The sequence below is a fragment of the Mustela putorius genome, unplaced genomic scaffold (genome assembly GCF_011764305.1).
Source record: "Mustela putorius furo isolate JIRA1106 unplaced genomic scaffold, ASM1176430v1.1 tig00003834_pilon_pilon_pilon, whole genome shotgun sequence".
Lineage (NCBI taxonomy): Eukaryota > Metazoa > Chordata > Mammalia > Carnivora > Mustelidae > Mustela > Mustela putorius.
The window spans coordinates 58,049,788-58,293,580 of NW_025421987.1; the positions used below are offsets into that span (position 1 = coordinate 58,049,788).

At 40.1% G+C, this 243,793-nt stretch overlaps 1 protein-coding gene and 2 non-coding genes across 6 annotated transcripts; 2 read left to right on the top strand and 1 right to left on the bottom strand.

Annotated features, from left to right (window-relative positions):
• Positions 1–90,881: 90,881 nt before the first annotated feature.
• LOC123394638 lies at positions 90,882–91,014 on the bottom strand. The gene has a single exon (XR_006609391.1). It is a non-coding gene; the product is annotated as a small nucleolar RNA SNORA8 (small nucleolar RNA).
• Positions 91,015–120,744: 29,730 nt separating this feature from the next.
• Positions 120,745–243,571, top strand: ARHGEF26 (Rho guanine nucleotide exchange factor 26). 4 transcript variants are annotated; one of them, XM_013057733.2, is made up of 15 exons: positions 120,745–120,793; positions 121,441–122,566; positions 123,933–123,972; positions 128,141–128,286; positions 149,140–149,196; positions 153,376–153,536; positions 187,360–187,512; positions 189,577–189,706; positions 193,685–193,759; positions 202,582–202,671; positions 209,138–209,292; positions 227,073–227,282; positions 239,282–239,349; positions 240,653–240,757; positions 241,347–243,571. In XM_013057733.2, the coding sequence occupies exons 2-15, from the start codon at positions 121,487–121,489 to the stop codon at positions 241,487–241,489; spliced, it is 2,613 nt and encodes an 870-aa protein (XP_012913187.1). In that variant the 5' UTR covers positions 120,745–120,793; positions 121,441–121,486; the 3' UTR covers positions 241,490–243,571. The 4 variants fall into 4 exon arrangements, with proteins under 4 accessions (XP_012913187.1, XP_004755646.1, XP_004755647.1 ...); XM_004755589.3 differs by lacking the exon at positions 120,745–120,793 and adding an exon at positions 120,864–121,318; XM_004755590.3 differs by lacking the exon at positions 120,745–120,793 and adding an exon at positions 120,864–121,017.
• On the top strand, positions 219,591–219,697 carry LOC123394589. Its single transcript, XR_006609348.1, has one exon. It is a non-coding gene; the product is annotated as a U6 spliceosomal RNA (small nuclear RNA).
• Positions 243,572–243,793: the final 222 nt, after the last annotated feature.

Here is a 243,793-nt window from a genome sequence, read left to right on the forward strand (position 1 = left end):
TATTAACATAATTCTATCAAATTTTTTAAATTATTTTCTTATATTTTACATATGATTTTATTTTAATTAATTTAATTATTCAATATATATATTGAAAGGAGTTATATATATTGAAAGGAGTTCCTTCTTAATTTCTTTCAGAATATTCTTTAACCTTTGTCATCATAAGTATAGTTTCTTGGATTTTTATTAACATAATTCTATCAAATTTTTTAAATTATTTTCTTATATTTTACATACAATTTTATTTTAATTAATTTAATTATTCTAATCAAATATTTGTTATATATATATATTGAAAGGAGTTATATATATTGAAAGGAGTTCCTTCTTAATTTCTTTCAGAATATTCTTTAATCTTTGTCATCATAAGTATAGTTTCTTGGATTTTCTCTGCTGCTTTCCTGTATTATTTTTTTAATTCAGCTTTTTTTTCATAATTTGATTTCTCTCTTTCATTTGGAAGCTACTTCTCTATGTTAGCAGATCTAAATATTAACCAACATCAGAATCATCTGAAAGCTTATTAAAACGCAGATTGTAAGGTCCCATCCCCAGAGTTTCTGATTCAGTAGGTCTGGGGTGGGTTCAAAGAATTTGCACTTCCAATGAGTACCCAGGGGCTACTGATGCTACTTATCCAGAAACCAAACTTTTGTTCAGGGTGACTGGGGTTGTATACCTTGAAGAGTAAAGATGACTCATGTCTATAAAGTTGAATGACCTGATCTAGGCATTCTGTCTAGACTCTTCCTCAGAACCCCTGAGGCTGTGATTTTAACTAAACCCCAAAATTCAGTGCTTTGTAGACTGGGCTCAGAATTGACTCTGGATGGTTGACCTAAAATTTTTAACATATTTCACAGCTTGGTACAAAATTACTGTGCAGATAAAACATACAAATACATAACAATATCACACTACTGTAATTCCAAAATTTGTGCTTGTAAAATAGAGTTTTCATAGAAAAGAAAAGAGAATAAATTAACAGGAAGTTTCCAGGAAAAGTTTAGGATTTAAGATGTCGCTCTGACTTTAGCTACTGTAAACTAAAAGAATGAGTAAATTGAATAATACATCCTGATTATTCTTTACTGGCTATTGACGTCTTCCCTGTAAGTGGAAGTGTGAAATTGAGTTGCAGCTTCTAAACAATCTGGAAATGATGTACTACTATCAGAAAAGGAGCACGAAGTATATACTTTAGGAGTGTCTCTCATAAAAGATATCATTTATAGTTTTCTCTTTTCATGGACTCCAATTCTCTAGCAAATCCTGAACACTCCAAGGTCAAAAATAAGACAAACAGCTCTGTCTAGTGGCAGATTTGATCATTGCAGCCAAAGTCAAGAACAGCACTCAAGTCAGACTCTTTAAAAATCTGTCTAAAACTTGGCAAGCAATCTTGACAGGAGGTGGCTCTTTTATCCCTGCTCAAAAGACACAATGGATAAATACTTAAAGCCATCAGTCATGTCATCTCCATTCGGGATTCTCTCAGTAGTTAAGAGGGACAGGTGCAAAACCCAGCTCAGTAATTTAATTTAAAAGGAAAATACTTCTATTTGTGAAATTGTGCTTTTTAGATAACTTTGTCCAAAACATAAGTTCACACCTTAGCCTGCTCTTATCGTCACTCTCCTTCCCCCCACCCCTTTCTCCTTTAATAGAAATCTGGAATTGAACTGAAATTCAAAACCTTGTCATCCTTCATATGGCAAATCTGAGCTACCCCATGGCAGCTGAGGTGTCCTGAATTTGACAACTGTTTCCACAAAGCCCTCCAGAATGTGAATAGAACATCGCATGGAGAAAAGGAAGAACAGTAGCTATTTGCTCCTGGTTCCATCATAAAGCATTCAGAAAATGATTTTTTTTTTTTTTAAGCACTGGCATATCAGGGCAAAACTTTTTTTTTTTTTTAAGATTTTATTTATTTATTTGACAAACAGAGATCACAAGTAGGCAAAGAGGCAGGCAGAGAGAGAGAGAGATAGAAAGAGGGAAGCAGGCTTCCTGTGGAGCAGAGAGCCCGATGCAGGGCTCGATCCCAGGACCCTGAGATCATGACCCGAGCCGAAGGCAGCAGCCCAAACCACTGAGCCACCCAGGCGCCCCATATCAGGGCAAAACTTAACCACTTTCCATACCTTTCTACTTTGAAAAATAATGTGAAGAATCTTATAATTTTTTAAAAAAGGAATAAATAAAGTCATAAATTAAAAAAAAAAAAAAGTAAGGGGTGCTTGGGTGGCTCAGTGGGTTAAGCCTCTGCCTTCAGCTCAGGTCATGGTCTCAGGGTCCTGGGATCGAGCCCCGCATTAGGCTCTCTGCTCAGCAGGCAGCCTGCTTGCCTCTCTCTTTTTCCCTGCTGCTCTGACTACTTGTGATCTCTCTCTCTGTGTGTCAAATAAATAAATAAATAAATAAAATCTTAAAAAAAAAAGAGTAAGAAAATCAAGTTAAAACAAACAAAAAAAAAAAAAACAGGAGATGAGGAATCCAACTTTGGACTAAGACTGGGGTCCATCGTATTTCTGGGTATGAGATGGAGAGGTTATTTGGTGAAATGAATTAAAATGTATTAAACACAGAGAATGAAAACTTGGTAGCTTTTTAATACATAGTAGTTACAAGATATTAAGCTCATGGTTGTACCCCCAAAGGAAAATGATCAACGGCTAAAATCCTGCATGTTTTCTAAAGACAATATTCAAAAACATAATTAATGTTGAAGAAGTCAATTAGAAAACTGTAGTTTAACATATATTCAAGAAAGATTCCCGGATTATTTATCTAAAGATAAATGTAACAAAATGCATATTATTAAGACAAACAAAGAAACTTACAATACCAAAACACCACGAAGAAGGTAAAAATTACCCATAATACAAGATTTACAGATGGGCACTATCAACATTTAGTGTAAATCTTTTACAATTTTATTCTTGTAGGAAAAGAAGCTACTTGCATTCTGAGGAGAGCATTGAATGCATTAATATGTATGGGGGGAACACTCATGGTAAACATAAAAAAGAATTCCAGTTAGATAAGACACAATGCAATATTATTTTCAGGTGTACAATACGGTGATTCAGCACTTCCATATGACACCCAGTGCTCAGCACAAGTGCTCTCCTTAACCCCCTTCACCAATTTAACCATCCAGCACCCAGCTCCCTTCTGAAGCAAATTATTTTTTAAATGTATCAAAAGGATGAACTTGTGTAAACAGTCCACATTGTAAAGTCAAAAAAGATAAATTTCAAGACCCCCAAAATGGCAGTGATACACATGTTTTAGATTTTGACATATTCAGGTTGGAAGGAGAAGATATATATATTCTATCAAACCTCCCCTCAGTGGCAATAAGTTACAAAATGATGACCATATCATATAAGCAAAAAGGCATGAAATCTAAGAATCCTGCCCATGATTTAGTGTTATAATTGAATAAAACCCATCACAAGGCTACTCTGACACATACGTAAAGACGGCATAATCACTGTAGCATTACACAGCAATCTGGCATAAATGGCAAAGTATTACATAAATGACTGAAATTAGCATGACTTTCACACAGACAAATCAAACATTTCTGGAGTTGGCTGGAGAGACGGATGACAAGACAGACTGAAAAAATGCTTTAAGACCCTGCCAAAGAAGACCAGGCAGCTGAATCCCCCTCCTTCTCTGGTGGAAGCACAGGATTGAGGGAGGGAAAGCAGTAAGGTAGGGGTGGGTCTTACCAAGGAATCAGGGAAGTACAGCTTCTGGCTGCTCGCTACTTTCTCTTGGTTTTCCTCATCTGAGGGTTCCTAGAAAACTCAAGACAACGTGAACTTCCTTGCCACATCAATGGTAGCCTCCAACCTCCAGACTTCTGGAATTAAAAACAAAAGCATCGGGCCCCCTGGGTGGCTTAGTCGGTTAGGCAGCTGCCTTCGACTCAGGTCATGATCCCAGGATCCTGGGATTGAGGCCCGCATTGGGCTCTCTGCTCAGTGGGGAGCCTGCCTCTCTCTCAGCCTGCCACTCCCCCGACTTGTGATCTCTTGCTCTTTCTCTCTCTCTCTGACAAATGAAAAATTAAATCTTTAAAAAAAAAAAAAAAGCCCTTGAAGCTAATTTCTGCATTTACTGGCTACTGTCATCCTCATCATCACCACCAAGCAGAACCCCTATTTAGTCTGAAATGCCAGCCACTTCTCCCAGTTATTAATAAACAGCCTTGGGATGGTTAACAAGTGTAGTGCTGGACATTCATGCTTATAGCAGGAGCACTGGGTGTTTGGGTTGTTGGAAAGGGAATTATAAGAGGGAAAAATAAAGACAGCACAGAAATGAGAGTGAGAAAGAAAAGACAAATTTTCACCTTCTTCAAAAATTTTACCAGAATTATTTCTGCCTATTAAGGCATCAAAAATAATAAAAGGAACATAATCCTTTTTTTTAAATTTTATGTATTTATTTGAGAGAGCAAGAGAGCATGGAAGCACAAGTAAGGGTAGAATCAGAAGCAGAGGGAGAAGCAGACGCCCCCACTGAGCAGGGAGCCCAACGTGGGACTCTATCCCTGGACCTTGGGATCATGACCTGAACCCGAGGCAGACATTTAACCAACTGAGCCACCTAGGCACCCAAAAAGAATATAGAATTTGAAGTTAGACTTTAAAAAGTTGAGATCATGGTTGTACAACAGCAGAGTGAGCTTGGAAAAATTATTTAACTTCTCTGAGCCTTGCTCTCTTTATATGAAAAAAATAAATAAGAAAAGTATACCTACCTGATTCACAGAAAAATTCAAAAGATTAGTTAGCATATATCATGCTTCTCACATGCTTTCACCAAAGAGCTTATTACCTTAGTCTGCCCTGCTGTATCAGAATACAATAGCCTGGGTAGGTTAAAAAATAAACATTTATTTCTCCTGGTTCTGGAGAATAGAAAGTCCAAGATCAGGGTGCTGGCATATTCGGTGTCTGGTGAGAACCCCCTTCCCAGTTTGCAGATGTCTTCACATGGGAAAAGGAAAAGAGAAAAAGCAAACTCTCTCATGTCTCTTCTTATGAGGACACTAATCTCATTCATGGGATTCAGGACTCCAACTTCATGACCTAATTATCTTTCAACAGCCCTACCTCCTAACACCATCACATTGAGGATTAGTCTTCAACATAGGAAATCTGAGGGGATATAAATTCAGACTGAATAATCCACAGAACCCAACAGCAATTGAGAGTGCTTTCATGCCTGTGGAGATCCTGGGGGCAGAGCAGTCCTGAGGGACCAAACTGGCTGCAAAAGTATTTGAGATTTCATACTTTAATTTCACTTTTTATACACACTTTATATTTTACTCGTTATGCATGTTGTTTAATATAAAAATAAATGTTTTAAATATTTACATCAAAGAAAATGCATACCATAATGTTTAACTTCTGATGCAGCATAGCACTGGCCCACACTCCAGTTTGGGAAGTCCAAGTTCATGTAAAAGCAAAAACAGAGTGCATCTAGGACACAACAAATAATTCCTCCCCTGTCTTCCCCTCTCCTCTTGTCTCAGAAGCCAAGAGCATCTATATTCAACCTTCAACAGGTTTCTCTCTCCCTCTTCCTGCCTAAAACGCAGAGATGAGAGAAGAAAATGCACTAGCTACTGGGTAGTTTTCAATCGGGAGTGATTTTGACCACTGGGGGCCATTTGGCAATGTCTGGAGACATTTCTCACTGTCACACCTGGGGAAGGGAGGTACAAGAAGATGAGATCTAATGGAGGAGGCCAGGGTTGCTGCTAAACTTCCTGCAATGCCCAAGACAGCTCCCACAACAAAGAACTAGTCAGCCTAAAATGTCCCTAGTGCTGAGGTTGAGAAACACTGAGCTAACCAGCCCCACTGTAACCATCACCACCAGAGACCCAGGCTAATTGAGCTATGTGGGAGTGTTTTATGTTTTGCCAGGCTGTAGACACTCCCATGCTTCAGGGGACCTAAATTTAAACTTGAGCTGTTGAAAACTGTTTCAGAGTCTTTACTAGATTCTGATTTTTTTCAGATACATGAAAGGCTCATGTATCCAAGAAATACATGTCTGGAGTATAACTTTTGCCAAATAGTCTGAAGTATAACTTTCTTCATCATATATTTCATATTCCCCTGCAGGCACGGAAAAACCTATAAGCTAATCCACTTATGCTCTAAGGGAACCTGGTATTCTAACCTTAAGATTTCTGCAAAAAGTGTGAAAAATCGAAACAGTGTTTGATACCAAGTCTTGATTCAGAAACACATACTCACTCATAAGCTTGTCAGAAAATTTTAAAAAATGCTTATTGCACTGGGTGTTATACACAAACAATGAATCATGGAACACTATATCAAAACTAATGAAATACTGTATGGTAACACAACTAATTAATTAGTTAATTAATTAATTTTAAAAATGCCCATCATCCTCAGACACGAAGTGGGATGTGATATTTTATGATATGGTTGCTGAAGAATGATCTTCTGCATGTATCTGCCATCTCCATTCCCCTAATTTCTCGATTTGGCACTTGAGATCAGCTCATTGACATAATCCCCATGCTGTGAGGTGTTCAGAAGCATCAGGCCTGAGCTGAGAAGCAATTCAAAAATGATGATACTCTCAAGGGGAAAGAGATGTGAAAACTAATGAACGAGACAAATCTTAACGGAAATTATATAACTACACATTTACCCGATAAGAATGACAAAATGTGTATCCAGCTACACAAATTATATCTGTACACACTAAGGAACGCTGCAACCCAGGCTTCATATGTGTCTGAGTACAGATTTCCTTTAAAGCCTGATCAATCTGTTTGTATTGCCTCCTTCTCATCTCTGGGCACAGCAAACATTCAACATGATGGTCAGCAGGTGGAAACCAAGGGGAAAAAAGCCTTTGGAATCCAATGTAAGTCAAATATAGCCGGAAAAGTTGAGAGTCAACAAATGAAATACCTGTGCTTTCCATAGAACTTTGCTGTGACAGAAATTAATTTTTTCTTCCTCTTACTATAAGAATTCCTGGTTTCACTTTACAGAATTTAGAAACAAGAACTACCTTTAGATTTGGGCAAGAGGGCACCCTCTCCTTATCCCCATGCTGTAAAGACATCCATTTTTCCTCTCCTCTGGTCTTCCCTGTTCTAAGGCGTAAGGAATCATCTGCCCATAGACCATGCTCTGGGTACACAGGACCTGAGTTCCTTTTCCAAAGACCTCAAACACTTCCATGAGCTACAAAAGTCTTTCCTCAGATCTTTCTTTCTTCCTAAGAAGGACCTAGGCCTAAGAAGCAAAGAAGACCTAGGCCTAGGAGCAAAGGGTGCTATCTCAGAAGGGGTAGAGAATGGAGCTTAGGCATATGAGCCAGAGAGTCCACAGTCTTAGCAGGTCAGGCCTTATGGTCCAGGACAGGGTGAGAGATGGAAGGGCTGCGTGGCTGGGTGAGCAGAGTACAGGCCAAAGCCCCGGGGAAATGGGTCAGCTTTCCAAATACTGACACAGGCTGGCTGACTCCAAGTCCAAGAATTTGAAATGTGAAGTGGCCTTCAAAGTCTTTGGGAACGTGTATTTGTCAAGGTAGTGAACAGAACATTTTATTTGACAGCTTAGTAGCTTGATTTGTAAGTTTTAAAATATTTATGCATGCGGGATACGGGCTTCCGTTTGATCTCTTGCCCCTGGCCCCAGGTGTTTTCACCCCACTCCTCACCCCATCCTACCTCCCGTGCTAGCCTCTGTCTTATTTGGTTCAGTAAACATGGTTTTGGTCTTAATGCTACCATATCTCACCTGGCTATTTCCCCTGCCTCTCAGAGTTTAGATGATGGCATGTGGTTTAATTTGCTGGCATTTTTCATCTACAATCTTCTCCTTGGAAATCTGCTGAGCAGTTCCTTGTCTCAAGGCAGCTTCTCCAACTAGCTTTGAACTTGTATTTTGAAGCTGCTGTGTTTTGACCCTTTCTTTCCTCTCCTCACCCTCCTCTGTCCCAGGGCCCACACGCGTGCATGCCTATTCCTCCCTGACAACTCTTTTTACAGTGTCTAACTCGCTCCAGGCCCTTCGTGTTCCTTTCTGGCTCCATCGATTGTAACTCCCTGCCAATTTCCTGCAATCTTTGTCTGCTCCTCTGCTCAGCATACTTCCTGGCTGCTTCTCCCTTCTCATTCTTTAGCAATTTCAATAGCTTTTCCAGAGAGCACTTCCCTCCTCCCTCTGCTTCATGTGTCTTTATAGGAAATAGGGAATTACTCATTCTACTCCCCTTTGGGGCACTCTCCCTCCTTCTACCCCCCAGATACTGAGTCCCCACCCCACAGAAGGGGAAAAAATATAATAATAAAACTAGCTTTTAGTTCAAGACTGACTGGTTCACACTGGCTTTGAAAGTAGGGTACTGGGGCACGTGGGTAGCTCAGGCAGTTAAGTACCTGCCTTTGGCTCAGGTCACGATCCCAGCGTCCTGGGATCACGCCTCATGTCAGGCTCCTTGCTCAGTGGGGAGCCTGCTTCTCCCTCTCCTCCTCCCCCTGCTTGTGTTGTCCCTCTCTGACAAATTCTTTTTTAATCTATTAAAAATAAATAAATAAAGTAGGGTATTGCCATATTCACCTATGATTTTCTAGTCATTGCTCCATTTTCATTTCCTTTCCACTTCCTATTTTTCTCCCTTTAATGGAAGTTGCCAAACAGCTTTCCAACCGGAAACGTACCAAAATTAAGATCAGTTTTGCTTCAGACCACTTTACATACCTAACCATGAATTCCTGCGATGGCTGAAGGGCTCCCCTGCATTCATGCTTATGCTTTCTACTTCACATGGAAAACTGTACTTTTTCAAGGCTGCCAAAATGACATGAGACTTTTTGTAAATGTATCTTAGAATTTCAGGACGAGCTGTGGTGGAAAGAACCTCAGAGTTTATCCAGCCCCAATCCCTTATTTACACATAGAGAGATTTGGAACAGAGAATTTGACAGAGAAGTGGTTTCACAAATAATAAATCATAGCTATTATTTATAGTTTATGTGCTAAAGACCTCAGTCAATACTCAAAGCAAATCTGTTCTAGAGTAAATATACTATTTTTGGGTGAAACTTTAGAAAGAGTCCAATTAAAGTCAGGAACAAAACAATGACAGCTGTTATCATTGTCACCCTGACATTGCTCCACAGGGCTAACTAACCCAACAAAACCAGGGGAAAAAAAAGTTTTCAATGTATAAAAAAAGAACACTTAGAAAATAGTCTTAAGATCCATAAGGTGAAAGACTGACAGATTTAAACCACATGAAAAAAAGTAAAACTTTTTTATTTTAGAAAAAGGACAACATAAGCAAAGTTAGATAACAAGTGAGAGACAGAGGGATATACTTTGAATCCATGTTGAAACAAAAAAATTAATATCTATAATATACAAATCAGTTAAAAAGAATGAAACTCCCAAGAGAAAAATGAGAAAAAAATATAAATAGCTAATATATAGAAGAGGATATTGAAATGGCCAATAAATATAAAAGACAGGCTTGACTTCAGTTTGAGATTTCATCAATATTTGTCCATTTCCACTCTCATTCCCATGAGGTGGTTTTTGTTTGTTTGCTTTGTAGTAATGCTACCTTGAAGGTGCTGGATTAATACGGTAACATTCTGAGTCTGATCCCACTGGATCAGACTGATCCCACTGATCCCAATACTGGAATCTATCCCAATGGTGGATACAGGAGGTCTCCACACTACCAAACAACTCAATTCTGACTCTATCTACCTGGAGCTAGCATCAGACCCCACAGGTTAAGGGCTCAGTCCTACAAGACTGCCTTCCCCTACACACATTTCAGATACCAGTCACAAGTCCAGGCTGTCCCTTGTGCTTCTGACCAACTGGCTACAGAGGGGACGTTCCAAGAACCCCATCTATGGGTTTGATTAATTTTCCAGAGAGGGTCACAGAACTCACAGAAATATTTTGTTTGGTAGATCACCAGTTTGTTGTAAAGGACATAACTCAGGAACAGTTAGGAAGAAAAGATACAAAGCACAAAGTATACAGAAAGGTTGCAAAGCTTCCATGCCCTCTCCAGGTACACCATTCTCCCCACATCTCCAGATGTGCACCGACCTGGAAGCTCCCTGAATCCCCATCTCCAATTATAGTCACATTCGGGGTTGTACTCAGGGTTTAGGACTTCGACATATAAATTTTAGGGGTTTGACACAATCTCAGTCCATAACAATAGCAAAAATAAGCAGTGTCATATCTTGACTATAATACAAAAGGAAAATATAAGGAAAGAAATTTATGATGAAATCATGTGTATTTCAAAGTGTAAATTCTTGAGCATCACTGTAACAGGAGATAAAATGAAACAGTAAGATGCTTGCATCCACTTATAATGAAAACATTTAGATTTAAGAAAAGTAAAATGATCAGAAGCCAATTCTATCAAGGAGATGGAAGAAAAAAAGAACAGTGGCATGAGTAGTAATGGAGTAAAACCTATTACGATGATGTTATAATGGACCCGGATTTTTTTTGTACATGGTAAGGCAGAGAGGAAAATAGCACCTTGGATGAAGCAGGGATAAATGCCAAGATTAATTACATACTGTAAAAGTGGAAAAAATGAGTAACATAATCTCACAAATGAGCTGGACCATATTTATAAGTATAGTGTTAAAATAATCATCTTATTATGACATGGCAAGAAACGGCACAAAAACCTCTTCTGAAATATCTCCACATGTTGAAGTGTACATTTAATCTCAGAATTTAGAAATGGACAGAATTTACAATTTTCTAGGCTACCTAGTAGTCATAACCTTTGAAAGGTGATGGAGAATAGACTGTGGTTTTAAAAAAGGAACTTCATGCAAAAGACTTAAGAGAATCAGTAATGTGGGCCTCTGACAAGAGTATCAGAGTAATGTTGAAAAGCAATGGGCAGTGAGGTCCTGGGATTGAGCCCCGCATCGGGCTCTCTGCTCCGCAGGGAGCCTGCTTCCCCCTCTCTCTCTCTGCCTGCCTCTCTGCCTACTTGTGATCTCTGTCAAATAAATGAGTAAAATCTTAAAAAAAAAAAATTAAAAAAAGAAAAGCAACGGGCAGTCCAAAATAATATCTAATTCCGTTATGTAATTTTCAAAATATATATCATTTTTAAACACACATAAAAATAAAAGTATATGGAATGCTATGAAATTATTTAATGAAACAGCTCACTGGTAAAATGTAATGAGATCCTCATATCTCATGTGATTCCATCAGTTAAATGATATTTAGTTCTGAGTCTGCTCAAAACAATTTCTTATTTTCTCTATTACACATGACAGTCAGACATGACAAAATAGTCCAGATTTCTGATTTTGGAGATTTATGTAGCATAAGTGCTGTTACTGTCAATAGGTTGATTTTCTGAAACGGTGAATAATCCTTGATTAAGTAAAAAACAAAATAAACTATGTTTCTGTGAATTAACATAACAGTTGTATCTTGGAAAATTCAGTGTATAGTAAAATTTTGTGGAAAAAAAAACTTAGTAGTACCTAGCATAAAATATGTTCTTCACTTATGTAATTTTAAATAAGTGTTTCACTCACATGACTGGGATATTAGAAAATAGCTCAGGACATATTATAGTCCTTCAGTGTACAAGACTGTTCTGCAACCATAGTTGGCTCCCACCTACTAACTATCAGAAGCTCTCCCTCATCTGTGACCACCAAAAATACTACCATCAATTTCAAAAATATCCCCTAGGCGGCGGTATAGCTCTGTTGGGAACCCTGTTCCATCTCTACTTGGATACTGTTTTCTAAATATTTGTAATGTATCCTTCTTTCCCCTATTATTCCTGTCACAAACCATTCTTTATCTTTTTTCCTGGAATTCCTCAGAATGAAACTCCTGTCTCAGGCCTCAATGCCCTTTAATTCACTACACACTCATTCCAGACTTAATTTTCTAAAATATAAATCTGGATTTCTGGTCAGGATGGTCTGTGATTTCACAGGAAAAACCAATCTTCCACCACCCACCTCCACCCCAAAATAGCAAGGACATAATACAAGAAAATAGACAAACATATAGTCATCCTCACAAAGAAATGGCTCCATTGGGAGAGAAAAAAATAGAACAAATATTAAGGATGTAAGCAGTGGCTGTGAGACCCAAAACAGGCAGAAAAATTTTACCTCTGCTATGGTAGATGGGCTTTAAATCCTCAGTAACTGTGGGGAAACAGAGCAAACAGACCTACTACATCAATCCTGATTATCCTTCCAAAGTCAGTGTTACCTCTTCTGCAGAGGCTGTTGAGGAGTCATTGGCTAAGTACTCAAGAAGGAGCAATAAGATGTGGACCAAATTTCTGAAGTTGATTTGTGGTATCTGTTCACACAAAAGTCCTGACCCACCAACATAAGACTACTGGAGGATCTTGCTGAGACCAGTGGAAGCAACTGTAAATCTACCAGATACCAAGAAGCAGCAAAATAGCAGGAAAGGGGGTAAAGTGAGAGGGAGACACAACAAAGAGGAACTTGCAAACTAAAATTCTAGAGCACATACAATTCTAGAGCACAAACTAAAATTCTAGATAACAGTAAACAAAATAATTTAAAATCGTCCAATAAATGGGAAGATTTTAAGTAAATGCAAAATTTAATTAAATCAATTTTAAATAAATGCAAAAATAGAAAAGTCTTCTAGAAAAATTAAGTCCTCAAAAAATTTTAAAGGAAAAACTTCCCCCTGGAAAAAAGCTAAAATAAAAACTATGCAACAAAACAAGATGCTATATATTGAGGACAACAGAGATTTTTGAAAAAGCAGGAGGGAGTAAGAAAAGGAGGAGAGAATATGAATGAGAGAAACAACACTTAGAAATCCTAGGACTTAAAATTTTAGTTGTTATTATTAATTACATAAATCTTTAAAATTAATGGATTACATAAATCCTAGCCAAAGAACTGTTAAAAAATTGGAAGACAGTATAGGAAAAATGAACCAGAAGTTGTACAAAGATATGAAGAGCTTTTTTTTTTTTTAATTTAAATTCAATTTAGTTAACAAATAGTCTATCATTAGTTTCGGGGGTAGAATTTAGTTATTTCTCAGGTGCATACAACACTTCGTGTTCATTATATCAAGTGCCCTCCTTACTACCCATAATCCATTTAGCCCATCCCCCCACCCACTCTCCTCCAGCAATCCTGTTTGTTTCCAATAATTAAGAGTCTCTTATGGTTTGCATCCCTCTGTTTTTATCTTATTTTATTTTTCCTTCCTTTCACCCATGTTCATCTGCTTTGTTTCTTAAATTTCACATGTGTGAAATCATATGGCACTTGTCTTCCTCTGACTGACTTATTTCACTTAGCGTAATACCCTCTAGTTCCATCCATATTATTGTAAATGGCAAGATTTCATTCTTTTTGATGGCTGACTAATATTCCTGTGTGTGTGTGTGTGTGTGTGCATGTGTGTGTGTTTGTGTGGGTTCTTCTTTATCCGTGCATCTATTGATGGACATCTGGGCTCTCCATAATTTGGTTATTGTTGACAATGCTGCATAAACATGCGGGTGCATGTGGCCCTTTGAATCTCTATTTTTGTATCCTTTGGATAAATTCCTCCAAGTGCAATTGCTGGGTCATGGGGTAGTTCTATTTTTAACTTTCTCCACACTGTTTTCCAGAGTGGCTATACCAGCTCACATTCCCACCAACGGTATGAGAGGGTTGTCCTTTCTCAGCAACCTTGCCAACATCCATTGTTTCCTTAGTTGTTCATTTTAGCCATTCTGACTGGTGAGATAGTATCTCATTATGGTTTTGATTTGTATTTCCCCAATACTGAGTGATGTTGAGCATTTTTTTCATGTGTCTGGTGGGCCATCTGTATATCTTCTTTGAAGAAATGTCTGTTCGTGTCTTCTGCCCATTTCTTGACTGGATTTTTGCTTTTTGGGTGTTGAGTCTAATAAGTCCTTTACAGATTTATAAATGAGAATGAGTAAGAAGCAACAACTGAAAATACAATGCTGATAATTTTCTGAATTGCAAAAAAATATAATTCTTACACACAATGTGCACAATAATTCTTGAGTAGCACAGCATAAATAAAAGTAAATCCACACTTGAGCACAGCTGGTATAAAGACAGATAAACAGAGCAGTAAAACAGATAGTGTCCTCAAACAGTTCCATTCCTACATGGGCAAATAGTATGTGCCCATTGGGAGTGGTACAAATCAGCCAATTATTTTCAGTCTTGATATTTTAGCAACAGTTCTGTGAAAAGAGGAACTCCCCTTCCATATTTTAATACATGTGTATTCAGAGCTTTTTGGAGATGAAAAGAAGTGAAAATAAATAGCACTCTCACTTTCCTACAGCTTCCCTGTAATACTCATTATGAGATACTTTTAAATACTTTATGAAATCACCACTCTAAAAGTCAAAAAAATTTTCACATCACTAAAACCCTTTGATCTATCTGAGGAAATGTCTCCTATTTATCTAAATAATGATCAAATAAAGGGTATGATGCCTGGACACAACTAAGGGACTAGCAGCAGAATATCTTAACTCTATGTAAAAAAGATAAAACCCAATGTACGTTTCATTAAAGGTTATTATACTTTCTAAAAAAGAAAGATAATCTACATGGAGAAAATTTAAGTCCCAATTAAAATAATTAGAGCATCAAACGATCCTAACTAATGAATAATTATTTTCATTATACATCTACTCTAACTAATGAAGCAGTAATCCTAAAAGCTAAAACAAATAATAAATTTCCTTAAATGGGACCAGAATTAAACTAGCAGTGAGTATAGAAACATCATTACTATACTAGATAAGAGCAATATTTAAAAAGAGAAAGTTATAGACCAACTATACTCATGAATAAAGATGCAAAAATCATTTTAAAATGTAGCAAACAAGTGAATTCAGCAGTGTTTTGTTTTTTGGTTTGGGTTTTTTTGTTTTTTTTTTTTTAATCATGAACAGGGTCACCTGGGTGGCTCAGTGGGATAAAGCCTCTGCCTTCAGCTTGGGTCATGATCCCGAGATCCTGGGATGGAGCCCAGCATTGAGCTCTCTGCTCGGCAGGGATCCTGCTTCTCCTTGCCCCACCTGCTTCTCTGCCTACTTGTGATCTTTGTCTGTCAAATAAATAAATAAAATCCTTTAAAAAAATTAAAAAATTTTAAATTTTAAAAAATTTTAAAAATCATGAACAAATAGAATTTACCCAAGGAATGCAAAGACAGTTTATCTTCAAGAAGCTTATTAAATTTAATACACCATATTAACAAAACAAGGTACATAGAACAAAGAACAAAACACAAGTAACATACACAACTGGCAGTAGTTGCTCATATACAGCAACTCAATACCAAAATGCATTTGGTAAACATAATGCTCACTCTGTTATTAAGACAAAACAAAACAAGTAAACAAAACCATTGGAAAAACAAGAATGGACTGGAACTTTACTAACCTGATGTATTAGTCAGAGTACAGTCAGAAATATAGTCCTATTTAAGGAATTTAAAGAACTAGTTACAATGATGTGGGAAGAACTGAAAGCCAAAAAGGTAACAAATTCATGAAGTTGTAAGTTATTACATAGCTAGAGGAGGAACAAAAGGAAGAAGTGTGTGCATCCAAGACCTAAGGCCAGCAAGCAGCTGGATGTACATGGAAACTATCTAGTATAAACTATATAAACTAGCCCCCACAAAACAAGGGGCTGTCTAGTAGGCGGTGATAACATGGAGTAATGGAGCTATGGTACACCAAGAGATGAGGAGAAACTCCCTGACTTCTCTCTTCCTTTCATTCTAGTCTCCTTCCAATATATTCTATTGCCCCAAAATATCCAAAATAGTTAGGAGTATCTGGGAGATGCAGTTTACAGGAAAGCAGCAGAGATCTGAAAACAAAGACACAAATGACCAACATACCAGATGTGTATCAATAACCTAAACAAACTTTAAAAATCTTCCTTTAATGTCAGAAACAAGACCAGAAAATACTCATCAACACTTCTATTCAACATCGTATTGACACCTAGAAAAAGAATTGAGAACGTAATAATAGGAAAGTAGTATGCAAAACAGTTATCTGCTGCCAATATGATTTTCTATATAGACAATCCAAAAGAGAGGCACTTGGGTGGCTCAGTAGGTTAAGCATCTGCCTTCGCTCAGGTCATGATCCCAGTTCCCTGCGATCGGGCCCCACATTGGGCTCCCTGCTCAGTGGAGATTCTGCTTCTTTCTCCCTCTGCCTCCCCAAGCTTGTGCTTGTGCTCTCTCTTTCTCTCAAATAAATAAAATAAAAAAAAAAAAAAAAAAAAAAGAAAAGAAAAGAAAATCTAAGAGGAGTGGCTGGTTGGCTCTGTCAGTTGAACTTACTTTGTTATTAAAACAAAACAAAACAAGCAAACAAAACCATTAGAAAAATAAGAATGGGTTGGAACTTTACTAACCTGATCTATTAGGGTACAGTCAGAAACATAGCAAGAAAATCTAAAAGATAACAAAAGGGTGCCTGGGTGGCTCAGTTGGTTAAGCTTCTGCCTTCGGCTTGGGTCGTGATCTCAGGGTCCCGTGATCAAGCCCTGTGTCGGGCTCTCTGCTGGGCGGAGAGCCTGCTTCCCCCTCTGTCTCTGCCTGCCTTTCTGCCTACTTGTGATTTCTGTCAAATAAGCAAATGAAATCTTAAAAAATAAATAAATAAAAATAAAACTGACAAAATTTGTGCAAGATCTTTATGAAGAAAGTTGGAAGATATTATTAAAGATCTGAATAAAAGAATAGCAATTCTATATTTATGGGTGCCAAGGCTTAAGACCTAAAAAGTAATAAATATCCCCAAAATAACATTTAAATGTAATGCAACTCCAATCTAAATCCCAACAGGGTTTTATTTAATATGCTGATCCCGAAACCATATGAAAAAATCAAAGGAGGAAGAATAAAAAAGAAAATTTTGAAGAATAAGGAGTACAGGGCTAATATTAAGATATACATTTTTTAGGGACACCTGGGTGGCTCAACTGGTTAAGCATCTGCCTTCAGTTCAGGTCATTATCCCAAAGTTCTGGGATCAAGTTCCGCATCAGGCTCCTTGCTCAGTGGGGAGACTGCTTCTCCCTCTGCCTGCTGTTCCCCCTGCTTATGCTCGCTGATAAATAAATATATAAAATCTTTAAAAAAAAAAGATAAATAGTTTTTATCCTATCCTTCAAGTTAGAAGAACATTAACACAGGGAAAAGCTAAGAGACCAGGAACAGAATATAGTTTAGAAACAGATAGAGAAATATATGGACTTGATATATGATAGAGGTGGCATTGCAAATAATTCAAAAAATGGGACTAAAACAATTGATTATCCAAAGGGAAAAAATGAAACCATATGCCCACCTTACATCATATATAAAAATGAACCCAAAAGGATTAAAAACCGAAATATTAAAAATAAAATTTCTAAACATTTGAAAGAAACTATAAAATATTTTATGACCATATTATAAGAAAATATTCCTTAAATAACACATATATTGCACAAATCAAGGGTACCTGGTTGACTCAGTTGGTTAAGCATCTGCTTTCAGCTCAGGTTATGATCCCAGGGTCCTGGGATTGGAACGCCCACATGGGGCTAGCTGCTCAGTGGGGAGTCTGCTTCTCCTTCTCCCTCTGCCTCTCCATCCCCCACCCACATGCATGTTCCCTCTCTCTCTTAAACAAATAAAATCTTCAATAAATAAATAAATTGCACAAGTCATAAAGTTATGAATAAATAAGCAAAAATTAAAAACTAGAAGATATATATCAGCAATACATATAGCTAAAAAAAAAACTGGTATCCAGAATAAATACAAGAATTCCTAAAAATTAAAAAATAACATTAATAATCAAGCCTAAAAACTGGTAAAAAATTAGAACAGATACTAGTCACAGAATAGGAAATCTAAATGGCCAACAAACATGTGAAAAGATAACCAACCAGACAGAGAATGCAAATTAAACAACTATAGAAATAATCTCTTAAAGTATAGTCTTAGAGAATGCAAATTAAAACAGTAAGCTTAAACAAAGCTTGTTAATCATCCATCGAATTAACAAAAATTTTAACAATGTACCAATAACAAGGTTTGGCAAGTATGTTGAGAACCCAGTCAGAGGACCATAAAAGTGGTACAAACACCCTGAGAAGAAATCTGGTAATAAAGTTAGTGTAATAAAGCTACACAATAAAGTTTGTCTTGTATTAGTTAGCTATCATATTATAAGGCTGTATAACAAACCACCCCAATAGCCAGTGGTATAAAGCAGTAATTATCCTCATACTCGCAGCTCAGCGAGAGAATAGATGAATGATATAGTACATTCATAGAACAGCCTAGTACATGACAGTTTAAATGAACTAAAGCTACATGTATCAAGATAAATAAATGTCTATCCCACAATGTGGACTGAAAGAAGCAAGTTAGAAAAGAAGAGCATTTAATATAATATCACTTATATTTAATGAAATTTTAAATTCAAACCAAATATGGCAAAAGTGTTTTCATGGCCCCGTGTGTTTATTACAACAGTGTGTCAGAAAAGTAGATTAGCTGACACGGAAATATCGCTTTGAGGGAAGTTATTTTGAGAAAGCTCATGGATATTCCGATGGTTTCAAATTCCACATGTAGTCCCTCTAGACCGTTAATCTGCAACATATTTTATGTCATTCTTTTAGGCATCTGTGCTAGAACCTGCAGGAAGCCAACAGTCTGTTTGCTTTTATAAAGAACTAAGTACTAGTTTGAGGTCATGTTGGGAAAACTGAGAGTCAATAAACTGCAGCCCCACTGTACTTGTGTCATAGCCTCCAGATGATTGCACTGGTCTCTAGCGCCATTTACAGTCTAACTGTACAGCAGACACATGAGAAAACACCGCAAACCTAAAAATACCCACACTGTTATGTGTTTTCTTATGACACAGTCACCACACTTGAAGAGCTGACCATATTGCAAAGAGGAGACTGCTTGGTTTGAGACAAGAGCTGGGTGTTCCCCGTGGTACCAGGCTGTTACCAGATGGGAAGCCATGCTTGACTTCAGCAAAAAAATCTGTCTGGAGTTAGCAGAACCTTTGCCACAGACTGACATTCAAGGGCATAGCTCAAAGCCCTAGTAAGGGAAACAAGAAAAAGCCAGGACACAGAAGAAGAAAAATTGAATACCAGACAGTCTTTAAGGCAGAAGAGGGGGCCCAGGTTTCAAGGTACTCAGGCATCAATCAGCCATCTCACAGCCCTTGACAGAGGGCCCACTGTGTCAGGCTCTGTGCTGGAAGCCAGGCACAAGGGCCAGCTCTCATTTCTACTTGGGCCTAAGAATTCCCATACTTGTATATGCACATATTATTATTGAAAGTCTACAGGTTACTGGTAAGAGAGACTATAACTGGCGAATGAAAGGTAAGAACTGGGGACTAAAGAATCAAGTATTTTACCTTTGCAATTTTCATACAACTTGAGTTTATTATGATGAGCTTATTTTAATAATCTATAGTCATATAATTTCTTAAAAATAAAGTAATAGAAAGACTATTCTATAATCAGCTTTACAGATGTGTAAATTGAGGCTCAGAGACATTAAGTGACTTATATAAATTCATGTGTTGGAATAGCACTAGTGCCAGTGACCAAATTTAGGTCTCCCATGTTTCAGTAAGTGTTTTTGTTCTGTTTTATGCTACACTTTCTGATCAGGATATATATTTATACATACTTACTTAACTGGACATAGCCAGAATTCTAAGAAACTTTAAGTGTCTTAAGTTTTGAGAGTTAGTGGAAGAAACAACTTGGTTGATAAGTCTGATAAACAACTTTTAATGCATATTTTCATAATGTTCTCTTTGACAGCCAAAAATCTGCCTTGGTTTTATTAATCATACTGCTATCTAAATTCTATAAATAGTCCAAAATAATGAGAACAGCACAGAGCTAATATTACAAGAACATGGTATTTAAGATTTGATAGGCAGCTCTGATTTTATAAGAAAAACATAAAGCAGCAACATAAAAGTCTAGTTCACTAAAAATTTTTTCCAAGTTGCTTCAAAAATTATCTCTTAAAATGACACAAACAAGCCTAGCTTACCAAGTCTTGATTCTAGCTTGGATTTTGTACCATTTTTTTCCTGACTTATTCTTCCTGAGCCATATCAACCTTCACAGTTCCCACTGTACTTTCCACTCTGCTACCTCTGCTGATTTCAGTCAATAACTATTGCATTCAAGAAACTCTGCCCACATTAGGCTCTTGGTAATAGCTATTGATTTGAGATTCTTATTTCTGCCTTAGCTTTACATTTTCAGTCTTAATTCATCTACTCTCTTATCATCTATCTCATCTTATTTCTTGATTAGCACATTTAGCCAGATGAGATTATAATTTTGATAATCTATATTTAACACCCACAAAAATACCATCACATTTTTCTTTTACTCAATATTGGTCAAAATTAAAGGGATATTGGAAATGACTAGAATGTATAAACTGTTTGTTCCAGGGCCAGGCAATCAGAAAACTCTCAGCAGAGAGCAGGGGTGAACCAGGAGAGCATGGCAGGAGGCAACAAGTGGGAAATCTGGAAAGGAGATAAATTTCAGTATTAGAATTTGGTAGCACGAAACAGAATGGGCAGAAAATCTAGAAAGACAGGACGTCAGAGAGATCCAGCAGCTATTACACCAAAGATATGAGAATACAATATAACGAATGATGATTGTCAAAGCTGGCTGCCTACTCAATACCCATTTGTACCACTTTCTTTACAACAAAAGAAGCGCGATAGGGGTGGAGAAGAGAAGAGAAAAGCAAAGGGAGAGGAGGGGAAAGAAGAGAGTGAGAAGGGAAAAAAGAGAGAAGAAAAAAGCAAGGAAGTAAAGAAATAAGTGTAATTTCAATGTCAATGTATCCAGCTAAATGCTTTTATTGTCCAACCCAACTTCTAGCTAGGAACACACTGGCATCTTTCTATCAGTGGAAAATTTCATTAAAGGCTCCAAACCCATGATTCACTTTGGCCAATAAAATGATCTTTGTCAATTCTCAAGGCAAGAGTCCTTGAATATATTTGCGTGCTTACCCTTACACTTCTGCCCTACATGTGATAGTTCACTAGTTCCACAAAGAGGAAAATAAACCAGTGATGTCAAGCCTAGAGAACAGCACCTCCCGCCCCCACTCCACCCTGCCCACCTATAGATGTATAAGTGAGCTCAGCAAAACTTAGCAGAAACACCCAAATGAGCCCAGCAGTCCTGGTTTGCTAAACCCCACAGCATGATATATAAGTGTATGTATTCATTGTTGTATGTCATCAAGGTTCTGTAGTTATTTGTTATGCACCAAAAACCAATACACTAATCAGGGAAACATATGTTAATATCTGAAGGCAGGGGAAGGAGAGGCACTGAGTAAGCTTTTGCTTTCCTAAAACAGCAATACCTCGTTTACTTTCCTCCCTGCTTCAAGCTTAAAATGAATATAGGAAAGTATGGCAGCCATCTTGCAACCAAGTGAATAAACAAAAACATGCACAAGGTGCCCAAACAAAAGGACAGAAAAGACCTAAATGTCTAACAGCATCGTTAAGCAACATGGCAGTCCCAGATTGCCTCACTGTGGACTTCTTGTTAGGTGAGGCATGCAAGATGTACGAAAAACTCCTAATTTTTAAGCCATTGTATTCAGAATTTCTGTTATAAATAGTCAAAATTATTCTTCATCCTAGAACTGAAGACTGACCCAGTTTCTAGAATTGGACATCTGGGAGAAGCAAACGGTAGGAGTCCAGCTAGTGGAAATAAAGACCAAGTCAGGATGGAGTAAGAAGCAGGACTGACCTGACACCAGACCATTGCTACTGTCCAGCAGAATTTATCACTCCCAGTTTACAATAATGGGATTAAAGCCAAGAAAGAAAGGAGCTGAGTGAAAATGCTTAGAATCCTGCAGAGATAAGGATCCAAGAAGCAATGACATTTTGATGTTTAATTTGACCCACTGGCCACATGTTTAAGTCCCTAGACTATTTGGGGGCATAAAACTTTTCCATTTTCTTTTTCAAAAACATTTCATTACTCTTTCTTTTCTAGTAGTCTCCCTTTTCCTATTTTTTTTTTTTTGATATCTATACACCTTTGAATTGGCAAAAACATTCACTTCTGCCTTGAAATATATTTTTTATCCAGCGGGATTTAATTTTTTTGGGGGGGGGATTTAATTTTTTAAGTCAAACCATAATAGCACAACTTGTTTCTATGTTAAGTTGTAAAAAGGACATACTAACTTACGATAACCAAAGAAAAGACACATTCTTTTGAAAAGCAGCTAAAATTTCACATAATCTTTGTATAATTTATAGCACAAATGAGGAATGAGTATCTTGAAAGCAATCTTAGCAATCTTAAGAAATCATCAATGTGGTGTGAATGTGTGAAAATACAAGTCAAATATGGAGAAATATCTGAGAAATGCCACAATATAAGGAAAACCTTGCCTGTCCCTTTTGCAAATATACTTTCCTGGAACTGGCTTGCCCTAGGCTACTGGAAAAATAGTTCCAACTTTCAAATGCAATACTGGCTTTTCAAATGCCAGATGATTTAATAATTCCCTTCCAAACATGGTTAATATCCATGGAATTATCCTCCATGTCTTTTTGTTGGTGATAGCCAAACCTAAAATTTGGGATTTCATTAACACAAAAAATTAAATTTATTAAATATTCTCTATGTGTTAGCTTTTAAGCACTGATCAGTTATATCAAAACAAGTACTCGGGGTGGGGGGGTGGAAACTTGACAAAGTCCAGCTGAATTCTTACTGCCTTGGGACACTGAGGCCTTTGAGGATAATAATATGATAAATATAGGACACCTTCAGTGGATATAGAATTGAATTTAATTTTTATACAGTTAAATGAATTTATCAATTAGGATTCTTTGACTGCAAGCAAAGGAAAAGTAACTCTTGGTAACCTGAAGGGCGAAAAAAGAAATATGCTGAAAGCCTATAGGGACAGTTCAGATTGAAGGAAAAGCTGAAGAACAGGCTTTAAGGAAAGGCAGGAACCACAGAGGCTCCAGGGATCTCAGCAGCAACCATTACTAGGCTGTTTCTTAACAGCATCAGTTCTGGGAATAAATCAATCTCAACTGGCTTTTGTCTAGGAAGAGAGTATCTGATGCCTAGAGGAAGACTAAAACACTAGCTAAAGGGTATGAGGGAGAACCCCAAGGGAAATGTAATAATTGTTGTGAAAGGAACAGGTCATACATGTTGGGGAAAGTCAAAAAATAGCCACCATAATGATGAAATTACAAAGTCCTAGGTTCAATTTTCCTGTGAAGAATAAGGCACCAATAAGGGGAATTAAATATTACAAAGAGACTCAGGGTCGAAACAGAGCTTGCATTCTACTCAACAGATTCATCTACCTTACTTCTCCTAATATAATATGGATAGGAAGCAAAAGAGATAAGAGAATTTCCACTTTCTAAATTAGCATAAACCATCTCTAGAGAGCAAAGGGTAAAAAATTAGGTTTCTACAATTGTTCTTCCTTAAAAAGTAAACTACTACTTTTTAAAAAATGTTGTCCTTTGCATACAAATGGTCATATAACTCACATTGGAAATGGTTAATACTAATATTACATCTATATCATCACACTTTTTCTGAACCTTTATTTTTCATGAGTGTAAGTTAAAATGCAAAGTGGTTACATTTTATAAAAGCAAAGTTATTTCATTTCATTAAACAAATGGGAGGGGATTAAATGCAAAGATTAACACAATCATAATCAATTAATATTTGCTTAATGTCCTTCTGGATACATACAGGGGCACCTTGGTGGCTCATGGGGTTAAAGCCTCTGCCTTCAGCTCAGATCATGATCCCGGGGTCCTGGGATCGAGCCCCGCATTGGGCTCTCTGTTCAGCGGGGAGCCTGCTTCCTCCTCTCTCTCTCTCTCTGCCTGCCTCTCTGCCTACTTGTGATCTCTGTCTGTCAAATAAATTAAATCTTTAAAAAAAAAGTCCTTCTGGATACAAATCAGTATTTCCATATAATAATATAACACAAGTACAATCATGTATTAAATGGCAAGTCAATTAATCATGTTAAAAGTGCTGATTTAAATGCCAAAAGAATTAACATGACCTTTTATTATCAAGAACTATTGGCATTTTGAAAAGAAAAGATTTAGAAATTCATTTTTGTGCATACTTCAAGACCCTCAATAACCTTCTGAGCTTATTTCTTTCAATGACAGTCCTCTCCTCAAATGTAATATTATAAAAAAGAGCTAAAAGTTTCTATAAAGCAAGATTTAAGCATTCCTCTACATGAAAGAATCATACTAACACTCAAAAGCTCTTTTGAAATATGTACCCATCTTCATATACGTGAAGTATACATCTCAGTTGCAGCAGAATATGAAATCCTGATATGTATGGACAAATTTTCAAGCCAGAGGGGGAGAGTCCACCAGAAACGTATGCTTCAGGAGATTCTGAAAGCTAACTCATCCTAAAGGCAGCAAAATGAAGTAAAAATGAGTGGGACTATGTATGATAGGCGTGACTCTTTTTTTTAAAGATTTTTATTAATTTATTTGATAGAAGATGCAGTGAGAGAGGGAACACAAGCAGGAGAAGTGGAGAGGGAGAAGCAGGTTTCCTGCTGAGCAGGGAGCCCAATGCAGGCCTCGATTCCAGGACCCTTGGATCATGACCTGAGCCAAAGGCAGATGCTAAATGACTGAGCCACCCAGGAGCTCCGATAGTCATGATTCTAAGATGTCTCCTGAGGACCGCAGGACCTAATCTTCACACCTATAAATGTGATGAGCTAGCACATCTGCTGTTATGTTATCTTATGTGGCAAAGGAATCTTGCAGTTACTAGCCATCTGACTTTGAGTTAATCAAAACTGAGGTGAACTACATGGGCCCTATACACTCCTATAAACCTTTAAAGGTAGAAAAGTTTGTCGGTGTTGGGGTCCATTATCAAATGAACAAGACTGAGACAAAGTGAAAGTTATGCAAGGCCTTATTCTATGCCAAGGATTAGAAGTTAGACTGACCAGCCAGGGCCACCTCCAAAAAGAGCGACCCCCTCCTGATCTCACAGGCTGGTTTTATAGGGCATAACCGCAGACCCAAGGACTTCTATTGTTAAGGCATTTACTCCTGGAATCGATACCCGGAACCATACCAGGAACTATGGGGGCGTTTACTCCCGGAATGAAGTCCGTGGATGTAAACAACAGTATGGCTACCTAGGCAATATGGAGTTGCTCTGGCTAAGCAGGCCCTAATAGTTAAACAGGTTTTGACATTAAATTGGCCCTAACAGTCTGCTGGTGGTAAAAGAGAAAGTCAGATTCAAAGCACAAGAAGGGTTTTAAGCAATACTGATAGCTGTAAAGATGGAAAGGACCATGGTCGAGGTCCAGAGAGAAGCCCCAGGAGGGAGAATGGCCCTGAGCTGACAGGCACCAAGCCAATATGGACCCCAGTGCTACAGTTACAAGCTACTGAGTTCTGCCAACAACCTGGATGATCTGGAAGCAGATTCCTCCTCACAGCTTCTGGGTAAGAGCCCAGATTGCCTGATACCTTATAAACAGAGCACTTACACTCACAGGGTGAAAAGGAATCTCAAGTACAAAGATAAGCTTTTTTTTTCTTTTTTTAAATCAACTATTGAAGTGAGGCATCCAAAAAAAAGTAGAAGAAATAGTATCTGATGCAGTGAAGTTAATAAAAAAAAAAAAGAAAAAATTTACATGAAGTATAACATTCTAAAATGAATATGAGATGATACCATTTCCATGAGAAAATAATATTCATTATAAAAACATAATTATTCCAAAATAACAAAAATATACATATTTTAATGATATTTATCTTTGGGGGATACATAATTATGCACAATAGGAAAAGCAAAAGAAGTTAAGCTAACTGAAGGTTGCTGGGGGGCGGGGGGTAGGGAGAGGGTGGCTGGGTTATGGGCACTGGGAAGAGTATGTGCTATGGTGAGTGCTGTGAACTGTGTAAGCCTGATGATTCACAGACCTGTACCCCTGGGGCAAATAATACATTACATTTTAATAAAAAAAGAAGTTCTGCTAATAGAATTAATAATTGAGATTTTAGTAGATTGGAAAATAAAATCAAATAATTAAGTAAAAACTCTGCAATATTCTGCTAAATAATGCAGTAAAAATCCCTTTTAAACTGGAAATATCAGTAGGTACATATTTTTTAGCTCTGTGTAATTACGGACATGGAAGCAATGATGAACCAATAGCAAGAGTATTCCTAATAGCAGATTGTCTCTAAACTGGACCTTTTCCCACCAAAAGAAATCAAGGTTACTTGAATTATGCCCAGTATAAACCTGGGCAGAAAACACACTACTTAAGCCTGGGACATCCTGCTGTGCTAGAAAGAAAGGCAGCTATCAGGGATGACTCGTGCCATTTTAAAAAGACACAAAGCCCGGGGTGTCAGGGTGGCTCAGTGGATTAAGTCTCTGCCTTCAGCTCAGGTCATGGTCTCACGGTCCTGGAATCGAACCCCGCATCCGGCTCTTCTGCTCAGCGAGAGGGAGCCTGCTTTTTCCCCCCTCTCTCTCTTCATGCCTCTCTGCTTATTTGTGATCTCTCTGTCAAATAAATAAATAAAATCTAAAAAAAAAAAAAAAAAAAAAAAAAAAAAAGACACAAAGCCGGTTCTGAATCCCATTGGCTAAAGAATAGAAATTTGAGTATCAAAGATGAATCATGAGGGGTACTTGAGTGGCTAGGCCTTCAGCTCAGGTCTTGGGATCCAGCCCAGCATGAGGTTCTCTGCTCAGCAGGGAGCCTGATTCTAGTCTCCCCCTCCCTGATGCTCTGCCTACTTAAGTATACTCTCTCTGTGTGTCAAATAAATAAATAAAATATTCAAAAAAAAAATCATGACTATAATAGAAACACATCAAATACATAAGAATCCATGAGTTCATAATAAAACGCCAAAATTCTATGTTTAACGACCTGTGAACTTTGTTAGGACACCATTTTTTAAATTCTAAAAGATGAAAAATAAGGTGAATTAATTAGTATTTATCTTATTTTTTCAGAACAAACTATTTCAGGGTAATTTAAACTTAATGAGGGAAAGTTCTCCCTTGTAGAATAATTACTTCTATTAGAAAAATCAACATTTTTCTGCCCCTAATAATGGTTAATTCAACATTCATTAATGTCTGCTAAAAATACTAGGTAATACATTGATAAGGATCTTTATAATGGATGGATCAGGCAAACAATTCCTGAACCCACTGACTGACCTTAACATCACTAAGAGAGAACACACTTTTTTTTTTAAGGATTTTATTTATTTATTTGAGAGAGAGAGAATAAGAGAGAGAAAGCATGAGAAGGAGGAGGGTCAGAAGAAGAAGAAGGGAGTCTGATGCGGGACTCAATCCCCTGACTCTAGAATCATGACCTGAGCTGAAGGCAGCTGCTTAACCACCTGAGCCACCCAGGTGCCCCAACCACAAGATCTTTGCATACATATCTAATAAGATTTATGCATTAATCTTGTCACAAATTGAATCTAAATCTCACCAAGTAGCTATATCAAAATGTTAATTTATACGAAATTCAGGTGAAGGAAAAACATATTAATACCACAAAGATACAATCCACGAAACTCAAAATATAGGAAGTTCTTCAGGACAAAAAACTTCATTTCTTCTATTAAAAACATAGCATTTTAGGGGCGCCTGGGTGGCTCAGTGGGTTAAAGCCTCTGCCTTTGGCTCAGATCATGGTCTCGGGGCCCTGGGATTGAGCCCCGCATCAGGCTCCCTGCTCAGAGGGGAGCCTGCTTCCTCCCTCTCTCTCTGCCTACTTGTGATCTCTGTCTGTCAAATAAATAAATAAAATCTTTTTAAAAAATAGCATTTTAAAAATCAGGTGGGGGGCACCCAGGTGGCTCAGTCCTTACATGTCTGCCTTCAGATCAGGTCATGATCCTGGGGTCCTGGGATCAAGCCTACCATTGGGCTCCCTGCTCATTGGGAAGCCTGATTCTCCCCCTCCCACTACCCCTACTTCTGTTCCCTCTCTTGCTGTGTGTCTCTCTGCCAAATAAATAAATAAAATCTTTCTAAATAAATAAATAAAATGAGTGGGGACTGTTAGAGAATAAAAAGCCCAAGATACTTCCAAAGGTGGCAGGGTAGGAGAACACCAGGCTCCTCTCCTCCCATGGATAAAACTATATGCCACTCACTGGTGCAAATAATCCAGCACAACAAACAGCCCAGGGAGATACAGCAGACACAAAAGAGTTGAAAGATGCCTGGGGAATACTGGAGGTAGAGTTATTTATTAATCTCAGAGCATGTCCTGGAGTGACAGAAAACACTGGGGAACTCCTCCAAAAACAAAGGAATTGACAACCACCATTTCTCTCCCCCACTCCCCAGCTTTAGTGTGGCAACCTGCAGGATTCCTTCCTAACTACCTAGCACTGTCACCTCCACTACCCTGCAGCCATCCCCCAGCACCAAGCTGTCCCCCCACCCCCGTCCATGCTATTTCCTCCAATCCACCCCTTGGAAAGCCTACCTCAGTCCAGCAACTACAGAGTCCCTCCCATAGAAGACAAGGGTCATGAGCAGCTTCCCAACCCACTGCATTGCTCCCTGCACTGTGCTTCCAGGGACCTACCCCTCCAGATGGCCTGCCTCAGTCCTGGCACTGTAGAGCATCTCCAGCATAGGACCAATGGCATCCAAAGCCTACTAACACCCTAGCCCCGCCAAACAGCCCCACCACTATGCTTTGGCAAACCCATCCTCTCCACCAGGCTCTGGCAGTGTGCAAGTAGCTCCTACAGTGGCCAGCACTGCTCTAAAGAGATTCCTATCCCAGAGAGAGGGAAAGATAACCACACACACCAGTGAGGCAGAGGCCCTAGCAGTGGACTGGGGCCAGACACCTGGTCTAACTGCAGACTCCACCCACCCCAGAGGAAGCTTCTCAGGGGACAACACAGAGAAAGTGCCTGCAGTTTGGCACTACTACATCTCTGGCAAATGACTGGTCTGACTCAACTCAAACCCAAGACATCCCCAGACTGGCTCACTAACACTATAGGGACCTAACCCTGTCCACACCAGGCAAAGAGACATACTGCAGATGACTGGACTAAAGGAAAGTGCAACCTAGCCACAACAACAGAGCACACACATCACACATAGGAGTCATTCCTGAAGTGCCAGGTTCTAGTGAACAGGGCACATGGCACAACAGGAGAGCACTGGATCTATTTTTTATATCTTTCAAATGCAGGAGATACAGCTGTCTTTCCCAACACAGAGATATAGACACAGAGAGACAAAATGAAAAGACAGAGGACTGTGTCCCAAAAGAATGAAGAAGAAAAAAATCACAGGAAGATCCTTAAATGCAATAGAGATATAAGTAATATAACTGACAGAGAATTTAAAGTAATGATCATAATTATATTAATTGAACTTTAGAAAAGAGTGAAGACATCTGTGAGACCCTAAACAATGAAATGAAAGAGAACAAATCAGAGATAAGGAATTCAATAACTGAAATTAAAATGCAATAGATGGAATAAATAATAGACCAGATGAAGCAGAAGAATGAATCAGACACCTGGAGAACAGAGTATTGGAAAAGTAATCAAGCTGAGCTGGTGAGAGAAAAAAAATAGATATATACAAAATGAGAAAAGATTTAGGAAACTCAGCAACACCATCAAGCATAATAACATTTACATTATAGGTATCCCAGAGGAGAAGAGAAAGAAAAGTGGAAGAAAAGTTATCTGAAGCAATAATAGCTGAAAACTCCCCAAATCTGGGGAGGAAACAGGAATCCATAATTCAGGAAGCACAGAGAGCCCCCCAAAAAATCAATACTGGGAAGTCCACACTAAGACATGTAGTAATTAAGATGTAAAAACTAGTGATAAAGAGAGAATTTTTAAAGCAGCAAGAGAAAAGAAAGCAGAACATAAAAGGGAAACCCCATAAGGCCATGAGCTGACTTTTCAGCAGAAATGTTGCAGACCAGAAGAGAGTAGCATAATATATTCAAAGAGCTAAAAGGAAAAAAATCTGCAACCAAGAAAACTCCATCCAGCAAGGCTACCATTATGAATAGAAAGAGAGATAAAGAGTTTTCCATGGGCGGGGGGTGGGGGGGGAGTTAAAGGAATTCATGACCACTAAACCAGTCCTATAAGAAATGTTAAAGGGGAATTTCTGAATGGAAAGAAAAGACCATAAGCAGAAGTAAGGAAAGTAGGAAGCCAAAAGCAGTAAAAATAAGTATTTCTGTACAAATCAGTCAAAGGATTCACAAAATAAAAAGATGTAAAGTATGACACTATATCCCTAAAATATTAAAGGAAGAAAAGTAAAAAATCGGCTCAAAATTAAGTGACTATCAACTTAACATAGACTGCTATATACTGAAGATATTATACATAAACTAAATGTTAGCCAGAATTCAAAAACCAATAATAGATGGGAAAAAATAAAGAGAAAAAGCCCAAGTATATCACTAAAGAAAGCCAATTTGTGTTGAGAGAAGAGAGCAAGAAAAGAAAGAAATGGAAGAAGACTACAAAAACCATAAAATAAGTAACAAAATGGCAATAAATATAGACTTATCAATAATTACTTTGAATGTAAATGGACTAAATGCTCCAATCAAAAGACATAGGATGATGGAATGTATTTAAAAAAAAAAAAAAAAGACCCATCTATACGCTGCGTAGAAGAGATTTGTTTTAGACCTAACAACATGCAGATTGTAAGTGAAAGGATGAAGAAGAATTTATCATATAAATGGTTGTGAAAAGGAAGTTGGGATAGCAATAATTCTATCAGAGAAAATAGACTTTGAAACAAAGACTGTAATAAAAGACAAAGAATGACACTATAGAATGATAAAGAACAATCCAACAAGAGGATATAACAATTATAAATATTTATGCATCCAACATGGGAGACCCAAATATATAAAACAGTTAATAACAAACATAAGGGAAATCATCAGTAGCAATATAATAGTAGGGGACTTTTAACATACCACTTGCATCAAAGGGAAGATCATCCAGATAGAAAATCAACAAAACAGTGGCTATGAATAACAAACTGAACCAGATGGATTAGCAGACATATTTGGAACATTCCATCCTATCTTTTCAAATTCACATGGAATATTCTTCAAACTAGATCACATATTGGGCCACAAAACAAGTCTCAACAAATTTAAAAAAATCAAAGTCCTATCCTGCATCTTTTCTAACCACAACACTATGAAACTAGAAATCAACCGCAAGAAAAAAATCTTGAAAGAACACAAATACATGGAGGTTAAGTAATATGCTACTGAACAATGAATGAGTCAACTAAGAAATGAAAGGAAATTAAAAATTACATGGAAACAAATGAAAACACAACAAAATCCTTTTGGACTGTTGGGATGCAGAAAAAAATGATTCTAAAAAGGAAATCTATAGTAATAAAAGTCTACCTCAAAAAGTAAGAAAAATCTCAAATAAATAACTTAAATACCTAAAGGGCTAGAAAAAGAAAAAGCAGCAAAAGGAAGAAAATTATAAAGATTAGAACAGAAATAAGTGATATTGATACTAAAATAAATAAATAAATAGATAGATACAGATCAATGAAACCAGAAGCTTGTCCTTTGAAAAGATCAACAAAATTGATAAACCTCTAGCAGGACTCATCCAAAAAAAAAAGGACTGAGAGAGAGAGGACCCAAATACAAAAATTACTAATGCAAAAGGAGTACAACCAACACCACAGAAATAAAAGCAATTGCAACAGTATTATGAAATCCTACATGCCAATAAATTGGAAAACCTGGAAGAAATGGATACAATTCCTAGAAACATATAACCTATCAAAACTAAATCAGGAAGAAAGAAAATTTGAACAGAACAATTACCAGTAATGGAACTGAATCAGTTAAAAAAAAAAAAATTTCAAACAGTCCAAAGTCCTGGATCAGGGTGCCTACGTGGCTCAGTGGGTTAAGCAACTTCCTTTGGCTCAGGTCATAATCTCAGGTCCTGGGATCAAGTCCTGCATCGGGCTCCCTGCTCATCAGGGAGTCTGCTTCTCCCCCTGTCCCTCCCCCTGCTCGTGCTCTCTCTCCCTCTCTCTCTAATAAATAAATAAAATATTTTTTTTAAAAAATAAGGTAAATAAAATGGTAGTATAGACTACCCAAAGCAATCTACGCATTTAATGTGATCCCTATCAAATTACCAACATTTTTCACAGAACTAGAATAAACAATCCTAAAAATTTTATGGGGAAAAAAAAAAGACCTTGAATATCAGAAATAATCTTGGAAAAGAAAAGTAAAACTGGAGCTATCACAATTCCAGTTATATTAATTCAAGTTATATTAATTAAAATAGTATATAGTACTGGCATAAAGATACATAGATCAATAGAATAGAACAGAAAACCCAGAAATAAACCCACATTTATATGGTTGATTATTTTTTTACAAAACAGAAAAGAATATACAATGGGAAAATAAGAGTCTCCTCAAAAGTGTTGGGAAAACTGGGCAGCAACATGCAAAAGAATGAAACTGGACCATTTTCTTTTACCCCACACAAAAATAAATTCAAAATGGATTAAAGACTTGAATGTGAGACTTGAAACCATAAACATCCCTGAAGAGAGGACAGGCAATAATCTCTCTGACATCAGTGACAGTAAGATTTTTCTAGATATGTCTTCAGAGGAATGGAAATAAAAGCAAAAATAAACCACTGGGACTGAATCAAAGATAAGAAGTTTCTGCACAACAAAGGAAACAATCGACAAAACTAAAAGGCAACCTACTGATTGGGATAAAATATTTGCAAATGGCATATCCAATAAAGGGTTATTACCCAAAATACATAAAAAACTGATACAACTCAATACCCAAAAAACAAATAATCCAATTAAAAATGGACAAAGACATGAACAGACATTTCTCCAGGGAAGACATACAGATGGCCAACAGACAGATGAAGAGATGTTCAACAACACTCATCATTAGGGAGATGCAAGTCAAAAACACAATGAGCTATCACCACACACTGTCAGAATAGTTAAAATCAAAAACATAGGAAACAAGTGTTGGTGAGGATGTGAAGAAAAAAAAGAATCCTTTTACACTGTTGGTGGGAATGCAAAGTACATATACCACTACAGAAGGAAATTCCTCAAAAAATTAAAAATGGAACTATCCTACAATCTTGTAAATGCACTACTGGGTATTTACCCAAAGAATACAAAAACACTAATTGGAAAGGATATTTGTACCCCTATGTTTATTGCAGCATCATTTACAATAGCCAGATTATGGAAGCAATGTCCATTATGTCCACTGATGGATGGATAAAGAAGATGGGGTGTGTGTATGCATATATATATACCATGTATATAATGATGTAAATATAGTATATATAATGTTATAATAGAACAGTATGCAGCAACAAGAAAGAATGAAATCTTTCCATTTGTAACAACATGGATGGATCTAGAGAATACAATGCAAAGTAAAATAAGTCAGACAGAGAAAGACAAATACAATATGATTTCAATCATGTGGAACTTAAGAAACAAAACAAATAAGGAAAAAAGAGAGAAAAAGAGAGACAAAACCAAAAAACAGGCTCTTACCTACAGAGAACAAACTGATGGTTACCAGAGGGGAGATAGGTGGAGCGATGAATGAAATATGTGAAAAGAAGTGAGAATATACTTACCATGATAAGCACTGAGTAATACACAGTATTGCTGAGTCACTGGTTTATACACCCGACACTAATATAACACTGTAAGTTAACTGGACTGGAATTAACACTGAACACTTAATAAAATTTTTAAAAATAGAGATTTAAAAGACAAATCAACCAAATGCTATATGTAGACTCATTTGAACATATTCATAAAGATACTCAGAGAAAACTGGCCATGAACTAGGTGTTCAGTACTATGAATCATTGGTAATTCTCTTAAGAGTGATAATAGTACTGTAGTTAAATGGAAAGAAAAGTCCTAATCTATTAGAAATACTTAAGTACTTACTGGGACAGCTGTGTGACCCAGTTGTTTAAGCATCTAACTCTTGATTTCGGCTCAGGTCATGATCTTAGGGTCATGAGATCAAGCCCCAAGCAGGTTCCATACTGGGCATAGAACCTGCTTAAGATTCCCTGTCTCCCAGGGCACCTGGGTGGCTCCGTTGGTTAAGCATCTGCCTTTGGCTCTGGTTGTGATCCCTGGGTCCTGCAATTGCCCCACACTAGGCTCCTCCGGGAGCATGTTTCTCCTTCTCCCTTGGCCTGTCCCTCCCCCTGCCTGTGCGTGCTCTCCCTGTCTATCAAATAAGCAAATAACAATCTTAAAAAAAGAAAAGGTTCCTCCTATCCCTTTCCTGCTGCCCCCTCCCCATGCTTGTGCGCTCTCTCTCTCTGTCTTTCTAAAAATAAAGAGAAGAAAAGAAAAGAAATATTTAAGTACTTACTGATAAAATAATATGATGTCTTGAATTTACTTAAAATACTTCAGAAAAAATACATATTTTATACATATATATACACATATGGAATATTCAAAGGAATAGATCAAAGTGGAAAATGTGGATAGTTATTGAGATTAATAATGGATATGGGAGGCTTCAATATATGCATGCAAAAACATTCACATGCAAAAACATACATACACACACACACAATTTTACTATTTTATTTAGAATGCAGCACAAAAGGGCCATAAAGAAAAAAGATTAAAGCTCAAAAATCTCACTGGAAATGCAAATGGGAGGACCAAGAGGAAAAAGGTTTGCAATTTTTGTGTTAATACAGAATTTTAAAAAGGCAGGAATTTTTAAGTCCATGGTAGAATAAATGAAAAAGATCCATTCTCTAGACACATAAACATGAAATTTCAGGACATCAAAAAATTCTAAAAAACCTTTAGAGAGGAAAAAGGATATCTTATTAAGGAGTAAGAACTAAAATGACCCATAACTTCTCATTGGTAAAAATGAATACACAGCAATGTAAAAATATCTTCAATAATTTATAAAAGAAATACTTTATTTTAGCTTTTTGAGGTATAATTGTCAAAATGTTAAGATATTTAAGTTGTACAAAATGATGATTTGATAATCATAGATGTTGTGAAATGATTCCTCCATCTAGTTATTAACACATCTATAATCTCACATATTTACCCTAACCCCTTGTGTGTGTTAGAGAACATTTAGGTCCTACTTTCTCAGCAGATTTCAATTACAGAATACAGCATCATCAACTACAGTGGCCAGGTTATACATTTAGGTCTTTGTCCTTACTCACCTTATAACTGAAACTGTGTACTTTTTTAGCAAGCTTTCCTTAAGAAGAGGAATTTTTAAAAAAAGAGAAATAATTTTGATTCTAGAATTTCATATCATTTACATGAAAAGGCAAAATAAAGATAGTTTCTGTTATTTAAAATGTAATTCTCAAAAACCTTGAAAGATTAACTAGGGAATTTAAGAAAAAAATCGATAATGAAACAAAAGCAGAATAGTAACTGTTAAGTACTGTTTACAAGGAGTATTATTAATAAAAAACATGTAACTAAACAAGTAACTAAAAACATGTAACTATATAAAATATTTTTAAAAATCAATAAAATTTTCAAAATTTAGGAAAATTTAGAGAGTCCCTAAAAAATATAACTTATTCTTTTTTAAATGTATAACTTCCAAACTATGGATGGCAATGAAAATAGAATAACTGACCAACCTAAAAACAGGTAGAAAAGGAAACATCAAGGAATAAAAAGCATGGCAAGTAGAGTATAAAACATGATGTGGCAAAAATAAATACAAACTTTATAGTAATGAAAAAAAGTGAGTAGTTTAAATTCTCATCTAAAAAAAGAGATTCTCAGATATAATTGCTTTATTTATTTTTTTTTTTAAGATTTTATTTATTCGTTAGAGAGAGAGAGAGCACAAGCAGGGCGAGTGGCAGGCAGAGCAGGCAGAGGGAGAAGCAGGCTCCTCCCCAAGCAAGGAGCCTGATTTGGAACTCAATCTCAGGACCCCGCGGTCATGACCTGACCTGAACACAACTGTTTAACCAACTGAGCTATCCAGGAGTCCCGATAAGTCAGTTTTAAATCTAGTTTATATGATTTATAAAAGACCCATTTAAGCAAGATGACACAAAAGATTTGAGATAGTAGATGAAAAAAGTCTGTAACAGGTAAACATTACAAAGGAGACCTGCTATATTAGTACATAGTAGCAATAGAGATTTTAAGGCATTAAGTAGGACATTGATATTTCAGACTTCTTAAAGGAAATAATTCACCAAGAAGTAAAAATAGTCAAGTATGTCTTCAAAATAAAAAAAATCAATAGAGAAAATGACAAGACCATAATCATATGAGGAAACCTTAATATGGGCTCTGTCAAATATAAAATATGCACTCTGTTCAAAAATGAATGGAACATTAACAAAATGTAATTATATACTACATAATTTTATTTCAAATCCTGTAAAATCAAATTTAAAAACCCTTTACTAAAGATAAGACAAATTATCATATAATTATAGGTGGCTATCTCAATCATGAGTGAAAAATTTATTACCATAATAATTATTTTTTTCTCCTATAACTACAATCTGGTTTATGAAAAATAAAATTATACAAGACCATGATGAAGGTCTAGTTACTGTTGCTCAAGGCAGTCTGTGTGAAAAACAAATAATGTTTGAATGAACAGAAGAATGACCTAAATCTTACAAGTTTTCTTAATAAGTAGTCTTGTGATAGAATCTTGGACTGCACTGGTCTGCATATCAATCTATTAAGTCTCTAAAATCAAAAACTTTTAACATGGGAACTCTGGGTCAGAAGAGAGGAATCTCCATATTACATTCTGAAGGTTCTTTAGGGAGAATAGACGCCAATGTCAGCTAATTCACACAGTGTTGTTGCACCTAACTGTCAGGGCAGCAAATGTGTTCAGCTCTTAGTACTACGACCAATATTGACTCTTTACTTTCCTTGTGTGTGCAGTACATTAGTACAATAAAGGCCCTTATAACTGGAACAATATAAGCAACAGTATTTGGAACAGAGTGCCTTGAGGCTAATTCTATACTGGCAAAATAGCACTACAATTATCATGCTTTGCCAAGAAACATCGCCTCACATTAAATGGGAACTGAGTCTAAGTTTGGGTTCCTTTTTGAGGCAAGAAGAATCTTATAAGAAATTTCCCTGAAAAAAAGACAGTTGCTCAGCTGTAAATGGGGCCCTTGTCTAAGATAATAAACCAGTTATTCATTTTCACTGAACATGTTTTCAGTCAGAGAGAAAATCTAGAACTGTATGTTCTAATACCAATTTATAAATTTTCTATGAGACATTCATCTTTTGTCCAATCTTCATCTTTTCTTCCAAAGAATATATTTGATTCACAATTTATCAGAGAATCTTAATGGTCAACTGAATATTAATCATTGAATTTTTTTACCCCTACCATACAAATTCTGTGTGTATGTACATGTGTGTGTATTTTGTATAGTACACTTACAGGTAATGGTATATTGGTTAATGTTTAAGAACTGGCCCATCTTGGAGGGAGAAAAGGGAGAAGAAGTCTCGGTTTGTAATCTTTGCTGGTTTCCATGGTATAAATACTCTCTCCATGATCAATGTCAAGCTACACCCACTCCTGAAAATGTAACAATCGACTCTGACAAGCCAGAGCAAGCCAGTTCCAACACACTAGGGGGCCAGAAATGCTTTTGAACCATCAAAACAATTGGTGACAGTATCTGTATCTTGCTATTCACAGTGTGTAGTTTAGGGTATATGACTTTTGGTAAATGTTAACTTTGATGCTGTACTCAATTATACTTTTACTTACGCAAAAATTCTGCCGCACAAATATCATCAACTACCAAAGAGACGGTTGAATATACTAGCACAAGAAAAAAATTAATGTTTAGTAGTAGGTAACACTGCAGAATTAAAGCAGATTTTAAAGAAATATTTGAAGAGCTCTTTAAAGTACAACCTAAAGATAATAAATAGGTCTTTGTACTGATTTGTTTCATTTTTTAAAATGTGAGGTAGATAATAACCTCTTCATCCCTGAGAAGAGATTTTCAAGCTATATTTCAGAAATGCAACATTAAAGTCATGCTGAGAGCTTTTTCTTTTAAAGCAGACAACAGTTTTTATAGATGTGAGAAGTCATTCAGCTGCATTCCTGACTCTTGGCCTATGTGACTCTGAAAAGCTTTGTATGATTTTCACATAGGAGAAATGATCTTACTGACATTTTCTCCCAACCTCGAAATGGGCTCCTTTTAATTGGAAAACTAGAGAGCATGAAGTCTCATTTTTTCCCCTAAGTTAATGTATTGTCTAATTGTTATTCAAATTTTTGAAATTAGATATCACTTTCCAAACATCAGTAAATTTGCTCTATTTAATTCTATCCATTATACCAAAACACACACAGACACACACATTTTAGAATTCTTTCTATTCACATGAACTCTCCAAAGAAATTGCAGTACTTAAACAATTTTAAGAATGAAAGGAATTCACATGATGCTTCAAACATTAATCAGCACTGCCAGTTCAATTGACACAGCCATGGAAATTCTGTCATTAGGATAATATTCCCCCCATGAAAAGAACAAAACAAGCTAGGGGGTAATAAGCACAGCAAATGATAACTAACACTAAACACTTCTACATATTAATTCACTTAATGGTTTTTAGACTATATTTTATGAAGCTAATTAATTAAGGTTATGTTTCACCAGTAAGAATATGCTACAGTATTGGCAATATAAACTATCCAAATGAAATAAAACTGCTTATAGGTAATAGGTATTAAGCTTTTGCTACCAGTAGGCCCTTTTATTCTATTTGTTTGTCATCATGTTCTAACACCTTTCATGTCCATCTATAAAAAGAGTTATTTTCATGAAAGTGATTTTTTTCAAATACCCATAACCATAATTTCAAGTAATTAATGCCTGAGGATCTATTTTGCACTTTTAATCAATTCATCAAATGTTTAAAAGCTTCTACCATGTGTCAAATGCTAAGTCTGGGAGAAATCTTAGGCTACAGCATCAAAAATACTTGGGTTAGGTGTCATGAAACATTGTTTATATCCCTTTTTTGTGATGTATGACTTGAAAGTGAGTTTTTGGTACAATACTGCACCAAATAGTAATTCCCAATTATAATACTGTGTTCTCTCAGTAGTAAAATACATGAGTCGATTACTCAATTAATCATCAATTACTTGATATATTAACTATAAATATGTAAAGATGTACAATGAAGTTGCAAATGAACCATAAGGAATTTTATCAAAGGGCTCTAATTTGCTTAAATATGTTTAACTTAATATCAATGACATCTTTAATATCATTAAAATATCAATTTCCAAACAAATGATCAGCACTGTTTTTTTTCCTTATTTCTGAGCTTAATAATTTTTATTGTATTTTGCTTCTACCACAGTCAAAATGTTATCCATAAATAAATAATAATAGAAATAATATTTAAGAATGTACATAGCAAGATGATTTACACCAGCTGTTTTCAGACTAGGATATAGTAGCTCTGAGGCAATACCTTCCAATGAAGTATAAGAACAAAAAATAGGTTTTTTGTTTTGTTATTTATTTATTTATTTATTTTTAACGATTTTATTTATTTATTTGACAGAGAGAGAGATCACAAGTAGCAGAGAGGCAGGCAGAGAGAGAGAAAGGGAAGCAGGCTCCCTGCTGAGCAGATAGCCTGATGCGGGGCTTGATCCCAGGACCCTGGGATCATGACCTGAGCCGAAGGCAAGGCTTTAACCCACTGAGCCAACCCAGCACCCCAAGAACAAAAAATAGTTTTACATAAATCCATTTAAAATGGGTCTCCAAAAAATAAATATATAAATAAATAATATAATAAAATGGGTCACCAACACCAAAAAAAAATGAATAATCTGATTAAAAATGGGCAAAGAACCTAAATACACATTTTTCCAAAGATATACAGGTGGCCAACAGACACAAGAAAAAACGTTCAACATCACTAATCATCATGGAAATGCAAATCAAAACCATAATGAGTTACATCTTATACCTGTCAGGATGGCTAAAATCAAAGACAAGAAACAACAAGTGCTGGCAAGGATGTGGAGAAAAAGGAACTCTCATGCACCACTGGAGAGAATGCAAATTGGTAAAGCCACTGTGGAAAACACTATGAAGATTCCTCAAAAAATTAAAAATAGAAATACCATATGATCCAATAATTCCACTACTGGGTATTTACCATAACCACCACCCCCAAAAAATACTAATTTGAAAAGATAAATGCACCCTTATGTTTACTGCAGCATTATTTACAATTACAAGATTTGGAAATATCCCAAGGGTCCACTGATAGATGATTGGATAACGAAGTTGTTACACACATACACACACACACACACACACACAAAATGGAATAATAATCAGCCATAAGAAAGGATAATATCTTGCCATTTGCAATAACATGGATGGACCTACAGGGTATTATGCTAAATGAAATAAGTCTGACAGAGAAAGACCAACACCATATGGTTTCAGTCATATGTGGAATCTAAAAAACAAAAAAAATGAATAAAGAAACAAAAAGTAGAATCAGATCTATAAATACAGAGAACAAACTGATGTCTGCCAGAGGGGACAGGGGTAGGGGGATGGACAAAATGGGTAAAGGGAAGTGGGAGACAGAGAGTTCAAGTTAGGGAATCAATAAGTGACAGAAATAAAAAGTACAATGTAGGGAATATAGTCAATGGTATTATAATAGCATTGTTGGTGACAGATGATGGCTATACTTGTGAGCCCAGCACAACATATGGAGCTGTTGAATCACTATGTTGTACACCTGAAACTAATATAACATTGTGTCAGCTACACTCAAAAAAATTAAATTAAAAGGTTTTCTTTAATAATTGTCCCCCTCTGCTTCACCATAACATTGCCTTCGGGATGTAATAACCTCTGGAGCACCAAAGACACTATTTGAAATATTGGTGTAAATGTTGAGAAAGCTAAGAAGTGGATACAAAATCATTTTCTTTTCTTTTTTTTCTCTCTTTTTTTTTTTTTTTTTTTGCAATCAATGAGTATTCAGTTCTTTGCCTTGAAAAAATTTAAAAAACTAAATCAACTGCCAAATGATAAGGGATTAAAAATATTTTTGATAAGAGATTGTATGAGTCAGGGTCCTCCAGAGAAACAGAATCAATGGAATCAAACTGAGTGACACTGCCATAACAAAATTTCCATTCCTATTTAAATAGACATTATCTTTCCATCTGTAAATATAAAAATTAGAACAGAATTAATATTCAATCCTCTCTCATTTTACTAGTAAGTAATACCCATCTATGTCTACATAAAGTCATTTGTAAAAACTTCCATCTCCCTAAGAAACGTATTTCCTTAATTATTATTTGTCAAAACTTATAATATATTTGCATTTAGTTTGATTATATTATGATAATTGTAATAAAAACTCACCTCAAAAATTTTCATAGATCCTTAGGGACACAAATCTTTTAAAAAAATATTTCCAAATAGCATACATACTTTTATTAAAAGGTAATCTACTATGGTGAGTGCTGTGAAGTGTGTAAGCGTGATGATTCACAGACCTGTACCCCTGGGGCAAATAAAACATTATATGTTAATAAAAAAAATTTTTAAGGTAATCTAATGATTAATAAAAGATGTTGAAGCATAAATATAATTTAGGGTAAAATTCTGTTGAGGAATAGAATAGAAATGTAAGTACAAAGCAAAATAAAAATGAAGTTGTTGGTTTGAAAAATTCATTCACAAATTTTGGGGGGAATGGGGCAGAGGGAGAAGGAAAGAGAATGTTCAGCAGGCTCCACATCCAGCACAGAGCCTGATGTGGGGCTCAATCACACAACCCGGGGATCATGACCTAAGCTGAAATCAAGAGTCAGGCACTTTACTGAGCCACTCAGGTGTCCCTATTCACCAATTTTTAAACGAATTATAGTTAACAACACACTGTTGTAGCTTTTAGGTAATACTGAGTGCTTTTTAAAGAGGTCAATATTTACATTATCCTGAAATTATACCCTTTGTGACTATTTATAATTATGATAAGAAATTTTAAAAGTACACTTAGATGGCAAATGAATATGTAGTTTTTCCAACATTCTTTCAGCAGATTTGAGAGAAAAACTATTAGAAGACTAGTGTCATAAATCCAGCATCCTTTCCTGATTAAAACGCTTCAAAGTATAGGGATAGAGAGAACATTCCTGAACTTCATAAAATCCATCTATGAAAGACCTACAGCAAATATCATCCTGGGAAAAAGCTTGCAGCCTTCCTGTTGAGATCAGGAACACAAGGATGCCCACTCTCACCACTCTTGTTCAACATAGTATTAGAAGTCCTAGCAACAGCAATCAGACAACAAAGAGAAATAAAAGGTATCCAAATTGGCAAGGAAGAAGTCAAACTCTCTCTCTTCGCAGATGACATGATTCTTTATATGGAAAACCCAAAAGACTCCACCCTCAAACTACTAGAACTCATACAGCACTTCAGCAATGTGGCAGGATACAAAGTCAATGTACAGAAATCAGTGGCTTTCTTATACACTACCAATGAAAATACAGAAAGGGAAATTAGAGAATCGATTCCATTTACTATAGTACCAAGGACCATAAGATACCTGGGAATAAACCTAACCAAAGAGGTAAAGGATCTATACTCGAGGAACTACAGAACACTCATGAAAGAAATTGAAGAAGACACAAAAAGATGGAAGACCATTCCATGCCCTTGGATCCAAAGAATAAACATTGTTAAAATGTCTATACTGCCAAGAGCAATCTATACTTTTAACACCATTCTGATCAAAATTCCACCAGCATTTTTCAAAGAGCTGGAGCAAATAATCCCAAAATTTGTATGGAATCAGTAGAGACCCCGAATCGCTAAGGAAATGTTGAAAAACAAAAATAAAACTGGGGGCATCATGTTACCTGATTTCAAGCTTTACTACAAAGCTGTGATCACCAAGACAGCATGGTATTGGCATAAAAACAGACACATAGACCAATGGAACAGAGTACAGAGCCCAGATATGGACCCCTAACTCTACGGTCAAATAATCTTTGACAAAACAGGAAAAAATATACAGTGGAAAAAAGTCTCTTTAATAAATGGTGCTGGGAAAACTGGGCAGCTATATGTAGAAGAATGAAACTCGACCATTCTCTTACACCATACACAAAGATAAACTTGAAATGGATAAAAGACCTCAACGTGAGACAGGAATCCATCAGAATCCTAGAGGAAAACATAGGCAATAACCTCTTCGATATCAGCCACAGCAACTTCTTTCAAGATATGTCTCCAAAGGCAAAGGAAACAAAAGCGAAGATAAACTTTTGGGACTTCATCAAAATCAAAAGCTTCTGCACAGCAAAGGAAACAGTCAACAAAACAAATAGGCAACCCACGGAATGGGAGAAGATATTTGCCAGGATCCTGGGATCATGACCTGAGCCAAAGGCACACCCAAAAACAGAGTCACCCAGGTGCCCCTAATGGGAAAGTTCTTAATGAAATGAACAGAAAAAAAGGGGAAATATTGTTAAGAGGAGGCCATGTGGATGAGAACAATCTCGGAAATCCTGCCTAAGCTCTAGGTGTAGCCATTCGTCCCTGCTGGTCCGTCTGGAGGGCCATCTTACCACTCTGGAACTTGGACCCCTCACCTACAGAGGGAGAAATGACTAACTCTCCTACCTCTCTTACAGGTATATTGTAGGGGCCAAATGAACCCACGAAAGCAAAAATGCTTTGCTGCGGTGTGTCAGATCCCATAGCCTGCTGATGGCTCAAGAGACACTTAAGGAAGGATGAGAAAGAGAAAAAGGCGTTGCTTCTACAGGTGGTGATACAGTGGTAGGATTAACACTATGCCTCCTGAAGACCATGATGTAAATGAGGTGCTGTGTAGGCCATCCTTTGTGTTTCTGTTAACTGATTTAATCCTGGTATGGACAAATAAAGGTTTTACTTATATGTAAATAAATAAATTAATTAAAAGGAACTGTATTAAATCAAGAAAACTTCAGGTTCTCAACTCTACATAATACATTGCTAAAATAGGACTGAACCTTAGAAATCATCTAAGGTTCCAGTAATTTAGTTTCATTATTATAAATGAAAAAACTGAGTCCAAAAAAGGTCGTAAGAGGGTTTCTCGACCTACTCTAGTATCTTTGACTACGTTATGTAGAGATGTCTTGACAAAGCCATTTGGCACGTCATCTTGCTCTTTGGACAATAAAGTAGAAGAAGCAAATATACAATATAATATTAAATATATGAAAAATACGAACATTATGATGGTACCTCATTAAGAAATTACATTTACTCAGTATTTTCAAGATTATCCTTTTTCCTAAGAATAAATTTAGACTTTTAATCTGGGTTTTCAGAATTTAACAGCCATTAACATGAATTTGTTTGACAATCTGACATATAAACTCTTGAACCATATAAAATAGCTACTAAATAATCATTCACCTTGGATTCCAAATGCCCTGAGAGCCAGTGTGTTACTGTGAAAGGAGAATTTGTGTGTTTTTTCTGAGATAAAGTGTCAATATAATAATTACTAGGTTTTTATTAAGCAAAAATATGGACACAAAATAACCAAAACAGTATCATATTTGTCTATGGCAATTTATATCAGGATAATACTATTTTCAAAAGGATTTCCTTTTCCTTTTTTTTTCAGAATTTTCTACAATGTGGTATTATTGCTTTTAGAATGGCATTCTCTTTTCAGAAGTGCTCAGAGAATATACACTGCTGTAGGTTCACTTGATCTTAGACAAAAGGCCGAGAAGTGATACACTGCTCTAGGTTCACATCTTTAGAGCTTAGATAAAAGCCCAATATTGGGCAGAAGAAGATAGATTTTTAGAGTTTAAAACAGAGCTGCACTAAGGGATATAAGGCATGGTAAGAAATAAATAAATACTAAATGCATTTATGTGTTTAGTCTTCAGTTTTACTTAATGCAATTATTTCATACCGTCAATTGAAGAAGAGGTAAGTCTAACTCTGTTGGGTTATAATGCATAAGAGTTAGCCCTAAAGTAGCATCTGTCAAGATTCTCAGTCCAAACTTGCAAAAAGAGGCTTAAGTGGAATTCTATTGCTTAGTTAAAACCTATGCAAAGACAGTAAAGGGAATCTATTTCGAAGCACTCAGCAAAACATCACATCTCCCTCTCCTCTCCAGTTCTCTCACATTCTGTACCCGCAAGTGCCTCCCATTTGCCAGAACCTAGGGAAGGGGAAATCAAAACAACAACAAACAAAAAGAAAAAAGAAATATTTTCTCTTCAATTTCTGGTCTGCAACTCTGTCTCTGTCTGCCCCCAGTCTTTGGAAAGCAGAGACTCAAACTCTTTTGCTGGGTTCCCCGCCTTCTCATGGTAGTGATGGATGTTAAGTGGGATAGAACAGTGAAAGTGGGTTGGGAATTAACAAGATTCTTGAATAGTTTTTGGCTCAGCTGAGCCCATTCAAGTTTACCTTTAGAAAAGACAAACACTAAATGTCTGCTCACCAAATCATAATGAATGCATTTTACTCATCATTTTTGCAACAAAAATCAAAAGTTGCAGAGAACACTCACTTCCTAAAAAGTGGTGTTAATAAAAACAAAATCCCATAGTCTCTGAAGCTCTATAAAGTGTGCACCTTGGGAGAAGTGTGTGTTGATGTGCACATGCAATGTGTCAGAATCACCTACTACAGGAACATAGATACAGCGCGTGCAGAAGCCTATGGAGATGAGGATGCCCTTGGAAAAATCCAGCAGCACCAGCCATAGGCTCTTCCTCACCTTTGCTTGGCCAATCTGTCTTTCAGCTTCTGCAACTCAGATGCCTCCTGCTCATGATCAATCACTTTTATTTCATAAAATGGCCTCTTAGAGTATCTTTCATCTAGGCATGACAGTCCCCTGGATCACACCCATATCTTGAAGGCAACAGCACCTGCTGAGTGGTTCTCAGTTCTCAGCCTCCCGGATGACACCACTGCCTGACACCTGACCCTGCTGCTCGGGAGCAAAGAGCAAACCAACTTACAGTAATTTTTTAAAAATTTCACAATAACAAATAAATATTAAAATATTTTTAAAGCAATTTTTATCTTCCAGATAAATGATCAATGTATATAAAACCCATGACTTTTTTTATTTTTTTAAGATTTTATTTATTTGACAGACAGAGCTCACAAGTAGGCAGAGAGGCAAGCAGAGGGAGGGAGGTGGAAGCAGGCTCCCTGTTGAGCAGAGAGCCCATACGGGGCTCGATCCCAGGACCCTGGGATCATGACCTGAGCTGAAGGCAGAGGCTTTAACCCACTGAGCCACCCAGGTGCCCCCCCATGACTTATTTTTAAAGGAATGAAGAGAATATATGAAAGAGGAGGTAGTTCTGGAGAGAACGATACTGGCGAGGCATTCTGCAAATTGGTCCCTTGACCAAAATAGAGTCCTTTGGTCCACCTAAAGCCATTGGGGATACTTTCAGGTTAGTATACATACCTTCCCTCAAAGTACACGCAATCTTGGAGTATTATTTTTAAATCAGATGACTGTTCTACTAAAATGTGCTTAAGAAGAGTTTCAGAAAAAAATGGATTTTATTTGAGAGGTCTGAAGAATCTGAGTATGGAAGAAATAGTCAATAGTGGACAAGGAGGCCTTCCATGAGAAAGATAAGATAAAAAACTATGGTCAGGAACCGAGGAGGTACTTTAGAGAGGTCCTCAAGATGTTGAAAAGTAGCATAGATAGGGAGGTATGATACAAAAGATATTTTGTGAGCATTATAGCTTTGCCTAGGGTCAGTGTTTTGCCCAGGGTAAAAGGAGAAAATGCCTTCCAGCACTGAGTATCACCCTCAGATCCTCTCCATGGACTAGCTCTCCTTTCTGCCTGGTATATATTCAGTTATTCATTTATGCAGTATTTATTCATAGCCCTGTTTATACAGCACAAGAAAAGTTAACTGGGGTGTTTTTGGACTGGTCCATCAGTAACCATCATTTCATAGCCACACTTCATGGGGAAATGCACACCAAGTACCTAAAAATATGAACTCAACTTGTTTTAAAAAATATAGGGAAAAAAACGTAAGACTCTTTATAGAGAACATGAAGAAAAAAAAAAAAAACATTATAAGGAGCTAAGTAGAATGCAAATGTGATTGTCCTATTCAAACAACATCGTCAATTAGTCATTTATACAATAATGCAAAGTAGTTAAATCTGATTGTTTTCCTCCTGATTATTAGCTGACACCACTGCCAGGAAAGGGAATTTGTCTTTGGGGATAAAATGTAGGTAAAAGACAACACTATTTTGCAACATGTATCACTTTTGGGGGTCTTATAGGCCATGATACAGAAAGGCAGGAAAAAAAAAAAAGTTGGAGTTATATAAATCATAAGGGTCTGCTGAAGACCCAGTAGGAATTCGATCATATTTTTTTTTTTTTAATTTGAGAGAGAGAGAGAGAATGAGCCTGACGAGGGGCAGAGGGTGAGGGAGAAGCAGGCTCCCTACTGAGCAGGAAGTCTGATGTGGGGCTCTATCCCAGTACCCTGAGGTTATGACCTGAGTGGAAGGCAAATGCTTAACCGACTGAGCCACCCAGGTGCCCCATCGATCATGTTTTAGACAAATAACCTATATGTGAATAACTCAGGAGTTAAATGTTAAGTGCTGAGATGATCCCTCTCATTGATATTTATTAGGAACTATTCTATACAAGAAGGGAAAGAACATTTAAGGGAAAGGAGGATTGCCAGTTGGCAAGTTTGAGGAAAAGGTGTAACAGAATGTTGTGGAAAAGAACAGGTATGGGACGTCCTGCCTGATGCATTAACCCAGACAGGGCAAAAGGAGCAGACAGAGGTGAGAGGGTTTTTACAGAGTTGTATTTCTTAAGTAATTCAGTGCAGGTATTAAGGCCTTAAAGGATCTTGTTCTTAAAGAGAATGAGAAGCTGAGTTGTAAAATGACTTAACAAAACACATCTCACACCTTTGAACTAGGCCTTCTATTTTAGACAAGTTGTATACTGCTCGGTTTGTTTCCATTTATAGACAGAAGAACACACTGAATTAGGTCATTAACAAGACATACCCAATGTAGTGCCTCCTCATTACATAAAAACATGAAAATTCTTTCTGGTAAAAGTAACCCTGTCCTTCGACATTTTGGTTGCTGGATGTTGTACTGGATTAGATTGCAAAGATTACATAATCTCTCTGAGGGCTGCAGGCCTTTCATCCTCTCAGCTGGCATAAAAACAGCTCAGCACTGTCAAATAGCCCTGGAAGAAATATGTGGGTATGTTCTATCACTTCATTTATACCACAAACTCTTGGCTTTTAAAACATTAAGTTGATTTATCCTTCCTCTGAGTAATGCTCCATCATGATCCAAGACTGAGGAAAGTAGGTTCTGATTTCAAGAGTTTTTAATCCCTTGAAAGAAGAATTCTTCAACAGGATCAGGATTGCAGACTATCAGACTTCAATAGATCTTAGAGCTTGTCTAGTCAGTCCCACCTTCTATAGATAAAGCCACTAAAGACCAGAAAACTACTTGTCCAAGATCACACACCTAGCTAATGGAAAAGGAAAGATCACATCCTGGCCTTTTGAGTCTCCGGTCTGCATACACGTAAACTAAAACTAAAATTAACTTAAGCTAAGGTGTCATGTGTCTCAAATGTGGCTAATGCAATGGAATCACCAGAAGAATTTTCTTTTTTTTCCCTTAGGGAAATTCTCAGACCCCACCATAGACAATCCAATCAAAATCCGTGGGTAGAAAGATAGGGCTTCTATTTTTTGAAAGTTTGTTTGAATTTTCCCAGACAAATTCAATGTTTGAAAACTACTAGTCTCGATAAAGAGCCAATCATCTTTGGCTAGAATGACCACATATACCCCCCTTACCCCAAAATGTTCTTGGTGTGCTACTGTTGTTCCAGATCTAGTTATTAGTAGAAGCTACTTTCATTTGTAAAAGTGTCTCAGAGAGGTGACTGTGTGGCTCAGTTAAGTGTCTGCCTTTCGCTCAGGTCATGATATCAGGGTCCTGGGATAGAGCCCCGAGTCAGGGTCCCAACACAGCAGGGAGCCTCCTTCTCCCTCCCCCTCTCCCTCTGCTCTTCTCCCTGTTCATCCTCTCTCTCATATAAAAGATAAAATCTTAAAAAAAAAAAATGTGTTCCAGAATGTATGACAAGCTAACATTATCTTTAATTCACCTGACTTGTAAGCACTGAAATAATATCTCCAATGGCAAATGCAAAATTCCCCCCTAAAGTACTAAAAGCTAGAGCTAGAAATCATGGGGCTACCCCAGAAGAAAAAACCTGTTCAGCCACTCTGGAATTTACCCCTTAAAAAAGAGACATATCCATCTCCATAATGATTTTTGGCTTCCTAAGCTAATGGTGACAGTGTGGTCAAGTTATGAAAGACTTTAGGAAGGCTGTTTTTCTGGGATCTCCCTAAACTTAATACTATAAGTTCCCTATATCTCTAATCAAGATTTGGCAATTTATTAATGTCAGATACAGGAGGAGCTAATAGCATCCTGACAGAAAACCAACTTATTTAAAAAAAAAAAAAAATACTTAGGCCTGCAACATATCCAAAAAAAAAAAAAAAACAAACAAACAAACAAAAAAAAAACTCTTATGTAATTCAAGGGATTACTAAATTGTTGCTTTTAAAAAAAAAAAATCCCCATTTCTGTTTGTTGCTGCTTATTTTAGCCTGGACATTTTCAGTTACAGTAAGAGAAACCCAATTCAACTAGCTTAAGTAAAAAAAAGAAAAAAATTATTGACTTATATACCTGGGGAAGGAAGGAGTGGCTCCAGCAAGCATAAATAAATCTGGGACAAGGTCATCAAGATCCTTTCTCAGATGTCTCAACTCTGCTTCCAACTAAAGAGACAGGAGCCTCATTTTCTCCTATTGTTTGCAGATTCCATCAACATTATAAGCAGGATAGTTGCCAGTGGTCTAAACTTCATATCCTTCAAGCAAAGGGACCATAAAAACAAGAGACAATTTTCTACCCTTGTCCCAACAGAAATATACCAAGGAGTCTGAATGGTTGTCTGAAGTCATTAAGTTACTTTCTGAACAAATCTATTACCCAAGGAAATGGGTGCTCCAATTAAAAAAGACTGTGCCTCATAATTATCCACTAATATCACAGTGAATAAAGAAAGGGTTCATTATATAAAATTGGGAAGGGCACAAGAGAAAACTACCATTTAACTAAAAACTATAATAATCCTCGTAAACCCTCAAAAAGTAGATGCTTCAATTCAATAGATCAGTAGAGAAAATCCTACAACAGTTTTGGGAAAAGACCCGTGCATTTTAAAATTAAAATAAGAGGGTATGCTGAGTGAAAAATATAAACCTTATTCTTCTAAATGTCTAATTCCAAATTCGACATGCAGCAAGAATGACCTTTCTTCACAAAAGCACCTGCATCTCTATTGGGAAGTTGCTATTAGAAACGCAGTTACATACCAATGAAAGAGAGTGACTGAAATATCTCCTTTATCTTAATAGGACACTGAGTGCATTTGGAGAAGCACAAAATTACACAGGAAGTCTAGAAAAGAATGAAATCCAGACCCAGGATGTCCTAACCCTTCACTGACCCCTAAAAACAAAATCTTTGCAATCAACACTTTAATGCTTTATATTCAAGTATCAGGTGGTAGCAAGAATTTGTAGATTATTGAAATGAAGACTGAAGAAAACAGGTAAACAGAAAATAGTCATGAGATTAGGTAGTTAATTTTCTCTCTGATCAATTTTAGAATGTATTTCTTAGCTCTCTGTCTTCAAGTTGGGACCACATTCAAATGTGAAAAGAAATAAATATTGATTGAACACAGATGGTGAGCATGTTAATACTCCAAGTCCAAGAGAATAAAAGTATGATCCCATGAGCTCCTCTCTAATGTAATCTCTATTTATTATCAGATGTTCTAATGTATTCAATTCTGCTGCAGGAATACACCTTCTGCACTTTGTAAACATGAAACAGTAATGTGAGTCCATAATTAATTCACAGAGAAGAAAATTAAAGCATGAAGAAGTTGGGCTTTTTCTGGAAATCCTAGTAAATTATTACAGAGGTTAGAAACTGGATGCTAAAAAAGATGCACTAGTCAGTGTAATCACAATGGTCAGAGAGGAAAATGTTTTCCATATTCAACTACTAACTTCTCAATGTTATGCTTCAGGGAGCTAAACTGCTATTCTTCAGACCAAGGTTTCTCCGAGTTTGAGATATTAGTGTAAAATGCACATGACTGGGTATTACTTCACCCTTGGTGACTCAGAATCTATGAAGAAAGGGAGTGACCAGGAACTTTTATTTAATTAAGCATCCTCAGGTAATTCTTCAGAAGCTAAACTTTTAAAACTTCTGCTTTACTCTTTATTAATTACTACTGTAATATTCACCAGCTGCTATAGATTACTGCTTTTTTTCCTTTATACTAGAATCTTAATAAAAACAATACATAATCAGTATTGACTTATATTTTTTAAGTAAATTAGAAAAGCATTCCTTAAGCAGAGTTGAACTTATGATCAGCCTAAGGAATGTGGTCAAAGTTCCCCTATCATCCCTTCAACAAATATTTATTGAGTATTTACTATGTGCCAAGCTCTACTTTCTGTGTTGAGGGTAGAAAAATGAGCACAGTAGAAAAATTCTTGCTTCCACGGACCTTACATTTTAGGTGAAAGAGAGCCATTTATTAAGACTTTTTTTTTTTAATGAAATATACGGTTTAGATAATGATACTTGCTAAGAAAAGAGATGAAACAGACTACAGCAAAAGGCAGTGTACCAAATGAGAGGGAAACCATGTTCAAAAATTTAACAACTGACTCCCCAAGTGAAACAAGGAAAGCTTGAAGAGTAAAGTATCTTTAACTCACTGAGAGAAGAAACAATGGCCAATGTAGAATTGTATACACAGTGACACTGCTCTTTAAAAACAAATGTAAATAAATGCATTTTCAGATAATAAAAAATTGAGAGTATTCAAAGTTAATGCAAGATCAACTTCCAATAATGGTGGAAGAAAGAGTAGTCCCATAAACCTGCAGCAGGTAAGAATGATAAAATATGGGGAAACATTTTTAATAAAAATATTTAAATTCACTAAGAATTATCTAAACATACAAATAAACTCAAAGACCTAAATTGGATGGGCGCCTGGGTGGCTCAGTGGTTTTAGCCTCTGCCTCTGGCTCAGGTCATGATCTCAGTGTCCTCGTATTGAGCCCCACATTGGGCTCTCTGCTCATCGGGGAGCCTGCTCTTCTCCCCCCACCCCCAACTGCCTCTCTGCCTGCTTGTGATCTCTGTCTGTCAAATAAATAAATAAAATCTTAAAAAAAAAAAAAAACCTATATTGGAAAGGCTAAGAATTTTCAATTCACAGCATGAAAACAACGGAGCCAAATTCAGAACCTAAATGCCCTAAATTCGGACAGATAGCTAAACTATGTATTATGGGACACTACAGAGAAGCAGGTAGGAAGCAGACAGAAATATATTTTTGAAAAAAAGGAGTAATGCAGAGCTGGGTAAGTGAATTTAATACTGTCCTTAAAGGAGTACATTCCAGAGCACCTGGGTGGCTCAGTTGGTTAAGCAACTGTCTTGGGCTCAGATCATGATCCCAGGTCCTACTGTGGGGAGCCTGCTTCTCCCTCTCCCTCTCCCTCTGCCTGCTACTCGCCAGCTTGTGTGCTCTCTCTCTGTCAAATTAATAAATAAAATCTTTAAAAAAAAAATCTTCTAACCTGGGGGAAAATCCAGTAGCAGAAAATCTGAAGGTCAGAATACAAAGCCCAAAGTAAACAAACCAGGAGGTAATTACCGGTATCCTTAGAAGCCTTCCTTGCTTTTTTGCCTTGTTTTATGTCTGTTCTACTTTTTAAACCTGGTCATCTGTGAGTTTCCCCTATACCTAAAAAAATTTTGCAGTGAGCCAAGTACTTAAGCATGTATGAGGTTCACCACAGTGAGGCTTATCTTGTCTACAAATACGTTCAAACTGAAAAAATATATATATGGTATCAATGAATAAACAGATACTCAATCTCACCCAAAAATAAATATTATTTTTAATCGATAATTCTAAATCTGAAGGATATAAATATTAAAGTTATAAAATCCCTAACTGAGCACTACAATAGACTGGAGATGGCAGAAAAACAAGGAAAATCTAAGACAGCTATTGAAATTACTCAATTAGAAAATAAAGGAAAAAACAAGACAGAAGAAAAGTAAACAGAACCAAAAGAACTTATGGAACAATAAAAAGCAGACTAACACATGAGTAGCTGGAATCATAGGAAAAGAGAAATAGGCAGAAAAAAAAATATTTGAAGAAGTAAGGGGTGTTAGAGAGGAGAATGGAGTTGGGGTAAATTGGAAGGGGAGGTGAACCATGAGAGACTATGGACCCTGAAAAACAATCTGAGGGGTTTGAAGTGGCGGTGGGGTGGGAGGTCGGGGTACCAGGTGGTGGGTATTATAGAGGGCACGGATTGCATGGAGCACTGGGTGTGGTGAAAAAATAATGAATACTGTTTTTCTGAAAATAAATAAATCAATTTAATTAAAAAAAATAAAGAAGTAATGGTTGAAAACTTTGAAAATTTGATGAAAAGCTTTAATTTACGTATCTAAGAAACTCAACAAGAAAACACAAAGAAATCCACTCCAAGATATATCACAGTCAAATTGCTGAAAGTCAAAGATAAAGAAGAAATCATGAAAGCAATCATAGAAAATCAACCCCTTAAACAGGATAATAGTAGTAGTAAGATTAAGAGCTGACTTCTCAGAAACTATGAAAACCAAAAGACAATGGGATGACCTATTCAAAGGGCTGAAGAAAAATGCTATTAACCAAGAATTTTAAGTTTAGTGAAGTTTTTCTTTAAAACTGCAGGTTAAAAACAATAGAAATATCTCAATCATTCAAAAAAAAAAATAGAAACACTTTGATAAACATCACTACCCAATAACAATTTTTTTAACAATCTTGGCAAAGTAAAAATAGAAGATGATGTCTTTCATCACATACAGAAAACACTGTACGTAACGGGAAAGAGGCCATGTTAAGAACTCAGTACTCTGTCATACTCCAAAATGGTTCTTTCTCCTTCCCCCTGCTGGAAACATGAGGAGATTTTTCTCTGACATTTACTGTGAAAACCTGTGTGAGTTCCCAGAGATAAAACCACAAAAGTATGCCCTCCCAACTATGATGGAGTCCCCTGGAGTTTCTGACTCTCAGATTTGTCCACACCTAGCCACCAGCAATTCACCAATTATAGTTCAGGTTTTCCTTCCACATCCCTGGTTCCCACAGAGATTTCTGCTCTGGTATGCTGTGATTCTCTGTATTCATTTGTCTCTTCAATCTGGGGGAGAGTTATTTGCCTTGTGGCTTTCCTTTTCTTACAGATCTAAGAAGAGCTGTCAATTTTTCAGTTTGTTCAGCTTTTTACCTGTTGATAGGACAGAGCGGTGACCTCTAAGATCTTTACATATGGAATTAAAAGTACAGTTTCTTTTTGAAATTGAGAACAAGACAAAGATATCTGCCATCACTGCTTCTATTTAACATTATTTGAGTTGATCCAAAGTTAAATAAGGAAAGAGAAATGAATAAAAAGAATAAAATTGATAAACGAAGGACTCCTGTTGACTTAAAAAAAAAAAGAAAGAAAGAAAGAAAACACCATTAAAGACTGAAAATGCAAGTCACAGAATGATAGAAAACGCATAATTGTAACCAAGGACTCAGATCCAGAATACATTGATTCTGCAAATCAATATGAAAGAGATGACCACAGTAGAATGAACAGGAGATGAACAAAAATTTAAAAATAAATAAATAGAAGAATCAATGAAACAAGATGGGATTGGGAGGGAGACAAACCATAAGTGACTCTTAATCTCACAAAACAAACTGAGGGTTGCTGGGGGGAGGGGGGTTGGGAGAAGGGGGTGGGATTATGGACATTGGGGAGGGTATGTGCTTTGGTGAGTGCTGTGAAGTGTGTAAACCTGGTGATTCACAGACCTGTACCCCTGGGGATAAAAATATATGTTTATAAAAAATAAAAAATTATAAAAATAAATAAATAAACAAAAAGTAAATTAGATTAAAAAGTTTTAAAAAGGACATCCAAGTGTCCAGTAAATAGAAGAAAGTTTCTCAATCTCATTGGTAATCAGAGAAAGGGAAATTAAAAATCACAGTAGTTTCTCACTACATGTTTATCAGAATGGCTAGAATAAAATTAACAGAAATCCTTACACTCCATCAATGCGAATATAAATCAATCAACAATCTGAAAAATCATTTGACATTATCTAAGTTGTGTATACATATATCTTGTCACTTAGAAATTCCACTTTTAGATAGGCTTCCTACATGTAATTCAAGAGACATGTGCCAAATGTTCATAGAAACATTATTCATAATGGAAACATTATTCATAAACATTCAAGAATATAATAACTCAATAGCTTGAGTTATTGAAGTAACTCGTGTCCATAAACAGTAAATGGATGAATAAGTTGTATTATATTCATTCAGTTGAATACCAACAAACAACGAAAATGAAGAACTGACTAACAATTAGGACTGGATGAACTAAAATTCCAAAGACAGAAGAGTCCTTCCTAGGAGACATGTCAATCATGGTCATTAGCTATTTTCTGCTCTGGGGGTTTTGCCAAATCCTGGTAGAAGCTGAGAGCAAAGTCTGATTCAAGCAGAGAGTCTCTACTAGCAAAGATATTGAGCGAGAAGTCAGAAAAGGTCCAAGGGTCTTAAAAAGCTCCTGCAACAGATGAAAAACTATAGGAGCCCAATTTTTAGCACTTGATATTTTTTAAGACATATCCAACTTGAATGTGTTCTTGTATTTCTATGTTTTTCACTTTCCTGTATTCTGTTTGCTAGAGTTTGTTCAGGAGTTTTTGAACATGTATTCTTGAATGAGACTGTCCTATAATTTTCTTTCATTATAACATCCTAGTCTGGTTTTAGTTTCAGAGTTTACTAGGCTCATAAAATGAGTTGAGGAGTGTTCACTCTTTTCATATTCTCTAGAAAAGTTTTTTTTTAAGATTTTATTTATTTATTTGACAGACAAAGATCACAAGTAGGCAGAGAGGCAGGCAGAGAGAGAGAGAGGAGGAAGCAGGCTCCCCACTGAGCAGAGAGCCCAATGCGGGGCTCAATCCCAGGACTCCAGGATCATGACCCAAGCCGAAGGCAGAGGCTTTAACCCACTGAGCTACCCAGGTGCCCCATATTCTCTAGAAAAGTTTTAAATTGCTTTTTAATTACATTACAAAAGGGTTTTAAATTATACTATAATTGACTCCTCCATGAAAACTTGATAGAATTCACTAGTAAAAGTGTTAGTGTCTAGTATTTTCTTTGTAGTGGTATTTTTAACTATTCCTTCAATATTTGAATAGTTATATACTAAGGTCTTATTAAAATTACTGAGTTTTGCTGAGTTATGTTTTGTTTTCTCAAAAATTATTTATTTTGCCTGTAACTTTTTTATTCACTGGCATAGATTTGTTCACAGAAATCTCTTTACATTTTAAATATGTCATTCTTGGGGCGCCTGGGTGGCTCAGTCAGTTGGGCATCTGCCTTCAGCTTGGGTCATGATCCTGGGGTCCTGGGATCAAGTCCCGCATTGGGTTCCCTGCTCAGTAGGGAGACTGCTTCTCCCTCTCCCTCTACCCCCTCCCCCACTTGTGTTCTCTCTCTCGCTCTATCTCAAATAAATAAATAAATATTTAAATATATATATATATATATATATATATATATATATATGTCATTCTTCCAATGGTATCCTTTTTTCTTTGATTTGCCTTTTTATTATGAACATTTTCAAACATACACAAAAGCAAAAATATTGGTACAAACTAAAATAAGTCACCTTATAGTTGTTTCTGTACTTTCATTTTGAACTTCTTGTGTCTTTTGGCTTTTGAGAGTACCCTTGGGGACAGCATTATTAGACTTTTTCTTTTTTAAACTTGCCCTCCCAACTATGACCTGACAATCTCTGCCTTGTAAAGGAAAATTTAGCTGCCACATTTGTAAGTTTAATTTTTAATTCTACTTTTTACAGTTTTGAAAAGTATATACACTATTTCTATTAATTTGTTAACCTTAAGATTTTAACATGAAAATTTATGTTAACATCTAAATTTTTTTCAGTATTTAAAACCTTCTCCCAAACACAAATATTTTACATTTAACTCCTATCACATCCCTCCCATCTTACATGTTAATTTTGCTGAATATTTATGTTCTATCTTAACTACCCAAATCAACTATTAATATTTATACCACAGAGTTGTGTTTTCTTGATTTACCCATGTGTTTCCCAAGTTCCTTGCCCATCTGTCCTTCTTGCATTTCAGAATTCCTTCAAGGACAATTACTTTCTTCTTCAAGAACATCATATATATCAGCTTTAATGAGCTCTAATTCACAGAGAGGATTAGTTTCCTAGGGCTGCTATAACAAATTACCATAAATTTAGTGACTTAAAACAATAGAAATTTATTCTCTCACAGCTGCAGAGGCCAGAAGTCTGAAGACAGAGTTGGTAGAGCCACGCTCTCTTCAAAGGCAGAAGAGGAGAATCCTTGCTCATTTCTTCCAGCTTCTGATGGCTTCCAGGATTCCGTGGCTTGTGGTAATGTAACTCATTGTCTGCCTCATGGTCTTCTCTCTGTGTCTCTGCTGCCTTCTCCTCTTGTTCTTAAGATATCAGTCATTGAATGTGGGGCTCCTCTTAAATCCAGAATGATTTAAGCTTGAATTCTTTAATTACATCTACAAAAACCCTATTCCCAAATAGCCATCTTCTGAAGAGCCAAGTAGTCATGAATTTGGGCTAGGCACTATACAATTCTCTACACATACCATACGATTTACCCATTTGTACACAGTATAAGACAATGGTTTTTAGAAAATAGTTGTGCAATCACCACAATCGACTTTAGAACATTTCCATCAACCTCCAGCCAAAAGGAATACTGTACTCCCAAGCACATAATATAAATCTTCCTTTAATACCTAATGGTTACAATTGTTTTCAGTTTGTTTTTGAATTTTTTCTTATGTCTGAAAGTGTCTTTACTTTATATTCATTCTTTAAAATTTACCAAAGATTAAAATTCTAGATGAACATTTATTTTCTCTCAAGTTTAAATAAACTATTCCATCATTTTTTGAATCTTTTACTATTGTTGAGAAGACTGCTATTAGAATGATTGTCATTTCTCTGTGCGATCTGTGGTTCTGTTTTGAAAATCTTCTCCTTATTTTTAGACTTCTGTAGTTCCACTGTATCCAAGTATGATTGGAATTTGTTGTAATTATTAAACCTGTAAATTTCTATATTTCATCACCTCTAAGAGAATATCAACCATCACCTTTTTATATAGTGATTCTTTCTTATTCTTTATACTCTGCCCTTCAAGAGACTTACATCAGAGGGAAAAATTAACTTCCAGTTAGTTCAAAAGATTGCTGTGATCTGGTCCCTTTTTTAGTAGAAAGCCTTTCAGGGACAGCATTATAACCAATGGCCAACTCACAGATATGTAAGGTTAGTCACAGGAGAAGCTGCAGGGAAACATGAAGCTCTCAATATGAAGTCATTTCCACACCCATCTGAGGAAAAACTCAAAGCCATTCACCGAGAATGGTGAGTATATTAAGAATCATTTCATATTAAGGACTATGTTGCTAATCCATAAGCGAAGAGAAGTACATTAATTATAAAAGAAGAATAGAAATAATTGCCTGGTTCGTAGATAAATATTTGAGCTTAGAAACTGATCTCTATTATTTCCATAAATGTTCCAGAGTAAAGGTACTACAGAAATCTAATCAGTCATACTTGCACTTTTCAAAGAAAACACATAATACCAACTGAGCAATGACTGTAGCCAATATCCTAGTATATAATTCCAGTTAATTACAGTTTGTGACAATACTTTTCTTTCAGTGAGCAAAACTTAGGCTCCGAGTAAGACATTATCTTATTCATTATGCCAGAAATGAATTCCTAAAATAGATGATGAAAATAAACTACTACAAATCCAACTGTCTAAATGGAAGTTATGTCTTTGTCATAAAACTTACTCAGGATATTTGGAAACTATAATTTGAAAAACAGAAATCAAATATGTCCGAGGGCAACTGCACATTTATCAGAATATTTCCATATACATACTTTAATTGGCTCTCCTACATGGTATAATATACTTATATATGTTTGGCAGAAGTTATTGCTGCATGAACGTGAGTTTTTTCTTCTCTATTTTCCCTTCCCCCTGTCCAAGAAGGTAGACAGGCTCTTTTTTAGTATTCTTCCCTCAGTGTGGTAGCCACTGCCAGGCCTGCCCACAGAAAGTCCTTAAACAGACTTAAATGAGAAATTCAGATAAGGAGAGAAAAGTTCCCATGCTGGCAAAGTAGCAATTTCAAGACCTGGAACCCAGGTTTGTTTTTTTTTCCCCCCCTCTGGTTCACATGGCTTCCTGGAGAAGCTGAAGGATGGCCTTTTATGGTAATAGATTATTTCAGGGTGCTGATGTGGCTGGAAATATAAAGGGTAGTGAGCCTACCTCCCACCTGGTGGACATTTCCCTTTTCCCATTTCTCTTTTCAGGGATTGCCAAGACCCCAGAGACTAGGTGCATAACTGTTAGATACAAGGGAGGCAAGGAAGAGTACACCTATACACTTCTATCTCTGTATTTATATGTTTATACTCTGCTTTTATTCTGCTTCAGGAGGAAACAGAGTCCGTATTATACTCCTTACCTATCCTTAAACCTGACCAGACTCCATGGGGATATTTGCATAAGCAAAACTACTCGAAGGCAATCTTTTGTAAACGTCTACACTTGTCAGATATATTATGCTAGTTCTGGAGTCCCTTTGAAGTATGAGTCTGTGTCTGTGTTGATGGGTGGGGCATGGATTTTGGAGGGGTAGCCTGGAAGGAGAGAGAGTCTAGAAGATCTACATCCTGCTCCCTAGGGCAAGTGACAAGCCTATAGATGAGTTCTGTCCAACATATGGCATGGAAGAAAAGAACTGCTGAATTTCAAGGGTTCAAGGGCTTGGGTCATGAAGGTATCAGCAGCAGCAACACCAGATTAGAGAATCAAGACCCTGCCTTTGTTTCTAAGCCCTATATGAGCCTCTAGATTTCCGGGTAATCCTGGGGAGGGGAGAGAATTGCCATCAGGATGGATACCACATTCCCCAGCAACTTCTCAGAATGGAGAAACCAGGTTAGGGTCTAAGTTGATTTAAAGGAAATAAAGTAATGCATTATTTCTGACTATGTGGCTTAATATTAATACCTACTATATGTGGTATATATCTATAACTTATCTTTCAAACTGACAAAATTTCAAAGATACCATCTATCATTTTGTTATAAAACACATAAGCACACCCACCCAAAGGCATATACACACATGGACACACTCACGTGCACAGTCCCCTTATTCTTCTTCTCTTTCATAGGGGTGTGTGTGTGTGTGTGTGTGTGTGTGTGTGTGTATTACTTTTATATATTTCCCACTTTCCACAGTATCAGATTTAGTGTAACTGTGATTCTCCTGTCTACCTTTTTCTCTTTGGTTGGAATCCAATCCTTACGAACTCTTTGCAGATGCATTTTATCCACCCTTCATCCCCCCTTTATCTCCACCTCCTTCAGCTACCAGGACCACTGAACCACTGAACCACTGAACCACTGGCTCCAATGGCTTCCTCTCTGGCTGAGGCACAGTGAGAATTGCTCTGTCTTTAAAATGTTAATTTTTTTAAGATTTTATTTATTTCCTTGAGAAAGAACGTGAGTGGGCAGGAGGGGCGGGATGGGGGGGAATCTGAAGCTGACTTGGCACTGGGTGTGGAGCCCCATGCAGGGCTCGATCCTACGACCTCTGAGATCATGATCTGAGCTGAAACCAAGAGTTGGATGCTTAACTGACTGAACCACTTAATTAATTTTTTTAAAAAATTGCTCCTGCATTATTTTCTTTTTATTTGAAGTGTTACATTTTTTTTTTCTTCCCTGCTCTAAAACTCCAAATACTTAACCTGTGGATGGAATAAACTCTGACTTCTTTTGTAAGAACCTTAGTAGAGAAATGAAAAGAATAAAAAAGTATAGTTCATTACAAAAGCAAATAGAGGGATGAGATATTTTCAACATAAGACAGACATAGAAGTGATTCTCCTCAGAAGGAAAAAAGTCAGAAGAGTAGGAGGAGGCCCTGAATATGTGAGAAAGAAATGGAAAAAGAAGCAATTGCTACATGAGACAAGAGAGAGTGGCAAGAGGGCACCTGGGTGGCTCAGTGGGTTAAGCCTCTGCCTTCAGCTGAGGTCATGATCCCAGGGTCCTGGGATTAAGCCTGACATGCAGCTCCCTGCTCAGCGGGGAGTCTGCTTCTCCCTTTCCCTCTGCCCCTCCCCCCACTGGCATTCTCTCCTTGCTCTGCTCTCTCTCCTTCTCTCTAAAATAAATAAATCTTAAAAAAGAGAGAGAATGGCATCAAGGGTACCCAAAAAAATAAGAGGTTTTCAGGGACATCTTATAATTAGAATAAAGAAGGGAGACAATTAATAAAACCACATTTAGCATTTTCATAACAGTCCGCTTTCCTCAGAGGTTACCACAGTCCCTACTTTTTTTTTTTTTAAAGACTTTATTTATTTGCCAGAGAGAGGGGGGGGGGGGAGGAGAGAGAGCACGTGCAAGCGAGCACAGGCAGAGTGGCAGCAGAGGCGGAGGGAGAAGCAGGCTCCCAGCCGAGCAAGGAGCCCGATGTGGGACTTGATCCCAGGATGCTGGGATCATGACCTGAGCTGAAGGCAGCTGCTTAACCAACTGAGCCATCCAGGCATTCCAGTCCCTACTTTTAAAAAAAGACACTGGAATATGCCTTCCTCCACTCCAAGAGTCAATACTTGACAGGTAAGTAATTTTTTGAGCCACAGTAAAAGAGTATTTAACCCTCAATTTTTCCTGCCCTAAAATGATATCTATCTTGCTCCTCTGCCTTGCCATAGTTATTTTATTCAAACTGGTATCCCATTTTCCTTGGCAGTGGTGATTTTTTTAAGTAGGCCCTAGCATCTTATATTTAGAACTTCCTTCTCAAAGATAAAGAACAATGTTCACACTTGGTTGATGAAATGAATTGCCTTATAAATCCTCTAGCATACTGTAATTCCCAAACTCCTGAAACCAGAGGGGAAAAATATGAATCTGGACTGTGACCCATTTGTGCGTGCTTCCCTGTGCTCTGACAGACTTCTTCTCAGCTGAGTCTGTGGAAGATTCAAGATGACCTCAAAGTCTCTGATACATTTTTTTGTCAAAACATTGGATCTATGTACCCACCCCTTGAATGTGGGAAAATTCTGTGATTCCTCTGACTAAATAAAATATGGTAGGAATACTGTTTTGGTCACTTGTGGGACCAGGTCCTAAGAGACTAACGGCTTCTATTTCTTCTCTCTTAGAAGACTCACATATGACACCCTAAGCACATTATGTGAAAAAAACTGATTGCCTTGATGAAGAGACCAAACAGAAAGACTTGAGGGCACAAAGAAAAGAAAGACTCAACTGGGCATCACCTTCCTGCCATTACTAAGGCCCCAGGCATGTTACTAGAGTCTCTGGGCCAGACCACAAACCCCCTGTATAACACTGAGTAACCCCAGTGAACACCATGTGGAGCAGAAGAATCACCCAGCCAGAGCTTGCCTAAATCTCCAAACCGCAAAGACATGAATATATAAAAATTATTATTGTCTGAAGCCACAGAATTTGGGGGTAATTTGTTATGTGGTAATAAATAAACAAGGTCTCTGTGGGCACACCCAAAGGAATACCACTCATGCATAAATAGATGACCCTCATTTGTTCCTCAGTATATCCACATTTTATAGACAGGAGAAAAAACAGCAGTGCTACTGTTGTAGTCAGTAGAGTATGCGGTTAAGATTGTGGACTCTGGAATCAGACTATCTGGTGTCAAAGTCACCTTTGTCATTTACCAGTTGTGTACACTTCTGAAGCAAACTGAGCCTTAGTGAGTGTCCAAATAAGCTTGTTACAATGAATTATAGAACATTTAAAGTAGAAGTGACCTTGGGATCATCTAGTCCAGTGGCTTCCAAACCATGTTGTTGGGAACCCCTCAAGAAAAAGATGGAAGGATGGGAGGTAAATATTGACCAAAGTAACTATCCAATCCGTGTTAGGCTTCCAGACAGAATTTCCTTAAAAACAAAACAAAAACAAAAACAAAAAAACCACACACACACACACACACACACACACACAAAAAGAAAAAAAAAAAACCTGCTGCTAAAATAAAATACGAAAACACACACATATATTCTATACAAACTCCTAAACCCCCAGATTCAAAGAGAAATTCTCAATTTGTCAGAATCTCCAAATGGCAGCAAAAATGTTATTTGCTTAGTTATAATAACAACTTCCAGGGTTTATCTACTCTTTTTTTCTGAATTTTAACAAACATATGTTTGTAGCCCATGATGTTTAGAATGAGGTCATTTTCATTAAGCTGAAAGTATATCTTAAGTCTCGTACTTGATCTTTTTTCAAGCATGGCTGAACATCTTTCCACAACAGCTTATGTTAACTTTGCCTGTAAGCTTTATGCATAGGCATTACGTACATAGGTGAGGATAGTAGAATATGTCAACTATTATGAATAATAATTTTTTTATTTGTTTTAATGTGCTAATGTGCCCTGTCATTTCATCCCAACTCTATGACTTTCCATGCTATCATATGGTCTTGTGAGTGCCACACAGGATGTGGCAAAGGTCGGGATTTGCAATGAAAGGCCTAGACTGGGAAGTCTGATAGATCAGAGGAGGCCTGATAGAATTTGGAGTAGGCAAGTCGTACAACCCAGTGAGTCTCAGCTACTACAGTGCAGTCAGGAAGCAGACACCCGGGCTGAGTCCAGAGTCCAGGTCATGGGGTAAACAACAATAGAACTGTTAACCAGGATCGTAATTTCTGATCCAAATCATAGACTATGTTGTTTCCATTCTGTAGAGGTGGCCTTGGGCCTATAGGATTTCACCAACAGAAAAAGCTCTAACAGCATAAAAAGATGATTTTATCCCCAAGTATAAAATGTCTAAGAAACTGTAGAATTAGGAATTAAAATCTTTCAGGTTTGAATTTTAATCCAGCTCTAAATTTCACTTCTGCACTCTTACATGTTAAAACTCCTTTGTATATACCTAAATTTTGGCATCTGCATCACCCACATGAAACTGGTTTTATTTTTTTAAAGATTTTATTTATTTATTTGAGAGAGAGAGAGACAGTGAGAGAGAGCATGAGCGAGGAGAAGGTCAGAGGGAGAAGCAGACTCCCTATGCAGCTGGGAGCCCGATGCGGGACTCGATCCCGGGATTCCGGGATCATGACCTGAGCTGAAGGCAGTCGTCCAACCAACTGAGCCACCCAGGCGTCCCATGAAACTGGTTTTAAAACAGTTAAACTCCTGAGCTTCTCTGCATCCAGGAAGAATGTTTAACAAACTAAGACTGGAATTACAATGGCATTATGCTTCTTGCCCAATGGGGATCTTTTCCAGCTCAGACTCATACTGCAAAATACTTTCCCTCACAAAATAAGTAAAATAAATCTCATATTGCAACATGCAGGTAGAACATAAAGGCAATAGAGAATATCCAAAAATAAGCCAAAAGTTGCAATGCAGCAAACGAAAAAATAAGCCATTTTCAGGAAAATAAGCAGAATTACCAGAAGGCATTTAGCAGAAATGCCTGGATAGAAGCCATCCTCTTTAAAAATAGTTAATAGGACTTCTATACTTAAAGTAAACTTAAAGTAATAATACTTAAAACACACACACACACACACACACACTTTCTCTACTCAGTAATTAAGGCACAGACTCAAGAATATAACTTCCCTAGCACAGTCAAGCACATACAAGAGATGTATGACAGAACAACAAAGACAACTTAAGAAAACAAAACAAGAACAAGGATAAATGTATGACTTCATTTGTTAAAATTTTCAGCAGTAAATTTTTTAAAAATAGGAATATTATTTTCAGCATTAGTTCATTATTCATGTTTTATCATTAACTCAACAGAACACTTAGAGAGTCCTCATTCCAAAATACAGGCTTGGTCATTTTCAAATGCTGCTTTCTGCTGCTAGAAGTTCCAAGTCAAGAACCATCTAATCATTGGTATAGATACTGATTAGGACTAAATGTACCCACTTCTTTATTTTGGTTGAGACACTGCTGCCCAGAGCCGGATAAGGTAAGCAAGCAGCCAGTCACCTAATCATACATGTTGGGCCACCATGGTGGGCAATGGAGAATACAACACATTTCAGGTAATTCTGGTATATGTGTAAATCTCTCCCATTACACACCATACACTGGAACTACAGCAACTAAACTAACTCCAGTCTCCACTACATGCTGATCTTGAGGTTATGAATATACTTCTTGACCTGATTAAGGATTTCTGTGTTGTGTTTTTTTTTAACTCTCCTTGAAGCCCATATTCACCTCCAGCTACTTTCCTGTGACTATTTTCCTTTATGCAAAATGTTGGTAAACTGCTAGATTGGAGTAGACTGAAGAATATATGGAAGATGCAGAGAGGGTACACACAAGACATTTTCCATATAGGGGAGCATTAAAGCCAATCCGCCGTGCTATGATTTGACAGTAGCTATAATCTTCTCTGGAGGCCACACAACATGTGGCCTTAAGACTCACCAGTGCTGGGGCACTTGGGTGGCTCAGTGAGTTGGGCCTCTGCCTTCAGCTCAGATCATGATCTCGGGGTCCTGGGGTCGAGCTCCGCATTGGGCTCTCTGCTCGGCGGGGAACCTATTTCCCCTTCCCTCTCTCTGCCTGCCTCTCTGCCTACTTGTGAAACATATCTCTCTCTCTCTCTCTTTCTCTCTCTCTCTCTGTCTAATAAATAAATAATCTTTAAAAAAAAAAAACTCACCAATGCTTCAATATTTACTCTCTTTGCCTTTCATATACTCTTCAACACACTCTATTATAAAAACTGCAGACATTAGAAGAATGAAGCTACCATAAAACTACAGCATAAAGGAAGGGAGCCAGGAAAATGTATCTGACCTCTCTCTCAGAGGCTGAGTCCACAATCAAGCCAGGGTCAAGGGAGTCTGGATTATACAGCTCCTAGAAATGAACTTCCCATGGCACAGAGTGGCATGCAGAAAGGCAGAAAGACAAATGGAGAAATTTCAGTAAGCTATTCTCTCTTGGTTTTGTCTTCATATCTCTGACCACCCTACTCAATTTCATGATTTCATTTTCTTCTGTCTGACCACTAGATGTTTGAATAGCACAGTCTTCACTCCTAGGCCCCCTTGTCTAATTTAATTCACACTGTCTCCTCAGGAAAGCTCAGCTGCACTTACGGATGCACTTACCACCAGGGATCCATATAGGTAGTATTCTTTTCCAGATCACTCCCTGGAAACTAAAACTTCAATTTTCAAATGCCTTCTGGACATCTCCAGTTACATGTCTCAAACTCAAAATGTCCACAACTGCCTCCACAATCTTCTCCTTTACATGACCATCTTCCAGTTCTCCCTTTCTGTGAATGACTGCACTAATGAGAAAGTTCTACAACCCCAGAATCCTCTCCTTCACATTCCACATGCAATATATTACTAAGCCCAATGGATTTGCCTTGCAAAGTCTCTCAAGTCTATCCATTACTATTTATACACACCATCACTAAGGCCCAGATATCTTCATCCACACCAAGACCACTATCACCCATCTCACTTCTGCCTATACTCTAATCCACTTTCAATACAGTATAACCTAGTGATCTTTTAAAATATTCATAACTGTGATCCTTCCACTGTCATGCTTTAATTTTTTTTAAGTAACCCCTACCCAAATCATGGGGCTCAAACTCAAGACCCCAAGATCAAGAGTCACATGCTCCACCAACTGATCCAGCCAGGTGCCCTTCCACTGTCAGGCTGTAAAGGCTTCATTCATTTCTCTTAGCCTACTGAGGAGAATCTTAATCATAATCTACAAGGTTTTGTTTAGATCCTCTCCCACCCTGTTCCTTCTCATTCTCCAGGCTCTTGTCTACATTCCTGGGCAATACTGACCCTCCTCCTGCCAGAGGGGCTTTGTGCATGCCCCCATCCCTATGAAATCCTCTGCTTACCCCCACCTCACTCCTTTAGCAACACAACTCCAACTCATCTCAGAAAAGCTTGAATTTTTCTGGGAGAAAGCCTTGCTGCTGATCCTCCCCACTCCCCAACCTGGTATCCTCTACCATAGCAGCCTCTACCTTTTCTCCATAGAACTTGGCTCATTCTTAATTGATTGGGACTGATTATCCCTTACCCTCAGTAGACTGTAAGATCTGTGTGAACAAGACTGTGTCTCCTTTTGCTTACCACTGTATTCACAGCACCATGCCCAGTATATAGGACAAAACTGTCTTAGTTTGAAATGCTGTAACAGGATACTATGGACTAAGTAGTTTATAAACAACAAATATTTAGTTCTTATAGTTCTTGAGGAGAGATTCGATATCTAAGGAGAGCCCTCTTCCCATTTCATAGACTTTTTACTGTGTCCACAAACAGTAGAAGGTGCTAAGGAGCTCTCTAGGGTTTCTTTATAAGGACACTAATCCCATTTATGAGGGTTCTGCCCTCATGACCTAATCCTAAAAAAGGCCCACTCCCAAATACCACCACACAGGGAATTAGGTTTCAACACATGAATTTTAGGGTGATATAAACATTGAGTCTGGAGCAATGACTAACAAATAAAATTGGTTAAATGAAGATATGGATAGACAACTGGATGGATGAATAAATAAATGAATGAATGCTAAGCCTGCAGCTGGGAAGCACTACGATTCCAGCTGGGAGGTCTTGGGTGGAGACTAATAGTACAAGTCTGAGACATGAAATAGAATGTGGAAACCGGATTTTTAATGATTTCAAGATCTGTGTAAATTAGAAAGTCTATTTAGCAATCCCTTGGGTGGGCCCTGCCTCAAGGCATTCTGGGATCTCAGCACTGGAGGCCAGGAGACAAGGGAAGGTACCTCCCTTCTGCATACATTAACATAGGGCCTGGGGGAGGTGAGGAGCTCAGGAACACAGTTCAGCCTTCTTGGATTAACGCTCTGGTGCTCAGAGTTGACAGAGAGGTGAACACAGAGCTCAGTTTCTGTTACAAAGAGCTGTCCTGCAGGGGTTTGCCATACCTGTCAGTCAGTGGCAAAGACTTTCCAATCAGATAACACACATGAGAGCCTGGCAAGTTGAAAACTGGTCAGACTGGCTGTCTGGTCAAACCGGCTGTCTTTACATGGCCGAGTGCTCTCGTTTCAAGGAAACCATTTTGCGTATCTTGATGCTCCCTGCATCGATGCCAACACTCCTTTTTTCCACTTCCAAAATGTTTTTTAGCTGTCATGTAAACTCGGCCTCTGTGATTCAAAATAATCACCAAAATTATTTTTGGAAAGAAATACACTGTTCATTGTTTAACCCAAAGTGAATGAAAATACTTAAGAAACCTGTTTTGGAACTAGCACATCTTTGTGTCTGAATATAACATACTACCATGGTGAGAAACAAAAATCCACAACTAACAACTGTAATACATAAGGCTGAATTCTTAGCCTGAGGAGTTACCAAGGATGTATGGAATTTGAAATTTTTAAGTACCAGGAAAACTGGTCTTCTTCAACATCAGATAAATGGTGCCTTATCCAACTTCAGAAAGTATCAAGTCTCAGACTCCCTGGCAGGCTGGGTTTTGTTTGTTTGGTGTTTGTTTAACTTGTAAAGCATTTCTCCATTTTTTAATATATGCAGTATTCCCACTTTGATACAGTCTTTTCAGTTATTTGTAGAGCCTGACTGGACACACACAGCGTGCATACAAAGAATGAAGGGAAGAAAGAACAGACCCAGGAAATGCCTTCCCGTAGAGGCATACTAATGCCAAGGCTCAGACTTGACTTTACAGTTTTCCAAACTTGTCTCTGTTTCCAATGGCAACTGTGAAATACAACCAGCAGAGTGTTTCACATTTAGATTGCTTTTGTCAGTAGGTTGCATAATTAGATTGAATGTGCTTAATCTCTCTTAGAGCTAAAACATGGAAAGATTTCATTTGGTGAAAGAAAAAAAAAAAGCAGTGGAAAGTATTTGAAACCAAAGCATTTGTGGATTTCTAACATTAATATATAGTGTCCTTTCCTGGTTTGGTGGCAGATGTTGCACACTGGAACTCTACATCTAAATGTAGAGTTTTACAGAAAAATTTGTTGTGGTTGCTTCTTACAATCAGAGCCAGAAGAAGAAGGATTGCATCATATCTCTTATTATTGGGTTAGGGAGAGAAAACAAAATTATCCCTCTCAACAAACCTTTTTTGAGGACCTATGATGCCAAGGCATTGGGTTTGGCCTGCTAAGGAAGATACAAACGCAGTCCTGCCTCTGTGAGTTCGCAGCTAATTAAGGAGAACTGCACTGTTAAAAATGATAAATAATATAACAGTGACTATTTTGCATGTCTTAAAATTGTCAAAGTCCTCTGTGCTGATGTGATCAAAGACTTCTTGGGAGAAAATGTCAGTTGAACTGAGCCTTAAATGAGCAAATGCATGGAACCAAGACACATAACACCATACAATCCCTTCCCCAGACTAAAATTCCACTGAAACAATGATCAAAGCACACATTTTGAAAATAGCAAGCAGCTTTAAACTTTCACGTTTATCTCCAAGGACTGCCAGACAGGCTCTCTCTCCCTCTCTCTCTCTCATTCATTCTTTTTTCCCCCCAAATAAATTTACATACCAGAACTGGCCCTACCAGAACTCTGGAAATCACCTAAACTAATATAGATATTCCCATCCTTCAAGACAAGTAGAGAGCCTGGGTTTGGTTTGGTTTGTTTTTTAACTTCACAATTACACAGATATATTTGCAACCTCAGGTAAGGCTTAGATTAGGCTCAAAAATGTGTTTTAAAAGCTTTACTGGTCAAACTTTCATCCATCTCCACTATCCCAACACCTCAAACATTTCCTCTTCCACTACCTCAAATGTAGTGACCTCCTACCAGATCCATTTCTGCCAGGAAACTGAGGCCCTTACTCTCTTCAGATTTGTGTTTCCTACATACGTAGCCATTCCTACATACACACACACACACACACACACCCCACACGCAGCATGCATAGAGGCATCATGGGAGGAAGAAATAAATTCTGTCCTTTTATATCTCCTCACTGTCATGAAACTATCTCCTGAAAGCCCAAAGAAAAATGCATTTTAAAGAGGGAATATGTGTTAACTTCACATAGTTATGATAAGCTTACTTATAAAACCAACTCCTAATGACTGGCTCAGAAATACATACATAACACATGATATATATACAGCCATATAAATGGGGGTGGGGGGGCTAGATAGCTGCCCAGTCTCTCTTTGACTACCTCAGAATGGAGAAGTCAGTGCATCACAAAATAAGTCTTTTTGCAAAGGCTACTTTATTCAACTAGCTGTCATTCAATAAATAACAAAATCCATTGTGAAATCATACTTTTCATTTTAAAGCAATAGTGTATACACTCTTTTTTAAATATCATATTTATTTATAGTATTTTTTTTTACTTTTACCACTTTACTTCTTTAGTACAAATATATCGGACATTTTAGAAGCTACAACTAAGCAAAAAGAATAAGAAATCTCAGGGTGCCTGGGTGGCTCAGTGGATTAAGTCTCTGCCTTTGGCTCAGGTCATGATCCCAGGGTCCTGGAATTGGTCCCACATTGGTCTCTCTGCTTGGCGGGGAGCCTGCTTCCCCCTCTTTCTCTCTGCCTGCCTCTCTGCCTCCTTGTGATCTCTCTCTGTCAAATAAATAAATAAAATCTTTAAAAGAAAAAAAAGAGAATAAGAAATCTACAATCTAGCCATCTCTTTCCATTGTAAAATAGTCTGTGAATGCCTTTTTATCTTCAATTACAATTCCCCTGAGTCTTAAAAACATATCCTATTTATCTGTTTAGCCTTCACATTCATTGCACATAGCTGGGAGTTTGTAAATAAAGCACAAGTTTCAACTTGGCTGGAGAGAAGGTATAGAGAATCACACAGGAAGCTCTTCCCAAATCACACAGACTGCTACAGGTCCCTCATCCACCATACCACTCTTTCCTGGGAGATTCTAGAACAGTGATCTGCAACCTTAACTGCACACTAGAATCACCAGGCCAAACCCTAGAGCAGGGTTTCTCAACTTTGGCCATGCCGCCATTTTTCCCTGGGTAATTATTTGTTGGGGAGCTGTGCTGTGTGTTGTTTAATAGCATCACCAGAAGCACCCCTCTCCCCAGCTGTGAGAATCAGAATGTCTCCAGACATTTTGTCCCTGAGGAACAAAATCTCCCCAACTCCATTTTGAGCCAGGGCTCTAAACCACTTGAATGAGATTCTCTAGGGGTGAGACCTGGGAGCGTCAAGATTTTCAAAGCCCTCTGGGATATTCTAATGTACATCCATGGAGGCTCTAATACAATGGGACCACATCTGCCATTCCATCTTGTTCACTGCTCTACCAGCAGGGCCTATGCCTGGTAATGGCAGGTTTTTAAAAAAGTAACATTAATCAAGTGGTGATTAATTAAAATAGTACATGACTAATTAATAGTACTTAATTAACGCAACAGAAAAAAATCTCAGTAGAGAAGGAAAAATAATTTAAAATATCTCCGAATATAATCCTGATGACATTATCAACATGGACTACTGGACTGGTACAGCTGAGAATCACTAGGTTGGACTATACAATGTTAGAACTAGAAGGGCCTTATAGATCATTTAGTCATTGCTGTCAGGCTGTGCTCTGCGAACCTCTTTAAGTTCCTTGATGGGTCTTCAAGGGCAGCTCAGGAGGATAAGGGAAACGCTAAGCAAGAGCGGGGTACAGACTCCATGGCATCCCTGCCACACAGTTCTTTTATTCATTTACCAAGCAACTATTTGCTGGACACATATATTTTGCCAAATATATGGCAATGCTACAGACACAAGAATGAGAATAATAATTAACCTTCCTGCAACTTATAATTATTTATCTTACTTGTTGGGTTCCACAAAGAATTTCTTTGAAAAAGGGTTCTGCTTCAATACACAGATAGTTAAAGAACATGGTAAAAGCCTAATTGCTCATTTTATAGATAAAGACATTAAGGTCAAGTGAATTACACAATTAACTTAATCAAAAATTATCAGAACAGACTAAAACTTACCTTCCCTAATAGAAAACCCAATGATCTATCCATATAGATAGATATACTACTTCTACATTATAGATGTAGTGATTTCATGAAAGAGCTGAAATTATACACAAGAACAGATCTCCCAGCACTTCTAGTCACCTCATGGAGCTCTTTTGTAAAAACTGAATTACCTGGGGGACCTGACTATCTCAGCTGGTTAAGCATCTAATTTCAGCTCAGGTCATGATCTCAGGGTCCTGGGATGAAGCCCCCGTTGGGCTCTGTGCTCAACGGGAATTCTGCTTCTTCCTCTGCCCACCCACCACCCACCCCCTCTCATGCTGTCTCTCAATTAAATAAAAAATAATAAAAAAATAAAATCTTTTTAAAAAATGGAATTACCTGAAGTTCAATGTATTTGTCAGGGTGACTTTAGTTGCAAGTAACTAAAATTCCAACTCAAACTGGATTAAACAATACAGGGAATGTATCGGCTCACGTAATTGAAAAGTCCAGAGCAGGTCTTGTCTCAGAAGAAGCTTAATCCAGTGATTAAAACAACGTGACTGGAATGTAGTTGCTGCCTCTCATTCTTCAGCAATATTTCCTTTGTGGTAGTTCCATTCCCAGCAGGCACTCCCCTTGAAGTTTCAAGAAGGTCCAAGGCTACATGTTTTTAGCAGAAAAGAGAAAGTCTGCTTTCCACAACTGGTATCCCAGAACATTGGATTTTGGGGTCTGATTGGCCTCACTCACCAGTACCCTACTGAGCTCATAGGCTGACTGGTTTATGGTGACCTAGAGCCATTAAAACCAACACAGGTATAGGATATTTGAAATATTTTTAGAAGAAAGGGAGGAATGATGGAAGGAAGCAACCAACAAATAAACACACTTCACTGGCTATTCCAAGGTATTGTATGTGAATCAAACTGTGTAGCCCAGTAAGCAAATGAGAATACTAATGAGAGATAAACTTTTGATTTAACAAACATTCAAATGAGGATGTACAAATATTAATGGTGGTAAAGATTCCGGTTATGTCTATCTTTATTACCATACTCTATATTGTTTGAATTATTTATAAAGTAATATTTAAATCATTAGGATGAAATACATGACAATGCATGACTAACTCCAGTCCACCCAAATGCACTTTGGTTATGCAAATAAGTGGCAAATAAAAATCGTTGGCTTATTTACAGCATTGCTTCAGAAGAAAAGTAAACTTGATCTATTTGCTCCTGAGTACTGAAAGCCACAACCAAAATATGCTGGTTTTTTTGCTTTAAAGTACAATTGATAGGGTCACTGGCTGGCTCCATTGTAAAAGCATACGACTCTTGATCTTGGGCTCCTAAATTCAAATCCAACATTGGGTATAGAGATTACTAAAAATAAATAAATAAGCTCTACAAAAAGGTACTACTGACTTACTCCTAAACATGGTATAGATATTTAGTTTTTGCTTTTAATTAAAATATTCATATTTCAGATTATATTTTTATAATGTGTTGACCTGATATAAAAGTAATTTGCCTTCATAAGGCTAAAATTTAGCCTACACTGATTCCACTGACAGCATCTGCCATGTCTTCTTACTTCTGAAATTATATCTGAAATTATATAAATTGGTAGAAATTATTTTATATGTGTGTACAATAATAAGCAAGGTTTTTGGGTGGGTTTTTTTGTTTGTTTGTTTCTTTTTTGTTTTAAGATTTTGTTTCTTCTTTTGAGAGAGAGACAGAGAGACGAAGAGGGAAATGCAGACTTCCCACTGAGCAGGGAGCCCAGCACTGGGCTTGAAGGCAGACACTTAACTCAGCCACCCAGGCACCGTAATTGATTTTTAAATTTTATTTACTCCATTTTATTTCCTAGACAATTAAGAGAAATGTTTCCTAAGCCAGTGTTTTGAGTTTGCAGGAAAATCAGTATCTTTGGCTCTTCATAAATCTTGAGAATACTTAAAATAACGGAAATTATGAACAAGATAACAAATCCTTATTTTCTCTTGCTTCCTATCCAACCACTTTTTTTATGGATTTATTTGTCTGGCATTGCCAGATAATAACAAAAGAAGTGCGTTTTATGATCCTCCTCCCTGATGAATGGGTGAATGATACAGGAGTATCTAGGGAGGGCTAGCGCAGTTTAGTGGAAGAATGTACCCAGGAATGTTCACTATTTAGTACACTCTATGACGAAGATATAATAATAACAGTTAACATTGCAAACATAATGTACTTTGCAAGTCTTAACACACTGAAATCCTCACGACAAGCTTACGAAGTATTATATAATTTCATGAATAATTACATAACACAAGGAGATTAAGTAATTTTTTCCTCAAGATTATTCTAAACATCAGCCCTTATTCTTATCTATCCAGTATGATTCTCTCAGATTATAGGAAATTGGTTCTCACTTCCTCCTGACCAAATACATGAATGTGTTTTACTATTGATAATCCTGTAACCAGCTATTTGATGAGGACATAGAGCAACCGAATTCCCATATACTGCAGGTAGGAATGTAAATTGATACAACTGCTTTAGGAAAAACAATTACTGCCCTAGAAGTAACAGCTAGATGGCCTTCACTGTCTTGGTTTTCACTTGTTTGATTCGTGAATAATATCTGGCTCTGAACGACAATTTGAAGCTATCAGATTCACTCCTGCCAACATCCCAGAAAACTGGGTTTTGAATCCTCCTCTATTTTCATAGTTAACATTCACTCTCTTGATCCAACTTCTTCCCAGTCCTCCCTGATTTCATCTCAAAACTAATTTCCTGTTTACTTCCCTAAGCGTCTCCAGACCTGATGCTCAGCCCCAGTGCGACTTCCCTTTCCTCCTTAACTATTACTTGTGCTTCCACTGTTCCTGGTAAACATTCCTCCTATCCCCTTCCTTGACACAACCCATAGTGGGCAAGGTTTACCTGAGATAAATGTGCCCCTGGCAGTGGGACTGAAATATCAGATTGTCTATCCCGTGGTTTCAGATTTGCCTTCTCAAAATTCAATTCCAGGAAAGACAGCGGAGTTTCATAGTAATTTCTTGGTATTCTCCAGTAACAAGAATCATCTGCCATGCTCTACATGAGAGCTGGATATGCAGCATATTATTTTGGGTCTAGCACAATCCCTGGACACAAGAATTACTCAAAAGTTTGTAAAACTGCATTAAACTTCATACTTTCTCATCAGAATCTAACATAAAGTCAATTTCTTATGCTTTCTCAAAAACGATTTGCTGTTTTTACAAGATTATACGTGTGTGTGTGTGTGTGTGTGTATACACACACATAAATTAGCTCGAAGCTATTTTTCAATTTGAACAAGTATCATGAAAGTGTCAAACAGAAAATTAAGCAGTAAATAAACAGGGTTTTATAGGCGCATACTGAGAGAAGTATAGGAATTTTCTATTTAACGAAAGAAAAATAAAATAAAAAGGCCTCATAATGTAGGTAACAATATCCTCAAGCTATTTACTTTTAAACTTGTTCCCAATAGTCAGTTAAAGCAAAAAGAAGAGGAAAAAGCAGGAGTGTTTATCTAAAGATGTCACCGTGAAGTATTACATCATAATTTTAAGATGATAAATACATAGTAAAACTCTTTAAAACATCTTTAAACACACAAAACCAAGGACACATTGCTGATACAAATCATTCTTGATGGACTCAGGCAACCAACCCTCAGTGCTCTGACGTCCTAATTAAAACTTGTATATAAACCCACCTTTCTATGTGCTAGACCCAGAATCTCCTAAAGGGATTTGCTTTTCTGTAGACCACAATACTCATGTCATTTTCCTCTATCCTTTTTCTCTATCCCTAGACCAGAGGTAAGATTATTTTCTCCCCAGTTGTTACTTTTCCATTAGTATAGATGACATACAAATGACGTACAGATGATGTACAAATGGTTCATTTCAGGATTCTCAGCCTCCTAGAATCTAACGCTTGCCAACTATTCAGCACGTTGTAGAATAAAATATATAAAGAGAAACATGTATAATATTTATAAAGTATATTGGTTAATACTATTTTGGTTGTGAGAGAAATTAATTCAATGTAGCAGATACAAAGGAAAAAAAAAATTAGTAGGGCAGGGAGTAGAGTGGAAAACTGATTTCCTCAGTGGACTGGGTAGGTCAGGAGTATTTTCCTGACAGAGGCAGGTCAGCCTTATACAATGACTTCATCTAAAAAAAATCAGTCTTGTCTGTAATGTTTCTCTCCACTCCTGAGTTTTGCTTCTCTCTACTGTACTGGCTTCATTCTCTCCTACTACAGACGACCTCCTCCTTGCAGTAAGGGAAGAAGCATGGCTACAGACAACTCTAGGTTTATATAATTCAGCCAATGAACCCAGAGGAAAGAGAGATCTTCTGTTCTTCTCAGTGTCCTAGAATATAAAATTCTAGGGCAGTAAAATGGAATCCAGCAGCCAGCGACTGGCACACCAGACATGTGTGGAGTGGGGGAGCATTAGTTTACCAAAAGAAGGGTAGATGCCATGATCCAAAGTGGGTAAGAAATATTGGCCAGATAAAAACAGATATCCTGATTATCAGTGTGGCAAATGCTCTTGGTGTCCACCCCATACCCTCTTGGCATGCCTCTGTGTTCCCCTGACAGATGGTTTCTGGCACACTGCCAGCCCCCCAAATCAAATCCCTGACTCTCCCTCATTCTTCTCCCCAAGGGCTTTCTCCACACTGTGGTAGCTTGCATCACTGCAGAGAAGCACAATAGAAAGAAGTACTGGCAAGTTAACCTCTCAGCATGCAGTCAAGCCTTTATCTGGTGGAGAATGGGGTATGGAAGATTAAGTCCTTGCTTTCCTGTTGTCCCAGGAAACAATTCTGAGTCCTGTTCTACAGGGTTTCTCAGAATGTCCCCACTGAGACAGAACTTCTGCTGTCTACAATGATATGTGGCTTATGAACACACCTTTTCTTGGTTCTTCTCCTCTTTCTGGCTCACTTTCCTACTCTATTGCTTGACTGCCTAAGTTCATATCCCAAATACACCATGTCTTTCCAAGTCCTTACGTCAAAGTTAGCTTTCAGGGAATCTATAGGTAGACAACCAGATTATCCACTCAGTTTGCCAAACAATAACTGTACTAGATCCTAGGAATATAAGACTAAATTAGATAAGAATTGTCTTTCTGGGAGAGGATAGCAAAGAAATTTATCCTCTAACTACAATTGTCAACGTATTATTCTCATGTGCATTCTTGGTGCCATTAAAATAAAGAAAATAATTACATAGCTTTGTCTCACTTATTGGTATAGACATTGGCTATAAAGGAAATTTATTTTTAAGTATTCAATTAATTAATATATTTATATGCATTTATGTTTTCCTTTTCCCTAGCCATTATAAAATTAAAGTTCAGGTCCTACTCAAAAATTTAGTCCCCAATTCTAAGAAAAAATCAAATTTAAAAGTGCTATAAATGGACTCAGACCCAGGCTATTTCTTAGCCTATCTTCATCCTGTCATCAAACTTGTTGCCATCTGCAGGTTCAACTTTCACTTTAAATTTTGGAATCAATCCTAATCTTCAATAAAAGACATTTAAATAGTTTTTGCCCCATCCTTTGGGATTCAACAGCTGGTCACCTCTAACTTCAAGTCACCCAAATCATAAGACTTTGGTCTTCTTCCTGAAAATTGGTGCTCAGCATGAATCATCTCCTAACAACTGGGTTTCTTTACTCCCGGTCAGCATCTAATGTATCAGATATCAACCACAAGTGAAAGAACCCAGGTAACTGCAACAATAAAGGAGTGCCTTGGTCCAAGCAACTAAAAGGTACTAGGGTAATGCTGTCTTCAGACATCAAACGATTCAAGGTTTGCCGTATGCTGAGGGTTTTGGATTCATTTCCCTGCCAATTTCCAGCTCTGCCCATCTGCTTCTATCAACTCCTCCTTCAATACAGCTCCCCACATGATACTAGAACTGGCAGCAACAGTGCCACAGAGAGTAGAGCAGATCTGCATTCTAGCATTCTTTGTAGAATTTCACTATGATTGATACAGTTCATGTCATGGATAATATGCCTCTTGGCTTAAACTATTCAGGGCTCACCCCAGGACCAGGGTGGGGTCAATTCCATGCTTACCATCTGGCTGGTTTCCCAAAGGAACACTGTGGTAGGAAAAAAGAAAATGGAAGCTGGGCCCTGCGTTGATGACACTAGAATGCCACTGAAGAACCTTTCATGTTCCTTCCAAATGAGACAGGATTCAGAATAGGTTTAAATAATTTGTACATGGCTCATCTCTTTAAGTTCACACTCCTAAAGTGTTTGAGAGCAGCTTGTTCTTTTTTCATCTTAAGCATCTCATCTGTAGATTCCTTTCTAATAGTAAGCTGCTTTAAAAAATCATTTCACCCTCTTTTAAATGGTTCAAAAACAAATTTTACCCTATGTCACAGCTGTTTTATTACAAACTGCTAATTAGCCAAAGCCAAAATTACTAACATTTTATTGTACCGGAAACTAACTCTGTAAGTGGCTAAAGCAAGTAAGGTGGTTTACCAGTCCCAAAGATGGTTTCTCCCCTTCAAGGAAAGTATTCCTTTCTAAAATGTCACTCTCTTAGATCTTTTACCAAAAGAAAGAAAAATAAACAGAATTTAAAATAATATACTATAGTAACTGACTTAAAATAATGTGATCCTTCCATTTCAGATCCTCTGCCCTGTGCACATTAGTGACTGATAAAATGGTAACTAAACAAATTTAGCATGTTTTTGATCACCCATTTATTCAGGTTTCATTTTAATGGGGTATACCAGTGTCTAGAACAAAATGTTGTCTTTCATAAAGAACAAAAAAGAAAACAGAATTTCAGATTTCAAAAAGAACTTGAAAATTTTCAAATGCAACCATCTATCTAAACTACTTTCAAGGGTATTTCCAGAGTATTTAATTATTTGACTGCTGAAGTATGCATATAAAAGTTCTTTATTATCTCCAGAGGACAAAAATCTGTGTTTCTTACTAAAGAAAAGGCAATTTTGGGGCGCCTGGGTGGCTCAGTGGGTTAAGCCGCTGCCTTCGGCTCAGGTCGTGATCTCAGGGTCCTGGGATCGAGTCCCGCATTGGGCTCTCTGCTCAGCAGGGAGCCTGCTTCCCTCTCTCTCTCTGCCTGCCTCTCCGACTACTTGTGATTTCTCTCTGTCAAATAAATAAATAAAATCTTTAAAAAAAAAAAAAAAGAAAGAAAAGGCAATTTTACCACCGTATTTTCCAAATCTGAGAAGCACATAAGAAAATATGTCAATCCCCTTTAATATTGGCTGAATAAGTACTCTTATTATTTTGAAATAATTTTTCCTGTCAGATGATGTGGTTATTTTCTAAGGAAATAAAATATTTCACTATTTGACAATCTTTTTCTGGTTGCCCATTTTTACTACTAAGTGGAAATATTGGTGCATTTATTTTTTTTCATAGCATGACGCTGAATAAGAATTACTATAGAAGCTGAATATAGAATTACTATATGTTTCTGTAAATTTCAGTATTTACTTTAACCACTTTAAACAACATAGAAAAATATGATAGAGCAAATATTGAAAAGAAACAAAACATATGTCTGACCTTCTTAGGTTTGGTTTTGTTTTAATTACTGTTTAGCTTAGAGCTGGGTCACCTTCTCCAAGACTTTTTGGATATAGGTTCCCTCCTGAATTAGTTACCTTACTTCTGCTCTCTCATGGTATCTTGGACACATCTCCATCATTGAATTTATCACACTGTATTATAATTATATGCTCATGTGTCTGTCTCCCATCTAGATTGTAAGGGAAGGATCATTTTACTGATATCTGAGCCTGTAAGGCACTATTAATACTGAGTATATAGATATAAATAAGATATGGCATCTGTATTATGGGAAATCACAGCTTTATAAACTGGCCTCTTGCCCTCCCAGTCCTCAAAAGATGGCAAATAAACAACCATGGCTTTCGAGAGGCCTTTACATGTTTTCTTTGACTCACATAATAGAAAAATTTGAACCAACTTTAAAATGTGGGTGATTTCATACAAATCTCAGGATTTCAGTTACTCTTCAAATATCAGAAAACAGGGTAGAATTTGGCCTGATGTCTCATATGGCATTTTCAACTGCTGCTGATCAATAGTTATTCTTTTTTTTTTTTTTAATACTTCACTTATTCATTTGACAGACAGAGATCACAAGCAGGCAGAGAAGTAGGCAGAGAGAGGAGGAAGCAGGCTCCCCGCTGAGCAGAGAGCCCCATGCGGAGCTGGATCCCAGGACCCTGGGATCACGACACCAGCCAAAAGGCAGAGGCTTTAACCCACTGAGCCACCCAGGTGCCCCTATAGTTATTCTTTTACAGGGCATACAGTCTCCTGTTTCCCTCAATCCCTATTGCTTCCTATTATTCCCTGATGTCCAGACTGAGAATCAGTAGCCATTAATACTTGCACTGAAACTCTTTTGGGTGCAGAAATATTTTTCCATACCAATGTGGTTCGTTTTTGCTATTGTTGTTGTTATTGTTGTCAATTTAACCAAAAAAGTAAAGAAAAAAAAATAAAACCAAAGACAGAGCTAGAGGACTACCTGATTTTCAAAAATATACCAATCTTCTTTATTTACCTGCTCACTTGAAATATTTCAATAGCCTTTTGATTAACCCATTCAATACATTCAAATGTGTGCTCCTGGATCTAAGCAGTCTTCCCATCTCCACTTTCTCCCTCATTCTAACCCATTATATGTTCTCTTAGCATGCTATTACTCCCTTCTACAATCTTTAGTAGTAGTGGGAGAAGTAGTAACAACAACAATAATTAATATCTACTAATGCTAATGATAACTAGCTGTCCTGCCTTGTTCTATGTACTTTACTTACATTCACATTTAATTCTTATGTCAACCATGATAAGTCGGTAATATTATTACCACCTCTGCATGGACTCTGGCCAGTTCTACACAGACAGCACTCAATAGTGGCTGACTTTGTGCCTGTACCATGCACCTCTCCTCTGCCAGAGGCTTCCTTGTGGTTACGGACACTGTGGACTCCCTAAGGAACCATGTGGTGCAACTCAGAGGAGTACAGCATCAATGCCTGTCAGGCATATCTTTGACATTTAGGAACTAGGAGTCAGTGGATAAATTCCTCCCCATGGAAGTTAGAAAAATCATTGTTACTGAATATTAAGTGACATCCGCTCAATACCACATCCTCATTGTATCCTTCTCCCCTCCTATCTCTCTCTTTCCTCTCTCATGCCTGCCCAGCAGGGCTGCACTAATAAATAGTAATACTGTTGCATCTTCCCCAGGCTCTGCTTTCTCAGAAACCTAGACTGAGAGATACTTTCATACATCCTCTTTCCTTTTTTAAAAAACTTAAGTTTATGATAATTGTCTTTCTCTGATTGACTTATTTCACTTAGCAAAAGAGCCTCTAGTTATCACATGATCTCATATCAATATCAATTATCACATGATCTCACTGATATGTGGAATTTTAAGACACAAGACAGAGGATCACAGGGGAAGAGAGGAAAAAAATGAAACAAGATGAAACCAGAGAGGGAGGCAAACCATACAAGACTCTTAATCATAGGAAACAAAGTAAGGAGTGGAGTGGGGTTGGATGGATGAGTAACTGCCTGATAGACGTTGGGGAGAGTATGTGTTGTACTGAGCACTGTGTATTATATAAGACTGATGAATTACACACTGTACCCCTGAAACGAATAATAAGTTATATGTTAATTAATTGACCCTAAATTCTAAATAAAAAACTTAAATTTATATTGTCTTCAAAATCCACCTCATCATTTTGTTCCCCCTCCCCACCCTCCCTCTTTCTCATCTTGGCTCTAATCAGCACATCAGTATCAACTTAATTTTCTCTCTGGTCCAGCTTCCTCCACATGGAGAGGGCCATGGTGTGTGAGAATTCCCGACAGAAATTTCCCACAGCTCCTACACACCCAGTGTGATTGCTTTTGTTCCTTAAAATTCCTTTTGAGAATTCTCAAAAGAGATCGCCAGATGACTTGACTTAGGATGGGACATTAGAGAGGGAAGGAAGGTCACAGAGCACTGGTATCAAGAGGAAACTTCATGGGGCAGGACTACACTATAAACAACGTCTGTAAGACTCAGCCCCAATGCTGCTACCCACCTGAGCCTCCTTGATCCTGAAAGGCACCACGTGGTTGTGTGTGTGTGTGTGTGCTTAAGAGTATTTATTTATTTGACAGAGAGATCACAAGTAGGCAGAGAGGCAGGCAGAGAGAGAGGAGGAAGCAGGCTCCCCGCTGAGCAGAGAGCCCGAGATGGGGTTCGATCCTAGGACCCTGGGACCCTGGGGCCATGACCCCAGTCGAAGGCAGAGGCTTTAACCCACTGAGCCATCCAGGCGCCCCTACTATGTGGTTATTTAAAAAGCCCCATAGTAGTATGCCGGCGGTCCCCCTCGGATCTGTCTCGAGCTTCAATACTATTCCGGCGGAACAGACCCAGGGACGCGCCTTTTCGCAGCCTCCCACCACCCTCCAACCCCTCTTCCAGTCGTCGCCTTTGGAACCCTGTTCTCAGCCATCCTCGTCCTCGAGGACCAGCCAACGCCGTCCTCTGAGCTGCGCTCCTCCCTGCCATCAAGCACCGTCCCCCAGATTCCCCACAGCGGCTGCGCGCAGGTGAGTCCCGACAACCGCCCGGTCAACACGCGACTGCGGCCTCCGCACCTACCTCTCCCTGGGCCGCCGTTTCTCTGCGAAGACGTAGCTCGCAGTGGCCGGGCAGCGGGGGCGGCGGAGGCCCTCCTCTTCCCGCAGGGCTGAGGGGCAGCCGGACGGCTGGGGGTCCCCGGAAGACGCAGAACCAGCGCGGGGCTGTGCCCTCTTCCAGGACGCACAGAAGCCCTCCCAGGGTCTGGGGACACCCCTGGATGCCAGGGAGCCACCGTTGCTCTGGACAGGAGCCTGCAGCAGGCCCTTCCAGACCTGCAGGCCCTGAGGTCCACCCGCGCACACGCCCGCTCTGTGACTTCCTGGAGAGCCGCTTCCTGGAGGAGGAGGCGCAATTCCAAGGAGATGGCGACCACCTGACTACATGCGAAGGCTGCGGCCCGGTCCTGCTGGGCCAGTGTCTTCTCAGTGTCTCTTCACACCTTCATGCTCCCCCAAGAGCCTCCGCAGCCCAGCAGTTTTTGAGGGGCCCTCTAGCATCTCCCCCTTGGTGCCCACGCTTCTGCCCGAACCTCTCCTGCAGCCACTCTAACCACCCTGGAGGTGTCTGGACCCCTCCCACCCAAACCCTGGGCCAAGGGGAAACAATAAAGCTTCTTGCAGCAAAAACAGAGAGGGCGAGCCCCACAAGCCGTACATGTCCAGCTCAAAGTGACAGCTCTGAGTTCTCCACATGCAAACCCTTATGAGCCTCAGTTCCATCACATGTGAGGTAGGTATAATAATGCCCTTCTTTGTGAGAGAAATGATTTTTTTAAACACCTAGCATGCAGTAAGTATTCAGTAAATGCCCTGAGACAAAAATCTCCCTTTAATAAATTTACACACATAATAAATCTCTATCACTCTGTGTCTTTGTCACTATTTTCTATTGTACCTCCCTTATTTGATCAAATATTCCCTAAGAGCAAGGAATGTCTTATTCCTCTTCTTAACTGTGTTAGCCCTGGTACACTCCAGCACATTCCAGTCAAAGAATAAACATTTGTTAATAGAGTAACTTCAACTGTGCTCAATAAAATGATCTGGTTTTTATTTGTGGATTTTTACCACTTTTTTGAAAATGATTAGTTCTTCCACAGATTCAGGCAGCTAAGCCTTTTCCCAACTGTTTTATGAGGAAAAACTTTTCCTTCCTCTCTCAAAAATGTACCAAATGCCTTTTGTGTAGCAAGCACTGTTGGAAGTACTAAGAATTGAAAAATGAATAAAACCATCTCTGCCCTCGAGGAGTTGAATATTAACTTGTTGATGTAGTTATTTAACTTTCAGATGTATATTTCTATATAGTTAATTCCACATGTTCCTCAGATGCCGAAAAAAATAAACATCCTTAAATTTGGCTTCTTCCCTATTCCATGTTGCCTTTGAATCCATGCCTATGATGCAAGTGGAAACTGTTCATGTGTATTTGATTACATGAAAATAGCTTATGTATTTCCTTCTATTAATTAGAGTGACTCTAAAATTTATAAACTATTTCCTTCTCCATCCCATTTGCCATATTCTCACAATATTAGTTACACATCCTTGATTTAATGTAGCACAAAAATATTTGAGATGTATAAATATGGGGCTTTAGTCACCTTAATTTTCTAAGTCTTATGTATGAATCTTTTTTCTCAAAAATTTTTAAAGTTTTGTTTATATGAACAATTTAAAGAACTCCTATTATAAGTTAAAATGAAAAAGTTTAGCTTTTCTCTCAAACTAAATGAAACAGATTATTCTGTTACAGCCTATTTAACTCTTTAAGGCTTAAACCATGTTTTCTTTGACTACTTCAGTGAAGCTACTGAAATTTAGCCAGTTTTGTGTAGTTGAAGGCACTGGATAAAGTAAAGAATCACACCCACTCAGAACACCCAAAACCAAATGAACAGAACCATTCCAGACATCTGGTCTGGACATCACTGACCTCTCTTGGGCCTCAGTCAACTGCAGAGTTTCCCAACATAGAAACACGTACCTGTAGAGCTGGACGAAGCAATTGAGATCAAGAAATCCAGGCCCTTTGCTTTGCAAGTGAGGATAAAACTCTGGTGAGATAAATGTTGACACAAATGGAGTCACTTGCCCAAGTGTACATATAAATTACTGAGGGAACCTTGTAGAAGGGAACCTTTATAAAGATATGTGGTCCTTCTACATAGGAGGACTAACTAACCTCTAAGGGCCAGCTCTCTTTGACTCCTTATTACTCCTTCCCCAGTGTAAAATATTGAAGTGAAAAATATATATATATATCTTAGGGACTTAGTTCCACTCTTCATGCACCCCACATTCAAGCAGGCCTGCTTTTCAGTTGCACAAAAAATTCACATTCTTTCCTTTCAACCATCAGAACCCCTTTCTTTTCCAGCCTTCCTAACCCCATTGGTCAAACCAATCCATCCTTCACTGTACATAATTGATTTAATCCTTTCTGGAGGGCTTGCTTATTGAAAGAGTTTTGTTAGCCCCAAAGAACAACTCTAATGATAGCACCAGAACAAGTTCAGGGTCAGGGCTTGGCAACAGCTTTAAAACTTCTGTAAAATGAATTTAGGTGGTGGCTGCTCCAGAATTTTTATGTAAGAGGCACTCGGAGGAGTGTTCTTGTTGGAAGGGGGTATTGTGGGGCTTTTGGTGAACCTGCATTTGCCTAGCAAACCCACTATTTTTACATGGATTTTCCAGGAAATTTATTTATTGTGGCTTTGGGAACAATGATGGAAATTCAGGCCAAGTCATCCCTTGAATACATCAACTGATTATAGCACTTTTCCAAACTGGTAGTATTTGGCATAGGAGATGACCTAAAATCTTGTCTCACTTTCTTGGAAATTCCTGCCTTCCCCATGCTGGTCACAGTTGTCTTAACCTTTCCTGAAGTAAAAAAAAACTGCAGAAGCCATGAGTACTGCCCTAAAAACGCTCTATGTACTTTTAAAAGCAGTTTTAACTGAAGTAGTGAATAGGGCCAGTTTATGAACTGGCTCAACCATTTTCCATTTTACAAATTGATTAGAAAAACAGCAATCAATATCATAACTTACACATATTTTGCACACTGTAAAAGAAGGGAGTGAAAGATACTGCTTAATGTATCAGACTGGAGATCTGATGCCAGCTCAGGGTTCTGCCCAAATTCATCCTGACATATGGCCTATCGTAGCAGGTAAATAAGAGAAGATATTGTGTGGCAGTCGATCAATCCATACTTTGGAGTAGGAGATTATCCACTTCAAAACAGCCAAACAGACAAAAAAACATTTGTCAGTAGCTGTCACCAGGCCTCAGATTCCTGGAGCAAATTATAAATTCCTTGAAGTCTGCTCTGAATCTTAATCATATCATCTTTTTCTCTCTGCCTCCCACCCAAATCCAAGCAAGCGTTTAATAAATGATTCCTAAGTGGAAAAATAAAATAGAATTCTGAACTTAGTTTATTATCAACTTTTCCAAAAACATATAGCAGATAAGCTGCTTCTCTAAGCCGTATTTCACTTGGCCCAGGTATTATAAAAGACTATACTTCCCATTTAAATATATGCTCCATTTGCCTCTTATGATTACATAATTTTTAGATCATTTTCTGTACTATTTTTTCACAAAAAGAATAAAAAAATGTTAGAAAAAAGGAAAATTTTGATAAAGAAGGAAAATGCTTACATGTATGTTTTAGGAAAAATAGGCCACTTGTGGTTTTACTTTTAAGCTTTTTCATAGGTCATAAGTTCCTTAAGACAAATGTACATTTTTCCATATTTTATTAAAATGCATTATACATTTTAGATATCCAGCAATTTAAAATAGTACAATTTAAAATAATAAGCCTTCCGTGAGCTTCGTTGCCCAGTAGCACTCTGAATAGTTTTGTACAAACAACTCATCACCATAGTTGTAAACTTGATTTGATGGGTATACAGCAATATTTCACCTCCCCAACCTCTAGTGCAGAACATAATTTTGTACTCACAGCTTTTTTTCTAGAAAAAAAAGGCTAGTGCTTGTCTACTTTTACTATGCTACCCTTCCCCCACTTCAAGATGTCACTCTGGCTTCTATTTCCCCCTTAATTCTGAAATCTTTTTCAAAAAATTTCTCATCCCATCTCTTAATCCCATCTCATTACCACTAGGACTACCTTGCATCATTCCTGCTGGTCTAACAACTGGCACAGAGAGATACAATGGCTGATGATTTTCTACCTACCAGAGTAGGAAGTATAGTGATCATCTTCACCACCCCCCTTAAGGCCATGATCACTGATAATCATTCTCTTGTGCACCTAGAAACAAGTAGGCTTTTCCCAAAATTCACTGAACTTCTTATTGCAGAACTTAATGACTAGAAGCCTTCGCTCCAGGGTCAGATCGTTGGGTTCAAATTCTTGATTACCGCTTAGTCATCTATGACCTTGGGCAAATCAGCGTCTTTAGGCCTTTGTTTCTCACTTGTCACATGGGGATAATGCTAAAAATAATTTTGAGGCCAAGGGTTGTTTTGAAGATTAAATGAGATCATGTACATAAAGCATTTAGAATATTGTACACAAAATAAGCTACTAAACCTATGTATTATTGTGACAAACTCTGTATGAGAATTACAGATTAACAAGATTTACAAATGGAAGAAACTGGAAAATCATACAGCCCAGGGCTAAAAATATCCAAATGCCAACAGGGTCTGGACAGGTGATTTGATTGATACGATTGAAGCAAATGTACATGATGGGCGGGTTGGGGAGGCAAGATCTGGGTGATCTTGCTAGAGGGACGGCTGCTACTGGGTGAAGTACATTGCTGTCATATGAGATCAGACTAGTCTTACCAGTGCTTCTAGTTTTTCAAGAAAAGCCAGTAATACAGATTTTTATTGTATTGTAATCTCATTGTTCAGATGTTAACGGTTAATTCAAATTTTTAGAAAATTCTTTATTGGTTTCTTTTTAAAAAAAAATACAATAAAAGATGGTAGCTTCTAATTTAGAGCCTCTAATCCAATCTAATTACATGTCATTTGAAAAATGGAAAAAAAAAAAAACCAGGATTAAGAAGAAAAATGTCACACACTTAGTTGTGTGTCATAGGTACACACAACTAATTGAATAGCAAAACTCTAACAAAGCTCCAGAAGATTCTGACATCCTTCCGCATGATGCTTTACCTTCCTTATATCTACTTCTAATCTGTCACTAAACACTGTTATTCTATACTTTCCAGTCCATTTTCATGGCCATCAATGCTTTCTGGGCCCCTCAAAATCTCCTCACTAAAGTGTCTCCTAATCTGATACACACTGCCTGTTTGCTAAAATCACACTGACCTTCTTACTATTTGATCACATCCCTGCCCTAAGTCCTTCAAAAGTCTTTGTCACCCACTGCATTAGAGCCAAGTGCACGGGCCTGTAATTCACTCATCCAGCCTCAGACTGACTGCCTTTTGCTAGCCTGCTTCCTGGTTCCTCCATGAACAATCTGTGTTGCCTTAGGTGGATTAGTCACTTTACATCAGGATTTCTCTAACTAAGCTCAAAAATGATAGCAAAGTATAATGATAGCACTAGCCTCACAACGTTGTTGTAGATATTAAATGAGTTAGCCCCCCTAAAGTACTTCGTATAGAGCAAGCACTCTTAAATGCTGATTGTTGACGCATGTAACTTCAAGTATCTCTGCTACCAGATTCTAAGTGTCTCCAGAGCAGAATCTTTGTCTATTTGGCTCTTCCCACCCAAATATGAAGCAGAATCTATGTCTAATGTGTTCTTCCCACCCAAATAGTAAGCGCATACTATGTACTCATCAAATATTTTTTCACAGATAGAATGAATACAGAAGTAAATGAAGAATCTGTACAATCAGATAAACATGTCCGTGTACCAGAAACGAAGCAGAAATGAAAAGCAGTGGGTGTATTTTAGGTCCGCTTGACTCCAGGGACAGAAGCAGGCAATGATTGTGGGAAATTTGTCTTCTGCCAGGTAATGGTGACTTAAAAAGTTTCACTTAAGTGATGAGCCAGGCTCTCTGCTTGAATGAAGGCCATGGATGTGGCCCCTTTGCTTGTAAAAGGAGGCTTAAGAAAGTTGTCTTGCTGCCTAAGATTACAGCTTACCTGGACCAGGGTGATGAGAGAATAGAGGCACGGCCTTATGGCTGGGAACAGAACCAAGCCACTGGCTCTTTCTGTGGCTGGACCTTCGGTGTTTGTCAGAGCACTAAGGAGGAGTAGTCCTACATCACCATCACAAAACCGAGCTCTGGATCTTGGGCATTGGGAAGCCACCGGAGGTTTGAAACAGAAGCATGCCATCATCTGATCCATATCTAAAGACTTTTTCATTGTCTTTTGTTTTCAGAAGTTTAATTATGATGTGTCTTGGAGTACGTTTCTTTGCATTTATCGTATTTATGTTTGATTCACCTTCTTGAGTCATTTTGACATCATTCACCAACTGTGGAAAGTTTTCAGCCATTATTTCTTTAGATACTTTTCAGTCTCTCTCTCTCTCCTCTCATTTTGGGACTCCAATAATATAAATATTAGTCTTTTTTATTTTTTTAATTTAAAGCCAATAAATATTTATTTAAGGAGTTTTTATATGTGATTACTTCCACTGCCAGTCACTGCTCATCACCATAGTTCCTCCAAAGTTAGAATCATAATCTTCAAAACAGCCCTTTTAAAAAGAACTTGATCAATCCACAGTTGTCACTGTCACTCCAGAGTTCTTTCAGCTGGGTTTCTTGCATCTCCATTTGAATACGGACATACTTTAAGAACTCCCCACCTGTAATCTTTGGGATCCAATGTCTTTACTTCAGGGCCCTGTTTAGGGTCTGAGTGTGGATCTGTCTGGTTCTCAATTTCAAACACCCTAGAAAAGGAGAAGCATTACTTCCTCTTGAAAATTATCTCAAGCTGAGCAGTATGAAAAACCGTTAAGATACTGTTTCAGGGACGCCTGGGTGGCTCAGTTGGTTAAGTGGCTGCCTTCGGCTCAGGTCATGATCCCAGCGTCCTGGGATCGAGTCCCACATCGGGCTCCTTGCTCGGCAGGGAGCCTGCTTCTCCCTCTGTCTCTGCCTGCCACTCTGTCTGCCTGTGCTTGCTCTCGCTTCTCTCTCTATGACAAATAAATAAATAAAATCTTTAAAAAAAAAAAAAGAATACTGTTTCAATAAAAATACCAGGTTTAACATGCACGAAGCCAAGAAAACCAACGATGCCAGATACTGAGTTTCTATTGCACTATCCTTTGAACACCCAGCAGGAATGAGCTGCTGAGTATAAATATTAGTCTTTTGTTATTCTCCCACAGGTCTCTGAGACTCTGCTCATTGTGGGGTGTTTTGGTTTTTTTTTTTTCAGTCTATCTTCTTTCTGATATTCAAATTGGGTAAGTTCTGTTAGCTGTCCTCAATTTCACTGATTTTATCCTCTGCCGTCTCCAATTTACTATGGAGCCCATCTACAGAGTTTTTCTGACTTATTATATTTTCCCATTGATAATTTCCATCTGGTTCTTTTTTTAGGACTTTTTTTGCTGATATTTTCCATTTTTCATTTGTTTCAAGAGAATTTGGGATTGTTTATTAAGACATTTTTATGATGGCTGCTTTAAAATCTGTGTCAGATCATTCCAACACCTAATTCATCTTGGTATATGCATCTGTTAATTTTCTTTGCTCATTCAAGTTGTAATTTGTTGGTATGACAAGTGATTTTCATTTTTAATTATATCCTGGATATTTGGGGTAATATAGTATGAGACTCATGATCCTATTTAATCCTCTTTTTTAACCAGCAGTCACCCTGTTGAGATGTAGTGTAACGACAGAGTGGTTATGCATGCTTAGCTTTCTCTTGGGCCCTGCCAACAGCACCCCAGCAAAGGTGGAACACCCACTTACACTGCCTTGTTGCAGATGGGGAGGTGGAAATTCAGCTCCCCCATCAGCCTCATTGACACCTTCCACTTAAAGCAAGGTACCAATGAGTTTTGTTTCATTGAATCTAAGTGGGAATATAAGTTTAACTTCTTTTATTTAGTTTTTTAAAAAGAGTTTATTTATTTATTTGACAGACAGAGATCACAAGTAGGTAGAGAGGCAGGCAGATGGGGGGGGGGGAGGAAGGAGGCCCCCTGCTGAGCAGAGAGCCCGATGCGGGGCTCAATCCCAGGACCCTGGGACCATGACCTGACCCAAAGACAGAGGCTTTAACCCACTGAGCCACCCAGGTGCCCTGGTTTAACTCTGGTTAGGCCCTGCTGATAGCAGGGAGAGGAAAAACAGAAGACTGAGTCACACTGCTTTGAACTGCAGCATCTGGGCAGAAGCTTGGTCCCCCACTAAGCCTTGTTGATACTCATGGGTGGGGGATAATGAAGTCCTGACTCATTCAGTCTCTTGCCCAAGGGGTGTGGAAGTGCAGCTTGCCACTGGACCTCCCCGATACTACCTTGGCAGGAGAATTGGAGCCATGCCTGCTTCTGGTGAAAAGATTAGCTCCTCGTTGAGTCTTGCCGATGCAACCCAGACAGGGGAATCAGAGCACAACTGCTTCTGCTGAGTGGGAGATAGAAGATCATATCCCCACTCATTTTCCCCAACTTTACCCCTGCAGAAGAATCAGAGCATCCCCACCTGTTTTGGGGGGGGTAGGGGTGATGACAGGGACAAAGGAGGGATGGAAGATCAGCTTCCTGTTGGGCCCACTGAAATGACAGGAAGACAGGCAGTTTTTCTGTTGGTGTTTGACTAGAATAGGGCAGGCATTACCAGAAAGATTTTCTGTTGTGAGGCTTTCCTTTTCCTGATCCTTTGGTTATGGGAACAGGTTTTTCTTGGAGCTTTTTTGTCCATGCCCATTGACAGTTCCAGGTTGGAGGCAACAACCTGTCTGGAACATAGGAGAGGCAAGAAAGAAACTCCGGGAACTCAAGTCCTGAGGTCCCTAGACCATCCGCCTTCCTCTTTCTACCTTTTGGAGTCTTCCTATGCTTGTTTGGTTTGTTATCTCCAGGGCTTTTTTAACTTGTAAAAGGAAGGACTTGGAGCGAATGGGCCTCTCTTATTTTGAACCTGGTCCGTGTTTTTAAACAATTGGCATAACAAGCAAACAATGTAAGGGGACATTTTTGAGACAAATTGGAATATGGACTGAGGATTAGATGATATTGAGAAATGACTTTTAATTTGGTTTTATTTGGCTTGCTGTGATAATGGCATTATGGCTATAGAAGGAAATATTCTTTATTTCTTCAGATGCTTTTTGAAATATTTAGGGTTGAAATTATACAATATCAGGAATTTCCCATTAAAAATACATTCACAAAAATAGAGAAGGGAGTGAAGGAGGAAGGAATGAAAGAAAGGAAGAAGGAGAAAAGGAGGAAAGTAATGAGGGAGCATGGAAAAAGGGAAAGATTAAGCAAGTAAGCAATGTGGCAAGATGCTGGTAACTGTTGAACCTGTCTGATGAGTAGATGGGAGTCATTATTCTATTTTTTCTACCCTTTGATGTATGACTAAAATCATCTATAATAAAAAGCTGTTTATGTAAAGAAGCACCCTGGCTGTATTGTGGATAATGGGTTAGAAGGGGCAATATAAAAGAAGAATTGGAGAAAGCATTTAGGGGCCAACACAATCAACCAGGAGAGAGAGAATGGAGGTGTTGACTAGAATGACGGTAAATAAATGAGAAAGAAAGACGACAGAAACAGTGAGCAGAAGATAGGAGAATTTGTGGTGATGATTTGGGAAAAACGTGTTTAAAAGAAGATTAAGTATGACTGCCTGGTTTGGGTTAGGCCACCTACCTATGACAGAAGAGGTGGAAGAAGGTGAGTTTGGAGTGGAAGTAGCTAAGTGGGAGGATTAAAAATTGGTTTTGAATCAGTAAAACAGCAAGTGGAGGTTTATAGGTAGCATGTGATATAAAATCGGAATTGGAGAAGGAAGGTCTAGTTGGAAAACCTCAATAGAAAAAACTCAGTAGAAACCTAGTGTTGGAAATTGGGAAAGAGATGGTCTGCAAAACCAGGGTTGAGAGACTGGAAGATAAAGAGGCTGAGGGATTTGGGACAGAGCTCTAGGGAACTGAAGCATCAGTCTATAGGTGGGGCAGAGGAGAGCTTTCTTAAAAGTGGCCGAACAATAGGAATGGCTAGCACCCAAGAGCTTGGTTTCTAAATACTATTCATTCCTTCATTTCTTAAGTTAATAAGTAGGGTGACCCCTTAATTCAATAGGACCAGTGTCCTTAGAAGAGAAGAGATACAGACATGCAGGAAGAACACCATGTGAGGACAGAGGCAGAGGGTAGAGTTAGGCAGCTGAGAGCCGAGCAACACCAAGGATTGCTAGCAATTACCTGAAGCTGGGAAGAGGCATGCTCTAGAGCCTTCAGATAAAGCACAGCCCTGCCAACACCTTAGCATCTGGAGCTGCAAGACAATACATTTCCTCAGCTTTAAACCAGTCTGCTTGTGGTAATTTGTTACTGCAGTCTTAGGGAAAAAATACACCATTCATTTACTCAAACACAGTTAAAGAAAATAGAGAAAAACACTTTCCCTTCTTCTTTCCTTTCCTGAAATTTCAGTCCTAAAGCTCTAGGGACCATTAGTGATCCCCTTAACAACTACAGGGTATAGGAACCCCAGCTGGTGTGAGGAGGGCATCACTGCATGGGGGAGAGGGGGAGTTTGGAACAGGTGTCCAAACCTGATCAAGGTAAGCAGTGCTTGCCCTCGAGGGGACAGCTCTAAATGGGAAATCAGAGCATCACTGGGGGAAGAAGGAATTCATACATGGGGTCAGTACCCCATGGAGTATCAGATCTGGGGTAAGGAAAGCAAACATGGAGAACCAGGCAGATACAGTGTCAGAGCCTGAATGGGATGGCAGGGGAAATGTAAATTGTCAACTTTCAGGTAAACTGATTAAGTAAATATATTGAAGAAGACAAGGACTAAGTTTCTCACTCTCAGAGAGGGGAATTACAACAAAGAAAAAAGAGAAATCAAACTGTGACAGACTGGAATTGAAGGTTTTAGTATAAAATCATGGTTTTGGATAAATAGGGAAGTGTGTGTGTGTGTGTTACATGTACATACATCTAGTCCTTAGCTCAGTTTTCTGGGAGGGCAACAAGAATGCCTAGTGCTCAGATGGGTTTCTGAATACCATTCTCTACTAGAAAGATCCAAGAATTCCTTGGAAAATGATGGATTCCCTGGCTGGTTTTTAGGGTAAGTGTCAGATGACCAATATTAACACACACACACAAAAAAACAAAAATTCAACAGAAACATGTCAAAAGGACACAGAAGTCAATTATGAGGTGCTTCCGTTGGCCAAATTAGGGCAACTTGGAACAAACAAACAAACAAAAAAAAGTATTAAAGGACCACCAAATAAAATGAGTTCAGTTGAATTAAATCTAAACCATGAATCTAAAGACATACATAAATGATAAGTTGGAAGTTTGATGAAAAATGGAATATTTGCATAACCTGAAAGAACTCCCAACATAGTCCTTATAAATTACAAGAGTGACAAGAGTAACTTTTCAGCAGAGAAACATGGCAGGCATTACTTTAATTAAGTAATGAAAAGTGACCATCATTGATAATATGGCAAACTGAAATCATAGGTCACCTGACAGGATGCAGTGAGAATACAGCATCTCCTCTGTGATGTTCCCACCAGTGATTTGTAACCTACATCTAATTCTAAGGAACCATCAGGAACTGAGGGACATTCTACCAAATAACTGGCTGGCTAATCATCAAAAGTCATCAAAGTGAAAAAAGGTGGAAAAACTGTTTCAGAATGAAAGAGACCAAAGAGGGGCGCCTGGGTGGCTCAATTGTTAAGCGACTGCCTTGGGCTCAGGTCATGATCCCAGGGTTCTCGGATTGAGCCCTGCTGCATCTGGGCTCCATGTTCAGCAGGAAGTCTGCTTCTCCCTCTCCCACTCTCCTGCTTGTGTTCCCTCTCTCACTGTGTCTATCGCTGTCAAATAAATAAATAAAATCTTAAAAAAAAAAAAAGAAAGAAAGAAAAAAAGAGACCAAAGAGAAACAAGTAAATGCAGCACATAATCCTGATATGGATCCTTTTGCTATACAGGACTTTATTGGGACAATCAGCAAAAACTGAATGAGCTCTAAGGTTTGGTTTAGTAATATAACAATGCTAATTTTTTTTTATGGCATTGGGGTTATGTAGGAGAATGTCTTTATTTGTAGGGAACACACATTAAAATATTCAGTGAAGATGGGGCATTATATCAGCAACTTTTCCTTAAGTGGTCCAGGAAAACAAAACAAAACCTAATTACTACTTTTCTCTAAGCTTACGACTGTTCCCAAAATACTGTTTTAAACCTTCTGTATTTAAGACATATTTTGAGATACGGTGCAAAATACCAAGTTCTAGAAGACACAAAGAATTTACAACTGAGGAAAGAAGTTGAGACACCTGCATATATTCTCCTGGTAAAATTATACTGAGCCAAGCGTATTATGACTGAAAATTCCTCCACCCTGACAGAGTGCTTGCCAAATCATGTATCACAACAAGGAAGGTTAATACCCCTTTTAAAAAATGGTTGCCCTAACTTGATCCAACTTATTTGCAATGTTATATCTGTGAGGAATTCTTTACACTTCAATCCAATCCTCTGGTAATTGGTTAGTGTGGGACTGAAGAGAGCACTTTCACTAATGACCCAAATTTATAAAGGAAGTTGTAAGTGAAGAAAAATAGAGCTCCAGAGACCAAAATAAAGAACTTTTTGTTTTATATTCACTATACCTGTTTCCTAGTAACATTAATCTCCAGAGTTGCAATCATCCCCCACAGAAAGCTAATTTCTGAGATAGAAGAGGCTACCACAGTAAATTTGTCACAGTGTTTTTCAATCTCCTAATAAAGCAACAGGACCCCGTGATCACTAGAGGGCACAGCTGGGTTGTTCTCAGGCATGTGTAAAGGAAGGAATTTCTTCAATTTCATATCTAAAAGGAATTTATGCTATCACTTCACCTTTGAAACACAGTAGATAAGTGAGTTCATTTCCAAGTAGGTGGCTTGTCTAATACAGATGATTTAGTGGCAGAGGAAAAAAATGCTTTGAGCAAATTAAAACACTCTCTCATTTCTGGGTTTTAATGTCATTTAAGTTTTTTTCTGGTTCTCATATCTGTTACTTTGTAGCATTTAAAACAGAACAATATGTCTACTCTCCTGTGATTTGTTTCATTGTGAAAGCAGCTTTGCTTTCCGTAACTTCTATCTGCACTGCAGACACCATCTTCTTGCTGACATCTTTCCAATTGTTTTACCTTTCAACTTTGTACTGGGAATTCATCTTGAAGAAGATTTTTAAAGACTTCCTCAGGGGTGTCTGGGTGGCTCCGTGGGTTAAGCCTTTGCCTCCGGCTCAGGTCATGATCTCGGGGGCCTGGGATCGAGTACTGGCTATCAGGCTCTCTGCTCAGCCTGGAGCCTGCTTCCCTCTCTGCCTACCTCTCTGCCTAGTTGTGATCTCCCTCTCTGTGTCAATTAAATTTAAAAAACAAAAACAAAAAACAGAACAAAAAAACCTTAAAAAAAAAAAAAAGACTTTCTCAGTAACTCAGAGTGATCACTTCTTTACCATTCTCACTACTGAGTAACAGAGCTTTTAAATCCTACTTTCTACTACTCTACGGAAGCTTCTATTTTCAATTAGATTCTCCTGTTATGTTAATCAAGCAATTGGGAACAAGAGTTTCTCCATGGCTACTTAGTACCAGGCTTAGCAGCCTATGCTGTGTGGTGTGTGGAAAGCCAGCTGAGGACAGGCTCACCATTAGTGCTACGTACACCGCTCCTACATCCCACATCCCTACCACACCATACAGCTTTTCCTGCTCCATCCCAAACATAACCCAGCCAAAAACACTTGCTAAGCATCTAAGCAAGGGAAAGAAAGATTGAAAAAAATAATCATGGACCCAGACCTTAGAATCTAGCTAGAAAGACAAAGCACAAAGCTAGGGAAAACGTCAATAATACAAGGCTATCTAATAATAATTGTTTAGTTCTAAATGTTCCAGAACTGCATCAACTTATAATATTCTGATGCACTGTCACTTCATGTGCTAAGATAGATCTCAGCCCTTAGTATTCAGCTCTACCAACACTGAGGGGTCCGAAGACATAGATTAGAATGGGAACTTTGCCATTTATTGTGGGACTTGGGGCACTCTTTATTTCTCGGCACTTCAGATTCTTCATCTGTAAAATGGGAAAAGTAGGAGGAAACCTAGAGTTAATACAAGCATTTCATTTTCTGGAACAACAAGCAGCATGTGTCTCCCTACAAAGGACAATTTTATCATCATCATGTGTGAAAATGTAGGTTCAGAATTTCTCATTTGAGAACCAATAGCATGTATCAGGTACAGCACTGAGCACTAGAAAAAGATAACACACAGCCACTGCCCTCGAGGGGCTTACTGCCTGATGTTAATATTAACTTTAGCATTAGAAACATGTAACAAGTATGTTTATATTATAAGTACACACATATATACATACATATATATTTATGCATATGAAAGTATAAATAAATTAAAATACACATGGAGGAGGCTGCCCCCAGAGTTTTGGGCAATAGGGGTGCATGATAGGCAAAGCTGAGACACCATTGACAGGTCCATTAACAACTAATTACTGTCATGAGTTAAAAAAATTCTGCAGAGGGAGTATGAATTAAGTGTAATAAGAGCTCAGAGATGCATGATAAATCTCAATAGTCTTAAGTGTGGCTGGGAATTCACCAGCCAGAACAATACGGAGAGGAAAGTTCAGGCAGAGGCGATACTTGTGGACTGTGAGCAAAGCTGTGTTGGAACACGGACTCCATTACTTTCCATCTGTGTGAACTTTGATTCCTCAGTGTGGATATGGGGATAGTACCGCCTACCCCAGGGCTGCCTGAGGATCCCTTGTTTTTTCATTAAGTGAAATAATTCTCATGAGTTTATGCTGTTCCCTCACTCAATGTCTCCTCCTTCTCTCAGGAGAGTACTCCTAACTAGACTTGTCCGCACATGCCAGGCAGGTAAAGGACATAAGGGTTACTGGGGTTCTGGACTTTTTGTTATTGTAGGTCAACCATTTGTCTGTGGTTCGTGCCTGCATTTTAGCCCTTATGACTCTCATTCCGTGTGGGTTTCTGGGACCTGTTGTCTTTCATCCTGAACTTCTGACCCTCTGTCTGGCTTTGAACTGGAACTCACTATAGTGGACATTTATTATTTTGTGTGCACCCACATGTTTTCTCCCTACTACTGGCAGCAGCACTCTGCATCCTTCAGCAACACACCTATTTCTCTTTTAGTTCGTATGGTTCCGGGGGTTCTAGTCAGTCACAACAACTTATCCACCTGCCTAGAGCAGTTGGGTTCAACGTGGAACACAATATGAGTCAAAGAGAGCCAGGCTTTCATTGGAACTTGGCAGGAGAGATTTTCTCTTCCAAATGTGGAGCTCAGTTGCTAGGGGCCACTATTAAAGAAATACCTGTTTGAGAATGAAGTCAGTATAATAAAGTATAACCAAAAGATAGAAAGAAAAGAACATTTTTTTGAGCACCTGGATCCAAAAGTTCCTGAAGCCAATAGATCTACTATTGAATCTTTTCCTGTGTGAGCCAATATATTCTCCCTTCCTTTAGCCTGGTTTTGATTTTGGGTCACCTGTCACTGAAAGAGTTCTACTATCTCTGAAATTTGTCAGCCAATCCAGTCTTCTGACTCACTTCTTTTAATATTGGCTGCCTCCCTAGATCAAGTTTCCAGCTTCACTGCCATCATTGGTAGTTGAGCTTATTATGAACTACAGAATAAACCCCGCTGCTTTCTTAGATCTGTTATATTTATGGTAATTGTAGCAATTTGCCTTGTGTTTGTGGACTACTTCCACACTTTGAAGCGTATGGTAAGCTCCAAATAAGTTTCACCTCCTACTTCTCTCCTGCCTTTAAAGCGCACTGCCTTTAACCAGCTCCTCTCACAGTTTCGGTGCTACTACCAATAATAATAATGACAATAATAACAACAGCAAGAAGAATAACTGCCACTTATTGAGTATCTAGTAAGTACCAGGCATGATACTATTAGTGGGTTATGTTTGGTGGACTATAGCCATCATTAAAAAAAATAAAATGGAATAGAATAAAGTAGATCAGAAATGAATGGAAAGGAATTGTCCAGAAAATAAGTATTCAGGATGCATACAATTTGTAAGAATAAATGTTCATGTGCAAATTTTTCTCTCCATTATATTGTGTCTGTGTGTGCATGTGAGTACTGATTTGCAATATTTTAAAACATACATTTTTAATGTGGGTCGTGATGAAAAAAATAACTTACTGAAAGTCGCATGGTTAGTTAACAGCCAGCTTTGAATCCAGACATGTGGCTCGCCACTGACTGTCTCAAGCATATGGCATGTATAGATAAGGAAATGAAGTTCAGAGAAGTTAAGTAATATAAGAAAAATGATAACGCCTCCCATATAGAATGGTAAAGATTAAATCAGATAATACAACTGACTGGTATATACTAGAGCAAAATAAAAGTTAGCTAACATTAAGCCATTTTGGAAGTAATTTTTTCATGTAACATTATATTATGAACAGATTTCCATTTCTTTAAATACTCTTTTACAACAACATTGTAGATGTCTGCACTGCATTCCTTTGTTTGTATCTGTAATGATGTCTTTGCTTTCCCAGTCTTGTATCTTCAGACATTTAGGTTGTTTCCGTGTTCTTGCTATTTATAACAGCTGTTAATAGCTTAAAGCACAATTTCAACATATAAATATTTCCTTAGGACAAATCTTGAGAGGAGGAATGGCTAAGTCAAAGGGCATACACATTGCAAACTTCAGAAAGTTTAAACCAATTTGCACTTTCTCCTAGCAAATTGCTCTAATCTGGCATCAGTAAAAATGGGGTATTATTTTCAGGAGCTTTCTAGTAACTTAAAAACCCATTTGTGGGACACGTTACTGCTGCCATGGTAACGCCAGCCAAGCTGGTTTTGTGCAGAGCTCATCAAAGCATCCCCATGCCTGTCTCCAACTGCCATCCCCCTCGTGTCGTACAGCCTTATGTCTCTCCTCAGAGTACTCTGTTTCTTCACATTCATAATGATTCCCGGGGCGTCTGGGTGGCTCAGTGGGTTAAACCCTCTGCTTTCGGCTCGGGTCGTGATCCCAGGGTCCTGGGATCAAGCCCCGTGTCTGGCTCTCTGCCCAGCAGGGAGCCTGCTTCCTACTCTCTCTCTCTCTCTCTCTGCCTGCCTCTCTGCCTACTTGTGATCTCTGTCTAATAAATAAATTAAATCTTTTTAAAAAAATAAACAATATAAAAATATATAATAATATAATATATAAATATATTTATATATTTTATATATATATATAAATATATATATATATATTTCCCTTCCTGACCATCACTGGGTACACTCACCTGGACTTCAACCTGTCTCCTGAATGCACAGGAACTGAGCAGGATCCTATTTTATTTCCCAAACATAATCATACTTGGGTACAACAATATTGGTTGCATAATTACTTCGGTAAAGTCTTATAACTATTACCTGTAAATAACAAAAAATAATACTCTTGCCCATCCCTGTTCCTTTTTTTAAAGATTTTATTTATTTATTTGAGAGAGAGAGAGAGAGAGCATGAGAAGGGGGAGGGTCACAGGGAGAAGCAGACTCCCTGCAGGACTTGATCCTGGGACCCCAGAATCATGACCTGAGCCGAAGACAGTCACTTAACCAACTGAGCCACCCAGGTATGCCCTATTCTTCTTTCAAAAGCATCCTACTTCTTTCCCACTTGTTTCTTTTAAGGTACACCTCCCCAACTCTGTGTCCTAGTGAGGGCTTTTAGCACAGTAACTCATCCTTCCTGTCGGCAGGGGTGGAAACAAGATCCAATCTGGACCTGGATAATAGTAGTTTTGTTTTCTGGATAGTAGGTCCCAGGGGCAGACACAGGACACAAAGAGGGCCGATGACAGCCTCTCTCAAAGACTGCCATACAAAGTTGAAGAGAAGGTACTTCTCTCACTGTGGTTACAAAATTATGATTGGGTAAGCATGGTGCTGCTGGCAGCCATCTTCCCAAGTGGCACAGAGGAATCTGTTGGGTCCAGAAGAAAAAGAGATCAGCACACTAAGAGACCAAGAGACCTGAGCCCCTGCATCCAGCAGGGCCTAAGGTCAGGGGCCTTCTGGGTTTAAAAGAAAAATGTTTTGGCTAAGGCATGTTTGATTAATTTTTGTTTGCTTGTTTGCTTGTTTGTTTTTGCTTCTAGTAATCAAGAATCTTGACTGACATAGTTGTAAAATGAGTGGCGTTAACCTGTATCTTGAGTTCAGAGAAAAGAGGCATACAGCAATGAAATATGGTAATTGTAGACATTAGGTGGAGTAATAAAAGTATATAAATAAGAAGAGTTACAAGAGAATGGTCAATGCAAAATACCTCAAAGAAAGTTATTTATAAAGGTAACAACATAATGACTTTAAATAGAAGAGTGTAGAGTGAGGAGACTGGTTATGGTCTCCAATTTACCTCTACACAGCTACACGTCCTGACCAAATCACATCCATCAGGGTTTAATTTTCTTGTCTGGAAATACGTGGACGGAACTGGTTGAGCTCTAAGCTCTTCCACTGTAAAATCTGTAAACCTCGTCCTGGAAAGTCACTGTCGTTTGGTCCCTGCGTCTAGGAGATGCTGTGTGCTGATTGGCCCCGGCCTGGGTTACTGACTATTGATGTGGGCAAGGAGGATGCTATATGCTGGAGGGGGACAGTGGGGACTGGCCCACCCAAGCCACCTGTTTTTTACGCATTAGGGGAGGGGCAAGGTAGGTATTGAGGATACGATCACTATGATCATGCAGTGCCTTTAAGAGGCATCTCTGTTGCATCCCCGAATAAACCACTGTGATGGACAATGAAGCTGTTGAGGATTTCATGAAATTATTCTGGGCTGTGAGTGAGTAAACTTCAATTTACCACCACCCTCTCTGAATGTCTGGCCTCCTCTGGAACAACTCTTAGGGCAAAGGTTACAAACTGGTAGGCCACAGATGGGTTTTGTTAGGACCACACAATATCTGTCCACATAGTATTTTTAAAATTTAGAATTAATTGCCAACATTTTTTAAAAATTGGGAGATTTGCATAAGAAATCTGGATTTCTGGCTTCTCTTGAATCAGAAGCTCTCTTTGGCAGTGCTGAGCCCACATTCCCACATGGCAACAATAGACCAGGGCTGAGTAGCAGCTGTTCCTTTTAGACAAGGCAAGCATTTTCCAGGTTTCCACAGATTGCTGTGGACTATTTTGTACAGGTAGGTTACTTTTGGCCTCTGTAGACTTGTTAATCTGTTATCATTGTGTCAAAGCCTGGTAATGAAATTGCCCACCCACTATGCTGGTGCTCTCAATATGGTAATAATCGAGCTTACCCTGGTACTGACCCTGGACTCCATATGGCAAAACTGCTCTAAATTGTGGCTGAGAAATAACTAGTTCGTCAAGAACAAATTCCCAGAATCTCCATCTGCAGAGTCAACCGAATACCCAGTCTAGCACAGAAAAATGGAAAATTCCACCTTCCCCTCTATTATGATATTTAACATGACAAACTTTTTTTTAATTGGCAAATTCTAATCTGAGACTCTCTAAGTATGAGTAGAAAAAAAATCAATAATCAAATAAAGAGACCAAAAGTTCAAAGGAAATGGATTATTCTGAAGAATCATAACAAATATTCATTAGGAAGTAAATTTACTCTAAGAATCCAAAATTTAAAAGAAAATCTAATTCATAATCTCTGTAAGGGTCAAAAAGACATTGTCTCTCTAAGTACATTATGAAATAAGGAAAAGTTTTAACAGATGGAAAATCATTTTCTGTATTGTTTTTAAAGGCAGGTTTATTAAGGTACAATTTACACAATAAAATTCAGCTTTTTAAAATGTACAGTCTTTATGAATTTTGACAGCTACATAAGGACCACAATCAAGTTATTGGAAATTTACATCACCCCAAACAGTTCCTTCCAGCAACTGGGTATTCTATTTCCTCCCCCCACACTGATGCCTCTAGCAACAACTGATCTTTCTTCTGTCTTTATAGGTTTGCCTGTTCAACAGTGTAAAGCCTTTTTGTTTTTGGCTTCTTTCACTGAATATAATGATTTTGAGATTCATCCATGTTGTTACATGTAAAAGTAGTTTGTTCTACCTCATTGTGTGAATGCACTACAATTTGTTTATTCATTCATTGGTTGATGGAAATTTGGATTGTTTCCAGTTTGTAGCTATTATGAGTAAAGGTATTATAAATGTTCATATAAAGGTCTTTGCAGGAACATATGTTTTCATTCCTCTTCATTAAATACTTAGGAGTGATATAGCTAGGTCATACAGCAAGTGTGTACTTAACTGTATGAGAAACTGCCAAACTGATTTCCATCAGCAATTTATGAGGGTTTCAGTTGCTTGCAACCTTGTCAGCACTTGGTATTGTCATTCTTTTTAATTTTAGCCATCCCAGTAAGTGTGTAGTAGTAGCTTGCCATGGTTTAAACTTGCATTTCCCTAATAGCTAATGGTGTAGAACATCTTTTTATGTGTATTTGCCAACTGTACATTTTTTTTCTGGTTAAGCGTCTGTTCATATCTTTTGCTCATGTTTTTACTGAGTGTCTTTACACATTAGTAATTTATATATGCTAGATACAAGTCCTTTATCAGACATGTGTTTTGCAAATATGTACGGATGCAATCTGATGGCAGAAAAAGCTTCTATATATTCAAAAACAGGCATCCAATTTTAAAATACTGTGTCAGTAATGAAAAAAATCTATTAGATATTGCAAAAAACATAGTGATTTAGAAGGTTAAGAAACTCTCATTTTTACTATGAAAAATTTCAAGCGAGAAAAAAAAATAATAGTATTTATTCTCATGTATCATCATCCAACTTTAGTAATTGTTGACATTTTTTGCTAATCTTGTCATCTCTTACATATACTTTTTTTGGCTAACATATGTTAAAGCTTATTTTAAGTAATATCAATGATAAGATATTGATGCTAATAAACAACTAGCATGCCAATTTTTTTTTTTTTAATTTAAGGCCATCATTAGATAAGTATTTATTGATTATCTGCTATGTGCCAGGTTTCTAGGCAAATATACTATGACAAAAATTGGATATGTTCTTCTAATCTACATTAATGAGTGTCTATGTGTCAAACAACATAGCATAAAATACAAGGGGCGCCTGGGTGGTTCAGTCGGTTAAACATGTGACTCTAGATTTTGGCTCAGGTCTCCATCTTGGATTCCTAGGATTGATACCCGTGTTTGGCCCCCTACTTAGCAAGGAGTGTGCTTCTCTCCCTCTCAGAGCCTCTGCCCCTGTCTCCCTCCTCACTTGTGTGCACAGGCAGTCTCTCTGTCAAATAAATAAGTAAATCTTTAAAAAATATATATACAAAATAAAATCTATAAGAAATCGGAGTAACAAACTGAAAAATTAGAGACATTAATCTCTCAGTTTTGTACAGACCAAGTTAACAAATATACATTATATAATTTTAAGGCTTAATTAGTATGTGTATTGAACTTTTTAACATATAGACATATATTCTTTTCATAAACCCATGGAGCATTTACAAAATGTTGTAAAGCAAACCTTAATAAATCTCATATGGTATAACTAGTAAAGGCACATTTTTATTGCAATGCGATAAGTCAATATTTGTACAGCAGGAAAACATAAATAATAAATAAAATCCACCTATTACCTAAAAATAGAATGTATGTGACTACTGAGTCACAGAAAATGAAAGCATCAATAACATTCTAATTAGAAAACAGCAGTAACATGTAGACATGACAACCCCAAATTTAAAGAGAATCCCATACATCTGCACTCAGAACAAAACAGGTATCTTTAAAATGCTTTTATTGTTCAGTAAGAATTAATGACACCATGTGAGCTAGTTAGGGATTGATTACCTCATCTCAAGATTTATCCTTTCTGACTGCACTGTGAAAATGGACCTGAGCCCTTTAAATATCCTTTGCTAGCTGGCATTGCAACTCTATTGCTGGAGAACTGGATAGACATTGCAGAAAGAAAGGATTTGCTTCCTGCTTCTGATGTCCTTGTTATTAGGCAGGCTCCTATGGTGTATAGTGGGTGGTTTTCTTAGCGCCAGATTCCTGCAGCACCTACAGCTTCTTGAGCTCTCAGCTTCTGTGGTGCCTGGGGGCCAACAGCACCTAGGTCCGACTTAGTATTGTAACAACAACAGCAGCCAGAGGTCAGCAGCTCCCTGCTCCATCCCTTATCCCTCATGCACTCTTCCTTCTAAGTTTTGTGCCTACAGGACTTTCTGTCTCCTGCAGGGTTGTTAGCTTCTCCAGCACTAGGTTCCTGCATTACTCTCAGCTTCTCCAATGCTCAGCTCCTGCAATGTACAATTGACATCGGCACCCCATTGCCAGATGCTTGCCCTAGCACCTCCCTTGGGTAGTTTTGTAGCAAGGTGCCTCCAGTAAGGCACCTCCTTATGAAAAGATTTTTCTGACACACTAGAGGGCAGATTTCCAGCAAGATTCACCAACACAGTAAGGCAATGACTTCTCTGCCCTCCAGGGAGCCAGTGTAGCACCCTTTCCAAGCAGATCTGGATCTCAGCACCACCACCACTCTGGCTGTCAGTGTTCCAGAAGAAAACATGAGTAATCATGTTTTAGGTTTTTTATAATCATAGAATGGGACAGGCCTTTCCAAGTTTGACATAAAAGAAAATACTGAAACATTTTTAGATTTTTTTATAGCAAGGGACACAGAGTCAAAAGACAACAAACTGGCAGAACATATAATCAGCAAAGGGCTGTTTTTCTAGATAGGCCAGGAGCTCAGATTCAATAAGGAAAGGATCAACCACCCAACATAAAAATCATGAAATATGTATATATGTGTATATATACACATACACATTAGAGTTTAAGCCAGGAAATCTTTTTTTGCTTATTCAAATTCTATTTATCATGCCCTCAAGAAAGCTCTCCAGTCTTCCAAAAGAAGGTCCCTCCCTATTCTCAATATTAACCCATCCCATTCATCTGGAAATACTAAGAACTTCTTTGAACAAATAATATATGCATACAAACCAGTTAACATTACACAAAGTGAAACCAACATTTTCTTAAAGTGAGGTCAAAGGGTTACGTACATCAGAATCACCTGGACATTTTATAAACCACAATTCCATGGGTCCTGCTGCAGACGGCAGAATAAGAATCTCCAGAGAGCCCAAGTGGCCGAGGCAGATGCTGATCTTGGATATGTTGAAAATTCTCAGGTGACTCCTACATTGACTTGGCTTTGAGAACCTTGCCCCTGTGAATCAATAGTAAAATATCCACCTTTGTTTTGTAGAATTCAGAGTATTTTCCATTAAGTACTTTTTAATTATACACCCAATCCTGGTGACTGTCAGACATTAACCCCACTTAAAAATAAGGAAAAAAAAAAAAAAGAAATAAAATTCAGGGAGATGGAGGGACTTGCTTCAAGACTCACCTAGAAAATGGTGGAGCTCTGATTTGATTATCTTTTCACAAGGGCAAACTCCAGCTCCACCCCACTTACATAAACCCCCTAAAATTCACGTTTCTTCATGTTTATACAGCAAACTTGCGGTGGTTCAAAACAAGTTGATAATCACAGGCAGAAATAGCAGAAGCAGAGATGAAAGCACCTGGGAAACTCATGGCTCTATGATGTGGGAACTGAGGGCCAGTAAGGTGCATAATCAGAAGGCAGGGCCAGGAACACACCACTAAACAGGAGACAGCAATAGGAGTTAGAGGCACTTTGAGAAGACGATAGCCAACTTATAAAGAAAGGATGCTCAGGGATGCCTGGGTGGCTCAGTGGGTTAAGCCTCTGCCTTCTGCCCAGGTCATGATCTCAGGGTCCTGGGATCAAGCCCTGCATCTGGCTCTCTGCTCAGCGAGGAGCCCACTTCCCCCTCTCTCTGCCTGCCTCTCTGCATACTTGTGATCTCTGTCTGTCAAATAAATAAACAAAATCTAAAAAAAAAAAAAAAAGAAGAAGAAGAAGAAAAAGAAAGAAAGAAAGGGAGCACAACCTGAGTTGAGCTCAAGTTCAGATGAGGTTCAAGAACAGCTGGGCAGAAGACACTCAGCAGCAGAAGCGATAGCAGTCCTAAGATCAGCAACAAGGACCCCAGGCTAGAGGCTAGGAGCCAGTCATGTCACCCAGAACCTCTGCATTGATGGATTCCTTAGTCTGAGGGACCACAGGTTTCTGCACCTCCTTTCTAGATGCTTGAGATGCCTGAGAATCTCCCCGCCCATAGCAGAACCAGCCCTCTTGATCCACAGCTGGGCCTGGGAGCCCCGGTACACAGACCCCAGTAGAGGTTCTGGTAACCTCAGCCCAAGACTTGCTTTCTGATCTCTGATACCTACTTTATGGCATTGTCTGAATGTTTCCCTGGCTTCGCAGTCTACGTTTCACCCACAAACCCCTTTAGTGACTCTATATGTCCTTCTTCCCGCAACCCCTGTGACCCTGCAGACCTCCAGTGAAGCAGGCTGTCTAGGTGGGAATATCCCAGTGCTGGGACAGTTCTGAATTGCTAGAAGAGTCCATCCACTGAAATGAGCTGAGGATCCCCTAAGGAAATCCTAACAAAACTCTATGGCAGCTATCTGTTGGTGGGTTTTATTCTGAAGATGCTGTTTTTTCATTTTCATCACTGTAGAATTCTGTAGTGGGGCTATATGACATTTTTAAATCCATTCCTGTGTTGGTAGATAACTGGGTATTTTCCAGGTTGGGCATGTTACAAATACTGCTGCTATGTTAATGCATTTCTCTTCGATACTGGGGAGTGGAATTGCTATGTATCGTAGCTTTAAAAGATAATGTGAAGGAGGGATCTTTACTGGATTAACCAGTTTTCTCACTCACAGACAATATATGAGAGTTCTTGTTGCTCAGGATCCTTACCGACATTTGGTACTGTGACACCTCAACATTTTTTCCAATTTCTATGTAGTTTTCTTTTTAAAAAAAAATTAATTAATTAATTAATTTGACAGAGATCACAAGTAGGCAGAGAGGCAGGCAGAGAGGGAGAGAGGAAGAAGCAGGATCCCCACAGAGCAGAGAGCCCGATGCAGGGCTGGATCCCAGGACCCTGAGATCATGACCCCAGCCGAAGGCAGAGGCTTTAACCCACTGAGCCACCCAGGCGCCCCTGCGTAGTTTTCATTTTCATTTCTCTCGTGACTAAATGAGAGAGTGCTTTTCATAGGATTTTGATCATTAGGAGTTACCCTTATATAAAGTGCGTTCAGTGGCACCTGGGTGGCTCAGTCATTAAGCATCTGCCTTCAGCTCAGATCATGGTCCCAGAGTCCTAGGAACAAGCCCTGAATCCGGCTTCCTGCTCAGTGGGGAATTTGCTTTTCTCTCTCCCACTCCTCCTGCTTGAATTGCCTCTCTTGATGTCTCTTTCTGTCAAATAAATAAATAAAATCTTTAAAAAAAATAAATAAAATGTGTGTTAAGTATTTTGCCAGATTTTCTAATTGATTGGCCTGAGTTCTTTACATACTATAGATACTAGTCCTTTGCCAGTTATGCAAGTCACAGATATCTTCTTGCATTCTATTGTGTTCTTTTCACTCTTTATGGTACCATTTAACTAATTATTTTATAAAAACGTATTTATAATGAAACTTTTACTCTTTAAGAAATAAACTTTTTTTTCTTTTAAGAGACTGAAGTAAGCGATTATTGGGAGGAAAGAGATTAAAGAAGATTATACATCCTGTATTGTGTTTTTCTGTAATGTTTGAATTTTTCTAGTGGTCATGTACACCTTTGTTCAATTGAGCACATAAAATGTGCCAAGAACTAATTTAGGTCCTAGAAATCCATTACTGAACAAAAGAGACAAAGATCCTTGACCTAATGGAATTTACAAGATAAATTTACAGGGTAAATTTTTTATTTTAAAAAATATAAACCCTTTATTTAGTTTCTCTCAGACTTTCATTTTGAGCTTTTAAATGCCTATACATAAAAACATGACACAGAACTCAGAGTAAACATTTAAAAATATAAGCAAAACCTTTTGGTCAAGGGTTGCCATTGATTTGCCATTGATTTGCCATTGATTTCAGCAGCTAATTTTCCAGAAATCATGCTGGAATGTCAGAAACCAGTCCTCTCTAATAGATACAAATTGTGCAACATAATATAAAGAAATTTATTTTCAAACACCTTATTGTAATGAGCCATTTTATTTTATTATTTTTTTTTAGAGGGAGAGGGAAAGAGAGAATCTCAGACAGTTTTCATGCTGGGCCCCAGTATGGAGCCTGATGCAGGGCTTAATCTCAGGACCCTGAGATCGGTTGTCAGCTGAAATCAAGAGTCAGATACTTAACTGACTGACACCCAGGGGCCCATAATGAAACATTTTAAATCAGAGATACAAGTAATTTAAATGTAAGTTAGATTCTGGACTGAATTTGTCATAGTCATTTAAATTTTTATTTAATTATTTTTATTTTTATTTTATTATTTATTTAAATATAATAACTAGTAATACATAGCAAAATAAATCAATGAGTACATAAGATATGTGAGCAAATACACCTTACTGCATTCCCAACCCACCCACTCCAAACCTCTTCAACACTCCCTCTGCCCTGTACCCCTGCATTCCCTCCTCTTCCATAGTTAGCAGCCTCTTGTTTGTCCTTCTGGAGATGCTCAGTTGTGTGCAAACACATAGAGATTACCTATGTATTCTGTGTTTTGTACTTCTGGGGTAGGTTGGTTCCGAGCAGCAGATTTCGGGGGTGGGTATGAAGAGCAATGATCCAGATTGAAGACAATGTAACAGAACTGGGCCAGGTGAAGTTGGAAGGCAGGGTTAGGACTAAACCTCTGCAGTCCCAGGCTGGCTCTCCATGCTATTGCAAGTGGCCTGAAATTGAATACTGCCTGGAGGTAGAAGTGTCCATTGTGGGATCCCCAGGTTGCACCCCTCCCACCTCAGCCCAAGCTTTAGAGTGCATTTTTACTTAGAAGGCTTTACTTCCTCTCCTTCCTCCTCTAAGAAACAAAATGAATGCGAACTGGTGTGGCCAGAGGGGACGGGGTGGGTGAAATAGATAAAGGGGATTAAGAGGTACAAACTTCTCATTATAAAATAAATAAATCACAGAGATGAAAAGTACAGCATAAGGAATACAGTCAATAATACTGTAATAACATTCCATGGTGACAGAGGATAACTACACTCAACATGGGAAGGATTTCATTGTGTCTATGCTGGTTGAATCACTATGTTGCACACTTGAAACTAATTTTATATTGTATGCCAACTATACTTCAATTAAAATATAAAATAACATCAGGCGCCTAGGTGGCTCAGTCTGCCTTTGGCTCAGGTCATGATCCCAGGGTCTTCCCAGGGTCTTGGGATCAAACTGAGCCCAGCATCGGGCTCCCTGCTTGGTGGGAAGCCTGCTATTCCCTCTCCCACGCCCCCTGCTTGTGTTTCCTCTCGCTGTCTCACTCTCTGTCAAATAAATAAATAAATCTTTAAAAAATTAAAAAAAATAAAATACATGCTGATAGGCCACTTCTGTATCCTCCCAGATTTCTAGACAGTTCCCTCTCCTCATCACACAGCAGTACACTCTGTTGTACATACATGTCTGTTCCTGCACTACCAACCCCTTCTTTTAGCTGTCCTCCCCTCCTTTTCAGTTTTCCTGATGCAACCTTAGGATGATTCTCTTGTTCCTTTCTGTCAGGTTCTGCCCTGCCCACACCTGTGCTTCAGGCTTCTTTGGAGGCCCACTAGTCAGTGACCTGGATAAGAGGTTTTAGATCCAGAAAGTTGGCAGCCTTGAGGATCAAGTCACTATATCTGATGTGTATTTTATAGATACTTCTCGGCTTTGCACTACAAGTCTCCCCCAAATTGGGTTACCAGATTTAACAAATAAATATACAAGGATGCCCAGTTAAATTTGAACTTCAGATAATTAACAAATAATTTTTGAGTATCAGTCTGCTTGATGTGATCTTTAATCTGTATTTAATCCGCCAACCCTATTCCAAAACCCAGTTGAGCAGTTAAGTTAAACAGTCTTTCTAATCTGCATGTCTTTGCCCTGAAAACAAAGTTCTAATCCTCCCTTCAGTGACTGTGGCCTATGCACAGCAAAACACCCCACCAATTTTAAAATTGGGCATTTTGAGTAGTCTCCAGCCAGCGCAGGAAGCATTTCAAAGTGGTTGCTAGGTGGCAGATCTCAATTCTCGAAAGCATTTTTCAAATTCTATTAGTCCTGCTTGGTGAGAGGAGCTTGGTAATGAGCCCAAATGTATTTGGTTTACCATTTTTCTTCCAATTTAAAATCTATGGCAAGACCGAGTTTAAATAACACTTCTAAAAAGCTTTGCCTTTTGAACCAAATGCCAGAATGTCTAGGTAAACACAGAATTCAGTAATCATGGGCTTAATTTATTTCAGCTATTTTTTCCTGCTGAATTTTTGAGATAGGTAAGACTGGATTTCTTCCAAACAAATCTGGGCAGAAGAAAACTTGAAAGTATCGGCTAGTTTTAAGTGTCCCCACATGATTCCTGATACAGTTTTACCTGAAAAATGGAGTGTACCCAACAGATTTTTTTTTTTTTTAAATCTCAAGTTCTTTCGCAAACACCAAGTTCTTCACACAAAAGGAACACTGTGGCCCATGCAGATATCTCTTGTTCAAATTACTTAAAAAACTTTAAGAAATAAGAGTTGTGATTCTACATTCTGTTTTGATGATCTAGAGAACGAGCAGGGTCCAGGAAAGGACAGAAAAGGGAAACAGACACTGAGAATTTATCACCAAAGGAAATTAGTGAGTGATGATGGCACCTGTAATCCAATTTCCCCAAAAAGGAATAGAACTCTGCTTAGAGCACGTTCTCCATATTTCACCATTAAGATTGTACAAAAGAACAGATTCCAAATTACACATAATAGAATTCAACCATACCTACATCGTTGTTCAATAAAGTGTTCTCTTTTACTTCCCTGCTTATTCCAGACATTGAAGAATGGGAACAAAGCAAGGAATTACGGAAATTTAGAGCTAGAAAGAAACTTTTTTTTTTGTTGTTATTGGTGCTCAGGTTTTGCAAAAAAAAAAAAATGATTTAAATATTTATCAACAGAAAATTTGCTTACCAATTACATAATATTAGATGGAACCATATGAAGTCACTGGTATATGACTGCTTTTGACTTACAAAAATGACAATTCGGTTTGATTCTACCTAAGGCTATGCAGACATTAAGAAATACATGATAGTTCTAGAAGTACTGGAATGATATGGTATGGAATGATATCTAAGGTAAATTATAAGGCACAGAATGTTGTGTTCCAGCATATTTGTGTATGTGTGTCTACTGTATGTGGGGGTATATATATGCTTACATTTCACCATAATCTGAAAATTTATAAAATACAACAAACCTTTCACAGCGGATACCTCTGGAAGGCCAAGTAGGAAACTTTTTTACTTTGTACAATTTTTACCCCATAAAAATATTCAAATTTTAAAGATGAAGTGGAAGGAAAAAGCCAAACCACCAAGGAAAGTACTGTATAAAGAAGGGAAGAGTCTGTTCAGGCCAGGCAGTGACCCCAGACTAGAACCCATTGAAAGTGGCTGCCCAATCGCTTATCTCATTCCTACACTTCAAAGAACAAAACAAAAGCTGCTGGAGCCTCACCAGTTCTGAGAATCACTCTCCACACTGACCTTGTGGTTTACCTGGGATTTTAATCTCTCTAGTTCAATGAAGACCCTCACTGGAGGGTCAATATATTACGTCTGAATCGTTTTCATTGTAATCATGGATTAGCTGATTGGATGCTGTCTTCGAGGACTAGGAGCAGGAAAGCTCTTTCTTTCTGGAGCACGTCTTCCTACCATTTCCTTGGACCCTGTCAAGAAGAGTCCTCAGAGCCATTTTCACCTAGTTCTAAACTAGCCGAAACCTTTTTCCCATTATGATCTTTGTTTGTTTGTTTAACTCTAGAGTTAGAATAACAGAATTTTATTCTGATTAGCTGCTGTTCAAGATAAGGGGCAAGTTAATTAGGAGTTAGTTTTCATACAATTATCTGCCCAGGCCCCCCTACAATCCCCACTCCACCTCCATGTCACCCTTCCCCCCAACCGTCAGATGGACCACATCCAAATCATTCTGTCTGTACCAGTGTTTTCCAAATTCTACTGAGGAGGAAGAGCAACTTCAATTTATACTTGAAGGAACTGGGAGCTTAGAGATTAAGTGACTTGTAAGAAAGCACAAGCTGAGACCCAGCTTTCTGACTTCCAGTCAGGTGTCCCCAGTCTCGAAATAAAACTGCTTGTTTCTCCTTTTCCCTCACCTGATTGTCCTTTCTTCCCTTCCCTTTTACAGTCAAAATGCCCGGCACTTGCAGTTAAGGGCCTGTGGTCTTTCCTGATAGGCTGTTAGCGGACTCTGGCGGGGGGCTTTCTTCACTACTCTTTATCTATAGCCAGCCCAGGGCCTGGCATTAACCGGGAGCCAGATAAATACTAGTTCATGACCAGGACTACCGATTTGACTTCCGTGGCTAAAACCCTCCCTTTCTAAGGCTTTTGTGTTTTCCCAACTAGACGGTGACGGCGTGCTGACCACACCGACTCCATCTTGGGCCCTCCTTCTTGTCGGTGAGTGCGCAATGACCTCCCTCGGGGCTCCGCGCTTCCCGCTCCGTGGGGATTCATGTGCCCTGATCAGAATGCAGGAAGGCTTGTTCAGATCTTCCCTAAAGGGGCCCACTAAAGGTACGGTTTTAGGTGAGTAGCAGACGTGATTGGTGCACCGAAGCCCCGGCTGTAGCTAACTGGTAGAGACCGGCCGGTGCACAGACGGTGCTCCTTGACATAACTATGCTTTGACCTCACCACCGCACCCTTCGCTCTGTAAAACATGCGCATGAAAGTTTGGATGGGGGTGGAGAATGCGGGCATAGCGCCATGGATTCCCCGTCTGTTTGGTCCTTCTATCAGTGAGTTACCCTGAGTACCCTGCACAGGGTAGGGAGAGGCTTGCTTCGTTTTTCCATCTCAAACTTGGTTTCTCTGGAGGATAATTTGCTGACCCTGCCCCACCTTCTCACAGCCCTCTTCCTCTGCCTCCTCTTTTTATGGACGTTGTCCTCAATTAATCAATCTGTCCATTACTGAAGAACTATAGGAGATAGAGAACCAGTCTGACATTGGGGTGCTTACATTTTGTGTGTGAAAATGTGGATATAAATGAATAATGGAGTCACAAACAGTATAAAAATGGAGTAATAGTTGAGAGCCAGATTGGAGCTAGTCCACTGGGACTTAGCCTCTCTGTGCTATAGTTGCCTCATTTATAAAATGGAGATAGTGGCAGTTTTTAATTCATAAGGTTAGTGTGAAGATTAAGTTATTTACATTTGAAGCCCTTCTGCAAGGACCTGGTATATCCTAAGTGCTCAAAAAATGTTTTTAAAAACACACAACGTAATATATAAGTCATCATTATAAGTGCTGTAGAAAGTCTCCTTTTAAGAACTTTTTATCCAGGGGTGCCTGGGTGGCTCAGTGGTTTAAGCCTCTGCCTTCCGCTGGGGTCCTGGGATCCAGCCCTGCATCGGGCTCTCTGCTCGGCGAGGAGCCTGGTTCCCTCTCTCTCTCTGCCTGCCTCTCTTCCTGCTTATGATCTCTCTCTCTGTCAGATAAATAAATAAAATCGCAAAAAACAAAAATAATCCCCTCTTTTTCCAGTGAGAACTCTTCAGTTCTCAAAACTTCCTCTTCACATATCCTTTCCAAACTTTCCTTTGTCATTTTGACTTTATCTTTTCATTGTACCAGCCAGTAAGCCAGGCCAGGTTGTCTTAAGGTCCAAGAAAGAGACAATTGAGGAGCCCCAGATAACAGCCAGCCCCAACCGGCAGGTATGTGAATGAGGCTGTCGGTGTCCTTCTGATCCAGCCCATCCCATGGCTGGTGGGAGAGCCCAGGGAAATCAGTAGAAAACCCAAGCACCAGCCCACAGGATGGTGAAAAGCCATAAATAATAAGTTGTATTTTTTTTTAATGGAACTGGTTTCTTGTTTGTTTTAAATATTTTATTTATTTGAAAGAGAGATACACAGCAAGAGAGGGAACACAAGCAGGGCGAGTGGGAGAGGGAGAAGCAGGGTTCCTGCCGAGCGGGGAGCCAGATGTGGGGCTCCATCCCAGGACACTGGGATCATGACCCAAGCCAAAGGCAGATGCTGAATGATTGAGTCACCCAGTTGCCCTTAACAGTTGCTTTTTAAGGCACTAGGTGGTAAGGTGGTGTGTTTCACAACATCGCATAATAGAAATTTTGCTGTCCAGGGGTGACTGGGTGGCTCAGGTGGTCCAGAGGTAAATATGCTAACATTTTAAGTATGCCAAATCTGGATATGACGTCTATACACATAGGTATTTGCATTTTTAAAAACACAAAGTAGGACATTCTGTATGATGTGTTTAAAGGCTATTTTTCCCTACATATTTTGAATTTTTTAATGAATAATTCTATATCTGTACTAATCATTGTACATCATGATTTATTAATGAATTTCCTATCGATGAACACTTGGTGTGGTTCTAATTTTTTTGGCATAGTAAGAAATGTTTTGATGAACATCCTTGAGCATACTTCTTTGCACACCTTGAGGGTTATCTTCTCAGGATTATATCCTACATAATGGAATTAATACATCAAACATTGGTCAGTTTACAGGATTTTGAGTATGTATCATCTGATTCCTTTCCAGAAAAGTTGTACCAATTTACATTCTTACTGTAAATGGGTCAGAACTCTCTCTTGCCTGCACTTTTACCAACAGTGGATTTTTAAAAAAAGATCTTTGTTGACCTAATGGATGAAGACCTATGATCTCATTATTATTTTAATTGTATTTTTACTATTGAGACTGAAAATATATAGATATATAAAGATTTTATTTATTTATTTGAAAGAGAGACACAGCGAGAAAGGGAACACAAGCAGGGGGATTTAGAGAGGGAGAAGCATGATAGAGAAGGAGAAGCAGGCTTCAAGCTGAGCAGGGACCCCAATGCAGTGCTCTATCCCAGCACCCTGGGATCATGGCCTGAGTGGAAGGCAGATGCCAAACGACTGAACCACACAGGCACCCTGAGGCTGAATATATTTTCATGTATGGTGGGCATTTGTGTCTTCTCTAAAAGCTGCATTCTCACTCTGGTCATTTTTCTGTTGTTACCTTTTTCTTACTGATTTGTGAATGTTACGGTTATTAATACTTTGCCTATTCTCTGTGTGTGTGTATAGATAGAGATAAATTAGAGAAAAATATTGAGATATATATCTCTAAGATTTCCCTCAGAGTTTATGGGGTTAGGTGGATTTCTTTTAAACCCACAAACAAATCTGTTTATTTTTATTTCTGAGACGAGTATTGACAGATTTATTGTTGTTGTTTTTTAAAGATTTTATTTATTTATTTGACAGAGAGAGATCATATGTAGGCAGAGAGGCAGGCAGAGAGAGAGGGGGAAGCAGGCTCCCTGTTGAGCAGAGAGCCTGATGTGGGGCTGGATCTCGGGACTCCGAGATCATGACCTGAGCTGAAGGCAGAGGCTTAACCCACTGAACCATCCAAGTGCTCCATCAGATTTATTGTTTTAAACAATTGTGAAGTTTACATCCTTTCAGAGAGTGTCAGATACCATCCAGGTAATACCCAGGTCCCTCAGTTTAGGACACCTCCTATATTCTGTTCTCACCATATATAGCCACATGAATCTCTTGCTACTTCCAACTACAAACTCTCAGTTCTTGTGAATTTAGTTTCTGGTATGTGGTGCTTGTGGGCTCCGAAGTCTGAGTCTAACAGATCTGAGTCTGAGTTAGGATTCTGACTCAGCCACTCACCAACAGTATAAGAGCTTTTTGAACCTCGACACTTCATATTTAAGGGGAGACAGGATTAATGAAAGTTTGAATTATATGTAATGAATGCAATGTTTGACGTACAGTTGGCACTAAATAAATGTTTTCCAGTCATCCCCCCCATGTTTTTGCTCATGCTGAGACATGTTTATGGGGTATGCTTCTCTTGTCCTCCACCTCCCAATATTTTACCTATTCTTCTGACCTAGTTCTACCCAGACTTCTTTACAAAGGTGTACAGAGAACAGAGAGCCTACCATGCATCTTATTCAGGTTAGGTTCTTATAGTATCATTTCAATATTTTAGATCTTGTTACCTAACAAATGACACTTAAAAATAGCCTAATTATTATGCGAGTCATATCATTAGGGATTAATGCAAATTGGTTTAGTAAATAGAGCAATAATTGGTCTCTCAGCCTCTGGTATCTTATACCATTGAATATATTAATATCTTTGGGCAAAGGAGGGAAAGTGGTCAAAAGGGGCAAACCTGGGAGTTATAAGTAAATTCTTGGGATCTAAAGCATAGCATGATGATCATAGTAAATACTTTATTGTCTATTTGAAAGTTGTAAAGAGCAAATTGAGAAAGTTCTCATCACACACATAAATTATAACTGAGGTAATGTCTGCTAACTAACTGGTAATCATTTTGAAATATATACATATATCAAATCATTATGCTGCACACCTTAAACTAGAACAATGTAGGTCAATAGAACTGGAAAAATTAATTTTTAAAAATTAAAAAAATACATATATACCATTGGAATATATAATTCCTCATTAACTCAATATATACATCTCCCCAGTTCTAAGAAGTGTTTATACATTTTAATGTATCTGAAACTAGGATATGTCTTACTTAAGAAAGAGACCTTGGCCCAATGGCAGTCATGATATTGTTGGCATTGGCTCTGTATTTGTGAAAATGGTCATAACTGTTCTAACTGTCATCATTTCACTGAGTTTTATGCAATTTAATTCTATACACATCAAAGTCATATGATAAAAGATGCTACTGAAGGCAAAAGAAATCACCAAGTGTGTTAGATTAGGTAAAAAAAATTCTAAAGCAACAAGAGACTGATGTAAGCATCTAATGTATTATATAGGCCTATAGTTAAAGCATGGAATTTAATCTGTCAGAAACTTCTTTGTGGCCATTCACAGAGAAGCTGCAGAGTTTATGGTGGCATAGGATTCAGCTGAAAAAGAAAACTATGCTTTTGATCAAATAGGATAGCACCAGCATCAAACTTGCAGAATGATTGTCAGTGGCTAGGAAGCAAATTCCAGAGATCAGACTAGGGTATTTTAAGAAATACTGTCCTATCAATGATATTGTGCAAAAAAACAAACATATTGATTCTTTGTGTGAAAAGGGATTCAGAAGAGTTAGATTTAGTGTACAGAATTTTTAGAAATTCTTTACTCAATTTATTTTGCTTATATTTCCCTTTGCCCTGTATGCACATTACTGTAAAAAATCTATGTCTAAATCTAAAAGCACTCTTTAAATAAGTAGAAAACAAAAGTCCTGTATGACAACATGTGTCATAGTTTAATTGGCAACTCTTTCTTGGTGGCACATACTATTGATGATGGCTTCAATTTGGATATGATAAAGTGAATGGAGTCTAAACTATGCCGTATGTCTGTGAATTTCCAGACTTCCCCTAGTGAAGGAAGGAGTTTGGTGTCTTGCTGTTCTTGTTTTGGTGGATATGATGTAGTTGCCTAGGAATGAGGTAGGAAGATCCTGTGATTTCCTTGACAGTCTTTTGCTACACTTGTTTGCAGACCCAACAGAGGTTGAAGAGATTATCACCATTTATAACGTTTTAACATAAGTCACAGATTGCATTCTGAATCAGGTAACACTTCATTTATCATTAGTTAAACATTTTTAAATTATACTTTCCCAGTATAAAAGTATTATGTTAGTATGGAAAACATTCTGTGTTAAAAAGTGGGTATGTATGAGTATGTAATTAGCTATATTTCTTCTTTAAATTTCTTAAAATTTTTTAAATTTAATTTTTTTAAACGATTTTATTTGACAGGAGAAAGCGAGAGAGGAAATAGAAGCAGGGAGAGTGGGAGAGGGAGAAGCAGTCTTCCTGCTCTGTAGGGAGCCTAATGCTGGGCTTGATTCCAAGACCCTGGGATCATGACCTCAGTCAAAGGCAGATGCTTACTGACGGAGCCACACAGGTACCCCTAAATTTCTTAAAATCTTTAAAAAAAATTCTTGGGGAGGGGGGCGCCTGGGTGGCTCAGTGGGTTAAAGCATCTGCCTTCAGCTCAGGTCATGATCCCAGGGTCCTGGGATCTCTGCTCAGCAGGGAGCCTGCTTCCCTTCCTCTCTCTCTGCCTGCCTCTCTGCCGACTTGTGATCTCTGTCTGTCATAAATAAATAAAATCTTGGCATCTATCAGTCTCTATTATAAAGTATTTTAAGCCGGGGAGTTAGGGGATCAGAGTTGTGTTTTAAGACCACCCCAGCGCTGAGAGGGCACTGACTCCCAGCGTTTAGAGCTAAGCCTCCCATCTCACGCATTTCACAGACCCTCCTCGCCCCGGACTACCCCCCCCCGGACTACCCCCCCCCCAACCCCCTCAGCACCACCCCCCAACCCTGCCCCCAGGGCTTTCTAAATTGCAGCTCGGCCTGGCTCCCACGCTGGTTCTCACGCTGTGCTTCTGGCAAGCACTTAGCGCGCCCACAGCTCCCGGCACGGAACCCTGAAGTTCCGCACCCAGCCCACGTGTGCGCCAGTGTTTCAAAGCGAGACGGCAGGAGACGGAAGGTACGCCAAGGCAGAAGGCAGGCTCCGAGCCTCCGAGGTACTGCGACAGAGGCGGGTGGGAGGGTGGCTAAGGCTGGGGCGGGGCTAAGGCTGGGGCGGGGCTAAGGCTGGGGGCTGGACCAAGCTTGAGGGCGGAGCCGACGGCTCGGGTCGGCTGCTGTGCTCTCCGGAGCTCCCCGGCTGCTGCGATTCCGTCCGAGACCCGGGCCACCCAAGGGCCGGTGGACGCTCGCTGGCCCTGGGCTCTGTAAAGCCCCGAAGGTAAATCCGCCTAGGAGCCGGGCGGCTCGAGCGAGAGGGGGCCAACGACCGGGCTGGGCAGCTGGATGGCGGCGGAGGGGAGCGTCGCGCGGCGGCAAGTTTCTCCAAAAAGCTGAACTCGTCACAAAGTTTCCTGTGCATCAGCTTGCACCCTGCGTACTGGTGGCGGGCTTTTTCCGTGCGGGTGGTCTTTGGGCGCTGGAGGGACGCGGAGGTAATTGGATTATTCCGCCTGGTCACAGCTCAGATTTCTCTCACGGACTGCGCGTTGCGGAGGGCGCAGATTTTTGCCCTAGCAGAGGTGGGTAGTCCACACGCAGTTGGGTCGCGCACAGCAGTCGGGTGACCGCCAGGCTTGGAGCGCGTCTGCAAGGCGTGCCTACTTGTCCCGAGGCAAAGTTCCATGATTTCTTTCCTCTTTAGGCAACTGGGTGCTGTTCCTTCCCGGGCTGACCTCGAAGTCTCCGCTATGGACAGCGAGAGTGAAGTGGATTTTTCTAGCAACAGCTTAACCCCTTTGTGGCGGAGGCGGTCAACTCCTCAGCCTCCGTTGGTGGGCCGGAGCAAGCCGAGGCCCCAATCCTACCAGAGCCCCAGCGGGTTGCTGATCACGGATTTCCCTGTGGAGGACCGAGGGACGCTCCCCGCCATGCAGGCTCCCACCCAGGGACCCACCGCTTCGGAGGGCAGGACGGTCCAGGGGAACCCACAGCTTCTGTGTGCCCATAGGAGGGTGGTGACCAATGGGAGGACGATCTCACCGGAATATAGATCTGTCTCTCCTCGGCTGCGACGGCCCAACTCTCCCCAGGCTCCCAAAGCAGTGTCAGGGGTCTCCTCGAAATCCCCAGCGAATGGCACTGTGACCTCGCCCCTACCGCAGCCTGTGTGCCCCCAGCGGACTACCAAGTCGCCCCCCTGCTGCAGCTGGGAGGTAGACCTGACCGCATCGACGACGAGCCCCCTGCCTTCAACCGCTGCAAATGGGCTTTTCCCTGAAATCGACTCCCCAGGCGCTGGTTCGCGATCTGGCCAGGCAACTAATGACCCTGAGCCAGAACTCACGAAACTCTCTCCTGCGCCCCAGAAAAGTTCTTCGGAACACAAACTCCCCCTCCAAAGGCTGCCCTCCCAGGAGAACGAGCTTCCAGAGAATCCTTCAGTGGTTTTGAGCACCAACAGCCCCGCCGCCCTCAAAGTGGGGAAACAGCAAATCATTCCGAAGAGCCTGGCCTCGGAAATTAAACTAAGTAAGTCCAACAGTCAGAATGTGGAGCCCCACAGGAGACTCTTCAAGGTGCGCAGCATGGTGGAGGGCCTCGGAGCGTCTCTGGGCCCCTCAGAGGATGAGGGCGACGCGGAGAACGACGTAGACAGCCCAGGGTCTCTGCGGCGAGGCTTGCGATCCACATCCTATCGCAGGGCGGTGGTCAGTGGCTTTGATTTTGACAGTCCTACCACTTCAAAGAAGAAGAACAGAATGTCCCAGCCTGTTCTGAAAGTGGTGATGGAAGACAAGGAGAAGTTCTCCAGTCTGGGAAGGATAAAGGTAAGAGTGGGCAGGAGTTTCGCTGGCGAAGCCAGGCGTTCACCTAGCCAAAAGCAAAGGTGTTGGGGGTGGGGAGGAGGGGCATGGAGGAAACCAGAAGTTATTGTTCTCTTTCAATTCTCTTGTTGATCAGACCGGTGCACGTCTGTCTCTTGGCCATGCTGTTTCTGGCAGTCACAGCCAGGTTAATGCAACTTTGTGGGAGGAAGTAAAACTCTTATCAGGGTTTTACCTTTTTAATCTCAGTCAAAATGTGGAGGCCTACCTAATGTGAAAAAGAAATGCAGCGAATTAGGTATGGGCTGAATCCTGAACACTTTTAATACAGGAAACTGAACAGAGGGTGGAGAGCAGGCATGGTACTCTTGACTCTACGGTCAACTGTCTGGAGTTGGTCTAGAGGTGTCAGTTAGGGGTTGCTGATTCATCACCCGGTGATACAGGAAACTCCTCATTTCTTTTGAGCATGTTGATTATTTTAGTTACTTGAAGTAATTGATTTATGTTAATTAATTAGAATGACTTTTTGAGTGGTGATAACCTACTAAATACCATTCAGGTAAAATGTGAATTTAAAAAATGATTGTCAGAATTACAGAAGATACAAATAGTTTGTCATCTTTGTTGTTGCTTCTTTCTGTCACCACGGTCTGTGGTTGTGTTTTATTCCCATGTTGTACCCATTTATTCTTGAACTTGAGTGCATCTAACTAGTTAGTAGCTCAGAACTTAAGGTTCCAGTGAACTGTGTGTATTGTTCCCTGATAAAGGCCTGGGAGTTGCATGTGTTAAAGTATTGCCAAACATGACCTAAAGAGATAGAGGAAAACTAAAGAAGGATATTTTGGAGTGTGCATCTGCTGCTTTCTCTGGGAACAAGGCAGATCTCAGCAGAAATTCGTTTGGGCAGCCACAACTTTTCTTGATTAATAAGAGAACTGGAACCAGTTATATGAAGGTCAATATGTAATATACTAGGAAGGCTATTTTATTTTTTATGTCATGGCCTTAAAGAAATTACATAACACTTTAGGTGTCCCCCCCCTCAACAAGTATAGCAAAGTTCAATTTAACAGTGATGGTGTATTTTGAGTAGTGAAATGAGCTGAACTACTGGTCATCTCAGGGTTCTCAAGCTCTTTTGCTGGGGGTGGGGGACATTGTACATTTCATTTCACCATTTTATTGGATTATGATAATCAGATAAGTGAACTACTTGAGGGATCATCTGCTATCTGCTTTTGGAAATCTAATGAATGTAACAACAAGAAGTAATACTTTTTCTTAAAATAGCTGTATTTTCTATTTGGCTCATTCATACATCGTTTGCTTTGCTTTTTCCTTTTTTGCTTTTCTTGTTTCTTAGAAAAAAATGCTGAAAGGACAAGGAACATTTGATGGGGAAGGTAAGCATTTGATTTTCCAGACTTTTATTGCTGTTTCAATGTGGAATATCAATTATAAGTTGAAATCCAGCTGCAGTAACAAAAACACTTAAGATGAGAAAAATGTCCAACTTCTTCCCAAATTATACAGTACAAAACTCTGCACTGAGCTAAATTTTCATCCAGTAATACCAGCAGTGAATGGAATTAATAACATTTTTTGTAAGTTGATGACTTTGTCAGCCAATGTCCTGGATTTTTACTTCTTATCTACTCTGCCTCACCTCCCTCGATAAAATGGAGACAGAGTAAGAGCTAGTCCAGCTTTTTAGTTAAAAATCCTGAGTTTGGGGTACCTGGGTGGCTCAGTTGGTTAAGTGACTGCCTTCAGCTCAAGGCATGATCCTGGAGTCCTGAGATTGAGTCCTGCATTGGAGTCCCGGCTCCATGCGGAGTCTGCGTCTCTCTCTGACCTTCTCCCTTTTCATGTTCTCTCTCACTCTCTCAAATAAATAAATAATATCTTAAAAAAAAAATCCTGAGTTTGGCATTTAGATCTTAAGTCTTACTTCCTTTGACTTAATATTCTTTTCCCCATATTTCCACATTTTAGTGTTACTTCTGACTTCCTGTTTGCTTATCAAGTTTCAATTTTGGGGAATTCTAACTCTCCTGGCTGCTAGAAATATATTCCTAACAATCTGTAATCCGTATAGAAAAGCTGCTTCGGCCAGGTGTTCAAACCCTAATCAGATTAGCAGACTTTGGTAAACAGATGGGTCAAGTGTCCACCAACTGGAAGGGCACAAAGTGAGTGAGGAGCCCCACCTGTAGCCTTGCAGGTCTGGGGAGCATGGTGAAGGTGAAGGTAGTTCCTTGCTGTCGTATTTTGAAATGTTAAGATTTTTTCTAACGTTTGAAGAGTCATGAAGAAGAGTATACCTCTCTGTAAGTAAATCTAATGTAAAAATCACCCAGAGTTATAAAATACATAATCTTAGGTGATTATAAACTATTTCCCTATACATTTCTTATAAAAATCAGCTCCTTTGGAGGATTGCAACAGGACCAGTTAAAAAAAAAAAAAGTTTTCATTGCACGAATCTTAGGAAACTGCTCTGTATGGAGAAGAAACAGTATTTTAGTTGGTTTGGACAAATTCATCTCCCTGGTTTTATAGTTGAGGAAACTGGGAGCTCAGGGAGGTTTAGTGCCTTGCCCACTGTCACACTGGGGTAGTAGGACAGATAACTGGTTCTTAGTCCATTTGGCTTCCTCTTGTACCTCTTTGTGACCATCAAGTGAACAGAGTGTCTGCCTAATACGTATTTAGAGATGTTTTGCATCTTCTTGAATTTGACATTAATTTTGGGACCTATGTCTTAAAGGGTTAGAAATTGTGGCGCTTTTTTTTTTTTTTTAAAGATTTTATTTACTTATTTGACAAACAGATCACAAGTAGGCAGAGAGGCAGGCAGAGAGAAAGGGGGAAGCAGGCTCCCTGCTGAGCAGAGAGCCCGATGCGGGACTCGATCCCAGGACCCTGAGATCACTACCTGAGCCGAAGGCAGAGGCTTTAACCCACTGAGCCACCGAGGCGCCCCACGCTTTTTTTTTTTTAAGTCAGAGGACACAACTTTTTTATAGTTCTATGTTGTTTTCCTTATTTTTTTTTTTAATATTATTTATTTATTTATTTGACAGAGAGACATCACAAGTAGGCAGAGAGGCAGGCAGAGAGAGAGAGAGGAGGAAGCAGGCTCCCTGCTGAGCAGAGAGCCCGATGCGGGACTCGATTCCAGAACCCTGAGATCATGACCTGAGCCGAAGGCAGCGACTTAACCCACTGAGCCACCCAGCCACCCCTGTTGTTTTCCTTTTATATGGAGCTTTTCTATGCGTTCACTTGTGTCTTCTCAAATATGATGACCTGGAAATTGCTCTTACATACATGTACATGAGGAATACAGAATTCTTACCGATAATGACTAACAAGACTGTAAGTCAGGATGAGGTGCAGGAGAGTGGTAAGAACCTGTCATGGTGGAGTCAGGGACCTGGGTTACTCTCCTACTGCTTCTGTTCATCAGCTGAGTGACTCTGAGCAAGCATCGTAACCTCACCAAGCCTTAGTTCCATCATGTTTGAGAACTCTTACTGCCTTTGTTATGATGTTATGCTGAGAACGAATGAGAAATCTTATCAACTGTGTACATATGTTTTGGGTCAGCCTCTAAGTACTTTAAAGAGCACTACAGACGTGTGGTAACCCAGTCTTTTACCTCACCATCAGTTTCACATGTGTAAGACAATCCGCGAACAGGAAAATCTTGCATTGAGTCCAGTATTATTTTAGTCACGGTGCCTACAGAACATGCAGCAGTTGCTGAGAGAGGGGGCAGACGTTTGCCAGCTTTGGTAGGTGGGAAGGGCAGGGCAAGCTCAATGCGTCCCAAGCCAAATTCAGTCTTTCCCTCTGCCCGCTGTATCTTTTTGGGTGTTGCCATCTCCTCCTGTGCTGTTGTTGGGACCTAAGGACCTAGGAAACATCCTGATCACCTCCCTTTCTCTGCCCCGCATCTCCAACCCATCCCCAGGAACCCAGGTGACCATTCTCCCATAGCATCCTAATTAGTCTCCTACACAGTCAGCATTTTCTCCAACAACAGAATCCAGTTTTTCCTTTCAGTGGATTCACACTGCAATCAGGATAAAATGCAGTCTTTGCAGTGTGAAAGAAATTCAGTCGTTTTGGATGTGGGATAAAAATCTAGTTCTTTAACATTGCCTGCAAACCTCCGCATGATTTAGACTGTCTGGCTCATCTCCCTAAACTCACCTTATACCTTTGCCCACTAGACACCCGTGCTCTACACGTGGACTTTTCCTTTTTTCTTTTAAGGTATTACATTTCTTCTTGCCTCAGGGCTTTTTTTTATATGCTTTCTCCTTACCTCTGTGACTTCTCATCTGTCATCTTAGATTTTTTTCCTTAGAAACACTGTCTGACCCCCAGACTGGGTCATTCCCTGCTGAGAGACTCTTGTTCTCAGAGCACCTGTATATAAATTATCCAGCTTGTAGGTATGTTTATGTACAAGATTATTGTGTCCTCCACCCAACAGTGACTTGCCTTCTTACATGGGGTGAAAACCAGAGTCCTTTAGTGGCATGGAAGCAGGGGTCTGCATGATCTGCCTCCTGTTCATCCTCAGCCCCCCTTCTTAAGCTTTCTCCCTTTCCTTACCCCATTTCAGCTGTACAGCCTTCCCTGCTGGTCTTTGTACATGCAGATGTACAAAACAGACTCCCGACCCAGAACCTTTGTACTTGCTCTTCCCTCTGATGGTCTGTTCTTTGCCTGGCTGTAAGGTGGCTTGCTTTCTCACCTCTTTTAGGTCTTTGCTTAAATGTCATCTTGGTGAGGCCTCCCTAAATCACCCTATTTAAAAAATACAACCCCCTTTGTAACACTCCCTTCCTTTCCCTGTTTTCTTTTTCTCCGTGACACTTACCAGCATCTGACCTACGCGAAGAGTTACTTATTTATTGTCATTCTTTGCTCACTTTGATGTCTACTCTATGAAGATCGAGATTTTCATCTTTTTTGTTCATTGTTGTATCCCTGTTGCTCAACAGTTGTTGGCATCTAGTAGGCCTTTTCCAGATATCAGTTGAATGAACAAATGAGTGAATGACTTGGACTATTTTCTCTTCCTATTTTTAGCTCATGAAGGCACAGGAAGTATCTTTTATTTTCCATTTACTCCCAGCTCTTGGCACATTGTAGATATATAGTACATGTTTGTTAAATAGGTAAATGAATGGTGAGGGACTTTGAAGGAAAAGAAGGATATGAATTCAGTTTACCACCTCCCCCCACAAAAAACCCCCAGTGATTTAATAGGCCTGGCTATCCTCCAAGAGGGGTAGACAGAGATGTGGAAACTTTGCTTCAGTGGGTATTTTATGCATGGATCCTTTCCCTTCCTGTGCATGAATTTGGGACAGAGCTGTGAGAGTGAGAAAATCACTTTTTGGTAATTTTTCTTCCGTGACAAAATCCATTTGCTTCTTTGTTGTTTATTAAACTAGAGACCAAACACTTTATAAATCTGGATGTTTGTTTAGAACAAGTAGCATAATGATGGGAGCCATTAGTGACATGTAGGGTTTGTGTTTCTTGCAGAAAATGCTGTCCTGTATCAGAACTACAAAGAAAAGGCTCTTGACATTGACTCTGATGAAGAGTCGGAGCCCAAAGAACAGAAGTCAGATGAAAAAATTGTGATTCACCACAAGCCACTGAGGTCCACGTGGAGCCAGCTGTCTGCGGTAAGTGTTTACCTTTTTCTTCCCAATGTGTGGCCCTGAAAAAACCAAGTTGTGGAAATTAGGTTTGGATGTGGTTTAAATTTTTTCTACCAATGATCCTGTAACCTGAAAGAGAAAGACTCTTCTTTTTAGATTGTGAGATGTTTCTTGAAACCCTCCAGACACTAGTGAGAATGTTGATTTTGATTCTTCTGATCAAGAAAATTAGGTTTTGATAAAATAAGGTATCTTGACAATGATATACTCTACTCTGGAAGCTTCTTTTCCTGCTTGGTCTCTCTTTTTTTTTAACGTAGTGTGTATATACAGAGGTAACTTAATCTATCCTGAACTTTATCATAATTATGACTATATGTATAAATATATGTGTGTGTATCTATGCACAATAGGGAGTTTATGACAGTTCTTCCTTGGAAACTTCATTTGATTTAGACACTTTTATATGTTCTTGCAGCTGATTAATGAGTGGCAGTCTGTTTCCTTTCCCTCTGTGCATCTTTTGTGTGAGTGTGTCTGACAATTATGTTGTATTGATGAGTAATTTCTCCTCTCTGCATCAAACATCTTTTGTTTGTAGCTATAATTTCTCTTCCTCTTGGCTTAACAAATGTCACAGTGTGCTGCTTAGTTTACTTGATATGAGTTTGAGCTCAGTATCTGTGGGCCTCTGATGCATTACCAAGTAGAAAGGAATTCCCATGGCTGGCTTGGGTGGTGGGAGCATTGCATTGAAAACAAGCCAGTACACCTCTGTGAGTCCCTTAGGCAACACGGGAGCAGAAGCTATTCCCTCTTAAGCTGAAATGGGCATTGTTCAGAGTCCTGAATCTCATGTGTTCAGGGGACACGCTGACCTAAGAAAAGGAGTTGTGTACGTTGGAGCTCATAAACAGGCCATGGGAATGGATGTATGGTGATGATGGGAATGACTTCGGTCATGTTCTTCCTTCTTTCTTCTAGTCTGTGTTGGAATTCAGAATTCTAGAAACCGAGCCCTTTCTCTCTGTCTCCCTCCCAACCTCTAATTCTGCTCTAAGGAGAATTTATTTATTTCCAGTGCCTCCAAGGTGTGGCACCCTTAATATGTGCCATGGGCTAAAATGCCTACAAGGGCACAGCAAGCAACATTAAGGGGAGGCTGGTGAGTGTGGAGGTTGAGGCCTATGGGGATTATGGTGAACAGCCCTGATATAACTTCAGTCGCCGCCACTTAGCTCACACCAGCCCAGTGTTGCTGGTGTTCCTTCTGACGTTTAGGAAATGTTCCTTCTGACATTTAGGAAAGAGAGCGCAGCAGTCCAGAGTTTTATGAGTATTATCCCAATTCATATGTTAGAGAAATGATGTGTAAGGCCAACAAAGTATCTATGGGCCAGTCTTGTCTCCTCTGCTGACAGTTTGGAACTTCTAGGATATTTCTATGATTTTTGCCTGTGCTCAGGTGATCATACCTACTCACAGAACTGACATTTGGTAACCTTATACCCTAATTCAATGATTTCATGATATTCTATCCCAAGTGCACATGTGGAGAAACTGGTGACAAGGCCCATGGAGGCCATGTTGGCTCTAAATGGCTATCATTCCATTCTGGTGTGGACCATTTGGTAGAGGACTCTTGAAAAGAAAGCTGTGGATTTTTTGAGTTCTTCCTCCGTGGAAACAGCTGCATTTGTTAGCCCAGGCCTGAATCTTGCCATTGTTCTCTGAATGCTGAACAGCGATGTGTACTGATGTATCACACTCTGATCCTACCTACTCTGAGTACTGAAAAGCAAGCTGCCATACTTAGGCCTCCAAAAGTTTGGCTTTCAGCTAGATTAACAAACGCACATTAAAATAATACTACACATCCTTCTGCACAACTGCAAATATGGGCATGCATTTCATTGGGCCAAGGATACGTGTACCCATGTGCCTTTTGTTAACAAGATTTCTATCAAAAGACTGGTGACAAAATGTAAAACTATAAAGTGGGTTCTAACTTCAGTGTGTGTTATCTTGGGTTTTAGTGCTCCCAGGAGGCTTGTGTGTATTTACTGTGTTGCTTGGCAATTACATTTAATCAGAGCAACATTGGACTTTGCCACCTCCCATTCTTAGACTTCAGCCCGTGATTTCTTTGTGCATTTTGTGTCTCCTTTTCACATTTAAAATATTTTACTTTTTAAAAAAAATTATAAAGTACTTCAGGGGCGCCTGGGTGGCTCAGTGGGTTAAAGCCTCTGCCTTCAGCTGGGGTCAGGCTCTCTGCTCAGCAGGGAGCCTGCTTCCTCCTCTCTCTCTGCCTGCTTCTCTGCCTACTTGTGATCTCTGTCTGTCAAATACATAAAATCTTTAAAAAAAATTATAAAGTACTTCAAACATGCAGAAAAACTTAAAAATGAGTATGTTTAAGAGATTTATGGGTACCTGCCACCCCCATTGAACAAATGCTAACATTTTAACATATTTACTGCGGATCTCTCTTTTTTTGGGCAGATCCAGTTCACCACCCTCCTCTCCAGTACTTTTCTCCTTTCTGCCATCCCAAAATAATCACTGTCCTGAGGTTCTCTTCTATACTTCCCACATGGGTTTTCTATCCACTAAAAAGATGCAGACAGCTCTGGCTTTTAGGAAAGTGGATATTTCAATGAAAAAGTGGTCATTTCTTTTTCAGAAGCTTAGCAGTTGTTAGGTCTAAGTTGCCATTAGGATCCTAAAGAAAGGAAGCTTTTGTGAATTATGAGCATTGTCAGGATGTCTCCGTAGGGATCAGCACCTCCATTTCTCTGTCTGGCCTCATGCCCCAATCCTTCCTTGAAGACGGGCCACAGGGGTTAGTGCTGGTCTCAGAAACATCTGCTCTTCCCATGCTTACCTTTAATGTGCCAAATTGACACGGTAGCTGCCATCTCATCATGCATACATCACTTTAATACAAAATTCTTTTTTGAGTATGGTCTTGATCCCAGAAAGAGGGTAGGGCGGGTGGTTTTCTGCGTGTGAGGGTTTGCATGAGCACATATGTGCATTAGCTGTTGTTGGTTGTTTTATTGTCTTAAAATCTCTTTGTTGCAAACACCTGCCTGCCTCTTGGGATGATGAAACTTTGCTTATCAGTTGACAGTAAGAAGAATTCAGTATGCAAAAGTCTCAGTTTGCAGTGTGATGATATACAGTTGTTGCATAGGTCTTCAAGTTTTCAGTCTGTAGTATAATGTTTTAGTGTGCTTGTCTCTATGTCTCCTTTGGTTCCGTTGGACAATCACACAGGTGACAGGTGCCCCCCCCACTCCCCCTTAACATTAAACCTTAGTAGGGCAGGTTTTTTTTTAATTTAATTTTTTATTTGAATTTTTTTTTTTTAATTTATCTGAGAGAGAGTAAGAGAGAGTATGAGAGGGGAGAAAATCAGAGGGAGAAGCAGGCTCCCTGTGGAGCTGGGAGCCCAGTGCGAGACTCAGTCCTCTGGGATCATGACCTGAGCCGAAGACAGTCGCTTAACCAACTGAGCCATCCAGGTGCCCTAGCAGGACAGGTTTTAACTGTAATGTTGTGATTATCTAACAATAAGGGAGAATTAGAACTGTATAAGAAACATTTACTTGTTCCTCAATAGAAGGGAAAATCTAGCTGCCCAGACTTCTTGAGTCAGCTTAAAGTAAGCAAATGCGGATGTACTTAGCAATGGTGCCTCTGCCAATGGGTTCTCCGTGCAGCAGTGGCTATTCTCCTATAGTCAGAAATACAACCTGGGCTCCTTAGTCTCATAAGAGGGTGACAGGTTTACTTTTCATTCCCTTGATCATAGAAGGAGGTAGAACTCTTCGAGTATATACAGAGTAGGTAGGTAGGTGTAGGATGTCTTCATTCCAGGAATTATAACTTTTCAGGCCTGGGAGAACACTGGTATATGAGAAATAATTTAAAATCATTATGGTTCGTGGATTTGAGGCTTGACATTGGAAAGTCATTTCTGATTTCTAAAGATCTGTGCCCAGAGACCCAGAACCTGCCACACACACAGGTCAGGTGCCCAGTGACTCACCTAAAATGGCAGCATGAGGATGAAGCCAGTAGTTCTCGGACCTCTGGGAAGAGCTTGTGGGTTTGAAGATAAACATCAATATTATTAGTTGGGGATAGGACACTAAGTCCTTGGTATAGTGACTGCCAGGTAACCTGTTGAGTCCTGGATACAAAGAGAGCTTTAGGATTTCCCTACAGTTCATCCTTTAATGGGATTCTGGAAGCATTTGCAGTATTACAGAAAATAAAGGATAAATCTTGACTGGAGTCTTTTTGTTTTTCCTCCTAACCACACCTCCCTGCCCCGAACTCACATACTGTGCATGTCCTGAAAAATGATGGTTGTGAAACCAGTGTTTGTTTTTTCAAGATCAGTGACAGCACCGAAGCCACACTCACCAGCCGTGCCCTGACCCCATTTATTTGCTATGGGGTGTGTTTGTGTAATTTCCATCACCTTGACATGCCAGGTACCTTTGAAAAGGGTGTTTAGGCTCTAGAGGCAAAAACAAGCACGCAGGCGAACTTCCCACTGGGATTCAGCACCTAATATAGTCATCCTCTGCTCTCCTCTTCCTTTGCACTTGCTGACGGGGGTTTATCAGTCATCTTCAGTCATTTTGATCTCTTCAGTTTGTTCAGAAATGTTAAACTCTCTAGTTAGGAACCAGTTTTTCCATTTTCCTCAGAGTATTCTTTCCGCTGTGCAGAGTGGGGCTAATGGTTTAACGGGAGGTCTGATGTCAGGACATCAGTCTCTGAGTCCTGGCTCTGCTCTTCAAGCTCACATTGTTTGCCACTGGATGACTTTCTGAACTGCCAGGAGAGGAAGGATGATTTGAAAAATGGTCATTTTGTATACGTATAATTCCATCCAGTTGACTATATAACAGACACCTTGGTGACTTAGCAGTTTGATCTGATGGGGCTTACCCTTCTAGAATTTACACCATGTTTGTTGTGAAAGGTCTGTTTTCTATAAAAACTAGAGCTCAACAGATGTAATAAACCTGAATATCATCCTGTTTGCAGAAAATGTTTTATGCATTCAGAGATCATAGAAAAATGCGCTCTTTTTCCTTAAATTTTCATACTTGTCTGAATTAATTTTCAGCTGTTCAGTAACTTGCTCCTTAAAATAATCTCTTCAGTCATATAATTTTCCATTCATATTTTGCAACATTGCAGTCTCATAAAATTATTTTTTACCTTAGATGATTAATGCCTTTTACCATATCTATCTTTTCTGTTCAAAAAATTTTTTAAAAAATGCTCATTTTTCATGCCTGGCTTGGTTTTAGTGCTCAGTGGAAATTGTCAGAGCTTTAGATATGTACTTGTCCACACTTTTAAATTGGGCAGTAGTTCTCCTGGAATGTTTGTATTTTTATAAACAGAAATAGAGATCCATGTGCTTATGTCTGAGAGGTACTCAGAGATTCTGTTCTAGTCAAGAGGGCTAGAGCTGGGGGCCCGCCTAGCTGTCAGTGCAATTAGATGATGCTGTTCTTTTAATGTTTTTGAAAATTAATTTTGATTTATATTAAGCAACATATAATACGTTCTCCATGTAAAAAATAAATGAACATTTCAGGTAAGACTAAAATCTCTTTCATCACGTCTGCAATCCCAATCTCTTTCCCCTTCTCTATAGGAATGCCATTCTCAATTTGATAACATTCTCAAAATCCACATATATACATTGAAGAGAAATATTAAAGATTGCATGTGTTTACTTAAATATATACTCTGTGGCTTTTACAGTTTGCTTTTTTTCTGAACCATGTGTCTTATAAATCCTTTCATGTCTATACATGATGATCTTCAGTATTCTTTCTAGCTTCGGCATTATTTTGTAGGATGGATATCAGTTTTGCTTCTTTCCCTTTGAAAGGTTATACATGCTTTGAGAATGAAAACTTTGAGGCATGGCTTTTCAGAAAATGCACACACAAGTATATAAATATTTGTTTATAATTTTTTTCTGTTTCTTTATTTCAGTTTGAGGTTTTAAAAGATTTTATTCACTTATTGGACAGAGAGAGAGGGAGAAAAAGAGGGGGGGGAGCAGAGGGAGAGGGACAAGCAGAGTCCTTGCTGAGCGCAGAACCTGATGCCCATGATCTCCATGTCATGATCTCCCATGACCCCGAGATCCTGACCTGAGCTGAAATCAAGAGCTGGATGCTCAACCAACTGAGCCACCCGGGTGCCCTTGGAGCTCTCTATGTATTAAGTATAGTTCCCATGTTGTTCATATCACATTTAGAAGTTTTTCTTTTTCTGAATTGTAGCAGATTTGGAACTTGAGCTGTGTAACTCTTTCTGAAGAATATATGTAGTCTTCAGAAAATGAAAAAACTTTTCCAGCTGGAGCTGAGTAATGAAAGGGCAATTGAATAGTAGGTATGGCAATGTTTATGTTCTTAATTCTCCCAAGAGAACAATAGGGTGTGAAATGTGGGTATGTGTGCGCCATGCCCCTAGGGAGGCAGAGTGCAAGAGACAGGTGCTCCAACCAAGTGGGAGGAGATGAGAACAGGGATATTAAGTTTTGATTGGCATAACTACAAAAAGGCATTTCAGTCAGAAACCTAGACTTGGGACCCAATACAAAAAGGGTCTTATTATTTCATTGAGCACAAAACCAACAAGAGAGGCTGGCGAAAGATTCCTTCATTCATCTAGAGTTAATGGAGAGCCAGCTCTGTGCTAGATGCTCAGAGACAAACTCCACCTTGGTTCACTTCCTTACAGACACCCTTCATGGTGACACAGATATCAAATAATCACACAAATCAATGACAGAATTAAAACTGTATGAATGCCACGAAGGACGTGTTTGTGCTGCTCTGAGATCCTACGGGGGAGGGCACCTGTCTGGGCAAGGTGCTGTCAACTGATAGATGGTGGCAAAGGAAGAGACATGAGCCGCTATCAGTGGCGTGTCAAGACAGGTGTCTGTCTGGGTGAAGTTGGTGTGGGGCCCAGGGACCGAACTGAGGAGTCCCAGGCAGGGAAACTGTCCTGTATGTAGATCCTCAGGGTTAATGGTGGGTGAGAGGGGTGAAAACAAAATTACTGCAGCTGGAGCTTCTTGCTCTGGTTGGTGGCACTTACTTCCTCACTCCTCCCATCTCTAAATGTTCCAGACTCCCTAGGCTCCATCTCTGGGGCTCTTACCTCCTGTGCTCGGTTGGTGATCCCCTCCAATCATTTTTTTTTTTTAAGATTTTATTTATTTATTTGACACAAAGAGAGAGAGAGAGATCACAAGCAGGCAGAGAGGCAGGCAGAGAGAGAGGGGGAAACAGGCTCCCCACTGAGCAGAGAGCCCGATGCGGGGCTCGATCCCAGGCTCCCGAGATCACGACCTGAGCCAAAGGCAGAGGCTTAACCCACTGAGCTACCCAGGCGCCCTGGTGTTCTCCTCCAATCTTGTGAATTTAAATACATCATATACTCTGGTGACTTCGGAGTTTCTATTTCTAGGCCAGACGTTTCCCTGAGTTTTCAGACAAGGGTATCCAGATTCTTTTCTGATATAATGGGCCTCTCAAAGTTAATCTGTCTAAAAGTTTATGTCTGCTGATTTTCTTCTCTCCTGCCCAGACCTGCTTTTCCCACAATATATATATATATATATATTTTTCCTAAGCAAATAACAGCTTCATCTTCCTAGTTGCTAAGGTGAAAAAACCTTGGAATCATTCCTCAGTCTTCTTTTTCTTCCATAACCTTTTCCAATTTGGTACAAAGCTGGTTTGCTGCCTTCACCTTCAAAAGTGGATTATCCCCACTGCTTTCCAGCTCAACTCCTGTATCTCCTGGGATCCCTTTACATCTCCTCTCCATGTGGCAACATGGAATTATATTGATTATTTTTTATGCTGTTAAAATATGCCGAGATACTGTCTCTTTGTTTGACTCCCTCAGGTGTTCTCGAGTCCACTTAGAGTAAGGGCCAAGTCTTACAGTGGCCTGGGAGGCTGTGTGATCTGGCTTGATTTCCTTCCTGGACTGATCTCCTGGTTCCTCCTCCATATTGCCCAATGCTCAGTCACTCTGATGTTCCTAGAATATAAGGTGTACTCTGCCCCAGGGCCTTTGCATTTGTGGTCTGCCTAGCGTATAGTAGCTCTTCCTGCAGAGAGCCACATGGTTTTCTTCCTCATCGTCTCCCTAGCACCCCTTTAATATTTTTTATCCTCTTCATGACATTAACTCTGTCACATACTGTGTGATTTACTTTTTTGGTTAATTGTCCAACTACTCTGCTGAAATAAAAGCTGCATAAAGGCAGAGGTTTTTGTCCATTGTGTTTCCTCCTATTTCCCTAGGACATGAAACAGTGCTTGACTTATAGTAAGCTTGCAGAAACTATTGGGTGAGTTTATGAATGAATGTATAAATAAATGAATACATGTAGACATCTAATCCCAGAAGTGAAAGTAGTAGAAAGTTACTCAGCAGTGAAAGCAGTGAGGAAGTTTCCTACTCAGAGACCTTTTGGAGGCCGTTTTTTATTTTTATTAAAAAAAAAAATCTTGATTATTGGTTGGCTACATCCTGGATTTAATATACATGTCTTTGATACATTGGGGAATTTGGCATCTTCATAGTTTAAAACTGTGTTAGCCCATGGTAGGTATTGGCTGTTGTGAAATCAATTCAGTAGTAACCTAATTTTTCACTTGGTATTTCTTCTGGGGAGGTCAATGGGAGGCATTCAAGAATGATAGCCTTCTATAGGAATACAGTGCAATTAGGTCAAAGGAGGGAAGGCTGAGTTACTTTGAGCAGTTCTGAATGTGCAAAAAAAGGTCTAGAATACTGAGCTTCGGATTGTGGAAATCATCTATCAGATTCTTGTTTTTACCCTCTCCATCTTAAGATGTGCCCGTGTGGCATCTCCAGGCCTTTAGTCCAGTGGGGAGACTGTTCCTCAAGGCCACATCCACAGAGTGATTTGTTTCCATGATGATTTGAGAAGTCATCACTATAGAAACTATTATTAAATCTTTAAATGCTGGACTTAACATTTAAAATTTCATTTCTCAAATTTTTTTTTGATTTATCCAGAATGCTGATAGCCTGTTGATTTTCTACTTTAGTCTGTGCTCTAATGTCTTACGATTATTACTGCATTCATTATCTGAATATCTATTATTTGAAGAGGTGAAGATTACAGAGCCAATGGATAGCTTCTACAGAAGAAGTAGTATTGCCATTGAAAGGAAATGGCAGATTATTTTCCCTTTTGGTGTAAGGGATCAACACAGCCACCCATTCAACTGAAATAACACAAAAATGGAGTGGTTCCCATTTTGAAGCAGCAGGAAATTCTGCTTCAGGTAGTGATATGCGAAGGAGTAGGATTGTTGTTCGCTCAGCTGAGCAAGAGGGATCCCCTATATCCTCATGGGTTCAAGGTCTTGCTAGGAGCAGGCAGTGCAGGGGCTGACTTGCAGAGCTGTAGCTCAGGGACCTGCCTTTGGATCATTATGCTTTTAATTTGTTGACATGCAGTTAAATTGTTGGCCACATATTTGCAGAGGACCTACTGTGCACCAGGGGTTATACTCGGTGATTTCACTACAGTTTATGTGGCCCTTAGGACAATAGCAGGATACCTTGTCTACTTTGTATCAAGGCAGTTGAGACTACACCAGGTTAAATATGGTTTCTCTCCAGCTATTTTTGTTAGGGTTTTGAGATTACCAAAATGGAGCTGTGGGCTCTGGAAAAGCAGGAATGGTATTTCTCTCTGGTACCTGGCCGATAATGTGTCTTAGCAAGTATTTGCCTGGTGGCTCTCATCTTGCCATGAATTCATTTTCCTTTTTGCTATATCTGTCTTTTCTCCTGAGAGCTCCTGCACATTCTGTTTCTGAGTTCTTGTAACATAGACTTAAGGTTACCTTGCGTGGTCCTACTCACCTCATGTTTTCCTGTCAGCTTCCCTATGTAAGTACCCAGTTCAGTTTCTTGAGAGAATCCTGTCAGATCAGAGCAGCTCAGCACTTTCCCCCCATTTAATAGGCCACTTAACCAATCTTTGTTGTTTGGCCAGGTGCCTAACTAGCTCTATTCCAGTCAGCTTTAGCCTCCATTATTCAATATTGTGAGAGATGTGGCCCCCTTGGTTGGTTTGTTTTGTGGAGGCCTGAGTAGAACAGTGTTCCTTGTAGGGATCTGTGAGATTGGTTAGCAACATGACTGACCTATCTAGTGTGAATTTGCACCTGGTGGCTGGGGTGTCTGGATGGCTCAGTCCGGTAAGCATCTGCCTTCAGCTTAGGTCATGATGTCAGGGTCCTGGGATTGCCTGACATTGGGCTCTTTGCTCAGGGGGAGCCTGGTTTTCCCTCTCCCTCTGCTGCTTCCCTTGCTAGTGCTCTCTCTCTATCTCAAATAAATAAGTAAAACCTTTAAGAAAAATTTTCACATGGTGGAGTTGGTGTTGGAAACACTGTGTATATCAGAGGCTTAGCAAATGAGCAGCACATTTTACCTTGTAGTCTTTTGTGTGTATATGCATGTGTGTGTGTGTGTGTGTATCTCAAACAAAAGTTAGAAGTTACCCTTAATACTTGCATTATACTATGATATTTCTGTCTTTTCTGTTTTGTTACATTTCAATAGGTGTTGACCAGAAATTCATGGACGTTATTGTGTAATTCACTTGTAGTTTAGAAAACACTGGTGTCTGATTCGTAAATTCATTGGTATTACACTGCGTCGTGGTGGATGTGGCAAACAAAGCAAGCCTAAATCCCAGTACCTGCCCTGTAGGAACTTAGAAGCTGGTTCAGAAGACAATAGAAATGAAACAGCTAAATGGTGTTTCTGAAAGAATGTAGGGTACAGTGCCAAAATGAATGACATAGATAGAAATCACAAAGAGCCGTAAAGATCATGGAAGCTTTCTCTAGGGAGGGTGACTAAAACAAGGTGGGCAGAAGAGTAGGAAATAAAAGCATTGAAAGAATGAAATATGGCTTGAGTGAAGTTCGATGTCTAGGTCAGTGGAAGAACAACAGTAGTAAGTAACTTTGCATGCTTTGTGCATCTAATGTTAAATATCAATTCGCTTTTGGGGCTCAGTCCTTAAAGTGTCTGTCTTTGCCTCAGGTCATGATCCCAGGGTCCTAGGATCCTGGGATCCATTGGGCTCCCTGCTCTATTGGGAGCCTGCGTCTCCCTATCTGACTTCCTCTGCTTGTGTTCCCTCTCTCACTGTCTCTCTCTGTCAGATAATATTAAAATTATATATATATATAATATATATAATATAATTAATATATATATTATATATAATATAATATATATAATATAATATAATATATATAATAATATATATATAATATATATATAATTATATATATATATCAGTTTGCTTTCTTACCCAATTTTCCAGGACAGGTTTTCCTCAGGTTAGGTTTTTATTGCAAATCTAGGAAATTAACTTTGTTGTCAGTGTTGTTTTAAGTAACTGACTGGTTTGGAGTTGATCATTCCTCTCCATCTGCCACTTGACAAAAACCACAAATAAAAATGGAGTAGCATCCAGACACCCGCATCACGTTCACGAACAGGAACTCCTCTCCTACAAGGGGGGGCACCGCCCTGTTCTGCCCTTGTCAGACCTTGTTGATGTAGGCCTTCCGTAAGTCAGGGGTGCCGAGCTCAGTTACCCCAGTTCTAGCCCAGTCCCCGTTGCCATCACACTTGCACACCTGCCTGGCCTCACCTCATTTTCATCACTGCCTTAGAAGCCACTGTGTGGTTTGGGCTTGACTGAAATCTGGCTTTCTTATTGCCTCCCTTTCCCTGCTTTACTTCCTTTTTCTGCTGGTGGTCACCTGCCCTGTCTCTAGCTTTCCTTGTGGACAACAACAAAGAAACGCAGGTATTATTGCCATGTTTAAACAATTCCATGTGTTTGCCCTGCTTGCTTTATTCCTTTCTTGAGAAAGGACTTTGAAACCTATTTTAGTTTTTATTAAAAATGAGGCTTTGATTACAAAGCCGAGACATGTCTACTAAACATAAAGAATAAAATAAAGATTAGTTGAAATTTCTTCCTCTCCCCATCACTGTTGACATTTTGGTATAGAGCTTTTCAGACAAGGGTGTGTGTGTGTGCCTGTGTGTGTGTGTATAGAGGTTTTTTTTTTTTTTAAATGTGTGTACATATGGAGGTTTTTTTAAGCAAAAATTCAATAATATAATATTGTCTTATTACACATATTTTCCCCTTAGCAGTGTTGTCAATATCCTTTCATGCCATTAAACCTGGTGTTTTATAGCACATCTTTTTTTTCTCTTACCCATATTGTGAAGTGACTGTTCATGTCATTAAACTTTCTTCATAAGAACTTTTTAAAACCCATATTGTATTTCATCAAATAAGTGGGTGTTTGGTTCTTTTATCCAACTCGCTATTCAGTTTCCAATTTAAAACCCTTAATCTAAAGGTGATTAAATTCTTTAAAACAATCTTTTTGAATTACAGGAGTAAAACAGTTAGGTTGTCCTTACTACAACATTAAACACACCAGTTAAGACTGAAATCTGCTTTGGTTTTACCACAATTCCCAATCTCTTCCCCTGTGAACCACTATCAACACTGCTCCTCAGTATTTTATGAAGTGTTCCATTTATTTTTTTATTTTTATTTATTTTTGTTTTAAAGATTATTTATTTATTTATTTGACAGAGAGAGATCACAAGTAGGCAGAGAGGCAGGCAGAGAGAGAGAGAGAGGAGGAAGCAGGCTCCCTGCTGAGCAGAGAGCCTGATGCGGGGCTTGATCCCAGGACCCTGAGATCATGACCTGAGCCGAAGGCAGCGGCTTAACCCACTGAGCCACCCAGGCACCCTAAGTGTTCCACTTTTTAAAACTACTCATCTTTTATTAAATACTTGTAGAGAACTGTCCATCGCTTCTAAAGCCGGTTTCCTTTTCATCCTTTCCACTCCATGTCATTGGCTTTTCATGCCTTTCCTAACTTCATTTTCTTCTCTTTAATTGTTGATAGATAAAGGAAAGCTGCTTCTCTTGCTTATCTGGAGGGGGAGAGGGTGAGGATGTTGGAGTCTGGGCTCAGTAGCCCCACAGGGGAATGAGGCCGGTAAGAGCCACAAGTAAAAGAGAGAAATGTGCTTAGCAGGAGTAAGGTCAGGACTAATGAACGGGTTAAATCCCAGGGCACCCCACGGACAGTTTAGCTTTCACAGTAGCTGAAGCTGGGAACCCAGTGGGAGATGAAGTGTCTGGGGTATTCAGGAGGAGGGCCACAGTTTAGGGGAAGAATAGCTGCAGATCGCAATTCACAAGTATTAAAAGGCAGTCCTGCCGGGGTGGTTAAGAGCTCACAGACTCTGGGGTGGGGAGCAGGCAGGCCTGGGTTGGAGCCCCAGTTTTACTACTTTGTAGGGCTAATGCTTTAACTCTTCCGTGACTCTGTGTTTTATCTGTAGAGCAGGGATACTGCCAGCTTCCTTGCGGGGTTGCTAAAAGGTTCTGCTGCATGGTAAGCATTTGAAGCAGGGGTAGTTTGAAAAATAAATAAATGAAAGACTGGCAAGAACTCTGTGTCAGGAATTGGCTGATATGGAGAGCTAGCTCTAGCCATAGAGAGGGCTGATTACAATGAAGTAGTGCATGCTTATCTCCTAAATTGTACAAAGGACAACAGTTTATTCTTGTACTTTTAATTACCTGTCTGCTTGTGGTTTGTACTCTCAGCCTCCTATCTGTATTGAAATAATTTGGGTTCATTCAGAAATCCTGGCTCTGTCTGTAGAAGATGATGCAGGGCATAGGGGAGCAAAAGCCTCAAGCCCCAGCGTGCCCTATCTGAGTTTGCCATTGGTTTAGCAGACCTGAGGTTACCTCCAGGAGGCCGAGAGGGCTGGCTGCTTCTTAAGATCCAAGAACTTTGGCGAGGATTGCAGAATTATGAAAGATCTATTATTATAGATCAAAGGAGGGATCAGTTTTTAGAACAAACAAATTAAGGGATCCCTGGCACAGTAGTTGAGATATTTTTAAAATAATTTTATTAAATGGGACATTGTCTTCTACCTCTCCATTTTTTTTTAAAGAGTATTTTATCTGTTTACCCATCCCTTCCTGAAAGTATGATACTGTCCTCCTCTTGATCTCATTTATCTGATCTTTGGTGACACAGATCTCTGATCCTATAGACTCCTGTCCCAAGGAAGCTCATAGCTTAGGAGTGATGTCTCAGGATCTCCTGCCATGGTTGAGTGGGCCTGGAGAGAGCCTACAGGCCTGGTTACAAGGACACTGTTTCTAGATTCTGGCAGATTTTTCATTTTAGGAACTTCAGACATACTCACGGAGAGTGGCTGTTCCCATGTTATTTGCAGTGAAAGGACTCTAGCTCATTTGTAATTCAGGGACTATGTGGGTTGTATTAAGTCTATAGAAAGGACCTTGGAGTGATTGTGTCTCATGGTATAATTTTGCTTGGCAATTCATTCCCTTACCACTTTTGAACTCTTGAGAACAAAAGCCTGGGAGTAGGGAATCACCAGAAAGCATGAATAACCAGCTGATTTCAGCAAGTGGGTAAACTTCAGCAAGTTTAAAGGTCTTAGCTCAAATTGAGTATTCTGTGTACATTAGTGATTTATGGAGCCGGAGTGATCTTGGATTATAAATATCTGATCTAATTTTTAACTAGCTATGTTTCGGAGCCTTTTGGGATGGTCAGTCTTTTGGGGCCCTCCCATTCTGGTTTCCCTGGCTGGTGGGGAAACATGGAAAGAGTGTGCCACCCACATGATCTAGAAATGGTATCAGCTCACAGAGGGCCTGAGAATATACCCCACGGAAAATGGTCATCTGCTCGACCCAGAGACTGGTGTCATTAATGTTGGCTCCCTCCCCAGATACTGGACTGGTTCTATTCCATAGATAGAGCCCCAGGTTCTGTAGAAATGTCAGTACTGGGGCTCTGTTTGGGCCTAGAGAACAGGCTCATAACCTATTCCAGAGAGTGAAGTCAAAGGCAAGGAAAACTTTGCGAAGTTTATGGATGTCCTGACACAATTCTCTGCAAGGTGAAAAATCCCATAGCTGAGCTGAATGCAGGAATGGAATTCACTGTCAAAAACCTGCCTGTACCCTCATAGGGTAGTCCTCTAAGAAGTTCAGACTTGCTACATATCAAGAAGCAGCCAGGCGTGAACTGTGGATGGAGTAGTAGCTAATAATTAACTTCTAGCTTTATATGTTTAAGGAGTTTACCCTTTTATCAATTTCAAAAATTTTAGCTCTAACCAGACAATATAAGATGAAGTATCTTATACAGTTCTTTATTAATTTTAGCCAGTTGTCAATCTCCCTCCTGTTTGGTTATGCAAAATATATCCATTACAAAGATCATGAGTGAACAGTTTCAGTACTGATTACAGCAGTACATATATAAGTGTGTGTGTATATATATAATCTATAATTATGAATGTAAAACTATTATAGCATTAGTGAGTTCTCTGCATTCACTGTTTTGATAAGCCACATATATGTTTATATTTTTAACTTATGTTAAAACTATTTAGATGTGGGCTCAGTTCTGTTGTTGTACTTGAATTAACTTTTATCCACTTAAAATGATGAAGATAGCAACATGTATCGTACTTTCTTTTTAGAGTCTAGAATCTTCCATGGTAGAATTTGAGCACTTTTGTGAATTGGTTAGGTGATACAGAATCAAGAACCCGAAATTGAATCCAGTTCTTATTGCTTCATTAAACTACTTCTGCAGTTCTACTCACTGATGACATTGTTAAGTAAAAAATTTAAATCTGTGAGGAATAAGAAAGCTTGAGTGAAGTTCATAGAGACCTCTAGAGGCATGTTGCTGTGGCTGTCCATGTGTTCCCAGTTGACCAGAGCTGCCAGTATGAAATAGAGGTTATTAAAATATAGAAGAAGCCTATACAAGTTTAATTTTTTTCATTTAAGGTAGCAAATAGGAATCAGGTGTTAGAAACTGCTGTACTATTTCTTTTTTCTTTTCCATACATGGAGACAAGAGGAACACTTGATGAAATGTGATAAACTTGATAATTTTTCAGATTCTCGTAGCAAACATGTACAAACTGCAAAAAGCAGGTAAACTTTAAAATTATAGGTGTAAACATATGCTTTCATGCTTTTTTTCCCCCCCTTGGAGAGAAAAAAATAAACCCTGAGCCTTCCAGTGAGTTAAGTTTACTGATAAGGTTTGCTGTTTTTGAATTAGAAAATTTCTAGAGGTGTTTGCTTTTTTTTTTTTTTTTTTTTTTTTTGAGAGTGAGTGAGCCTGGGAGCAGGGATGGGGGAGGGGCAGAGAGAGACTCTTCAGCATGCTTCAGGTTTTAGCACACAGCCCAACATGGGGCTGGATCTCAGGATCCTGAGATCATACCGAAATCAAGAGCTGATGCTTAACCAATTAAGCCACCCAGGTACCCTTAGAGGTATTTACCATTAAAAACTTGGCACACAGGGCGCCTGGGTGGCTCAGTGGGTTAAGCCACTGCCTTCGGCTCGGGTCGTGATCTCAGGGTCCTGGGATCGAGTCCCGCATCGGGCTCTCTGCTCAGCAGGGAGCCTGCTTCCTCCTCTCTCTCTCTCTGCCTGCCTCTCTGCCTACTTGTGATCTCTCTGTCAAATAAATAAAATCTTTAAAAAAAAAAAAAACAAAAAAAAAAACTTGGCACACAGTTTCCTTTTTTTTTTCCTTCCCTTTCCACCCCCCCATCCCTCCTTTCCTTCCTTGTTTTTTTCTGCTTGATATTTTGCTCCACTGTGTTCATTCTACCCTAATATTCTGTTCTCTGCCTTTTCACCAGCCTCCCTGGGGGCCCTCCTTTATATCCTTCTACCCCTCTCTTTCTCTGGTTTCGTTTCTCTAAACCGCTCAGTCTCTAAAAGCATCTGGCCTGTTCATGACCTTCTCCATCCAGGCATCTGCTCTCAGGTACTACTTAATTTCGAGTTGAATGTGGACAGAAGTCTCAGGTGGATGTAATGACTCCTCTTGGCTCAGGAGGGAGAAGCTGTCCAGCCTGCCCTGTACAGGGGACAGAAGGGCCGGGAGAGAAGGACGGGCGCTGGAGCCGTGGTGTGGCAGCCGGCCAGCAGGGGCTGGTCTGTCCTAACTCTCCACAGCCAACGTGTCGTCTCCTCCATTGTTCTGCACATCAGTGTTCTTAGTTATGATCCAAGAACGCTCCTTTCTTTTTCTTTTCTGTCTCTGTAGTTTTATATGGGTTGCTGGTTTCTTATGGATGACTTTTCGGTCAAAGGAGTACTTTATCATTGTTTGTATCAGTATTAATGAAATATGATAATTCTGGGAGTTAGCAATTTGTCTTTTTCAGAACTACCTTTTCCCCCCCTCAAAAAAGAAATTATTTTGTCTGGGGATTTTTTTTTTTTTCCTTCTTCTTCTTAATGGGATAAAGTACTCTTAATCCCTCAGTAAACTCCCTGTCACTTGTGTAGGTCTCTAAGTCCACATGGCCCATTGTCTTTCTCTTAAGATTTTTGGGTCTGAACTCATTAGTAACTCTGGATGACAAGGCCAGTGCAAGGAAATTCTTGCTGGTGATCTCACCTGCAGAGATCGTGGGCATGGCGCCTGGGTATCAATCTGCCAGGACTGTGTGTCAGGAAGGAAATCTGTGAAATTCCTCTTCAGGGTTAACCAAATGGGAGTAGTTCTGAACAGTTTCATTCTTCTGGCTGGTCCCCTCCCTTATTAAAATGGATGAAGAGGCCTTTTTAGCCATGAACTCTTGCTGACAGGCTCACCCCGGGTCAGGATGGTAGGTAAGACTAAGAACATTCCACAGTATGGGTGGATGAAAAAGAACATATGGAGACTTGATACAGGCCTGGCATTAGAAGGTGTTTTAGTAATGATTGCCCAACCCTAGAAATGGAGTGCCTCTTGCAGAGAACAGGGCTCCCTCAGCCACCTGGGGCACGTGAGTGATGCAGTTGGCTGGGGTTCCGACTCCTGCTTTCAGCTCAGGCCATAGTCTCAGGGTCATGGGATCAGGCGCTGCATGGGGCTCTGCGCACAGTGGGGAGTCTGCTTAGGACTCTGTCTCCTTCTCCCTCTGTCTCTGCCCCCACTTTCTTTTTCTCTAAAATATATAAACCTTAGAGAGAGAGTGTGTATGGGCTCTGGAGTTAGATAGGCATAGATGCAAATCCTTCCCTCACTACTTGTTAGCTGTGTGATCTTAGATCTTAAGCCTCACTTATTATCCCCACCTGAATTGGGGTAAGGATAGTATTGACTTTCGTGAGTTTTTAGTAGGATTCAATGGGAAAGGGGATGTAAAAATACTTACCACACATTTAGGCACACAGTAAATGTTCCATAAATGATCGCTGATTTTACCACTGATTTAGGACTCTTTCTACCCTACTGTACTACTTTCTGTTCTTTTCTGAAAGTTAGGTTAGAGACCATATCATATATCCTCATTTCCATGACAGCACGATGTAGGGCCCTATGCTCCTACGGTCTTCAAACTAAGGTTTACACCACAGGGGATTCATGAAGACCATGCAAAGTGGACAGGGATCATTTTAAGGATATATTTTTTCAATCTTTATGTTCCGGGTATCTTCCTTTCCAAAACTGAGACTGCGTCTGCTCAGTGTTACCCCCAGAGTTTTTTCCAGTCTCCTCTTACATTTGTCCTTTTTACAGTTTTACTGAAAAAAGATGTTCCTCTTACCCATCTCAAATCTTAGTGTGGTGCCTTGTTCCAAGGTGCCAGTCCACTGGGGTACAAGATATGGGGGGTCAATTTAAAATACTGGTTTCCATGAAGCCTCTTAACAAAGCCACTACAACCCTTCACCTTACTAGAGTTTTCATTCTTAGTAAAATTTACTTTTAGAGACTGATGCATTAAAATCTGAAGTTATTGTGTTATTTTGGTCACAGTTTATTAATGATATTCGTGGTGATCATATAATCCAGAAGAGTCTCTTTTATACTTAGCTCAGTAGTCACAGGAAATTTTAGAAAATTGAGTTGAAAAATATATTTTGCATCAGGGTATGCTAGGGTGATTAACAAGATACCCTAACAGAATTACATTAGGAAATTTTGGAGGAAAATTTTGACATAGAAATGTGATTTCTAAGGAGAAAGAAGAGGAATCTCCAGCTGTTATGGGAAGCATATTTATTTTTAAATGGAGGATGGTAGATACCAGATCTCTGTGCCTTTTTTTTTTTTTAAAGATTTTTATTTATTTATTTTGAAAGAGAGAGAGACAGAGTGAGAGAGAGCACAAGAGGGGAGGTCAGAGGGAGAAGCAGACTCACCATGAAGCTGAGAGCCTGATGTGGGGACTCGATCCCAGAAGTCTGGGACCATGACCTGAGCTGAAGGCAGACGCTCAACCAACTGAGCCACCCAGGCGCCCAGATCGCTGTGCTTTTTAAAAGTGTTTGAAGACCTGCATTATATTTTATTGTTATTAGTTTCTCACAAAAGGGGAGAACTCTCCCCTTTCATGCTGTTCTGTTAAGCACAGAATTTAATCGGTCAGTATTTTATGTATGCCATACCTTCTGCTAATTTAATCTTCAGCTGAAAAACAGGAGTATCTTTCATGTGCCAGACTCAGTGCCAGGTATACCAGAAGACACACCAGACCCTGCCTTCATGGAGTTCATGGAGCCTCCACTCTGGTTTAGAAGCTGAATCATGTGCAGCACCTGGGTGTCTTAGTCGGTCAAGCATCTGCCTCCGACTTGGGTCATGATGCCAGGGTCCTGGAATCGAGTACCACCACATCAGGCTCCCTGCTCAGTGGGGAGTCTGCTCCTTATCTCCCTCTGCCCCTCCCCCAGCTTGTGTGTCTGTGCATGCACACACTCTCTCTCTCACAAATGAATAAAATCTTAAAAAAAAAAAAAAGTTGAATAATGGTAGGCACTGCAGTAATCAAATAAAAATGTGTGGTAATTTAGGTAGAGCTTGCAGTGATTCAGCCAGTGGTCCAACTGTGTTACTCCAAGTATGGTACTGGTGTTCTTGGTTCTTGTGGGTATTGGTGTTTCTCCAAAGACTATCAGGTTAACATCCTTCTTTGCCAAATTGATCAATTAATTTTGAGAGAGAGAGAGCATGTGAGCCAGTGTGGGAGGCAGAGGGAAAGGGAGAGAGAGAATCTCAAGCAGACTCCTGGCTGAGTGCAGAATCTGATACAGGGCTCAGGACCCTGAGATCATGACCTGAGCAGAAATCAAGAGTCCTGGTGTTCAAAGGACTGAACCACCCAGGCGTTCTCTTCTTTGTCAGTTGTCACTGTACTGAAAAGAATGCTGAAACTGGGACAAAGGGGTCTTTTTTTCCTTTTTGCTTGGGTTGCTATGGCAAGCACAGGTATTCCATGGAGTCTGGGTGAAAAATAGTGTGATCCAATGTGTGATCCAGGGCAGTAAAGTCTCAGGAGGGGTGGCTTTACTTTCTTTATTGTTAGATTTCTTCATTTATGGTTTGGAAATTTTTTTGATAAGCATTTTAGAAATATCTAGACCTAAGACTAGGACAGATTAGCACAACCTGATGAGATAATGTTCTAGACATTTTGCAGTTCTTTTGTGTTGATGCTAATTTATTATTGTGATTAAATATTGAGGGGCCCCCATATTAATATGTGCTGAATTCACACATTTTGCATAATTTCCTATAATTCATTTCTCAAAGGGCATGGAGTTATGTGTTACATAATAAGTTGTTGAAGTAAATGAGCTCAACTTTATTTTGCTTTTTCCTGTAGGTGAAAAGAAATGGATTATCACAGACAGTTAGTCAAGAGGAAAGAAAGAGGCAGGAGGTATGTTTTCTACTGAGCAGATACTTTTAAAGCTCCAAAGAGTGAGTGTTTTCACCTACTGTGTGCACTGGGTCAGGGTTTTCTTTTGAAAACTTATTCATTTTGTTCTTTTTGCATAAGAGGTATGTGTTCATTGTCAAATAAAACTACATCTAAGAACCAGGAAAGAAAACTTAAAACACCTTAATGTCATTTTAGCTTAAACAACAAAGCCCCTAGTCGAGGTGTTGAAACTGGAAGAAATACGTTGAAAAATGAAAGAGATATTAGATCCCAGATTGAAACAGGATATTAGTGGGAAAACTGGTGAAATCTGAGTAAAGTATGTACGTTTGTCTACAGATAAAATGTAATGTACCATGGTTATGTCATGTGCCCTGGTTAGGGGAAACTGGATGAAGAAATAAGAGCTCTGTTCCCTCTTTGCAAGATTTCAATAAATCTTAAATTATACCAAAATAAAGGTATACCTAATAAAAAATAAAACAGATAGTAATAGGATTATATAACTTGAAGTTTAAATAAATGCTGTTTAGGGAAATTACTCATTGTAATAAGGTAGTGAAATTCTAAAAACACTTTTCTCCTGTTTGCATATTATTACGTTTATATGTATACATGCCTGTAAATTGCACAAAGGACATGCACTATATTTTTATTTTATTGGCATGAAATAACAAAAAATAAGGGGAACTTATACTGTCATTTTTTGTTTAAGTTTAAAAAAACAGAATAGGGGGCGCCTGGGTGGCTCAGTGGGTTAAGCCGCTGCCTTCGGCTCAGGTCATGATCCCAGCATCCTGGGATCGAGTCCCACATCCGGCTCTCTGCTCAGCGGGGAGCCTGCTTCCTCCTCTCTCTCTGCCTGCCTCTCCGTCTACTTGTGATTTCTGTCTGTCAAATAAATAAATAAAATCTTAAAAAAAAAAAAAAACCAGAATAGTATATAATATTGGTGTACCCATCACTGAGAATTAACAAATGTATTACATTTATAATTTTTTCCTCATATTTTTTAAAGAAAACAAGACTTTCAGTAAAGTAGAAGTCCTATGTTCTCCTTGGTGCTTTTTCCTTCCTTACCTCCTCAGAGGCAACTATAATTATGAATTGATGTGTACCTGTCCAATCTGTGTTTGTTTTTTTGTTTTTTTTTAAGATTTTATTTATTTATTTGAGGGAGAGAGAGAGAGAGAATGCACAAGTGGCAGGGAGGGGCAGGGGAGAAGCAGACACCCTACTGAGCAGGGAGCCTGATGCAGGGCTCAATCCCAGGTCCCTGAGATCATGACCTGAGCCAAAGGCAGACACTTAATCGACTGAGCCACCCAGGCGCCCCTCAATCTGTGCTTTAAAATTATGTATTACATATATTTATGTACATATTTTTGTGTGGATATGTGAGCATTAAAATGTAGATGAGTGATGATTCTGAATATATTTTTTCTTTACTTTTGCCACTCAGCCGTTTTGGGATTTATCTATGTTAATATATATTAATCCAGATCATTCATTCAGCCCACCATATAGTATTCCACCTTAAATACCACCTTAAAAAAATCTTTTGTCCAAATTTTACACAGTAGGTGGTATGTTTTTTTCTTCATTGTTAACACTGCAGCATAAATAATGTTTGTGGACCAATTCAAGAGCTACTCCAGGGTCCTAATCCCTGTATTCTTTTAAACCTTTTCTATTTTGAGCATACTCATTTCCTTTATATTTTGGAAATATTCAGATTTGTGATATTAAAAAATACTAATAATGGCAGCAAATCAAACTTTATGGTTCCTTTCTATTCCTGTATAGCTGTTTTTAGAAAGTTAGACTAAGTTTGCTTTTAAGTAGTTGACGGCTCTATTTTAGGATGCTTTAACAGTTATTACAGTTAAATCTATTAATTTAAACTACTACTTAATCATTTTTTCATGTGATCTGTTCTATGTAGTTCTTGCAGTCTTTCTGTTTAAATCTTAGTGTTTTGCATTTGATTACAAAAGCCTTTGCTTTTGAAAATATTTTGTCATTCGGGGTGTCATAACTATCAACAACGTGACATCCACTGTTTTTGGTCAGGAAGCGACCGTTTCCTTCAGTTTGCACTACATTTCCCAGGGATAATTGTGTTTATTGGATAGAATTATACAAGATACAGGTCAAGTGAGACTCTTCATGTTCTTACCCTTTACTCATTAGATGATTATATCATTTAAGTCCCTGGAACATGACTGAGGCTAGACTAGCACATTTAAATAAGACTTCCTTTAAAGCTTGTGGATGCTGAAATGGAGATGAACATTGAGACTGGCACCATTAACCTGACCTTCAAAATATGGACCACTTACCAGCAGCTAGGGGGTCCACTTGGCTGTGCCTGCTTGCCCCCACCCAGCTTCAGCCATAGCACTGGGACTTATGGGAAAAACCTCCTGTGCCTTCTGGGCCAAGGGCTTGAGTGGGGAAGAGACCTGGAGGCCAAGGGGAAGATCACAGTGTTACCAGGAAGAGATCTAGGAAGGATGTGACTCTCCAGCCTGCGAGGGTATTGACCATGCCTGCCTAAAGAGGAATCCCTGTTTTGCCATTCTTGGAGGATTTGAAGTTGAATCTGTTAGGGAGCTAGGTGAATTCCTTACCCAGGGCGTTGGTGCCTACATATGTGGGTTGGCTTTTTATCTTTTTTTTTTTTTTAAAGATTTTATTTATTTATTTGACAGACAGAGATCACAAGTAGGCAGAGAGGCAGGCAGAGGGAGAGTGGGGGAAGCAGGCTCCCCGCTGAGTAGAGAGCCTTGATGCAGGGCTCGATCCCAGGACGCTGGGATCATGACCTGAGCTGAAGACAGAGGCTTTAACCTACTGAGCTACCCGGGTGCCCCAGGCTTTTTAACATTAATGAACACTTATCAGGTAAATGACTGTGTGCCTGACACCATGCATTTCTGCAGAGGGTCCTTCACTCCTTGAGATAGTGACGGGAGCAGAGCAGGTGTCTTGTTAAATGAACAGAATCACTTTCAGTTGTATGAGCTTAATGTAAAAAAATTCCTGTGCCTGATAACCTTTTGAGGATAGATACAGTCAGGCTCTTCTGCTACACCCAGACTCTTTGCTATAATTGACTGCAAATTTGTTGGATTAAAATATGGGTTAGATGATCCAAAGGGGCACGTGTACTCGAATGTTTATAGCAGCAATGTCCACAATAGCCAAACTATGGAAAGAACCTAGATGTCCATCAACAGATGAATGGATCAAGAAGATGTGGTATATATACACAATGGAATACTATGCAGCCATCAAAAGAAATGAAATCTTGCCATTTGCGACAACATGGATGGAACTAGAGCGTAACATGCTTAGCAAAATAAGTCAGGCGGAGAAAGACAACTATCATATGATCTCCCTGATATGAGGAAGTGGTGTTGCAACATGGGGGCTTAAGTGGGTACGAGAAGAATAAATGAAGGAAGATGGGATTGGGAGGGAGACAAACCATAAGTGACTCTTAATCTCACAAAACAAACTGAGGGTTGCTGGGGGGAGGGGGTTTGGGAGAAGGGGGTGGTATTATGGACATTGGGGAGGGTATGTGCTTTGGTGAGTGCTGTGAAGTGTGTAAACCTGGTGATTCACAGACCTGTACCACTGGGGATAAAAATACATGTTTATAAAAAATAAAAAATTATATTAAAAAAAATATATATGGGTTAGAGAAGGGGAGCCTGCTTAGGAGGAGAGCGAAGAAATGTATTTGTGAAAATGTTCTTGGGATTCCAAGTGATGTCTATAAATCCTTCGTGTCCCAGAGCAGCATACTTTGAAAACAGACCTGGAAGAGATGACCTCAAAGGTTAATTAATGTCACAGTGAGGTTTTATGACGTTCTCTAGCTTTCCTTCCATATATTCTACCCCTTGACAAAGCATGACCTCAGGATGCAGTCTCAGGTCACCGAAATGCTTTCGCTTTTTCATTTTTACACTGTGGACAGTGACTCTATTTCTTGAGGTTTATGTGCCTTAGATGAAAAAGACAGTAGTTTGGTGAGGCATTTTTCTTCATGCTTATCTTTTTGTGCTTTTCAAGATATGTTATTTTTATAGGAGAATTATGAAAGCTACATTTAGTTCTTCAATCACAGTAATTAATAATACATTTCTTTTTCCTTCACACCAGGCTATCTTTGAAGTCATATCCTCTGAACATTCCTATTTACTCAGCTTGGAGATTTTGATACGAATGTTTAAAAATTCTAAAGAACTGAGTGAAACAATGACCAAAACAGAGAGTCACCATCTTTTCTCCAACATTACAGATGTCTGTGAGGCAAGCAAAAAGTAAGTTCATCTTAGTTGGCCTTTGGTCAAGCTGAGACCTTCCTTACTAACAAACATCTATGTTATCTCAAAGGGAAGACCCTTAGAAATATGAGGTCTCTCATTGATTTGGTTGGATTTTGTCTTGATCCCTTGAAATAAAGTTCAAAATATGTTTTGGGTTGTTGATGTATAGATGGATGGCAGGTGTGTAATGAATTGTCACCACAGACAGTTACATCTGAGGTCTCTCACTCCTTCCGTGTCCCTGCCTCTTCTCCCCCCACTTGTCCTCTTCTTCCTTTTAAATTATTTGGGTTTTAGAGGGGAAGGGGTCAGGGGGATGAGTGAGCCTGGTGGTGGGTTTTAAGGAGGGCACATATTGCATGGAGCACTGGAAACAATGAATCTTGGAACACTGCATCAAAAACTAATTATGTACTGTATGGTGACTTACATAACATAATAAAAGAAGAGTAAAAAAATAAAAAAATAAAATAAAATAAAATATATGGATAATAGAACAACCCTTGGTTGTGAGGGAAAATAACTCATGGTATTTAAAATAACTCATTGTATTCAAATACAAAAATTATTTTTGTTTACATTTTCATATTTTTTGTTCATCTATGTAAATATTATTTTGAAAATGTAGTTACAGTGACTATCATGGTTACCTTAGGTTTTCCCTATCTAACATTCCATAAGTACCATTTGAGGTGAATTTTCATTATCAGTTTTAATAAGTGTAGGAATCTCAGTTTATATACCAGTAGTGAGCTCTTATATTCTTCTGAGTGAACCACAGAGCCGATATGGGAACCCTTTGCCATCAGTGTGATCCATCTAAGTGGCTATTTTGGTAGAACAAAGTAGTCGAATATTGGCAATTTTATATCATTGGGTCAAAGTTGCCTTTACCATATAATCAGTGAAGCTTAAGCTTCAAGGTTTCTCACTTGCAAAGGTACCTCTTAAATATTTGCTTTTGTGCCTCATTTCTTTCTTGGTGGGCCTGCATATTGTACAAGCCCTACGGCCACGAAAATTGGATCTGTCCCAGAGGTGAGTATCTAGAAGTATTTTGCAAATTTGGACCTTGCTTATTTGTCACATGAGGGCAGAGCCAAGCAGTCAGGAATGATAACATATTCCTGCCTGCTGGCTCCATCACCGTGTGCAGGTACACCTAACTTTTGAACTTACAAGATAGAACATTCATGGCAAACATGTTAACATGTCAGTTGGGGCTACTTCAGAGAGCTGGGGTTTGTGGTCAGATCAACGAGATCTTCAGATTTCCACGAAGCCAGCTTCCACTACAGGAGGAGATACTGGCAATCTTGATATTGACATGGATACTTAAAAATACATGGTCAGAGGACCCACTGGGCCTTCGGGAACACTGGTGGCCCATACTACCACTTGGGATTCCTTGTTTAGAAGCTGGGCTGTTCCTTGTGTTCAGCCTACTGGTCCTTTTGGTACCAGTCTTTCTAGTTTCAGTAAGAGAAATGAAAATCTCTTTTCTCCCTCCGTGAAGAGGTCAGAACAAGAGGCTTCAATGATATGTCCCTTTTTGAAATGTATTCTGATTTCAGAAGGAGTCTCTTTCGTTTTAACTTGTACTTTGGTTGACCTACAGAAGCAAAGCTCTGTATTAGATACACAGCTATCAAGAATTTTTACTGTTTTGATAACTATAAAATGTAAGTCATGATTTTAATGAGAATATGTTTTCAAAAAAACACAGTGGCATGTTTTTCCGCTGCTACGAAATTGTGCTTTGAATTGTGTGCGCATGTCAGCTTCTTACAGTGTACACATGACTCCAGAGAAGGCCTTTCATTAATTCCATTGTAACGTAACCACAGTTCTTGAACAGAGGCTGACTTGGGTCCTTAAGGCTTTGGGCCCTGACAGCACGGCTTGTCCATCAGTGTGGTTCATGGGTGCATGGCCTTGAATAGTCACTTCTTCTTTTGGTAGTTGGTTGATCTTGAGCAGGTTGCTAACCCTCACCCCCTGAAGTATTTACCAAATAGGGATTGAAAAAATCCATGCCTGGTTAACCTTGAAATAACTAATTTAAATTATAGATTAAAATTTTATGATCTTAATTGTAATCTTTTACAAAATTCAGAAGACTCTCAAAATTCAGGAGACTCTCAAGTGATAACTACTTGATGTGCTACCCCCCAAAAGAATTTCCAGTCAGAAGAAAATGCCACATAAAATGTTGAATAAAGCAAATGATGGGTGTTTAAATTAGTGATTACAGGGGCGCCTGGGTGGCTCAGTGGGTTAAAGCCTCTGCCTTCAGCTCAGGTCATGATCCCAGGATCCTGGGATAGAGCTCTGCATGGGCTCTCTGCTCAGCAGGGAGCCTGCTTCCTCCTCTCTCTCTATTTGTGACCTCTCTCTCTGTCAAAAAAAAAAAAAAAAAACACCCAACTTTAAATTAGTGATTACAGAGGCATTAGCATGGCATTGTTCAAGGTGGCATAGTGAAGACTACGTTCATTGTTGTACTTTCCCCTAAGGAAAAACTAGCCAGAAAGGATGGGATATTTAGAATAGAGTGAGGTCAGAAAACGCTCGATATTCAGCTTTGTGGATTCAACAGTGTGACATCTGGTCCCCTTTATAGTGGCTCGGGGTCTTCACTGCTTGCTGATGAATAACATTGAGAAGCCTTTCTGTGTAAGTAGACATTATATGAAAGCAGCAGAAGACATTATATGAAAGTGTGCGAGATCATTCTAATGCTGGGTGTGAGTGCTTATCAGTGGTGTGTCCCTACTAAATTCTTTTCTTTATAAAGAATTGCTTACTTTAGTCAACACTTGTGGAACCTTTGATTCTATTCTGCAAGATGCCTGGGTTCTAGAGCATTTCTGATGGCGTCCACACAGTGACTGTTTGTCCTCAGGGATGGATGCTTGCTGGTGGAACATCCTCGGCATGTGTGCAGAGGAATCCTCTAGCCCATATGGGTCACACTGAAATGCACGGGTATGAGTCGCTCTGGAGATTGTGGGCTTAAGGATCCCTGTGAGAATTGAAGGAGAGGGTTAGAACAGATGACACAGGCCTTTGTGTGTTCTGCTGAGGTGTTTTTATGGTTTCCTGAAGGCTGTGTGGAAACCTTAAGTGATCCAGTAGGAGATGGCCGTGGTGGTCCAGGAGATGACAGCATGGTGTTTGCATTAGAGAGGAGGTGAAGGGGCGCCTCAATGGTGGCTCAGTTGGTTAAGCAACTGCCTTCAGCTCAGGTCACGATCCTGGAGTCCTGGGATTGAGTCCCGCATCAGGCTCTCTTCTCAGTGGGGAGTCTGCTTCTCCCTCCAACCCTTACTCCTCTCATATTCTCTCTCTCAAATAAATAAATAAAACCTTAAAAAAAGAAAAAAGAGAGAGAGAGAGGAGGTGAAGATGCTGACAGATTTGACGTGACAGCAATGTAGCCAGACTCAAAGGGAAACTGGGGGTGGGTCTGAGAGCGAGGACTTGAGGAGTATTTGGAACATGGAGTCTTGAGGACTTGGTGAGAAAGAGTTTTGTTTCCCTCCCAGGTGTCTGCTAAAGAACTTTGCAACATGCTTTTCTTCTTCCCATTGCAAAGTTGAAACAGCATATTTCTTTAGGAAGGAATTTTAAAGCTAAAACTCTGCTGTCTTCAATTTCTGCAGAGTAAAATAAAAATATCCATCAATTTGCTTTTGTGTCCTAAGGAACTGAATTTGTTCCCAACCTGTCATGAGCAGCTGATGCCAAACTTTTCAGTTTCTGCCTTGCGTGGAAGAGTAAATAATAAAAATGATAAATGTATAAAATAATCCCAGCATTTGTTCCCCCAGAAGATTCTTTTTCCTGATTTTAATCAGATTATATTGAAATTAAAGTATCATGTGACACTAAATACCGTTCTAATGCATATGCTTTCATGTTATTCTGTGAGATAACTTTTTATTTCAAAAACCGACATTTGACTCAAATAATGCTACAGTATATCTGCATTGTGAAGTGTGTTTCCTACTTGGTAATTAAAAATTCTAAGCTTTAATGAGATAACAGGAAACTTTGGATAGAATTTTGTCTTTCCCGACTAAGTTTTAAGGCTAAATTTTAAAAGAAAAACATTAAATTTAACTAGGCCAGAGAATATGGAACTCTTCATGTTGTAGAACCTTAAATATTGGCTGTTGACACTGTTTTTTGTTAACAGATGCTCTTGTCTTACTCAGTAGGCAACAGAAGTTTTTTTTTTTTTTTTTTTTAAGATTTTATTTATTTATTTGACAGAGATCACAAGTAGGCAGGGAGGCAGGCGGAGAAGGGACAGGGGAAGCAGGCTCCCCACTGAGCAGAGAGCCCGATGTGGGGCTTGATCCCAGGACCCTGGGATCATGACCCAAGCCAAAAGGCAGAGGCTTTAACCCACTGAGCCACCCAGGTGCCCCAGTAGATAACAGAAGTTTACCACAGACTCTTTGGTAAATAAAGCAATTGCCCTATTTCTCTTCATGTAACAGAAAAACTTCCTTTTTAAAACCAAACTTCTCTGGCTGGTCGTTGAAAGACAGTGACCCTCAGAAGCCACTTTTTATGACATGCTTTGACTTTTTTTTTGTCCTGAGATAAATGAAGAAGTTCATTTGAAATTCATGAATATTTTAGTCCACATTGTTCAGCATTTATCAATAGCTGGTATCTGGGGTAATAGTAAAAGAAATAAGCAGTTTTTATTTAAGTATCCTTTCAAGTGGGGGAAGAAGGACAACAGCTGTCTGAATAATAGTCCCCATCCTTTCAGGTAAGACTGTGGAAGAGCAACGGGTCTGAAGTCTTTATAAAAAGTCTTTGTAACTGATGCCACCCGTTTAAGATGACTGCTGAGACACATGCCCTTCAGTTCATTCCCTTTTGAAATCCCACAAAAACGATAGGATAGTCAATGCATAAACCCCCAAGGATTAAACAACAATGACAACCACAAGAAAAGAAACAAGAGCAGCCGTGTTTTGGTCCCTGAAAACAGATGGACTCTTAGCCTTCCCAGATTGCCTCAAATCGTTGCTAACTCTAAGCTGGTACTAAGGAAAGCCAAGAAAGAACCAGATTTAAACCCTAGAACCTCTGGAAGGTGCAGGAAGTGATGACATTGGAGTAAAGGTATGACTAAAAACAAAATTTTTGTGAAATCCGGTGTGAGAAGTGGAGCCCCAACATACACCCCCCACCCCCACCGCCCTTCAGCACTACACAGCTGGATGGTACCCTGCTTCACCCAGTAGGACTCCAGACCAAGAGATCCAGGCCCAAGTGAGGGGGGGGTACTGTAGCATAGGAAACCAGGTGAGAGCTGACACCTTGAAGCCCCACTCTCCTTTTGGGATACTGGTTACAAGGTGCATGGATAGCCTTCACTCTGTTTTTGTCAGATGGCAGTTGGCATTAGTTTGAGTTAAGTAATATTTAAAAATTTTTATGAACACTATTTTTGTTTATTTTTTATTTTTAAAAAATTTTATTATGTTTATATTATTACTTCAATTACCATTATTACGATTTGTAGGAAGCCTCAAGTTGAAGATTACAACACAAATATGTAAAGCCTCAAGCTTTGAAGACTATCTTTTTAGCACTGTGGTAGGCAAATACTTACTCTCTCTCAATCTTAGTTCTTCCTCTCTCTAATGGGGACCATAGCTTATCTAGCCTCTTAGGGCTGGTATGAGAGTTAAAGGAGATAATACTTAGCACCACAGTAGGTAAGCTCTCAAGGGGCAGTGATTTTGTTGATAATATCACTGTGCTTTTGATTCTCTTTGCCTGGCATTCTGAAGAAATGTGTCTGGATTTTTTATGTAATGACTTTTGAATGATGTCGCCTCTATATTTGCCTTTGCTGGCATTGTTCCAGGACTAGGTTAAAGGACAGGTCTTGTCTTACAGTATTTGCACAGTGGTTTGCGTGGGTTTGTTTTTAAAGGTGGTGGTGGCGTGTCTTAACGACATTCTAAGAACCCCCTTCGTTTTGACATTGAACGAAGTTTAGATAAATGGATTCCTCCCTCACCATAAAGCGTGAGCTGTTTGCTTCCCCTCAGCCTGGGGCTTGCCTTGCAAGCAGTCGATTCCTTGAACCAGTACTTCCCAACAGGCCCTGACATGCTGCAGCTGCCAATGAGGCCGTTCTCCTGGTTAGTTTTTGCAGACATTTGGGGCTACTACATGCTTTTTTCCTTCTTGCATTGCTTTTGCAAGTTCCAAGAGTCTGTGGATTCTGAGTTGTCACATGGAGATTTAAACTTGGACAATGCTCCTGCTTGGGACAGATGAAAGTGTTACCAAGCTTAGTCATTAGCTGTTATCAATCTTAAAAGAGGGTAGAACTTTGGAAAAAGAAACAATGGCTGGGGTTTAGTTGCAGTATTTCATCTGCATTGCATTTACAGCTGGAGATTTTGAAACATTACATGGATTTTTGACTCTGCCAGTTGTGAGTTAAACAAGCAGGACCACACAGTTTTTCTGGCCGATGGAAAAGATTTTAATGTAAACTTTGTGATCAAGCCAAGTTAAATCTAGCACTTGATTTAAGCATGAGGAGGATGGTTGATGAATTAAATTTCAAAAGCAAGCTCTGTTAAGCTTGCTGATTGCTTGTTTATTGTGGGATGTTGCCTTTAAATGCTGTGTGTTAATTATTAGCACCTAGGCATCAATTCTGTGTTTTTACAGGGCTTTTCTTATTTCAGCTGAGTTAATCTCTTATAGTGTCCTGGGGAGTGCTGTCATTTCTCTGCTGCAGGTAAGGGGATTGAGATCCAAATCACGTGAATTGGCTTAAGGTCATTCACATTTTTAAATGGAATTGAAACCAGTGACCTTATTTATTTATTTATTTATTTATTTAAGATTCTGCAGTATACATTCCCCAGGACCACTGTTTTCAAAACTACACATACATTTTAAGTGCAGTTGAGGTTTCAGTCTAAAGAACTAAATTTCGGTTTAGGCCTCTGCTAGGGATTCCCTATCTGGAAAATAATTAGGATTTGCTCTTTTTGGTATCTACCAGTAGACATAGAATGTGTTTAGACTCTTATCTCATATTTGAATGTCTTTGACCTCTTAGAATGTAGAGACCTTAAAAGCAAAGAGCATCTGGTTTTCTGACACTGCTCAGTGCATGGCCCATCATAGCTGTCATCTTGTCCTTTCCCTGTGGTCATTGTTCCAATAAAGATATTGTCCAGTGTCTTGACCAGAGTCTCTGAATGTGGCTCGTGGTTGACGTGTTGACAGTATGAGCTAACTGATTATGAAAGTGTCCTATAACTTATATCTTATCAGAAGCCCTAATGTGCAACTATACAATAAAATTAAAAAGAAATCCAAATTGTTTATGTTAAAGTCCCAAACTGCTTTCACTATGATTTGGGGAAGAAAATGAAATACATGTTTGGAAAGTGCTGTCTAAATTCAGATTAAAAAAAAAAAAAAGAAGAACTAAATAAATTCAGATTATTTGCTGCTGCTTTGTGGAAAGTAATGTTTTCAAAGTAAACTTTCATAGAAAATGAGTTTGCAAGTCCTTCTTGGGACTTAAATGAAAGAATTCTTTGTTCCTTAGGTGGTAATATAAATACTGAGCAACCTTGCAGGAAAATATTTTAATTTTTAAAATGTCAACTTTGTGTAAAAGCTGTGAAAATATGATTTTATTAAAAAATCTGAAATCACTTTCTATATACTAAGTAGACAGGTGAATACTGTCTTAAATATTAATTCAGTATATTATTACCATATTCTTAGCCTATTTTTAAAGGATGTGGATTAAGTCATACAACCCTTGCGATTTTAGATTTTATAAGCGTGTCTATAGAAAAATTTCTTGAGGAAAATGTGTATCATGAATGGTATTTGTTAAAGGACCTAACTGATACTTTATCTATACAGTGTTTTCTTTGGATTTCAAAAAGGTTTTGGGAAATGATTTGAGTTTAGAAAAAAATTTGGTGGAAAGGTTCCATAGAAATGTCAAGATTGGCTAAGATTGACCTTGTCACTTGTGGGGGTTGCAAACAAAGGTCCCTTTGTAGCAAGAAAACTGTCTCTGTATCGGGAGTTCATTGGAATTTCTTTTCGAGCACAGAAAAGTGATATGAACGAGCAGAACAGGGCACAATAGCAGTGTTTGTGTTTATCTGCTGGAGTTGTCCTGTCCTGGAGCTCCTACTTCTGATTCTCTAGCATCGTGTGTATAGTCGATGGACAATGCTTTGTTATATATATTTGTGCAATATATAGTTGTGCCATTTCTGTATATGTTTGTTTATGTATGTAGACAGCTTTGAAAAATCTGCTAAGAAGAAGATATTCTCCAGGACATCTTTGATAACCACTCTCATAAGTTGAAATTTTACTTGAGGTCTGTTCTATTGAAAAGAGAGCAGAAATGATTAAGCCATGAAATTATTCGCTAGGATTTCAGTAAGTAATGTGAAGTGAAAAGATCATTAAGAAAACTGTTTTTTAGAAGTCTCTAGGACAGATTTAGTGGCCTTTTCTCTAATTTTTGGAGCATCTGGTAGGGCCATTTGAGAATTCATGTTTTGCAGGTTTTAAACCATACTAAATATCAATGAAGAGTTTGGTTTGCTTTGTGTCTGTGCCATCTGTAGGGATCACTGTATTAAAATGCCTTCGGTTGGACCCTTGCCCATCCCTTAATTTTTATTTTTCAGTCATTCTAGCCTATATCCAGTTTACTAAGACAAAACTATCTTTGTTATCAGAATATAGTTTAAGTTAGAACATCAGAATATCAGTTATTAATAAATCCATAGATCAGGATGTCATTTTATTAACATTTCTGGATGGTATACACTAGGTGGTTCTGCTTTTTTGCTTATTAAGTATCCTTTCCAACAGAGAAAAACTGTTAAAACTGTGTTTAAACTGAAAATACTCTTCCCTTGCATATTTTTGAATAAAACATATTCCTTTGGACTCTTTGAAGACCCCTATGTTTGGAAGCTCAGAGGTTCAAACTGGAGAAATTTTGGCTTGCCTTTGTCTGTTTTATTGCAGACCTTCTTGGCATGAACTGATTCCTAATTTTGAAGACCAGTTCTTGCTGATCACACTTCTCTCTCCTGAGACTGGAGTAAGGAATGCTAATCTCATCTGTAGGCAGATCACTTCATCCTTCCACATGTCAGCTGTTAAGTGAGTTTTCCATCAGCATGGAGCTCATGTTTATCAGACTAAGGAATCTAAAGCTGGGGCCCTGAGGTCCTTGTCTGCTTGGGAGTCTGTTATCACCAACTCACACTTGGAGAATTACTTATTCCTACCAGTGCTTTTGCTAGACGGTATATTCTTCTCGTGGTATGAATTTAGGAAAGTTGGTCTCACGAGGGTGAGCTTTGCAAACATTCCCTTAGGCTCAGGAGTCTGACTTCCATTAGGGCCTGGCTGTGGTAAAAGCCTTTTGGGGATGGTATGAAAAAATGTAGCTGTATGCATTGCCAGTATTTTGTTTTTTAATGTGGGAAAGATTGGCTAGAAGAAGTGAAGATGTGAATAACCTGCTAATAAGATAATATGTGAAAACGGTTTTCTGAGCATCAACATCCAAGCTATGAAAAACAGATGGGGCAGAGGGCCTTCTAAGCATAACTGCTTTCCTTTCCTCTGCAAACTGTTGAACACCATATTTGACGAAACGTGGCATAACATTTTGATCATCTTAGTGGATGTATTTCTTCTAACAAGCCTGGAATTCAGTTGTAGGCAAAGTGTGCCGAGATAAAAGTTTAATTTGTCTAGAACTGCTTAGATCCATTTGAAATAACTGCTTTTTCCCTGTGAACTGTGTATGCCCTTGAGAAGGGCTGGCTAGATGTGGATCCATCTGGAGGAGGCTACTTTGTTATAATCCAAGAAAGAGTAGCTGAGAGGTCCCCCCCCCCAATAATATGTATATATGCTGAAAAATTTAAATTCTGCCAATGGGTTTGTTGTAGCTTCCAGAAATGTTCTTTGCACATACAAATATGATTTTTTTAAATAGGATGATAGCTTACTACACATGCCATTATGCACCAGTACCCATTTTCTTTTCTTTTAGTTTGTCAAACAGCCAGAGTCTTAACTGAAGAATAGGACTAGGTATTTTCCTTTTCTCTTCCAATACTGCCCAAATTAGCCAGGGCTTCCTCTCTTTTTTTCTACTTTAAATGAATGGTTCCATATGAGTTAATGGAATTTATTTTCTTGGGGGAAATAGTCATTTCTGTGAATTTGAGATTTTTAAGCATTACATCTTCCTCTTTAATAACATTTTTTATCAAAATATTGCTATGATGAGATCTTTTTTTCCCCCCAGCATAATTTATAGAGCACCTACTATGTACCAGATTTTGGGCTAGGCATTGGAAATGTAACGATAGATAGGTCAGGCATAATTCCTGTCCTGGTGATCTAATGAGGTAAACACACATGGAACAGGCACCTGAGAAACAGAAACCTGAGAACCCCTCAAAGCAGGACTCAGGACGGCCCATGAACCAGCGAAGTGACTTTTCTAACTGTTAATTACTCTTCCTTCCTCCTGCTCCCTTATTAATCTCCTAAGATTAATAGTCTTTAATAGATGTTTTAATTCACATATAATTCAATTTTGTCTTTAACTATATGTAGAAATACCATACTAGTGATATGTTGTTAATTATTTAATATTTGCAAGTAACTTCATTAAATGGGCAACTGATATGTATAGAATGGGGATTAGGAAACCAACATTTCTGTAATGTTATAAATTGATCGTTTAACTACAGTATGAAGATTAAAAGAGAGCCTGGGTTGTCTCTGTCACAGTTCAAAATACTAAATATGCTTCTAGTTTGAATATATCATTCTTCAATTTCCTTACTCCTGAGTGATTTATAAATCTGGGGGATTTGGATACTGTCGGTTTATCTAGCTTAAGGAAAACTCATCTGATTTATGCTTTATTAGAAACCCCTTTTATATCATGTTCTTAGATAATGTTCAGTTTTGTTAAGATTTCTGTAATTCTTTTTTTTAAAATATTTTATTTATTTATTTGACACAGAGAGAGAGGTCACAAGCAGGCAGAGCAGCAGGCAGAGATAGAGGGCGAAGCAGGTTCCCTGCCAAGCAGAGAGTCTGATGCGGGGCTTGATCCCAGGACCCCGAGACCACAACCCAAGCCAAAGGTAGAGGCCCAACACACTGAGCCACCTGTTTTTTTAAACATCCAGATTATTTATTTGAAGTAGGAAATAGACATTGTAAAACCTACCAATCATGTTTGATAATTAGCTTTACTAAGATCTAGGCTCACTTGTATTAATCTGTGCCTTGTAGTAAATGCTGACGTACCAGTGAGTTCGAGTAACACTTTTACTTTGTTTTGCGATTAATAAACAATTTCCCTGGACTTTTGGGCTTGAGGGTAAGCTTAGAGGCCATCTATCCCCGTCTGTAACTTAGAGTTTCCTAGGCCTCAGAACTGATAAGAATCAGAGCTAAGTCTAGAACACAGATGCTGCCCTTGCTTGACTCATTGTTTTATAGGAGAGGCTATTTCATTGTGTTTTTAATAAGTCATATATGCACACGACTTAAAAGTGCAAACAATGTCAATGGTATGGACTTATGTACTGAGATGTCCTCCATGACCTCCTATCCCCATTGATCCTCTTACTCCCAACCCTCTTTTGCTGTGAAGGATGTCTTGTTTCTCCCGCCAGCATTTCTGCAAGCAAGTATAGGCAAATACAAGTGGTTTCTTGCTGTCCCTCTTTTCCTAAGAGGTAGCATATTGACAAGATATACTGTCCTGCATCCTTTTTTCCTCTCTTTAGGGTTTAGATTTAGGCTCTCTGAGACGAGTCAGTGTGCCTACCAATACCGCTGCATTTGCAGTTAGATCAGAACCAGGTTCCTATATTTAGCCTGACTCCATAGCATATGAGAAATTTGGGGGCTTAGCTCTGTAAAGACCATGTAGTGAAAAATTATTAGAAATGGAAAATAAAACTCAAGATGAAAAGTTACTTAAATTACTATTATGTGACCCAAGGAAGAGAAGGCTTGGTGAGTACGTATAAAGTACCTGAGTACTTTACAGGTAAAAAGAGAAGGCTTAGCAGGAGGTAAGTTACTGCAGTCACCCAACCATTCGGTGTCTGGCTGGGGATTTGCACTCAGATTTGCCCGTCAGTAGCAGAATCTCTGTACTCTTGGCTGCTGTGGGAACTTGGTATCTTTGTGAGTGACATGTTCAGTTGATACTCATTATTTGTGGATTCCATATTGGCAGATTGGCCTGCTACTCACTAAAATGTATTTGTAATATAGAATTAATACTTGCTGTGCTTTTGCAGTCATTCAGACATCCAGTCTATTTAATGCCACTTTTTTTTTTTTTTTTTTTTTCATTTTTGTGGGCCTTTTGCTTGGCGATCTTTCTGTTTAAAATGTCATCCCCCCGCCCCTCCCGAGATAAAGTGTGCAATTGCTGCCTGGAGTTTCTAGGTTCAAGAAGGCTGTCCTGTGCCTTATGGAGAAAATGCATGCGGTAGATAAGCTTTGTCAGGCATGAGTTGTGGTGCTATTGGCCACAAGTTCAATGCTAGGGAATTAGTAATATTAAATGAAACATCTTTAAACAAATACATACACCAAACAAGGTTATGTATTGATCAAATGATGAAAATGCGGTGACCAGAGGCTTAGAGGAAGATAAGCCTGTATTTCCATGAGGAACAATGTTTCAGTATTTGCAAACTCAGTGTTCACAGTAACTTTGCAGAACATAACTACCATGAATAATGAGAATCGACAATACACATAAAACCTAAGTGGCCAGCTCCTTGCCAGCTCTAGTTGGGCTTATCTTTTCTCATCCTACCCTAAGTACATCAGGAGTAATTTCAATTGGATGTAAAAGAAAGGAAATTACACAGTAAAGAAATAATCCAGAACTACCAAGAACTGTGATTAAGATTTAATTGCTTGTTCTAAAGCATTGTGAAGAGTGAGACTTCTAGAATGTCGCTAAAGTCATCCTACGGTATAGCATGGTGACTAACTATGAGTGTCAGCGGTTGGCCTGGGTTCCAGTTCCTGTTCTACCTCTGTGTGTGTGTCCTGTGTGACCTTGTGCAAGCTTTTTAACATCATCGTGCCTCAGGAGTCACATACATAAAATGGAGATAACAGTACCTGGTTCCTTGGGTTGTTGTGGAAATTAAATTAGTCAGTACATGAAAAGCAGTTAGAATAGTCGCTGGTATTCAGGGAGTGGTCTTTAAATTATTAGGATAATTGAGCCTTCTCATTTGCCTAGGATAATTTCAGTTGTTCAGAAGTAATTATTAATTGTCCCATTTCACTCTCAAAAGGTTTCTCAATTTGGAGGATAAATTATGCATTGATGCTAGCCAGCTGTGAGGGTGATTCTTCATTATCAGATAATCCCTAATCAGTGGCTACTTCTGTAAATACAAGCTGGGATGATTATTTTCTTTTTTCCTCCTCAAGAGCTAGGGTGAAAACTTCCGTCTTCTAGTTTTGGAGGGCTGCTAGGGGGAGAAGAATTGGAAGAGGAGCATGGTGAGTATTCAGGTGTGGGCAGGAAGGTGTGTGACTTACTCATTTTGCTTCCTGCTCTCTGAAAAAGAGTAGCCTGGAGTCTAGTTCTGGTTAGAGAGTGAGGTCTTTCCCACGGGGCAGCTCTTTCTCCAGGAGCCAGGAAGGACTTGGGGGAAACACGATCTGTCAAGGGATCTAAGAGATCAGGGTGGGTTAAGAAGCTTGCATAAAACTCATCTTAACTTTTTTTTTTTTTTTTAAGATTTTATTTATTTATTTGACAGACAGAGATCACAAGTAGGCAGATAGGCAGGCAGAGAGAGGAGGGAAACCAGGCTCCTTGCTGAGCAGAGAGCCCGATGTGGGGCTCGATCCCAGGACCCTGGGATCATGGCCTGAGCCGAAGGCAGTGGCTTTAACCCACTGAGCCACCCAGGCGCCCCTCATCTTAACTTTTAACCATGTGAGAAGAGTCAGGGTGCCTGTGGACTCCATTGATGGAAGTATGAACCAGGGGCTGATGTCAGTGCTCCTGAAGGTTGTTGCCAAGGACCCTCCTTCCTCTGGAGATCTTTAGAAAAAGCATTATGAACCCTTCTAGCTAGGATACTGTAAATATACCCTGAAATGCATGAATAGAGATTGAGTGATAAGCTTTCGGGAATCCCTCTTCACTTAGCTCATTCACTGCTGTTGTTTTAAAGTACTTTATTTTTTAGAATAATTTTAGGTTCTAGCAAAATTGAGTGGAAAGGACAGAGATTTCCCAGATACTCCCTGACCTCCCACAAACCCAGCCTCCCTCAACATCAATACCTTCCTCTAGAGTGGTACCCTTGTGACTGTCCAACCTTTCCTTGACCCATCATTTCACTGAAAATCTTAGTTTATTTTTATTTTTTTTAAAAGATTTTATTTATTTACTTGACAGGTGGAGACAAAAATCACAGGTAGAGGCAGGCAGAGAGAGAGAGGAGGAAGCCGGCTTTCCACTGAGCAGAGAGCCCAACACAGGGCTCGATCCCAGGACCCCAGGATCATGACCTGAGCTGAAGGCAGAGGCTTTAACCCAGGCACTCCTGAAAATCTTAGTTTACATTAGGGTTCATTCTTGGTGTTGCACGATCTATGGGTTTTGACAGATGTTTAAGGACGCACATCCACCATTATAGTATCATATAGGTTAGTTTCACTGGCCCAGAAATCCCCTGTGTTCTATCTGTTCATCCCTTCCCTCTCTCTCTCCAAGCCCCTGGCAACCACTAATCTTTTTGCTGTCTCCATAATTTTGCCTTTCACTGTAGTGTTGACTTTTTAAGTGGTTAGTTGTCCCACATGCCCTGTACCTTTTGAAGTGGCTGTAAGATCTGGAGAGGCACTGGTGAATAGACAGTTAGGTATGTAAGTCTGGATTTGGCACATTGATGCTTGGAAACATATTTGGGAGTGGTTGGCATTTAGATGAAATTTCAGACAAGGGTGGCTGGGTGAGGTTACTGGGGAGAGGATGGAGGTAGAGAGGTGAATGCTGGGCCCCAAGCCCTGGGACCTTCCAACGCTGAGACTGGGAAGATGGGAGAGGGGCCAGCAAAGGAGACTGAGAAGGAGGAGCTGGTGGGGATAGAAGGAGACCCAGGGGGATGGTATACTCCAGAAGCCAAGTGGCACCTAGCTTGTTGTTTTTTTTTCTTTCTATATTTATAAAGGAAACAAATCAACATACCTTAAGAATGACTTCAACCTTGTGGTATCCTTTTGGGGATCCATATTTTGTACTGTGTCTGTGAGTTGCCAAGTTCTATACCAGAAGCACTGGCTGTAGGGTTACCTCACCGTATGAGCCGTGCGTGAAGGTTGCACCTTCAGAACCCATTAGTCTCAGCATGGCTTTTTGGAGGATTATCAGAGTAATTGGCATTCCTGCCAAGTGGAGAAAGGAGGGATTGAGCCCTTCATTCAGAATGGCAAGATGCCCTTAAAGTTTCTCTGGGACAGTCGGACATAGGTGTTTCTTCCTGGTTTCATTTGTTTTCTGAATGCAAAGACAGGTCTTTAAAGACAGGCCAGCCTAAGATCTGGACACGGAGAACAGAGATCTTCCAAATGCGAATGTTTTCATCCCCAAACTGCTTTTTTTACAGAATGAACCATCCAGTGTTTTTTGTTTGTTTGGTCATTTGTTAGTGATTTGATTTACAAGACAAATTAGCTTTATAGAAGCATCTGTTGCAGAAATAAGGTACCTGTTTTTATAACTTCAGGTGTTGTTGTGTTAGGGATAGGCCCTGTTTTACTAATATTGACTTTGAAGTAAAGTGCTCATAAGGATCATAATTTAGCCCTTGTTTATATCAATTTTCACATACACAGTAGCCAAAATCAACATTTGAGAAAAATGGTTAAGGCTTCACGACACCGTTTACTTACCCTCAGAATGTCATGTGTTCAACCAGGTGGTATTAATACCTAAATATGCCAGCGCAAGAGAATTTATTACTGAAGTTTCCATGGATTCCTTTTGCCTCCTTGCCCAGCCCCTCTAAAAATTCATTATAGTCTTGCCTTGGACTTTTGCCAGCATGCTATAAATAATTGGATTTAGCTTCTCATCTGCTTTCTTCTGGTTCACATTATGAATATAAGTTGACAAGACTTTCCTACTAATTCTTGCTCACTAAGATTGCATTAAGGTTATGAAGAGATGGCTGAGTATAATTTTTCTTCCTTTCTTCCTTCTGTAATTGAAGTGTAAAAGTCCCCAATTAATTAGAGTTCTTACAGAAATTTCTGTTACTGCAATTTGCAAACTCCAAAGCCTTGATAATGTGGGACAAACATTTTATAACCATATATTTGTTAAAATTTGATGCTAATTGCAGGAATTAATTCTTCCTCACAGTTTAAATAATATTTTAAGGGTTAATAAAAGCTTGATTTCTTTCTTTTATGTTACTAGGAGAAACTTTCAGCTATAGGGAACAATCCATAGATGTATAAAATGTTTAAGATTTTATTTATTTGAGAGAGAGAGAGAGGCTGGGAGACGATGAGTGGGGGAGGGGCAGAGGGAGAATCAGGGAGCTCAAAAGGGAGCCTCATGTGGGCTCTGTCATAGGATGCCTCTTGACCTGAGAATGCTGGGATCATGACCTGAGCTGAAGGCAGATGCTTAACTGACTGAGCCTCCCAGGTGCCCCCTATAGAACTATTTCTGATGAACAGTATATTGCTTTTCTTAGGAACTGAAAGAAAACCAGAGGTTGCAGAGGTTTTTATATTTTTCTACATATGTGGCCCTTGCAGTTTCCTGACAATAAGTCCCTAAAAACTTAGCTTTTAATCACCCATAAATTTGAGGCTCTAGAAATGGTGATATCAGAAACCTTTTTGACCTGGATGGAAATTAGCATCTTCTCAAGTATCCTTTGGATGCTCTGTCATTTGGTGATGATAACACTAACCACCGGTTATTCCGTCCCATGTGCCAGGTGCTGCTGTGCTGAGTCCTTTCTTTATTTTGTGTTAAGTGATCCTTGGACACTCTGTGTGGCAGATAGTATTATATCCTTTTTAGCAGGTGATAGAGAGGTTAAGTAAATTGCCAGAGTGGTAAGTACTCAGATACTAAGTGATAAGCCAGAAATCAGACCAGAATCTGATTCTGGAGCCCTCTCGACAAGCGGGAAATTCAACTCTCTGCCTTGGCAGCCAGATGGCATGGCTGAATACAGCAGGATGGGTATGAGATGGTTCTCGGTAGTGATGGAGTCACTGTCGACAGCCACTGGGACTGCTGTGGGAATTTGAGCTCAGTGTTGTGATCTGGTATTTCGAGGAGAGTGCGAAATCTGGATGTGTAGGTGCAGTCTTTTGATTTTTAAATATTGGGAGCTAATTCTGGTTTTTTAAATACACATGTGTAGGACAGCTTCAACCCATTGGCCACCCGTCTGAGAGCTCTGATGCACATTTTGTTGATTTAAATTAGCCTGATAAAATCATTTTGGCCTTGTGCCCATGCACAAAGTCACACTCTTGGAGTTCCCCAGAGACCTTCTTCATAAATTTAGCAGCATCGGAGGACAGAGGAAAGGGAAATATGTTTCAGTGTATTAGGGTACATGCTGTCACCAGGACTTAGGGAGATTAAGCATAAAGAATTTCAAGTACGTTTCTGTCTAGTAGTATGTAATTTGAGGCATTAAGAAAACACACTTGTATAATTTTCAGTAGCCCATGCTTATTGTTATTTTTCAGACTGTTACAATTCGATGGGCACTTGAAATAATACAACTTTGTCAAATTTTTGATAATAGAACGATCGGGTAGACTTGCCTTTTTTATGGCATTAACTTAGAAGTAAACACAGTGTCCATTGCCTTTCTTTTTAAAGAATAGGGAAATGTGTATACAGACATAGACACACACACACATAGTTGAGTCTTGCGGACCTTGTATAAGCCCGGGGAGGAAGGGTAATGGGACCTGTTGTGTTGAATCACTGGAGGTCCAAGATGTAGTGTAGATACCCACGGCATGCAAGTCACGACCTACCGGTGAAGGGTCTCCTACCTAGAGTGCTCTCAGCCTCTACTCTTCCAAGAATTGAATTTTACTACCATTATCAGAGAGGAGAGGGTAAAGTTCCGGTTCTGAAAATCTAAGAAACTGTGATGACATCCCTTTCACCTTGTTTTAAAGGTCACTAGAAAAGGTGATGGTTAGATTTTTTGACCCCTGTTCTTGCACCTGCAGCTACACTTAAACCATTTGAGCCTGACTTGGCTCAGCACATAGAGCTTGGGGTAGGGAAACTGTGGATCCGAAGGTTATGTCGCCTGTTGGAGAGGGAGGACAAGCATTCATTCATATGCCTGTTAACTTTCCCAGGCAATAAAATACTTCCCTCTTTTTCTTTGATCTTCAAGCTGACCTTAAACAAGAACAGAAATACTTGAGGAATTAATATACAGAGACCTGAACATTTGTAAAAGAAAAGCCTTCATGAAATTATATTTTTCAAAAGTCTTGAGTTCATTGAAAGTTCCTAGAGATAGAGGTGCCTGGGTGGCTGAATGGTTAAACCTCTGCCTTCGGCTCAGGTCATAATCTTGGGGTCCTGGCATGGAGCCTGGTATCGGGCTCTCTGCTCAGCAGGGAGCCTGCTTCCCCCTTCCCCCCTGCCTGCCTCTCTTGCCTACTTGTGATCTCTCTCTCTCTCTCTGTCAAATAAATAAATAAATAATCTTGGTAAATTTGTCATTGGTTATTTAACATATTGCCGATTGATAATAATAATAAAACCTCCAAATGATTTTTTTGTTTCAGAGACCACTTCTCATGGAACAATCTTCCATAGCCAAAAGATGGTTTTTTAGTTTGCCAAAAATATTTTTTTTCTACCGTATAGTTTTGTTTAGTTTTGTTTTAGAAAGAAGCCAGTGGGTAATTATTTTGCATAGCTATGATGAATTCTAAGGAAGGCCCCTAGAAAAGGTACAACAGCTTAATGGAAAGAATAAGACCAGTTGGAAACTGTGAAGCACTTAACTAGAAGGTTTAGTTAAGCTATCACTAGAAGGTGTGATAGCGGATGGTAATTCTGTAGTTGAAATTGATGTTGGCTTCGTTAGCACAGGTGCCAAGGCATCTTCATTTTCTGATGCATTACAGAAACTAGAGAAGCTGCTGACAACTTGTGTGGTGGGTCGCTTGCTGCAACAGGACCTGGGTCCTGATGTCCTGCTCTCCAGTTCTCCAGTAGCACACCCCATCCCTCCCACGGGGGTAGCCACTTGTATTCCTTTGGAGTAGAGACCATCACCCTACAAAGGGATCATAGTGCAGCTTTCCCTTGAGTAGACTACAAAGAGGCAGTTTCTTTAGCTTTTTTCTCAAATTCCTACAACTAGCTGAGAGCCGGCTCTGCTTCTGTGGCAGGAAGGAAGGATGGAGAGTACGGTTGGGTGCTCCTCTTTGATGGATGAGTGACCAAATGCAAGTATATGCGTATATTGGCTGAAGTCCAGATTAAGCTTTATGCAGGAGTTTCCACTATAGCTATTAAGATGTCAATAAAAGAGAAAGAAGGCTAGAGGATGACAGACTCCCTACAAACTGTAAGGGGTTAGCTTGCTCCGGTCCAGCCATTGGGTATGCTGGCGAATGACCTAGTTGTGGTGATCTTGGGTGAACATTCTTAGCAAGCGATGCAAGAAAATTTTGCAGTGACCTTGTCCTTCCACAGTATGTCGGTGGGTGCAGGCATGTAGGCTGGCTTTGTAGAGTGACTCAGAGAGCTGTTTGGGAAGGAACCAAGAAGAGGTATGCATTCATGGCCATTCTTAGAGGGAGTTGTGTGGTTAGAAGCCAACAGTTAGAAATCTGGTTTGGACAGCTGGGTCCCATCAGTGGTTTAGAAGGAGATGATGGGACCAGAGTTTTTAGAAGGAATTTTGGTAGGTTCTTAAAAGTGGATTGAAGCCGGGGAAAAAAGAGAGGAGGGGAGGTACGGAGGTATCATGAAGAGGAAAATACCATTGCAGAAGTGTGTTTTGGGGCCAGTGATGTGGTAGGGAAATAAGAGGAGGGGGTGCATCCATAAAAGAGAACACAAACACTGGTGAAATGTGACTGCTCACAGTTTATAAATTACTGCCTGGCAGCAGCATATGTAGATTTAAGCATATGTAGACATTTCTCTAAAGGAATAGATAATGTGCCTTGTAATCCTCAATTTAGCACTATTAAAGAGAGTAAGTATCTTGGTCGTGGTCAAATGCTAGGTAGAATTTTTGGAACATTTGGACTCTTCTGGATGAAACGCCATCACTGGACCTCTCTGAAAGTCTTATGGGAGGGTGTAAAAGCAAACCTTTCTTTGTTTTTTATAAATGAAACCATTATCCCCTCTCACTGCGCAGTCTTGTCTGGTGAGGGAACAGAAGGCTAACAGTTGTTACTTGGGTCAAAGGCCTGTGCAAGTGGGGCAGGACTGCTTTGGAGTGGACATACTGTGGATATACTGTGTCCAACTGCCTGGTGTGGCTGGGGAGATTTTGGCTAGGTTCCCTCTCAGTGACCCTACAGAGATGCTTAACATTCCCACCTCTCTCAGCCCTTTGGATCTGTGGAGTGGTTTCAGATTGTGTTCCACAAGGTCTGGAATTCCTTGAAGGCACGTTAGGCTTGGCCAGTTTGGGTGTCAGGGAAACCAAACAACTGGACTCTGGGCGTCCAGACCCACCTCAACCAGGACAGCTCACTTATGTTGTTTAAATCCCGGAACTTTTCAGAAGAGTCACTTGAAAAGAGACCAAACACATACAGAATCACTCTCTGGGAAAGTAGGAAAAGACAGTGCTTTAGACATAAATGAAATTAATGGACATCAGCTTTTACCCCTTCTGTCCATTTCCCAGCTGTTGCCCCTTTGATTAAAGAGCTTTATTGAGAGAACAATTCACATACCATACAAATGATCTATTTGAGTTGTGTAATTTGGCGGTTTTCAGTACATTCACAGGCTGAACAAAGATCACCATAGTCCATCCTGCGACATTTTCATCACCTCAGAAAGAAAGGCTGTATCCGCTAGCTCCCACCGCCCATTTTCCCTCAGACTTCCGCATCTCTAGACAAGCGTTGATCACTTTCTGTTTCTATGGATCTGACTTCTGGACACTCCCTATTAAAAGAATCATATAATATGTGGTCTTTTGTGACTGGCTTCTCTCACCTAATGTAATGTGTAATCTTTCTGTGTCCACTGTTTTCATTATACAAAGCCAGTGGTTCCAAAACTCCTCTGCATCATGGACTCCTTTAAAAGTCTACCATTCGCAAACTCTGGGATCCACCACCACCGTCCCTGGGCACGGACTGCCAAGTTCCCATCTTTGCTCATACCATTCATTCCCTCACTTGCCCATCTCCCGCCTCCTTTCTGGCAGTTACCTAATCCAAAGCTCTTACCTTTTGAAGTGTCTTTTGGGGGACTTAGAAGAGAAAGTGTTTTGTTCTGTTTTTCATCAGTGCTGCTACTACTTGCTTGAACAGTTCTCCAGTAGGCCCAGAAGGACTAGAGCAGGGAGAGCTCACCTCCCTAGGAGCTAGGGGATTTTTGTTGGAATTACCCTGGGCTGTGTGTTCTGTGGGTCTAAAGTAGAGCCTGACACATAATAGGTGTTCAGTGAATAGTTAATGAGTAGGAGAGGGAGCTGGGTCTCGTACCTTCTACTTTCTGGAAGTGATGAAGCTCTGAAGTCAGGCCTGTGAGTAATAGAGGGGCCTTCGAACAGATATTGGATATTAGATATTGGAGAAGGAACAGAGATTAGGCCCTCTCTTCCATCTCTAAAGCCAACTGCATCGTGTTTTCTTTTCTCTGGGACTTCTGCTTCTGTCCTTACCTCTTCTATCTGATCCTAATCTTCCTACCTTCTGCTTAGAGGGACCCTTATCATTGCACTGGGCCTGCCTGGATAAGCTAGGATGACTTCCCATTTCAAGAGCCTTAATCACATCTGCAAAGTCATTTTAGCATGGAAAGGGACATGGACATCTTCGGGGACCATGATTCAGCCTGCCACAGGGCGCCCTACACAGAAACACAGTGCCTTTTGTGTTTTTGCCAAGTATGCCTGTGCCTTGCCTAGCTTAAAGCCTCTTAATTGTGACATGATTTCTTACAGTGTAAAGTAAATTTCTCAGTAGAAAATGGTTATTTTGCCCTGGTTTGTTGCTTTCCCCTTTATAACTCACGGAAAAGGTACCAAAGCATAGTAGGACCTCAAAAGGACCGATTAGATCCTCCTCTAATTTTGTCATTGCTAAGTACCTATTAAATTTTTTTTTAAGTTATTGAGGACATGCATACCTGTGATTTTGAGACTTTTTGGTGGATGGCAGGATTAGTTTATTCCTGCCCACCCACCCAGACTTAATTGATGGAAATATAGGAGTTGGGCTTATTGTCCTTGAACAGAGTGGACTGGAAAAGCAAGACCGCTTAATGGCATTATTTAAAAGATCTGTGAGTTCTAGGCATTCCTATTGGAGGGAAAGGCATTTGTTGCACTTTAAATGATAATGTTAATGAACGTGTACCATGTGCCAGACCATGTTGTAACCACTTAACATGTTTTAATTCATTCAGTCATCATGACAACCCGCATGAGGTCATACCATTATTATTCCCATTTTACAAATGAGGAAATGGGACTTACTGATGTTGGGCAAGTTGCCTGAGGTTATACCACTAATAAAAGAGAGAACCGGCATTTGAATCTCGGCCATTTGGCTCCTGAGCCTGCGCACGTGTTTCAGAGGTGCATTGTGATGGTACACCCTTAGCCTTGTTACAATATGTGTGAAATTGACTTTATCTGGAAGTGTACTCATTTACAGCTATTACAGTCTAATAGAGTTTACTCGTGAGATAAGAGATCATAGTTTCCCAATACTGGGAAAAAGCAGGAACCCAGGTCTTTGGTATTGAGATGGTGATTTGGAGGCTAATGATCTCACCATCCCTCTTTTTGTTCCTTCAAGCTCCCCTCCGTTTGGCCCCTCCCTTCCCCCCCCACCCACCCCGGAATGTTTCCCTCTTTGCTGTGTTGCTGGTGGTCTTTCTGGGGCTGATTACTGTGTGTGGCAGGACTGAAGATTGACCCCGTCTTCTCCATTCAGTTGTTGTTTTGTTTTAGTAAATGAAGAAACAGATTTATCATGATCTAAAATCAACTTACAGCCAGGATGACAATTTGTTTATCCCATAGATCCTGTTCTTTGGGTATTTTGCTAACCAGTGCTAATATCATCTAAAAGGAAAGCATTTTAAAAGTCCTTGATGAAAGTTGGAGAGGGCTGTGGGAAGGGGGTGGGGGTGGGGACTGGAGCCAGCTGCTGTATAAACTGGAACAGGTTTGAAAAATGTCAGAGAGGATATGAAATTCTATTTCCCTTGTATAGACAAGCAGCATGTTTCTTTTTCTAAATTGTGCCTTAATTGTTTTTCTTTTTGATGAAATTGATGGGAGCCATAGGAAGTATCTCTTACTTGAGGAGGACAGCTTTTGGGGACATGGTTAATAAAGAAAAGCAGAGATGCAGAGATGTGGGGTTTACTTTAAATGTTCTTTGCGGATTGAATTCTGATTGAAATACTGTGGGCACCACCTAAAAGGATCTGGAAATAGTGCCTGAAGAGAAATGTGTTCTTTTGTGTGCTGGTTTTATTCCAGAATGACCAACCCACAATAGGAAAGGGGGCTTCAGCACGAAGACTGTTTTGTTTTACTTGACTTTGTTCCAGTATTCTATAAATTTATTCTCGGTGCTTTTTCCCAGCAGCCACCAGAAATCCACGTTTTCCCGGTTTGTTTATAATTGATAATTTATATTCCCAACTGCATCCACAAAAGGCCCAAGGCAACTTACAGTAAAGGACATGTTTGAGTGCGGAATGAGTGCGGCCGTTTAAGTGGGAAACAGAAGACCCGGTAGTGAGGAGGAGAGCCCACGTGCTCAGGTACCTCTCCTGCTGGCGTTACTAGGAGTGAGGGTTAAACACAGTAATCTTCTTCCAGGTGGCGACGGTAAAGGGGTCACAGAATTGGTTATGTAACTGTCATCTAATAAAAGGAAACAGTTCCTCAGAAGTCATAAATCTTGCCTAGGTTGTGAGTTTTCAAAGGATTTTTGCCAGGCCGTGGATTAGAGGAATTACCCCTGAAGTTACAAACCCAGGATCTCAGATGCTGTGTATAAAGCGTAAACACGCATGCGCCATGCAATATTTGCCGACCTACAAGGCTGTTCGGAGCCACCTCGCCCCAACCCACCCATACCACGAGCACCCTGGTAGTTTAGTTATTAAAGCACACCTGGTGGGTACTTGCTTCATATTGTTACAGGCTGTAGCTCTCCTTGGAAGATGGCACTTTAACAAAGGGGGAAGGGCAGGCATCTAGTATTGATTTCATTTGGCACATTTATTGAGTGCTTATTCTTTGCTAGGTTCCTGCAGATTCAGTGGTGAGCCAGGCTTACTTGATCTCCGTCCACATGGCCATATATAAAATTGGGGGGTGATTTTCCATTGTGTGGAAATTAACAGTTGTGTTCAAATAAAACAAAAATTAAAAACTGTAAAGCAGTGCATAATAAGTCAGGGCATCACTGGCCCATTCATACAGCAGCATTTATCTCTTCTAAGGACCTTTGGATAAGAGTACTGGCTGATGCTTTCTGTCCTTCATTAGCATGTGACCCTCATTCTGGGAGAAGTACAATAGGGATGAATGCAGTGAGTAGCACCGAAACAAGATAATCTACCATGGGAACAAGCCCCTTTTCCTCCAATATATTTTTGTGAAGATTCAGATGATAACTACTTTAAATTCTCATTTTTAAGTGAAAATAGTCTAATGACATTAAAAATGCAGGAACTTTTAAAACACTGTTTTCCTATCTTGGTGTGGTCCTGTTTCTTTCCCTTTGAGTATGTACATTACCAGTGAGAGGAAGAACTAATTAAAGGGGAGCCTTAGGGGACATAGAGGAGCATTGGGGGCACTTAGCTCCCTAGTCTCTCTTTGCCTTTCTCTTCCCTGGTCCCCAGCTCCACCCTCCTTTTTTTTGGGATTTGCTAGGTGCCTTGAGCTGAAGGTACCCAGGGGAGCAGGATTTAAACGCAAGCAAGCTCTGTGTTGTGTGGTATCTAGGGTAAGAAAACCCTTAGTTTCTTTCACCTTTCATAGGACAGTCTCTTCTGTCCTATGCCTAGGCCGATCTTAGATGTTTTCATAGGATGATAAGCATCTCTTGACAAAGACCATCCTGGAGATTTTAAGGATCCAGCAGGAGATATCAGAATGGGAGTTAGGGCTCCCAGAACATTTTTGTTTAGGATTTTTTTCATCTCACATTCCCAACCACTCTTAATTTCAACCGTTATCCCTTACCCATTTAGAGAGAAAATTTCAGAAGGAAAGGCTAAATAGAACAGGGCAAGATACATCGTCTGCTGAGGAAGAAACAGCCTGAAACCTTGACCAGATTAGGATGTAGGGGAGTCTGACTGAGAAACTACAGCCTCTGTTTTTGTCAAATTAACATATTTTCCATGATTGCCAGTCTAGGGAAGCATTCATAGGTAAACTTCATCTTATTCATCGATTTTGACTGATCCCAAATGTCTGCTTGGAGTGCAGACTCTGCCTCTGGGGAGAGGGCCACAGTTGGTTGGTGATGCCTACCGTGGGTCTGTGGTCGTACTCTTGTCCTGCACTGCTATCCCCAGTCCAGTGCAGTCGTAAAAGAAATCAATGCCCATCTTTTAGTGTTGACACAACCACCAACGCAAAGCCCCGAGCAAGCCCCAGGTCTCACTTATCTACAGCAGAATATAAATTCATTTTTGGTAGAGTACAGAATGTTCTGTTGGTGCTCTGTTAGGAAAGTGTTTCCAGCAGCACATAGTTTGCTGCTACTTATCTGGAATATTTCTTTGTTTAGTGGAGATATTTTATTATATAACAACAACTTAGACGTGTGAAACCTGCCTGGTATGTTACATGTCTCCAGCCCAAGTGAATATGACCCTCTCTGGTGGGAGACAGCAGCTGTTTCGATTGACAGCTTATTCAAGTGAGGTTGTAGTCCAAGAATGATTTGAGTTTGCTTTCTGGGCAGATGGATATTAATGAAGGAAAAGTACCTTGAAAGGATGCCATTCCAGGAAGGGCACAGGACAGCGGTGATTATAACCAGATCCCTACTTTCTGGGCTCTCCCGCTAGAGTGCAGAGTGCTTCTTAGACCAATTAGAATCCTCTCTAAACTGGGTAGGGGAAGGGGCTGGTCCGGCAGGTTTTTTAGACTGTAGCTGGCACTGAACAGACCTGGTCTCATTTTGGTGACCCTACTTGACAGGACTGTGTCTTCATCAGCTGGTTACCCTCCCTGTACCTGGCATTGTTCTACGAATCCAGTCGTTAGTTTAAAAAAAAAAAACAAAAAACAAAAAACCTCGTTCACTTGATTTATCCGTGAGTAAAGCAAAGTAGAGACTGACCAATTTGTGGGTGTTACATGTTTGGTAAAAGACCCATAAAACAAAATTACTTGAACATGTTTTATCTTTAATTTTCTATTTCAAACACAAATTTGATTTGTCACATCACATATTTGATTAATATGTTTCAGGTACTGTGGCCAGGTTTTTTGGTCATACAATGGTTAGGGTCAGTACTTGAACAAAGAACACATGGTCCCTGTCCTCTAGACCTTGCTAAGAGAGACAAACATAAACACAATCATAATATAATTAGTTACAATGATAGTAGTGATACCAAAGGAGAAGTAGGTGTTTATAAAGACGTGGAATGACCCAACCCAGAGGGCCAGGGAAAACTTCTTGAAGGAGATGGAATTTAATCCGAGACTTGAAAGATTGAGCCAGGGTTTGGTAGGGAAAGTGGAGCGCAGCTGGGCACAGGGGGGCAAGAAATGAATGACTCTGAGTTTTGCAGGGCACCTGTAAACCAGTGTTTGCTTCTGGTGCAACAGGCAGGACCAGAACACATCACTAGCTGTGGCCTTCCTGGTGGTCTCTCCTGGAGGCTGCCCCTGGGGTGGCCCACAGCTCTTCCACTGTCCTGTGGATCTGGCCACAGCATAAATCCACAGGGGTGGAGGGAGTCCTGACTACGCTGATGTGTGCGATTTATGTGCTGAGATGATTCAACAGCTGACGGTCTTCTTGGAAAATACTTTAGTGCTTTCTCAGCTCCAGCTGTAAGTCTTTTTGCTGGCTGTCTAGACTGAAGGATGGGCGGTGCTCAGGGGCAAGCTCAGTGGGCATCTGTTCGCAGAAGTGGTAGGGGTGGTTTGAGCACGGGCGCTGGACTCAGGAAAGCCATGACTCTGGTTCAGATGGAGGCTCAGATGTTTTGAGTTTTGACTTAAGCTCTCTTAGCCTTGGTTTTGTCATCTCTAAAATGGGTCTAATAGTCATCTCAGGAAGTAGGCTTGAAGACTAAATTTAAAATGAGGCGGTATATCGCAAGCATGTAGCACTGGGCTTGGTAATCATTCGTATCGACTGTTTGCTCCTTGATGTCTACCGCAGCCTGTCACCTTAAGCTAGACACGTGTGAGGAGATTTCGCTGGTTAACTGATTGAATCACATTTGTTGTTTGTTTAATTCCTCTATATATTGGTAGATTTACCCTACAGTCCTCAAGAGCTATCAGGAATACTCCCGTTTGACATGCCAGTCACAGTGCCAATGAGCTTAATTCTTAATTCTTAATGATGGCTGTTAGTAAGGTATTGAGTATATGTATAGCTCAAATTTGTGTCTTTTCTACCCATTACAGAAGGAAGAAGGGGAAACTAACAAAAGGACATGTGCCAATTATATCAGAAACAGCTACCTCATTGGTGACTTTGTTTTTACCCCACAATGCAGTTCTGCATTTAAGACCATCACTTGCTAAAGCAGCCACAGAAAGCCTTGAGAATATGCAAAGAAGTCTTAGAAGGAAGTCTAGGAAGTCTTAGAGGAAAAAGAATACCAGGCTATGATTAAGCTTTTCTACCATAGACTTGCTTTAAGTCATCTTGAAGTTCCAACTCCTGAGACGCCACCGTGGTGTCCTTGGTGTCTGACCATTCTCTGCACAACTGGGGAGCTACATGGGCAGGTCGCAATCATCTGAAACATGGGTGTGATAGTGCTGTGCCCTTGAGACAACAGTCAAAAAGGGCTAACTTGGGTTTCTGGTTAGGAGGTACTGTTTCCAGGAAGCCTCTTCTGGTACCTTAGAGGTTTCTCAAAATCTAGACTTTAATGATGAGAATAGAATTTTGGGGAGAAAAAAGAAAGAGCAAAAGATTGTGTAACATTGTTTATAAAACATGATCATCTTGGTAATGCTACAGAAATGAAATAATGAAGTATTGTTCCAGAAAAAAAAAACAAAACAAAACAAACATTCACAGTACTGAAATATATTTCCATTAAAATGTTGTCCTTCAAATAAGCCAAATTACTTCACAAACTCATTTAAATTTCATTGAGGGAACCAGAATGCTGTTACTCAGGTTTGATTTGGATCTCCAGCATCTTTGGTTATTGAAATAATATCTCATTCTTCAATAATAACTTTTTTGGTCTTTTTGTAGCTCAGCTCACTTAGTAAAATATGAAAATTTGCCAAAATAACCAGTAGATAATTTCACATAGGAAGCTTTAAATTATGTCTTAATTATGCTAATGTCAAAATAAAAGATGGGTGGCTTGGTTTATATTATACTGAAGTAAGTAGCATAAACACATATTTCATTAGTGCTTTGTTTTTAATCTTGTACTTTGGCAAGGCTTTTACTGTGATAAATGAATTTTCCTTTTCATTGGGAAAAGCCAACTTACTGTTGTTTTTGGTTATGTAGTTGCATTCCTTCAGACTATAATAGTTAGTTAAAGACAAGAAACGGATTAGGAATATTTGCTTCTGAAACATTCTTTTCTTAGATTTACATGGTAATGACCTTATGAATGGTTTCTTATTTTTTCAGTTTTCTTTGAACATTTTCCTGAAAGACACGTGGAGTTAAAATAATGAACAAATATTTTGCATTTATATGAAAACCAGCTAAAAGTGAACTAATCCTGACCACGTACTACCTAGATAGAACTCCTGTGGCTCTGAATTCTCACAGACATGTATTTTCTAGCTGTCCTTTTGATGTGTCCAAGGCAAAATTAAACTGTTCCTTCTCACATTCCCTCACTCCTAAATCCCTATCTTTGTGATCAATGGCCCCCCTTGCTGCTCAGCTGGAAATCTTGAATAGAAACCCCAGCATCTTCTTGACTTCCCATCTGATGATTTTTGTTGTTGTTGTTGTTTTGTGAACTTTTCCTCCAAATTGTTACCCCACTCTGTGTCTTCCCACACCCCCGCACCCCCACTACCAGGCTCGATGTGCACATTAGCCGTTTTGTTGGCCTGCTTGTGGTCTGTCCTCTCCCCACTTGGACTCCATCCCTTCTCTGTCCTCAGAATTCTTTGATCGAATAATTGGTTGTCTTCATCACCTCTAGTGGTTCTCATTGTCCACAGATGAAGACAGGCTCCTCAGCACACAGTCAAGCCTTTGCAGTCTGGCGCTGACCTACTTTTCAGTCCTCATTCTCTGCCTTTGGTCCTCCTGTGGTCAACACCTCAGCCCCACTGAATGCCAGTTTCCCGATTCGTGCCTGTAGCTACATTGTTTCCCCTGCCCCTTTGCTCCCCCTAATGCCATCCTCATACCTTTCCTCGCTATCAGTCACCAGCCCTCTGGACTTTTCACTGGATGCCTCTGTTATAGGTCTTGTATTGTAATTAACGGGTGCCATGCTTCCCATGAGCTACTCATCTATGCGTGCTGGGAAGGAAAGGATCATTTTCTATTCAATTTTCACTTAATGAAACAATCTCTTCTTGGCTTATAGCTCAGTTTCTTCTGTACTGATTCTTGGTATTATACTATCACTTCCGGGTATATACTACTTTTGGCAGAGTCAGTGAGGTTAAAGTTCCACCTCTAGGTATATGACTCCAAAGACTTGGAAACAAGGACTCAGACGGATGCTTGTGTGCAAATGTTCATAGCAGAATCATTTATTCACAATGGCCAAAGGGTAGAAACAGCCTAAGTGTCCATCAGCTGATGAATGGATAAGTTTAATATGATATACATACACAATAGAGTATTATTCAGCCATAAAGGGAATAAAGTTCTGTTATATATGTCAGCATGGATTAACCTAGAAAACATTACCCACTAAATGTAATAAGCCAGACAAAAGGCACAAATAACTTATGATTCCACATATATGAGATATCTTGAGTAGGCAAATTTATAGAGATAGAAAGTAGATTAGAAGTAGTCAGAAGGCACCTAGGTGGCTCAGTTGGTTGTGTCTGACACTTGATTTCAGCTCAGGCCATGATCTCAGCATTGTGAGATTGAGCCCCATGTTAATGTTGGGCTCCATACTGGCTGTGGAACCTGCTTGGGATTCTCAATCCCCTTCCCTCTCAGCCCCCCCACTCCCCACCAAAAAGAAGTGATTAGTGGCTGAGGAGAACAGAAATGGAGCATTATTACGTAAAGGGTATAACATTTCTATTGGAGGTGATGAAAATATTTTGGAAATAGTGGTAAAAGTTGTACAACATAACGAATATAATTAATGCCATTGAATTAAAAATGGTTAAAATGGCAAATTTTGTTACATATATTTTACCCCAATTAAAAACATACATAGTTCATGTAATTTAATAAAAGATACTGACGCCACCACCCTTAGGCACATGTGTTCCAACATGTGGTTGTATGCAAACATGTTGTCTTTCTTTTTTTTTTTTTAATTATTTTTATTAACATATAATGTATTATTTGCCCCAGGGGTACAGGTCTGTGAATCATCAGTCTTACACATTTCACAGCACTCACCATAGCACATACCCTCCCCAGTGTCCATAACCCCATCACCCTCTCCAGACCCCCCTCCACCCAGCAACCTCAGTTTGTTTTGTGAGATTAAGAGTCTCTTATGGTTTGTCTCCTTCCCGATCCCATCTTGTTTCATTTTTTCCTTCCCTACCCCTCAAACCCTCCACTATATCCTCTATGTTTATCGTCCTTACCTTCACAATATAACACGGATTTCTTGAAGTCAGGAACCCGTCTTTATAGAAAATATCTTTTAAGAAATGGCTTTTAAATATCCTTTAGCAAACAGAGGTTTAGAGTAGGTTGTTTTTGCAATTGCTGAAACTTTTAGGAGAGCATTTGATATTTTACGTGAATGTTAATATACTTAGCCTTGACAAAGTGATATGAAGTTGTTTTGGAACATAATTTGGTATTTCTGACTATTTAGGAATTGTGCATATTAACCCTGATACCTTTGGAAGGAAAGCCAAATAACCCAGCCAAGTGTGCTTTAAGTTTTTTCTTTTGCTCTTTTCAACAAAGGGCTTGGATAATTAGGCCGATGACAATCTATGGATAGGAGTCCTACTTATTATTTTCCCTAAATCCTCCTTAAAGGAAATAAAAAATATTCTATACTTTGTCCGAGCATAAATAATTTTACTTTTCTCGGAGTTAAGGTGTATTTCTTCATCTTTTAAGATCCTATGGAAATGCTAAAAAATAAAATTGGTAATGATGACAAACTAATAGTTTATACTGCATTGTGTTTAATGTACATGTAAATATGTGAAATCAAAACCTCTTAAAATCTAGATTGTTTTATTGCTGAGTGTCAGGATATTTTTTGAAAATAACTGAGACGTAAACGTGAGAAGATGTTAGCTCATATTTACTGTTACTCATCTTGTGAAAATTTCTGTTGTCTCATTCGCTGTCAGCCTTGAGTTTTATATTTGGAATCCACCCAGCAAACTAGTTAGGAGTGATGATGTGATGAATGCTAAAAAGGTTATTGAAAACTAAATTTCTCATGGGGCGCCTGGGTGGCTTCCTCAGTTAAGCCTCTGCCTTCAGCTCAGGTCATGATGGGGGTGGGGTGCTGGGATTGAACCCTGCCTTGGGCTCCCTGCTCAGTGGGGAGTGTGCTTCTCCCCCTACCCCTCTTCCTCCTCATGTGCTCTCTTTCTCTTGCTCTCAGATAAATAAAATAAAATAGAATAAAATTAAATTAAATTAAAAAAGAAAACTAAATTTCTCTTGTATGACTATTCCAGAGGTCAAAATTAGAAATCACTGTTAATTTCACTTTCATTAGACTTTTTTTGGAAGGTGCTTTGGCCACATGGTAAAAGTGCTTTCTAACAGATTTTCCTATCCCTCCAAACATGGACAGTAAATGAGATCTAGGGAGTTTCATCTCAATTTTTACTGTGTATTTGAATTATCTGAAGATCTTGATAAAATGCAGGTTCAGACTAGTGGGATGGACATGGGTGGTGAGATTCTGCATTTCTAGTAAGCTCTTAGATGCCTGGTCTGTGGACTGCAGTTTTGAGCAGCAATGCTCTGGGTGGAAACTTATTTCAAATATCTGATTTTGATGTTCTGTTAAAATTGGCTGCCCTCCAGAGTTGCTAGATAAAATACAGGGTGTTTGCTCAAGACGTCCCATTTACTATTTTTGCACATATCGTGTACTACAAAATAATTCATTTATCTGAAATTTAATTTTCACTGACTGGACGCCCCATAGATAGATATAAATATACCCCAAATCTGGCAATTCTAAAATGTGATCTTAATAATTTCTGAATACAGTTAAATATCAGCATATTATTAGATATAAAATAATATGATTATTTTCAGAGAAAAGATGCAGAATTAGGTTTATTTCGGACTTTTTTTTTCTTTTTTTGAGAGAGAAAGAGAGAGAGATCGTGATTAAGCAGGAGAGGGGAAGTGGGAGAGGGAGAGAGAGAATCTTTTTTTTTCATTTAAAGATTTTATTTATTTATTTGATCGATAGAGATCACAAGTAGAGAGAGGCAGGCAGAGAAAGAGCGAAGAGGAAGCAGGCTCCCCACGGAGCAGACAGCCCAATGTGGGGCTCGATCCCAGGACCCCGGGATCATGACCTGAGGTGAAGGCAGAGGCTTTAACCCACTGAGCCACCCAGGCGCCCAAGAGAGAGAGAATCTTAAGCAGGCTCCATGCTCAGTAGCATGGAGCCAGACACAGGACTCTATCTCGAGACTGTGAGATCATGATCCGAACAGAAATCAACAGTTGGGCACTTAACTGCCTGAGCCACTCAGTTGCCCCTCTGACTTGTTTTTTCAGTACTTATTTAGATATTTTGCTCATAGGCTTTTCAATACAATCAAATATGGAAACATGACTGCACCCCCTCCAGTATCTAGGAAATTCTTGGAAAAAGAGTGAAATCTGTACATTCTAAAATATATCTGATAGCACAGAAGTACCTGTTATCAGTATTTTCAGTTGAACACTTGAAATAATAAGATGTTAATATGATAGATTTGAATTTAGACAATCTTTATAGTTTTTTTCTTGTTATCTCTTCGAGTTGGTATTGTGTACTCCTGGTACTTTCAAATCCTGTGTATAATTACATTACATGAGAATGGTCTTTCATTTTCTTCAAGTGTATGTAAGAAAACGTAAATGCTTTTCTTTGTTTTTCCAGATTCTTTACAGAGTTGGAAGCAAGACATCAGAGTAATATCTTCATAGATGACATAAGTGACATTGTGGAAAAGCACACAGCCTCCACATTTGACCCATATGTGAAGTACTGCACAAACGAAGTCTACCAGCAACGCACACTACAGAAATTGTTGTAAGAGATGTTATTGAACGTTACGGCGAATAGCCTAACCTCGTTTTAATTAGGTCACATTGATTGAAATTAATTGATCTCTTACATCGTATTTAGAAATGCCTTCTGATAAGCTGCTTCCCAGTACTGCTTTCAGGGTGAGGGTGTTTGAATAGAAATATCTAGTCTGTGGACAACTTTCTCTCTAAAGCAATTATGAAATTATGGCTTCTGTTACTGTTTTCCTTGTTGTTGTTTTAAATTGCTGTAAGACACAGAGTGACCATTATTCTAAAACTTCCGCTTTCCAAGCCATTAACTGGCCATTGAGTAATTTGCCTGAGGCCAAGAGAGTATTTGAGTTGAACTAGTGGCTAGGATCCAGATTCTCTGCTCTTCTAATCTTCCTTCATTCAGGTGACAACTCCATTAATTTTTTTTTAATAGGAATTGCCGATTTTCCCCTTCTGGGTACTTAGAAGTGAAGAGAGAAGGGAAGGTCTGAAGGATAGCAAAAGAAACAAATGTTCTTAAAGACTTTAATTTGTGAAAATGATGCTTTAAAAATCCTTCCTCACCTTTTTCCCTTTGTCCTATTTAGGTTACTGAGAGTTTTGATGTGATGTGTATGGCTTTAGCCTTAAAACTCAGTGATTGTCTGTAATGTCTTGTTTTATTTCAGAAGACCCTGCTTATCTCACATAGCTCTCTGTTCTCTAGCACAGTGTGCATTGCCATTAACTCAGCTTGGGGGCTGAAGGCTATTATCAATCACCCCCCCCCCACCCCCGCCCCAGTGGGCTGTGACATTTACCACCACAGCCTGGAGCTCTGGTCAGCTGCTACGCAATGTGTGAGCCCCTGTGGAGGGACTGGGGTTGGTGCAGAGAGAAACAATGCACTGAAGTTTCCAAGTCTTTGGGAAGGGCTGATTGTGCCCCTTCTTCTCTCTCCACAACCTCATGAAACTCTTGTGTGGGCAGGGGGGAAAACCAACAGCGGGCAACCCCGAATGAGGTTTTTAAGTGCAAAACCAGTGTTGTTGGCACTGTTGACATTTGGTCTGGATAAGCCTTTGCTGTGGGTGCTGTCCTGTGCTTTGTAGCAGGTTTGATAGCATCTCTGGCCTCTGTGCACGAGATGCCCCTCACTCCAGTTGTGACAGCCAAGGATGTTTCTAGATGTTGCCAGATGTTCTTAGCGGCATAAATTCACCCCTTGCTTTTCTTAATCCCACACCCGTTCAGGAATCACTGGTAACTGTAGAAGATGCAAATTATATGTTTGAAAACAAAGCTTTGAGTTAGAGCTAAATTTCATTTTGTTTTCACTTTATTTTTCCGGATTTAGGAATGGTGACTAGGTACTCTTGTAACTCGATACCATTGCCTCTTCATTCATTTACTTCCCACTTCTGTAAATTTGTAGCTCATATGTTTTTCATTGTTCATATTGATATCTTCATTGCCTATCTTATATCCAGTCGTTACTATAAAAGGTAGACAAGCCATCTGTGTCTATGTCATTGTTTGTTGATTTATATATTAAAAGATCCAGTATATGAATTTATCAGAACATTTTATACAGGCATACCTAGTTTCATTGTGCTTCACTTACCTCACTTTAAACAGAAGGTTGTGGCAACCCTGCATCGAACTAGTCTGTCGGCGCCATTTTTCCAACAATGTTTACTCACTTGGTGTCCCTGTCACATTTTAGTACTTTTCACAATATTTCAGACATTTTCTTTATTATCGTAGTTGTTACAGTGATCTGTGGTCAATGATTACGACTCACTGAGAGCTCAAGTGATGGTTAGCATTTTTTAGTCATAAAGCATGTTTTAATTAAGGTATGTGCATTATTTTTAAGACATAATGCTCTTGCACATTTAATAGACTACATGACTTTTATACACACTGGGAAACCAAAAATTCCTTTGACTGGCTTTATTGCAATATTTGCTTTATCGTAGTGGTCTGGAACCAGATCCACCATATCTTTGAGGTAGGCCTGGGATATGTTTTTACTTCTTAACTTGAGGAGGAAGTATTTTGAGTTTCTTCTTTCTTTGTTTCTTTTCAGAGCCACTAACCCATCTTTTAAGGAAGTACTGTCACGAATTGAGTCCCACGAAGACTGCAGGAACTTACCCATGATCTCCTTCCTCATTCTCCCCATGCAGAGGGTGACTCGCCTGCCCCTGCTCATGGACGTAAGACATGACCTAATGGCTCTTCCTCTGTGGGTAGCTGTGCTGCTATCAATCTGGTTAAGAAAATTATTCTTACTTCACTTAAATCAATGTACTATAGCTCTTCTTCAAATTCCTCCAACTAAATGTAAGTGTTGGAAAGTCTCACTGTGTCTGATATCTTTGGAAATTACCTTCAACTTAGGCTTGTGTGGGCACTCTGAAGATTTCAGATTATATCACTCACTTAACATTTTTTGAAATGGGAAAGATATCAGTTTATTGAAGACAAGGGGCTTGGATTCTGTTTCCAGCTGAGCCACTAGGCATGTGAGCTTGAGCAAGTCACTTAACATCTTCACTTTTCTCAGATTGATCACCAAGATCCCTTCCCTGGAGGGTTCCCAGAGGCTGTGGTGCTTCTGCTGTATGTGGGGATGAGACACACTTAAGCACTAGAAAGGGTGACTCAGTCGTTGAGCCTCTCTGCCTTCGGCTCAGGTCATGATCTTGGGGTCCTGGGATCCAGCCCCGCATCTGGCTCCCTGCTTGGCAGGAAGCCTGCTTTTCCCTCCTACCCATCACCCCCGCCGCCCCCCCTGTTTGTGTACCCTCTCTTGCTGTGTGTCTCTGTCAAATGAATAAATAAAAATCTTAAAAAAAAAAAAAAAAGAAGACATGCACTTGCCCTCATTTTTTATTGTACAAAGGAGGAGGAAAGGCCAGTGTCCTTATTTTAGGAAACATTCATGAAGAAAACAGGGATTTGATTTTGAATGGTGGCAAGACATGCCTGGAGGCGTCCAGTAGAGACTGTCTGGTCTGAAATGCAGCTGGGAGGACAGCCCACAGCAGCAAAGACTGAGAGAAGAACCAGGTGGCCCGGCACAGCTCCCATCTGGCTGGTGGGCCAAATTGTGTCTTTTTGATCAAGTTAAAATATTTTGCCGTAGTTTTACTTTAAAATTGGATCGTGATGTAAATGTCAGTTTTAAATGTATTTGAGTTTTGCATGTCAAAACACAGGATAAAAATACAGCAAAGAATTATGATTGAGTAAAGTTACAAGATAAATTCCATTTTCCATATTCCGTTATAAATTCACAAAGATTTCCGTAAAGCACTGACATTTTGCCGTGAGTAAAAGCATGTGATCCCAGTCACTTTGTTGGCTCTGCTGGCAGGTTGGGGGTGGGGGGCTGGTTGTTTCAGGATTCCCAGCACCCCGCTGCTCTCCAGCTTCATCTCAATTTACTACCTTCCTGCGTTTCCTTTGTGATTTTGGAACTTCTCTCCTTGCTAATATTGGGAAACTTGCAGAATTTTGAAAACTTAGTTCTCTGATTTTTTTTTTTTAATTTTATTTGTTTGACAGACAGAGATCACAAGTAGGCAGAGAGGCAGGCAGAGAGAAGGGGGAAACAGGCTCCCTGCTGAGCAGAGAGCCCGATGCGGGCCTCAATCCCAGGACCCTGAGATCATGACCTGAGCCGAAGGCAGAGGCTTTAATCCACTGAGCCACCCAGGTGCCCTGATTTTTTTTTAAATCACATTTCTCATGTTTAAGGATGGAATGCAGCCAAGTTATCAAAACCAAATTTTGGCTTAAAAAAGGATTATTTGTAGGTTCCCTCCACACTCGTTCCCTGACTTTCCCACTCTGCATCTTCACATTGTTGTTGGCTGTCACTTCTCAGCTTTGTGACTAAAACAAGCATGTCTTTCAGGCACTAGTTCTAATGATCCTTCTTTCACGAAGCCTTCCTCATTGCCCTTCTGAGCAGATTGTCTTTTTCCCCATCTGAACACTCACAGCACCTTGAGAGAAGGGACTCTGATAAGGTAAACTTGGTGTGCGAGAAATCATGTGGCTTTTGGAGAAAGACAGATCTGGGCACAAATTCTGGCTCTCCCACTTATAGTATGATCGCTGGCAAACTGCCTAATTTCATCTGAAGCATAAGTGTAATAAGTTCTGGAGGGATTGGCATGGAAATAAATGAAGTAGTAAATGTTAAGCCTGACAGTAATAGGCAATCAGTGTTTCTTAACTAAATTCATGTATGTAGTGTTCAGGCTTGTCCTGAGTCATGTAAATATGGTGAGTTTTTCAAAGATACATTTGAGGAGCAGCTACTGTACTTTCTTCCATAAAATTTTATCAGCAGTAAAATGTCATTAAAAAAGTTTTATTTTATGAGATTTCTAACATTTTCATAAAAATACGAAACTTTGATCTAGAGAAATATTTCAAATTTTGCTATTTTTTAAAAATGAGAAATGGGTACATTTCTTGCAATGTTATGAATGTTTAAGGTTCTTTTTCTTCTGATAATGTATTTTAGCCACATTTCTTTAGATTCTGTTGATGCTGTGATCTCTCAACCTTCTGTATTTTCTCTGTTTAAGTTTGAGAAAATTGCTTGAATAGATTGGGACTCATAGAATCTAACATACTGTGTTTTACCATGTTGGAGGTTAATGCTGTGAATGGCCAGTGGGCTCAGAAGTCTTTTGGGTCAGAGACCCTTCTGAGATTGTGAATAAAGCTAGAGTCATTCTCCCTAGAAAATTCAGTAGACACAAAATTTTACATAAAATTGAAGTGTGCAAAGACAGCTTAGGACTCAGGATGCCAGCTTTTAGGGACATACACCAGTATTTTTCATACTGCTTCTGTACACATTAGTGGGTCATGAAATTGATTTTTGAACCATAACCAGTATTTATTAAAAAAGTGGAACAGAGGGACACCTGGGTGGCTCAGTCCTCTGAGCGTCTGCCTTTAGCTCAGTGGGGAGCCTGCTTCTCCCTTTCCTCCCTGGTTCTGCTCTCTCACTATCTCTACTGCTATCTGTGTCTCTTTCTCTCAAATAAATAAATATAATATTTTAAAAAGTGAAATAGAATAGAATGTATGGAATGTGATATATACATAGTTCATAATGTGATTATATATTTTATAAAAGACCTTTTTTCATTTTTATGTTCACATGTCCTGGTTGCTAATGTAAATGGATTTCTTACAGTGGGTCATAGTAAAAAATGTGAGAACCATTGACAAAAGTCCACAGGTGGGACACTCTGCTTCTCACATAGCATTATGTAATAATCCTGACACCTGACTTCCAGCTTTGTATGTCTGGTACTCACGTACATTTAAGGTACCAGTTCCAAACTTACCTTCCATCTCTGTTTGATTCCTATTGCTGTAATCAGTTTCTGCAAATGTGAGAATCTGGCCACCTGGGCAGAATCTAAATGTACTTAAAGCATCATCTCTTCAATTTTGCTTCATTTGGAGAGTTAGTTAAACGTGTTGAGGTGAACATTTTTAACAATTGAAATGATTCCATTGGCTTTGAATGGATATGGTTTCAAAGATTATTTGTATTAGCCCTATTTGAAGTCAATTTTAGCATCACAAAAATTGCAGTATAGCTATATCAAGAGAAAGAGAAGATCCAGCAGCCTGTTTTTCTTTATCTTTTTATTCAGTGATAGTATCTACAAACATAGTTACTTTGAGTAATGATGACAATGGTAATAATTAGTTTTACCATTCATCGAGGGCCTACTGTATGATAGGCACTCATAAAGAGCTGTATGTGTATTGTCATTTAATCCTGGCAATAGCATTGTGACATAGTTGGCTTTATTCCCATTTTACAGATGAGGAAACTGAGTCTTCTAGAGGTAGGGTTGGTGACTTGCCCACAATCAAATAGCTAGTAAGGGACAGAACTTGGATTTGAAACCTGGTTCCTCCACCTCTGAAGTCCATTCTCTTATGTAATCATTCCCTGGATTTACTTAGATCCTGTGCATTTAAAGACTGTTTCCTAGTTTTGTCATCAGATTTTAATGTAATCTTTATAGTCTTCCATAATGTCATGTTCAGCATTGTTAAGTTTGCTAAGAGGTTGTGGCTGGACCTTGATTTTATTTTACTTAATAAAATAAATTGATTTTTTTTTCTTTTCATTTACTTCACTGCAGACTATCTGTCAGAAAACACCGAAGGACTCTCCAAAGTATGAGGTCTGCAAAAGAGCCCTAAAGGAAGTGAGCAAGGTAACTATTGAAATCTACCTTGTCCCTCAGTAAACCCTTCAGTTTCTCAGAAGAGCACACATCTGGGTTTGATGCTGAGCATTGGGAGTTCTCAAAGCCATTCACATGGCATTCTTTAGGGAGCTGAGAAACAAAATAATGTTTGCTGTTCTCAAATGAAGAGAGTGTTTTTATTATTTTACACGGTCTTGCTATAAGGGCCAATAGAGATCTCATTTTCCTTTGGTGTCTGGGTAGTCGTTTATTCATTCTTTCATTCATTAAACAGCTGTTTACTGAGTATCAACTACTGTGCCAGGCATGATGCCAACCCCTGAAAATGTGGTGACTAGACGTAAGACAGTCGTGGTTAATGTCCTCATGCAGTGTGCTGTGTAAAGGGGAAAGCAGGTGTTAAGTAGGAATTACAATAAAGAATGGGGAGTGACACGGTAGGGAAGGACATAGTGATGTTTTAGCTGAAACCTAAAGCGAGCTGAGCTCTGAACCAGGGCTTGGTGGGGAAAAGAGTGTCTTGAGTATGTGTAGAAACCCAAAGGCAAGAAAAATACTTGGGGCATTTGAAGAACTGACATGCGGTTATAGAGCCCAGTCTAGGAAACAATACTGAGGAGCCAATGTTAGGGAAGTGTGGACTTTGTCTTATGACGACGATGCAGAAGGTATAAATTCATGTGTTATAATGGTGGCAGTAGGGGTGGGACCATTTTGAGGCTTTTGTATTGATTAGGCTAGAGGTGACAGTGGCCTTTATGGATGTATAGTAGGCTGTAGAGAAGCGATGTATAATATTGGGGAGGTGGGCACAAAGATTGATTGGGTAAGTGTATTTAAGATCATGGAATATCAAGGAGTCAAGGAGTATGGTTGCTGGCTTGGGCAGCTAGATGGATGCTCTTATTTACCTTCACAATAGAAATATAGGGAGAAGTTGATGGGTTCCATTTTGGATATGTGACAATAAAAGTTAAAAGAAATTCTATCAAAGTATAGAATATTCAAGTTGGCTGAATAAACAGGCCAGGAGCTCATTGGAGAGACTGGAATTGGAGACGTGGATTTGGGAATCATGGGCATGTGATGATTTCTGAAGCCGGGAGAGGAGATGAGATCACCCAGAAAGAGTGTATAAAGTAAGAAGAGTAGTGAGTCTGGGACACAACCATGAAGACCACCACCACCATTCATCTTGTTTAGGGGAAAGGTACCTAGAGAGAAGACTTAAAAAACAAAACATACCAAAGAAGGAGGAAAACCATAATGGCCTGGCGAATGGCAGATGATTTGGTGGAAGGACGGTCAGCTTGGTTGAGTGCTCCTGTAAGATAAAGTGAAAAATGAGTCAAGTATATATGGGTTTATCATCAGGCAAATTGTGTCCTGGCGCTGGTGGGCGTGGAAGCTGGATTGCCGTGTGTTGAGGAACGAGTGGGAGATGTGGAGATGCTGCTGGCCAGCAAATGTAGCTGCTGCTTCAGCACTGGGGCTGTGCATGGAGAGAGAGAGCTGCAGCTAGAAGGAAGTGTGGGAATGCCTTTTTGTTTGTCCAAAGATTAGAGAAAACGTGGGAGCATTTCAATGCCAATAGAAATGTTGAGCTGAGAGCAAGCAGTAGGTGTAGGAGTCAATGAAGATAATGTGTGAGCTAGGCAAAGCGGGGCAGAGACAGTGGTAGTGCCAGAAGTTTCCCAAACCACTTGTAGCTACCATACCACCTTCAAGTCTGGCACTTTTATTTTTTTTTTTTTTAAGATTTTATTTATTTATTTGACAGAGAGATCACAAGTAGGCATAGAGACAGGCAGAGAGAGAGGGGGAAGCAGAGAGCCCGATGTGGGACTCGATCACAGGACTCTGAGATCATGACGTGAGCTGAAGGCAGAGGCTTAATCCACTGAGCCACCCAGGTGCCCCAAGTCTGGTACATTTTTGTGCCAGTTTCTGTGAGGTAGTTTTTCTTTCTTTCTCTCTTTCTTTCTTTCAAGACTTATTTATTTATTTTAGACTGAAAGTGAGTTGTAGGGACGGAGGGAGAGGAAGAGAGAATGCTCCTGCAGACTCCTTGCTGAGCACGGAGCCCAGTGTGGGTACTCAATCCCAACACCCTGAGATCACGACACGAGCCGAAATCAAGAGTCGGCTGCTTAACCGAGTGAGCCACCCAGTGCCCCTGTACTTTTGATCAACTCTGAGGTGACTCTGTTTTATGTATTCTCATCCTTGCCAATAGTACCTACAAAATCATGGGTTTGGTGAGCTAGTTATTATTCTAATATACATTTTTTTAAAGACTTTATTTATTTATTTGTCAGAGAGAGGGAGAAAGAGAGAGAGCGAGTGAGCGCACAAGCAGGCAGAGAGGCAGGCAGAGGCAGAGGCAGAGGGAGAAGCAGGCTCCCTGCCCAGCAAGGAGCCTGATGTGGGACTGGATCCGAGGACTCTGGGATCATGACCTGAGCCAAAGGCAGCGGCTAAACCCACTGAGCCACCCACGCATTCCCTACTACACATCTTTATATTAAAAGTAAGTTTATCTGTGTCTTAGTTCATTCAGGCTGCTGTAACAAAATACCACAGACCAGGTGTGTTATAAGCAACAGAAATTTATTTCTCCTAGTCCTGGTGGTTGAAGAGTCCAAGATCAAGGTTGGGTGAGGGGTCTTCTGGTGGGCGGCAGATTTCTTCTTGTAGCCTTACGGTAAAGGGGCTGAGGGCTTGGTAGAGCCTCTTTTATAGCACTAACCATATCATTAGGGCTCTATCCTCCTCATGCCTTTTTTTTTTTTAAAAGATTTTATTTATTTATATGACAGAGACACAGCGAGAGAGGCAACACAAGCAGGGGGAGTGGAAGAGAGAGAGAAGCAGGCTTCCTGCTAAGCAGGGAGCCCAATGTGGGGCTTGATCCCAGGACCCTGGGATCATGACCTGAGCTGAAGGCAGACGCTTAACAACTGAGCCACCCAGGTGCCCCTACCCTCATGACTTTTAAAGCACCTCCCAAAGACCCCACTTCCGAATACCATCATCTTTGGGGTTTAGGATTTCACTATATGAATTGGAGGGATACAAAAATGAAACCATAACAATCTGTCAACTGCTAAAATTCACCTCTTGCCCCATCAGTGGTGTGTACATCCCACTTCGGGAAACACTAAGTGAAGAAACAGCCTGACAAATGTGAGGTGACCTTAGGTCCCACCACCAGTGGGTCTCTTCTCCAGGACCCCGTATCCTGTGCTGCCTTCCTGGAGGCGGTAGGTAGATGGTCTTTAGGAGATGCTACTAATGAACTTCTAGCATTGGACTTGGAAGAAATTTTGTCAGATTTTACTTGGTTGTTACTGAGAAGTTGAAAAAGAATTCACACAGAAGAGGAAAGAGGAAGGCTGTAGTAATTGTTGAATTGAACTAGGAATGATATTTAGTGTTTTTCAAGAATTTCACACCGCAGTTAAAATAAACCACTACATTCCTTCAGGCATCTCTTGTTCACTGGATTTGACACTGGTAGTTGTAGGAAAGGCGGGCAAAAATGTAATGGATCAGTGAATTGCCTTAATCTGATACTATAAACATATAAAAGGCTCTCTGTGAAGAAATGCCCTTCTAGTGACTTGTTTCTCTGCATTTCTTTCTCTCTCTTGAGCACAAGTTATGAACATCAGAATTATTTCTCGAGTCTCCTAGTGGTGTATGGTAGCTAAAACCACTAATACAGCCAACTCAGGAATTAACTTCTTTTTCATCTGTCAAGGTTACTGATGGGGTTTAAAGATTCTGGGAGAACAATAATCAGTACTTTCAATAAAAAGAGTGTATAAATAGAGCATTTGTTGTTCAAAATTAAAATGCAGAAATTTTACTTGTTTGCTTTAGTTGAAAAGAAAAGAAAGTAGGAGTTTCCAGTATTTATTTTAGAGAGTGACACTTGGTATATCAGGGTCCAAGTTTTTAGAAGGAGACTACCTAAGGCCCTTGGGCAAGTGTCTCTACATAGTTACTCATTCTTGGAAAAAATGAGTAATATCTTTTCTGGCAATTAAAATACTAATGAAATTTATTTGCGTAGTATGAATAATATGTCACTGAAATTCCTCGTACACGTTGCTGAAGTGAGTGTAAGTGCTTACTGAATTTGGGGCCTTAGAAAGACTTAGTGGCCTCATTGAACAACTCAAAAACAAGAAAGATATTTCTGTTAAATAAAAATGTGTTTACTTCCCGATTTTCTGTTCACATGCTGGGGTGGAGCTACGGGGTGGGCGATTGCCCGGAAATCTCAAGTTCAGCTGGTGCGGAGTGGTGTCTGAGGTTCAAGGAGTGGGAGGTTGGAGGGTGGGTTTCTTGTGCCAGGGAAGTCTTTCCTGCCCTCTTCTTGCATTTAGTCTCCTGAAGGGACTAACTGCTTTCATTCTCTCCTCATAAAGATGATACTTCTGTTTGGAGATCTGTTAAGGTATAAGCTTTTCTCCTGGTAGTGAAATAGCCACTTCTCTTTAATCTTCTTCTGTAGCTTACTGGTTCTACCATTTGCAGAAAGGTAGGCATACATATCTGTTTCCCTGGAAAGATCCCTAAGCTATATCGTTACGCGAAGAACATTAAGTTGCAGAGCCATACAGATGGTGTAATGACATCTAGATAATCAAGTGTGTTGATGCTTGTATGTATGTTAGCGGTGTATAGTTTACCAGTGTATAGAAATCGTCCCAGAATCATACACATCGAACTTTGAACTGTGTGGAAGGGAAAGATTCACAAGGTTTCTGTTTTCACTCTAAGTACTACTTTAAGGTTTACAAAGGTATACTCTGAAAATAAACTAGTAAGTGTACATTATAGAAAACTTGGAAAATTTAGGTAAGAGAAAATAAAATATATTGGTACTTTTGTCAAAAGTAATGACTGTTGGGTCACTTGGGTGACTTATTTGATTAAGCATTTGCCTTTCGTTCAGGTTCTGATCCCACAGTCCTGGGATGGAGCCTGACATTGGCCTCCCTGCTCAGTGGGGAGTCTGCTTCTCCCTCTCCCTCTCCACACCTCCCCCCTTCCCCCACCACAGCCCCATTCTCTCTCTTGCTATCTGTCTCTCAAATAAATAAATAAAATCTTAAAAAAAATAAGAGAGGGGCGCCTGGGTGGCTCAGTGGGTTAAGCCGCTGCCTTCGGCTCAGGTCATGATCTCAGGGTCCTGGGATCGAGTCCCGCATCGGGCTCTCTGCTCAGCAGGGAGCCTGCTTCCTCCTCTCTCTCTCTGCCTGCCTCTCTGCCTCCTTGTGATCTCTCTCTGTCAAATAAATAAATAAAATCTTAAAAAAAAAAAAAAGAGTAATGACTGCTGTCATTCTACTACATATACTTCCAATGGGATGTCTAATCCAATACCAATATATGGTATAAATGTACCCAGAAAAATTGATTCTTATGGTACCCATTTCACTTACTATTCTACTAGCACTGCCTGGAACATTGTCTTACATAAATGATTGTGCTTATCTCATTATTTCTAAAGACCAGTTTCTAGAAGTGGGTTTGTTGGGACAAAATTTAGGTATTTTTAAAGGCCCCCAAGTACCTTCAAGAAAGGCTGCTCCCAAGCCCATGGCCACCAAAAGATATGTAAATGTCTGTCTTTCTGCACACGTATCAGCATCAAATATTCATTTAATCTTTGTGAATGTGGGGTGTCTGAGTGGCTCGCTCAGTGGGTTAAATCCTCTGCTTTCAGAGCGGGTCTTGGGCTCTCTGCTTAGCAGGGAGCCTGTTTTCCCCACGCTCCTTGTAATCTTTGTCTTTCAAATAAATAAACTCTTAAAAAAAAATCTTTGTGAATGCAATAGATTGAAAATATTTTAAATTTATATTTCTTTGTTAGAAGGTTTGAGCTTTTTTAAAAAAATAAATTTGGCTTAAAAAAAGTTAGCGAGTTGAATTGAATAAATCTTTGACAGCTGCTGAAGGAAGGCATTATTTTAATATGCTGAGCCTGATTTTAATAAAAACACCAGAGCACACATTTGCAAACGAGTTCTTGTCCCTTTGAAATAGTCATTAAAATGGGCTCCACTGATGAGACCATTGCTTAAGACATTTGGGGAATTTTCTTGTTTTTAATATGCTCTCTGAAACCTTGTCTTCTGTTGTGGTGGCTGACTCCATGGACTTTTGCTGATGGAATCAATATTTGGAAGTTTAGGAAGTGTGATGATAACCCAAACTTAATGCCATTTTCCCTTCTCATTTTAAAATAGGATAATTATAAAGGAACTGCTCCTCTACCCTGACCCCACCCCCCTTTTTTAAAGTGACTTAGAAACTGTCTCTGAAGGCTGTTTACACAGAAACATTTGCTGAGTGTTCCTTGTGTTTTTAGGTGCTGGGCTGTGGGCACTAGGCTGACAAATATGGAAATCTCACAATCTCTGCTCTCCATTCTCTTTAGAGAGAAACTGTCCCAGATAAGTCCTGAGAGATAGGTGGGGGGTTATAAATCTAGATAAGAAGGAGTCGGTTGGACAGAGTGGACTGAAGGGTGTTCGGGCAGTGGGAATCACACATGCAAAAGGGCAAAGGCAAGATGGAATGTGGTGCTTTGACCAGACATTTTGTAAGGCTGAGGTCCAGGATAAGAGCAGTTGCCAGATCATGGTGTTGCTAAGACCTAATTCTGAAAGCTCAGGGGAGCCTACTAGGGATTTTATAGCCCAGGCGTTTCATGATCAGATTTGAACTTACAAGGACTGATAGTGTTATCATCAGGATGTGTAAGGGTAAGGTAGGAGCAACGGGTGACAGAGAATTAGTAGGCCAGTAATCCAGGGAAGAGGGGGTTTGGGCCCGAGTTCTGGGCACAAGGCAAAGGGAGGGAAATGTTACAGAGGACAAAGGAGAAGGAGGCGACTGAGAACAGTGAGGGCCAGGGTTTCGGACTGGGAAGGTGGATGATGCTAGAACTAGTCACTGGCCTAGAGGACACGGGACCACAGGGAGGGGGTGATGAAGGGGGTGTGTAGGTTTGGTCATTCTCATTTTAGAGTTCGAGCTGCCTGTGGGCCATATAGGAAGTTGGTAGTTGGTGGTAGAACCCAGGGGACAGACCAAATTCAGGAACATAGATACGGGAGCTGTGAACATATTCCTCAAGAGAATTTGTGAAAATGTCTGGAGCCTTGGCCGCCTGGTTAGATTTCCTTTCAGCATACTTAATCCTTTCAGCATACTGCAGTTTCAGATTGCCCCTAATCCTACGCTGGGTGTTTTAGGCCCTTGTTTGTGACTGGGTGTAGCCATCCATCCTTGCACCGGTGGTCTCCAGGTTCAGACTGAAATATAAGCTGTAACTGAAGATAGGGGTACCCCCCAAATCTAGAAATCTGTTAAGCAATTGGAAATCATTTAAGCGTCCATCAGTAGGGAATTGAACAAACACATTGGGGAAAGCCTGCGATTGTAGCATAAATTACATCCTCTCTCTCCCCTGCTGAAAGCCTGTGAGTAACGCTTCTCTTTGCACTCGGGATGCAGTCCAGATGCGTTAAGAACTTGTGTGCTTTGACCCTGGCCTCTGTCCCTTCATCTTGTGCCATCTTCCTTGTGTCAGGCTCTTTTCCTTTCTCAGGCACAGAATCACTTTACCATGATCAGCCCTTTGCTCTTGGTGTTCACTGTGCCCAGACCAACGCCAGGACCAGGTCTGAAAGGGTCTCGAGCCCAGAGCTTCTGTCTCCACGGAGTGTGAGGTTCACCAGCCCCCCCCAGCACACAGATGTGTTCTTGTGCACCAACTTGGAAGCTCTCTGAAATTCACAGTCTGGGAATTTTTAATGGAGGTTTCATTCTGTAGGCATGATTGATTCCATCATTGACGATTAGTGGTCAAGCCAATCGCCAGCCTACTCCCGTCCCCAAAAGTCTGGTTGGGGAGGGTCTGGTGGGGCTGAAAGTTACAACCCTCTCTGTAATCACTTGGTTGGCTCCCCTGACAACCAGCCTTATCCTTAGGGGGTTTCACAAGCTACCTCACTAAGGTAAATTCAGATGTGGTTGAAAGGGGCTTGTTAGGAATAGGAAGACACTCATTTCAGCATTATGGCCTTGGAGCTTTCAGGAACTGGGAACAGAACTACATATTATAACTAAAGATGCCCCCCTGGCTCTTATATAGGAAGTTACAAGGGCTGAAGGGACTGTGTGCTGGGAACTAAAAACCAAGACCAAATGAATTTTTTATTATAAATTACAGGCCCCCATTAAACGTCTTGGAATACATTCAGTTCCTAGGTAGTTCAGTAGTTCTAGTTAAACTGAATTTCCCTTAGCTTGGCCATCCTTGAAAAATCATCGACCCTTGGGTTCTACCCAGAGCCTTCCCTCTTTTGGCACCCTGTGTATTGTTCACATGCTTTGCAGGTAGGACTCTGCTTAAAATTTGCCTTTGCAATTGATAGTCTGATTTGGAAGTGGGGAGAGAGGAAAAGCTTGCCCTGAGGCTGGCTGAGGTTTCCCTGGGGAAGGAGAGGAGGAGGACAAAGGAAAAGAGCCAGAAGGTCAGAGACCAGACTGTGGGAGAGCCCTCAGAGCACATGTGTCCCGGAGACTTCTCAGGACTATTTTTCCCCCTCTGTCTTCACATCTTAATGACACCATCTATAACTGGGTACAATGTCTTCACTGTGTAAGACTGTGAGTTCTTTAACTGTTCGAAATGAGTCTCTGGAGCTTCCCAAGTGCAGCTTATTTCCTGCGAGAGATCTGCATTTGAGATGGAGGTTTCTCTCCTTGACCTCTTCACCGTCCTTCTTCTTCTTTGTTCTCAGCTGGTTCGACTGTGCAATGAAGGAGCTCGGAAGATGGAAAGGACTGAAATGATGTACACAATTAACTCCCAGCTGGAATTTAAAATTAAGGTATTCTCGTGTTTCTTCATAAACAGATTTATTGCTGCTCTTGCTTAAATCTTATGTAAATAGAGACAGATAGTTAAGGGCAACAAAGTGCATAGGAATTTGCTTTTCAAAGAAGGGCCATAAATTGACCGGAGATGAACTGCACCGGCTGAGGGCATCGTAGAAGCTCCAGGCAGCTCTGCTCCTGCTTATGGTAGCCAGATAAAGTTGCCTTTCTCAAGGCCACAAGGTTAGGTTTATCTAACTAGCACATTTCCTCACGCTGCCTCCCTAAATTTAGGAAAAAGGGTGGTTTAAAAAAAAAAAAAGAATTTTAGAATGGATAGTGATGTCACGACTATTCTCAAAGTGTCCTGCAAAACAAACAAAATCCATAAATTGTAGCGCGTGTTCTCCTCAATTAGGTAAAGACACTCCTCTTCCATTCTGAAAAAAAAGAAAAGAAAAAGATTGTTAGTGGAGTGTTCTTTTCAAATTAGTTTTTCTTCCATAATTCTTTTTTGGGTATGTGCTGCCTCTCCCTGCTTGTCGATACTGTTTAGGAGTGGATGACAGGATGTGTAAAGAAGAAAATGACTGTTAATGGCAAATCTGGGTCATAGTCCTTTGTTGGCTCACAACTGAGTTCTGCATGGATGCGGGATCACACGGTTGTGATTCTGTTGTATTTGTAACTTGTAACTTTAATTAAGCAACTTAAAGTGACTAGTCGTATTTTTTCATAGTAAAAATGCTCCTAAATTGCGTGGTAGGTATCTGTGAAAGGGATCAGCATTTCATGGTCTTGTGCGGAAAGGAGATTCTCTGCCTTGCTGTTATGGCTGGAGGACCACTGGTTCAGTAGAGCTGTATGCTTTTATTTTATAAATGAGGAATATAAAGTCCAGAGAATACTTAATTGTTAAAGGGATCACTGGGCTAGTGGTGATGGAATCAGGCGGAGGGGCCTGTGTCTTGACTTGAAGATCAGTGTAAACTCTCACCAGAACATCCTGACTACAATGGTTGAGAGGCAGGAACGTGACACATAATTCTTAGAACGGAAGATGATGTGTACTTGTGAAAAACAAATGCACATATGCAGTTTGTCATCATGGCCTTCTACAGAAATGTATAGCCATTTCCAAACCCATCTTTCCTCCCTCCCTCAAAGAGAAACTTGTCCTTCTCGGTAATTCGTTTCTAAGTATTTTAGAAAATATACCTAGACATCAAAAGCTTTATCTCATCCTTTCTGAAGATTATAAATTCCTAACCATTTTGATTTTTAAAGATGATAAATCTTTTCCCTGATCATTTTTCTTTACTGGAAATCTGTTGGCTTGAGATATCTTTAAGCTCTGTTTCTCTAGAGCCCCAAATTAATTTGTAATTGAAAAATGCTTACCCCACGGATCCTTAAAAATATATGGTTAACATCAATGGAGTTCATGAATTTTGGGTTTTTTGTTTTCTTTTGGTTCAATGATTAAAATATTTGCAAGCCTAAAGGAAGATATTCTGTGTTTAGATTTACAATAAGACCCTTAATTCAGACTACTTAGGAATACGTAAAATCTGAGGATATTATTTCCATAGCACTTTATGGGCAACAGTGGACATTTTTATTCCATTCATTTTAAAGAGGAGAAGCTATAGCTGTTTGAAGAAGTCAAATGATTTGTCCAAGCACATGTGTTGCTTCAACAAATTTTGTGAGCACTTTCTCTGTGGAAGGCAGCCAGAAAACCAAAACCTGATCCCTGTCTTCAGGAAACTTAACCATCTACTGGAAGACCCCTGAAGTACACAGGAGTCTGCATCGTCTGCTGCTGTCACTGTGGATGGAAGACAATTGAGAACTTCTCTCCTTTCTTTAAAAAAATTTGTTTTAGAATTCAGTGATTCATCACTTACATACAACCCCCAGTGCTCATCATAACAAGTGCCCTCCTTAATGCCCATCCCCCATCTAGACCCTCCCCCCACCCCCCTCCCCTCCAGCAACCCTCAGTTTGTTCTCTATAGTTAAGAGTGAATTTTATGGTTTGATTCCTTCCCGCACATTTTTTTTTGGGGGGGGGGGAGAACACTCTCAATGGGAAGGGGTGGTCAGCCCTACCCATGAGACATACTGGGCCACGTGGGGAGCTAGTCGCAGTCAGGCAAGGCTTCATACCAGAGGTACCTTTAAGCTGAATCTTGAAAGGTGAGTTAGGAAGGGTCTTATAGAAGTAAAAAGGAGGAACAAATGGACAGGGCTTGGCTTCAGCTGCTTTAGCCCAGCAGTTGTATGCATCCAGTGTGGATAGGCATGGGATGCAGGGGGAGAAGGCAGAGTCAAGCAGTAAACAGCAGTTCACGTTGGGGGGCCTTATGTGCCAAGAGGAACAGCTGAGCAAGGTCATCTGGGAGCCACTGAAAAGTTCTAAGCAGGGAAGCGACACTTCAGCAACATGGGAAAGGCCTTTTGAACTTATTCCAAATCCAGAAGTCATTAAAAAAATTGGTAAGTTCATATATATGAAAAAAATTTTAAAATTTTTTCTATAGAAGAGAAAAATAAGACTTAAAAAAATAGAGAGAGAAATAGCAAACTGGAAAAATATTTGCAACTCACATATAGACAAGAAGTATCTTCAGTGTATAAGCTCAGAGAGATAAGAAAAAGTTAAGGGGAAAAAAAAATTAGGAAATTGCAAATTAGAAAATAACTCCAGCAGCTACTAGCTCTGTGAGTTTGGACATTACTTTATGTCTCAGTTTTCTGAACCTTAAAATGGGACTGATGATAGTTACTTTCCCTTAGGGAGTTATTGTGAGGATTAAATTCATTATATAAAGGACTTGGAACAGATCTGATTGACAGTAAGCAAGAGGTAAATATTCAGATTCTTTGTCAGAATAGTTTCATAGTATGGACTCTGGGAAACAAGTGGGAGATTTTAGAAGGGAGGGGAGTTGGGGGCGATGGGTGAGCCCAGTGATGGGTATTAAGGAAGGGTACCTATTGCATAAAACACTGGGTGTTATATGCAAACAATGAATCATGGAACACTACATCAAAAACTAATGATGTACTGTATGGTGACTAACTTAACATTAAAAAAGAAAGAATCGTTTCATAGGCCTGGTAGGCATGTTGCAGAGGGATGAAGAGTGAATAAGATGTGAAACTTTTTAAACAGATTAGACTTTCCATCCAAGAACCCTGGCAGTAGGAAGGAAATGAGGGCTCTGGAGAAAAACTTGGTCAGACACCAGTTTGTACCTCAGATCCGAGTATTTTTTCCTGTAGACCCCAGCTTTCTCTAAAAGTTGCCTCCTCAGAGTTGGGGTGGAATATTTTTTTGTCTTGTAATGGAAAGTTTGGCCTTATGAATAAGCACATGGGGAAGTTGAGGATGCCGGGCTAGACCATGAAACATAAATTAAGTGCAATGGAGTGGGGTGGTGTATTGGTGGGTGGATAGGTTTCCTGGTCATTATTTGGGGACTTGGCTTATAACTAGAAGCCCAAGATATAGTGGACAAATGCAGAAGTCTGAGGTATTAAAAAGTCTGTGCATTACAGAAGACAGTTTGGTGGCTTCGAGTTCTCATATGACCCAGCAATTCCACTGCTAGGTAAATACTCAGGAGGACTGATGACAGTCATTCAAATGAAATGTTTTATGTGAATGTTCATGGCAGCATTATTCATAATAGCCGAAAAAGTGGAATTGACCCCAATGTCCGTCAAGAAAATAGGTGAACTGATGAATAAAATGTGCTACATTCATAAAGTGAAGTAGTGTTTAGCTATAAAAAAGGATTAAAGTTCTGATACATGCCACCATTGAAGGTCCTGTATTCAGTAATTCTGTTGATATGGACTATCCGGAATAGGCAAATTTGGAAGGTAGATTACTGGCTCCCAGGGCCTGGGTAGGAGAGAGAGGGCAGTATGGAGAGTGACCGCTTACTGCATATAGGGGTTTATTTATTTATTTATTTATTTAAATTCAATTAGCCTACATATAGTACATCACTAGTTTCAGATGAGGAGTTCAGTAATTCCTCGGCTGGTGCTCATCACATCACGTGCCCTTCTTAATTCCCATTGCCCTGTTACCCCATCCCTCCACCAGTAACCCTCAGTTTGTTTCCTATAGTTAAAAATTCTCTCTTGGTTTTTCTCCCTCTCTGATTACTTACCATTCAAGTAATGAGAATGTTCTGAAATTAGGTGGTGATGATTATTGCATTGCACTGTGAATGTACTAAAAGTTACCGAATTACATGTACACTTTAAAATGCTTAAATGGAGGTGCCTGGATGGCTCAGTGGGTTAAACCTTTGCCTTTTGGCTCAGGTCATGATCTTAGGTTCCTGGGATCGAGCCCTGCATCGGGCTTTCTGCTCAGTGGGGAGCCTGCTTCCCCCTCTATCTCTGCCTGCTGCTCTGCCTACTTGTAAGATCTCTCTCTCTCTTTCTCTGTCAAATAAATAAATAAATAAATAAATCTTTAAAATGCTTAAATGATTAATTTTATATTGATTAAAAAGTTATTCATCAGCAACTCTTTCTTTGTATTGCTGGCCTATAAAATTGTTAAATTTTACGCAGAAGCTAGTTTTCTAAGATGCTGCTTAAAACCAAAAAGAATGAAAAGTCTTTTCTCCATAGAAATTATTTCAGGACTTTTAAGGAAATATTTTTGTTCATGTATTTCTTTTCTAGTGTTAGTTCTAGTCAGAGTTTCTTAACTAGGGGCATTCATTTATTCTACCGTGGATTGTCTGGATTCTCTTCTTTGGTCATTTTAGTAGTTTCTTCTTTAAAAACAAAAACAAAAACAAAAAAAAACCCCAAAACTATTGAAATGAGTTTAATCTCCTAATAGTAAATTTGGAAACAAACAACACTTATAATGCCAGATTTTTGCTTTCAAAAAAGCATTGACATCTTGAAAACTGCTGCTGATTTTAGATCTTAATTTTTGCCTCATGGAATGTGAGGAGTCCATAAAAATCAATCTGTTTTTAAAACTATGTAGAATGAAAGATATACTTCCCTTGTTTCCTGAACCAAGAACTGCTCTCGGGTGGCGTATACACTGGACCTTAGCCGAAGAACGCCCTCAGTATATCCTGTAGGCTTACATGCGCTAGCAAGTTAGCTCTGTGTTCTCCACAACTGCATCCCTTTCATGGGACCAAACCCGACACGTGATCCCTTGTGGTGACCTCTGGGGTGGGATGGTAGGGTCCTCCCGAGTTGTCTAAGCATCTCTCTGTTATCGCCTTTTAAGTCTCAGCCATCCCAGTTGGATAATTGTTTGATTTGCGATTTGGGGGCTGGAAACTCCATGAACTCCCTTAATAGCCAACTTCGAAAGTTTGAGGTCAACCATAATCTTTCATCTTCCTTTCTAAACCTTCAGGAAAATAGTCTGTAACTGATGAGCAACCTCCTTACAAAGGTCCCTTTATAAAATTAAAAAAATACATATATGAGTGTGTGTGTGTGTGTGTGTGTGTGTGTGTTCGTGTATGAAATCCTTTCTTAGCTTTCTTATTTCTTCTCTATACCCTCAGTTTCCTCTAGCTATTTTTAAATCACTGTTCCCTGAAAAGGATGGCCTTTGGAACTATTACAGCTGTGTATGTGTCCAAGACCTTTTGCTTATTCTCTGGGTACAGTTTTCAAAATCAGATTTTTGACAGTAAGCATTTCTCATAACTTAAAAAAAAAAAAAAGAACTCAAGGATAAGGATTATTCTGTAGTTTTGAGAGTTTTTCAGTTGGAAACTGGGCACTGAATAAATAAAAAGCAGTATGTAATTCCTTGGATACAGGCTTTTCTATGAGATGAAGATGGATTATTTTGAAAGAACATAGTTTGCATAATGAGAAAGTGGCCTGATGCTGTCAGAGATGAATTTCTATGAGGAAAACTACTATAAACTTAAGAACAGGTGTTCTCCAGACTATGACTAAGTAAATATCAGTAGACAAAACATAGTTTGTAGGGTTTTTCCTGTTGAATAAAATCCTTTTAGTTGATAAAGTGAATGTAGACTTTTTTGTTTTTTGTAACTATAGTTATCAGGTTCTGTTCTGTGATATTTAAAATAGCAGCAGTTTGGTACTGATAGATTTCCTTTTGATGCTTTTCCATTTTAAGTGACTCCCTGTCCATCTTTTGAGAGTTACAGAAGGGTAATAATTTTGGGCTAACCCAATAATATTTTCTCATTGAGTTTTAGTTGTCTTATAAGCAAGTTAATAGTTTTTTCTATTGGGAAATAATTGTTCTTCTTTCATTTCCTCTTGGAGAATATACTGTACTTCTCTAATTATATTTCACTGTTATATACTTATAAAGTAATGATGTATACCAGGATATGTATTGTTTGTTTAGATGGGAGTTTAACTTCCCCTTCAATAATCTTAAAAGGACTTTCATTTGGCTTCATACACTGAGTTTTTCTCCTTCTGTAGCCTTTTCCTTTAGTCTCCTCTTCCCGGTGGTTGGTCAAAAGAGGTGAGTTGACAGCCTATGTAGAAGACACCGTGCTTTTCTCAAGAAGGACATCTAAACAGCAAGTCTACTTCTTTCTCTTTAACGACGTGCTCATTATCACCAAGAAGAAAAGGTAAGCCATTTTGTGATGTTGCTGGCCGTACGTCTGGTTTTAAAGCTCTGTAATTCAATTGTCCTTTAGGGTTGATTATCCTTTAAAAGCTTGTGATGTTAGACTTACAGTTTCCCTGTGTGGCATCATAGTAGCATCCATGTTTCATTTTCTTTAAATTTCATACCCAGTCGAGACTGAGATCATCCCTGCCAACCTCTGTCTAGCTTTTCCAGTGCGCAAGCCGCAGTTCTGAGCATTTTACACATTTTATCATTGGATTCTCATAACATCCCTGGGGAGGTAGCACTCGTATTATTCACTATCAGCGTTTTTCACACTTCTTCTGTCATAGAATTTCTGTAGAAAACACATCAAAGTTGCTCCAGTTGAGAACAAGCTGGGACACAATTCGAGTGTTTGTAACTTAATTTGAAACCCACTGCTCTTAATGGCTACTGGTCTAGGAATTCTCCCTGTGACTGGGAGAACGAGAGCAGTACGCCAGTACTTCCTTCTGAAGGGGATAAAGTCAGTCAGCTGGGAGAGTGTTTCACACACACACACTCACACACACACACATACACTCCCCTCAGCTCTGTGTTTTTAAAGATTTTATTTATTCATCTGAGACAGAGAGACAGAGAGAGCACAAGTGGAAGGGAGCTGCAGGCAGAGGCAGAGGGAGAAGCAGACTCCCCACGGAGCAGGGAGCCTGATGCAGGACTCCATGCCAGGACCCTGAGTTCGTGACCTGAGCCGAAGGCAGATGCTTAACCATCTGAGCCATACAGTGGCCCCAACTCTGTCTTTCTTTAGGGAACATTCTTCATCAAGTGTACTCAGTGTCTTGAGGGATTGCAAAGTATTTTTTTACTGGTCCTTTGTAAATACTCCATCTTTTCTAGAATGTGAACTTAGAGAAACAACATAAATATGTGGTATTTTTTCACATAGGAAGGCAATGATGGTGGGTTGAACTGCTGGCATAAAATAGGTGTAAGTGTAGTTCATGGGGTGCAGTTTAGATAGACAAGGGGAAAGAGAAACCTGGTAACAGGCTTCTATAAATGTATAAAATAAAAGTGCAGGTGTATCATGAGATAGTTTAAATTCTACCTCTGAGTTGCTGATATTTCAGCTTGAAAATTCAAGCTAAATTGAAACAGAGTATGAGCTTTTCTTTTTGCTTCTTTTAATTTGCCTGTATTATAAATTATTTCAGCTGCTGCTTGGTGTCCAGCTGAAATGAAAATTATGTACAGTCTATCCTGAAAAGCCGTACTACGACTATGATAAATACTTAAAGATGCTACTTACTGTTTTTCATACTTAGGAAAATACTGTTGCCATAACTTCAGGAAGAAATTATTTCTCTTACCTGGGACAGTTTCAGTAGTCCCGATAGCTAGGTAAATTTGATAAATAAAAATTGGGGAGGGATTATAATTTTGTATTTTTATGTTTATTTGGTTTCCTATGAGATAGCATGCTTTTTTGGCTTTCTTTGAGATGTTTTGTTTTTAGGAGAAAGTAATTATATATGACTCTTCAAATGCCATTATTCTGGACTTTTAACATCTTCCAGCTGTTGAAATATTTGTTCTGTCTCAGTGGACCAAAAGCTGGAACTAAACTTTTCATTTTCTTGATAAAATATACGTTGACAGGACGAAGCTGATCTTAAATATAAATGTAGCTTTGATTATGAGGTCTTCAGTGAGTTCATGAAAACATTAAGGGTATTTAAGCCAATATAGCACAACTTTTATTCTCAAACTTGCGTAGAACTACCCAGTAAATAGACTTTTGGAACTTGAGAATTAAGGTATACGCTCTTCTACTCAGCCATGTGCTTTGCCCCTCCATGGCGGATTTTGTCGTTATGGCTGGTTTTGCCTCCACAACTCTCCCACATGTATTTGCTCAGGTATGTTTGAACTTGTATTATTAGCAAGTGAAAGGAAAAAATATATACATATGGCTCCAACGAAGAGGGCAACCTTGGTACCTGTCTTTGCCTTTACCAAACTGGGATTTCTTTTTTCCCCTTCGCCATGAGCTCCTCATATTTCTAGGAGAATAGCACTGAAGGCTCAAGTTGTTTATGACCTGAATTCACGGTGACGGTGACAAGCAGACCTCAGAGACTTGATAAACAGGCTCGGTTAAAAATGTACAGTATGCACAGCCGTATTTACCCTGTAGCTTCAAGGAGGCAACTACGAATGCTTTGCATGCCAGAGGCAGCAGCGAAGGAGATACGACAGCTTTGAAGACGGCAATAATTTAGACTTGGCTGCGAGGTACAGATAAAGGATAATTACCTGTGCCAACTCTGGAGGGCCGAGCCACCCACCCACTGCCTAATTGTAATTCCAGGGTTCAGCCAAGGGACTTAGCTGCTGGGTCTTCTAGGGGTTTCAGCTTCAGGGAGGCTCCTGGCTACCGGGGGAGACCGCCTGGGAGAGCGGTTCCTCTTCCTCCTCTGACCCAGTCTGGCAGCTGGTTTACGCTGAGCACACTCCATAGATGGCAGTAGGTGCGGCCGCTTCGGCTCTGTGACCTGTGTGTCAGTGCCAGGCTTGCAGAGCTGGTAGTGACTGCAGGGCTGTCCTCCAGGGCAGGGGTTTTCACCTTTTTTAGACAACTAGAGGAAGTTTCCATTAGCCCTGGGCTGGTTATGGGTCACTGTATTAATAGTCTCTTCGACCACATTTCTGAAGGATACGTGACCTGTTAGGCTCTTCTGGATGAGAAAGTGAATTCTTTATAGTTGAAGCTCTGACTGCCCGTTATGTGGGTACTTCTAGAGCAGAGTTCTCACCTCAGTGCTCTTTTTTTTTTTTTAAAGATTTATTTATTTGGGGCACCTGAGTGGCTCTGTGGGTTAAGCCTCTGCCTTTGGTCCAGGTCATGATCTCAGGATCCTGGGATCGAGCCCTGCATTGGGCTCTCTGCTCAGCAGGGAGCCTGCTTCCCCTTCCTTTCTCTTGGCCTGCCTCTCTGCCTACTTGTGATCTCTGTCTGTTAAATAGATAAATAAAATCTTTAAAAAAAGATTTTTAAAAAAAAAAAATCTTTTTTTAAAGATTTTATTTATTTGAGAGAGAAAGCACGAGCCAGGGTGGGGGGCGGGTAGGGAGAAGCAGACTCCCTGTGAAGCAGGGAGCCAGATCTGGGGCTCGATCCCAGGACCCTGGAATCATGACCTGAGCTAAAGGCAGATGCTTAGCAGACTGAGCCACCCAGGTGTCCCCTACATCAGCACTCTTGACTCTTGACAGTTCTTTGTTGTGGGGGCTGCTCTGTGCTTTGTAGGATGTTTTAGCAGCATCCCTGGTCTCTACGTACTACTTGTCAGTAGCCTCTCCTTCTCAGTTGGGACAACCAAAAATGTCCCAGACATTGTTGTATATCCCTGGGTGAAGGGTGCAAATTGCCGCCATTTGAGAACCGCTGAACCGCGGTGATGCCAGACTGTCAACGAGTACTGCCTTCATGATAGGGGGTGTGCAAATGTGTCCGACCTGACACAGCACCAACAGTAATACTGTAATAGGGGAACAGACTGCCACATTATATTCCTAGAGTATTGAATAATAACCTATTTATTATTATCCATTACGGTACACAGACCATCCCCATGTCCAGCCTCAGGGACCAAGTACTTTTATGTCCACATTTGAAATGTGAAAACTGACTCCAAGACCTAAATAGGTTCAGACTCGCACAAGCCTTATTTTGTGAGGTGATTCACTGCCTTATTTTCCTTCGGTGCCTTCTCTCTGGCTTGAATCCCCTCCCCCGAATTTCTTCTGAAGTAAAAGCCGTTCCTTCTCTGTTAGTTCTTTTCAGCTGCTATAGCAGAGTCTCACAGACTGGACGGCTCAAGACATTAGGAATGGACTTTGTCCCAATTTTGGAGGCAGGGGTCCAAAATAAAAATATTTGCAGGGCCTTGCTCCCTCTGAAGTCTCTGTGGAGAATCCTGCCTCACTTCTTCCAGCTCCTTGTGGCTCCTGGGACTCCTTGGCGTGGAGTAGCATAACTCCACTCTCTGCCTGTCTTCATATGGCCTTCTCTCTGTGTCTCTGTGTGTCTTGAAATCTCTCTCTCCTTATAAGGACACCAGTTACTGGATTTAGGGCCTGTGCTACTCCAGGATGATCTCACCATAACTTGATTACATCTGCAAAGGCCATATTTCTAAATAAGGTCCCTTGGACAGGTACCAGGGGTTAGAACTTAAGCAGACTTTTGGAGGGCACAGTTCAACTCCCTACACTCCCCCAGCCCATCACCACTGTTAGATTATGATCACATAATGAATAAATTGTGCTTAAGAATGATGTCTGAAGCCAGTTGTAGAACACACCTTTTTTTTTTTTTTTTAATTTTAACATTGACTGATGCCATTTTACATAATTTTGGAATGTCGTCTTGGTCATGTGACTCCAACACCTCCGTTTGGAGGACTCATAGTTTACCTTTATCTATATCTTCTCCTTCAGACCTTTTCCTTCTCCAGGGTCTCTCCTCCTTTGTTAAAGCCACTCCCTGCCTCCAGTTGCTCCACAATTAACCCAGAAGATGACTTTGGCTCCGTATCCTCATCGCATTCCCCTGTCCAGCCAATCACTTATCTCTTAAGCAGCCCATGTAATGGCTTCTCTCCTCTCCTATTGCCAGTGCCCTTGTGGAGACACCTTGAATTCACCTATGAGACATCTAACTGGAACGCCACCATCCCCCCATCCACTTGACATTCTACGGAAGAATGTAAAAGTATGCTTTTTAAAGGACACATCTACTCAGTCCATCTCTTGCAAATGGCCCTTCTGTGGTCCTCCCTTGTTCTTAGACATACTCCACTACATTTCTAGCCACCAGGACCCGGCACAACTTTCTTTGCCCGACTTCTCTCCCTCCTCACTGATCCACTCCACCCAAGCCTTTTCTAGGCAAAGTCCTTTTTTATTCTTGAGGTCTTGAGGTCTAGATGAATTGTCACACCCACTGGGAGTTCTTATCCAGTCCTTGGTAGTGGATTCATTTCTGTTGCTTTATGGTCCCATAAAACCCTGTACTATCTCTAGCCATAACATTTGTGTTATTATGTGTTCACGTCTGTCTTGCTGACCTTTGTATACTTAGTGGGTAGCCCATTGACCAGGCCCATAATGATCATTTATAAATGTCTGTTAAATTTGAACTAATTGTGGAAATATAAACAGTTGGAGTGAATGCATTATTCCAGGGGCAGGTCCCCCTCATTCTACTCCCAAACTAAAATTACTTTGAATTCTTCTTTATTTTTATCTTTATTTTATTTTCTAAATGGATTTTATTTATTTATTTGACAGAGATCACAAGTAGGCAGAGAGGCTGGGGAAAGCAGGCTCCCTGCAGAGCAGAGAGCCCGATGCAGGGCTTGATCCCCAGGATCCTGAGATCATGACCTGAGCTGAAGGCAGAGGTTTAACCCACTGAGCCACCCAGGCACCCATGAATTCTCCTTTATTTTTAAAGGATGTGATTTTTGTATTCTGCTCCCTTAGATATTAATTTTTGATTAATTTTGACAAAAACAAATCTGGACCTCTGTTTATCATGTGGCTTATCATATCTCTGGGATTTTACCTTATAACCTCAATTTCAAAAACATTTAGGACTATGTTTGCAAAAGTGTGCCCTACAGAGGAAGTGTTTTTAGTACTGCTTTTCTTTTGTCCTATCATATCAACTAATGTTTGAGCTGAAAGGAAAAGTGTTATCATACTAAAGGGTTTAAGGTAATAAAACTGGTGAATCATCACACACACACACACACAGACACACACACAGCAAGTCAGGTGACCTTGGGAAACCCTCCATCTCCATTTCTCTTTGGGAGATTCACTGTTGGATCACTTAGGAAAGCTTTTGGCTGTGTGCAACAATTCTCAAATAACAGTGGTTCAGATCCTCTAGATAGTTCCTTCCCTCTGCAACATGTGGCAAAGTGGGGCAGTCTGGGCTCCGTGGTCACAAGTAACTCAGCCTTTGTCCGTTCTTCAGCTGTACCATGCTCTCTCCACTTTTTGCCCCCAGGCAGATACCTTCACAGTCGCAGATGGCTTCTGCAGGTCCAAGCCTCATGATTTTGTTCAAAGACATAGGAGGGAGGCAAGGCTTAGAAATAGAGGCTGACCAGGGGGGGCTCTTTACTCAAGAGGCTTTCTTTTTTTTTTTTTTTTTTTTAATTTATTTGTCAGAGAGAGAGAGAGAGCATGAACACAGGCAGACAGAATGGCAGGCAGAGGCAGAGGCAAGCCCTGCTGAGCAAGGAGCCTGATGTGGGACTCGATCCCAGGATGCTGGGATCATGACCTGAGCTGAAGGCAGCTGCTTAACCAACTGAGCCACCCAGGTGTCCCGATTTCTTTTTTTTTTTTTTTTTTATCAGCAGAGGAAAACCTTCCCCAGACAATTCCCTGAAGACTTCTTATGTCTCATAGTTCAGTCATGGGTCCCAAGACTTATTAGACAGGAGGCTGGGAATGCTGGCATAGGACAAAGGTGAACGGGAGAGCCATGACTGTTTCAGTTCAGCTAGGATGCGTCCCCTAGGGTTGGACACAGTGGGACGTGGTAATTGAGAAGCAGGGGAGGCTGACAGCTGATTAGATCAGACAGTTCCAGCCACAACGTGGAAATCATCTTTTCCATGGGACACTAATTAACATACAAGGAGTTTGGGAAGCCTAAAGAATGCTGTAAAAGAACTCAGGCTTGCCTTTAGGATAACCACGGGGAAGGGAGTGTGGCCTTCAAGTCAAAGAAGCCGGAAGTGATTGGAGATCTAGAACCCACTTCTGTTTGGCTGTTGCTGCTTATCCGGCTGTGGTTCATGTGAGTGTCTTGTCGGTAGTGCTTTTTTGTTCCCATAGGCCGAGATGTGTCCTTCAGCACGTTCAGAGCGCGGGGATCCATGGGCCTGATGGGGGGTGGGGAGAGGGCATTGGGCATCATACTGAGAGAATGCAGAAGTCCAGTCTAGTCTTGTCTGTAACAGTAAATGTATCACGTTCTGATTTTTTTCATTCTTCTCTTGAATTCTCCACCCACAAACAATGTGACCATGGTGTTTTCAGGTATTTCCTGCAGTTAGAGGAGTAGTGATAGTAAGAGTGATCGTGATGATAAGAACCTGTATTACGGAGCATTAACAGTATACCAGTAGCAGTGCTCCAAGTGCATAGGGAACATAACACTGAGTTGTCAAAACAACCTAGATTAGTACTATTTCCATTTTATGGCCGAGGACCCTGAGGCAGAGAGAGGGAGCGGCTCTCAGCAAAGCCAGGATTCTAATCTGAGTTTCTGACTCCACAGCCCCTCTCAGAACAATTTCTTGATGCCTATTCTTTTTAAAGATTTTAGTTGTTTGTCTGTCAGAGAGAGAGAGAGGGAACACAAGCAGGGGGAGCAGCTGGCAGAGGGAGAGAGAAAAGCAGGCTTCCCGCTGAGCAGGGAGCCCGATGCAGGACTCGGTTCCAGGACCCTGGGATCATTCATGACCTGAGCCAAAGACAGATGCTTAACTGACTGAGCCACCCAGGTGTCCCTATGCTTGTTCTTTTTTAACTTCATTTTTCTAGACTATTTTCACTTTTCTGCCATCCTGTAACACCATTGGGAAAAATAACCTAGACACTTGGTGTATTTCTTTGTTTGTTTTGATAAACACCTTTACTGATCTAGGAGAAAATTAGAACCAGTACCAAATTGTACTTGTGATCTTTCCTCTGCCTTTTGATAATCTAGCGTCAAAATGTAGGGAAGAGTTTCCTTTTCATGACATTTCCTTCCTGAAGACATTTAAGGCCGTGGATTTGTACTTTCTGATTCCTTGTTACATAAATCTTCTATATATTGACATAATTTGGACTCTAAGACACATGACAAATCCTCATGGTTTTAATAAAGGATTATCTATAAAAATTACTACCAGATCATTATCATAAGTTCAGGGACTTAAGTTAGAACTTGAGTTTCCCCAAGGAGTTTGAATGACCAGTGGCTTACAGCTGCACAAACTCCCTGGAAAGGGTCATGGAGTGCCTTGACCCCATTTTGAGTTTTTCTATTTTGAAGGCTTTCCTACCATAGAAAGTTGAAGTCACCTGACATTGTCTCTTCCTCCACAGGGTAAACTTCTTCCCTGGAGATTAATTTTAAGAGAATCTTGAAAAGGCCATAAGATTCTCTTACTCAAAGCACTTGTATTCCCGGAACATAAACCTTGGTTATTTCTGATCACTTGTGGTACCGGGTTCTAAATTCAGGATAGTGAGATAGAATAGGAGAGGTATGGGAGCCCTGTTTCTTTTCTTTTTATCTTCTTTTTCTCTGGCTGCCCCACATACCGTTGATTCCTCTAATGTCATGAATAGTTTGGGTATCAGTTCCTCTAGCCCATAGGAAGAGTTGACATTGCTATTCAATGCTAAAAGCTGTGGTGACCAAGAAGCAAGAAATCCATGTCTGGGATCAGGTAGACCTGGGCTCAAATCCTGGCCATGTGATCTTGGGCAAGTTACTGTTAATCTTTTAGAGCCTCAGTATCCTCATCTGCAAAATGGGTTTAACAGTTCATCTTCTTCATGGAATTTCTGTGAGAGTTAAATAAGATAATGCATGTAAAGCTCTTAAGACAGGGGCGCTTGGGTGGCACAGTCATTAAATGTCTGCCTTCGACTCAGATCATAAACCCAGGGTCCTGGAATTGAGCCCCACATCGGGCTCCCTGCTCAGTGGGAAGCCTGCTTCTCCCTCTCCCACTCCCCCTGCTGTGTTCCCTTTCACTGTCTCTCTCTGTTGAATAAATAAAAGCTTTAAAAAGAAAAAAAAAAAAGCTCTTAAAGCAATGGACAGTCCCTGCTCAGTGGCTGAAACATGCTGAGTATCATTATTATTCCCAGTATCCTCTCTCTCTCTCTCTCTAAAGATCTTGGCACAAATCAAGTTACTGCCCTTCTGCTTCTAGATTATTTTATAATAAAAAAAAAATGGTTTGATACCTTTAGCCAGTGTTTCACTTCTGAAAGTTATAGGGCACTCTGTGGTCAGACCTGATTTATGGCTCCTGCTATGTGATCTTAGGAACAAATGTGTTTAATCCAATGCCTCTCCCTCTCCATCCATATCAGATGACAAGTGAATGAGCAATAACCATTGATCTATTTTTATTCTTTTATAAGTTGATGTGAATCGCTTGTACCATTTTGTAGTAGCGGTTCTCTAGCAACATCCCTTACGACTGATTAGAGATAGGATAACTTTGTGGCTGAAGAAAGTGAATTCAGTGTGTATTTTTTCCTTTCATTCATAGAAGTCAGTGGAAGGAAACTTGAATGTGAGGATTACTTAGTTATTTATAGTCACCCTGTTACCAACTTAAGAAGCTGCCTACCAGTCCTTCAGAGCTTGTTTCTGGTTCTGGTTATGTCAGCGAGAAAGCTTGAGTAAGGTGCTAACAACCTCTCAGCCCTGCCCATCTCTCCTTTTTGAAGACCACAGGTTCAGGGCATCCTGTGGGCGCTCAGGGTCCTGGAGTGTGGAATCTGGAGCTCTGTGGGGAGGGGAAGGAGGCCTCTAGTCCCTGTGATGGGTAACTAGCCATATTTTGGGGGGATGGTGATTCACATCAGATCCTTATCTTACCAACAAACACGGTCCTTATAACTATTTGTTATATGATGACAATGAAATAGGAAGCCTGCAACATGTTTGTTAGTCTTCAGAATAATTTTTGCGGAACTGAGCAAGTAAGTCTTTTTGAAATCATCTTCTGGATAAATATCGTGCCTTGTTTTGCTGGGAGTGCTGCCACACGATGGATTTCTTGACCCAGGTGTTTAGTTCAAATCATCCTTAGTCTACTTGCCCGTTTGCAAAGTGCCTGTAATTATCAAGCTTTTAACAAAATGTCAGGCAATTAAAATGCGTGATCTGTCAGGAAAATTAAAAATAATAGCTAACGTTCACTGGTTGTGAGCCAGACATGATTCTAAGAGCTTTATGTGCAGTAAGATATTAAATATATTATCTCTCTTAATCCTTACAACAATCTAAGGAGATTAGTATATTGTTCCCATTTTACAGATGAGAAAACACAGAGAGGGTCAGTAACTTGAAGATCACAGTGAGTAAGTGATAGAATTGAGATTCTTACCAGACATTCTAAACCAAGTTTCAACTCCTACCTATTATACTGTAATTCATTAGTTGAAACTTGTACAGCACTTCAATCAAAACTTGTTTGTATCATTCTAGTGCTTGCTTCGGTGGCACATAAACTGAAATTGGAATGATACAGAGGAGATTAGCATGGCCCCTACGCAAGGATGACACGCAAATTCATGAAGCATTCCATATAAGAAACAAAAATAAAAAAAAACTTGTTTGTGTTATTCTAAAACCAAGCTTTAAAACTGAAATCAACATCCGTCTTCACTCAAAATAAGTTTCAGTATAGACCAATAGTCTTTGTCCCAGAAATATTAACTAGGGTAATCTTTATTCTCGTTAATAAGCACAAGATCAAATATGGGGATTTAGAAATCGTGTTTTCAGAAGGGGAAGAGAAACAAATTAAGATCTGCCCAGGAAGAATTCTTACACGTGTCTTGAAGGAAAGTAGGAGGAATCTCCTTTGATCTTATAAAAACCTCCTCAGATCGTGTGAATCAGCACACTGGGAGAATGGTGGAGCCATTATGAATCCCTGCGGGAAAAGCAGGGGACTAGGAGAGGGTCTTGGAGAGTGACTTAGGATGGAGGATGACTTAGAAATGTCACAGAGACATTAGAAGAGGAAGATAGAGTTTCAGGCTGTCGCAGGTGCTCGACATAATCAAATTTTGTAGATGTTAAGGAATGAAATTCAGGTCATTGGATTTGGTGGGGTGCTGGGCCACGATGGCCTTGGGGAGCAATTCCTTCAGCGCATAGGGACAGAGTCTGAGAAAACAAAAAACGCAGGCAACTGCTAGCTCAGAAGACATACATCTTGGCACGGGCCAAGTAAGTGTTTTTCAGAGCAGGGAACCTGAGAGTATGTTAAATGAATACACATCACTATTTTGATATATGCAGAAAAGCATGTTGGTTTGGACAATTCTTGATAGCATCTTTTCTTCTAAATTTAACTCTTTTTTTTTTTTTTTAAAGATTTTATTTATTTATTTGCCAGAGAGAGAGAGAGAGAGAGAAAGAGAGCGAGCGAGCACAGGCAGGCAGAGTGGCAGCGGAGGCAGAGGGAGAAGCAGGCTCCCCGCCAAGCAAGGAGCCCCATGTGGGACTCGATCCAAGGATGCTGGGATCATGACCCGAGCCGAAGGCAGCCGCTTAACTGACTGAGCCACCCGGGCATCCCTCTAAATTTAACTCTTATGAGAAGAAGAATTGCAGGTGCTGGTTGGGTTTCCACCTGTCAGATTTTAGCTATAAAAGAAAATTCCAGAACGACGCCATGGTCAAATGGTCAAATGTGAGACGACTCACAGTTAGGGCTGGGGAGCAGTGGGTTGTGGGAAAGCAAGCCTTCACAATCCAACCCTTCTCACCACATTCCCCCCCACTCCCATCTTTCCTTTCCAAGGTCTCGCTCCATCTTGGTCAACTAGCCTAATTCTTGTTCCTGGTCACCCTTATTATGTACTTAAAGTAAAACATTTGCTAAAAAGGTTTAAGATGGAAACTTTCCCGAAGGTATTTGCATGTTTAAAAGCACCTCCCCCAGGCACAAGGCAGGCCCTGATGGGTCTGTGCTCTGTTGCTTCCTTGACTCTTAATGTACCCTGAGCTTGGGTCCAAGGAAATATCCTGGTTACTGAATGAGATGGGGATCCAAACTTTTTTTTATTTTTCAAATGTTTCAGTATTATTTGGTGACTAACCTAATAATTCCCCATAGATCTGAAATGTCACCTATACTATGTCCTAAATTCCGAAATGTGTTTGGGTCAATTTGTGAACCCACTATTCTGTTTCACTAATCCATCTGTCAACTACTGGCCCAGGCCCAGTCTTTGAATTATTGTAGTTTTACAGTATGCTTTTGATGTGTCCTAGGGCTGGATCACTCTCATTCTTTTTCATAATCCTTCTGACTGGGCTTACATGTTTATTTTTTGTATGGTTTAGAATCAGCTTCACCCAGAAATGCTGTGTGTACTTCATTGGGATTGTGATAAAATTATATTTTGATTTAGGAAGAATTGATACCTCTCTAATATCAGACTTTCTTATCCATTTGGGCCTTCTTCTGAAGGAAGTGTCTGGAGGCTGTTTTCATATAGCAGAAACTGTTAGGTTTAATCCCAAACATTTTATGGGTCTTGTGGCTATTATAAATAAGATGACTTCTTCTATTACATTTTCTAAGTGACTATCATTCATACACAGGAAAACTTTTTTTTTTTCCCACTCTCATTTTGCAGTATCTTTTTAGGCAATGATGTCATCTGCCAATAATCAGTTGTCTGTAGGGCAAAAAAAATTCCATCATGCAATAGTCACTTTAACTGTACCCTCACACATTCATTTATTTTATTATTTATTATTAATATATAATATATAATTATTCATTAGTATTTATTTTATTACTTGTTATTAATTTATTAATATATCAAGCATTTATTATTAAGTTTTTGTTTACAAGCTGGGCTTAGAAAGTATTTCAGATGTACAGAAAATTATCAAACACTGACGTACCTATCATCTAGATTGAAGCGATACTTTTTGCCATATTGTTATCAGAGCACTCCTCTCTAAACAGAAAAACCTGAGGTAGAATTACAGACGCATTTACAGTGGAGCATCCCCTCTCCGTCCTCCTCCTCCTCCCCAGAGCAAGTCCCACACTGAGGTTGGTGTCTGGCATCCTACGCTCGCTAACGCACGTGGATATATGTGCTTGTGGTGTTTTAAAAATGAGGGCATGTTGTCCGCTGTTGTCACATGCTGTCCTGATTGAAAAGTAATGAATATCGGCCCATTATGAAAAATTTCACCCTTTAGAGAAACTGATGGGTGAGAAAGTTCAAAGTGATCCATAATAATCTTTTTAAGAAGGCCAGTATTCACAGTAAGGTATATGGTGTTCTAACGCACGCGGCGAGGTAGCGTAGAGTAGGACCACACACTGTCTAAGGTGCCTAACCAAAGAATGCCTTCCCGAGGGAGAAGAGTTGAGGTGTGTGTTTACCACCACATCCTGTTGTCTACAGATCGTTCTCTGTCTCCGTTCAAAGAAAAAGACAAGACAAGAATCTCAGCAGAGGTTACTAGAACTTTAGGTAGGTTTCAACAGGGAATCGGATCGTTGTTTACACCACAGAGCTAGAGACTTCTATAGATTTGATGGCTGCACCTGATAGGGGCCGCTGCCCGCGCAGAGCAGACGGGCCTCCACGTGCAGCTGGCGAACTTGCAGCTCCTATCAGACAATTGGAGGAAGTCCACGTATAAACTTCTCCATGCAAGGAAAGGTGGTTTTTCCATTTGCCTTTTTCTGAGCAATTTAACTTCCTAATTACATGGTCCAAATTGTTTCGGAGACTATGTAAACCATATGTTTGTTAAATGATAGAGACAAACACGGGGAAGTCTGATTAGCATCAACTTCCCTCCGGAAAGGGGTATCTTTCCCAGCCCCACTGAGGCTGTGTTATCCTGGGCGTGGGGGAGGAAGCCGAGTGGAGCACTAGTTTGTCAGTTGCTGCCTCTGCCTGTGGATTCGCCCCTCTTCCTCCTGCTGAGGCACATATTTTAACCCAGAGTTATCCTTTTGGTAGCAGCATGAGCAAGTAAGGCACTGATGGACATGAGCAGAATGAATTTCATCCAGTGTTTAGCAGATTCTGAGAGGAGAAAATATGGTTATTTTGAACTTTCAGGAGGTTGAGTGTGTGAGCCTGGATGTGTGGGGGAAGACAGACATGCTAGCGAGATGGAGTTGCTTTTTAGTTTTTGTCCTGTTGGGTTTGAACAGTAGAAGGTGAGCATAAATAATTTATTTCACTACTGTTAAATGAAATGAAGGTTTTTTTTTCTAATATAAGACTATTAAAAAAGAAGTAAAGAAGTTGTGTTATTTATTGTGTAATAAACAAGTTTACATGTCTAGAAGAAATAATGATATTGGATAATTGCTGTTGAATCCGTTAAAAAAAAAAACCACCACAAAGACATGTTTCCTGTGTCCTGTTTGGATGCAGAAGTCCGAACAGTGGGGCAGGTTCCCTGTTAGGTCATAATCAGATGTGCGGATGCACAGAAGTGGGTTCCTCACAGAGCTGTAAAGTGGCCACAGTTCATCTTCCTGGGACAGCAGGCCGAAATGGGGTCATACAGTCACCTCAGCTCTTAATGCTGTTGTGATTGTCATTGCTTAAGAGAACAATAAAAAAAAAAAAAAAAACCCACTCTTAATTTTTCTACTTTTTCTGGCCTTAATTGCCCCCAGAAGAAAGATTCAGAGCATTAATGAAACACACTAGTAGATATTGTTTGTATTTATATAAACACTGGGGAAAAGAGGAACTCAGAAAATCAAAAGGAGAAGAAAGACTGGACTAGTTTATTCATGCCTGTTTACATGGCCTTCCTGTGGCCTCTTGGTCTTGGATTCTAGTGGGGACTGCCACATAGGGGGAACTTGAGTCATCTTGCATGATGGTTCCTTTGCCTTTTATTTCTTTGGAAATAGGAAGAATACCTGTGCAGTGTCATTGTTTAGGGTACTACCTGAATACCCATGCACACGCGTTAGGATGCTTGGATTTCTCAGAGCAAACAGAATTATTTTTAACTGGAAAGGGGTGTCTTTGCCTACCCGACCATCTTGTTTACCTTGTGAGTTGGACCAGAAGATTAAGAGGAACAGACAGAGCGCGGTAACAGTGAAGCCCTCATTTATCTCACCCTTTCTCTTGGTTTTGATGTTGTTGAGATTTTATTTTAGTTTTTTTGCTTTTATGTTTTGAGGTTTGGTGTTTATCCTGAGTCCTGAGCTGTTAAGTCGATGTTTGAGATATCTAGACAACATTATAAACTTTCCCTGCACTGCCAAAAATTTACTGCTTTGTTTCTGGTAAAATGGCTTGTTAAAAATAGAACCTGGAGAACCTGGGTGACTCAGTTGGTTAATCAGCCAACTCCTGATTTCAGCTCAGGTCGTGATCTTAGGGTCGTGGGATCAAGTCCACGTCAGACTCTGAACTCAGTGGGGAGATATATATATATATAACTTTATTTGTTTGTAAAGTATAGTATCCTGCTTTCTCTTTTTGTAAAAATCATATGAACTTTGTTAAACCTTACTCTGATGTGAGAACTATTTTTATATATCCTGACTATGGCTGTGTCTTGGTCTGTAGGCAGTTTTAGGAGAGCATTGGAAATGATTTTGCCATGGGAACTTTCAGTTAATACAGAAGATTGCCCTAGCAACAAATTAGACTTGATCAGAAGGTAGTATTTTGCTTTTATAGATAACTGCTTGCTGTCTTTTTGAGGGGGGTATCCATCAAACTAAATTTTGGTAAAGATTTTTAAAGTTGTCTAAGGAGAGTTACAAGGAAAGGGTCGACATGCAGATGTCCACCACTGAATGAGAGAAATTCTAAGAAATCTTGAGCAAAGTGGCCTATCCTGAAATTCCTAGTGTAATTGATTAGGCGCAAGGGGTTTCCTTTTCTCTTAGTTCTTCTGAGTTCATACATTTGCAATTATTTTTAATTAAGGTAAATAGTCAGCTTTGTTCCTAGAATGTATTAGGATACATAACGTAATCATCCATTTATTCAGCAGTTATTTCTAGAGCTCTCCTGCATTCAGCTGCAAGGGTACACATACAGGCAGAGTAGAGGGAGAGTTGGATCTATCCAGGGTTGGGATTTGCCAAGGAGGTGAGCGTGTTTGCGCGGAGTGGTTATAACTACATACTGTAACTACAAGAGGTCCAAGCTGGGTAATTTAATAAGTATGAATGAGAGGGTGTGAAGGGTTTAAGGACAGGGGAAAGGTGGTAGAGTCAGAGAGCTAAAGAATGACTGGGGTTGAGGATTAGAAGAAAGAAGGAAATTGGAGAGATGCTGGTGGAAGAGGTTGATTGACATTGGGATTACAGAGACATTGCGGTTGATGGCAGTGACAAGGGCTGAGAGGTATGACAATGGTGGGGTAGCTGAAGGACAGAGGATAAGACAGTTGGTGAAGAGGAAGTCAAGGAACTGAGAAGCCAGAGTAATGGAAGGCTCCCCTCCATGGAAACTCAAGAAAGTCGTGTTGGGGAGACATCAGAGCCAGCAACTAAACTCATAAGGGGCGATGACTCATAAGGAGTGTGTCCCTGACTGATTCTGAGGCAGAGCCAGAGAGCATGAGCTTCTAAGCTAAAGACTTTTTGGGAAGGGGAAGTGATCATTTTCTGGCAGCAGCAACAAGAAGCAAGCTGGCAGGAGAACCTTCAGGGGAGGCCACATTTTCCAGGGACAGCCAAATTTCTCTTAAGGCCAGAAAGGGAGGGTTCAAGGACAAGGCTGAGGATTTGTTAAGATCTTGCTGGATTTCTTTCGTGAGGTCCATTTCCGGAGGACCCAGTAGAAGGGGTTCAGAAACCAGCTGAGGAGCTCAGGGAAGGTGGGGCCAGACCAGGCATGTTCGCAGTGCTATGGGAATGAGAGTCCAAGGGAGTGAGGACTACTGGGGATCTTGGGCAAAAACAGGGATAGAGAAATCAGTGCTGATGGTTTCTGAAGCAGGTGGTAAGGCTGTGTGTGTTGGGAAAAGGACAGCTCAGGCAGACCTCTGACACTCTCCTTCTGCCCTGTGCCTAGTAGTTTGGAGGCTGGGAGTGAGCCCTTGTTACCCAGAGCGTGGGTAGGTTTGGGAGTCCCTCTTTATTCTGTGGACAGAGGGAAGACTGGGGAAGCATACCTGTCTGAGCATTACCACTATGTGTGTATGTCTCTCTTGTGACAACAGTTCCAGGATAATGTAAGATGAAAGCGAGAGCGTTTATAATTATTATTTTTTATTGTGTTATGTTAATTACTGTGCAGTATCTCATTAGTTTTTGATGTAATGTTCCAAGATTCATTGTTTACATATAACACCCAGTGTTCCTTCCTTAATGCCCACCACCAGGCTCTCCTAACCCCCCGCCCCCCTCCCCTCTAAAACCCTCCATTTCTTTCTCAGAGTCCACAGTCTCTCAAGCTTCATCTCCCCCCTGATTTCCCCCAACTCACTTCTCTTCATCTCCCCATGTCTTCTGTGTTATTCCTTATGCTCCACAAGTAAGTGAAACCATATGATAATTGACTTTCTCTGCTTGACTTATTTCACTCAGCATAATCTCCTCCAGTCCCGTCCATGTTGCTACAAAAGTTGGGTATTCATCCTTTCTGATGGAGGCATAATACTCCATAGTGTATATGGACTACATCTTCCTTATCCATTCATCCATTGAAGGGCATGTTTACTATTGCTTTTTAAAACCTGAGATAGAATTAAGCATAATACAGAGAAATAGTAATTAACGGGCTTAATTTGGGAAGTGTATATTGATTCATAATCATTGTATAGATACAAAATTCAGATTCCAGCTCACATTTTAAAATAAATTATTCTCTCCTTATCCTTCCTTCCCCCACCAACACCTTCTCCCCAAAGGCCACATGAAAACTGACCATGTCACAGTCCTATCCACTGAATTGTTGACATGTTCTTTTCCCTTTTCCTCACAGTGAAGAAAGTTACAACGTCAATGATTATTCCTTAAGAGATCAGCTACTGGTGGAATCTTGTGACAACGAAGAGCTGAATTCCTCTCCAGGGAAGAACAGTTCCACAATGCTTTATTCAAGACAGAGCTCGGCCAACCACCTCTTCACTCTGACCATCCTTAGTAACCATGCGAGTGAGAAAGTGGAGATGCTGCTCGGGGCTGAGACGCAGTAAGTGTGTGCGGGGACAGGGTTGCAGCGTGTCTGCTCCCTGTCTTCCCTGCTTCCACGCCCTGGTCTAAGACTCCCTAAAAACAGTCAAGCGTAGCTACTGTATACTTTTTACTGAGTACCTGTTAGGCACCAAGCACTGGGTCTGGGGGCTTCATCAAGCTCATGTTTTCACTGTGATCCCCTCAATGTCTCGAGAGATGGACATGATTATTTTCACCATCATGAATCCTAATGGATGCATTGTGCTTTAGGCGTGCTTTTATATTTAGAGAGTAGTTTAAAAATCCCTTTATTTTAATCATTGATAAAGATAGGACCCATGAGCCTTGGGTTAGGTGACATCTGGTAGTTTGTGTCTCGGCCATAAGTTTTCCTAGATGAGGGACCTGAGGCCATTTTGCAGTTATTTACCATCAACCAGACAGCAAATACCCCATGATTTCTATCTAAAGAGATTCTCCATTTGGGAAAACATTAGTGAATCCACTTTCCCATCAGAGTTGATGCAGAGGCTAAATTAAATAAACAGTCCTGCTGTTTGTGGCTGCTGGTGCACGGTGGCTGAGGGGTTAGACAGCCTCACACCGGACGAAGGCAAGAGGGCTTCATCTCTGAGTCCACTCTTGTGATGTGGTCCATCTAGAGGTCGTCGACCTATTTATTTGTTTGGAAACTGGAAACATCCTCTTGAAACAGTCATCACAGGAAGGTGTTCTACTGGGCGGAGTGGTAGAGGAAGAGTCGGGGAAGTCCCTCACTCTTTGTCTTCAGGGATCCTCCACGTCCCTCCTACTCGAGTGGGCCAGGGTTCCCACGTGGTGCGATTAAAGTGCACCGACAGCTGGTGAATAACAACCCGAAGACTGTCACAAAAGCTCAGTGAAAATAAACCCAGGATGGTATCTCTCCTTCTTAAGAGTATTTTAACAGTGGTTCTCAGATCATTAAAGAGAGACATCCAAGAAAGATTAAAATTATCAAGCATCCAACTAAAACATTTTAAATGGTCATTTAAAGTAACTTCTCAAAGGCTAAAGAAGACCAAGAGGAACAGGTTGTTGTAAAATCTATTTGAGGTTTGAAAATGGCCCAAGTGGAGTATTCCAAATGAATTTGAGAGTTAGCACAGGGAATAAGAAAAGAACCTTCTTCCTTTGTGTTGTTTATAAAACAAAGAAATGTCTTTTTCTAAGGTCCTAGAGCTCTTCCCTGAAATTGCTAGAGAGCACAGCCACATTCCAGGCGTGTTTGCTCCTCTGGGGGAGTGTGGTGCTAGCTGGTCTATACAGGTGACCAGCAGAGACATATCCAAGACCCGGGCTCAGGAAGGCATTTCCTAACTTGGAAAGTGATTAAATCCCTTGCAAGTGAAGACAGATCTAGCCTTCCTCTGTTTGGGGAAGCCTCTCTGAAAAAGAGAATTTTGTATGTCTGGGATTTGGCTCTTATAGGACTTCTTTTTTTTTTTTTTTTTTTTAAATAGTAGGCTCCATGCCCAGCGTGGAGTCCAATGTAGGGCTTGAACTCAGGACCCTGAGACCAAAACCTGAGCGAAGATCAAGAGTCGGATGCTGAAATGACTGAGCCACCCAGGTGCCCCCTTATTTGACTTTGAGGATGAAAAGTCTTAAAGGCTTTGGAGATGAGTGGTAGTCTAGACATTCTAGAGACATCTCAGAAACAGATTTTCACTTGTCAGTTTTCGTTTGTAATGGTGAAAGTGTTACTGGTTTTGCTTTGTGTTTTCCTTTTCTCTCTGTTTATAAGGGTTCTTCTTTATTCACGTCCTGCAACATTTCGGCAGAGCTTTTCCTGTCTCTTTCCAAATTCGTGTGACCTCCACCACTTGTTTTGAGATTATTCCAGAAGAGTAGGAAGTAAACTGACATGTCCAGTTCTTTGTATACCAAGGCTAGATCCTCTCCAGGGACGTTCTGTAGCATTTGTTCAACCCCATTGCCATTTGATCTTGCCATGGGCTGAATGTATATTCATTTCCTTAATCAGAAATGTTCTCAGAATATTAATTTGTGTCACCCATAAATGGTATGAGCCATGGGTCTGACTCAGATCTGTAATTCTTTAGTGAGTGGTGAAAGAACATTCTGGAAGTTCTAGAGAGGCAGAAGTCTCCTTGCACACAGGAGCGACTATTCCACTGCCTTCCCATCCGACACCAGCTCAGTTTTGGTTAAGAGGTAAATAAATGGACCCTTGGAAGCACCCAAGGCATAAAATAGCATTGGTCCTGAAGGAAAATCTATTATAGCCAAGATGTATTTTCCTTAGAAAAAACATCTGACTGCTTGGAAATTGTTATATGCCATGTTTGGAGAAGTGTAGGTCAGCCCTGGGCTTGCCTGGCTTTGGGCAATCAGAGTTTTGGTCTGTATAGACTGTTCTGTTTGCTTCTGAGATTTGCAAATTGTATACGTGAATATGTGTGTTTTAAGTTTCCTCTCTTTTATGTTATATGTGGTTAATATGGTCTGTTAGCAAACTGATTCAGAAAACAAGGTTTTCACCCCATTCTAGCCTTTTAATAATTGTAGAACATGAGACTCACGTAGGTCCTTTGACTACTTATTCTTTGGTTTGAAAAAGGCGGAGGTTCATACCTAAATATTTACCTTTTTGGAAAAACTGTTGTCAGTAGGAGGGGCACCGCTGTTTGACACAAGCACAGTTCAGTCTTTCTAGGATGGTGAAATTATAGAATAGACCAGGAGTTTGGGCTACAAAAAGCATGTAGGAGAGCTCCCAGAAAGGAAATGGGGTGAGCACTTCCAGAGCACCTGGGATGTGCCAGATGGAGCCAGCCCTGGAACATGAGGAAGGTGAACGCCCATAGATGTTTCCAGAGAAGGGGGGAACTTGGGAGCCGAGGTGAGGCGACATCATCCTGGTTTCCCCAGGATCAATATTATGTGTGTTGTGCTGGCAGAATTAAGAACAGTGCCCACTTTGACTCTCAGAAGCGTCTTACTTAGGTAGTAAAATCGGTGGTGACCCTAATGATTAGTCTGTGCTCCATTTCCCTCCTTTCCTCTCCCCGATGTAAAATGAGATGAAGGTGACGTGATTTGCTTCAAGTCACACAGGAAGTGAGTTGCTGCCAAAACTGGGACCAGGCCCTGACCCTCCTGAATCTAGTGTCCTTTCTGGTTACAAGTTTTAATTATCTTACTGAGCCTCCATTCAGGAGACTGCTCAGCCCTCCCTTGCCATTTGGCCCTGTTGGACATCTGGAAAGGGAAACTCCAGGAAGCCAGTTGCTATGAAATGGGAAAACCTACTAAAACGTGGATTGTTTGCTTCGGTTCATAGACTTTAAAAAGGAAAAATATTTGTGGAAACCCAGCTGGGCAATTTAGGGCCTCCCATTGTTTGAAATATTTAGTAATAAAATCCAGAATAGATGGTACAGGAAGACATCTCTGAGGTGACATTTGGACCGAACCCTGAGTGATGAGGAGTCAACACATGGGAAAATGCAGGGCTGGAATGATCCAGGCGAAGGCAACAGCAGGTGCACAACTTCTAGGGAAACGGGTCTGATGTTATCAAAAGTGGCTTGAACAGGTTGAAAGAGGCAAGGTCAGAATAAAGGAGGGAGAGAGTGGTGGTCAAGAGGCCATCAGAGGCCAGAGCATTGGAATTCCCGTGTGGTGGTTGGACCGTCCGTCCTCACACTGTCTCCGCCTCGCATGAGGGAACGGGTTAAGAACTTAGAGCATTTTGACATGTTGGCAGCCTCAAGGCATGTGATTAACAGTAACTCATTTTTGTTGTGTTTCGAAGAACACTTGGTCCACAATGGACGGGGTGGGGTGGTGAGGACTGGCTCTTCACCACACTCATTTTGAGAAGCATCATCTAGAGTTTAGTAAGCTATAGCAGAGTTCCCCGGGGAAGACTGGAACAAAGGCAGAAGTCTCAGCAGGGAGAGCAAATAGGGTCGTGTTACGGCACCTGGGTGGCTCAGTCAGTTAAACATTTGCCTTTGGCTCAGGTCATGATCCCAGGGTCCTGGGATTGAGACCTGTATCGCACTCCTTGCTCAGTGGGGAGCCTGCTTCTCCCCTGCCCGCCCTTCTCCCTGCTTGTGCACCTCTCTGTCTCTCTCTCTCCCTCCCTGTGTGTCAAATACATAATCAAAATCTTAAAAAACAAAACAAAACAGGGTCCTGTTGCAGTAGTCAAGGGGAGTCCTGGATGTGGCCTGGGCCGGGGTCTGAGAGAGGAGATAGAAACAGTGTTGTAGGGGGGTTGGATGAGTTGGGGTGGCCATGCAGGAAAGAGAGGAATCGATGGTGCCTTGGATTTTAGACTTGAGGAGCTAACACGGTATACTCAGTTGCTCCTTCACGGTCTTGGGTGTGCCTTCTCTCCTGCCCTGTCGAGGCTGTTCCGTGGAGAGTGTAGAGCAGCGGCTGCTGGTGACCCCAGCCGGCCGTCTTCCCTTCTCTCCCTTTCGTCTCAAATCATTCTGTTGACTGATCCGCTCTCTCATCCTGACCCCCTTTTTGACATTTTCTTAATCTGTTATCTGTGCTCTTTTAGCTTGCTTGCCTTCCTTCCTTCCTTCTTTCCTTCCTTCCTTCCTTCCTTCCTTTTAATACATTATTTATTTGGGAGAGAGAGGTCACAAGCACGGGGAGCTTTCCTTCTATCTCTAGCCATTCCTCTTTGCATTCCCATAATAAATGCAGCCTGCCTGGACCAGTCAGCTACCCAGCGCTTTCCCCAAATGCACATTTCTGAAACTGGAACCGTTGGCACCATTTCACATTTATCCAGTCTGGAGACTTGGTGTCATTTGTGACGCTCCAGGTCTGCACAAATCCGTCATCTGCCAATTCTTGCTGTACAAAAAAGTCCATGGCATCTCTCCTCGTTTCCATGCCACTACCTCCCTCTGGGGACTACCCATGTATCACTTATCTTGTTTTTTTAAAGATTTATTCATAGGAGAGAGCGAGTGAGCAAGAGTGAGTAGGTGAGCAATGAGTGGGGGGTAGAAGGAGAGGGAAAAAGGGAATCTCTAGCAGACTCCCTGACGAGCAGGGAGCCTGACACAAGGCTCCATCCCATAGCCCTGAGATCATGACCTGAGCTGAAATCAGGAGTCGGATACTGAATCGACTGAGCCACCAGATGCCCCTGTATCACTTTTTGAGCCACCCTGTAATGGCCCCCTAACCATCCCCCTGTTCTCCAGTTAGTTGTGCATGGTTTTATGACTAATCCCTAAGCTCCGCTGTCTTTGTTTCTTTTTTTTTTTTTTAAGATTTTATTTATTTGACAGAGAGAGATCACAAGTAGGCAGAGAGGCAGGCAGAGAGAGAGAGAGGAAGAAGCAGGCTCCCTGCTGAGCAGAGAGCACAATGCGGGGCTCGATCCCAGGACCCTGGGATCATGACCTGAGCCGAAGGCAGAGGCTCCAACCCACTGAGCCACCCAGGCGCCCCCACTGTGTCTTTTTCTCACTTTGTACATAGCAGGTTCCTAGTATGTATTTTTGGAATTGTTAGACAAGGTGGAATTGTGGCCTCTTGGAGGGAAATCATGCTTCCCTGTCACTGTCTGTCTGGATGGTCACTGTCCCTTTTGTGCTGCCAGAGCAAGTTTTCTCTAAATTCCACTTGTTTTTCCACATTTGCTATGAAGGCTGTGGTTAACATTCCTGTAGGACGTACAATTAAGCCACGTATACTGGGTTCTCTCTGTCTGCCTGTGAAGGATCTTAAATCACGTTGTTCACAACACAGCAGTCTGTGAAAAGTATAAAAGCGTATCCTTTATAAAAGGACAACGAATGTTTTACTGCTGTCATTCTTATCCCTCTGGGCCTTTCTAGAGGAATGTGGGAGCCGGACAGCCCCCTTTGTCTGCCTTCATGAAGACGAAGCAGGGACAGCTGCAGCTGGCACGGCCGAGGGACAACAGCTAAGTGGCGTCCCCGGCTTCCTGGGTTTATGGTGGAATTCGTGTGGCATGTGGGCCCAGTGTGTGCGGTGGTGAGACATCCAGGCATGTTCAGGGATGAACACACATTTTCTTTACCCTTTATGTTTAACTATAGGATATAACCACCTCAGACCATAATCAAAATTGAGATCGCTTGCAAAATTTCTCTCTCCCTGGAAGAACTAGAAGCCTCGCGGATGTGGTGGGTCCTGTCAGCCATCCAGACAACCAGTTCCCGGGCCTCCTGATAAAGGGGCATTGTTTGCTCGGAGTCTGTTGTGGCCTTCCTGCCTCTGTTAATGATTTAATTAACAACAGGAAGTAAATGGGATGGAAAAAAATTGTAAAGTATGTCAGACATACTCTTACCCTTCATCCTCTAACAAAAATTCACAAGAGAGGATAATTTATATGGGAAAAATGTGTTTATTAATAGGCTGTAGTATCCCCCGCTCAATGCATCTGGAATCCTCATCCAAGTCTGATCTCTTCCATCGTATAGTGCCCCTCAGATCACTTGGTCCTGTGTGACACTCATCGCCAACCCCGAGGAAATAGGAGGGCAGGCGACGGTGTGAGTCTTTTATCATGGAGCAAAAACGGAATGGACCCACTTTCAGTTATTCCAGGGTTCCAGGCCCGACTCTTGTCTCATCAGCTGTTTGATAGGACACACAAGAAATAGTGGCTTTAATTATGTAACACATCAAAAAATCTAAATTTTAGAACTCTTGTTGTGGGCATCGGGAATTATTTTGCTTTGGTTTGATTTTTTAAATTCGGTGAGCTGAGTGTGTGTTCAGCTTTGTTAAATTCCGTTGTACAGCGTCTCGAAGACCCTTTTAACTTTTGGGCTTTCTTTCATGGAGCCGTTCATTGGACTCATCTGGTTGAACTGAATGTGGGAGAGAATGAACAAAGACCACCACCATCCTCACAATCCCACCCTTCTCAGAGGCTCCAAGGACTTGTGCCCAAAGGCCATGGGGACAGGAGTTTGAAAAGGAAGTGTAGGTAAATTTGTAGACTGTGGGAAGGAGCACAGAAAGGACTTGGCCGGCTACCACTGGAAGACCCTGCAAGGGAGGGTAGAGAGCTGCCACCTGGGGTGCCCGGGTGGCTCAGTGAAGTGTCTGCCTTCAGTCTGGGTCATGATCCTGGGGTCCTGGGAACACGTCCTGCCTTGGGCTCCCTGCTCAGTGACAAGTGTGCTTTTCCCTTTGCCCTCTCCCTCCGCCATCCCTCTCCGCTGTGATTGCTTTGGCTCTCTCTCTCAAATAAATAAATAAAATCTTAAAAAAAAAAAAAAAGCCGCCATGGGCTGACTGCTGGTTAAAGCTCACTTCATGAAGTCCTCCGTGGACACGCCCCACGCTCTTCAGTCCCCAGATCTGTCTGTGGCCCTGTGTCTTTTGTTTCAGAGCCCAGTCTCTGTGCTCTTGGTACACATCTGTTTTCTAGCAGATGTCTGCTGGCCTGTGAGAAGTCCAGCTTTGTGTCTTTGACTTTTTTTTTAAGATTTTATTTATTTATTTGACAGAGAAAGAGAGAGAACAGGTAGGCAGAGAGGCAGGCAGAGGGAGAGGGGGAAGCAGGCTCCCTGCTGAGCAGAGAGCCCGACATGGGGCTCAATCCCAGGACCCTGAGATCATGACCTGGGTTGAAGGCAGAGGCTTAACCCACTGAGCCACCTAGGTGCCCCGTGTCTTTGACTTTTGTGTGGTGAAGTTTAAGCCTACTGTGTGACCGCAGTTGGCTCCTGCGGAGGGAGCCGGGGGTGCCTGATGGTATGTCGTGCGTGGAGAACTTGGGTTTAGGAGAAGCCTCAAGTGCAGATACTTATGTCCGATGTCTCTTCTCACTCGGTCTTCTCTCTCTCTGCGGGCGTCAAGCGCCTTAAGCAGAATGTTCTACCACACATAGCCCGTCGCACACTGTGTTGGATTCTGTGTGTTTGTTTTCTTTCCTCTCTGCTCCTTCACGCTGGGGGCTGCTGAGAGCAAGAGACCCTGTTTTATTCACTTTGCAAGCCTGTCCTAACACAGGGCTTGGCAGTTGGTGGTCCACGGAAGCAGTGGCCTGGCGTCTCGGAGGTGATGTGCCCACGTCCACACTAATGCAGTGCTCCTCATTCTCTTACTTTATTTGGGCAAAGGGAAAGGTCTATGAACAGAAGGTGGGGCGGGCTGTGAATTCACACGGATTGTTTCTTCCTGTCTCCAGAGAAAAGAGCATCTTTGGCTGAGCCCCACACTTCGTATCTCAGTTTAAGAATGGGTATGTCTCTGCCCCGGGTTCTCTTGTTCTTAGAATTCCCTCCTCTGTTGAGGGAGTCTCCTCCCTGCTTCAGGGATGCAGTGCTTTCTGCTTCCTAGTGGGAAGGAGCTCCTTGGCAGGGCTCTCGGAGGCCCCGGGGGGAAGTTGTGTGGTTTTGACGCCATGTGGGGGGGTCGGGGGGTGGGGGACCGGCTCTATTGAAGCCATTTCAAGAAGCAGTTCCTTTCAGCGAAGGCAACAAGGAGTGTCTTGTTCTGTCCTCTCGAGGCTCTGTGAGGGGCCGCGGTGTCAAAGGGAGGCCATTAGCATCCAGGCAGCATGCCACGGGAGTGAGAGGTTTCATCTGGACTTCTGGAAACTGGCTGCAGGGTCAGGCTGTCCCTGAAAAGGGCCACCGGATGCCAGAAGTGGGCTGTGCCCAGGGCGGGACTCAAAGGGCCCCAGACGGGAGTCAGGGCCATGCAGAGGTGGGAGGCCAAGAGGAGGCCGACGTGGTCGGCTGTGGCGCACAGGGATGCACACGGTCACCTTTCGTTTCTCTTGGTGAATGGGTCTTCCATCTGCCAAGTAGGACTTCGTTTTCAGTTGCCTTTGTGCTTTGGAAGTTCCACATGAGCCTGAGTATAAAAATAGATCTTTTCCGACGAAGAGATGGTATCAAAGATGGAAGTGTTTGCGTGGGATCATTTTATTTTTATTTATTTATTTTTTTAAAGATTTTATTTATTTATTTGACAGAGAGAGATCACAAGTAGGCAGAGAGGCAGGCAGAGAGAGAGAGAGAGGAGGAAGCACGCTCCCTGCTGAGCAGAGAGCCTAATTCGGGACTCGATCCCAGGACCCTGGGACCAGGACCTGAGCCGAAGGCAGAGGCTTAACCCATTGAGCCACCCAGGCGCCCCATGCGTGGGATCATTTGAAAGGAGGTTGTGCTTTATAAAGTCGTGCTTTATAAAAAGTCGTGCTTTTTAAAGTTGTTCTTCATAAAACCTCCCTGAAGCCCTTTGTGGCCTGTAGCAGGGTTTCGAAGAGCAAGCGGTACCATCAGTGTCTCGGTAAACTGCGCACATCACTTACTCCTTGACGCACCCGTGTGACGGGGGCTCAGCCTCAGTTTCTTACCGGAGTCTGCCTTTCAGCACACTGCAGTTCCCACCCTCCCTGACTTCCTTCAGTGTTTTGTGAGCACCTGCTAGGGAGCACTGCCTTTTAGGCCCGGGACTCCCTGGCTTCTATGCTGACTCTACCTCTTAGCCTTGTCTCTGGAAGCAAGTGCTTCTTAATCTTCCAGACCAGCTTCGTCCTCCGAACAACACAATGGAAATAATGATGTTGCTATTTAATTTCCATGATTGTTGTAAAGATGAAATTTGATGGGACTTGCAAAATACAAAACAATACTGTCGCTGGCACATCAGTGCTCCCTAACGATTTAGAATGAGACCCAGTTCCTACCCTTCTGAGGCTAATGGCCTAGAGGAGAAACAGATGAGTGAGGCCGTGGGGGGCAGTGCGTGATGACTGATTCCTTAGGTTAACGGCTGTTTTCAGGTCAGGCCTCGTTATGTGCTGGGCAGTGTTCTGGAGATGCAGCAGGGGACTGAACAGACAAGGTGCTTGCCTTCATGAGGCTTACAGCTGGCTGGCAGTGGGATAGGGCTGTGCAGGGGAGAGACTGGGAGCAGGACCGACAGACTGGTTGAGGATGGAGGTTTGGGCTTTGCATCTGAGGAGGTCACCTGGAGGAGGTGAGGCTTGCGTTTTCAGAACTGAGTGGACGTGCTGAACAAAAGTGGACGTGCTGTAGGATTCCATTTTCATAAAGCATAAGACAGGTGCAGCTAGTCTGTGGCGGTGGTTCCCTCTATGGGCGGTTATTGATGGGGAAGGGACAGGTGTCGGGTGCACCTATGAAACCACTCAAGGATCTGTATACACTGAAGATTAGTGCAGTGTTTTATGTATGTTCTTTGTTGATGAGGAGTGAGATTAATGGGTAGAAACAGGAGGAACGTCCTACTTGAGAGCAAGAAGGGCAGACAGGGGCACCTGGGTGGCTCAGTGGGTTAAAGCCTCTGCCTTCAGCTCAGGTCATGATCCCAGGGTCCTGGGATCGAGCCCCACATCGGGCTCTCTGCTCAGCCGGGAGCCTGCTTCCCTCTCTCTCTCTGCCTACCTCTCTGTCTGCTTGTGATCTCCATCTGTCAAATAAAAAAATAATAATAATAATTAAAAAAAAAAAAAAAAAAAGAAGGGCAGGGAGGAAAGGGTGTGGGACAGCGTGTGCCTCAGGCCAGCAAGCAGTCAGTACCGCCCAGATGAAAAGATACCTGAGGGGTGGGGAAGGTGATGTAACAGCAAGAAGCACCTTTAGGTACAGGCTGTTGCAGAAGAAAAAAAATTTTTTTCAAGCCCTGGGGATAAAGGCATCCCTTGCTAAGAAGGCCCAGTGCAGAGTCCAAACTCACCTTGGTTTGGATCACTTGCCTCAGGACCTCCATGCAGCCTTCTCATCCTTTCAGCGGCCTTTTGGGGGATGATGTGAAATAATGGATGTCAAGTGCTTCATCTGCCATGTAGTATGGGTTTATTTTATTTTTTTAAGATTTTGAGAGAGAGCACAGAATGAGGGGAGGGCAGAGGGAGAGGAAGAAGCAGAGTCCCCACTGAGCAGGGAGTCTGATGTAGACTTGATCCCAAGACCCTGGGATCATGACCTGAGCCGCATGTGCCCCTATAGTGTGGGTTTGATCAGTGCTCCTGCTGCTGCTGCTGCTTTTTTTCTTTAAAGATTTTATTTATTTTTTTGAGAGAGACATAGCAAGAGAGGGAACACAAGCAGGGGGAGTGGGAGAGGGACAAGCAGGCTTCCCACTGAACAGGGAGCTCTGATGGGGGGGCTCGATCCCAGAACCCTGGTATCATGACCTGATCCGAAGGCAGGGGCTTAATGGCTGAGCCACCCAGGCGTCCCTAATCCATGCTTCTTAAGAGACTTTAAAGTCTGTGTGTGTGCGTGCGTGCCTAATTTAATTAATTGCAATCTTGATACTTGACTTCCCAAATCAAAAACTGGGGATAACTGTGTTATGGAATAATGCTTATCTCAGACTTCTGATCCTTCAGTTAAATAATTATTTTGTTTCATGTAATTATAGGTTATTATTATTTAAAAAGTCTCAGTTGTATTTTTCCTTAAAAAATTTTTTGGCTCTGTTCATTAAGTCCTTTTAAGCATTTGGGAACAGTCTAAGAAAGTTCAAAGAATTTTTGTTTATTTTAGTAAGGCTGAAGTTTGGCAATCTCAGCCATAAGAGGAACTTTGAATATGTCTAGATTCACCTTTCCTGAAATACTTTGAGTGTAGGGGGAGGAAGAGAGAATGGAGAGAGACTGACTTACTGGAATTTTTTTAAGTGAAATTTACTGTTTAGAAATGTTGAGTCAGACAGAGTAGTGTAAATATCTTTATGTGATTATGTGTTGGTGTAATCATCTCTTTATTAAATCTTAAACTGTCCTGTGAGAAATTCCACTTAATAAGTAGCCAAGTTCATTCAGAATCTTTTTAACGGCAATGACTAGCATTCAGCCTAGATTCCTCGGATTATCTTTCTTAACTAACTCATAACCCTGTTCTAAAGGCCAGCCCTATAACTCTCCAGGGAATCTCCCGTTTTCTGGAATGGCTTTGCTTGCTTTGTCCCAGCACCTTGAGTCTCTTAGGTGTATATACCCTCTCTGTTTAGGAGTGAGCGAGCCCGCTGGATAACCGCCCTGGGACACAGCAGTGGGAAGCAGCCTCTGGACCGAACCTGTAAGTACCTGGAGGGCAGCCAGCTCTGGAACATGGAGGGCCTGTGCCCCCTGCTGGACGCTGGGTTGTTAATGGTTCACCTCCCCAATCCCTGCTCCGTGGTTTTTGTCCGAGCATTAGTTCCTGTGGCCCTGCATCACAGAACCCTGTGATCCCTGCTTTGGAAGCCAGCGGATCTGAATTCATATCCAAGGTGCAGTTCTTTGTCATGTCAACGTGGCAAATCATTGCAAAACTTTCCTGAGCTTGTTTACTCTCCTGCGAGTTAGCTGCATTACTATATACAATACGGGGTTATCGTCAGGATTAAGGTAAAGAGCTTGTGTCGAAAGCCCTGCTTGTCCTCTAAAGCTCTTAGATTTTCCGCTCTTGTTAATGGACAAGAGTCTAATGTTTAAACCTTCTCCATACGACAGTCTGAAGCTAAGCTGAAATGTATTTTTTAACCTAAAGAAAATTACTTTACATTACTTTTGGCCTTATTTATTAAAGTGATACTATTAAGAAAATGCATTTTGTTCTTCTAGGGCCATAGGAACGGATGCAGGAAAGGGCGGTGTCCTGTGCTTAATAGCGACTTAACTTTGATGTTCGGCATCTCTGGGTATTTCTAGCTGGAAGGTCAAATCAAAAGAACCAGGGCAGCAAAACTGGTTATCTTGGAGTGCTCAAAAACCACAACTTTAAGCTTAGAGCCAAAACTAAAGTGATTGGTTTGAAAGTTGTCTATAATAAAGTTTTCTATTATTAATAAAGAACAAATTAAGAACTCAAGTCAGTCAGTCCCAAGTCACTGAAGTTATAATGTTTGGTTCTGATTTAGCATTTTTGGGGGAACTCTAAAATGTCCAACTTTTAGCTTGGAGCTCCTTTTTTTTCTGAACATCTTTGGCAGCTTTCCTGTGCCGACCGGCTGGGGAGCCCCGTGGATAGGAGCCGGGGGAATGGATGTTCTGCAGATGTTGGTGTTAGTTGCATGGCCTTGGCACGTTCATCTGTCTGGCCTCAGTTTCCCCTATGCACAATGGGTGTTATCTGCTCTATTGTGTATAGCTTGTCCTGGCTCTATTTGAGGGAGTTTATGCATCACAAAAGGCCTCTCACGATCCAGAGCTTCTAAAGTTCTAAGGCTCTAAGCCAAGTAAGACAGTTCCTGGAGCAGAGTTTCTGTTTGGTAGACGCTTAACTTGTTTCTGCCAGCACCGGCCTTGAACTGCACAGAAAGATTGAGGAAACATACAGTATCGATTTGTACCTGTCTGGTTCTCCTCTGCTCAGCGTGTCCCCCCCCTTTCCCTCGCAGCACTGACCCAGGTGGAAATCATTAGATCGTTCACTGCCAAACAGCCAGATGAACTCTCCCTGCAGGTGGCAGATGTGGCTCTCATCTATCAGCGGGTCAGCGATGGTGAGTGGGGGTTCTTACGGGCACACCCCACACAGCTTTTGGGGTGCCAAAGAACAGAGGAGTCTGGTTTTGTTTCTAACGCTCACATTCCATATCCGTTTGGTTTTCTCATATGCACCTGCCTTTCCTCTATCAACACTATTGCTTTTCATGTTTTCGAATAGGAATGCAGTCACATGGTGTATGACTGAAAAGCAACCTTGAATGGTCGCCCTTCCTTCCCAGCCCCCAGTGACTTAAGTGCTCATCTCCAGAGGTTCTTTCTTCCTCACTTAAAAAAAAAAAAAAAAAATCAGTTTCCTGCTGCCCCCCTCTTTATGCGTAGCGTCCCCTTCCTCAGCTCAGCCCAACTCCTGGGCTCTTTTGCTCCCTTCGGGGCCCCTGGTGGTATCCCACCTCCGGTAAGTCATTCATTCCTTCTTGAGGCACTTCCCTCTGTTGCCTTCTCTGCTGGCCTTCTGTCCTCAGTCACGCACCAGCTGGGGTTAGCTGCTGCCTCTGAAGTTCGCTCACGTCCTCCCCGAGCCGGGCAGGGTTCCGGTTCCCCCACTGCCCCGTCATTTCATGGGGACTCTGCTCTCCTTTGCAGGCTGGTATGAGGGGGAACGGCTGCGAGATGGAGAGAGGGGCTGGTTTCCTATGGAATGTGCCAAGGAGATAACCTGTCAGGCTACAATTGACAAGAACGTGGAGAGAATGGGACGCTTGCTAGGACTGGAAACCAACGTGTAGCCTCCCCGACGGCCTTCCGCGAGCGCGCGAGATTTGCACTACATCCCGGCCGGCTGGTTGGTTCTGGGCCGGCTTTGTTGTTCATTTTAACGCAGCCCGTTTCATTAGAAGAATGGAAACACTTGCCTTTACGCTTGCCAGGTAGTTCTGCTCTCTCGGGAGAACAGTTACCAGATACAGTGAGTTCGCAAGTCTCCGTGGGAGCACACTGTCCACGTGCAGCCTTCCTGAGGCCCACAGATAGAGGGGAGTCTGCTGCGGGGGCCAGGAGGCTGAAGCTCCGGCCGGGCTCACCCTTTTCTGGCCTGGAAAATGGATATTGGAGTCTGTGCCCTGGTTTTCTTTTTCCTCTTTCGCCAAGAATGTTACTGTCCCTCCTTTTAACTTCTCCTTTGTATGGTTCTCCCGGTCTTAGCAAGAGTCTTTGTGTTTAAGGAATGCCCAGTTTTGTAAATGTTTTTTCTGCCTCTTTTATTTTAGATCTGATTCTAATGCTAAGAGCATTTCACAAGGAACTTGTAGAGCTCAAAAGGTGAGCTGTTGAGTTTTTCTAAACCTCTTCCCGGGGAAAGGGAAACTGACACTTGAATTTTTGCCACCTCTTTCCTCATTAGGAGAGAAGCTTACTTTAGAGATTTTCTTTTAAAATCCATCTTACCAGTATTGGTCTCTGATAAGTAGAGCCTAATGAAACCCTACTCAGGCTACTCAAATAAGATAGAATTTAGATGGTTCACATGAGTGAAAAAATCCTGAATATAGGAGAGGGTCCTACTTTTTTTTTTTTTTTGAATGTTCCCAAATGAGCTGATAAACTGACATGAGGCTGCTTTGCCTTTAATAATTTTGCCTTTTATAATTTCTTTAATAAAGGTTTTGACTGTTGCTACTCCTATTTCTAAACAGGAAATTGGCCAAAACACAATCTTAAGGTAAAATTAGACCCTACCAAGGAATCAAGATGCCAACACGGCATCTAACTGAAACATTATATTTTGGTCTTAACGGGAATCCATTTTATATGCACTAAAGGTCTTGCTTGCTGCATTTGGAGGATCTCTCCACCATGGGTGTCTGCAGAACTTTATTTCTTCCCTCTCCCGCTGGTGCAAGGAGAGAGGATTTTAATGGTTCGTTTCATAGAGAGGGAATGAGGGTTTGGAAGATGGAGGAGGCAAGGTGGTTTTTACTGGCAGGTAGGTTCCTCTCCATTCCATTTTCTTCTACAGTGATAAACCCTGGCAAAGGGTGCATTATTCAAGAACTCAGATCTGTGACACATTCCACCCACTGCCCGCCAACCAGGTACCCAAATCATGAGCAAAGTGGACAAAGCAGAAGCTCAGGGTAGGAGCAGTGTGTTTGCCTCACACACCCTGTCTTGCCAGCTCAGCTGTGAGCCCGTCCAGTGCACCCGGGGCCTTCTCGTCCCTGGATTGCTCTCCTTGACTTATGCAGACATTTCTGGGTGTCAGAGACAGGCAATCCCCTGAGGGCCTTGAGGTTTGGGCCAGTCACTGAAGTAAGAGCAGTGGACACAGCACATTTCTCCAGGTTGGTATAACAAGGAGTCGATCTCTTCTTTTGTGTCACAGACCTTTTAGAGGAGAGGTTAAGAAATTGTACTCTAATCTCATGTGATGTTTGCATTTAAGAAGGTAAATGTTTTGCTTGCAAAGGGATCATTTTGTTATTTTTGCTAATATCCATTTGAAGCTAAAAAGCAACCGTATGAATCCTGTGAATTAATTTATAAGTAGAGATGTTAAACAGTCTTGGAAATACAGGTGTTTTATAAATCAAAGCCTCATCCAGCAAGCAGGTGAGTACTGTTACTGGGTCGTGTTGTTATACAGCGGGTGTGTAACATACCCAGTTTCATTTCCACCATGAATTGTCATTTTCATAGGACAGTATTGTTTTCCAACCTAGTTCAGTTTCTACGAATAACTTCTCAGAACTGTACAATGTATTCAATTAGTGACCTGGGGAGAACAAAAACACTCATTTTTGTCCCAACGAATTGATACTGCTTGTATACTTTTGGTGCAGTGAATTTATAAAGATTTTGTATATACTTGTTCTTTTGTATTTGTGTGCTTTAATTCACTATAGCTTGTATTCATTTATATAATTTGCTAAATGTTTGGTCAACTCAGGCATTCTATTCAGAAGGTTATCTACAGCTAACGTAAAAGGGCACTGATCTTGTCAGGTACATGTTGCCATCAGCTGCCTTAGAAGGCTGGAGCATTTTTAAGAGCTGGGCCCTGATGTTTCTTCTAGTTTCCACAAAACTGCACA

Bases quoted from the DNA above. Each gene is read 5' to 3' on its own strand.
- ARHGEF26 (XM_004755588.3), top strand. From the start codon at position 121,421: ATGATTTCTTTCCTCTTTAGGCAACTGGGTGCTGTTCCTTCCCGGGCT. The intron at 189,707-193,684 runs GTAAGACATGAC...ACTTCACTGCAG, and splicing joins GCCTGCCCCTGCTCATGGAC to ACTATCTGTCAGAAAACACC. The intron at 209,293-227,072 runs GTAAGCCATTTT...TTTTCCTCACAG, and splicing joins ATTATCACCAAGAAGAAAAG to TGAAGAAAGTTACAACGTCA.